This window comes from Opisthocomus hoazin, chromosome 35 (assembly GCF_030867145.1).
Source record: "Opisthocomus hoazin isolate bOpiHoa1 chromosome 35, bOpiHoa1.hap1, whole genome shotgun sequence".
Lineage (NCBI taxonomy): Eukaryota > Metazoa > Chordata > Aves > Opisthocomiformes > Opisthocomidae > Opisthocomus > Opisthocomus hoazin.
The window spans coordinates 2,572,560-2,816,352 of record NC_134448.1 but is presented as its reverse complement, the minus strand read 5'-3'; the positions used below and the strand labels follow the sequence as shown (position 1 = coordinate 2,816,352).

General features: G+C 59.8%; 11 protein-coding genes across 25 annotated transcripts; 6 read left to right on the top strand and 5 right to left on the bottom strand.

Moving 5' to 3' along the window:
• Positions 1 to 578: 578 nt before the first annotated feature.
• On the bottom strand, positions 579 to 16,939 carry RASAL3 (RAS protein activator like 3). 5 transcript variants are annotated; one of them, XM_075445953.1, is made up of 19 exons: positions 16,476 to 16,939; positions 14,018 to 14,426; positions 12,223 to 12,341; positions 12,017 to 12,101; positions 9,866 to 9,954; positions 9,668 to 9,756; positions 9,461 to 9,593; positions 7,368 to 7,466; positions 6,073 to 6,609; positions 5,376 to 5,520; positions 5,012 to 5,156; positions 4,337 to 4,573; positions 3,454 to 3,655; positions 3,195 to 3,304; positions 1,628 to 1,940; positions 1,409 to 1,537; positions 1,135 to 1,334; positions 943 to 1,018; positions 579 to 864 (listed from the first exon to the last, which is right to left on the bottom strand). In XM_075445953.1, exons 2-19 carry the CDS (start codon positions 14,424 to 14,426, stop codon positions 715 to 717), a joined length of 3,267 nt encoding a protein of 1,088 aa, XP_075302068.1. In that variant the 5' UTR covers positions 16,476 to 16,939; the 3' UTR covers positions 579 to 714. The 5 variants fall into 5 exon arrangements, with proteins under 5 accessions (XP_075302068.1, XP_075302069.1, XP_075302064.1 ...); XM_075445954.1 differs by having other exon boundaries at positions 3,201 to 3,304; XM_075445949.1 differs by lacking the exons at positions 12,017 to 12,101; positions 12,223 to 12,341; positions 14,018 to 14,426; positions 16,476 to 16,939 and adding an exon at positions 10,357 to 11,930.
• A 96-nt stretch (positions 16,940 to 17,035) lies between these two features.
• PGLYRP2 (peptidoglycan recognition protein 2) lies at positions 17,036 to 21,721 on the bottom strand. The gene is made up of 5 exons (XM_075445955.1): positions 21,604 to 21,721; positions 18,975 to 19,808; positions 17,918 to 18,128; positions 17,547 to 17,841; positions 17,036 to 17,388 (listed from the first exon to the last, which is right to left on the bottom strand). Exons 1-5 carry the CDS (start codon positions 21,653 to 21,655, stop codon positions 17,386 to 17,388), a joined length of 1,395 nt encoding a protein of 464 aa, XP_075302070.1. The 5' UTR covers positions 21,656 to 21,721; the 3' UTR covers positions 17,036 to 17,385.
• A 2,184-nt stretch (positions 21,722 to 23,905) lies between these two features.
• CYP4F22 (cytochrome P450 family 4 subfamily F member 22) lies at positions 23,906 to 32,294 on the top strand. The gene is made up of 12 exons (XM_075446019.1): positions 23,906 to 24,123; positions 26,300 to 26,444; positions 27,626 to 27,679; positions 27,762 to 27,889; positions 28,671 to 28,798; positions 30,073 to 30,340; positions 30,986 to 31,052; positions 31,126 to 31,255; positions 31,328 to 31,461; positions 31,550 to 31,614; positions 31,725 to 31,807; positions 32,038 to 32,294. The coding sequence occupies exons 1-12, from the start codon at positions 23,929 to 23,931 to the stop codon at positions 32,213 to 32,215; spliced, it is 1,575 nt and encodes a 524-aa protein (XP_075302134.1). The 5' UTR covers positions 23,906 to 23,928; the 3' UTR covers positions 32,216 to 32,294.
• A 1,164-nt stretch (positions 32,295 to 33,458) lies between these two features.
• Positions 33,459 to 41,877, top strand: MCOLN1 (mucolipin TRP cation channel 1). 3 transcript variants are annotated; one of them, XM_075445997.1, is made up of 14 exons: positions 33,459 to 33,543; positions 33,697 to 33,887; positions 35,664 to 35,831; positions 35,928 to 36,087; positions 36,941 to 37,028; positions 37,713 to 37,809; positions 37,974 to 38,073; positions 38,185 to 38,291; positions 38,526 to 38,675; positions 39,104 to 39,205; positions 39,437 to 39,559; positions 40,774 to 40,980; positions 41,066 to 41,141; positions 41,657 to 41,877. In XM_075445997.1, the coding sequence occupies exons 1-14, from the start codon at positions 33,528 to 33,530 to the stop codon at positions 41,686 to 41,688; spliced, it is 1,617 nt and encodes a 538-aa protein (XP_075302112.1). In that variant the 5' UTR covers positions 33,459 to 33,527; the 3' UTR covers positions 41,689 to 41,877. The 3 variants fall into 3 exon arrangements, with proteins under 3 accessions (XP_075302112.1, XP_075302111.1, XP_075302113.1); XM_075445996.1 differs by having other exon boundaries at positions 41,066 to 41,196; XM_075445998.1 differs by lacking the exons at positions 40,774 to 40,980; positions 41,066 to 41,141; positions 41,657 to 41,877 and adding an exon at positions 40,566 to 40,694.
• A 3,632-nt stretch (positions 41,878 to 45,509) lies between these two features.
• PNPLA6 (patatin like domain 6, lysophospholipase) lies at positions 45,510 to 64,659 on the top strand. Of its 5 annotated transcripts, none has more exons than XM_075445958.1 (36): positions 45,510 to 45,584; positions 46,668 to 46,737; positions 46,831 to 46,893; positions 47,461 to 47,536; positions 47,632 to 47,714; positions 47,809 to 47,906; positions 47,979 to 48,119; positions 49,209 to 49,368; positions 49,478 to 49,558; positions 50,151 to 50,279; positions 50,360 to 50,440; positions 50,534 to 50,642; positions 50,749 to 50,838; positions 51,736 to 51,842; positions 51,935 to 52,126; positions 52,553 to 52,630; positions 52,831 to 53,036; positions 53,165 to 53,296; positions 53,383 to 53,506; positions 53,587 to 53,700; positions 54,003 to 54,078; positions 54,212 to 54,352; positions 55,392 to 55,455; positions 55,528 to 55,696; positions 55,769 to 55,942; positions 56,017 to 56,135; positions 56,225 to 56,381; positions 57,159 to 57,275; positions 57,388 to 57,457; positions 58,327 to 58,443; positions 60,877 to 61,025; positions 61,098 to 61,250; positions 62,110 to 62,226; positions 63,126 to 63,222; positions 63,302 to 63,411; positions 64,358 to 64,659. In XM_075445958.1, the coding sequence occupies exons 2-36, from the start codon at positions 46,699 to 46,701 to the stop codon at positions 64,415 to 64,417; spliced, it is 3,993 nt and encodes a 1,330-aa protein (XP_075302073.1). In that variant the 5' UTR covers positions 45,510 to 45,584; positions 46,668 to 46,698; the 3' UTR covers positions 64,418 to 64,659. The 5 variants fall into 5 exon arrangements, with proteins under 5 accessions (XP_075302073.1, XP_075302071.1, XP_075302074.1 ...); XM_075445956.1 differs by having other exon boundaries at positions 55,760 to 55,942; XM_075445957.1 differs by lacking the exon at positions 45,510 to 45,584 and having other exon boundaries at positions 46,496 to 46,737; positions 55,760 to 55,942.
• An 89-nt stretch (positions 64,660 to 64,748) lies between these two features.
• Positions 64,749 to 72,971, bottom strand: LOC142365291 (uncharacterized). The gene is made up of 2 exons (XM_075445961.1): positions 72,890 to 72,971; positions 64,749 to 66,727 (listed from the first exon to the last, which is right to left on the bottom strand). Exon 2 carries the CDS (start codon positions 66,676 to 66,678, stop codon positions 64,894 to 64,896), a length of 1,785 nt encoding a protein of 594 aa, XP_075302076.1. The 5' UTR covers positions 66,679 to 66,727; positions 72,890 to 72,971; the 3' UTR covers positions 64,749 to 64,893.
• On the top strand, positions 71,082 to 78,627 carry LOC142365292 (C-type lectin domain family 4 member E-like). 4 transcript variants are annotated; one of them, XM_075445966.1, is made up of 9 exons: positions 71,089 to 71,149; positions 72,687 to 72,782; positions 72,903 to 73,007; positions 73,331 to 73,387; positions 73,516 to 73,706; positions 73,821 to 73,908; positions 76,748 to 76,893; positions 78,176 to 78,285; positions 78,386 to 78,627. In XM_075445966.1, the coding sequence occupies exons 1-9, from the start codon at positions 71,095 to 71,097 to the stop codon at positions 78,510 to 78,512; spliced, it is 975 nt and encodes a 324-aa protein (XP_075302081.1). In that variant the 5' UTR covers positions 71,089 to 71,094; the 3' UTR covers positions 78,513 to 78,627. The 4 variants fall into 4 exon arrangements, with proteins under 4 accessions (XP_075302078.1, XP_075302081.1, XP_075302077.1 ...); XM_075445963.1 differs by having other exon boundaries at positions 71,082 to 71,149; positions 72,711 to 72,782; positions 73,516 to 73,908; XM_075445962.1 differs by having other exon boundaries at positions 73,516 to 73,908.
• Positions 78,628 to 80,366: 1,739 nt separating this feature from the next.
• SYDE1 (synapse defective Rho GTPase activating protein 1) lies at positions 80,367 to 91,453 on the top strand. 2 transcript variants are annotated; one of them, XM_075446009.1, is made up of 8 exons: positions 80,367 to 80,454; positions 83,488 to 84,153; positions 85,276 to 86,019; positions 86,095 to 86,309; positions 87,389 to 87,515; positions 87,612 to 87,769; positions 88,165 to 88,371; positions 89,334 to 91,453. In XM_075446009.1, the coding sequence occupies exons 1-8, from the start codon at positions 80,367 to 80,369 to the stop codon at positions 90,588 to 90,590; spliced, it is 3,462 nt and encodes a 1,153-aa protein (XP_075302124.1). In that variant the 3' UTR covers positions 90,591 to 91,453. The 2 variants fall into 2 exon arrangements, with proteins under 2 accessions (XP_075302124.1, XP_075302125.1); XM_075446010.1 differs by having other exon boundaries at positions 88,165 to 88,402; positions 89,334 to 89,843.
• Positions 91,454 to 91,595: 142 nt separating this feature from the next.
• Positions 91,596 to 101,893, bottom strand: HACL2 (2-hydroxyacyl-CoA lyase 2). Its single transcript, XM_075446011.1, is given in 18 exon segments — positions 91,596 to 91,913; positions 92,674 to 92,779; positions 92,872 to 92,943; positions 93,036 to 93,106; positions 93,190 to 93,359; positions 94,857 to 94,971; positions 95,070 to 95,204; positions 95,288 to 95,424; positions 97,038 to 97,135; positions 97,787 to 97,886; positions 97,991 to 98,102; positions 98,323 to 98,461; positions 98,574 to 98,675; positions 98,677 to 98,702; positions 99,561 to 99,762; positions 99,894 to 100,029; positions 100,759 to 100,790; positions 101,795 to 101,893. Coding segments are annotated over 16 exon segments (1,878 nt in total). The 5' UTR covers positions 100,008 to 100,029; positions 100,759 to 100,790; positions 101,795 to 101,893; the 3' UTR covers positions 91,596 to 91,734.
• On the top strand, positions 100,073 to 108,832 carry LOC142365278 (uncharacterized). Its single transcript, XM_075445934.1, has 9 exons — positions 100,073 to 100,127; positions 100,652 to 100,839; positions 101,577 to 101,773; positions 103,193 to 103,443; positions 103,594 to 103,828; positions 104,258 to 104,370; positions 105,111 to 105,448; positions 105,885 to 105,918; positions 107,629 to 108,832. The coding sequence occupies exons 1-9, from the start codon at positions 100,073 to 100,075 to the stop codon at positions 108,048 to 108,050; spliced, it is 1,833 nt and encodes a 610-aa protein (XP_075302049.1). The 3' UTR covers positions 108,051 to 108,832.
• Positions 108,833 to 111,715: 2,883 nt separating this feature from the next.
• On the bottom strand, positions 111,716 to 116,160 carry LOC142365307 (tumor necrosis factor ligand superfamily member 14-like). Its single transcript, XM_075446020.1, has 4 exons — positions 115,908 to 116,160; positions 113,905 to 113,944; positions 113,150 to 113,188; positions 111,716 to 112,128 (listed from the first exon to the last, which is right to left on the bottom strand). Exons 1-4 carry the CDS (start codon positions 116,145 to 116,147, stop codon positions 111,716 to 111,718), a joined length of 732 nt encoding a protein of 243 aa, XP_075302135.1. The 5' UTR covers positions 116,148 to 116,160.
• Between the last annotated feature and the right edge of the window lie 127,633 nt (positions 116,161 to 243,793).

Here is a 243,793-nt window from a genome sequence, read left to right as displayed (position 1 = left end):
CGTCCCCATGGCCCTGTCCCAAAGTGTCTGCATGGTCTCGATGTCCCCAAAGTGTCCCCATGGCCCTCTCCTGTGGGGTCCCCATGGCTCTGTCACCCCCAAAGTGTCCCCGTGGCCCTGTTCCAAAGGGTCCTCATGGTTCTCTTGTCCCCAAATTGTCCCCACAGCCCTGTCCCAAGGGTCCCTATGGCTCTCTTGTCCCCAAAGTGTCCCCATGGCCTTGTCCCAAAGGTCCCTGTGGCTCTGTGGTCCCCAAGTTTTCCCCGTGACCCTGTTCCAAAGGGTCCTTGTGGCTCTGTTGTCCCCAGAGTGTCCCTGTGGCCCTGTCCCAAAGTGTCCGCTTGGCCTCGACATCCCCAAAGTGTCCCCATGGCCCTGTCCCAAGGGGTCCCAGTGGCTCTGTTGTCCCCATCACTGCCGCGAAGGGTCCCCATGACCGTGTCCCCAAGGGTCCCCGTGGCCCTGCCATCCCTGCCACTGCCCCAGGTCCTGGGATGTCCCCGGCAGGCGTAGGGTGCTGGGGACAGGGTGGGGTTGGGGACAGAGCCTCGAGTGGTGGCAGGACACAACCGAGCACCTTGTGACGGTGACACCAATGCTGTTTATTGCCCGGGGAGGAGACACCCCACGGGATCGGGATCAAACACCCTTCAGAAAGACCCGGGAGACGGCGGTGGGTGACTGGTGACACGCTGGGGACATCGGGCCAGCCGGTTACACGCTGGTGGCCTGAGCGTCGTCACCACTCTCGTCCCAACCCCGTGCCGGCATCCAGTGTCCCGTCCTCCCGGGGTGACCCAGGGCTTGGGCGACGGCACCCCGCAGCTCCGCCTGGTCCCTCTCCAGCGCCGACAGCCGTCTCTGCTGCGAGGGGACCGCGTCAGCGCCCACCCGGGTCCCCCTCGTCACCCGCGGGTGCACCCACGGCGTCCCGGTTCTTACCAGCTCTCGGCTCTTCTCCTCGCTGGTCTTCAGCCTCTCCAGGTCCTTCTTCCTCGCTCCTTCAGCCGCCGTCAACCTAATTGACGAGCCGAGACGCCGACCCGGTGGTGGGGGACCCGCTGACGTGGGGCACCCACTGGTTTTGGGGTACCCACCGGTTCTGCGGCACCCGCTCCCCGTCTCTGTCCCTACCTGGCACCCAAATTGGCCGCACGGGCGTTCGCCTCGTCCAGCTGCTGCCGGAGAAGCTCGAGCTGCTCGCGGTGCTGCCCCTGCTCCTGCCGCAACCCGCGGCGTTGGGCTTCCGCCTCGCCCGCCCGCGTCTCCGCCAGCCGTAACTGCTCCCGGTTCTCCGCCACCTCCTTCCGCAGCGCCTCGATCAGCCGCCCGTGCTGGACGGGGGACGAGGACGGGGTGTCAGCGTGGCTCCCCGCCGGGTCTGGCCACCGCCCGTCCCCGCCGTTACCTTCTCCAGCGGGCGGATGGCGTAGAGCTCGCCCTGCGCCGCCGCCGCGGCCGCCTCCTCCGCGTAGCGCTGCCACGGCACCGTCGATTTGCGCGGCAGCGATGCCGATGGGCGCAGCTTGCCGTGACCCTACGGCACCGGCGGTGCTCGTTAACGCCGCCGTGCTCTTCGGATCGCCAGCCCAAAGGCGAGGGTGACATGGCGGCTGCCGTGGCTTACCGGGGTGGCGCGGGGAACCGGGGACCCCAGGTTGTCCTCAGCTGGTGGCTCTGCCACGTGCTCGGTGCTGCTCTGCTTCCGTAGGCGCCGGGCGGCTTTGCTCTGTGCCGGCACGCTCTGGGTGCGGTGCACATTGCGGCGTTCCCGGCTGGGTGGCGGTGATGGCACCGGTGCCGGCGATGGCTCCGGTTCCGGCCCGTCCTCCCGGCCCCGGACGCGGCGGATGCTGATGAGAGACTGGCTCTTGATGAGGGGGCTGTGCTTGCTCAGGTCCCGGGGTGGCACGAAGCCTGGTTTGAAGCTCTCTGCTGGGCTGAGGGGAGATGGGGTGATGGCACCGCCGGGTACCAGGGCCAGAACCGTCCTGAACTCAACCAGGAGCAGAGGGACCCAAACCCCGTTGGGATCTGCTCCCAGCCTGGACCTGAAGCATCTAAAATATATCCAGGACCAGAGACATCCCCCAAACTCATCTGGGACCAGAACCATCCTCCAAACCCAACTGGGACCAGAACCATCCCCCAAACCCTTCTGGGACCAGAAACATCCTCCAAACCCAGCCAGGACCAGACACATCCCACAAACCCAGCTTGGACCAGAAACATCCTCCAAACCCAGCCAGGAGCAGAGATATCCCACAAACCCAGCTTGGACCAGAAAATTCCTCCAAACCCAACTGGGACCAGAAACATCCCCCAAATCCATCTGGGACCAGAACCATCCTCCAAACCCGACTGGGACCAGAAACATCTCCCAAATCCATCTGGGACCAGAACCATCCTCCAAACCCAACTGGGACCAGAAACATCTCGCAAATCCATCTGGGACCAGAACCATCCTCCAAACCCAACTGGGACCAGAAACATCCCCCAAACCCAGCTTGGACCAGAAAATTCCTCCAAACCCATCTGGGACCAGAAACATCCCCAACCCCAACTGGAACCAGAACCATCCCGCAAACCCTTCTGGGACCAGAAACATCCTCCAAACCCAGCCAGGACCAGAGACATCCCACAAACCCAGCTGGAACCGGAAACATCCTCCCAATCCAACTGGAACCAGAATCATCCTCCAAACCCATCTGGGACCAGAAACATCCACCAAACCCAACTGGGACCAGAACCATCCTCAGAACCAGCCTTGACCTGAACGACCTCAAGCCCAGCTAGAACGAGAGTCACCCCAAACCCAGGGAGGACCAGAACCAGCCTGAACGTGGCCAGGACCAGAAACCCCCCTTAAATCCATCTGGGACCAGAACCAGCTCCTGGACCCAGTCTGGACCGGAAGTGTTCACCAAATCCAGTCCAGACCAGAACCATCCCCTGAACTGGGACCAGAACCATCCCCTGCCTGGACCACAGCCATCTGCTAGACCCAGAAACCAAAACCATCCCCTGAACCCAGCTGGGACCAGTGATTCCAAGCCCATTCTGGACCAGAACCATCCCCTGAACCCAGCCAGGACCAGAACCGCCCCAAACCCATCCTAGTGTCACCCCTCTACCAAAGCTCCTCCTGGCCCCACGTGTCCACCTTGATCCCATGTGTGTCCCTGTTCACCCACCGGTACCTTCGCTCTGTGGTGGAGCTGAGCCGGACGGAGACGGGGACAGGGGTCCCCTCCCTGATGGCGGTGAGGATGGTGGGAAGGGGCTCCAGCTCCTCCTGCGTGGCCTGCCAGGACAAGACAAGGATGTTATGGGGACACTGGGCAGCCTTGGGGTAGGTGCCATCCATGGGGCAGTGGACAGCAGCTCTGTGTGTGGAGAGAAGGAGGTGGCCAGTCTTGCCAGCTACCCCTGGGGACAAACAGGTGGTGGCACCTGGTCCAGGCTGGAGAAGATGTCACAAAGCAGGAGGTGGAGAGTGGCAAGTTCCAGGGCCAGGTCCACGTAGCCGTCGTAGGTGGCCATGTGGACGCTGCTCTCGGGGTTGGCCACACTCTGCAGGAAGGTCGTCATGGTGCTCCAGTTGTGCTCCAAGAACTCATTCATGAAGCCCATGTAGGCCTCCTTCTCGCCAAACCTGGAGACCACGATGTCCGGTTACCTGAGGGCCAGGCGATGGCCTGGGCCACCACCTTGGTCATGGGCCAGGCCACCTCCAGGATCACGGACCAAGTCATTGCAATGTCCCTGCTCCATGTCACCACACTGTCCACAGGCCAGGATGTGGGTGAGGACACTGCCACGTTCTTGGACCAAGCCAAGAACCTGTCCCTGAGCTTGTTCCCATGTCCCTGCTGATGCCCATCCCCATGTCCATCTCAGGGGTGGTGCCCGTCCCCATTCCTATCTTCCATTTCTGTCCCCAAGCTTGTCCCCAGCTCCTTCCTAGTGCCCATCCTCATGTCCATCTCAGGGGTGGTGCCCAGCCCCATTCCTGTCCTCCATTTCTGTCCCCAAGCTTGTCCCCAGCTCCTTCCTGGTGCCCATTCCCATCCCAGGTCAGGCCACCACAGGTGACACACGAGACTCGGCTGCGGCATCAGCCCCACGCATGGAGTGGAGGTGTTCTCTGCTGCCCCATGGCTGGTTCATGGCATGTAGGACATGCTCCACGATGTGTTGGGGGCAACCCTACTGCCCTGTGCCTGTCCATGGCACATGCCACACAGCATGTAGGGGATGTCCCCACCACCCCGTGGCTTCCCCATGGGAATGTCCCTCCCCACCGGTACCGGTGCCGTGCCCTGCCATGACATACGTGGTGAAGTTGGCCAGGTTCTGGATGACCTTGGCCACAAGGGTGAGGGTACGGGCAGTGGCCTCACTCGGGTACTCTTGGACGAGGCCGAAGAGGCTGGGGGACATGATGGCAGGGCAGAGGAACCGCAGGAAGAGGGAGGCCGAGACCAGGCGCTGCCCGATGGGCGCCTTGCCCCGCGCCGTGCACTCCTCCTGCCATGCCGCGAAGATCTCGCCCAGCTCCGCTGGGAAGGCGCTGTGAGGAGAGACATTCTGATGGGTCCTGGGGCAGGTGGGTGGCCCCAGAGACGCCTCTGCTTGCCCACCATGATGTGCTGTGGGTCATGGTGCTCACCATGCCTATGCTTGTCACCATGCCAGTCCCCTGTGCTTGTTCCCAAGGTTGTCCCCAGGTCCTTCCTGGTGCCCATCTCCATGCCAGGGGTGGTGCCAATCCCCAAACCCATCCCCGTGCCCGTCGTTATGCCAGTGCCTGTCCTCCTGCCTATTCCCATTCCTGTCCCCAAGCCCATCCCTGTGGCCAAGCCCATCTCCAAGCCTGTCCCCAGGTCTTCATGGTGCCTCTCCCATTGCCCATGCTGGTGTCCATCCCCAAGTCCATCACTGTGCGGGTGCCCACCCGCATGGCCATCTCCATGCCCAACCCCATGCCCACACAGGGGCTGTCCCTCACTCGCAGGACGTGGCGATGCGCTGGAAGGTCTCCTCGCAGACCTGCCGCAGGTTGTTCTGGTTGTCGGAGAGGTCAAGGCCAGCGCATTTGCTGGGATCGACCTCGCAGCTGTCATCTGAGGTGCAGAGCTGGGCCACGGCCTCACCTGGGCACCAAGGAACAGCCCGTGAGGAGACCGACCAGCCACCACCACGGGGATCGCTGTGATACGCCTCCACCTCATCCTTGTGGACATTCTAAGGGTGTCCTGCAGCCCAGTATGCCCCATGATGCCCTGTAGCACCCTGTGATGTCATGTCCAGGATGTCCTGCACCCCATAACACCCCATAAAGTCCCACAAAGACCTGCAACGTTCAGCCGTACCCAACGTGTCCTGGAGGTACTTGCCCCCCACCAATTTCATGTACTCGTCGATGGCTTTGGTGGCCAGTGTGTTCTCACGGAAGATTAGTGCCTCACGGTCGTCGAAGCGGTCCAGCTCGGCCATGCCAAGGTCGATGAGGAACGACTGCGGGATGGTTGTGTTGAAGGGCTCAGGGGGCACCCATGGCCCCAAACTGACTTGAGCAACCCACCCTGGGAAGTGCCAGGATCTCCCGGCATTCCCCTGAATTGTGTTTCCCATCCCACCCCACTAATCCCATCCCACCCCACACCACCCCACCGCAACCCAACCCAACCCGTCCACTCCATCCCAACCCCACCTAAACCCAATGCAACCTAATCCAACCCGACCCATCCAACCCATCCCAACCCCACCCCAACCCAACTCATCCATCCATCCCAACTCAACCCAACCCAACCCATCCACCCCATCCACTCCATCCCAACCCAACCCAGTTCAACCCTTCCACCCCATCCCATCCCAACACAATCCAACCCATGCCAACTCATCCCAACCCAACTCATCCACCCCATCCCATCCCACCCTAGCTGTCTTGGCAGTCCCAACCCATGATGCCCAGCCCAGCCCAACCGCCATGCCCACAGCACCCCAGGCAGCACCCGTTTTGCCCTCACCCACTCTCCCCACATCCCCCATGGCCAGAACCCGCTTCACCTTGGCTTTCCCAGTGCTCTGCAAGACGCGGACCAGGGCACCGGCCAGCTCCTCCTTGTGCCGCACGGCGATGGTGGGCTCCAGATGGGCACACAACTCCCGGTAATGGAAGGTGATGAACTCAGCCAACTCCTTGTAGCGTACGATGGGCAGCACCCGCACCTCCCGGTAGCGCCCACGCACCCTCACCGACGGCACCCGTTCACCTCCCCCGGGACCGCTCAGTGGGTACCAACGCTCCAGGGGCTGCCGAGAAGCCGCCAGCTCGGCCAAGGGGACGGTGATGGAGGCCATCAGTTGACCGGGATGGTCATCGCGGCAAAGGGCAAGGGTGAGGGCATGGGCAGGTGGTAGGGCAGCCAACTGGAAGAGTTCACCCCAAAAGAGCTCGCCATCGGGACTGGCCACCTTGGCGGTGGTACGGGCAAAGAGGGTGCCATCCAGGTGGAGGTGACAACGGAGACGCCGGCGAGGTGGCAGGTCCCGTGCTTCATACACCCACAGGCTCAGTGCCAGCTCCAGCCGCTCGCAGTTGTCCTGTTGGTGTGGGGGACGTGGGTTGGGGGTCAAGGGGACAAGGTGGATATGGGGGGAGTGGGTGAATCTGAGGAGGGATTGTGGGAGGACAGAGCGCAGGGGACAGGGAATTCTGTGGGTGGACATGGGGATGGGGGGGAATGGGGACAGGAGGAGTCATGGGCAATGAGGGGGACATGTGGGGATGGAGGGGACATGGAGGGACAGGAGGGGACACGTGGGAATGGGTGGGACAAGGAGGAAAAGGAAGGGACATGGAGGGACAGGAGGGGACATGGGGGACAAAGTAGGAGAAGATATGGGGGGACAGGGTGGGAATGGGGACAGGAGGGGATGTGGAGGGACAGGAGGCGACATCGAGGACAGGAGGGGACATACGAGACAGGGCAGGACATTGGGGACAGGAGGGGACCGGGGGACTGGAAGGGACATGGGGGACTGGGAGGGGACATGGGATTCGGTGGAGGGACTTGGAGATGGGAAGGGGACAGGAGGGGACATGGGGGACAGGAGGGGACACGAGAGGACAACCAAGCCCTCCGTGAGACAACAGGTCACAAGGGGACACAGGGCTGTGGGTGCCTGCAGGGCTCCAGGGTTGGGGTGGGACGTTCGTGCCTCAGTTTCCCCACCCAGCCCTGCCAGCAGACCTCATCCTGCCCAATGGGGAGACAGGAGGGCAGTGGGTGGCCCCTCGCATCGGGGTGCTGGGGGTTCCCGCCCCCAGGGGTGGCCCATGGGTGTCCCTGTGGTCCCACCTTGTTGGGCTGCACGGTCCGGCGCAGGTTCTCGATCCAGCGGTCGCGTTCGGCCAGGGACGTGCACCCGAAGGACCGGCTGCCCTCGCCCGTGATGATCTGGGTGCAGGGAGGGTGTCTGGGGTGGGGTGGCACCCTAGGGTGCCTGTGGGGGCTGCACTCAGGGGCTCTGGGTGCCCACGGCTAAGGGCTGTGCTGGGGTGTCCTTTTGGGGTGTCCTGGGTGCCTCTCCAGGGTGCTCTGGGTAGCCTGGGTGCCTGTACAGGGTGCCTTGAGCACCCCAGGTGCCCTTTTAGGGTGCCCTGGGTGCCTGTGCAGGGTGTCTTGGGTGCCCTGGATGCCTCTCCATGGTGCCCTGGGGTGCCTTGGGTGCTCTTCCAGGGTGCCATGGGTGCCCTGGGCATCCTGGGTGCCTCTCCACCTTATCTAGGGTGTCCTGGGTGTCTGCGCAGGGTGCCCTGGGCAGTCTGGGTGCCTCTCTGGGGTGTCCTGGGTGCCTCTCTGGGGTGTCCTGGGTGCCTTTTTAGGATGCCCTTGGAGCCCTGAGTGCCTCTCCAGGGTGTCTTGGGTGCTCTGGGTACCTTTCCAGGGTGCCTGGTATGCCCTGGGTGCATGTGCAGGGTGCTTTGGGTGCCCTGGATGCCTCTCCAGGGTGTCCTGGTGTACCTTGGGTGCTCTTCCAGGGTGCTATGGGTGCCTTGGGTACCCTGGATGCCTCTCCATCTTATCTAGGGTGTCCTGGGTGTCTGTGCAGGGTGCCCGGGGCACACTGGGTGCCTCTCCACCTTGTCTGGGGTGCCCTGAGTGCTCTGGGTGCCTCTCCGGGCTGCCTGGGGTTCCCTGAGTGCCCATCTAGGGTGCTTAGGGTGCCCTGGGTGCCTATTCAGGGCACCCTGGGTGCCTCTCCACCTTGTCTGGGGTGTCCTGGGTGCCCTTCCAGGGTGCTTAGTGTGCCCTGGGTGCCTGTCCAGGGTTCCCTGGGTGCCCCAGGTGCCTGTGCACGGTGCTCTGCATGCCCGTCCAAGTTGCCTGGGGTGCCCTGGGTGTTTTGGGTGCCTCCCCGGGCTGCCTGGGGTGCCCTGAGTGCCCATCCAGGGTGCTTAGGGTGCCCTGGGTGCCTGTCCAGGGTTCCCTGGGTGCCTATGCAGGGTGTTCTAAGTGCCCTGGGTGCTCTGGGTGCCTCTGTGGGGTGCCCTGGGTGCTCTTGCATGCCCCTCCGGGGTGTTCTGGGTGTCCCTCCAGGTCTCCTGGGGTGCCCTGGGTGCTCTGGGTGCCTCCCCAGGGTGTTCTGGGTATCCCTCCAGGTCTCCTGGGGTGCCCTGAGTGCTCTGGGTGCCTCTGTGGGGTGCCCTGTGTGCTCTTGCATGCCCCTCCGGGGTGTTCTGGGTGTCCCTCCAGGTCTCCTGGGGTGCCCTGGGTGCTCTGGGTGCCTCCCCAGGGTGTTCTGGGTGTCCCTCCAGGTCTCCTGGGGCGCCCTGGGTACTCTGGGTGCCTCTGTGGGGTGTCCTGGGTGCCCTGGGTGCTTCCCCAGGGTGTTCTGGTTGTCCCTCCAGGTCTCCTGGGGTGCCCTGGGTGCTCTGGGTGCCTCTGTGGGGTGCCCTGGGTGCTCTTGCATGCTCCTCCGGGGTGTTCTGGGTGTCCCTCCAGGTCTCCTGGGGCACCCTGGGTACTCTGGGTGCCTCTCTGGGGTGTCCTGGGTGCCCTGGGTGCCTCCCCAGGGTGTTCTGGGTGTCCCTCCAGGTCTCCTGGGGTGCCCTGGGTACTCTGGGTGCCTCTCTGGGGTGTCCTGGGTGCCCTGGGTGCCTCCCCAGGGTGTTCTGGGTGTCCCTCCAGGTCTCCTGGGGCGCCCTGGGTGCCTCTGTGGGGGCCTCCCCAGGGTGTTCTGGGTGTCCTGGGTGCCTCCCCAGGGTGTTCTGGGTGTCCCTCCAGGTCTCCTGGGGTGCCCTGGGTACTCTGGGTGCCTCTCTGGGGTGTTCTGGGTGCCCTGGGTGCCTCCCCAGGGTGTCCTGTGTGTCCCTCCAGGTCTCCTGGGGTGCCCTGGGTGCTCTGGGTGCCTCTCTGGGGCACCCAGAGCACCCTCCCAAGCCCATTACCTGAAAGCAAAACTTCTCGCCCACGATGCTGCCGTGCACGGGCCGGACGATGACGTTGTCCCCAGTGAGGTCCAGCTCGGCCGCACTGGGCGGCGGCAGCAGCGACTCCCGTGAACCGCTCCGGCTGGGGACCCTGTGGGGACAGGACCATCACCGGGGCACCCTCACCAGCACCCACATTTCCCCCCACCCTCCGCGGTGCCGTACCTCTCGCCGTCGGGGACCGTCACCACCGGCGTCTCGGCTTTGGGGATGCCGCGACCTTTCCGCTCCCGGAGCCTCTTCCACAACAACCCCTGGACGGGGTAAGGAGACGGCTGCCGTGTCACCCACGGGTGGGGCAGAGCACCCTGGGGGGGTGCTGGGATTGGGGCAGGGGCTGGGATCGGGGTGGGGGGTGCCCACCTTGACATTGCTGAACTGGGAGGTGGAGGAGTTCTCGCTCTCGGTGCTTTTCCCGGCACCCCGGGTGTTCCTCTCATCCGCAGCCGGGTCTGGAGGGGCACCCAGCATCAGGACCCCCTTTTTTTCCCCACATCTCGAGCACCCCAGTACCGTGCTAGGGTTTGGGGGGTGTGGGGGCAGGAGACACCCATATCCCTCCCCTTCCCCTTGGAAACATCAACCAAAGCCAGAGGAAGGACCCAGGCGCCTGGTTCTGGGTGCCGAATCCTGCCGGCACCTCAGCCCTGAGACACATCTGAGCTTCGGGTGCTGCAAACGGGTGCTCATGGGTGCAGGGGAGAAAGGGGCAGGGGGATTCATCCTGCTGCACCAGCTCTGGTGCACAGCCCCGGCACCCAGCCCCGGCGCCGCGACGCCACGACGCCAAGCACCCATCCGGGTCGGTCCTGAACCCGGTGCCGTGTGGGTGCCGTGGGGTGGGGGTCACTCACCTCCCCGCGCGGCGCAGAGCAGCCAGCGGCGAGGGCCCATGGCTGGCGGCGACGCCGTCCGCCCGCGCTGGCGAGGGGCACGGGGAGGAAGCCGAACGCGGTTTATCGCTCGCATCAGCAGGCGCAGCGACGTGGAGGAAGCGGTGACGGCACGAGGCAGCCTCGCGCCCGATGCTTCCTCCGCGTCCCCGGCTCGGTGGGCATAACGCGGCACGGGGCACGGCACGGCACGCGGCACGGCGCGCGGCACGCTGCGTGGCATGGCGTGCGGCACGGCATGGGGCATGGCGTGGTACACAGCACGCGGCTTGGCACGGTGCGCCGCGCGGCATGGGGCATGGCATGGCTCACAAACGGGGCGTGACGTGAGCGTGGTGTGGGACCCGGCACAGGGCACGCGACGTGGCACGGTGTGACACGGGGCTGAGCAGGGTGGACAGCGCGGGGCACAGCGTGGCGGATGGCGTGGGGCACGGCTTGCTGCGTGGCACGGTGCACAACACGGGGCACGGCACAAGGTCCGGCAGCTGGCACGGCCTGGGCACGGCCCGGGGAATGGCGTGGGGCCGTGGGGCACGGCACGGGGCACGGGGCAGGGCACAGACCATGGCTGTGATGCGAGGAGTGGGGCATGGCGCATGGTTTCATGGCATGGCGCGTGGCACGGCGCGTGGCACAGGCATGTCATGGTGCACAGTCCACGGTGCATGGAACAATGCATGGCACAGGCGTGTCGTGGTGCACGGGGCACGGTTCATGGCACAGACCATGGCCATGATGCAAGGTGTGGGGCGTGGCGCATGGTTGCATGGCACGGCGCATGGCGTAGGCATGTCGTGATGCACGGCGCATGGCGCATGGCACGGTGCATGGCTACAGTGTAAAGGAGCGGTGCGTGGTGCCCGGTGCCCGGTGCCCGGTGCCTGGAGCACGGCACGGGGCACGGCCGTGGTTCACAGCGCAGGGAGTGGCGCACAGTGCATGGCCAGACGGTGCATGGCCGCGATGCATGGCGTGGTGCACAGCACAGTGCAGGGCACAGGGTACAGCCACGATGCAGGGCATGGGGCATGGCGCACGGCCACGATGCGTGGCGCAGGGCACAGTGCATGGGCATGGTGCAAGGCATGGGGCATGGGGCATGGACGCGATGCATGGCGTGGTGCATGGTGCATGGACGTGATGCATGGCATGGTGCATGGTGCATGGTGCGTGGCACATGGCCACGATGCACGGCACAGTGTGCGGTGCATGGCATGGTGTGCGGTGCATGGCCACGATGCGTGGCACAATGTACGGTGCATGGCCATGATGCCATGCGTGGTGCATGGTGCATTCTGCCTGGTGCATGGCCACAATGCAAGGCACAGTGCCCAGTGCGTGGCCATGATGCACGGCACGGTGTGTGGTGCATGGTGCATGGCCACGAGGCACAGCACCGTGCACAGCGCACAGCCACGATGCCCGGCACGGTGCCCGGTGCACGGCCACGATGCCCGGCACGGCGCCCGGTGCACGGCCACGATGCCCGGCACCGTGCGAGCCGCGGTGCGCAGCCCAAGAGGTTCCATGCCCCGCACCTGCCCAGGCGCAGCTCACAGCCCCGTGTGCCAGCACCCCGTGGCACCGGTGTGTGCCGGCACGGGGCGAGCTCGCTCACCGGGGTCCCTCCTGGCGCCCGCCGCGTGCAGGTTGGTGCTGTCGGAGGTGGAGCTCCTAGTCCGGTTCCTGCTCCTGCACAAAGCCTGGTGGCACAGAGGGGTCAGGCACCGGCGTCCCCAGCACCCATCTGGGCACCCCGTCACCCAGGGGACGCTGGAACAAGCCCCTGGGTGCCCATGGGGACTCTTGTCCCCATGCCCTCACCTCCTCGTCCCTGCCCACGAGGACCAGATGTCCGTCCACCAGCGAGAAGTTGGAGACATCCCACACCGGGACATCAGGTGCTGGAGCCAGGGGGATTGATGACGTCCCGTGGGTGCTCACTGGGGGTGCAGAGCAGGGTGTCGGGGGAGACTGGGTGCTCACCGTGCCCCCATCACCCGTGGGCAGCGTGGCAGTGCCAGGGGACATGGGGCCATGGCCATGGTATGGTTGGGGTGATGGTGGCAGGGAACATACAGCCATGGCCGTGCCACCGTGTCTGTGGTGATGCTGGTGGACATGTGGCCATGGAGGTGCCACTGTGAGGGTGGTGACTCCAGGGGACGTGTGACCATGGCCGTGTCACCATGGGTACAGTGGTGCTATGGGACATGTGGCCATGGAGGTGCCACCATGAGTGTGGAGATGCTAGGGGACACATGTGTGACCACAGCCCTGCCACCATGTGTGTGGTGATCCTGGTGGACATGTGGCCATGGAGTTGCCACCATGAGGGTAGTGATGCCAGGGGACATATGGTCATGGCCGTGCCACCATGGGCATGGTGATGCTGGGGGACACGTGGCCATCGAGGTGCCACCATGAGGGTGGTGATGCCAGGGGGACATATGGCCATGGCCGTGCCACCATGGGCATGGTGATGCTGGGGGACATGTGGCCATGGAGATGCCACCACAAGCGTGGCGATGCTGGAGGACACATGGCCATGGCCACGCCACGATTGAGGTGGCAATGCTGGGGGACATGGGGCTGTGCCACCATTGGCGTGGCAATGCCAGGCCACGCTTGGCCATGGCCGTGCCGCCATGGGGACAAAGCCGGGTGGCTGCCCTGCCCCGGGGCCCTGCCTGCGCTGTGGGTGGCCCTGCCCAAGCCAAGCCGGTTTTGCCAGATCTGGGTGCTGCAGGGGCTGGCACAGCTCCACGTGCCGCCACTGAGCCCCGTGCTGGGCACACATGGGACCAGGGCCACGTGCGGCCAGGAGCAGGCCCTGGGGCCAGATGGGACCCGGCCATCCTGCACCCATGGGTGCCCCCTCGACCCTGAAGGGCCAGGAGTCACCCACCTACCATCCATCACCCACCACCTCCCAGACCCCAGTGGTTACCATCATCCATCACCACCCATCACACCCCAACCCATCACCCATCACCACCACCCCATTACCCGCTGCATCCCAGATCATCACCCATCTCCATTGCCCACCACCCATTAGCCCCCAACCCATCATCCAGCACCCCAACTCATCACCCATCATCATCACCCATCACCCCTAATCCATCATCCATCATCATCACCCACCACCCATCACCCTTCACCCATCACACCTAATCCATCACCCACCATCATCTCCCACCACCTATCACGCCCCAGCCCATCACCTGTCATCATCACCCACAACCCATCACCCCTCAACCCATCACACCTAATCCATCACCCATCATCATCACCTACCACCCATCACCCCTAATCTATCACCCATCCTCATCACCCACCACCCCTCAACCCATCACCCATCACCCCTAATCCATCACCCACCACCCATCACACCTAATCCATCACCCATCATCATCACCCACCACCCATCACCCCTAATCCATCACCCACCATCATCTCCCACCACCCACCACTCCCCAACCTATCACCAACAACTGCCTATAACCCATCACCCCCCAACCCATCACCCCCAACCCATCACCAACCACCGCCACCCCTATCCCATCGCCAGCGCCCACCACCAGCACCCTGACCCCCACCCTCCCCATCACCCCCATACCTGGAAGAGCATCATGGAGCAACTGCTCAGCCCTGGAACCGCTCTCCACATGACCCTTCCTCTTGGACATGGAGCGCAGGTACTTCTGCAGGGTGGCCTTGCCACCTTCGGGTGCCCGTGTCTCCTTGGTCCCCTTGGAGGGGGCCGAAAAAGCCCGTTGGAAGAGAGACCGACGGGTGCTGGCCTTGGGTGCCCCCAAGCTGCCCTTTCCAGCCCCATCATCGGGGCCATCAGACTCGGGTTGGCTGTAGGAACGTTTCCACCCCTGCAACCGGGTCCAACGCCGGCTGCCTGGAGACCCCATGCCACGCTCGGGTTCCCGGTCACCCATGGGTGCTGCCGTTCGCCATTTGTAGGTCTTCAGGAGAGTCGGTGGCTCAGGTGCCAGCGGGGGTTTCTCCACCTCCATCTGTGGGGTGGGGAGAGCCACGTTGGCCACAGGGTGTCCACGGGGTGCCATGGGGAGTGGGGTGGGCGGGGGTGAGGGCACCCTTGGCTGGGCACCCCCAACCCGGCGTCCCCACCCAGTCACTCCTATCCAGGTGCCAGATCACCAGGGACCCAATATGGGCACCCTGTCCAGACACCCCTACTTAGGTGCCCTCACCCAGTGCACCCACACCCAGACACCACTATGTGGGTGCCCATATCTGGGGACCTCCACCCAAGAACCTCAATCCAGGCACCCCTATTGGGGTGTCCCCACCCAAGAACCCCAATCCAGGCACCCTCATCAGGGCACCCCTTCGTTGTCGCCCCACGTGCTCGTCCTTCTCTGGGTGCCCCTCTCTGGGCACCCATGCCCAGGTATCTCCATCCAGGAACCCCAGTTTGGGTGCCCCTCTTTGGGCACCCCCATACGGGCACCCCTACCTGGGTGTCGTTCTCCAGAGCACCCTCATCCAGGGCACCCTTATCTGGCCACCCTTAACTGGGCACCTGCATCGGGGCACCTCGGGGTGCCCGTTGCTGTGGGGTAGCCCTGCCCACTGAGGGGTCCCCAAATTGTGGGTGTCCATGTCCCCAGGGTGCCCCTGCCCACTGAAGGGTCCCCAGATCGTGGGTGCTCACATCCCTGAGGTGTCTCTGCCCACCAAAGGGTCCCCAAATTGTGGGTGCTCACATCCCTGGGGTGCCTCTGCCCATTGAGGGGTCCCCAAATTGTGGGTGCCCAAGTCCCTGAGGTGCCCCTGCCCACCAAGGGAGCCCCAAATTTTGGGTGCCTACATCCCTAGGGTGACCCTGCCCACCAAAGTGTCCCCAAATTGTGGGTGCTCACATACCTGGGGTGCTCCTGCTATATGAAGGGTCCCAAGACTGTGGGTGCCCATGTCCCTGATGTGTCCCTGCTCACCAAGGGAGCCCCAAATTTTGGGTGCCCACATCCCTGGGGTGACCCTGCCCAATGAGTGGTCCCCAAACTGTGGGTGCCCACATCCCCAGGGTGCCCCTGCCCATTGAGGGGTCCCCAAATTGTGGGTGCTGACATTCCTGGGGTGCCCCAGCTAAATGAGGAGTCCCCAGATTGTGGGTGCCCATGTCCCTGGGGTGTCTCTGCCCACCGAGTGGTCCCCAAACTGTGGGTGCCCACATCCCCAGGGTGCCCCTGCCCATTGAGGGGTCCCCAAATTGTGGGTGCTCACATCCCAGGGTGCCCCTGCTAAATGAAGAGTTCCCATATTGTGGGTGCTCATGTCCCTGGGGTGCCCCTGCCCACCAAGGGGTCCCCAAATTGCGGGTGCTCACGTCCCTGGGGGTCCCACGCCCCATGGGTGCCCACGCCGGCCCCTGCCCCGCACAGCACCCATCCCCATCAGGGTGCAGCGGCACCGTGGGCGCAGCAGCTTCACAATTCAGTGACAGCGGGGCGCGGTGACACCAGGGACACGGTGACACCCAGGCAGATGGCCCGCCACCACCTCGGCCCCGAGCGCAGGCGGGTGCCGGAGATGCTTCCGTCGCTGCCACGGCCGCGTTTCCCCTTGCGCCGCCGCCGCGTTTCCTCCCGGCACCTGCACCCCGCGCCGAGCCCAGGACCCCGCCGGCACCCCGGGGTGCACACATGGGTGCAGGCCAAGGTGAGGGTGGATGGGGGTGGTTGCACCCCCAGGGTCTCCTCACCGTGGCACCCCCAAAAGTGGCCCCGGGTGGAAGTGAGCTGTGGGCGCCCACGGCTGCGGAGCCCGCCAATTTAGGGGTGCCAGCACCCTAGAGCTGCGGAGGGTGCCCAGACTCTTGGCGAGGGGGCATGCCAGGATTTTTGGGGTCCCCACCCCGACTTGCAGCACCCTACAGCGCCCCATCACCCCTCCCCTCCCCTGCAGCACCCCTCACTCCTCAGCGTGCTGCTTCACCCCACCCCAGCACCCCGCATCCCCTGTGCACCCTCGAGGCCGGAGCATCACCCCGGGGTGCCACCCCCCGCCCCGTGTCCCCCCTCCCCATCCCACCGTGGTACCTCGGCTGTTCTCTGCCTGCTCCGACACCCGGACTCGGCCGCCCCGGTTCCTGTCGTGGCTTCCCCATGTGACCAGGCAGGAGTTTCAGTCACACCCTCACCTCCGCCTCTGCCCCGATGATGTTATCGACGCTCCCGGCTGAGCCCGGCTCACGCTCGGCCATGGCTGGGGACATGCAGAGAAGGGGGACCCACACCGGGCCACCCCACGTGGGGGTCCGGGTGTCCCGGTGGCTGCTTTCACACAACCGGCTTAAATGCCATCATTAGGTTTCAGAGTGAACAGGTGCCGGAGACGGCAGCGCCTGGGCGCTATGGTGGGGGTATGGATGTGGGGGTCTCCTTGGGGGTTGTGTGGGGTCTGCAAGGTGGGTTATGGGGGGACAGCGTTGCCTGGGCACATGGCACGCGTGCGCAAACACACACACGTGTGCCACGGCACCCAGCCCTGCAGCAGGTCCTGGGCACCTGGGTCCCTCGCACACGTCCTCTCCCACGGCCACCCTCCACCCCGTGCCTCAGTTTCCCCCTCGCTCTCCAGGAACAACCCACAGCTGATGTCCCGGCACTGACTTTATTGCGGTGGGATTTCCGGCGGTTTGTGGCTACGGGGATGGTCTGCTGGACCAGTAGGGCCAGGATCCATCCAGGCTGATGGTCATCTGGGCCACGATTGGTCCAGGCTGGTAGCCTTCAAGGCTGGGGTTTTTCTGGGCCGGGGTCCATCAGGGTTGGCATCCATTGGGCTGGTGTCCATCTGGACCAGGGTCCACCCAGGCTGTCATCCACTGGGGCCAACATCTGTTGGACCAGGGTCCATCCAGACCATCACCTGTCAGGCCAGCATCCACCTAGACCATGATCCAACCTTGCCTGCACCCATCCAGACCAGGACCCACGGGGCTGGTCCTCACTGCAGAGGAGAGAAGAAACCACCATCATTCCCAGCATCACCTTGCCCATCCATCCTCACCAAACCCCCATCCTCTCGGCTATGCCGGACTGGACCAGACACCTCAGCCAGACACCAAACCTCCAACCCCTGGAGATGCCACAGATCTTGATGCTCACCTTGAAGCCATACCAGGTCTCAATCTCACGGAAGAGGGAGTTGCCGGGGCAGTCGGTGTGACCCATCTGGCGGTGGCCATGTAGGGTGTAGTTGCGGTGGAGCCGGCCGGTCCGCACGGCGCAGGGCAGGAGCCCATCCCGTACCAGGGCGATGGTGTCAGGGTCCGGCAAGGTGGCCGAGAAGTCTCCAACGTAGCCCACGCCGTAGCCTTTGCTGTTGTAGCCTCTGGTGTGGGCCCCAACCCAGTACCAACCTCGACCTTGGTACAGGTATCCATCCGACCCCACCACGAAGCTGCAAGCACCCATGGGTCAACCTGAGGTGCCCGGAGATCGGTGACGGGGACCGTGGCGAGGTGATGGAGTCTCACCTGTAGCCGATGTCATCCCAACCGCGGGTGTCCTGGTGGAAGCGCTGCATGGCGCGCATGTCACGGGCGCAGGCGCTGAAGGTGCGGCACGGGGCGCTGGGTGTGGAGGTGTGGTGGATGTAGACGGAGCCCAAGGGGAGGGTCAACGGTCTGGGGGTGCCGCGGTAGGGACGGGCACCCCACATGCACCGGGGCACGATGGCCGGGCAGTCTGTGAGGGAAGGTAAGCGGTGGAAGAAGAGGACTTGCCTGGTCCCACGGGCAGTTGGGGACGTGGCAGTGTCCCCTTGGGGTCTTGGGGACATGGAGCATCTGCCCAGCTGAGGAACCCCTTGGCCTTGGACATGGTAGTGTCCTCCTGGGGTCCTCTCGTCTGGGGGGTGTGAAGCATCTGCTCAGGGTGTCCCTTGGCTGGGGACGTGGCTGTGTCCATACAGAGGACATAGTAGTGGTCCGCCAGGGAGCACACCCGTGTCCTTCCAGGGGACAAAACAGTGTCGTGGACCCATTACCTGGGGGACATGGTGGTGTCCACCCAGGGACCACCACCTGAGGACACACCGGTGTCCATCTAGGGGACACAGTGGTGTCCACCCAGGGCACCTATGGCCGTCCATCTTGGGGACATGGTGGGGTCCACCAAGGGATCACCATCTGGGGACACAGTGGTGTCCATCCAGTGGACGTGGTGGTGTCCATCCAGGAGACACACCAACATCCATCCAGGGGACACACTGGCCTCCATCCAAGGAACCTGTAAGTGTCCATCATGGGGACACACCAACGTCCATCCAGGGGACATGGTGGTGCCCATCAAGGGACCACCATCTGGGGACACACCAATGTCCATCCAGGGGCCATGGTGCTGTCTGACCATGCCAGGCCACAGGTCACCAGCCAGCCCTCAGAGCTTGGCTCCTCCCCATGCCACCTACACTAGGGTGCCACTGGGGACCCCAGCCCCACCCAGGGTGCAACTCTCCACCCATCCTCCCACCCGATTTTTTTTTTTGGGGGGGAGCAGATGTGATCTTGTGACCTGGTGTCACCTCCCTACCTACGTAGACTTCCGTGAAGTCCCGCGCTGCTTGGCGAGCGATGGCCGCCATCTCCTCTGGCCCCATGTCCTCCAAGAGCTCCTGGGTGGGTGGCAGCACCCGCAGCACCCTCAGCATCACCGCCACCTGCTCCTCCAGCTTCCCCGGCCCCGTCAGCACCCCAAAATCTCGCCGTCGGTAGCTGCTGGGTGGTCTCCCCTTCTCCGTGCCGTTGCCTATCCCATAGTAGCCCCGGAGAAGATCGGCGAGCGGGATGGGTGCTTGGGCCAGGCGGGCACCCAAGAGCACCCCATCCATCGCCCCGTTGGCGATGGCATCAGGGATGGGTGATGGGGGTCCCATCAGGGTGTAGTTTTGGGGGTCATCCACGTCATCCCAACAACCGCTGGGTCCCAGCGTGGTTCGGTTACCATCACCGTCACGAGCCAGGAGGAAGGACGTCCCCAAAGCCTCGGTGATGGTGACGGCGTAGAGGGCATCGATGGGTGGCTCGAAGGTGGGGGGTGTCCACCCTGCTGCCCGCTTGAGGCCAACCTCGATGCCGGCGAGGAGGGGGCCGAGGGCGACGGTGGAGCCGTCGGGTGCCAGCACCGCGCCGCGCTCGGGTGCCGCGGCATCGTGGTGGAGGAGTTGGGTGAAGAGCACCCACTGCTCGTGGCTGAGCGTCGGTGGGGCTGGTGGGACGTCGGGTGGGTGTCCCAGCACCGCACGGCACCCCGGGGTGCCGCAGCCTCCCAGCGCTCGCGCCAGCTCCAGCGCGGTGAAGCCGTCGTCGGTCAACTCGAGGGCTTCCACGATCTGAACCACGGAGTCCACGTGGCGTGGTGGGAGACCTGGGGAGGGGACGGGGAGGGGGGAGGGGATGGAGGGGCACCCGTGGGGTCGCGGGTGCCCGTGGGTGCAGGGACGGCGAGAATGTCCCGGGGTGGGTGAGTGTGCACCCAAACCAGGGTGACTGCACCAAAATGTGGGAAAATGCACCCAAAACGCAGCCGATGCACCCAGAACGGGAGGAAAGCACCCAAAACAGGGTGAAAGGACCCAAAACAAGAGGGTGAATGCACCCAGAGCAGAGCAAATGCACCCAAAACCAGAACAAGTGCACCCAAAACTGGAGCAAATGCACCCAGAAAAGGGCAGATGCACCCAAAATCAGACAAAATGCACCCAAAAAAAGGGTGGAAGCAGCCAAAACTGGGTCAATGCACCCAAAACAGGGTGGAAGCACCCAAACTGGGACGAATGGACCCAAAATGGGGTGAAAGCACCTAAAACTGGGCGAATGCACCCAAAAGAGGGCAAAGGCACTCGGAACGGAGTGAAAGCACCCAAAACAGGGTGAAAGCACCCAAAACAGGGTGAAAGCACCCAAAATCGGAGCAAATGCACCCAGAAAAGGGCATCTGCACCTAAAACCAGAGCAAATTCACCTAAACAAGGGTGGAAGCACCCAAAACTGATTGAATGCACCCAAAACAGGGTGGAAGTATCAAAAACTGGGTGAATGCACCCAAAGCAGGCTGGAAGCACCCAGAGGAGGGCGCAAGCACCCAGGAAAAGGCTTAAAGGACCCAAAACGGGGCGAAAGGACCCAAAACGGGGCAAATGCACACAAAACAAGGTGAAAACACCCCAAAACATGACAAAACCACCCAGAACGGGGTGAAAGCACCCCCAAACTGGCGTGAGAGCACCCCAAACCAGGGTGAGAGCACCCAGAAAAGAGCGAGCGCACCCAAAACAGGGCAAAACCACCCAAAATAAGGGCAAAATCACCCAAAAAAGGACAAAACCACCCAAAACAGGACAAAACCACTCAGAACAGTGTGAATTCACCCAAACCAGGGTGAAAACACCCCAAAACCAGAAATAAAGCACCCAGAATGAAGTGCCAGCACCCCAAAAAAGGCAAAAGCACCCCCCAAAAAAAAAGCTAAGGCACCCAGGGTGCCTGAGCCCAAACCAGGGTGAAAACATCCCCAAAAAAGGCAAAAGAGTGCCAAAAAAGTCCAAAGAACCCCAAAAAAGGGCAAAACCAGGGTGACTGCACCCATCGTGAGCACCCAAAGCCCGGGTGAACCCAAAAGCGCCCAAAACTGGGTGCAGTCGGTTCCCTGCCCCCTCTGACCCCCCCCAGCACCACCCCTCAGGGCACAAATTTGGGCTAAAATTGCCTTAATCAGGGAAAAAAATGCAGCTGGAGCCATTATGGCCCCAAAAGGGGCTCAGAGAAGCCCCCGCGGTTGCCACACGCGTGTCCTGGCGTGTTGGGGTGTGTCATAGCGTGTAGCTTCACGCCGGGGTGTGCTGTGATGCATCATGGCGTGCTGTGGCATGTTGTGACATGTCGTGACATGTTGTGGCATGTTGTGGGGTGCTGTGACGTGTTGCAGTGTGTTGTGGCATGGCGCGGGGTGTTGTAGCGTGTTGGAGCATGTCCCGGAGCGCTGTGGCATGTTGTGGCGTGTTGTGGCGTGGCACGGCATGCTCTAGCATGTCATGACATCTCGCGGCGTGTCGTAGCGCGTTGCGCCGTGTTGAAGCGTGTTGTGGGGTGCTGCGAAGCATCGCGGCGTGGCGTAGCATGTCGTGGCGTGTCGTGGCGTGTCGTGGCGTGTCGTGGCCTACCTGTGCTGGGCCGGGCGCAGACGCTCAGCGCCAGGAGGAGCCACGGGAGCATGGCGCAGGACACGGCCCCCGTCGCTGTGTCCCGCGTCGCGGCGGCGCCGGACTTCGTCCCCGCGGCCTGAGCACGCATGTCCCCGAGGGCGGGGGACGGGGGGGCGCGTCAGGGTGGCACACGTGTGCGTTGCGTGGGCGCTTCCGGCGGGGCGGCTCCGCCAGACGTGTGAGCGTGTGTGGTGGCATGCACACGCGTGGAGAGGGCCTAGGAAGGGGCGACACGCGTGTGCGTGTGCGTGTGCATGGGGAGTGCGCAAGAAGCGTGTACGTATGTGCACACGTGTGCTTGTGCAGTGGGTGCAGACACGTGTGTGTGTGCACGGGGTGCATGTGCACACCCACATGTGTGTGCAAGTGCACATGTGTGCACACACGGAGTGCGTGTGCATTGCGTGTGCAGAGTGGCATGCGCATATGTACACGTGTGTGCGTTGCATGTGCATAGGGATGTGCTTGGGGTAAACGGGCGTACATACATGTGTGTGTACACACGTGTGTGTACAGATGGTGTGCGTGTGCATGGGGGTGCATGGGGGGGTGCTTATGTTTTTGTGTGTGTGCACACGTGTGTGCCCGTGTGCACTGGCGTGTGCGTGCAAGGAAAGGATGCATGTGTGTGTACATACATGTGAACATATGTGTGCATGCGTGTGTGTGCATGCGGGGGGGTGCCGCCAGGAAGGACATGGGGAATGATGCCACCAGGACACGTGTCAGGGCGTGAAGCCACCAGGACATGCTTTGGGGGCGATGATGCCACCATGTCACATGTCAGGGCATGAAGCCCCTAGGACACGCGTAAGAAGACAATGCCACCAGGACACATGACGGGGCATGAAGCCACCAGGACATTCATGGTGGGGACGATGCCACCAGGACACATGTCAGGGCGTGAAGCCCCCAGGACACACATAAGAAGACAATGCCACCAGGACACATGATAGGACATGAAGCCCCCAGGACATGCTTTGCGGGGGACAATGCCACCGGGACACGTCAGGGCATGAAGCTACGAGGACATGCTTGCAGGGACGATGCCACCAGGACACATGTCAGGGTGTGAAGCCACCATGTCACATGTCAGGGCGTGAAGCCCCCAGGACACTCTTGTGGAGTCAATGCCACCATGTCACATGTCAGGGTGTGAAGCCACCAGGACACACATGGTGGGGACGATGCCACCAGGACACATGCCTGGACACGAAGCCATCAGGACATGCTTTGGGGGCGATGATGCCACCAGGACACGTGTCAGGGCATGAAGCCACCAGGACACGCATGGTGGAGATGATGTCACCAGCACACGCTTTGGGGGACGATGCCACCAGGACACAGGTCAAGGCATGATGCCACCAGGACAAGCTTTGAGGGATGATGCCACCATGTCACATGTCAGGGCGTGAAGCCACCAGGACATGCATGGTGGGGACAATGCTACCAGGACACGCTTCGGGGGACGATGCCACCAGGACACAGGTCAAGGCGTGATGCCACCAGGACAAGCTTTGAGGGACGATGCCACCATGTCACATGTCAGGACGAGAAGCCCCCAGGACACTTTTGTGGAGTCAATGCCACCATGTCACATGTCAGGGCATGAAGCCACCAGGACACGCTTTGAGGGATGATGCCACCATGTCACATGTCAGGGCGTGAAGCCACCACGACACACATGGTGGGGACGATGCCACCAGGACACATGCCTGGACATGAAGCCATCAGGACATGCTTTGGTGGACGATGCCACCAGGACAAATGTCAGGGCATGAAGCCACCAGGACACGCATGGTGGGGACGATGCCACCAGGACACATGCCTGGACACGAAGCTATCAGGACATGCTTCGGGGGACAATGCCACCATGTCACATGTCAGGGCGTGAAGCCACCACGACACACATGGTGGGGACGATGCCACCAGGACACATGCCTGGACATGAAGCCATCAGGACATGCTTTGGTGGACAATGCCACCAGGACAAGTGTCAGGGCATGAAGCCACCAGGACACGCATGGTGGGGATGATGCCACCAGGACACGCTTTGGGGGACGATGCCACCAGGACACAGGTCAAGGCATGAAGCCACCAGGACACACATGGTGGGGATGATGCCACCAGGACACGCTTCGGGGGACGGTGCCACCAGGACACGCGTGACAACAAAGCCGCCATGACGCGCAGGACAACCCCCCCGCCGTGGGGACACGTGACCGCGCAGCGTCACGCCGCATCCCCGGCTGACCTTTGCCCCGTCCCCAGGCAGCGGGTGTCATGGCGGTGGCCTGGGCGCTGGGTCCCCTGGGTCCCCTGGGCACAGTGGCTGTTGGCACCCTGTTGCTGGCCCTGCTGCTGGGGTGGCTTTGGGACGCCGCTGTCACCGTCACCCGCTTCCGGGCCGCTTGTCACCGACTGCGCCGCTTCCCCCGGCCGCCATGGCGCAACTGGCTGCTGGGGCACACTGGGGTGGTGAGGGGACAGCGGGGGACAGGGGGGTGGCACCGGGGGGGGACAGTGGGGATACAGTGGTGGCACGTTGGGGGCAGTGGCAGGGGCAGGATGGTGGCACCTGGGGGGGGCAGTGGGGACAGGGATGGGGGACAGTGGGGACAGGGATGTGGCACCTGGGATGGGTGACAGGGACAGGCTGGTGGCACCTGGGGGGACACAGTAGGGACACGGTGGTGGCATGTTGGGGGGAATGGCAGGGGCAGGATGGTGGCACTGGGGGGGACAGTGGGGACAGGGAGGTGGCACCTAAGGGGGACACAGTGGGGACAAGGTGGTGGCATGTTGGGGGGAATGGCAGGGGCAGGATGGTGGCACTGGGGGGGACAGTGGGGACAGGGAGGTGGCACCTAAGGGGGACACAGTGGGGACAAGGTGGTGGCATGTTGGGGGGAATGGCAGGGGCAGGATGGTGGCACTGGGGGGGACAGTGGGGACAGGGAGGTGGCACCTAAGGGGGACACAGTGGGGACAAGGTGGTGGCATGTTGGGGGGAATGGCAGGGGCAGGATGGTGGCACTGGGGGGGACAGTAGGGACAGGGAGGTGGCACCTAAGGGGGACACAGTGGGGACAAGGTGGTGGCATGTTGGGGGGAATGGCAGGGGCAGGATGGTGGCACTGGGGGGGACAGTGGGGACAGGGAGGTGGCACCTAAGGGGGACACAGTGGGGACAAGGTGGTGGCATGTTGGGGGGAATGGCAGGGGCAGGATGGTGGCACTGGGGGGGACAGTGGGGACAGGGAGGTGGCACCTAAGGGGGACACAGTGGGGACAAGGTGGTGGCATGTTGGGGGGAATGGCAGGGGCAGGATGGTGGCACTGGGGGGGACAGTGGGGACAGGGAGGTGGCACCTAAGGGGGACACAGTGGGGACAAGGTGGTGGCATGTTGGGGGGAATGGCAGGGGCAGGATGGTGGCACTGGGGGGGACAGTGGGGACAGGGAGGTGGCACCTAAGGGGGACACAGTGGGGACAAGGTGGTGGCATGTTGGGGGGAATGGCAGGGGCAGGATGGTGGCACTGGGGGGGACAGTGGGGACAGGGAGGTGGCACCTAAGGGGGACACAGTGGGGACAAGGTGGTGGCATGTTGGGGGGAATGGCAGGGGCAGGATGGTGGCACTGGGGGGGACAGTGGGGACAGGGAGGTGGCACCTAAGGGGGACACAGTGGGGACACGGTGGTGACACGTTGGGGGGGACACAGCGGGGACAGGGGTGGGGGAGAGTGGGAACAGGGTGACAGCAGCTGCAGGGGACAGTGGGGACGGGGGGTGGCACCTGGGGGGGACACGGTGGGGACAGGGGTGGGGGACAGTGGGGACAGGTTGGTGGCACATTTGAGGAAGTGACGGGGCGGGATGGTGGCACCTGGGGGGGACAGTGGGGATAGGGGTGGGGGACAGTGGGGACAGGGTGACAGCACCTGGGGGACATCAGGGATGAGATTGTGGAAGCTGGGGAGGTGGCAGGGACAGGGTGGTGGCACTGGGGTGGACAGCAGCGACAGGGTGGTGACACCTTGGAAGGGGTGACAGGGACAGGGAGATGGCACTTAGGACATGAGACAGTGGTGACAGGGTGGTGGCAGCTGGGTGGAGGGAACAGTGGGGACACGGTGGTGGCACCTTGGGAGGGGTGGCAGGGGCTGGGTGGTGACTCCTGGCGGGTGAGAGGGACAGGGTGGTGGCATCTGGGGGGTGATGGTGGGTACAGGAGGGTGGCACCTGCCGGGGGACACTGAAGGGGCAGCGGTGGCACCTGCAAGGGAGGCCACCGTGGTGAAGCCTGGGGGAGGATGATGGGGACAGGGCAGTGGCAAGTGGGGAGGGTGACAGTGGGGAGGTGATGGTGGCACCTGAGAGGTGACGGTGGGGACGGGGTGGTGGCACCTTGAGGGGATGGTGTGACAGCGGGGACACCGTGGGGACACACTCCTGGGTGACGGCAGGGACACAGCAGTGGCACATGAGCTCTGAACGTGTCCCCCAAGTCCATCTGTCAACCGAGGCTTGAGACTGTCCCCAAGGCTGGCCACCGACTGGGGACAAGAACGTCCCCAAGGCTGGCCATCACCCTGGGGACAAGGGTGTCCCCAAGGCCCTCACTGAGCCCTGTGGTGCCCGGTGACGCAGGGGAAGAACACGGAGGAGGGACTGCAGCAGGTGGACGAGCTGGTGGCACAGTACAGGCACGGGTGCCTGTGGTGGGTCTTGCCATGGTTGCCCATCCTACGTCTCTTCCACCCCAACACCCTCCGCCCCATCCTCCTGGCCTCAGGTAGGACACGAGGGTCACCAAGCTGTCCCTGAAGGTCCCCAGGGTCACCTAGAGGTGTCACCATGGCTGGCTCAGTGACCTGGCCGTGTCCAGGCACCCAGCCTGTGGTGCCCACCAACCCAACCCCAAGGGTCTCCAGAGCCACCCAGAGGTCACCCTTGGCTGGCCAAGGGAGTGGCCAAATGCCCATGTCATGGTGGCCACCAACCTGTCCCTGAGGGTCCTCGGGGTCACCTAGAGGTGTCACCATGGCTGGCTCAGTGACCTGGCCGTGTCCAGGCACCCAGACTGCGGTGCCCACCAACCCAACCCCAAGGGTCTCCAGAGCAACCCAGAGGTCACCCTTGGCTGGCCCAGGGAATGCCCAAATGCCCATGCCATGGTGGCCACAAACCTGTCCCTGAAGGTCCCCAGGGCCACACAAAGGCGTGACTCATGGCCAACCCAGTGGGTGTCCAAATGCCCATGCCATGGTGGCCACCAACTTATCCTTGAGGGTCCTCAGGGCCACCCAAAGGTGTGACCCATGGCCAGCCCAAATGCCACAACCATGGTGGCCACCAACCTGTCCCTGAGGGCTCTCAGGGCCACCCAAATGTGTGATCCATGGCCAACCCAAACACCATCCCATGGTGGCCACCAACCTGTCCCTGAGGGCTCTCAGGGCCACCCAAATATGTGATCCATGGCCAACTCAAACGCCATCCCATGGTGGCCACCAACCTGTCCCTGAGGGTTCTCAGGGCCACCCAAAGGTGTGACCCATGGCCAACTCAAACGCCATCACATGGTGGCCACCAACTTGTCCCTGAGGGTTCTCAGGGCCACCCAAAGATGTGATCCATGGCCAACACAAATGCCACACCATGGCAGCCACCAACCTGTCCCCACGGGTCCCCACGACCATACGAATGTGTCACCCTTGGCTGGCTCAGTGGGTGCCCAAATGCCCATGCCATGGTGGTCACCAACCTGTCCTTGAGGGTCCCTGGGGCCACCCAGAGGTGTCACCACGGCCAGTCCATTGGCCTGGTTGTACCCAAACCCCACCCCCTGGTGGTTATGGGTGCAGAAGGGGGGTCCCCTCTCCCTAGGGACCCCACCCTCCTCGCAAGCCCCCGAGGGGACCTGGTGGCACCCTGGTGGCACCCCTCCCCAGCCCCCTCTCCCCTCTCTTGCAGCCTTCATCGCCCCCAAGGACCAGCTCTTCTACAGCTTCCTCAAGCCCTGGCTGGGTGAGTGGGTGCTGGGGGACGGTGGGACGGGTGGGCAGCACCCATGGGTGCCCCACGGACGGAGCCGGGGGTCTCGCCGCAGGGGACGGGCTGCTGCTGAGCCGCGGGCAGAAGTGGGCTCGGCACCGGCGCCTGTTGACGCCCGCCTTCCACGGGGACGTCCTCAAGTCCTACGTGGGCATCTTCAACAAGACCACCCACGTCATGCATGTGAGCACCCGCTGCCCGCACCCCAAGGCCCACCCTGCACCCGGACCCTGCCTGCACCCCAACCTGCACCTGCTGCCGGCGCCTGAGGTCCTGTCCTGCACCCAGAGCCCCATCCTGCACCTGCTGCCGGCACCCAGACCTGCACCAAGACACCAGCCTGCACCCAGACCCCTGTCCTGCACCCAGACATCCATCCTGCACCCGCTGCCTGCATCCAAGCCCTGTCCTGCACCCAGACCTGCACCCGGACCTCCAGCTGAACCTGCTGCCTGCACCCTGTCCTGCACCCAGACCCACACAAGCACCCAGACCCCCATCCTGCACCCACTGCCTGAATCCAGACCTGCACCTGGACCCCTGTCCTGCACCCACTGCCTGTGCCCCTTGCCTGCACCCAGACCTGCTGCCCGCACCCACTGCCTGCATCCAGACCTGCACCTGGACCCCAGCCTGCACCCAGACCCCTGTGCTGCACCCAGACACTCATCCTGCACCCAGACCCCAGCCTGCACCCAGACCCCATCCTGCACCCAGACCTGCACCCAGACCCCATCCTGCACCCAGACCCCATCCTGCACCCAGACCTGCACCCAGACCTGCACCCAGACCCCATCCTGCACCCAGACCCCATCCTGCACCCAGCCCTGCACCCAGCCCCACGTCCCGCACCCACTGCCTGCCCCCAGCCCCCGATCCCTGCCCCAGCCCTGCACCCAGCCCCGATCCCCGACCCCCTGTCCTGCACCCCGACCCGCACCCACCCACCCCCACCCACCTGCAGGCCAAGTGGCGGGCAGCGGCGCGGGCGGCGGGGGGCCCGGTGGGGCTGGAGGTGCTGGAGCAGCTCAGCCTCCTCACCCTGGACACCCTCCAGAAGTGCATCTTCAGCCACGAGAGCCGCTGCCAGGAGTGGGTGCCACCCTGTCCCCCCCCTTCTGGGGGTCCCCCCATGAGGGACCCCCCCTTACCCCGGCTCTGGCCCCTGCTGGGGTCCCCCCTGGGGTCTCCACCCATCAAGGTCCCCACCATTCCAACACTGAACCCCTCTGGGTCCCCCCACCCCAATTCTGTCCCTCCTGGTGTCCCCTCTGGCTTTGCACCCATCAAAGTCCCTCCTTGTCCCAGCTCTGTCCGCTCCTGAGGTCCCCTCTGCCCCATTTGGGCCCCAGCTGGGGTTCCCCCTGGGGTCTGCACCCATCAAGGTCTCCACCATCCCAACACTGAACCCCTCTGGGTCCCCCCACCCCAACTCTGTCCCCTCCTGGGGTCCCCCCGGCTTTGTACCCATCAAGGTCCCCACCTTCCCTATTCTGTCCCCCCTCTGGGTCCCCCCACCCCAACTCTGTCCCCTCCTGGGGCTCCCCCTGTCTTTACACCCATTGGGGTCCCCCCTTGTCCCAGCTCTGTCCGCTCCTTGGGTCCCCTCTGCCACATTTAGGCCCCAGCTGGGGTCCCCCCTGGGGTCTCCACCCATCAAGGTCCCCACCTTCCCAACATTGTCCTCCACCAAGCTCCCCCCACCCCAACTCTGTCCCCTCCTGGGGTCCCCCTTGGCTTTGCACCCATTAGGGTCCCTCCTTACCCTGGCTCGGTCCCCAGCTGGGGTCCTCCCTGGACTTTGCAGCCATCAAGGTCCCCACCATCCCAACACTGAACCCCTCTGGGTCCCCCCACCCCAGTTCTGTCCCTCCTGGTGTCCCCTCTGGCTTTGCACCCATTGGGGTCCCTCCTTGTCCCAGCTCTGTCCGCTCCTGAGGTCCCCTCTGCCACATTTGGGCCCCAGCTGGGGTTCCCCCTGGGGTCTGCACCCATCAAGGTCTCCACCATCCCAACAGTGAACCCCTCTAGGTCCCCCCACCCCAACTCTGTCCCCCCTGGGGTCCTCCCTGACTTTGCACACACTGGGGTCCCCTCTTGCCCTGCCTCGGTCCCCAGCTGGGGTCCCACCTGGCTTTGCACCCATCAAGGTCCCTTCTTGTCCCAGCTCTGTCCCCTCCTGAGGATCCCCCTCTGTTGTCACCCCAGCTTGGCCCCGCATGTCCTCACGGGCAGGGGTCCTGCTGCCACCCCATGTCCCCGTCGGCGCTCACTGTGGCCAAGGGGGTGGCCATCCCCAGATGCCCACAGTGGCCGTCCCCAGTGGCCCATGGTGACCGTCCCCAGAGGTCTCCGATGCCCCACAGGCAGCCCAGTGAGTACATCAAGGCCATCCTGGAGCTGAGCACCTTGGTGGTGAGACGCCATCACCATCCGCTCCACCTCTCATCGTGGCTCTACCGTCTCTCGGCCGACGGACGCCGCTTCGCCCAAGCCTGCGCCACCGTACACAGCTTCACCGCCAACGTGGTGCAGTGCCGGCGCCAGGCCCTTGACCGCCTTGGCCACCAGGCCTGGCTGGAGAGCCACCAGGGACGGAGGATGGACTTCATCGACCTTCTCCTGCTCTCTAAGGTACCATTGGGGTGAGACGGTGTGGTCACGGGGAGGGTTGGCCGTAGGGTTGTCGCCATAGTGGCAAGGTGCTGGCCAAGGGGATGGTGGTGGCCATGGTGGCATGGTGGTGGCCAAGGGGATGGTGGTGACCATGGGAAAGGTTGGCCATAGAGTGGTGGCCGTAGAGGGATGGTTGTGGCCAAGGGGATGGTGGGGACCATGGGGAAGGTTGGCCACAGAGTGGTGGCCGTAGGAAGATGTTGGTGGCCAATGGAATGGTGGTGGTCATAGTGGGATGGTGGTGGCCAAGAGGATGGTGGGAACCATGGGGAAGGTTGGCCGTAATGTGGTGGCCATAGGGAGATGGTGATGATCAAGGGGATGGTGGTGGCCATGGGAAAGGTTGGCCACACAGTAGTGGCCTTAGGGGGATGGTGGTGGCCAAGGGGATCGTGGGCGCCATGGAGATGGTGGGGACCATGGGGAAGGTTGGCCACAGGGTTGTGGCCATAGTGGCATGGTGGTGATTGGGGGAATAATGGTGGCCATGGGAAAGGTTGGCCACAGGTTGGTGGCCATAGGGGAATGGTGGTGGCCACGAGGAGGGTTGGCCATAGACTGGTGGCCCCGGGGGTCACTTGGCTGCCACACTCACCCTTGCAGGACGAGGACGGCAACACCCTGTCAGATGAGGACATCTCAGCCGAGGCTGACACCTTCATGTTTGAGGGTGAGAACGAGCCACCAGGTGCCACCGGAGGGGGGGACTCACATGTCCCCTTGCTCACCCCTTGTCCCTGCAGGCCACGACACGACGGCCAGTGGCTTGGCGTGGCTGCTCTACAACCTGGCCCGGCACCCTCACTACCAGGAACGGTGCCGTCAGGAGGTCCGCGAGCTCCTCAAGGGCAGGGACGTGGAGGAGATCGAATGGTGAGAGGTCCCCAGTGTCACCTCCTGGCCACCTGGCTTGGGGACCCTGGTGCCACCATCCCTTGCCCTCAGGGAGGACCTGTCCAACCTGCCCTTCACCACCATGTGCATCAAGGAGAGCCTCCGCCTGCACCCTCCTGTCACGGCCGTGTCCCGGCGCTGCACCGAGGACATCACCCTGCGTGATGGACGCGTCATCCCCAAGGGTACGGCTTGCCTGGGGTGCAAGGTGTTCCCAAAGTCACCGTCCCTCCTTGTCCCCTGTCCCTAAGGTGGCCATTTCTGTCCCACCAGGGATCATCTGCCTGATGAGCATCTACGGGACCCACCATAACCCAGACATCTGGCCCGAGCCCCAGGTAGAGCCACTTGGCCTTGGTGGCAGGACCATGGGACAACGGGATGTCCCTGTCACCATGAGCAGGGACAATCGTGTCCCTGCGGTGTGACGGTGTCCATGTCACCCCAGGTCTACAACCCACTGAGGTTCAGCCCGGAGAACAGCCAGGACCAGTCCCCGTTGGCCTTCATCCCCTTCTCTGCTGGTCCCAGGTAAGCAATGACAGGGACACGAGTGTCCCCATGTGCCACCCCTCAGCCTGGTTGGGTTCAAGGTGGAGTGGTTGTCCTCCAACTGTGACATTTGGGCATCACGGGGACAAAGCCATCCCCAGGTTTTGGGGAGGTTCCACCATCTGCTCCACCACCCAGCCGGTGGTGGTTGGGTGTCCTGTCCCCCATGTCCCCCCCACGGAGGTGACAGAAGGGAAACGCGGTGGCAGGAACTGCATCGGGCAGAGCTTCGCCATGGCTGAGCTGAAGGTGGTGGCGGCGTTGACGGTGGCACGCTTCACCATCCGGCTGGACGCAGAGCGGCCACCACGCCGCAAGACCGAGCTCATCCTCCGCGCCGAGGACGGGCTCTGGCTGCTGCTGGAGCCGCTGCCGGAGGTGGCCTGAGGGACATGGGGACATGAGGGCACACCTTGTGTGGTGCATGTCCCACCTGAGGGAGGAGCGGTAAATAAATGGTGGCACGCAGGGGACAGTGTCGTGGTGGTGTGGGGGCGGACGGGGTGGGGTGTTGGGGCTGGTGGGGATGTGTCCTCCTTGGTCATGTGCCACCTCATGGCATGGACGTGTCCCTCTGTGCACGTGTCACCATCCCAGTATGGTCACATCCTCCTGGAGAAGATGTCACAGTCCTGACATGGACATGTCCCTCCATGCCTCCATGCCACATGTCACCATCCTGGGATGGACGTGTCCCCTGGGCCGTGTCACCATTCATGGTCATGCCCCCTGAGTCACATGTCACCATCCTGGCATGGACATGTCCCACCATGCCACATGTCACCATCTATGGACATGTCCTCCCACACTAGATGTCACCTTCCTGGCATGGACGTGTCCCCAAGATCACCTGTCACCACCCATGGACATGTCCGCAGGGCCACATCTCACCATCCTGGCATGGACATGTCCCCAAGGCCACCATCCATGGACACATCCCACCATGCCACACGTCACCATCCATGGACACGTCCTCCCATGCCAGATGTCACTGTCCTGGCATGGACATGTCCCCAGGGCCACATCTCACCATCCTGGCATGGACATGTCCCCAAGTCCTCATGTCACCATCCATGGACACATCCCACCATGCCACACCTCACCAGCCATGGACATGTCCTCTCACACCAGATGTCACTGTCCTGGCATGGACATGTCCCCGAGATCACCTGTCACCACCCATGGACATGTCCCCAGGGCCACATCTCACCATCCTAGCATGGACATGTCCCCAAGGCCACGTGTCACCACCCATGGACACATCCCACCATGCCACACGTCACCATCCATGGACACGTCCTCTCACACCAGATGTCACTGTCCTGGCATGGACATGTCCCCAGGGCCACATCTCACCATCCTAGCATGGACATGTCCCCAAGGCCACGTGTCACCACCCATGGACACATCCCACCATGCCACACGTCACCGTCCTGGCATGGATGTGTCCCCCCATGCCCCATGTCCCCACCCATGGACCTGTCCCCAGGGCCACATGTACCGGCACAACACGGCGCAAGGGGCGAGAGCGGTGGGAGGGCGTGGCCACGGGCCGGGAGTGGGCGTGCCCACCGCCCTCCGCGCCGCAGATGGGCGTGGCCACGGCGCTCTGGGCCCCGGGTGGGCGTGGCTAGGCGGAGCCGCCGTGCGGCGGCTGCCTTCCGGTCACGTGAGGCGGGCGGCCGGACGCCGGGGCGCGATGGCGGCCGGGTCCGGTGAGCGGGGAGGGGGGGGGCTCGGGGAGCGGGGAGGCTCGGGGAGCGGGCCCGGGCGGGGTTCGGGGACCGGGCGGGGCCACCGCATTACCCCCGCCGTCCCCCCCGCCGTCGGCCCCCGGTAGCCGCCGCTTAACGGCCGTTTCCCCTCAGAAACGGAGCGGCTGCTGGGGCGCGGCCCAGCTTACGGCACGGCGGAATCCCCGGTGGCGGCGGAGGAAGAAGAGCTGCGGCGTCGCCTGAAGTATTTCTTTATGAGTCCCTGCGATAAGTACCGGGCCCGGGGCCGGCGACCCGTCAAGTTGGGGCTGCAGCTGGCCAAGATCCTGCTTGTCACCGTTCAGGTGCGGGGACACCGGGGAGGGGACACCGGGGAGGGGTGGCCTTGGGGTGTGGGTGGCCCCGGGGGACGGGGTCATGGGGTACCGGGGAGGGGGGGCTGCGGGGAGGGGGGGCCAGGGCACTGCGACACCGGGGAGAGGTGGCCCTGGGACATGGGGACACCGGGGAGAGGTGGCCCTGGGACATGGGGACACCGGGGAGGGGTGGGCTTGGGATATGGGGACAGTGGGGAGGGCATCCGGGACACCGGGGAGAGGTGGCCCTGTGGCATGGGGACACTGGAGGGGGGTGGGGTCCAGAACACCGGGCAGGAGTGGCCTTGGGACATGAGGACACCAGGGAGGGGGTCTGGGACACTAAGGAGGGGGTGACCCTGGGGTAGGGATGGTCCTGGGACATGGGGACACTGGGAGAGGGATCCTGGGATATGGGGACACAGGGGAGGGGATTCTGGGACACCGGGGAGGGGTGGCCCTGGGACATGGGAACACCGAGGAAGGGTGGCCTTGGGACACGGGGACAGTGGGCAGGGGTCTGGTACACCAGGGTGAAGGGGCCCTGGGACTTGGGGACACTGAGGAGGAGTGGCTTTGGGACGTGGGGATGCTGAGGAAGGGTGGCTCTGGGACATGGGGACGCTGGAGAGGGGGTCTGGGACACTGAGGAGGGGGTGGCCTTGGGGTAGGGATGGTTCTGGGACATGGGGACACGGGGGAGGGGGTTCTGGGACACCGGGGAGGGGTGGCCCTGGGGCATGGGGACACCAGGGAGGGGTGGGCTTGAGACGCTGGTGGCCCTGGGTAACAGGGACACTGAGGACGAGGGGCTTTGGGATATGAGGACACCGGGGAGGAGTGGCCCTGAGACATGGGGACACCAGGGTGGCGGGGGTGGCCCTGGGGTAGGGATGGTCCTGGGACATGGGGACGCTGGGAGGGGGTTCCGGGACACCGGGGAGAGGTGGCCCTGGGACATGGGGACACCAAGAAGGTGGTCCAGGACACAGGGAGAGGTGACCCTGAGTCACCCTCAACGAGGCTTGGGGACATCGTGGGGCATGCTGGGGGTTTGTGGGGGGGGGGACTTGAGCGTCCGGGGACACTTGGTGGGGGTGCTTGGGGACAGTGCGGGACCTGGGAGAGGTCCCTTGGGGTCTGGGTGACCCACGCTGGGGTGTCTCAGGCAGTGGGTGACACTGGGGTGCCCCAAAAAAGGGGGGTGGGGTGGAAAGGACACCCCCCTCTCAGGGTGTCACCTGGGAGCTGCCGGACCGCCGTCACGAGACGCCGGCATGTGACATTCCCCCCCCTCCCCCGGCGAGGGAAATCAGGGCGCCGGGGCCCGGGCGGGCAGGGAAAAAATGCTGACGAAGAGGAGGAAGATCAGGGTCCGCTCTGCTGTGGTGTCACCAGGGTGTTGGGTGGCCCCGAAGGGGACACATGTGTGTCCCCGGGGAGGTGGTCCTCCCCCACGTGTGACGGGACACGCCTGTGTCCCCAAGCAGATTGTCCCCTCCTCTGTCTGCGATGGGAGAGGAGCTTTGCCACGGAGGGAAACAGCAGCTTGAGAGGTTCTGAGGTAACCAGGTGGAGATGGGGACAACCTCGGGGACACGCTAGCTGGCCCTTGTGTTCTCGGGGTCACCCAAGCGTCGGGTGATGGTGTTTTGCCTCCTGTGAGCATCTTTGGGGCTAAACGGCTGCATTTTGGGTCGTGGCATCGTTATTTACGGAGCTGCCGGGGCAGGGAATTTAATCGTGGTCTCCTTCATCCCTCAGCTCATCCTCTTCGGGCTCAGCAACCAGATGGTGGTGACCTTCAAGGAGGAGAACACCATCGCCTTCAAACACCTCTTCCTGAAGGACTACGTGGACGGCGCGGATGACTCCTACGCCACCTACACGCAACGCGACCTCTACGACCGCATGTTTTACGCCGTGGAGAAGGTGAGGTCCGCGGGCGGAAGGGGACACGGAGGGGGTCTGGGGACACGGAGGTGGCTCGGGGCTGCGCCCAGCTGCTGAGGGCATCTCCTTCTCCAGTACTTGGCCATTCCCAACGAGACCATCGGCCGCTACGCCTACGTGCGGGGGGAGAGCGGAGGGAACCGGTCGGCCCTCATGCTCTGCCAGCAGTACTACCGCAAAGGGCGCATCGATCCGGCCAACGACACCTTCAACATCGACCCCAAGATTGTCACGGGTGGGTTTGGGGAGGATGGCGGTGCTGCCCTTGGGTCCCGGGGAGGTGTTTTTTTGCTCCTTAGCCTCGGCTTGAGAGGGTCCAGGGGGTCTTTGTGGGGCCTTGGGTCCCGGAGGGGTTTTCTTTTCCTCCTTGTCCTCGGCTTGAGAGGGTCCAGGGGGTCTTCATGGGGCCTTGGGTCCCGGGGAGGTGTTTTTTTGCTCCTTAGCCTCGGCTTGAGAGGGTCCAGGGGCTCTTGGTGGGGCCTTGGGTCCCAGGGAGGTTTTTTTTCTTCCTTATCCTCAGCCTGAGAGGGTCCAGGGGGTCTTCGTGGGGCCTTGGGTCCCAGGGAGGTTTTTTTTTCCTCCTTATCCTCAGCCTGAGAGGGTCCAGGGGGTCTTCGTGGGGCCTTGGGTCCCGGGGAGGTTTTTTTTTCCTCCTTATCCTCGGCTTGAGAGGGTCCAGGGGCTCTTGGTGGGGCCTTGGGTCCCAGGGAGGTTTTATTTTTCCTCCTTATCCTCGGCTTGAGAGGGTCCAGGGGGTCTTCGTGGGGCCTTGGGTCCCAGGGAGGTTTTTTTTTCCTCCTTATCCTCAGCCTGAGAGGGTCCAGGAGGTCTTCGTGGGGCCTTGGGTCCCAGAGAGGTTTTTTTTTCCTCATTCTCGGCTTGAGAGGGTCCAGGGGGTCTTCATGGGGCCTTGGGTCCGAGAGGTATTTTTTCCTCCTTATCCTCAGCTTGAGAGGGTCCAGGGGGTCTTGGTGGGGCCTTGGGTCCCGGGGAGGTTTTTTTTTTCCTCCTTATCCTCAGATTGAGAGGGTCCAAGGGATCTTGGTGGGCCCTTGGGCTTCCCTGAAGGCGCTTTTCCCTCCCTGCAGACTGTCTGGGAGTGGATCCCGAGGACCCACAGCTTCTGCCCCCAGAGCTGGACCGCAGCTACAAGAACTTCACCCTCAAATTTCACAAGTAATCGCCCGACGCCTTCCCCGCGGGGTGTCCCAGCGTTTGGGTCGCCGGGGGGGGACATCCCATCGGCGCAGGGTGTGGGCGAGGGCGGTGTGGGGGCTTCCTGGCGCTGCTGGGATGGGAAAAACCCCCGTCGGTTTTAAAAACCGCTCGCGGGATGGAAACGAATCCGCCCTTGCGCCGAAGGAGAAGTGAAACCGGTGAGGTTGCACAACGAAGCGGTTGCTTTCCGGCCGCAGAGCCGGCCCCGAGGCGCCGCGACCGTCCTGCGACGCGCGCCGTGGGGGTTGTTTTCCCTTTCCCCACAGCCCTGCGCTGGCTTTCGGCGCCATTCGGGTGCTCCGTGGCCGAGCCCTGCAGCTGCGGGCACGGCGTCGGCGTGGGCAGGCCCCATCCTCTTGGCGAAGCCGGGCAGAGGGACGCCGAGACGCGGCGTAGCTCGCCGCGCTGTCGCTTCCGGAGGGTTCAACCTCCCTCTCGAAGCAAAATTCACCGACGCCGGGGCGGGTTGAGGGTGATGTGCTGCTCTAAAGCTGCAGCCGCCCATTCCTGCGGCTGTACGCACCCCCGAGGAAGGTGTTTACCCCCTGTTGATTGTTTGACACTCGGCGCCGTGTTTTGGGGGTCTGGGGGGGGTCTAAGTCAAGCCCCAGGAGGGGGGTTAACGCCCGTCCCTCCCCGCAGACTCATCAACGTCACCATCCAGTTCAAGCTGAAAGCCATCAACATCCAAACCATCATCAACAACGAGATCCCTGACTGCTACACCTTCACCATCACCGTGAGTGCCGTGGCAGCGCTCCCCGCCTCGGCGTGGTGCCGCCGGCGCGGCCGCGTCCCTCTGGGCGCGGAGGGAGCGCGTGCGGGCAGCGTCCCGGCGGCGAGGAGCTGCCGGGTGGTTTTGCCGGGCTGTAACCGTCCCGCTTCCTCCCCTCCCCCGCCAAGATCACGTTCGACAACAAGGCGCACAGCGGCCGGGTGAAAATCCGCCTGGACAACCGGGCTGACATCAAGGAGTGCAAAGATCCCAGCGTCTTCGGCCGAGGTGGGAGCCGGGAGGGTGTCACCAAGGGGGGTTCTGTCCCCGTGGGGGGCTCGGGGTGCTCCCGGGTGCCTCTCCTCCTCGTTCCGACCGACAACCGCGCCGTCTCCGCAGGTGACAACTCCTTCCGGCTGTTCTTCGACGTCGTCGTCATCCTCGTCTGTGCGCTCTCCTTCGTCCTCTGCGCCCGCTCCATCATCCGGGGCCTGCTGCTGCAGCACGTGAGCGGTGGGACGGCGGGACGCGCCCTGCCAACCGTCGCTCCCCCTTCCGCGGCGTCACCGGCGGGGACGGGCCGGGCGGCCGCCGGCGCGCTGTTCCGGCGCTGCCGAGTTTTGGAGGAGGCCGTTTCCCCGCGGGGATGCTCAGCCAAAGCTGTGGGTGCCGTGAGACCGGCAAAAACTCTCTGGGTGGTGGTAAAGCACCCCGTGTTTTTTTTTTTTCTCTCTACGCAGGAGTTCAGCCGGTTCTTCCAGCGCTGTTACAGCCAGAGCGTGTGTCTGTCGGATCGCATGGAATTCCTCAACGGCTGGTACATCCTCCTGGTGATCAGCGACGTCCTCACCGTGCTGGGGACCATCATGAAGATCGGCATCGAGTCCAAGGTACGGGGAGGGGAACGCCGGGGAGCGAAGCGAAAGGTCGGCGGATCCCGGGTGCGCTGAGGCTGGTGGCGGGGGGACAATTCTGGGTGGCGGGGGGCAAATCCTCCCGCTCGGCCGTGGAACCGCCTCTCCTGGGCGCTGGCAGCGCGTTGTCTGCCCCGGTGAAGCTCCATGCGAGCCCTGACAGCGGGTTTGGGGACAGGCTGAGGGGTTCACCGAGGGGTCCTGGCCTGGAGTGGGACCCCGCAGCCCCCCCTTTTCCCTTCGGGACAGGCAGGGTCGCGTCTGGCTGCTGCATCCTGGCTTGTGGCACCGGGACCTTGCTCTCCGCTAGCTCGTGGCCGGCGCGGAGGGTTGTTAGGGCTTTGGGGACGGAGTTGGGGACTTCGAGGCCGTGCTTCAGGTCCGTGACGCCTCTGTCCCTGCAGAATTTTGCCAGCTACGACGTCTGCAGCATCCTCCTGGGCACCTCCACGCTGCTGGTCTGGGTCGGGGTCATTCGCTACCTCACCTTCTTCCAGAAATACAACGTGAGTGACGCCGGGGAGGTGACCCGGGAGCCGAGGGGACAATTTCCATGGCTGGGAATCACTGGGCCAGCTCGGTCCTGAGCTCCTGGGCAGGATGGGGCTCATCCTACAGCTGCTGCACGTCCCCAGGGTACCCATCCTGCTCTGCGGGGGTCACACGGGGTGCTTTAACCGCTGTTGGCACCCTCGGCAGAAGACGTGGGTTAATCCCGACTGGTTTTCCTCTGCCAGATCCTCATCGTCACGCTACGGGTGGCCCTCCCCAACGTCATCCGTTTCTGCTGCTGCGTGGCCGTCATCTATCTGGGCTACTGCTTCTGCGGGTGGATCGTCTTGGGCCCGTACCACGTCAAGGTGCCGCTCCGGGTCGGGGGTTGGGGTGGTCTTCACCCGCCCCGGGGCGATTCCCTGCCCGGATTTGGGAGGAGAAGGGCGCAGGGGTCACAGAATCCCAGAGTCCCAGCATGGCGGGGGTTGGCAGGGCCCTCTGTGGGTCACCCAGTGCCACCCCCTGCCCAAGCAGGGTCACCCAGAGCAGGGGGCACAGCACCGCGGCCAGGCGGGGCTGGAATATCTCCAGAGAAGGAGACTCCACAGCCTCCCTGGGCAGCCTGGGCCAGGGCTCCGTCACCCTCAGAGGGAAGAAGTTCTTCCTCGGGTTCAGCTGGAGCTTCCTCTGCCCCAGTTTGTGCCCGTTGCCCCTTGTCCTGTCGCTGGGCACCACTGGACAGAGCTTGGCCCCGTCCTCCTGACCCCCCCCTGCAGACACTGACCGGCATTTCTAAGGTCCCCTCGCAGCCTGCTCTTCTCCAGGCTGAACAAGCCCAGCTCCCTCAGCCTCTCCTCCTAGCAGAGATGCTCCAGTCCCCTCCTCATCCTCGCAGCCCTGTGCTGGACTCTCTCCAGTAGCTCCTCATCTTTCTTGAACTGGGGAGCCCAGAACTGGACCCAGCACTGCAGATGGGGCCTCCCCAGGGCAGAGCAGAGGGGGAGGAGAACCTCCCTGACCTGCTGCCCACACTCCTCCTCATGCACCCCAGGATCCCATTGGCCTCCTTGGCACCCAGGGCACGCTGCTGGCTCATGGTCACCCTGTTGTCCCCCAGCACTCCCAGTCCCTCTCCGCAGAGCTGCTCCCAGCAGCTCAGCCCCAGCCTGTCCTGGTGCCTGGGGTTGTTCCTCCCCAGGGGCAGGACCCTGCCCTTGCCCTGGTTGAACCTCATCAGGTTCCTCTCTGCCCAGCTCTCCAGCCTGGCCAGGGCTCGCTGGATCCAGCACAGCCTGCCGGTGCATCCACCGCTCCTCCCAGTTTGGTGTCATCAGCAAACTGGCTGAGGGTACGCTCTAACTCTTCATCCAGGTCATTGATGAAGAAGATGAACAAGGCTGGGCCCAGTACTGACCCCTGGGTCGGTCCCCGTTTTGGCAGCGTGGGTTAGATACGGCGCCGCGCTTTGCTCCTCGTGACACGACGGCGTCGGGGTGACACGTAGGGTGCTGAGGAACGGTGGAAGGGGTGACGCGGTGGCCTGGGCCAGCTCCCAACCCTTTGTCACCTCCCATCCCAGTTCCGCTCCCTCTCCATGGTGTCCGAGTGCCTCTTCTCCCTCATCAACGGGGACGATATGTTCGTGACCTTCGCCGAGATGCAGCAGAACAGTTACCTGGTGTGGCTCTTCAGCCAAATCTACCTCTACACCTTCATCAGCCTCTTCATCTACATGGTCCTCAGCCTCTTCATCGCCCTCATCACCGGCTCCTACGAGACCATCAAGGTGAGGCCGTGCTGAAGCGAATCTTCATGGTTTGGGGGGGGTTTTCTGGGGGAGGGGGGATTCAGCTTCCCCTTTCCCCCCGCAGCACCAGTGCGAGGGCGAAACGCCCGTCTCCCAGCTCCATGCCTACATCGCCCAGTGCAAGGACAGCCCCAAATCGGGCAAGTACCGTCGCGACAGCGCCTCGTCCTGCTCCGTCTTCTGCTGCTGTGAGCGGTGAGCGGGCAGTGCCGGTGCCGGGGGGGGACACGGGACTTTTGGCCAGCGGATCGGGGCTGGGTACGCTCTACAACCCCCCCATCACCTACCCCGCTCCCTCCCGCGTGCCGGGAGAGGAGAGTTTACGGCTGTTTTCGCCGCTGGCTCCCCGTACGTGGCTGATCCCACGTGGATCGTGATTTTTTTTTCATTTTCCCAGCCCCTCTCCGTGCTGGCGAGTCTCTTGCCAGCGCCCCAAAATAGCTCTGTGCCCGCAGGGACTCCTCCATGTGGGTATAACCGGGCTACGTGGGCTCCCTGCATCCCGTCCCCCCCTTCCCTCGTCGCTCCCCGCTTGTTTCCGGGCCGTGGGAGCTCTCGCTTTCGCTACGGCAGGGTCTCGTTTCCCAAATCGACGCCGCCTGCCCCCAAATCCATCCCCTTTCTCCCCGTTACCGCCAGCGTTGTCTCCCCGCAGGGCTCCTCTCCAAGACAACGCGCTGCTGGTGAACTGAGGGAGGAACCCCTGGCGCTGAGCCCCCCGGGACGCGAGCGGTGCCCCGTGCTCCCCCCTCCCCGGGCCCCGAGCGATTTTAATTTATTTTATTGTTTGCTTTTACCGGCTCGGGGCCCTGAAGGAGCAGGGAGAGGCGGTGGCCGCATCCCCTGCCCCTGGGGGACACTAAACGGACGCTTGTGGCCCCGTTGTTTTTCTTGACGGACCTTTGCCTTGCCGCTCCCAGTCCTGAACTGGAGCTGGGCAGCCCCTCGGGGTGGCTCAGTGTGGGCCCTGGGACATGTTTTGGGGGAGCAACGTGGAGCCCTGGGACACCTTGGATGTGTTTTGGGGGGCAACATGGAGCCCTGGGACACCTTGGACGTGTTTTGGGGGGCAACATGGAGCCCTGGGACCCCTTGGACGTGTTTTAGGGGGGCAACTTGGAGTCTTGGGCCCCCTTGGATGTTTTTTAAGGGGCCAACATGGATCCCTGGGCCCCCACGGATCTGTTTTGGGGGGCAACATGGAGCCCTGGGACACCTTGGACGTGTTCTGGGGGGCAACATGGAGCCCTGGGACACCTTGGACGTGTTTTAGGGGGGCAACTTGGAGTCTTAGGCCCCCTTGGATGTTTTTTAAGGGGCCAACATGGAGCCCTGGGACCCCACAGATCTGTTTTGGGGGGCAACATGGAACCCTGTGACCCCTTGGATGTGTTTTAGGGGGGCAACTTGGAGCCCTGGGACGCCTTGGACGTGTTTTGGGGGACAACATGGAGCCCTGGGACACCTTGGACGTGTTTTGGGGGGCAACATGGAGCCCTGGGACGCCTTGGACGTGTTTTAGGGGGGCAACTTGGAGTCTTGGGCCCCCTTGGATGTTTTTTAAGGGGCCAACATGGAGCCCTGGGCCCCCACGGATCTGTTTTGGGGGGCAACATGGAGCCCTGAGACACCTTGGACGTGTTTTGGGGGGCAACATGGAGTCTTGAGACCCCTTTGATGTGTTTTGGGGGGCAACATGGAGCCCTGGGACCCCTTGGATGTGTTTTAGGGGGCAACATGGAGCCCTGGGACACCTTGGACGTGTTTTGGGGGGCAACATGGAGCCCTGGGACACCTTGGACGTGTTTTAGGGGGGCAACATGGAGTCTTGGGCCCCCTTGGATGTGTTTTAGGGGGCCAACATAGAGCCCAGGGACCCCATGGATCTGTTTTGGGGGGCAACATGGAGCCCTAGGACCCCTGAGATGGATTTTAGGGGGCCAACATGGAGCCCTGGGACCCCTTGGATCTGTTTTGGGGGGCAGCCTGGAGCCCTGCAACGCCCTTGGCCCTATTTTGGGGGGCCTTGTCTCTGCTGTTGTCCCCAAGCCCTGTGGCCACATCAGGGCCTCGTCCCTGTCCTTGTCCCCAAGCCCCCTGGTCCCTTGGCTGCACCGGGGACTTGTCCCTGAGCCCTGTGACCCTTTGGCTGTGTTAGGGACTTGTCCCCACCCTTGTCCCCAAGCCCTGTGGCCCTTTGGCCACGTGAGGGACTTGTCCCTGTCCTTGTCCCCAAGCCCAGCTGCCCCGTGGCCACATCAGGAACTCGTCCCTATCCTTGTCCCCAAGCCCTATGGTGCCCTGGCAACATCAGGAGCTTGTGTCTGTCCTTGTCGCCAAGCCCCACAGCCCTGTGACCACGTTGGGGACTCGTCCCTGTCCTTGTCCCCAAGCCCTGTGGCTCCTTGGCCACATCAGGGACTCATCCGTGCTGTTGTCCCCAAGTCCTGTGGCCCTATGACCACGTCAGGGACTCATCCCTGTCCTTGTCCCCAGGCCCCACAGCCCTGTGGCCACATCAGGAGCTTGTCCCTGTCCTTGTCCCCAAGCCCTATGGTCCCCTGGCAGCATCAGGAACTTGTCCCTGTCCTTGTCCCCAAGCCCAGCTGCCCCTTGGCTGTGTCAGGAACTTGTCCTCGTCCCTGTCTTTGTCCCCAAGCCCTGTGGCCCTTTGGCCACATCGGGGACTCATCCCTGTCCTTGTCCCCGAGCCCTGTGGGCACACTGGGGGCTCATCCCTGCTGTTGTCCCCAAACCCTGTGGTCCCCTGGCAGTGTCAGGGACTCATCCCTGTCCTTGTCCCCAAGCCCCACAGCCCTGTGGTCACATCAGGGACTCGTCCCTGTCCTTGTCCCCAAGCCCCACAGCCCTGTGGTCACATCAGGGACTCGTCCCTGTCCTTGTCCCCAAGCCCCACAGCCCTGTGGTCACATCAGGGACTCGTCCCTGTCCTTGTCCCCAAGCCCTGCAGCCCCATGGCCACATCAGGGACTCGTCCCTGTCCTTGTCTCCAAGTCCTGTGGCCCCGTCACCATGTCGGGGCCTCGTCCCTGTCCTTGTCCCCAGGCCCTGTGGTCCCCTGGCAGCGTCAGGGACTCGTCCCTGTCCTTGTCCCCAATCCAAGTAGCCCCTTGGACACATCAAGGATTCGTCCCTGTCCTTGTCCCCAAGCCCTAGGGCCTCGTCCCTGTCCTTGTCCCCAAGCCCAGCTGCCCCTTGGCCACACCGGGGCCTCTTCCCGAGCCCTGCAGCCATTTTGGGGGCACAAAGAGCCCCCCCCAACCCCTCTGTCCCCCTCCAGCCACGCCGGGGCCCAAACGCGTCACCCGTTTTCGCGCGGCGGGACGGGGTCCAGGACGCGTTTCGTAAGCGGGGGAGCGGCTGGAGCGGGGCCAGCGGCCGCTCGGCACCAGGCACCGCCACCCCCACCCGCTTCCGCAGCACCCAAAAAGGCCCAGTTTAACCCCAAACCGGGGGGCCGGGCGCTGGCGAGGGGGTTTGGCGGGGCTCCGGCTGCTGCCGTGCATTCGTGGAGTGAGTTGTGGCCGGTCTCAGCGCGGAGGGCGTTGCGCGCCCGGGGTTTCGCTCCCCGTTTCGGGGTCCCGGTGGGTGCCCCCGCGGCGGGAGAATAAAGCACCCTGGGAGAGCAGCGGGGGTGTGGTGATGTGGGACCCCCCACGGCATGGCGGGGGTGCCGGCACCCTGGGGTGCCCGTGGGGATGGGGTGGTAGCGGGGCTGTGGGTGTTGTCAGCATGGGGTGTTCATGGGGGACAGGGCTGGAGGTGGGTGCTGTCACCCTGGGGTGTCCATGGGGGGTCAGGTGTGGTGGTGGGGCCATGGGTGCCACCACCCCGGGGTGTCCATGGAGGACAAGGGTGGCAATAGGTGCCCATGGAGGGGACAAAGGTGGCATTGGGTGTCACCACGCATGAGGACAGGGCTGGAGGTGGGTGCTGTCACCCTGGGGTGCCCATGGGGGGTCAAGTCTGGTGGTGGGGCCGTGGGTGCCACCACCCCGGGGTGTCCATGGGAGGCAGGGGTGGTGTTGGGTGCCCATAGAAGGGACAAGGGTGGCAGTGGGGCCATGGGTGCCACCAACCTGGTGTGCTCATGGAGGGGCAAAGGTGGCGGTGGGTGCCACCACCCATGGGGACAGGGCTGGAGGTGGGTGCCACCACCCCGGGGTGTCCATGGGGGACAAGGGTGGCATTGGGTGCCACCACCCATGGGGACAGGGCTTTTGGAGGGCGCTGTCACGCCGGGGAGCTGAGGGTGCCCCCCGGTCCCTAACCCCGGGGACCCCCCCCTAGTTTGGGGTCCCGCCCTCCCCCGCCACTCCCAAGATGGCGCCGAGCCCCGCCCGCGCCGTCTCCTCGAGATGACGTCACGCGCCGCGCCCAAGATGGCGCCCGGCTCATCCCTCGCTCCCCCCCCCCCCCCCGACCTTCCCAACATGGCGCCGCCGCCGCCACGCGCCCCCCGTGACGTCCGCGAGAGGGGCGGGGCCGCTTTAAAGGGACCATGACCCCGGCGGGGGCCGCCGCTGCCGCCGAGGCCGGAGCGGGGCGCGGGGCCGCGACCGGTGAGCGGGGTGGGCGGGGGCGATACCGCCCCGGGGGGGGGGCAAAAGAGCCGGGGGGGGATGGTAATACCCCCGGGGGGGCAGCAATAGCCGGGGAGGGGGGGCAATAGCGCCGGGGGGGGTATCGAGAGGGGTATTAGTCCGGGGGGGGGCAACAGGGCCTGGGGAGGGTAATAAGGCCTTGGGGGGGGTAATAGGGCCTTGGGGGGGGGGCAGCGTCAGCACCCCGGTTACTTGGGGGGGGGCAATAACGGCGGGGGGGGTATCAAGAGGGGTATTAGTCCGGGGGGGGCAATATTAACCTGGGGGGGGCAATAAGGCCTTGGGGGAGGCCAGTAAGGCCTTGGGGGGGGCAATAAGGCCTTGGGAGGGGCAGCATCAGCCCCCCCAGTTATGGGGGGGGGCATTAATGCCGGGCTGGGGGCACTTGAGGGGGTGTATTTACCCATGGGGGGGGCAATAAGGCCTTCAGGGGGGGTTTGGGGAGGCAGCATCAGCCCCCCGAGTTACTGGGAGGGGGCAATATTAGGCTTGGGGGGGGGGCATTAGTGACGGGGGGGCAATAGCAGCTGGGGGGGGCAATAGTGATGGGGGGGCAATAGAAGCTTAGGGGGGGCAAAAGCAGCTTGGAGGGGGCAGTAGTGACTGGGGGGGGTAATATTGCCCTGGGGAGGGGGGTAGTAAGGGCGGGGGGGGCAGTTGTCACCCATGGGGGGCTGTCACCAGGCAAAGAGGGTGCCCTGGTGTCGTTTCCACTCCCCCCCCCCCCCCCCCCCCCCCGCCATGGTGACGTCGCGCGCGGGGGGGGGGGTGGGGTGTGACAAGTGCCACCCCCGGTGACGTCCCCTCCCCGGGGTGTCCTTGGGAAGGACGGGGGTGACACTGGGGGGGGGAAGGTGGCATGGGGGGAGGAACCCAGCGGTGGCACCGCCGCTCGGGGACCCTCGGCGCATGGCGGAGTTTCACCCACTCCGGTGATGTCGCCGTGATGTCACCGTGATGTCACCGTGATGTCACCGTGGCGCCGCTCCCCAGGTTGCAAACCTGATATTTTTTTTTCTGTCATTTTCCCTCTTTCCGCAGGTTTTTGCATGGGCAGAGCCCGGCCGTCGCCATGGGGCAGAGCCAGACGGAGCCGCAGGATGAGGCCGAGGTGGGAAATGTCACCGCGGTGTCACCTCCCCGCCCCCCCCCCCCCGGTTTGTGTCACCCGGGGGGGGGCTCAGCTGTCCCCTTGTCCCCGCAGGATGCGTCCCCGATGGCTGCGCTGCCCAAGCTCTTCGCCGAGGAGCAGCTCCCGGCCGGCGTGGTGAGCACCCCCGGGGGACACAGAACTGTCCCCGTGTCCCCAGGGGTCGGTGGCCCTGTCCCCACTGCGGCTCAGCACCCCTGAGGGGACACAATCCTGGTCCCCAATGCTGCTCGGCACCCCAAGGGGACACGAGCTCGTCCCCACACCCTTGGGGACACCATCCCTGTCCCCAGTGCTGCTCAGCACCCTCAGGGGACACAAACGTGTCCCCGTGTCCCCAGGGGTCAGTGTCCCAGTGCTGCTCAGCACCCTCAGGGGACACAAACGTGTCCCCGTGTCCCCAGGGGTCAGTGTCCCAGTGCTGCTCAGCACCCTCAGGGGACACAAACGTGTCCCCGTGTCCCCAGGGGTCAGTGTCCCAGTGCTGCTCAGCACCCTCAGGGGACAGAAACGTGTCCCCGTGTCCCCAGGGGTCAGTGTCCCGGTCCCCAGTGCTGTCGCACCCCTCCCATCCCTCCATGTCACTGAGGTGGCAGTGCCATCGGTCACCCCCCTGCTTGTCCCCGTCCCCCGGGGGACGCTGGGGACCGCGTGGGGACATCCCCCCCCCCCCCTCCCCCGCAGGTGCTGGGGGCGATGCTCGTCACCGTCATCGTCGCCGTCACCATCGTGGTCTTGATCCGCCGGCTGCGCCTGAAGAGTGAGTGTGACGCCGTCGCGGTGGCCTTGGGGACGGGAGGTGACAGGGCTGCGCCCCGTTAACCTGTCCCCGTCGCGCTCCCCTCCCCCCCCCAGAAATCCCCGCGCAGGGGACGCCGAAGTACCGCTTCCGCAAACGGGACAAGGTGCTGTTTTACGGCCGCAAGATCATGCGCAAGGTGACGTTCGGGGCGCGAGGCGAGCCGGGGGTGCCATCGCGATGTCACCGACCGGTGACACCCCCGGTTTGCTGTCCCCAACCCCCTCCCCTAGGTCTCCCAGTCCACCTCCTCCTTGGTGGACACCACCGTTTCCAGCGCCTCGCGCCCGCGGATGAAGAAGAAGCTGAAGATGCTCAACATCGCGAAGAAGTGAGGGGCCACCAGCGCATGGAGGGAGGCGGGGGGTGGCTGTCCCCCGATGTCACCTCCCTTGTCCCCAAGGTTCCTGCGCATCCCGAAGGAGCTGCCCACGCTGCAGCTGAAGGAGCCGCCGCCCTCGGTGCTGGAGGCCGACCTGACCGAGTTCGACGTGGCCAATTCCCATCTCCCCTCCGAAGTCCTCTACATGCTGAAAAACGTCCGGTGAGGCTCAGGATCCCGGGTCAGGATCGGGCCCCGGGGGTCAGGATCAGGATCCCGGGTCAGGATCGGGCCCCGGGGGGTCAGAATCACGCCCCAGAGGTTCAGGATCAGGCCTCATGGGGTCAGGATCTGGCGCGAGGGGTCAACATCCAGCCCCAGAGGTCAGGATCCAGCCCCAAGATCAGGATCCAGCCCCAGAGGTTCAGGATCAGGACCCATGGGGTCAGGATCTGGCCCAAGGGGTCAGGATCCCGCCCCAGGGATCAGAAGCCATCCCTGGAGGTCAGGATTGGGCCCTAGGGGGTGAGGATCCAGACCCAAGATGAGGATCCGTCCCTGGGGGGCCAGGATCAGAACCCAGGGGAGTCAGGATCCAGCCCCAGAGGTTCAGGATCAGGCCCCATGGCGTCAGGATGGCCCGAAGGGTCAAGATCCAGCCCCAGAGGTCAGGATCTGGCCCCAGGGTCAGGATCCAGCCCCAGGGATCAGAAGCCATCCCTGGAGGTCAGGATCAGGATCCAGGGTCAGGATCTGGCCCCAGGGATCAGGATCCTTCCGTGTGGCTCCGGACCTTGCCCTAGGGGCTCAGGATCCATCCCTGGGGCTCAGGATCTGTCCCCAGGGGTTCAGCATCTGCCACCCAGGGTTTCAGGATTCATCCTTGTGGGTCAGGATCTGTCCCCAGGGGGTCAGGATCAGGTCTCAGGTCTCAGGATTTGTCCCTAGGGGTTCAGGATCTAGCCCTAGGTTCAGGATCCATCGCTGTGGGTCAGGATCTGTCCCCAGAAATCAGGATCCATCCTTGTGGGTCAGGATCTGTCCCCAGGGGGTCAGGATCTGCCACCCAGGGTTTCAGGATCCATCCCTGTGTGGGTCGGGATCCATCCCTGTGGCTCAGGACCTGTCCCCAAGGGCTCAGGATCAGCCCTCAGGGCTCAGGATCCATCCCTGGACCACTCCGCTGACGGATGCTCTTCCCTCCGCATCCCCATGCTCGCGGCAACCAGCCACCTGGGCTTGGCTCTGGGGGACCGGGCCGGGTCCCGACGCGCTCCGTGTCACCCGCTGTCCCCGTCCTTGTCCCCGCAGGGTCCTGGGCCACTTCGAGAAGCCGCTGTTCCTGGAGCTTTGCAAGCACATGGTTTTCCAGCAGTGCCCACAAGGCGACTACGTTTTCCGCCCCGGCCAGCCGGATACCAGCATCTACGTGCTGCAGGATGGCAAGCTGGAGCTCTTCCTGACCGAACCGGTGCGGGGACAACGAGGGCGGGGACAGGGACAACGAGGTGGGGACGTGGCGGGAGGCTGGGGACGCTGCGGGAGACGGGGATGGAACGAGCACAGTCTGTGGTTTGCAGGATGGGAAGGAGACGGTGATGAAGGAGGTGTTCCCAGGGGACAGCGTGCACAGTCTGCTCAGCGTCCTCGATGTCATCACGGTACGGGCGCCATGGTTGTCCCCAACACCTCCCCCCCGTGACAGACAGTGGCTGTCCCCAAGCCCCCTGAATCTGATCGTGGCCATCCACAACCCTCCCAGATCGGTTGTGGCTGTCTCCAAACCTCCTAAACCTGGTCATGGCCATCCCCAAGCCCCTGAAGCTTGAACGTGGCCATCCCCAAGCCCCTCCAGCCCAACCGTTGCTGTCCCCAAGCCCCACCAGCTGTCCCCAAGCCCCTCCAGCCCAACCATGGCCATCTCCAAGCCCCACAGCCGTCCTCAGACCCCGCCAACCCAACCGTGGCCGTCCCCAAGCCCAACCGTGGCTGTCCCCAAACCCAACCGTGGCCATCCCCAAGACCTACCAGCCAGGCCCAACCCCCTCCATGCCAACCGTGGCCATCTCCAAGCCCCACCAGTGGTCCCCAAACTCCTCCAGCCCAACCGTGGCCATCCCCAAGGCCAACTGGCCAAAAGCCCTGTGCCACCATCGGGTTTCGTCAACCCTCAGCTGCCACCGTCCCCCATCCATGGCCGGGAGGGACCTCCCTGTCCCACCAAGACCACCAACACCATGGTGCGTCACCTAGGGCCACCAGCGACCGTACCGGACGGTGTGTGCCCGGGCGGCAGAGGACTCCACCATCCTACGGCTGCCGGTTGAAGCCTTTTCGGTTCTCTTCGCGAAGTACCCCGAGAGCTTGGTGCGGGTGGTGCAGGTGAGTCCAGGTTGGGGAGACCATGGAGAGGTCCCTTGGTGTGGCAGGTGACCACCGATGGCTTCTTGTCCCCCTTCTAGATCATCATGGTGCGCCTGCAGCGCGTCACCTTCTTGGCTTTACACAACTACCTTGGGTTGACGAATGAGCTCTTCAGCCACGTGAGTTCATGGCAAAAATGGGGGGGGGGGGGGGGGGGCCAGGCTGGACCCAGACCCCCCCCCCAGCGCCGCCGATGTCCCCCCTCTTTGCAGGACATGCAGCCGCTGCGGCTCTTCCCCCAGCCCGGCCACGCCACCCGCACCAGCCCCATCCGCCACGGCAAGCGGGGGCTCGGCGGTGCCGATGAGGGCAGGGAACCGGGTAAGAGCCGGGAAGGGGGTGCCGGGACCCCCCCCCCCCCCCCCATGCCACCACCACCGCGGTGGGGGTTTCGGCTGCCAGTGCTCAGGGTGGTCTCATCCTGCAGCCGACCCGCTGAAAGCCGGCGGCCTGGAGACCTCTGTGGCACCGCCGCCACCGTTGAGCCGTTGCATCTCCATGCCGGTGGATATCTCCGGTGGGTCGGAGGCTGGAGGAGGGGAGCTGGGGGGGGGGGGGGGGTCTCAGGGTCATGCAGGACCCCCCCAGGGTTGTGCCTGACCCCCCAGGGTTGTGCATCCCCCTTCACCTCATGCATCACAGAATCACAGAATCACAGAATCACAGAATAGTAGGGGTTGGAAGGGACCTCTGTGGGTCATCCAGTCCAACCCCCCTGCCGAAGCAGGGTCACCCAGAGCAGGCTGCACAGGACCTTGTCCAGGCGGGGCTGGAATATCTCCAGAGAAGGAGACTCCACAGCCTCCCTGGGCAGCCTGTTCCAGTGCTCCGTCACCCTCAGAGGGAAGAAGTTCTTCCTCATGTTCAGACGGAACTTCCTGTGCCTCAGTTTGTGCCCATTGCCCCTTGTCCTGTCACTGGGCACCACTGAACAGAGTCTGGCCCCGTCCTCCTGACACCCACCCTGCAGATATTTGTAGGCATTTATAAGGTCCCCTCTCAGCCTTCTCTTCTTCAGGCTGAACAAGCCCAGTTCCCTCAACCTCTCCTCGTAGTGGAGATGCTCCAGTCCCCTCACCATCCTTGTAGCCCTCCGCTGGACTCTCTCCAGTAGCTCTTCATCCTTCTTGAACTGGGGCGCCCAGAACTGGACACAGTACTCCAGATGAGGCCTCACCAGGGGCAGTGTAGAGGGGAAGGAGAACCTCCCTTGTCCTGCTGGCCACACTCTTCTTGATGCACCCCAGGATCCCATTGGCATCGTCCCTCCCCAGGGTCGTTCACCCACCATCAGGGTCTTGCATCCCCCTCCCCTGGTCATGGACCTCCCTCCAAGTATTCATGAGCCCCCCCACCCCACTCATGCATCTCGAACACCGGTGACCCCCCCGGTCCCCTCCTTCACCCATTGCAGGCATCCAGAAGGGTCCCCGCTCCGACTTCGACATGGCCTACGAGCGCGGCCGCATCTCGGTGTCACTGCAGGAGGACAGCACTGGCGCCTTGGCCGCCTTCTCCCGGGTAAGGCTGGAGCCGGCGCCGCTGCGGCCGCCTGCAGCCTCACCACCGGCGCCGCCGCGGACGGGTGCCAGAGTCCTCCCGTCTCCCCGCAGTCCATCTCGCACGAGCCCAAGGAGCGCAAGTCGGTGACGGTGGAGGAGCAACCTTCTGGTGTCTACCATTACAACTACTGCGAGGATGATTTGGTGGTGGAGGACTGTCCCTTCGCGCCCTACCAGGGCCGCCAAAGCAGCGCCATCTTCGAGGCTGCCAAGCGGGAGCTGGTCAAGCTGATGAAGGTGGAGGTGAGGGTAGATACGGTGCCGGCTCAGGGAAATCATGGCTTTGTGGTGGTCCTCTGTTGTGTTGTGATGGTGTCCCACGGCTTCGTGGTGGGTCCCTGTGGTGTTGTGGTGGTCCCCCTTGCCTCGTGGTGGTCCCCCGTCACTTCATGTTGGTGCCTTGTTGCTTTGTAGTAGTCCCTGTTGCTTCATGGTGGGTCCCCATGGTCTTGTGGTGAGTCCCCATAACTTTGTGGTGGTCCCCGTGACCTCTGGGTAGTCCCGCATCTCTTTGGGATGGTCTTCCATCTCCTTGTGATGGTCCCCATCACTTTGTGGTGGTCCACAATCTCCTTATCGGGTTCCCATCTCCTCATGATGGTCCCTGTCACTTTGCGGTGGTCCTTTGTCTCCTTGTGGTGGTCCCCATCACCTTGTTCTTCCCCCCAGGACCCTTCTCTCCTCAACAACCGCGTCTTGCTCCATCATGCCAAAGCTGGGACAGTTATTGCTCGTCAAGGGGACCAGGTGGGTCTGGGTTTTGGGGACCTGGTGTGGCATCTTGCTTCTCCCTACCCCCTATTTCCATGGGGTGCCACCGTTCCTGCTCTTGCCCGGTGAAGGCTTGGTGAAGAGCAGCAGAAGAAACCCCAAGCGGTGCCGGTGGGACCCCTCATGCCTGGGGGTCCCAGGTGGTCCCCAGCGGTGATAGGGTGCCATTTTGGCAGGACGTGAGCCTCCACTTCGTGCTGTGGGGCTGCCTACACGTGTACCAGCGGATGATCGACAAGGCGGAGGACGTCTGCCTCTTCTTGACACAGCCCGGCGAGATGGTGGGACAGCTGGCCGTGCTCACCGGCGAGCCCCTCATCTTCACCATCAAAGCCAACCGTGACTGCACCTTCCTCAAGATCTCCAAGTCGGACTTCTACGAGTGAGTCCCGGCACCGGTGGCAGAGGTTTGGGGCAAAGGGTTGGTGCCAAAGGGGATTCCTGCAATAAGTGCTATGGTGGCATCTCTCGGGAACACCACCATGTCCCCCAACTTCTGTTGACCCATAGGATCATGCGAGAGCAGCCCAGCGTGGTGCTGAGCGTCGCCCACACCGTGGCTGCCCGTATGTCACCTTTCGTGCGCCAGATGGACTTCGCCATTGACTGGATGGCGGTGGAAGCCGGCCGGGCGCTCTACAGGTGGCTATCAACGTGTGGGTGCCCACCTCAGCTTGGTGAGGACCGCCTTGACAGGGAGGTGAGGTCCCACTGGCGGTGTCCCTCAGGCAGGGTGACAAGTCGGACTGCACCTACATCGCGCTCAATGGGCGTCTCCGCTCCGTCATCCAGAAGGGCAGCGGCAAGAAGGAGCTTATCGGGGAGTACGGCCGCGGGGACCTCATCGGCGTGGTGAGGGCCATGTTGGGGACAAGCCGTGGACACCCTGTACGTCTTGCCGATACGCCTTGGCTATATGTCTTCTTCTCCAGGTGGAAGCCCTCACCCGGCAGCCCCGTGCCACCACAGTCCACGCGGTCCGGGACACGGAGCTGGCCAAGCTGCCTGAGGGCACCTTGAACAATATCAAGCGCAGATACCCCCAGGTACCCCCAGGTCCCCATCCTGGGGTCGGCACCCTCTTCCTGGGGAAGAAGCAGGTCCCCATGTCTGGTGCATGTGCACGTAACACTCGTTAAAACCAGCTTTAATTAAGGAATTCAAGATGTGATTAAAGCTGTCGGAGGGGAAGGGCTGATGTGCTAAAGGGTTGGCCCTCTCTGAGGTCTCCAAGGATGGGTGGTGGTGGTGGTGGCACCCAAAAAGGCATGTGGGACACCAGTTGGGGGTCTTAAGGAGTCTCCAACTTGGGAAGCCCTGATGGCCATCCTCATCCTTGTCCCTGCAGGTTGTCACTCGCCTCATCCACCTCCTGAGCCAGAAGATCTTGGGAAATCTTCAGCAGCTCCGTGGCCCCTTTGCAAGTAGGTCTCGAAGGGGTTAGGGACAAGGGGGTGACCTCCGCAAGGCCAGCGGCCATCATCAGAGCAGCACATGGAAGGTGTCCACCATCCCGTCATGATGTCTCCCCCTGCCACCGCGTCTCTTTCCATGCAGGTTCCGGCTTGGGCATGGCCTCCAGCTCAGAGCTCACCAACCCCACCAGCAACCTGTCAACGGTGGCAGTGCTGCCGGTGTGTGACGACGTGCCCACAGCTGCCTTCACACTGGAGCTCAAGCACGCGCTCAACGCCATCGGTGAGTGCCGGCACAGCGGTGACCGCAGCAGGGTGGTGGCCATGACATGGAGATGGCCATGGTCCTGTGGCACACTAGTGACATGGTGTGGTGCTCATTGCAGCCCCGTGGCATGGTGGTGGCCATGGCGTGGAGGTGGCCATGGCCTTGTGGCATAGTAGGCACCATGCCATGGTGACCATCACAGTCCCATGGTGTGATAGTGACCACAGCATAGTGGTGACCACAGTCCCATGGTATGGTAGCAACCATGGTATGGTGGTGATGACACAGCCCCATGGCATGGTGGGGACCATAGTCCCATGGAACGGTAGTGACCATGGCATGGCAATGACCAGAGCCCTGTGGCATGGTGGTGAGCACAGTCCCATGGTGTGGTAGCAACCATAGTATGGTGGTGACCACGGCATGGCGATGACCAGAGTCCTGTGGCGTGGTGGTGAGCACAGTCCCATGGTGTGGTAGCAACAATAGTATGGTGGTGACCACGGCATGGCGATGACCAGAGAGCCCTGTGGCATGGTGGTGAGCACAGTCCCATGGTGTGGTAGCAACCATAGTATGGTGGTGACCATGACATGGCGATGACCAGAGCCCCGCGGCATGGTGGTGGCCACAGCCTCATGGAGCAATGGTGACTGTGGCATGGTAGTGACCACAGTCCCGTGGTGTGGTAGCAACCATAGTATGGTGGTGACCACGGCATGGTGATGACCAGAGAGCCCTGTGGCATGGTGGTGAGCACAGTCCCGTGGTGTGGTAGCAACCATAGTATGGTGGTGACCACGGCATGGCAATGACCAGAGCCCTGTGGCGTGGTGGTGAGCACAGTCCCATGGTGTGGTAGCAACCATAGTATGGTGGTGACCACGGCATGGCAATGACCAGAGCCCTGTGGCGTGGTGGTGAGCACAGTCCCATGGTGTGGTAGCAACCATAGTATGGTGGTAACCACGGCATGGTGATGACCAGAGCCCCGTGGCATGGTGGTGACCACAGCCCCATGGCAAACCAGTGACCCTGTCCCCACCTCTCCCAGGTCCCACGCTGCTCCTCACCAGCGACATCATCCGTGCCCGTCTCGGCTCCTCGGCACTGGACAGGTAACTCCCATCGGGAGGAACATCACCAGCGACCCACCACCGTGCCGCCGGCTGACCCCTCCACCTCGGCAGCATCCAGGAGTACCGCCTGTCGGGCTGGCTGGCGCAGCAAGAGGACATCCACCGCATCGTCCTGTACCAAACCGACTGTACCCTGACGCCGTGGACCGTGCGCTGCATCCGCCAAGCCGACTGCATCCTCATCGTAGGGTTGGGCGATCAAGAACCGGCGCTGGGAGAGGTGAGTCGGGGGGTAGGTGGTGGTGGGACAATGCCGTGCCAGGGTGGCTGATGGCTTCTACAGCTGGAGCAGATGCTGGAGAACACGGCGGTGCGTGCGCTGAAGCAGTTGGTCCTCCTACACCGCGAGGATGGTCCCAGCCCTTCCCGCACCGTTGAGTGGCTCAACATGCGCAGCTGGTGCTCGGGTCACCTCCACATCAAGTGTCCCCGACGCGTCTTCTCCCGCCGTAGCCCCACCAAACTGGTACATGTGTTCCCCTGGGTGACCCTTGGTGGTCCACCACCGTCATCGTCACCCATCGTCCATGCCATCCGCAGCGGGAGATGTACGAGAAGGTGTTCGAGAAGAGCGCCGACCGGCACAGCGACTTCTCCCGGTTGGCACGGGTCCTCACCGGCAACACCATCGCCCTTGTCCTGGGGGGTGGTGGAGCCAGGTGGGTGCTGCGCCATGGCAGGATGTGACCCGGCGGGGTGGGGGTCCCAGTCTCATCCATCCTCCTCTTTATTTTCTCCGTCCATTCAGGGGTTGCTCCCACATCGGGGTGATCAAGGCGATGGAGGAGTCGGGGATCCCTATCGACATGGTGGGTGGCACCTCCATCGGCGCCTTCATCGGCGCGCTCTACGCCGAGGAGCGCAGCGCCGTCCGCACCAAGCAGCGGGCGCGCGAGTGGGCCAAGGTGGGTGCTGTGCCACGTCCCGCGCCCCACCCGCATCAAACCCTGACCATCGCTGTTTCGGGAGGACGCTGGCACGGTGGTTGCCCTGCCCGTGGCCAGCCCTGCCGGAGGCGTTGCTAAAGCATCTCCTTCCCTCTTTTCTTCTTCCTCTTTTTCTCTTTCCTCTTTTTTTTCTTCCTCCTTTTCTTCTTCCTCTTCTTCTGCTGCTTCTTCTTTCTCCTTCTCCTTGTCTCCTCCTCTTCTTCCTCTCCTCCTTCTTCTTCTTTCCTCCTCTTTCTTCTTCCTCCTCCTCCTGCTCCTCCACCTTCTTCTCTTCTTTTCTTCTTCTGCCGCTGCTTGTTTCTTCTATTCTTCTTTCCTTTTTCTGTCTCCTTCTTATTCTTCCTCCTCCTCCTCCTCCTCCTCCTTCTCTCCTTATTCTTCCTCCTCCTTCTCCTCCTCCTCCTTCTCTCCTTCTTATTCTTCCTCCTCCTCCTCCTCCTCCTCCTCCTCCTCCTCCTCCTCATCTCCTTCTTATTCTTCCTCTTCCTCCTCCTTCTCTCCTTCATATTCTTCCTCTTCCTCCTCCTCCTCCTTCTCTCCTTATTATTCCTCCTCCTCCTCCTCCTCCTCCTCCTTCTCTCCTTCTTATTCTTCCTCCTCTGCCTCCTCCTCCTTCTCTCCTTATTCTTCCTCCTCCTCCTCCTCCTCCTCCTCCTCCTTCTCTCCTTCTTATTCTTCCTCCTTCTCCTCCTCCTTCTCTCCTTCTTCGTCCTTCTCCTCCTTCTCTTCCTCCAGTGCATGAATTCAGTGTTTGAGACTGTTCTGGACCTCACCTACCCCATCACCTCCATGTTTTCGGGCTCAGCCTTCAATGCCAGCATCAACAAGGTTTTCCAGGACAAGCAGATTGAGGTGCGTCACATGGACCTCCCCGGGAATTCACCTGCCCGTGGCGAGGGTTCTGAGCCAGCTCCCCACCCACCAACGTCCCCACAGCGTCACCCACCCCATCTTGTCCCCACAGGACCTGTGGCTCCCCTACTTCAACGTCACGACCGACATCACGGCCTCGGCCATGCGGGTGCACACAGACGGTAAGAGCTCCCTGGGGAGCCAGGGAAGCTCTCCGGTACCACCACGTCTCCCTTTGTGGGGACCCTCCTCACTGGCACCCGAAACAGTGCTCCTGCCCCATGGGAGAAGGTTTGCCACGTGCCAAGGGGAGGACGCATCCTGGCACGGCAAGGAACGGGCTTGGAGAGCTCTTGGTTGACCCCAGGCAGTGGTGGCTTCCCAGTGCCACCTGGAGCTGGTGACCCCACCAGGCTCAGGTCCCCATGGGGATCTGGCTGTGCCCCACATCCTTGGTCGGGTTTGGGGCAGAATCGGGGTGCGGAGCCGCATCCTGACACCCCAAGAATGCATGTCCACTCTTAACACATCTGCTCACCACTAACCCCAGTAACCCACGCTCATGGCACGTGGAGCACGGGGATGCCGTGGTGGTGGTGGGAATGCCGTGGTGGTGGTGGGACAAGGTGGTGGTGGGGATGACGTGGTGGTGGTGGGGATGATATGGTGGGGATGACGTGGTGGTGGGAACATGGGGGTAGTAGGAACGTGGTGGTGGCTGCCCCTCCTCCTTGCCTGGTGTCGGAGCTCACCTGGGACATTGAGCCGTCCACAGGGCGCACGCGGTGGCTTGTAAGCAGCCTGGCTCTTGCTCTGCCTTCTCCTCTGGCCTCTAACGCCAACTAATCTCCGCTCACCACCCCTAACCCCCCGGCGAGCATCTCGCCCAGCTGTCCTTCCCCATCCCAGCATGGCCGAGGTGCTTTCCCTGAGTCTTGGGGCCGCAACCATCCCACCGTTGCGATGCCAACGTCCTCGGTCACCTACCGCCGGGTGCTGGGGCACGTCCCGTCCTCCCGTGGCCATGACTGTTGTCCTCTCCCTCCGGCAGGCAGCCTTTGGCGCTACGTCCGAGCCAGTGCGTCCTATACCCCCTACCTGCCTCCGCTCTGCGACCCCAAGGACAGCCACTGGCTTGTGGACGGCTGCTATGTTAACAATGTCCCAGGTCAGCATCTCGCTCGCCGGGGCCACCGGCCTACCCCCCCCCAAAAAAAAAACCCCCACAACCCTTCCTCCCCCCCAAAACCACGTCTCCGTCTCAGGTTGAACCACCTGGGCTTTGCAAACGGCCGGTCAGGGCACACGACAGGTTCCTCTGCCACCCGTGGGTGCCTGTTGGGCTCCCGCGGGGTGTAGACGTCCCCGGGTAGGGACGAGGGGCAGCCCCCCCCAGGGTGGGGGTCTCGGGCGGGCCGTGCTCATTGCGTTTGTTCCCGCCGGCGCAGGCTCGCTCTGGCGGTACGTGCGAGCCAGCATGACCCTTTCTGGGTACCTACCGCCACTCTGCGACCCCAAGGACGGCAACTTACTGATGGACGGTGGTTACATCAACAACCTGCCAGGCAAGTAGCAGCTCAACGCCGTCACCGCTCAACCGGGGCGGCAGCCAACGCGGCGCCGGGTCTGGCCCCGGGGGCGGTGGCGGGCAGTTGGGTGGGGGCTTGCATGGCCACCAAGAGATGGATTCTCAATAGCTGGAGATGTTGAGGTTGGATTTGGGACATCTTGCTTGGTTTCGCATCTTCTTGGTGTCTTCGGTGTTGGGCGACCTCTCAAGGCGTCTTCATCCTCTTTCATGTGCAAGAAATGTCTGTCCATCTTGCGTCACCTCTTGGTGTCCTCTGTATTAGGTGGCTTCCCAGGGCATCTTCATGATTCTTCACACCCCTTCACATCTTTTCATCTCGCATCATCTCTTGGTATCTTCGGTGTTGGACATCCTCTCAGGGCATCTCCATCCTCCTTCATGTGCCAAAAGTGTCACACAGTCTCACGTCGTCTCTTCGTGTCATTGGCACTGGGTGGTTTCCCAGATCATCTTTACATGCAAAAATTGTCCCCATCATCTTTGGGTGTCCTTGGCACTGGGTGGCCTCCTAGAGCGTCCTCATGCTCCTTACATGCCAACCACCTTCTTCCATCCTTCATCATCCTCTCCTGGTGTCCTTGGCATTGAGTGTTCTCCCACGGCATCTCTGTTGTCCTGCAGGTACAGGCCACTTCCCTCCATCCTGCACCATCTTTACTGTTCTTAGCATTGGGTGTCCTCCTGGGACATCTTGATGCTTCATCATGTGCAAGCCACCTTTGTCCATCTCACATCGTTCTCTTGATGTTCTCAGCTCCAGGTGCCCTCCTTGGGCTGCTCCATCCTCCTTCACCTGCAAGACACCTCCATCTGTTTCGTACCAGCTCTTGGTGTCTTTGACACCAGGTGCTCTCCATGCTCTTTCACGGGCAAGCCACCTCCCTCTGTCTCGTACCACCTCGGTGGCCCTGGCGCTGGGTGCCTTCATGTGCAAGCTGCCTTTGTCCATCCTGCCTCATCTTCTCCTGGTGCCCTCAGGACCAGGTCACCTCCTGGGGCATCTCCATCCTTGTTCGTGTGCAAACCACCTCCTGTCATCTCAAGCTATCTCTTGGTGTCTTTGAGATCAGGTGCCCTTCATGCTTCTTCACATGCACGGCACCTCCCTCCATCTCAAACCATCTCTTGGTGTCCTTCATGCCAGGTACCCTCTGGAGAACGTCTCCAGGCTCCTTCATGTGCAAGCCTCTTCCCTCCATTCTGTGTCATTTGCTGGCGTCCTTGGCATTGGGTGCCCTCCCAGGACATCTCCATCCTCCCTCACATGCAAGTGGCCTTGCTCCGTCCTACACCATCTTTTGGTGTCTTTGGTTTTGGGTGGCCTTGTGGAGTATCTTGGTGCTCCTTCATTTCCAAGTGACCTTCCTCAGTCCTGCATCGTCGTCTCTTGATATCATCAGCACTGGGTACCTTCTTGCAGCATCTTCATCTCGCTTCGTATCCAATCCACCTCCCTCCATCTTGCATTGTGTTTTGGAGTCCTCAGCATCAGGTGTCCTGCTGGAGCATCTCTGTCCTTCTTCACGTGCAAACCACCTTCCTTCATGTCACATCATCATCTCTTGATGACCTTGGTACCAGCTGCCCTCCTGGAGCATCTCCATCCTCCTCCATGTGCAAGCTGTCTCCATCCACTTCACGCCGTCTCCTGGTGTCCTCACCACCTGATGTCCTCCTGGATCATCTTCATGCTCCTCCACATCCCACCACAGACACTGCAACTTGCCTGTGCCCTCCTGTCACCCCAGCACATGCGCCAGGTTGCGTCACTGCTGTGCTCTCCCTACCGACATGTCCTGCCACTGGGCTCCTGTCCCCAGCTCCACCACCCATGGGACACTGCTTGTCCCACCACGAGCCCCAGCATGGCTTTGCCATCCAGCCTGGGCTCGGAGACAATCCCTCAGCCCTATTTCCCTGCTCTGCTCGTGCCACCACCTCTCACCGCGGGCTCGGACCAGGGAAAACCGCAACGCTGCTGACCCAGCTTCTTCCTTTCCCACCCTGCAGCCGACATCGCCCGCAACATGGGTGCCAAGACGGTGATCGCCATTGACGTGGGCAGCCAGGACGAGACGGACCTGTGCAACTATGGGGACAGCCTGTCTGGCTGGTGGCTCCTCTGGAAACGTCTCAACCCCTGGGCTGAAAAAGTCAAGGTGAGGACCAGTGGGATGTGGCGATGCTGGTGAGATGTCATGGGCTGGGTGCTGAGCACCCCATCCTCGCAGGTGCCTGACATGGCGGAGATCCAGTCCCGCCTGGCCTACGTGTCATGCGTGCGGCAGCTGGAGGTGGTGAAGTCCAGCTCATACTGTGAGTACATCCGGCCCCCCATCGACCGCTTCAAGACCATGGATTTTGGCAAGTTCGACGAGATCTACGTGAGTTGGAGGATGGAGAGGCTGGTGAGGTGGCCTGGATCATTGGTTAGGGTGCCTCAGGCCATCAGTTGGGTGCCCCAAGCCGTGGGTTGGGGTTCTCCAGCCATCAGTTGGGGTGTCCTGACAGTTGATTGGGGTGCCCTGGCCATTGACAGGATGCCCTGGCCACTAATGGGGTGCCCCAGATGTGGGTTGGGGTGTCTTTGCCGTCGGTTGAGCGTCCAGGCCGTGAATGTGGTGTCTTGGCTGTCAGATGGGGTCAATCAGGAATTGATTTGGTGCCTCAGCCACCACTTGAGGGTTCTCTGGTCCATTGGTTGGGGTGTCCCAGCCATTGATGGGGTGTCCTGGCCGTCAGCTGGGTGCCTACGCCATCATTTGGGTGCCCTGGCCATTAACAGAGTGATGGGACCATCATCTGGGGGTGCCTGAATCATCGTTCAGCATTCTTGGGCTCTCAATTGCCATGTCCTGGGAATCATCTGGGGAGCTTGGGTCATCGTTCGGGGTACCCAGGTCACTATCTGGGTGTCCTTGACCATCAGTTGGGCTGCCTTGGCCATTGATTGGCGTGCCCAAGCCATTGGTTGGATGTCCCAGCCATCAGTGGGGTACCCTTGACCATTGTTTGGGGTGTCCTGACTAGGTTGGGTGTCCCAGTCATCATTTGGGGTACCCTGGCCATCGGTTGGGTGTCCCAGTCATCAATCAGGGGTCCTGGGCCATCAGTTGGGATGCCCTACCCATCAGTTGGGATGTCCTACCCATCAGTTGGGTGCCTGGGCCATCATCTGGGGTGCCCCAGGTCAGCGTTTGGGGTGCCCGGACCACCGACGCGCTGCGGCCGCTGTCCCTGCAGGACGTGGGGTACCAGCATGGCAAGGTGGTCTTCGATGGCTGGAGCCGGGGTGACATCATTGAGAAGATGGTGAAGGACCGGCGCTCGGCCGACTTCTACGAGAGCAAACGCATGGACGTGAGCATGGGAATGGCACCAGGGCCTATGGGTGGTGGTGGCTGCTCGGGGACCTGCCCTGGGGCATCCTGGGATGGGCTGTCCTGGCCCCCTGATTTTGAGGAAGTTTTTTTTATCCCTGGACCTGGAGCCATCTGTCTTGGTTCATCCTCTCGTCCCCTTGGTCCATCCTCCTGTCCCTCACTGGCATTCTCCTGTCCCCTCTTTGGTTCATCTCCTGTCCAGCTCCCCATCATCCTTTGTCCCCTTCATCCATCTCCTGTTCCCCCCAGTGTCCTTGTCCCCTTCTTGGTCCATCTCTTGTCCCCACAACCCTGGTCCACCTTGTCCCACCTTGGTCCTTCCTCCTGTCCCTCACTGGCATCCTCCTGTCCCCTCCTTGGTCCATCTCTTGTGCCCACAACCCTGGTCCACCTTCTGTCCCACTTTGGTCCATCATGCTGTCCCTCACTGGTAGCATCCTGTCCCCTCCTTGGTCCATCTCTTGTCCCACTCCCCATCATCCTTTGTCCCCTTGGTCCCTCTCCTGTTCCCTCAACCCTGGTCCATCTTCTGTTCCCCCTTGGTCCCTCTCCTGTTCCCTCAACCCTGGTCCATCTTCTGTTCCCCCATGGTCCCTCTCCTGTTCCCTCAACCCTGGTCCATCTTCTGTCCCCCCCTTGGTCCATCTCCTGTCCCCTTCTTGGTCCACCTTGTCCTCTTGGTCCACCTCCTGTCCCCTCCTTACTCCATCCTGACCCCTTTGTCCATCTCCTGTCCCCCCGGCCCCCTTTAGTCCTTCTCTCCGTGTCCCCTGCTGCCCTGCCCCAGCTCGCGTCCCTCCTCCTGCCCCCTCCATCCTCACCCCTCTCACCCATGGTGGGGGGCGGCTCGGGGGCTCCCCCTTTTTCCTCTCGTAGGTGCTGACGTGCCCCAACGCCAGCTTCACCGACCTGGCGGAGATCGTGTCCCGCATCGAGCCCGCCAAGCCCTACTTGTCCGACGGATACGCCGACGGTGAGCTTGGGGGGGGGGGGCCGGGGTGCAGGGCCGGAGCCGTGGCCTGACCCTGCACCCCCTTCTTGCCCCCCCCAAGAGGAGTCCGACTACCTCACCGAGTACGAGGACGAGGGGCCGGAGCAGGCGCGGGGCGAGGAGGACGCGTTCGCCCCCGCCGAGTGGGCCGGTGCCGGTGCCTTGGAGGCTGTGAGTGCCCCCGGCTGGGGAGACCCTCCAAAATGGGGTGCCCCTGGGTCTGGGGGCTCCCGAGGGTGCCCTGATCTCATGGGTGGGGGTGTGTGGCCTCCAAAATGGGGTGCCCCTGGGTTTGGGGGCTCCCGAGGGTGCCCTGAGCTTATGGGTGGGGGTGTGTGGCCTCCAAAATGGGGTGCCCCTGGGTTTGGGGGCTCCCGAGGGTGCCCTGAGCTTATGGGTGGGGGTGTGTGGCCTCCAAAATTGGGTGCCCCTGGGTTTGGGGGCTCCTGAGGGTGCCCTGAGCTCATGGATGGGGGTGTGTGGCCTCTAAAATGGGGTGCCCCTGGGTTTGGGGGCTCCCGAGAGTGCTGTGACCCCATGGATGGGGGTGTGTGGCCTCCAAAATGGGGTTCCTCTGGGTCTGGGGGTTCATGAGGGTGCCCTGACCCCATGGATGGGGGTGTGTGGCCATGGAGATCCTCCAAAATGGGGTGCCCCTGGGTCTGGGGGCTCCCGAGGGTGCATGGGGTGTCCCTGGGGCAGATCCTGCACCTGTGCTGGACCGTGTCCCCATCCTGGTGTCCCCCACTTGTCCCCTACGTGTTCCCCAGCACCCTGTGGGCTTGAGGACAGTCTGGAGCCCATGGGTGCTGTGCCTTGTCCCCAACATGTCCCCCAGGTCCCTGAGAGCTCGGGGACAGCCTGGACCCCTTGGGTGCTGCACCATGTCCCCGTCCCAGTGTCCCCAATGTGTCCCCCACGTCCCTGCAGGCTTGGGGACAGCCTGGAGCCTATGGGTGCTGGACCGTGTCCCCATCCTGGTGTCCCCATCCTGGTGTCCCCATCCCGGTGTCCCTCACATGTCCCCCAGGTCCCTGAGGGCTCGGGGACAGGCTGGAGCCCATGGGCGCTGCGCCGTGTCCCCACCGTGTCCCCACCGTGTCCCCTCTCTCCCCAGGAGGAGGAGAAGAGCCTGCGGCACCGCCCGACGCGGGACCCCTCGCTCCCCCCCACCTGACCCCCCCCCCCCACCCAAAGGCAGGAGCCCGAGAGCTGGGGGGGTCCCCCACCGCCCCCCACCTTCCGCAGCCGCTCCCCCGGCCGGGCTTGTCCCTGTCGCTGTCCCCAAGCTGGGGGGACGTGGGGGGGGATGGGGGCTCCAGGGACCCCCAGTTTCCCCCCCCCCTGCACTGTTGCACTGGCCCAAATCCCCCCCCTCCCAAGGCGCTGGGGAGGAGGGGATGTGACTGCTGTATATTTTCATTTTTCTTTATTATTTTTTTTACTTACTATTATTTAAAACCACCCCAGCTGTATATTTTCTTAACTATTATTAATATTATTTCAAATGAACCCAGCGGTGCTCGTCTCATGGGGGTAAAAGCCTCAAGGCTTCGGGGCGCGACGCGTCTGGCTCCGGGGTGACGCCGCGCTGGGCGTTCGCTGGCCCCCCCGTCCCGCCGTCCGAACGCCCGGCGCCAGCACCCATGGGTGCTACTCGGCCGCGTGGACGCGCTGGTGCAGGAGGAGGTTGGAGCTGCGGCTGTAGCGGCGGCCGCAGCGGGCACAGGGGAACGGGCGCTCGCCGGCGTGCGCCCGTCGGTGCCGCAGCAGCGCCGAGCGATGCCGGAAAGCGCGGTGACACTGGGGACAACGGTGAGGCCGCTCGCCCGTGTGCCGCCGGCCGTGCTCCACCAAGCTGGCTCGCTGGGCGAAGCGTCGCCCGCACTGCCCGCAGGCGTGGGGCCGTTGGCCGGCGTGGCCGCGGCGATGCCGCAGGAGGTTGGCGCGATCGGCGAAAGCCCGCAGGCATTCGGGGCAGGCGTGGGGCCGTTGGCCGGCGTGGACGCTGCGGCGGTGCCGGGTGAGGTAAGCGCTTTGCGCGTAGGCGCAGGGACAGTCGGGGCAGCGGTGCGGGCGCTCGCCGGTGTGAACCAAGCGGTGCCGCAGCAGCGTGGCGCTGAGGGCGAAGGCTTTGCCGCACTCGCCGCAGGGGAACGGGCGCTCGCCGGTGTGCGCCAAGCGGTGCCGGGCCAGGTGAGCGCGCTGGTGGAACCGCCGGCCGCAGTCGCCGCAGACGTGAGGCCGCTCGCTGGTGTGGGTTTGAGCGTGCCGGGCCAGCGTGGACCGGAGGGCGAAGGTTTTGCCGCAGCGCGGACAGGCGTGCGGTCGCCGCGTGCCGTGGGCGCCTTGGCGGTGTTGGCTCAGGTGGGCGCTTTGCCGGAAGCGCTGCCCGCACTCGGCGCAGGCGAAGGGCCGCTCGCCCGTGTGCACCCGTTGGTGAACCAGCAGCCCGGCGCTGCCAGCGAAGGCTTTGCCGCACTCGGCGCAGGTGAAGGGCCGCTTGCCCGTGTGCCGTTGCCGGTGCGTGGTCAGCGCCGCCCGGTCGCAGAAACCGCGGCCGCAGTCGGCGCAGGAGAAGGGACGCTCGGCTCCGTGCAGAACCTGGTGCCGCATCAGCGCCGCGCTGGCGCCGAACCGTTTCCCGCAAGCCCCGCACCGAAACGGCCGGGCGCCCGCCACCGCGGCCTCGCCGTTGCGCCGGATCGGCTCGGCCGCGTTCTCCTCGTGCTGCGGGGCTGGTTCGGCACCGCCGGCGTCCGCCACGTCGCGGCGTCGTGGCCCCGAATCGGTGCTGCTGGCGGCTGCCTCGTCCCCGCATCCCGGTGCGGTTTCGGCGCTGCCGGCGTCTGCCCGGTTCTGGTGTTTTGTCCCCAAATCGGCGCTGCTGGTGTCTGCCGGGTCCTGGCACGCCGGCACCGGTTTGGCACTGTCAGCGCCCTCCAAAACCTGCCGGCGCGGTCCCGAATCGGCACGGCCAGCACCAGCGCTTGCCGAACACCGCAGCGTCGCTTCGGTGCTGCCGGCGCTTGGCCTGTCCCGGCAGCCCGGGGTCGGTTTGGTGCTGGGGGCATCGGCCCGGTGCTGGCACGGTGGCCTCAAATCAGCGCTGCCGGCGTCCTCACCATCGCAACGCACCGCTATCAATTCGGCACTGCCAGCGTCCTGACTGTCGCGACGCACCAGCATCGATTCGTTGCTGCTGGCATCCTCACCGTCGTGACACACCGGCGTCGATTCGGCGCTGCCGGTGTCCTCACTGTCGTGATGCGTTGGCATCAATTCGGCGCTGCCGGTGTCCTCACCGTCGCGACACACCGGCGTCGATTCGGCGCTGCCGGTGTCCTGACTGTCATGCCGCACCAGCAGCGATTCAGCGCTGCCGGCATCCACCCCAGCCTGTCGTCGTGGCCCCAAACTGGTGCTGCCGGTGTCCATGCCAGCCCGGCACTGGTTTCGGTGCTGCCAGCGTCCCCCCGGGTCCAGTCTGCGGCGGAAGCAGAGAAGGGTGAGCAGGCAGCACCCAAGGGGGTCACCCCGGGTGGGTGTGTGGGGGGGTGGACCTCCCCCCCGGTACCGAGGACACCGGTGACGGGTGCTGGGCCCACTGGTGATAGGGACTGGTCCCCATGGGCATCCCAGTGCCTTTCCCAGTCCCAGCCTGGCCCCCCCCAGTACCACCCCAGTTCACCCATTGCCCTGCCAGTAACCAGGCCCTGCAGCCCGGTACAGCCCCCTCCGCCCTGGTATTGCCCCCCCCCGCGCCCGCCAGTTCCCCAGTACTGGGTGCCCCCGGTCCCAGTATACCCCAGTCCCGGTATCCCCCGGTTCCCAGTATCCTGCAGTCCCAGCCCCCCTGTTCCCGGTATCCCCCGGTCCCAGATCCCCCCCCATCCCCATTCCCGGTATCCCCCGATCCCAGTTCCTCCCCCCCTCCCGTTCCCGGTATCCCCCGGTTCTAGCCCCCCCCCCCCCCCCCCGCGGTCCCGGTATCCCGGGTCTCGGCACCCCCCCCTTCCCGTTCCCGCTATCCCCCGCACCCCCCCGTACCCCCCCTCCCCGCTCCCGGTGCCCCCGGTCCCGGCTGGGGCTGCGCTCGGCCCCGCCCCTCAGAGGCCCCGCCCCTCGGCGGCCCCGCTCCGGTCCTGACGCCGCCACCTGGCGGCCGGGGGCCGCGCTGCACCGCGGGGGCGCCCTGGGGTGGGGGGACACGGGAACGCGGGGGGGCTCTGGGGACACGCGTGGGGACAGGACGGGTGTCGGGACCTGCGAGGACGGGGACAGGCGGGGGGGGGGGGACCCGTGGGGACACCGGTACCGCCACGGAGTGACTGTCACCGGGATGGGACAACGGCACCGCCGTGGGGTGACTGTCACCAGGATGGGACACCAGCAGCACCACGGGACAACTGTCACCGGGATGGGACACCAGTACTGCCATGGGGTGACTGTCATCAGGATGGGACACCAGCAGCACCACGGGACAACTGTCACCAGGACAGCAAGCATTATCACAGGACAAGTGTCACCGGGATGGGACACCGGTACTGCCACAGGGTGACTGTCACCAGAATGGGACAGCCAGCACTGCCATGGCACAACTGTCACCGGGATGGGACACCCGTACTGCCACGGGTGACTGTCACCAGGATGGGACACCAGCAGCACCACAGGACAACTGTCACCAGGATGGGACAGCCAGCACTGCCATGGCACAACTGTCACTGGGACGGGACACCGGCATCACCATGGGACAACTGTCACCAGAATGGGACAGCCAGCACCACCACAGCACAACTGTCACCGGGATGGGACACCGGCACTGCCACGGGGTGACTGTCACCGGGACGGGACACCAGCACTGCCACGGGACAACTGTCACCAGGACAGAACAGCTGGCACCACCATGGGACAACTGTTGCCCAGATGGGACAGCCAGCACTGGGACAGGTCACCCAGTACCACCATGGCACAACTGTCACTGGGATGGGACACCTGGCATCACCAGGGGACACGTGGCATCACCATGGGACACCCAACAACCACAGGACACCCAGCAGCACCATGGGACACCGGGCATGGCCATGGGACACCTGGTACCACCACAACAGCCCCATTCCTACCACAACACGCATGGCACCACCATGGGACACCTGGCACAGCCTTGGTACACCAGGCATGACCACGGGACACCTGGCACAGCCATGGGACACACAGCATGGCCATGGGACACCCGGCACCACCACAGGAGACCTGGCATCACCATGGGACACCTGGTACAACCACGGGACACACAGCACCACCTTGGGGCACCTGGCACGGCCATGGGACACCAGGCAGAGCCACAGCACACCTGGTACCACCACAACACACCTGACCCCACCATGGAACACCTGGCATCACCACGGGACACCTGGCATGGCCACAGGACACCAGGCATGATGACAGGACACCCAGCATGGCCATTGGACACCCGGCACCACCATGGGACACCTGGTACAACCACAACAGCCCCATTCCTACCACAACACACTTGGCACCACCACGGGACACCCGGCACAGCCTTGGTACACCCGGCATGAGCATAGGACACCCACACCACCACGGGACACCCGGCACGGCCATGGGACACCTGGTACCACCACAACAGCCCCAGCTGTACCATGACATGCTTGGCACCACCAAGGAACACCTGGCACCACCACGGGACACCCGGCACAGCCTTGGTACACCGGGCATGACCACAGGACACCCGGCACCACCACGGGACACTCAGCATGGCCACGGGACACCCAGCATGGCCACGGGACACCTGGCACCACCACGGGACACCCGGCATGACCACAGGACACCCACACCACCACGGGACACCTGGTACAACCATGGGACACCCGGCACCACCACGGGACACTCAGCATGGCCACGGGACACCCAGCATGGCCACGGGACACCTGGCACCACCATGGGACACCCGGCATGACCACAGGACACCTACACCACCACGGGACACCTGGCATCACCATGGGACACCCAGCACCACCCTGGGACACCCGGCACGGCCATGGACACCCAGCATGGCCATGGGACACCTGGCACCACCACGGGACACCCGGCATGACCACAGGACACCTACACCACCACGGGACACCTGGCATCACCATGGGACACCCAGCACCACCCTGGGACACCCGGCACGGCCATGGGACACCCAGCATGGCCACGGGACACCTGGCACCACCACGGGACACCCGGCATGACCACAGGACACCTACACCACCACGGGACACCTGGCATCACCATGGGACACCCAGCACCACCCTGGGACACCCGGCACGGCCATGGGACACCCAGCATGAACACAGGACACCCACACCACCACAGGACACCCGGCATGGCCATGGGACACCCAGCACAGCCATGGGACACCGGGCAGACCCACGGCACACCTGGTACCATCACACAAGGACACGCACCCACCACCACAGCACACACCCCCCCCCCACCACCCCCACGGCCCACAGCCACCCTCACGCCCACCCCGTGGAGGGGGCTGCCCACCCCCAGCGGTGCGATAAGCCGGGTGCCTGCGGCCGGCCGGGAGCTGTGGCTTGGGGGTGGTGGGTGCTGATAGCACCCGGCTCTTCCTGCGCGGCCGGAGCCGGCGTGGGGCCTCCCATGGGTGCTGGGATGGCTGTGGGTGCACCCTGGTGTGGGCAGATGCCAGGGACATGCTGGTCATGGGGACACCATGGGCTTTGCCTTGGGGACACTGGTATCTGCTGAGCCTGGGCAGGGGGGGACACCATGGACATAGCGACACCTTGGACATTGCCATGGGTGCACCTTGGGTATGGGGACACCCTGGGCATGGGGACACCATGGACACTGCCATGGGTGCACCCTGGGTATGGGGAGACCCTAGGCATGGGGACACCCTAGGCATGGGGACACCATGGACACTGCCATGGGTGCACCCTGGGCACGGTGACACCCTTGGCATGGGGACACCATGGGCATTGCCATGCATGCACCTGGGCATGGGGACACCATGGGCATGGGGACACCATGGACATTGCCATGGGTGCACCCTGGGCACGGGGACACCCTGGGCATGGGGACACCATGGGCATGGGGACACCCTGGGCATGGGGACACCCTGGGCATGAGGACACCATGGGCATTGCCATGGGGACACCCTGGGCACGGGGACACCCCTGGAATGGCAATGGGTGCACACTAGGCATGGGGACACCCCAGGAACTGCTATGGGGACACTCTGGGCCTGGTGAACAACCTGGACCTTGCCATGGGGCACCCTGGGCTTGGGGGACACCACTTGCACAGCAATGGGTTCACCATGGTCATGGGGACACCCTGGACCTTGCCATGGGCACCCTGGGCTTGGGGGACACCCCTTGCACAGCAATGGGTTCACCATGGTCATGGGGACACCCTGGACCTTGCCATGGGTGCACCCTGGGCATGGGGACACCCCATGGGTGCCCTCCCCCAGCCTTCGTTCTCTCCAAGTCCCCCCAGTGCCACCCACCTCCCACCCACCAGGCTGACAGCACCCATGGGTTCCCCCCCCCCGCCCCCGACCATGGCATTCCTGCGCCAAGACCCCCCAGGGACACTGGGGTCTTTGCCAGCACCCACTGGGGACTGTCACCATCGGTGCCACCTCCTGCCAAGCTTTGGGGTGCAGAAAGAGAGCCGCTGGGTGCTCGGGGGGCCCCTTCAAGGCCCATCCCCGGGGTGGGGGTGCATCCGGCACCCCCCTGTCACCCGCTTCCTGGAGGCTTTATCAGCGGGGCCACCCGCCGGCGACAGCTCCGTGACACCGCAGGGACGATGTACGGCAACGTCGAGTCCAGCCAAGCTGGGCTGGGGCCCGGCAGCAGGGAAGGTAGGGAGCACCCCGGGGTGCTGGAGGGGTAGGGGTGAGCCTGGCAGTCCCTAACGTGCACCCCGTGTCACTTTTGGCGGGGTCACGGTGTTGGGGGGGGAATCCTCTGTCTCTGTCCCCGGTGCCCAAGAGGGGTCCCCAGGGTGGGTGGTGGCACCAGGGAGGGATCCATCTCCATCCCTGGTGCCCAACAGGGGTCCCTGGGGCAAGTGGTGGCACCTAGAAAGGGATCCCTTGTCCCTCGTGCCCAAGAGGGGACCCCAGGGCAGGTGGTGGCAACCATGGGGGATGTTCACCCAACCCTGGTGTCTAGAGGAGGGCGCAGGGTGGGTGGTGGCACCAGGAAGGGATCCGTCTCCATCCCTGGTGCCCAGCGGGGGTCCCTGGGGCAAGTGGTGGCACCTAGAAGGGGATCCCCTGTCCCCGGTGCCAAAGAAGGGTCTCCAGGCAGGTGGTGGCACCCAGGGGGGGTTCACCCAATCCTGGTGTCTAGGGGAGGTCCCCAGGGTGGGTGGGAGCACAAGGGAGGGATCCCCATCTCCATTCCTGGTGCCCAGCGGGCGTCCCTGGGGCAAGTGGTGGCACGTAGAAGGGTATGCCCCATCCCCGGTGCCGAAGAGTGGTCCTCAGGGCAGGTGGTGGCACCCATGGGGGATGTTCACCCAACCCTGGTGTCTAGAGGAGGGCCCCAGGGTGGGTGGTGGCACCAGGGAGGGATCCATCTCCATTCCTGGTGCCCAAGAGGGGTCCCCAGGGCAGGTGGTGGCAACCGAGGGGGGGGTTCACCCAACCCTTGTGTCTAGGGGAGGTCCCCAGGGTCAGTGATGGCACCAGGGAGGGATCCCCATCTCCATTCCTGGTGCCCAGCGGGGGTTCCTAGGGCAAATGGTGGCACCTAGAAGGGGATCCCCCATCCCTGGTGCCGAAGAGGGGTCCCCAGGGTGGTTGGTGGCACCCACGGGGGGGTTCCCCCAACCCTGGTGTCCAAGGGGGGTCCGCAGCATGAACTGTGGCACCAGCGAGGGATCCCCATCTCCATCCCTGCTGCCCAGCAGGGGTCCCTGGGGCAAGTGGTGACACCTAGAAGAGGATCCCCAGTCCCCGAGAGAGGTCCCAAGGGTAGATGGTGGCACCAAAGGGGACTCTCATCTCCATCCCTGGTCCCTGAGACATGTCCCCAGGGTGGGCAGTGGCACTGACAGGGATCCCCATCTCTGTGCCTGGTGTCTGAGGGGGGTCCCTGGGCCGGTTGGTGATCCCCAGGGGAGACTCTCCCACCCCCCGTGTCCAAGGAAGGGGTCCCCAGGGCAGACAGTGGCACCGAAGGGGACCCATCTCCACCCCCGGTGCCCAAGGGCGATCCCTGGGGAGGTCAGAGACACCTGAGGGGGGGGGGATCCCCCACCTCTGGTGCTCAATGGGGGGTCCCCAGGGCAGTGACACTGGGGCAATCTCCCATCCCAGTTCCCCAGCGACCATGGTGGCACTGGGAGGGGGAGATCTCCCACAAACGCCGTCCCCGCTGCCCCCTCCCCAGCCTGCAGTGACCTGTGCCCCACAGAGGAGAACCTCTACGAGCCCCTGGACCCCCCCATCGCCGCGCCGAGCCAGAAGCGCGCGCCTGACCCCCCAGGTACGGCATCGGTGAGGGCAAGAGCATCGCCAGCGGGATGAAACCACGCGGCGGTGAAAGCCGGTGGCAGCGGGCTCTGCCCGAACCGGGGGCCGGTGGTCACTCACCCCCCCTCCCCAGTGACAGAGTGCTGCTCCAGGGAGAAGCTGGTGCTGGTGGGCACCGTGGCTCTGGGGGTCTCGGTGCTGATGAACGTGCTCTTCCTCGTTGTCGGCGCGCGGCACAGTGAGTAGCGGGGCTCCGTGGGGCTCCGTGGGGTTCAGGGGAGCCCCCTTCCACCGATGCCGGGGCTGCTGGGGGCGGGGAGAGTTAAGATTATCGGGTTGTTGGGGGGTCTCCATGCTCAGCACCCCTCAACATCAGCCCCGGCATTGCTGGGAGGGGAAGAGATACTGTTATCGGGGTGTTGGGGGTGTCCATGCTCAGAACCCCTCAATGCCAGCCCCTCTCCCACCCCCGCCGTGGCAATGGCTCCAGGACACCCCCACCTTGCAGCGACGGGGTGACCTGTGCGTGTGTCCCCACGTCCCACCCCACTCCCTCCCCAGCTGCAGCCCTGACGGAGGCGCTGGAGGCCGAGAAGGCGAAGGTGATGCTGAACACGGGTGCGTGTCCCCCCAGCCCCGTCCTCATCCCGTGGTGACACCCACGGACGCGTCCCCAATCCCCGCGTGGCCCCGATCACCGTGTGCGTCCCCTCCGCCACCCCGGTTCACCGGGAACCTCCCCGCAGCGTCCCAGTCCTTCCTGTTGTACAACGAAGACCACCGCAAGTGCGTAGAGGCCAAGGGGCAACACCTGACGGCGACGGCGTGCCGGCCCGACGCCGCGGCGCAGCGGTTCCAGTGGTTACATGGAGGCCGGCTACGGGGCTGGGAGAGCCAGCGCTGCGTTACGGCGACCCGCGGGCAGAACCTGGCCCTGGTGAGGCTGGAGCCGTGCCGGGACGACGGCACGCTGCAGCGCTGGGAGTGTCGCGGCGGCGGGCTGTTGGCGCTGGCCGGCTACGATCTCTACTTCAATTACGGCAACAACCAGAAGCAGACGGTGATGCTCTACACCGGGGACCGGGAGTGGAGCCGCTGGGTCATCCACGGGAGCCAGGACGATGTCTGTTCCCGCTCCTGTCAGTCCCGGCACCTTTATCCCAAATATTTAGGGCTTAGCCTAACCCTGCGCTGGCTGAAGTTCAGCCCTAACCTGGCACGGATACAGCTTAAGCTCAGCTCTAACTGCAATAGAGCCCTAACCTGGACCTAACCCTAAACAGATGTGACTTAACCCAACCCTAACCCAGACCTAACCCTAAATAGATGTGACTTAACCCAACCCTAACCCAGATGTAAGACTAAATATATGTGACTTAAACTAAGCCTAAATGTACGTGACTTAACCCAACCCTAACCCAGACCTAAGCCTAAATAGATGTGACTTAACCCAGCCTTAACCCAGATGTAAGCCTAAATATACGTGACAACCTAAGCCTAAACATAGGTGGCTTAACCTAACCCTAACCTGGACCTAAGCCTAAATATATGTGACTTAACCCAGCCTTAACCCGGACATAAGCCTAAATATATGTGGCTTAACCTAAGCCTAACTGAGTTCAAACCCTAATGGGGTCTTGACCCTGATGCAGATTTAACTCTAAATATGTACGACTTAGCCCTAGGTAGATACAATTTAATCCTAAACACATACAACTTAACCCTAAATATATACATTTTAACCCTAAGTGAGGTCAAATCTCAGCAGGGTCTTAACCTTTAACCTAGCTCAAACCCTATATTTATGTGATTTTACCTAACCCTAAACTAGCCCAAATCCCAGCAAGGCCTTAAGCAGAAAACTTCCGTAGCCCTAAATATATGGGATTTAAACCAGCCCAAACCCCAGTAATCCTAACCTAGCTCTAACTCAAAATATCGAGGATTTAAATTAATCCTGAAGAAGCCCTAATCCCAGTGGGGTCCTAACTCTAACTCTGCCAGAGCCCGAAACATCCAGGATTTAAAATAATCTAGGATTTCAACTAATCCTAATTCAGCCCCATATTCAGCATGGCCCTGACCCCAGCCCAGTCCTAACCCTAAATATACAGAATTTAACCTAATCCTGACCCGGTCTAAACCCCCATGGGACCCCAATTCAGTCCTAACCCTGAATATACAGGATTTAACCTAATTCTGACCCAGTCTAAACCCTAATGGTGCTCTAACTCAGTTTTAACCCTAAATATATAGGAGTTAACCTCATCTTGACCCAGTCCTAACCCTAAATATATAGGATTTAACCTAATCCTGACCGTGTTTAAACCCCCATGGGACTCCAACCCAGTCCTAACCCTAAATACAGAGGATTTAACCTAGTTCTGACCCAGTCTAAACCCCAGTGGGACCCCAACTCAGTCCTAACCCTAATCCTGACCCAGTTTAAACCCCAATGGGACTCCCAACTGAGTCCTAACCCTAAATATATTGGATTTAACCTAATCCTAACCCAGTCCTAACCCTAAATATATTGGATTTAACCTAATCCTGACCCAGTCTAAACCTCAGTGGGACCCCAACCCAGTCCTACACGTAAATACATAGGAGTTAACCTAATCCTCACCCAGTCTAAACCCCAATGGTGCCCTAATTCAGTTTTAACCCTAAATATATTGTATTTAACCTCATCTTCACCCAGTCCTAACCTTAAATATATAGGATTTAACCTAATCCTGACCCAGTCCTAACCCTAAATATATAGGATTTAAGTTAATCCTGACCCAGTCTAAACTGTAATGGGACCCCAACCCAGTCCTACACCTAAATATATAGGAGTTAATCTAATCCTGACCCAGACTAAACCCCAGTGGGACTCCCAACCCAATCCTAACCCTAAATATATGGGATTTAACCTAATCCTGACCCGGTCTAAACCCCAGTGGGACCCCAACCCAGTCCTACACCTAAATACATGGGATTTAACCTAATCCTGACCATGTCTAAACCCCCATGGGACTCCAACCCAGTCCTAACCCTAAATACAGAGGATTTAACCTAGTTCTGACCCAGTCTAAACCCCAGTGGGACCCCAACTCAGTCCTAACCCTAATCCTGACCCAGTTTAAACCCCAATGGGACTCCCAACTGAGTCCTAACCCTAAATATATTGGATTTAACCTAATCCTAACCCAGTCCTAACCCTAAATATATTGGATTTAACCTAATCCTGACCCAGTCTAAACCTCAGTGGGACCCCAACCCAGTCCTACACGTAAATACATAGGAGTTAACCTAATCCTCACCCAGTCTAAACCCCAATGGTGCCCTAATTCAGTTTTAACCCTAAATATATTGTATTTAACCTCATCTTCACCCAGTCCTAACCTTAAATATATAGGATTTAACCTAATCCTGACCCAGTCCTAACCCTAAATATATAGGATTTAAGTTAATCCTGACCCAGTCTAAACTGTAATGGGACCCCAACCCAGTCCTACACCTAAATATATAGGAGTTAATCTAATCCTGACCCAGACTAAACCCCAGTGGGACTCCCAACCCAATCCTAACCCTAAATATATGGGATTTAACCTAATCCTGACCCGGTCTAAACCCCAGTGGGACCCCAACCCAGTCCTACACCTAAATACATGGGATTTAACCTAATCCTGACCATGTCTAAACCCCCATGGGACCCCAACCCAGTCCTAACCCTAAATATATGGGATTTAACCTAATCCTGACCAGGTCTAAACCCCAGTGGGACCCCAACCCAGTCCTAACCCTAAATACATAGGATTTAGCCCAAACCCCAGCAGGGCTCTAAGCCTAACCCCGCCGTAACGCTAACCCAGTGGGGATGCGCAGCAGCCGGGCTCGTTTCTCCGGCCGGGGCTGTCCCCAGTTTATGGGGGATCCAGCCCCAGCTGGGGGGTGAGCCCCCCCCATTTTCTGTGTCCCCCCCTCTCTCCCCAGGTTGTCCCCCTTGCTCCAAAGGCTGGATCTATTTCGGGAACTCCTGTTATTTCTACTCCAAGACAGCAAGTCCCTGGGAGGGCGCCCAGAGTTTCTGCTCGACCCTGGGCACGCAGCTCCTCGAGGTGGACAGCCCGGAGGAGAAGGTGAGGGGGGACGGCGAGGGGTGGGGGGGACACTCTGCAGTGCCCAAGGTGGGCTCTGTGGGGAGGGGATGATCTTCCAGGGGATGGGGAGCGGCTGGAAACCTCATGTGAACCCCATAAACCCTGTCCTGAACCCTACGGCAGGTTTGGAGTCATCTCGCGCCCCGTTTTTCCCATGGGCGAGTGCTGCTGAGCCCTCGCCATAAGCTTTACCCACATTTTGGCGTTTTAACACTAAATTTAGGCTCTAGTGCCTAATATTTCTATAATTCAACCTAACACTATTCCTAACAGAGCTGTAAGACTTATACTGAACTGAATCCAGTCAAAACCTATCCCTAATTCTATGCCTAACCCTAAACCTGACCCTAATCCCACCCCTAACCCTAACCCTAATCCTAACCCTGGTTCTAATGTTAATTCTCACCATAATCCTGACCCTCACTCTATGCCTAATCCTAAACTTCATTTTAATCCTAGCTCTAACCCTAAATCTCACCATAATCCTGACTCTAACTCTATGCCTAATCCTAAACCTAATCCTAACCCTGGCTCTAATCCTAATTCTCACCGTAATCCTGACCTTAACTCTATACCTAACCCTAAACCTCATCCTAACCCTGGCTCTAACCCTAACCCTCACCATAACCCTCACCCTAAACCTATCCCTAATGGTAATTCTGACCTTACCCTTGACCCTAACCCAATCCTGACCCTAACTACAACCCTCATCCAATTACCAGTAGCTTTAATCCTATCCCTAAACCTAATTCTACATATAATTATCGGAGTTGACCTAACCCTAAGCTAGCCCAAACCCCAGCAGGACCCTAGCCCAGCCCTAACCCTAAATATATAGGATTTAAGCTAAATCTAACTTATTCCAGACCCCAGTGAGGCTCTAACCCAGCCCCGCTCCTAAATATATAGGATTTAAGATAACCCTAAACTAATCTAGACCCCAGCGAGGCTCTAACTTTAATTCTAACCCTCATTTTTCCTAACTGTGACCCCAAACCCACGTATAATCTGACCTTAAGCCCAGCCCTAGTGCCCCATGGACCCTCCCTCTGCCGTCCCCGGCCCCCAAACCCCCCCCCCCCAACTCCCCCCCGCATCTCCCCACTCCCGGGCAGAGTTTGTGTCAGCAGTGGGGAGCTGTGGGGTATTGAGGGGGGATATGGCATCAGGTCCTACCTGTCACCAGGACCTGCTGTCCCCAAGGATGGGCAGGGGGTCGTGGGGGGCTCTGCCATGGGGTGATGCTGCCTTTGCCCCCCAGGATCACGTCCGGACCATGCTGCAAAGCTCCTCCTGGCTTGGCATCAGGGATGAGGAGGTCGAGGGTACCTGGAAGCGAGCGAACGGGACCATCGTACCCTGGGAAAGCAGGTAACAGCCCGACGGGCGCTGGGGACAAGGGGACGGGGGCTTGGGGACACCGGGCGACACCCCTAATCTGTCCTGATCCCCCCCTCCTGCTTCGTCGCAGCTCGTGGCACAGGAACGAGCCCAACGGCGGGCACCAGGAGAACTGCGCGGTGGTGAGGCAGGACGGCGAGTGGTACGACTACCCCTGCACGAGTGAACTCCCTTGGGTGTGCGAGGGACACCCCTAAGCATGCGAGGGACGCCCCAAGACCCCCCCTACCCAGCACCTGCCACCCCTCGGGGCGCTCCCCCGACCCCTCTTCGCTTACCACATCCGACTCGCAGCACTCCAGGACGCGGCCCCGACCTTCAGCACGTCCGTTTGGGGTCCATGGATGGATCTCCGAGGAAATTTTGGGGTACAAGGTGGAGGGGGGGTGTCCCCTACAGAGCAATAAACACGTGTGCAGAGTAAGGCCCCGCTCTCGTCCTCCAGACCCGTCTCTCCTCCTCCAGACACCCAACTACCTCCAGACACCCCCCTAAATATTCCCCAGACCCCAAATACACCCTAGGACCCTCCAAATACCCCCAAGGACCCCCCCAAACAGACTTCAGACCCCCTTAAATGCCCCTAGACCCCTCTAAATTCCCCTCTAGACCCCCAAATACCTCCCAGGGCTCCCCCACATATCCCCCAGACACCCATAAATCCTCCTCCAGACCCCCAAACCCTCCCTAAATTCTCTGCAGACCCCAAATACCACTTAGGACCCTCTAAATACCCCCTAGACCCCTAAATAGCCCCAGAATCCCCCCAAACACACCTCAGACCCCCTTAAGTACCACCCAGACCCCCCTAAATCCCCCTCTAGACCCCCAAATACCTCCCAGAGCTCCCCAAAACAGCCCCCAGGCTCCCGTAAATCCTACTCCAGACCACCAAATACCCCCAGACACACCTCCAAATACTCCTCAGACCCCAAATACCCCCTAGGACCCCCCAAATACCCCTCAGACCCCCTTAAATACCACCCAGATCCCCCTAAATCCCCCTCTAGACCCCCAAATACCCCTCAGGCTCCCCCAAACCTCCCCAGCCCCCCGAAATCCTACTCCAGACCACCAAATACCCCCAGACACCCCCCCAAATACTCCCCAGACCCCATATAACCCTTCAGACCCCCCGAATACCCTTCAGGACCCCCCAAATACCCCCAAGAACCCCCCAAATGCCCTCCAGGAACCGCCCAAATACCATCCAGACCCCTTAAACACTCCTCAGACCCCCCTAAATCCCCTCTAGACCCCCAAATACCCCCCCGAGCTCCCCCTAACACCCCCAGAGCCCCCCAAATACTCCCCAGACCCCCCCAAATACTCCCCAGACCCCATATACCCCTTCAGACCCCCCGAATACCTCTCAGGACCCCCCAGACACCCCCGAGAACCCCCTCAGACACCCTTAAATACCTTCCAGACCCCCCCCAAATACCCCTCAGGCTCCCCCAAATACCCCCCAGCCCCCCAAAATCCTCCTCCAGGAACCCAAATACCCCCAATCCCCCCCCCCCCCCAAATACTCCCCAGACCCCATATACCCCTTCAGACCACTCCGAATACCTTCCAGACCCCCCCAATACCCTCCAGACCCTCCCCAGATACACGCCCCCCCCCATCCCCTCACTCTGTGGCCGGGGGCCCGGGCCGGGGGGGGGGGAATCCGGGAGGTTTCCCTCTCTTTAGGGGGCTGTGGCCGCTTCGGGAGGGGTCCGTCCCGCTGCAGAGGGGTCCCCCCGATCCCGGGGGGGGGGTTTCGGTGTTGGTTGTGGGGGGTTTTAGCCTTGGTTCCGGACTACAGCTCCCGGCAGCGCTGCCGGCGGCATCCCAGGAATTCGCGCCGCGGGATGGCGGCGTCGCCGCGCTGAGGAGAGCTTGGGGGGGGGGCGGGGGGGGAGGAAGTTTTAAGACGACCGATCCGGGCTGAGGGGACTTAGACGGGCTGAGGGGGCTCGGGCGGGTTGAGGGGAGCTGGACGGACCGAGGGGAGCGGGAAGGGTGGAGGTGGGGGGGGTGTGAGGGGTAGGGGGGGGGGGGGGACGATGGCGGAGCCGCTGCTGCGGCGGACCTTCTCCCGGCTGAGGGGCCGCGACCGCCCGCGCGGGAAGAAGCCGGACGCCAAGGACAGAGGTACGGACCCCCCCCCCCCCCCCCCCGAGGAAGGGACACCTCCCCCCCGGGAAGGGTCCCCCGTCACCCTAGGTCCCTCCTGTCCCCCCCCCAGGAAGGGACACCCCCAGGAAGTGACAATTCGCCCTCCCCAGAAAGGGCCCTCCATCACCCTGGCGTCCCCCCTGTCCTGTCCCGTCGCGTCCCCCAGAAAGGGTCCTCCATCACACTGGGTCCCTCCTGTCCCCACCCCGAGGAAGGGACCCCCCCCCAGGAAGGTACCCCCCAGGAAGGGTCCTCCATCACACTGGGTCCCTCCTGTCCCCACCCCGAGGAAGGGACCCCCCCAGGAAAGGACACCCACCCCTCAGAAAGGGTCCTCCATCACCCTGGCGTCCCTACTGTCCCCCCCCCAGGAAGGGATCCCCCCAGGAAGGGTCCTCCGTCACCCTGGGGTCCCCCATGTCCTGTCCCGTCCCGTCCCCCAGAAAGGGTCCTCCGTCACCCGGGGTCCCTCCTGTCCCCCCCCAGGAAGGGATCCCCCCAGGAAGGGTCCTCCATCACCCTGAGGTCCCTCCTGTGTCCCCCCCCCCCCCAGGAAGGGATCCCCCCAGGAAGGGTCCTCCATCACCCTGAGGTCCCTCCTGTGTCCCCCCCCCCCCAGGAAGGTGTACCCCCAGGAAGGGTCCTCCATCCCCCGGGGTCCCTCCTGTCCCACCCCCCAGGAAGAGAGCCCCCCAGGAAAGGTCTCCATCACCCTGGGTCCCTCCTGTGTCCAACCCCCCAGGAAAGGACCCTCCCAGGAAGGGTCCCCCATCACCCTGGGGTCCTGTATCCCAAATAAAGAACCCCCCCCATCACCCTGGGGTCCATTTTGCCCCCCAGGGAAGGGAACCCCATCACCCTGGGTCCTGTTCCCCCCAAGGAAGGGGACCCCCCCATCACCCCACTGTTCTGCCCCCCCCATCACCCTGGGGTCCTGTTCCCCCCAAGGAAGGGACCCCCTCAAATAAGGGTCCCCTGTCACCCTGGGGTCCCTCCTAAACCCCCCAGGAAGGGACCCTACCCCCCGAGGAATGGTCCCCTTCATCACCCTGGGGTCCCTCCAACCACCCCCCAAGGAAAGGACCCCCCCCCAGAACGGGTACCCCATCACCCCGGAGTCCTGTACCCCAAAGAAGGGACCCCCCCATCACCCTGGGGTCCCTCCAACCCCCCCAGAAAGGGTCCCCCATCACCCCGGGGTCCTGTACCCCAAAGAAGGGACCCCCCCATCACCCTGGGGTCCCTCCAGCCCCCCCAGGAAGGGTCCTCCATCACCCCGGGGTCCTGTACCCTAAAGAAGGGACCCCCCCCATCACCCTGGGGTCCCTCCAACCCCCCCAACAAAGGAAAGGACCCCCCCAGGAAAGGTCTCCCATCACCCCGAGGTCCTGTACCCCAAAGAAGGGACCCCCCCCATCATCCTGGGGTCCCTCCAACCCCCCCAGGAAGGGTCTCCCATCACCCCGGGGTCCTGTACCCCAAAGAAGGGACCCCCCCATCACCCTGGGGTCCCTCCAACCCCCCCAGGAAGGGTCCTCCATTACCCCGGGGTCCTGTACCCCAAAGAAGGGACCCCCCCCATCACCCTGGGGTCCCTCCAACCCCCCCAGGAAGGGTCCTCCATCACCCCGGGGTCCTGTACCCTAAAGAAGGGACCCCCCCCCATCACCCTGGGGTCCTGTTCCCCCCCCCACCCCCATTTCCTCTCCTGCCCCCCAAGAAAGGGCCCCCCCCATCACCCCAACTCCCTCTGTGCCCTACAGGAATTGGGAGGTCCCCCCCACTCCGAGTCCCTCCTGCCCCCACCCCACATCTCTGGGGCTGTCCAGAGACCGTGGCATCATGGGGGGGGGGGGGGATCCTGGGGGTCCGTGCGGTGCCATGGGAGGGGGGGCACCCTGGGTGCAGGGCGATTGGGGTGCACAAGGTGGGGGAGACTCGGGGTGCACAAGGCAGAGGGGTGCAGAGGAGATTGGGGTGCACAAGTTGGAGGGATGCAGACAACTAGGGGGGGAAATTAATTTGGGGGGGAATGAAATGGGGAAGGGGAAATGAAATGGGGAGAGGGAAATGAAATGGGAAGGGGGAAATGAATTGGGGAGGGGGGAATGAATTGGGGGGGGAAATGAAATGGGGAGGGGGGAATGAATTGGGGAGGGGGAAATGAATTGGGGAGGGGGAAATGAATTGGGGGGGGAAATGAAATGGGGAGGGGGGAATGAATTGGGGAGGGGGAAATGAATTGGGGAGGGGGAAATGAATTGGGGGGGAAATGAAATGGGGAGGGGGGAATGAATTGGGGGGGAATGAAATGGGGGGGAAATGAATTGTGGAGGGGGAAATGAATTGGGGGGGAATGAAATGGGGAGGGGGAAATGGATTGGGGGGAAAATGAATTGGGGGGGAGGGAATGAAATGGGTAGGGGGAAATGAAATGAATTGGGGGGGAAATGAAATGGGGAGGGGGAAATGAAATGAAATGGGGAGGGGAAAATGAAATGGGGAGGGGGAAATGAAATGAAATGGGAAGGGGGAAATGAAATGGGGAGGGGGAAATGAAATGGGGGGGACCGCCCCTCAGTGTGTATGTGAACTGGGGGGTTGTGGAGACGGGTACAGAGCCAGGGGACACGGGCACAGCCACCCCCTTCCGCGTCAGGGTGCAGAGGGGTCCGGCTGTGCCCCCCCCCCCAACTTTACTGGGCCCCCCCCAGCCAGCACCGGGGCGGCGGGAGCGCGGTCGCGGGTCCGGCAGCCGTAAACAACCGGAAATCCCGCTTGGCGTCCGCCCGCCGCCCCGGCAGAGCCGGCACCGGGAACCCCATCCGGGCCGGCGACGGATTTGGGGTGAGGGTGGTGGGTGGCTTGGTGGGATAGTGGGTGGAGGGGGGCGAGAGAGAGGTCCCCATGTCCTGGGGTGGGGGTGACAGAGTGGTCCCCGTGGCCCGGTGAGCTCCCCGTTGGCGTTTCGGGGGTGCTGAGCCCGGTTTTTTTCCTTCCCTCCGGCAGAGCATCCCCCGCCGAGCCCCGACTCTCCGGCAGACCCCGAGGCGGCGTCGGCGGAGCCGGTGGCATCCCGCAAGCAGAACTGGGCCCGTTTCTCATGCGGCGGCCGCGACGAGAAACCTCCGAAATCCTCCCCAGATCCGGTGGATGCCGGAGAACCGGACCCTGCCGCCAGCAACCCCCGACCCGGCGTCGAGCCGCCCGGCGAGGAGGACGTGGAGCCGGCGGAGGAAGTCGAGGTGGTGAACGGCTCCGGGGAGCTTGGTGGTCCCGGTAGGAGCCCCGGGCATGGTGCCTACCTGCAGAGCTTGGAGCGGAGCAGCCGGCACTGGGTGCTGTCTTCGGTGAAGGGACCGGCGCCAGATGAGCCGGGCGGCGGAGCTGAAGCGGATTCCGGCGCTGCCGGCAGCGAGGGTGAGATCTGGTACAATCCCATCCCCGAAGATGAGGACCCCCAGCTTGGGAATTCCCGGAAGATGTGGAGCAGAGGGAGCCGCGACGGCGAGAGCGGTCGTGGTGGGGAGTCCCCCCCGAAAACGGGGAGGGAAGACCCCAGCCGAGGCGGTCTGGGGACGGCGGAAGGTCCTGGACCTCGCAGCAGCACGGCTCCGGCACTGCCCGCCGCCGGCCGAGGAGAGGAGCCGGGAGCCAGCAGGACCCAGGCCTGCGGTGAGGGGCGGCACGCGGCTACTGGTTGGGAAGAGGGGGGACAATGGTGGGCCCTGGTCCCCCACTGCCCCTGTCCTCCTGTCACCACCCCCCCCTCAGGAGAGGGTCCCCCGGCCCCCATGGTCCCATCTGCGCCCGCAGGACCCTGCAGTCTTTGTCCTTCCACCATCCACCCCATGAGGTTTTCCTGGACCCTGTGATCCCCAGACTCCATGGTCCCTGTCCCCAGTGTCCCCTTCCCCCAGCGCAGCATCATCCCGAGCCCATCGTCCCTGTTCCTTCGCTGTCCCCAGGCCAGCGGTTCCTGTCCCGTCCCAGTCTCCCTGGACAGTGTCCTTCAAACCCCCCAGTCCCTGTCCCCAGCGATGTCCCCAGGACCCCCTGGCCCCTGGCCCCACCCCACCAGCGAGTGTCCCCAGGACCCCCCAGTCCCTGTCCCCAAGGATGTCCCCAGGACCCCCTAGCCCTTGTCCCCCCCGAGGCGAGTGTCCCCAGGACCCCCCGGTCCCTGTCCCCAAGGATGGCCCCAGGACCCCCCGGTCCCTGTCCCCACCACAGTGAGTGTCCCCAGGACCCCCCAGTCCCTGTCCCCAAGGATGTCCCCAGGACCCCCTGGTCCCTGTCCCCACCCCAGGCGAGTGTCCCCAGGACCCCCCGGTCCCTGTCCCCAAGGATGGCCCCAGGACCTCCCGGTCCCTGTCCCCACCACAGTGAGTGTCCCCAGGACCCCCCGGTCCCTGTCCCCAAGGATTTCCCCAGGACCCCCTGGTCCGTGTCCCTAGGGATGTCCCCAGGACCCCCTGATCCCTGTCCTCCCCCCGAGGCCAGTGTCCCCAGGACCCCGCAGTCCCTGTCCCCAGCGATGTCCCCAGGACCCCGCAGTCCCTGTCCCCAACGATGTCCCCAGGACCCCCTGTTCCCTGTCCCCCCCCGAGGCGAGTGTCCAAGGACCCTGCACTCCCCACCTCTTCCCCCCCGAGGAATTGTCCCCCAGACGCCATCCCCCAGGACCCTCCCTCCACCCCCCAGTTTCCAGCCAGCCGCCCCATCCCACCCAGTCTTCCCAGTACCACCCCCCCACTCCCCCAACCACCCGCTCACCCCTTTCCCCCCCGCCAACAGGGAAGATGCCGATCCCCTGCGTGAGCTCGGGGACGGGGCTGACCACCCCCTCGCCCCCCGCCAGCCCCAAGAAGGGCCGCTCCCTCACCAAAGTCAAGTCCCCGGGTACCGTCCGTCGCCTCTCCATGAAGATGAAGAAGCTGCCGGAGCTGCGGAGGAAGCTGAGCCTACGCAGCCCCCGTCCCCGGGGCCAAGAGGGCGGCACCTCGCCCTCCGAAACCCGCAAGGAATCCAGCAACGTCATCAGCCGCTACCACCTCGACAGCAGCGTGGCTTCGCGGCCCGCTCTGCCGCGAGCCAAAGCGGCCGGCAAAGGCGGCTACCTGAGCGACGGCGATTCCCCGGAGCTGCCGGCTAAAGCCGGGGCGCGTGCCGAACCGGAGGATGGGGAAAACGGGTTGGACGTGGGCGCTTTCCGTCCCTACAGCTGCGGGGAGACGCCGCCGCGGTGCGGGCAGCAGATTTCGGGGCTGGTGAGCGTTCACCTCCACGGCGTGCGGGACCTGAAGCCGCCGCGGGCCGAAGCCCGGGAGGTTTTCTGCGTCTTGCAGGTGGACGCGGCCAACCGGGCTCGCACGGCTTTGCTGCCTTGCAAGACGGCGTTCCTCGGCCTCAACCATACCTTCAACCTGGAGCTGGAGGGTGCGCGGCATCTCAAGGTGATCGTCTTCTCCTGGGATCCCACCACCTGCCGCAACCGCCTCTGCTGCCACGGCACCGTGGTCCTGCCCCACATCTTCAGAGGTACGGCCGGGCGGTGGGATCGGTTCGGGGTTTGGCCGCTCGGCGCCCTGTTGACGCCGCCGTTCGGCTCTGCAGGTTGCCGGGCCCAGCAGCTGGCGGTGCGGTTGCAACCTCGCGGCGTCCTCTACTCCAAATTCACCTTGGTAGAGCAGTGGGAGAATCCCGGCGAGCGGGAACCCCGGGTCTTTGGTGTGGAGCTGGGTCAACTGGTGGAGAGGGAGAAAACGGCCACCAAGGTTCCCCTGCTCATCCAGAAATGCGTGGCTGAGATAGAGAAACGAGGGCTGAAGGTGAGCGGGGTGCTTGGGGTGACGGCTACGCAGACGCGGTGTCCCTGAGGGTCAGTACTGGGCCCAGTCTTGTTCAACTTCTTCATCAGTGACCTGGATGAAGAGTTAGAGCGTACCCTCAGCCAGTTTGCTGATGACACCAAACTGGGAGGAGGGGTGGATGCACCGGCAGGCTGAGCTGGATCCAGCGAGCCCTGGGCAGGCTGGAGAGCTGGGCAGAGAGGAACCTGATGAGGTTCAACCAGGGCAAGGGCAGGGTCCTGCCCCTGGGGAGGGACAACCCCAGGCACCAGGACAGGCTGGGGCTGAGCTGCTGGGAGCAGCTCTGCGGAGAGGGACTGGCAGTGCTGGGGGACGACAGGGTGACCCTGAGCCAGCAGCGTGCCCTGGGTGCCAAGAAGGGCAACGGGATCCTGGGGTGCATCAAGAGGAGCGTGGGCAGCAGGTCAGGGAGGTTCTCCTCCCCCTCTGCTCTGCCCTGGGGAGGCCCCATCTGCAGTGCTGGGTCCAGTGCTGGGCTCCCCAGTTCAAGAAAGATGAGGAGCTGCTGGAGAGAGCCCAGCGCAGGGCTGCGAGGATGAGGAGGGGACTGGAGCATCTCTGCTAGGAGGAGAGGCTGAGGGAGCTGGGCTTGTTCAGCCTGGAGAAGAGAAGGCTGCGAGGGGACCTTAGAAATGCCGGTCAGTGTCTGCAGGGTGGGGGTCAGGAGGACGGGGCCAAGCTCTGTCCAGTGGTGCCCAGCGACAGGACAAGGGGCAACGGGCACAAACTGGGGCAGAGGAAGCTCCAGCTGAACCCGAGGAAGAACTTCTTCCCTCTGAGGGTGACGGAGCCCTGGCCCAGGCTGCCCAGGGAGGCTGTGGAGTCTCCTTCTCTGGAGATATTCCAGCCCCCCTGGCCGTGGTGCTGTGCCCCCTGCTCTGGGTGACCCTGCTTGGGCAGGGGGTGGCACTGGGGGACCCCAGAGGGCCCTGCCAGCCCCCGCCATGCTGGGATTCTGGGATTTGGGATTCTGGGATTCTGTGGCGGTGGATGAAGACCCCCCCGACCCCCCCCCGTGACGGTGTCCCCGTTCGCAGGTGGTGGGGTTGTACCGGCTCTGTGGTTCGGCCGCCGTCAAAAAAGAGCTTCGCGATGCCTTTGAGAGGGACAGCGCGGCTGTGACGCTCTCCGAGCAGCTCTACCCCGACATCAACGTCATCACGGGTGGGTGCTCATCTCAGGGAGGGTGGGGGGGTGCCCCGCAGGTCCCCACGCACCCCATGGGACCACAGGTCCCCGCTACGGTCCACTCGCCCTCAGGGATCCTCAAGGATTACCTGCGGGAGCTGCCCACGCCGCTCATCACCCCCACGCTCTACCACGTCGTGCTGGAGGCCATGGCCAAGCGACCCCCCCGCACCCTCCCGGGAGAGCGGGACGCTGTCACCCTGCTCGACTGCCTGCCCGACGTCGAAAAGGTGGGTGCCAGCACCCAAAAAGGGGGTGCCCAGCTGCGGTGAGGGATTAAGGGGGGGGGAACCCTTTGCCGCTCAGCCCCAGGGTCTCCCCCCACCCCAACTTGCTGCAGAGTCCTTATTTCTTGACCTGTGGCATGGGACGTGTCCCCGTGTCACCTCCCTCCTCAGAACCCCCCCAAGCATTTTTTGGGGGGGGGGTCTTCACATCCCCCTAATATCTAATTTCCACCTCCGCAGTCACTGGGTGACTCGACGCTGGGCACCGTCCGCAGCCAAATCCCCTGGGGCGATTCAGGCCGTTCCCCTCGGCTCTGGTTTGGGGGGGGTGGGACAAGGGGGTGGCATCAGAGGACATCCCCGCTGAGGCCACCTCTTCTGCCCCCCCCCCCCCCCAGGCCACGTTGACCCGGCTCCTGGACCACCTCAGCTTGGTGGCTTCCTTCCACGACTTCAACCGGATGAACTCGCAGAACATCGCCGTCTGCTTCGGACCCGTTCTCCTCAACCAGAACCAGGAGCTCCGACGTTCCGGCACCGGCACCCGCAGCTACGCCCACTGCGAGGACATCGCCAGCGCCGTTGACTTCAAGAGACACATCGAGGTGCTGCACTATCTGCTGCAGGCCTGGCCGGGTGAGCGGGCTGGGGGGGGGACGACTGCACCCCAACTCTTCTAGGGTGGGCTCTTGGCCCGGCTGCTGTCTGGGCCACCATCGGTGGCAGCTGAGCTGGGGGTCTGTGACCCTCCCCCCCCCATGTGCCACTGTCACCAGCAGCTTCTCCGGGGGTCCATGACCACCATATGGGCTGCTCTTGGGGGTCCCCCCAGTCCCAGAGGGAATATGTGACCCCCCCCCCACCATGGCTTTCCATGTGCCACCATCCCCAACAGCTTCTTGAGGGGTCTGTGACCTCCAGGAGTCCATGACCCTCATATGGCTGCTTTTGGGGGGCCCCCCCAGTCCCAGAGGGGATCTGTGACCCCCCCCCCACGTGCCATCATCCCAGCAGCTACTCCAGGGGCCTGTGACCCCCATATGTCTTCTTTTGGGGGCCCCCCAGTCCCAGAGGGGATCTGTGACCCCTCATGTGTCACCGTCACAGTAGCTGCTCCAGGGGTCCATGACCCCCATATGGCTGCTCTTGGGGGGCCCCCCCCAGTCCCAGAGGGGATCTGTGACCCCCCCCATGTGCCACCATCCCCAGCAGCTGCTCCAGGGGTCCGTGACCCCCATATTGCTGCCATGGGCCTCCCCCCCAGCTCCCAGGGTCTGGACCGTGGCCCCCCCCCCCACCTCCAGAAAAAGGTCTGGGGTCCCCCCATTTTTCCGGGCAGCTGGTCCATAGCCCCCCCCCATCCAGCAGCTCTCTTGGGGTCCCCCTATTTCTGGCTGGTCTCTGTGCCCCCCCCAAATCTCCAGTAATGGGTCCCCCGACTTCCCAGTAGCTGAGCCGGAGTTCCCCATTCCCAGCATTCCTGGTCCCCCCATTTTCCCAACCCCCAACAAAACCTCCTGGTGACCCTCCCCCCCCCCCCCCCCCCCCTTTACCGCTCTCTCCGCAGCCCCCCGCTCAGCCCCGGCCCCCCAGCTTTGGGAGGAGGCTCAGCCCAGTTGCCCGCACCGCCGGGGCCCACCGCTGCGACTGGACCTGCTGGAGAGCGCGGTGGTGGCCCGTCACCGTCCCCGAGGACCGGAGAGCCCCCCCAGCAACCGCTACGCCGGCGACTGGAGCGTCTGCGACCACCAGTTCCTACTGGTACCCGGCCCAGGCGGCGACGCCGACTACGACGAGGTGGCAGGCGGTGACGGTGAGAGCGGGGGGCCGGGGCGGCGGTCCCCCCAGCAGCGGACCCTCTTCGTGGCCGATTTCGCCCTGGGTGAGGAGCCCGAGGCGCCCTTCGGCCCCTGCCTCAACCTCAAGGACTTCGACGCGCTCATCCTCGACCTGGAGCGTGAGCTCGCCAAGCAGATCAACGTCTGCCTGTGAGCCCGGCGCCGCCGCCGGTGCCGATGGCGACACCAGTGACGATGCCGGCACTGGTACTGGTGCCAACACTGGTGACGATGCCAACACTGGTGACGATGCCAACACAGTGTCAATGCCAACACCGGTGCCGATGGCAACACCAGTGACGATGCCAGCACTGGTACCGGTGCCAATACTGGTGACAATGCCAACACTGGTGACGATGCCAACACCAGTGTCAATGCCAACACCGGTGCCGATGGCGACACCAGTGACGATGCCAGCACTGGTACCGGTGCCAATACTGGTGACAGTGCCGACACCGGTGCTGATACCGACACCAGTGACAATGGTGACACCAGTGCCAATGCCAGCACCAGGAAAGATGCCGACACATACCGATGCCAGTACTGGTGCTGATGGTGACACCAGTGCTGATGGTGACACCAGTGCCAATGCCGACACCGGTAACACCGGTGCTGATGCTGACACTGCTACTGCTGCCAACACCAGTGACAAGGCCAACACCAGTGACAAGGCCAACACTGGTGCCGATGCCGACACCAGTGCCGATGCCAACAGCAGTGCCGATGCCAACAGCAGTACCGATGCCGATACTGGTGCCCATACCAGTGCCGATGCCGATACCGGTGCCGATACCAGTGCCAACACCAGTGCCGATGCCAGTCCTGGTGCTCATGCTGACACCAGTGCCGATACTGGTGCCGATGCCGACACCAGTGCCAACACCAGTGCCGATGCCACCGCCAGCGCGACCAAAAAGCAGCACTTGCCTCTAGTTGCCTTTGATTTGCACAGCGCCGAGCAGGAAGGACCCCGACAGCGAGGGTGACGCCGCCTTCGGTGAGAAGGGATGGGGGGGCCCCCCCAAAACACCCCCGGCTCCGGTTCCTGACCCCCCCCCTGGTGATTTTTTGGGGGAGGGGTGGGTGGGAAGGGGAGCGACGCGGGGCTCAGTGCCTCCTGCTCGGCTTTTTTTTATTTTATTTTAATGGCCAAATTTTGCCCTCAAGTGCCTGTTCGCCCCCTTCTCCCTTCCCTGGGGGCCCCCTCCATGCTGCCCCCCCCCCCCCAAAACAACAGTATTAGGAAATATTGACAAGGGTCTATGACCTCCATCGCTCAGGCTCGGGGGGGGCTGCCCCCCTTCTCGCTCTCCTAAACCCCCTTCCCCCCCATGTGTGCACCCCAGGAGGGCGAGGGGAGGAGGGGGGGTCCTCCTGCCAGCCTGGGTGGCAGTGGGGACCCCCCCCCCATTATTTTAGCCCCCCCCTTCAAGGTGGGGGCTGCCGGTACGGGAGCGCTGAGCTTTTTTGTTATTTATTACTCGAGCTTCGCGCGCATGGGTGGATGGCGACCGCCGTCACCGCAGCCTGCGACATAAAAACCCCCTTTTTACCCCCAAAATGAACCCACTGCCAGTGTTAGACTGGGGGGGGGGGGGCTCCCCAAAATACACTCCCCCCCGTCCCCCAAAACCAGCCTTGCTCAGTATTAAAGGAACCAGCTGAATGTGAAGCCACCGGCCCGGCCGGGCTGAGCCACCAGTGTTAAAGCACCCGGGCAGGGGGTGTGGGGGTGGGGGGGACACAAAGCTGTCCCCTGTCCCCCCCCCAGGGTGGCCTGACCCCCTGCCTTCGCCCTGCCACTGCCTTGTCACCGTCACCAGCAATAAACGCCACAAACTGCACTCGCTGCCGGGCTTTGCGCATGTGTTGCGGGATGGCGTCCTGCAGAGTGGGGGGTGGGGATTGGGGGGGGGGTGCAGTCCCCAAAATGTCACGTAGGGTGTCCCCGCAGTGCTGGCACCCAAACTGATGGCACAGGACGGCGCGGGTGGGGACACGGTGCTGCTTTATTGCCGGGGGGATGCGGTTGTCCCCCCTCCCAGGATGGCACAGCACCAGCATCACCCCAAATTACCCCTTTCTTCTGCCCCCCCCCCCCCCATTGGGGACATTTTGGGGACATTGTCCCTAGACAGAGATGGAGCCGTCGCGGAAGTCGGTCTTGCCGATGAGGGCGTTGACGAGGACGGGGTGGCCTTGGCGGCACGCATCCTGCGCGGCGCGGAGGATGGCGTCCAGGCGCTCGCGGTCCGGGCGACCCACCACGAAGCCTTTGCCACCCAGAGCTTCGGCCACCGTGTGGTAGTCTGTAGGGAGGGGACAGTGGCAGTGGCCATGTCACCTCCATGGGAACGGCTCGATATTGGGGTGACACGGGGCCACCAGGCATGGCTGGATATTGGGGTGACACTGGGCTACTGGGCTTGATCCTCCCCAGGTTGACGTGGTGCCACCAGACAGGGCTTGATCCAGGGTGACATGTGCCACCAGCCATAGCTTGATCATCACAAGGGTGACATGGTGCCACCACACATGGCTTGATCCAGGGTGACATGGTGCCACCAGCCGTGGCCTGATCCGGGGTGACATGGTGCCACCAGCCATGGCCTGATCCTCCCATGGGTGACATGATGCCACCAGCCATGGCTTGATCCAAGGTGACATGGTGCCACCAGCCATGGCCTGGTCCTCCCAAGGGTGACACAATGCCACCAGACATGGCTTGATCCAAGGTGACATGGTGCCACCAGCCATGACCTGATCCTCCCAAGGGTGACACGGTGCCACCAGGCATGGTCTGATCCTCCCAAGGATGACATGGTGCCACCAGCCATGGCCTGATCTGGGGTGACATGGTGCCACCAGCCATGGCCTGATCCTCCCAAGCGTGCCACAGTGCCACCAGGCACGACTCAGTCCATGGTGTCATGATGCCACCAGGCACAGCTTGATCCACCCCAAGGTGCTGCAATGCCACCAGGCGTGGCTCAGTCCACCCTAGGATGACGGGGGTGTCACACAGGTGTCCCCAAACCTGGGGACAAAGCACGGGGACGCAGCGCTCACCCAGGTACTCCAGGCCACACGCCACGTTGCTGCCCAACAAAGCCACTTGCTCCCGGGCGATCTGGGTCCAGCACGCGTCGTTGCCCACCAAGGCGATGACGGGCGTCTGCAGGGGACAAACCACGGCGTCACCGTGCCCCCGGTGACACGCCAGGACGGGGACAACCGCCCCGCCTTCCCCCTCCCCCCTCCCCTGACCTTGTGCCGCACGAAGGTGTCGAACTCCATCACGCTGTAGCCCAGCGAGCCGTCGCCGTAGAGGACCCAAACCTAGCGCCGAGGGAGGGGACAAACACCCTGAGGCCACACGGGTGGCACGGCGGCCACCGTCCCCCGCGGGCCACCGCGTCCCCCCGCCGTACCTCCGCCTCGGGACGGCAGAGCTTGGCGCCGAGCGCGAACCCTCCGCCGACTCCCAACGTGCCGAAAGCTCCTGCGGAGACGACAGCCGGCGGCGTCACCCGCGTGCGTCACCGCGACGGTGACAGCGCGCCGGGGGCGTGGGGGGGTCCTTACCGGGGTCCAGCCAGGCGAGGGGACGTCGGGGACGGACGATGTAGGCGGCGGTGCCCACGAAGTCCCCCCCGTCGACGACGAGGAGGCTCTCGGGGGGCAGCAGGGCATCCAGGTGGTGCAGCAGGTCCAGGGGGTTCAGGTGCTGTGGGGTGGGGGTCGCTGCCTTCTCCCTGTTGGGGGGAGACCCCCCCAGCCCACCCCGGGCAAGGATGAGGTCAGTGGGGTCCCTCGAAGAGCACGGATGGGCCCCCCCCATTTCAAAATGGGTTGAGATCCCCCCAGACTGGGAATGGGGAGGCCCTCCCAGTTGGAGATGGGTTGAGATCCCCCCAAACTGGGAATGGGGAGCCCCTCCCAGTCAGAAATGGGTTGAGATCCCTCCAAAACTGGGAACGGGGAGGCCCTCCCAGTTAGAAATGGGTTGAGATCCCTCGAAACTGGGAATGGGGAAACCCCCCCAAACCAGAAAGGGGCTGGGATCCCCCCCGGAAGAGGCCAAGATGCCTGTCCCCATCCCTGTCCCCATCCCTGCACCTGTTCCTGTCCCCGTGCTTGTCCCTGTCCCCATCTCTGTCCCCCTCCCTGTCCCCGTCCCAGTCCCCATCCCTGTTCTTGTGCCCGTCCCCGAGCCTGTTCCTGTCCCCATTCCCACCCGTCCCCACGCATGTCCCTGTCCCCTGTCCCCATGCTCATCCCTGTCCCTGTCCCCATCCCTGTGCCTGTACGCCAGCCTGTCCCCATCCTTGTCCCCGCATCCATTCCTGTCCCTGTCTCCCTCCCCATCCCCATCCCTGTCCCTGTCATCTCTGTGCCTGTCCCCATCCCCATCCTTGTCCTCATCCCTATCCCTGTCCCCATCTCTGCACCTGCCCCTGTCCCCATGCCTGTGCCCATCTCTGTCCCCATCCCCATCCCTGTCCCCCATGCCTATCCCTGTCCCCATCCCTGTCCCCATCCCCGTGCGTGTCCCCATCCCTGTCCCCACGCTTGTGCCCATCCCTCTCCCCATCTCTGTGCCTGTCCCTGTCATCTGTGCCTGTCCCCATCCCCCCCGTCCCCATGCCCATCCCTGTCCCCATCCCTGTCCCCATCTTTGTGCCTGTCCCCATGCCCATCCCTGTCCCCATCCCTGTCCCCATCTCTGTGCCTGTCATCTCTGTGCCTGTCCCCATCCCCAACCCTGTCCCCACGCCTGTCCCCATCCCCATCCCTGTCCCCCATGCCTATCCCTGTCCCCGTGCCTGTCCCCATCCCCGTGCCTGTCCCCATCCCTGTCCCCACGCTTGTGCCCACCCCTCTCCCCATCTCTGTGCCTGTCCCTGTCATCTGTGCCTGTCCCCATCCCCACCCCCATCCCTGTCCCCATGCCCATCCCTGTCCCCATCTCTGTGCCTGTCCCCATGCCCATCCCTGTCCCCATCTCTGTGCCTGTCATCTCTGTGCCTGTCCCCATCCTCAACCCTGTCCCCATGCCTGTCCCTGTCCCCATCTCTGTGCCTGTCATCTCTGTGCCTGTCCCCATCCTCAACCCTGTCCCCACGCCTGTCCCCATGCCTGTCCCTGTCCCCATGCTTGTGCCCACCTCTGTCCCCATCCCTATCCCTGTCCCCATCCCCGTGCTTGTCCCTGTCCCCGTCCCCATGCCCACCCCGTCCCGCGCTGCTCACCGGTTTGCCTGCTCCTTCTTCCCATCGGCCTCGCGCAGCCCTTCCAGCCAGTCCTTGGGGCAGGCGTAGCCCCGCAGGCTCCGCGCCAACCGCACCACGAGCGAGGCAGCGTCGCCTGCCGAGAACCCCCAACTCATCACACCTTCCCCCAGCGCGACCCACTTCGGGCAGGGGGTGGGGAGCCAGGGCTTGGGGCGGGGGGGGGGTCCTCACCTTGCACGGCGAGCCGGGGTTTCCAGAAGACGTCGGAATTGCGGAGAAGCTGCACCCGGTCCCGGTTCACGGCGATGATGGCGGCGCGGCGACCAAAAAGGCGTCCGTAGGAGAGGCGAAAATCGCAGACGGCGCCTTGGGGGATGCAGGGAGGGGTGTCAGGATGGGGACGGGGGGGACGCGGTGGGCGTCCCCACCACCACACCCACCCCGGTTACCTGCCAGCAGCACCAGGTCGGCGTCGCGGAGGGCGTCGCGACGGTTGTGGCGCAGGAGGAGGGGGCTGTCGGGGGGGAGAAGCCCCCGCGCTGCCCCTCCGAGGTAGCAGGGGATGCCCAGGGCCTCCAGTGCCGCGCTGCGGGGAGGGGGGGGTCAGCGAGCACCGAAAACGGCTCGCTCGGGTGCCAAAACGGCTCGGTTTGGCCCCAAAACCACCTCTGTTGGGGTCCCAGACTGGCTCAGCTGGAGACCCAAACTGGCAGAGTTTGGCCTTAAAACCAGCTCGGTTTGGCCCCCAAACCAGTTTGGTCAGGGCCCCAAACTGGCTTCGTTTGGACCCAAAACCAACTTGGCCAAGGGCTCCAAACTGGCACAGTTCGAGACCCAGACTGGTACAGTTTGGCCCTAAAACCAGTTCAGTTTGGCCCCCAAACCAGCTCAGTCAGGGCCCCAAACTGGCTCAGCTGGAGACACAAACTGGCTCAGTTTGGCCCCAAAACCAGCTTGGTCAGGGCCCCAAATTGGCTCGGTTTAATCCTAAAACCAGTTTGGTCAGGGCCCCAAACTGGCTCAGCTGGGGACCCAAACTGGCTCGGTTTGGCCCCCAAACCAGCTCATCTGTCCCCAAAGTGGCTGATCTGTCCCCAAGCCACCTCATCTGTCCCCAAGCCAGCTCAGCCGACCCCAAATTGGCTGATCTGACCCCAAACCGGCTCAGCTGTCCCCAAACCACCTCATCAGACCCCAAAGTGGCTAATATGTCCCCAAACCCGGCTCAGCTGTCCCCAAACCTGCTCAGATGTCCCCAGACTTGGCTCATCTGTCCCCAAATTGGCTGATACGTCCCCAAACCTGGCTCAGTTGTGCCCAAACCAGTTCAGCTGTCCCCAAACCATCTCATCAGACCCCTAACTGGTGATATGTCCCCAAACCCAGCTCAGCTGTCCCCAAACCAGCCCAGATGTCCCCAAACTGGTGGATACATCCCCAAACCTGGCTCAGATGTCCCCAAACCGGCTCAGATGTCCCCAAACTCAGCTCACCTGTCCCCAAATTGGTTGATACGTCCCCAAACCCAGCTCAGTTGTCCCCAAACCAGCCAGAAGTCCCCAAACTGACTCAGCTGTCCCCAAACCATCTCACCAGACCACAAACTGGCCAACATGTCCCCAAACCTGTCTCAGTTGTCCCCAAACCAGCCCAGATGTCCCCAAACTCTGCTCAGCTGTCCCCAACTGGCTGATACGTCCCCAAACCTGGCTCAATTGTCCCCAAACCAGCTCAGTTGTCCCCAAACTTGGCTCATCTGTCCCCAGATTGGCTGATGTGTCCCCAAACCCAGCTCAGCTGTCCCCAAACCAGCTCAGATGTCCCCAAACTTGGCTCATCTGTCCCCAGATTGGCTGATATGTCCCCAAACCCAGCTCAGCTGTCCCCAAACCATCTCACCAGACCCAAATTGGCTGATATGTCCCCAAACCTGGCTCAGTTGTCCCATACCAGCTCAGATCTCCCCAAACTCAGCTCAGCTGTCCCCAAACCATCTCATCAGACCACAAATTGGCTGATACGTCCCAAACCCAGCTCAGCTGTCCCCAAACCAGTTCAGCCACCCCCAAACTGGTTCAGCCATCCCCAAACCAGCTCAGCAGCCCCCAAACCGCCTCCGCCGTCCCCAAACCAGTTCACCAGTCCCAAACCAGTTCAGCCATCCCCAAACCGGTTCATTCGCCCCCCAAAGCATCTCACCGCAGCTCCTCGGCCGGCGTGGGCGGCAGCATGGCCTGGCTGCCCACCAGCACCAGTGGCTTCGTGGCTCGGCTCACCAGTTCCACGCACCGCTGCACCTGCGACCCAAAACCGCCTCGATCAGCCCAAAAATTGGCTCAGTTGGGTGGCAAAAACTGACTCAGTCCCCAAATCGGCCCTGTTTGGGCAGCAAAAACCAGCTCAGTCAGCCCCCAAACCGCCTTGGCTGGGCACCAAATCCGGCGGGGTTGACCCCAAAACCCAGCCCTGTTGAACCCCAAAACCGGCTCAGCTGAGCCCCAAAACCTGGCCCACCTGGGACCCCAAACCAGCCCAGTTTAGCCCAAAGTTGGCTCAGCTGAGCCCTAAAACTGGCCCAACTGGGACCCCAAACCAGCCCAGTTCAGCCCCAAAACTGGTTCAGCCGAGCCCCAAAACCAGCTCAGTTACCCCCAAAACTGGCCCAACTGGGCCCCCAAACCAGCCCAGTTTAGCCCCAAAACTGGTTCAGCTGAGCCCCAAAACCAGCCCAGTTTAGCCCCAAAACGGGCTCTGCTGAGCGCCAAAACCTGGCCCAACTGGGACCCCAAACCAACCCAACGTAGCCCCAAAACTGTCTCGGCTGAGCCCCAAAACCTGCTGCTCTAACCCCAAACTCTCCCATCCCCCCAACCTCCCTCACCCACCCCCTCTCAGCCCCCCCAAACCCCCAATCCATGGGGCAGGGGGGGGGTCCCCCCAAAACCCACCTCATCCTCGGTGGCCAGCGGCACCTCCACCGGCAACGGGGCCACGTCCCGGGGCTCCCAGGCACCCGCAAAGACGTTCCGGAGGTAGTTTTGGAGGTACCTGACGGGGGTGGGGGGATGGATATTGGGGTGCTGGGACCCCGGGGGGTGCCGGCAGCACCCTAGGGTGCCGGTGGGTGCTGGGGGGGGGGGGTTGGAACTCACCACCGCACCACCTTTCCCCGCAACCCCCGGGCGCTCTTGGTGCCGCCGATCTCCTTCTCCACCACGTGGAAGGGGTAGAGGACGTCGATGGGGAGCTCCACGAAGACGGGTCCTACGGGATCGGGGTACCAAGACCCCCCAGCGTCGCCCCAAAACCCCTTTTTTATGGCGGGCGGGGGGGCTAAACCCCCCCGATTCGAACAGCAGCCCCCCAAAACACCGCTGCGAACCACAAACCACGCCGGGTGACCCACAGCGGAGTAATCAACCCACCCGCCCCGCCGCCCTGGGGGTGGCTTTTGGGGTGTCGCCCCCCCCTGTAGTTTTTTTACCGGGGGTCCCCGACTGCGCGGCAGCGATGGCTCGGCGGAGGGTGGGGACGACGTCGCGGACGGCGCGCACCGAGACGCACGTTTTGCAGAGCGTCCGGAAGAGCGAGAGCTGGTCGATGTCCTGCAGCGCTCCCCGACCCTGCGGCGAGGAGAAAAAGGAGTCTTGAACCCCGAAAAATGGGGGAAAAAAAACCCAAAAATGGGGCCGAGAGGGGATTTTTGGGGGGGGGTGGGACGGGGGGACTCCCCACCTTCTGCAGCGAGGCAGCAGCACCCCCAATGAGCAGCAGCGGCGACTCGGCCATCTGGGCGTTCTTGATGGCCGTCACCGCGTTGGTGACGCCGGGACCGGCGGGTGACGACGGCGACGCCGATGCGACCTGCGGGGAAATGGGGGGGGAGGGGGTGGAAGGGGGTTCACCAAGCTGGGACACCCCAAAAACCCTCCAGCCATTAGGGCAGGAGAAGGTGCTGGCCATGGGATCAACGTCTTCTCCTGTCCTCACCAGAGCTACCAAATTATCTCCAGAGGGGAATAAACAGGGATGAAGGCCACCATGGAAGGTCCCTGGAGACCCACAAAGTCTTTGAAAACCTCTCAGGTCAACTGGAACCCCACCAAGATGGGACACCCCCAAACCCTCCAGCCATTGGTGCAGGAGAAGGTGCTGGCCATGGGGTCACCATCTTCTCCTGTCCTCACCAGAGCTACCAAATTATCTCCAGAGGGGAATAAATGGGGACAAAACCCACCATGGAGCATGTTTGAACCCTTCTTGGCTCTACCAAGACGCCACCAAGATGGGACACCCCAATACCCTCCAGCCATTGGGGCAGGAGAAGGTGCTGGCCATAGGGTCACTGTCTTCTCCTGTCCTCACCGGAGCTGCCAAATCATCTCCAGAGAGGAATAAATGGGGACAAAACCCACCATGGACACCCACAAAGTCTTTGAAACCTTCTCAGGTCAACTGGAACCCCACCAAGATGGGACACTCCCAAACCCTCCAGCCATTGGGGCAAGAGAAGGTGCTGGCCATGGGGTCACCATCTTCTCCTGTCCTCACCAGAGCTGCCAAATTATCTCCAGAGGGGAATAAATGGGGACAAAACCCACCATGGAGCGTGTTTGAACCCTTGGCTCTACCAGGACCCCACCAAGCTGGGACACCCCAAACCCTCCAGCCATTGGGGCAGGAGAAGGTGCTGGCCGTGAGGTCCCCCCTCCATATCCGCACCCGAGAGCCTGGAGACGGCATCGGCGGCGAAGACGGCGGTGGCCTCGTGCCGGGTGTCCACCACACGGATGCCCACCTTCTCGCTGGCCACCAAGACGGGGGAGATGTGGCCACCAGCCAGGGTGAAGATGAAGCGGACGCCGTGTGCCTTCAGCACATCCGCCACCAGCTCACCACCATGCCGGGGGCTTCGTGGATCGACCTGCAAGGCGAGGAGTTCCCCGGGAGGACGTGCGCGGGGTCGCCGATGCTTTGCCGAGCCGCCAGCTGGGCCGGCTTCGAAAATAGGTGATTTTCGGCAAAATCGTGGTGTTTTCTCCCGTTTCATCCTACCTTATGCCAGAGCTGGTAGAGGAGCCCCAAGCGATGCGCCACCGCCAGCAGTGCCACCGCCAGCAGCGCCGCGAGCCCGGCGCAGGCGCAGCCGATGCCGGCAAGGAGATCCATGGGGACGGCGGCGTGCCGGGAGCTGGGAAACGGGAGTTAGGCCCAGTTTAACTGAAACCAGTTTAATGGAACCCAGTTTAACTGAAACCAGTTTAACCGAACCCAGTTTAACCGAACCTGGTGAATTAGACCCAGTTTAACTGACCCCAGTTTAACCAAATCCAGTTTAACCGAATCTCCCAGTTTAACGGAATCCCCCAGTTTAACCGAACCCAGTTTAACCGAATTCCCCAGTTTAACCGAGTCCCCCAGTTTAATGGAACCCAGTTTAACCAAGTTCCCCAGTTTAATGGAACCCAGTTTAACCAAGTTCCCCAGTTTAACCAACCCCAGTTTAACCAAGTCCTCCAGTTTAACCAAATCCCCCAGTTTAACCGAGTCCCCCAGTTTAACCAACCCCAGTTTAACCAATCCCCCAGTTTAACCGAGTCCCCCAGTTTAACTGACCCCAGTTTAACCAAATCCCCCAGTTTAACCGGCCCCAGTTTAACCGAGTCCCCCAGTTTAACCGGCCCCAGTTTAACTGAGTCCCCCAGTTTAACCGAGTCCCCCAGTTTAACCGACCTCCGCTTCGCTGAGCCCAGCCCCAGTTCTCCGGCTCAATGCCAGGCGCCAGCCCAAACCCAGCTCGTTTGCCTAATTAGCGCCTAACGAAGGCGGCACCGCCCCGGCGTCGGCCTGCTGCAACCCTCGCCACGGGCGCAAGGGTCTGGGGCAAAACCACCCCGTTTTGGGGGCCAGAGGGTGGTACCTGCTGGGTGACGACGCGGTGACACTGGAGCCCTGTGAGGACGGGGACCAGCTCAAACCCCGGCTTTTCACCCCGTTTTGGGTGCTCCGCCGGTTCCTTGTCCCCTCTGTCCCCAAGGCCACCCCTGATGGTCACCTCAATACCATGGCCCGATTGTCCCCACCGTCCCCAAGGCCACCCAGTTGTCCCTCCATCCCCGTGGCCACCCCTGTCCCAGCTGTCCCCTCTGTCCCCAAGGCCACCCAGATGTCCCTCCATCCCCGTGGCCACCCCTGTCCTAATTGTCCCTCCCCATCTTTGGTGTCCCCCATGTCCTTATGGTCACCTCGAACCTCTGGCCACCCCTGTCCCAGTTGTCTCCTCTGTCCCCAAGGCCACCCAGTTGTCCCTCCATCCCTCTGGCCACCCTTGTCCCAGTTGCTCCCCCCACCCAGTGTCCCCTGTGTCCTTAGGGTCACCTTGAACCCGGGGCCACCCCAACCTCGCTGTCTCGCTGTACCCCTCCCCCCGTGGGCATCCCGTCCTGTCCCCCCCCCACGCCCCCCGTGGCCACCTGTGTCCTTATTGTCACCGCGGCCACCCCTGTCCCCGCTGCCCCGCTCCCCGGTGCCTGTGACCCCCCCAGGGACTCCCCGCACCCCTTCCTCACCCCGGCCCCCCTTTACTGCGCCCCCCCCAGACGCCCCCCCCCCCCCAGTTTATGACCCCCCCAGGCCCAGGGACACCCCCCCACAGGGACCCGCTGTTCCCCCCCCCCGATGGGTGTCCCTAGGTCCCACGCCCCCCCACCCCCCCGTTCCCATAATGCCCCTCCCCAGGGGGCGGGGCACCCCCCCGGGTGTCCCCCCCATCCCATGACCCCCCCCGAATACGGGGTCACCCCACACCCCCTCCCCCCCACGGGACCACCCCGCCCCCGCAACCACCTGCCCTTCCGTGAACGACAGCGCCTCGCGGCCCCGCCCACACCTGGCGACCCCGCCCACATTGCTAAGCCCCGCCCTCAACCCCATCCGTGACCACGCCCCTCCCGTACCTTCGCCCCCGGGGGGGGCGGGAGCGGGGGGGGGCGCCCCGCGGCTCCCGAGCGTCCCCCCGCGCCGCCGCCCGAGTCACGTGACGCGCCCTTCCGCTCCGGCGCGACGTGATCGCGTTACGCCCCGCCCCCCCGCCCTCCTCTTCGCGTCGGGGCGCGCTGATTGGTGGCTTACGGAGAGGGGCGGGGCCTTTCCCGTCCTCCGGGGAGGGGCTGCGAGGGGCCAGGGTGGGGCAAAGGCCAAGGGCGGGGGCGGGCCCGGGGACGAGGGGCGGGGCCAGAGGAAGGGGGTGAGATCAGGGGCGGGGCGGAAGGCGGGGCCTGGCAAGGGAGTCCCCCATCGGCGTTCCCCCATGGGGGGGGTTACAGGGAGGTCTCATTTGGCGGGGGGGGCACTGGGGGGGGTCACAGGGGTCTCCCATGGGGGGGGGTGTCCCATTTCGGGGGGGTCCACGTGGGTGGGGGTGCTCATTTGGGGGTCTCCCACGGGGGGGGCCTCCCGGGGGGGTCCAATTTCGGGGGGGTTCACGTGCGGGGGGGCTCATTTGGGGGGTCTCGCTTCGGGGGAGGGGGTCTCCCACGGGAGGTGTCACCCAATGGGAGGGGGGAGTGGGAGGTCTCCCATGGGGGGGGTGTCTCCCATCGGGGTCCCACCTGGGACTTTTCACTTGGGGGGGGGGGTGTCCCAGGGGGTTCTCCCATGGGTCTTCATGGGGGGGGGCGTGGGCACCGGGGGACCCAGGAGTCCGGGAAGCTGCCCCGCCCCCCAGGCCGCGCTGGGTGTCCCCCCCCCACTTCCCAAACCCCTTCCCGGTGTCCGTCCCCCCCCCCGGGAAGGGGTTGGGGGGAGGGGGGGCAGAAATTCCGGCCCGGGTCCGTGGCAGGAAACTCCGTGGCTCCGTCACGGCCGGGGGAGGCGAAATCCCCGGGGGGGGGTGGGGCGAGGGGGGAGGTGGACACTTCCCCTCCGCGGTGACGTCATCACCGGGAGGGACCCAGGCGTCACCCAACACCCCCCCCCCCCCCATTTGCTTCCAAAGGGACCCAGGCACCCAAGGAGGGGGAGGGGGCAGCCCCCGGACGCCTGGGTCCCCATCCCAGCCCCCCCCCCCTTCCGGTGTCCCCCGGGCTCCCCCCGCCCCCGGGGCCGCCGGTTCCTCCCCGGTTTGTCCCCACCCCCGGTGTCGGTCTGTCCCCACCCCTTGCCCCCCCCCCGGTGTCGGTCTGTCCCACCTCCCCCGGTCCCACCGGGCTCCTCCCGGTCCCACTCCAGCCCCGCCCGGTCCCCCATGGTCCCTCCCCGGTGTCCCCGTCCCCTCCCCGGTGCCACCCTCCAGTCCCTCCGGTGACCCCCCCTTGCCCCCCCCCCCGCTTTCGGTCTGCCCCCCCCGATATCAGTCTGTCCCCCCTGGTGTCGGTCTGTCCCCCCGGTGACCCCCCCGGCCGCCCCGGTGTCGGTCTGTCCTCCCCCTCGGTGTCGGTTTGTCCCCCCTGGTGTCGGTCTGTCCTCCCTCCCGGTGTCGGTCTGTCCCCCCCGGTGACCCCCCCCGGCCCCCCCGGTGTCGGTCTGTCCCCCTCGGTGTCGGTCTGTCCCCCCCCGGTATCGGTCTGTCCCCCCGGGTATCGGTCTGTCCTCCCCCTCGGTGTCGGTTTGTCCCCCCTGGTGTCGGTCTGTCCCACCCCGGCCCCGCCCAGTCTCCCATGGTCCCTCCCCGGTGTCCCCTTCCCCTTCCCGGTGTCCCCTCCCCGTCCCGCCCCGGTCCCGTTGCCCCCCCCGCCCCTCCCGGTCCCGCTATAAGGCGGCTCCGCCGGCCGGTCCCCGCCGCGATGCCGCCGCTCGCCGACCCCGAGGTCCCCCCGCTGCCTCCCTGCCGGTGCCGGGATCGCAATCGGGACGGGGATCGCGATCATCGCGACCGGGGCCGCTGCCGCCTCCTCCTCCCGGTTCTCGCCGCCTTCGGAGCCGCCGCTCTCGGGGCCGCCGCTGCCGCCGCCGCCTTCCTGGGGCTGCCCCGGGGGGGGCTCCCGCCGCAGGTGGGCACCGGGGGGGGGGAGGTGTCTGTCAGTCCGGGGGTCCGGTTGGTCGGGGGTCTGTCCCGGGGTCCGTCCGTCCGCCCGGTTGTTAGGCAGTCCGGCTGTCCTGGGGTGCGGCTGTCCGGCTGTCCGAGCACCCCGGTCTCCGGCTGTCCGGGTGTCCTTCCGTCTGTCTGTCCAAGTACCTGGCTGTCCTGGTGTCCGGCTGTCCTGGTGTCCAGCTGTCCTGGTGTCCTTCTGTCTGTCTGTCCAAGTACCCGGCTGTCCATCTGTCCGGCTGTCCATCTGTCCGGCTGTCCTTCTGTCTGTCTGTCCAAGTACCCGGGTCTCCATCTGTCCATCTGTCCAGGGGTCTGGCTGTCCTGGTGTCCAGGTATACAGGCGTCCGTCTGTCCAGGTGTCTGAGGGTCTGTCTGTCCTGTTGTCCAGGTGCCCGGTTGTCCTGGTGTCCATCTGTCTGGTTGACCAAGCGTCCATCTTGCCTGGCTGTCCGGCTGTCCGGTTGTCTGGTTGTCCTAGTGTCCATCTGTCCAGTTGTCCAGGTGTCCGGCTGTCCTGATGTCCATCTGTCTGGTTGTCCAAGTGTCCATGTTGTCTAAGTGTCCGGTTGTCCATCTGTCCAGTTGTCCAGGTGTCCTGGTGTCTGTCTTGGTGTCCATCTGTCCGGTTGTCCAGGTGTACGCTTGTCCTGGTGACCATTCATCTGTCTGGTTGTCCAAGCATCCATCTGTCCTGGTGTCCGGTTGTCCATCTGTCCAGGTGTCCATCCACCCGGGGCTGCATCCATCCAAAGGGATGTTCATCTGGGTGTCCGTCAGTCCGGGTGGCCGGTTGTCTGTCTGTCTGGGGGTCTGCCCGTTGTCCATCATCCCATCTGTCCACGTATCTGTCTGTCCGTCAACCTGGGTGTCCCTCCATCTTGGGTGACCCGCTGTCTGTCCGTCTAGGTGTCTGTCCAGGTGTCCATACAGGTGTCCATCTTTCTGTCCACCCAGATGTCTGTCTGTCTGGGTGTCTGTCCATCTGGGTGTCCGTCCATCCAGGTGTCTGGTTGTCCGTCCATCTAGATGTCTGTCCAGATGTCCATACGGGTGTCCATCTTTCTGTCCGTCCAGGTGTCTGTCCACCCGGGTGTCTGTCTGTCTGGGTGTCCGTCCATCCAGGTGTCCATCTACCTGGGTGTCTGGCTGTCTGTGTGTCCGGTTGTCTGTCTGTCCAGGTGCCCGTCTGGTTGTCCATCTGTCCACCTATCCAGGTGTCCACCCGGTTGTCTGTCTGTCAGGGCGTGCGTCTGGGTGTCTGTCCAGATGTCCATCTAGGCGTTCTTCTTGCCCAAGGGTCTGTCCATCCATCTGTCTGGCTGTCCATCAGTCCAGGCGTCTGTCCACGCGTCTGTCTTTCCAGGTGTCCGTCCGTCTGGCTGTCCGTCCATCCAGGTGGTGGTGGACACATCTGTCCGGCTGCTCATCGGTCTGGGTGTCCCTCTGTCCTGGTGTCTCCACAGGTGTCCGTCCACTTGGATGTCCGTCTGTCTGCCTGGGGGTCCGCCCATCTGTCCGGATGTCCCTCTGGCTGTCCGTCTGTCCATCTGAGTCCCTGTCCGTCTGGGTGTCTGTCCAGGTGTCTGTCCGTCCTTCTGGCTGTCCGTCCGGTTGTCCATCCATCCGGGTGTCCGTTCCCCCGTGTGTCCATGCGTCCATCCAGGCCGCTGCTGTCTGTCTGTCCACCCACCCGCCTGTCCCCCGGGAACCCTGGGGTGTCCATCCTCCTGGGGTGGGGGGCAGGAGGACGCATCAGCCCCCCATTCCCCCCCCCCCCGTACCTCAGTTTCCCCATCCCCAAAGACACCAAATCCCCTCCCCCCTCAAATCCAGGGGTCTCCCCCTCCCCTGGGGACCCCCCAAAATACCCAACAGGGGGCTGGAAAGTCCCCAGATGCCCCCCCTTGATGCCCAACTTCCCCTTCGCCAAGGTGGGAGGGGTGGAGGGGACACTTGGGGACGAGGACGCTTGGGTCCTTCCCGCCCGTTGACGCTCTCTTTCCTCTCCCTCCCAGGCTGCCACGGCCGCCCACGTGCTGCTGAGCGGTGGTAAGTCCCCAGGCCTGAGGCCACGGCGAGAGGCTCCAGGGATGGGTGCCGGGGTGGGGGGGGAACGGAGGAGGGGGGGGGTTGGGGTGTCCTTCCTTAGGTGGCTGTCCCAGTCATCTCGAAAGCGTCGCGCGGGTTCCTCCTTCCGCCCTCGGAAACGTCATCCCCGGGCCTGGAGCATCCGCGGGTGTCACAGGGCGGCCGCGGCACCTGGGGCGTCACGGAGTGTCCCCGGGGTGTCATGGAGTGTCCCCAGGGTGTCACAGAGCATCCGGTGTCCTTGTGGTACCCAGGGTGTCACAGAGCATCCTCTGTCCCTGTGGAACCCAGGGTGTCATGGAGTGTCACTGGGGTGTCACGGAGCATCCGGTGTCCTTCTGGTCCTCAGGGTGTCATGGAGTGTCCTCTGTCCCCAGGGTGTCACAGAGCATCCTCCGTCCCTGTGGTCCCCAGGGTGTCATGGAGTGTCCCCAGGGTGTCATGGAGCATCCTCTGTCCCTGTAGTCCCCAGGGTGTCATGGAGTGTCCCCAGGGTGTCACGGAGCATCCTCTGTCCCTGTAGTCCCCAGGGTGTCATGGAGTGTCCCCAGGGTGTCACGGAGCATCCTGTGTCCTTGTGGTCCCCAGGGTGTCATGCAGTGTCCCCAGAGTGTCTCAGAGCATCTGGTGTCCCTGTGGTCCCCAGGGTGTCATGGAGTGTCACTGGGGTGTTACAGAGCATCCTGTGTCCTTGCGGTCCCCAGGGTGTCATGGAGCATCCTCTGTCCCCAGAGTGTCACAGAGCATCCTGTGTCCTTTTGGTCACCAAGGCGTCACTGAGTGTCCTCTGTCCCTGTGGTCCCCAGGGTGTCACAGAGCATCCGGTGTCCTTGTGGTCCCCAGGGTGTCATGCAGTGTCCCCAGGGTGTCACAGAGCATCCTGTGTCCCTGTGCTAGCCAAGGTGTCATGGAGCCTCCTCCATCCGGGTGGTCCTCAAGGTTGTCACGGAGCATGCTCTGTCCCTGCAGTGTCACAGAGTGTCCCCTGTCCCCATTGTCCATGGGGTCTCACAGAGCACCCTCCATCCCTGGCACCCCACTGGGGGCACCCACTAGCAAGGAGGAGAACCCATCTCCCATCAGGGTCCCCCCATCTCCCATTGGAGGCACCCATCTGTTGAGGACACCCATCACCAAGCAGGAGCGCCCATCTTCCATCAGGGTCGCAGGAGACACCCATCTCCTGTTGAGGACACCCATCACCAAGCAGGAGCGCCCATCTCCCATCAGGGTCCCCCCATCTCCCATTGGAGGCACCCATCTGTTGAGGACACCCATCACCAAGCAGGAGCGCCCATCTTCCATCAGGGTCCCAGGAGACACCCATCTCCTGTTGAGGACACCCATCACCAAGCAGGAGCGCCCATCTCCCATCAGGGTCCCCCCATCTCCCATTGGAGGCACCCATCTGTTGAGGACACCCATCACCAAGCAGGAGCGCCCATCTCCCATCAGGGTCCCCCCATCTCCCATTGGAGGCACCCATCTGTTGAGGACACCCATCACCAAGCAGGAGTGCCCATCTCCCATTAGGGTCACCTCATCTTTCATCAAGGATCTCCAGCTCCAGTCAGGGACACCCATCTCCCATCAAGGGTGCCCATCTCCCATCAGAAGCACCCATCACCCACCAGGAGCACCCACCACCCTTCTCCCCTCTTCTCCCCCCAGGTTTGTTGGAGGTACCATCAAGACTCAGTTGGCGCTACGAGGAAGGCATCAACGGTGTCTTCCTCAGCGGTGACGTGCAGATGACATCTGGGGAGCTGCGGGTGACAGCGGGTGGCCTCTACCTCCTCTACGGCCAATTTGCCCTCATCTGCACGGCACCCACGTGTCCCCCTGGCACCGTCACCCTCCAGCTCCGGCGTGCCAGTTCACCGCACCCATTGCTCACCGTGCCGTTGGTGCTGCCCAAGGGTGCAGGATCCGACCCGGCACGTTCTGGTTTGGCCCAAGCTGTTGGGGAGCTCCAAGCTGGAGATGTCCTCAGCCTGGTGCTGGCCGGGGACGTGGCCGGGGACGGGTGGCAGCTGGCACAGGAGGAGCGGGAGGGCAATTTCGTGGGGTTGCTGCGTATCGCCGGTGGGTGACACGTGGGGTGGCGAGGGGGTGACCAACGGGGTTGGAGGCTGGTCACCTTCCTGGTTGGACGTAGGGGACATCTGGGGACATTGCTGACCTCTGTGCCTGGAGATTTGGGTCCCAAGACCCCCATGCCTGGAGATTTGGGGACATCAAGGGACATTGAAGACCTGGAGATGGGCTGACATCAAGGGACATTGCAGACTTCCGTGCCTGGAGATGTGGGGCTGGTGACCCACCTGCTTGGAGGTTGGGGACATCAAGGGACCTTGGGGACATCCGTACTTGAAGATTTGGGACATTAAGGGACATTGCAGACTCCTAGGCTTGAATATTTGGGGCTGGAGACCCCCTGCTTGGAGATATGGGGACATCAGGGGATTTCGCAGGCCCCCATGCCTGGACATCAGGGACATCAAGGACCTTGGAGACCCCATGCTTGGACGTTGGGGACATCAAGGGACCTCTGGGGTCCAGAGACAGCCCCCCCCCCTCCCCCGCTCGGAGGTTGGGGACATCAAGGGACCTCCCAGAACCCCAGGCCGGAGATCTGGGCACATGGACGGGACCTTGGACACGCCCACGCTGGACACTGGGGGACCCCAAGGGACATCGCAGGCCCCCATTTTGGGGACATCAGGGACCGCGGAGACCCCTGTGCTTGGAGGCAGGGGGGCCCCAACCCCCCCATGCCCCTCCCAGCCGGCCTGGGGGGGCCCCTCCCCCCCCTAAATTATTACCTGGTGCTCGGAGCCGTTTTATTTATTAATTAATAAATTTATTTATGATGCCCAGTGCCCCAAAACGGCCTTAATTATCCCCAAGAAAGGGGGGGGGGGTGTCCCCTCCCAGGGGTGTCACCAGCCCACACGCCCGGGTTCTCCCGCGTGTGCGGGTTTGCACACGTGTGTAAATGTGTACATGCATGATGTGGACACGTGCACATGTGCACACATGCAAAGGCACACGCGTGTGCGCACGGGCCGGTGTGCGTCTGTCCATGCACACGCGTGTGAAGGCAAGAACGTTGGCAAATGCACACGTGTGTGCTCATGCACATACATGTGCGGTGCACAACCGTGTGCAAATGCACATGCAAATGCAAATACACGCTCACGTGTACACGCACATACGTGTTCGAATGCACATACACGCATAAATCCAAATGCACGTACGTGTGCACATGCACACACGTGTTCAGATACAAATACATGTGTAAATGCAAGTGCACATACATGTGTGAATGCACACACGTGTGCAAATACATGCCCAAATACCAACTCACATGTGTCTGCGCATGCACATACGTGTGCACATGTGAATGCACGTGGGAATGCAGATACACACACAAGTGCACGTATGTGCAAATACAGGTGTAAATGAAAATGCACACACATGTGTGCGTGTACACACCTGTTCGAATGCAATTGCACATGCAGATGCAAATGCACGTGCGTGTGCACATGCGTGTTGTGATGCAAATACACGTGTAAATGCAAACACACATACATGTGCACGTGCACGTGTGTTCAAACGCACACACATGCGTAAATGTGAATGCACATACATGAGTCCGTACGCACACGTGTGCAAATGCACATCCAAATACCAGCCCATGTGTCTGCGCACGCACACACGTGCAAATACAGACACACGTGTAAGTGCAAACGGCACACGCGTGTGCGCATGCACATACGTGTTCAAATGCAAATAGGTGTGTACATGCAAAGGCACATACATGTGTGCACGCACATACGTGTTCGAATGCACATGTAGACGCCAATGCCCCTCCCCCCCCCCCCCCGTGGCCTTATCCGGCCCCCGGCAGCAGGAAACGGAGGTGGAAGGGGCCTGAGGCGGGCGGGGGGGGGTATTGGGGGGAGCACACACACATGTGGGGTGCAATTGCCCCCCCCCCCCCGAAATCCTGGACCCCCCCCTTTCCTTGAAGGGGGGGAGGAAAAGGGGGGGCCCAACCTCATGGCAGCCAGCAGAGAATCTCCACTCCGAAGGGCAAAGGGCGCCTGCGATTTTTTGGGGGGGCTGGTTTGGCCCTGACCCCCTCCCCAAATTTGTCATTGCCCCCCCCCAAATTACTCCTGACCCCCATTCCCCCCCAACCCCTAGATTTGCCCCTGCACCCCCAAATCTGCCCCTGCCCCCCAATATACTCCAGACCACCCCCAGTTTGCCCCAATCCTCCCAGTACAGCCCAGCCCCCCAGTATACCAGACCGCCCCCGTTTGCCCCTGCACCCCGAGATTTTCCCTGACACCCTGAAATAGACCCCAGACCCCCCTCCCAATTTGCCCCAGACCCCCCCAGTTTGCCCCAGGCCCCCCTCAATTTGCCCCAGGTCCCCCCAATATGCCCCTGCCCCCCCCAATTTGCCCCCGGCCCCCTCAATATAACCCAGCCTCACACAAATTTGCCCCCAGATTTAGTCATAACACCCCTCAGTTTGCCCCAGCCCCCCCCAATTTGCCCCAGCCCCCCCCATTTGCCCCAGCTCCTCCCATCTGCCCCTGCCCCCCCAAAATTTTCCCCAGCCCCCCCCCAATTCTGGCACCCACCAATTTCTCTTCACTTTTATTTTTGGCTCAGGATTGGGGGGGGTGTCGGGGTGGGGGGAGGGTCCCCAAGAGGTTACCCCCCAACCCCTGCCTGATCCCACCTGGGGGAAACTGAGGCACAGCAGAGATGATGCTGAGTGAGGGGGGAGAATCCTGGGGACGGGATCGGGGTTTGGGGGCCCCCCCTGAATATCAGGGTTAAACCCCCCACAAATAAATAGGTGAAGAGGGGTCCCAGGGGTGATGCAGAGAAGGGACCCAGTGTCCGGGTGGGTGGGTGTCCAGGTTTGGAGTGTCCAGGTCATCAGCACCCCATGCACAACCTTATATGAGCCACTGGAGAATCCACACGGGTCTCCAGTCCTGAGCCTCAGGCACACTGGGTAGTGGTCAAAGGGGTCTCCACAAACTTGCAGTGAGGGACCCAGGTGTCCAGGTGGGTGGGGGTCCAAGTCTGGAGGGTCCAGGCGATCATCACCCCATGCACAACCCTATACGAGCCACTGGAGAATCCACACTATGTCCCAGTCCGAGACCTCAGGGGTGTCAGAATGGGGTCCTCAGGGGCTTCCAGGAAGGGACCCAGGCACCTGGGTGAGTCCAGGTGGGTGGGGGTCCAGGTCTGGAGGGTCCAGGTCTGGAGGGTCCAGGTGATCAGCACCCAGTGCACAACCCTATATGAGCCACTGGAGAATCCACAAGACGTCCCAGTCCAAGAGCTCAGGGGTGTCAGAATGGGGTCCGAGGGGGTGTTAGCATGGGGTCCTCAGGGCCTTCCAGGAAGGGACCCAGGCACCTGGGTGGGTCCAGGTGGGTGGGGGTCTGGAGGGTCCAGGTGATCAGCACCCAGTGCACAACCCTATATGAGCCACTGGAGAATCCCCACTGCCTCCCAGTCTGAGACCTCAGGGGCGTCAGCATGGGGTCCTCAGGGGCTTCCAGGAAGGGATCCAGACACCCTGGTAGGTCAGGGGGTCAGGGTGGGACTATCACCCCACGCCCAACCCTGTACGAGCCACTGGAGAATCCCCACCACCCCACAGCCCCGCTCTCTGGGGCGACGACCACCAGACCTCCGATGCCACCCCCCCACCCTGCGATCACACCATAAACATCCCGAAATAGGACCGGGTGCCGTCCACCGCCCGCACCAACTCGGCCGCCTGCACCCGCGTGAACACCTCGTCGCCCGCTTCCAGTCTCACCAGTCCCCCCAGAAAGCTGTGCCTGGCCCAGGGCGCCCCGTGAACCTGGGGGCAATAAACCACCTTATTGACCAGGAGATCCAGGACCCCGGGGTAGCGGGGGGTCCGCTTGTGGATGCCGTGGAGGGTGGCGGCGCGCGCCGGGCACCCGGGAGCACCCAGTTGCACCTTGGCGTAGACGAAGTAGAGCCCGGCTTGGCGGCAGACGAGGGAGCCGTCGCTGTAGCCCAGCCCGCGGACGAAGGCCCACGACTTGGTGGGTTCCCACCGCAGGGACCCGTTGGGGAGCGACGAGACAGCGGTGCTGGCTGGGGAGAGGGAGAAAGGGGAGAGGGGTCATCTGGGGGGCCCTGGTGTACGGGGTGCTGAGCACCCCAAAACCTTCTGGCACCCTTCTATCTATAAGAGGACCCAGGCATCTGGGTTGATGAGCACCTCATAAACTTCCAGAACCACCCTATCTATAAGAGGACCCAGGCGTACGGGGTGCTGAGCACCCCAAAACCTTCCAGGACCAACCTATCCATAAGAAGACCCAGGCATTCAGGGTGTTGAGCACCCCAAAACCTTCTGGCACCCTCCTACCTATAAGAAGACCCAGACGTCTGGGTTGATGAGCACTCCGAAACCTTCCAGCACCCTCCTATCTATAAGAGGACCTGGACATCCAGGGTGCTGAGCACCCCAAAACCTTCCAGCTCCCTCCTATCTATAGGAGGACCCAGGCATCCGGGGAGTTGAGCACCCCGAAAACTTCCAGCACCATTCTGTCTACAAGAGGACCCGGACATCCAGGGTGCTGAGCACCCCAAAATCTTCCAGCACCCTCCTGTCTATAAGAGAACCTGGATATCCAGGGTGCTGAGCACCCTAAAACCTTCCAGCACCACCCTATCTACAAGAGGACCCAGGCGTCTGGGCACTGACACCCCCTCAAATCATCCAGCACCCTCCTATCTATAGAGGCACCCAGTCATCCGGGGTGCTGAGCACCCCAAAACCCTCCAGCACCCCCCACTATCTATAGGGTGACCCAGGCATACAGGGTGCTGCCCCCCCCCCTTTCCAGCCCCTCCCATCTATGGGGGCACCCAAGCGTCCAGGTCCCCGACCCCCCCGGCGGCACCTTCCCCCCACCCCACCCCTGTGGAGGGATCCAGGCGTCCGGGGCCCTCCCCCCCCCCCCCCCATCGGAAACTTCCAGCACCTCCCCCCCCCCCCGGCTTATTTCCACCCCCCCTCCCCACCCCCGCGGAGGGACACAGGATGTCCGGGCCACCCCCACCCCCCCCACCCTCAGGTAGGGGACCCAGGTGTCCCCCCCCTCACCTATGAGATGAGCCGCCGGTTTCTTGGGGGGGGGACGCTCTGCAAAGGGAACCCAGGCGTCTGGGTGAGGTCCGGTGTCCCCAGGGCGGTGGCACCCAGGTCCCCAGGCTGGTGGCACCCGTGTTCCCAGGGTGGTGACACCCACATCCCCAGGCACATGGCACCCATGTTGTCAGGGTGGGGGGGGTCCCATGTCCCCAGGGTGGTGGCAGCCATGTCCCCAGGGTGGTGGCACCCAGGTCCCCAGGCTGGTGGCACCCACATCCCCAGGCTGGTGGCACACAGGTCCCCAAGATGGTGGCACCCATGTCCCCATGATGATAGTGGCACCCATGTCCCCATGATGATAGTGGCACCCACATCCCCAGGCTGGTGGCAGCCAGATCCCCAGGCTGGTGCCACGCTCATCCCCAGGGAGGTGGCACCCATGTCCCCAGGCTGGTAGCACCCATGTCCCCAAGGCTGTGACACCCATGTCCCCAAGGCAGTGGCACCCACATCCCCAGGGAGCTGGCACCCCTGTCCCCAGGCTGGTAGCATCCATGTCCCCAAGGTTGTGACACCTATGTCCCCAAGGTGGTGGCACCCACATCCTCAGGCTGGTGGCACTCTGACCTCCAGGGACGTGGCCCATGGCCCTGGGCTGGTGGCACCCATGTCCCCAAGGTGGTGGCACCCATATCCCCAAGTTGATGGCACCTCTGTCCCCAGGGTGGTGGCACCTGTGTCCCCAGGACCCAGTTTTGGGGACCCACCTTTTAGCACCTTCTCCGACAGCAGCTGGTTCCCACCGGCCTGTGGACACCCACATGGGTCAGGGGACACGTGGGGACATAGGGGCACACGGCGACACCGGGACATGGTGGGACGTGGGGATGCACAGGGACACGTGGGGACACAGGTGTGTGGACATGCACCTGGGTGTGGGGACACGCGTGGGGACACGCAGACGAGGATTTGGGGACACAAGAATGGAGATGAAGGGACATGAGGGGACACGGGGACACACCTGGGGACATGGGGTCACATCTGAGGGTGTGCCAGGGGACAAGAGGCGACATTGGGACACACAAGGGGACACAGAAGTGGACATGAAGGGAAATGGGGGCACACCTGGGGACACACGAGGGGACATGGGAACACATCTGGGGTTACATGAGGGGACACGAGGGGACGTGGGGACACATCTGGGGACACGCGAGGGGACATGAGGGAACATGGGGACACTCAAGGAGACACAGAAGGGGACACAAGAGGACATGGGGACACACCTGAGGACACAGAAGGGGACATGAGGGGACATGGGGACACACCTGGGGGTACGCCGGGGGACAGAAAGAGACATGGGGGACACTCAAGGGGACACGAGGCTACACAAGGGGACATGAGGGACATGGGGACACATCTGAGGTTACATGAGGGGACATGAGGGGACATGGGGACACACAAGGGGACACAAAGGGACATGAGGGGACATGGGGACACTCAAGGGGACACAGCGGGGGACATGAGGGACATGGGGACACATCTGAGGTTACATGAGGGGACATGAGGGGACATGGGGACACACAAGGGGACACAAAGGGACATGAGGGGACATGGGGACACTCAAGGGGACACAGCGGGGGACATGAGGGGACATGGGGACACACCTGGGGACACAGAAGGGGACACGAGGGGACATGGGGACACACCTGGGGGTACGTCAGGGGACACAAAGGGACATGGGGACACTCAAAGGGACATGAGGGGACATGGGGACACACAAGGGGACACACGAGGGGACACGAGGGGACACGGCAATACGTGGGCGGACACACTGGGATACAGGGACAGAAGAGGGGACTTGGGGACACACAAGGGGACGCGCGGGGACGCGCGCACTGCCACGGCTCCCTCCCCAATGTCCCGCAAGTCCCCAATGTCCCCAATGTCCGCCCCCATGTCCCCACATCCACCATGTCCCCATGTCCCCTACGTCCCCCCATATCCCCCCCATACCTCACCATGTCCCACAATGTGTCCCCTCCTGTGTCCCCTCCCGTGTCACCATGTCCCCCCATGTCCCTCATGTCCCCGATGTCCCCCTGTGCCCCCATATCCGCCACGTTCCCGTGTCCGTCATGTCCCCCTGTGTCCCCACATCCAGTGTCCCCATGTCCCCCGACATGTCCCCTCCCATGTCCTCATGTCCCTTCATGCCCCCCCGTGTCCCCGCATCCGCCATGTCCCCGTGTCCCCCGTGTCCCCTCTTGTCCCCCCCATACCTCACCGTGTCCCTCAAAGCGTCCCCTCCCATGTCCCCACATCCTCCTATGTGCCCATGTCCCCCCATGTCCCCGTGTGTCCCCACATCCAGCATGTCCCCATGTTCCCATATCCCCTCGTGTGCCCCCCATACCTCACAGTGTCCCACAACAGTGTCCCCTCCCATGTCCCCACATGTCCCCAATGTCCCCCATGCCCCCCCGATATCCCCGTGTCCCCATATCCGCCATGTCTCCATGTCCCTCATGTCACCCCCATGTCCCCACATGTCCCTGATGTCCCCCCAAGTCCCCCCATGTCCCAACATCCACCATGTCCCCATGTCCCCTACGTCCCCTCGTGTCCCCCCATACCTCACCATGTCCCCCAAAGTGTCCCCATGTCCCCCCTATGTCCCCACATGTCCCCGATGTCCCCCACGTCCCCCCATGTCCCCACATCCACCATGTCGCCCCGCGTCCCCCCCCCATGTCCCCAGGTCCCCTCTCACCTGCAGCCGCTCCGTCACCCTCCGCAGCTCCCCCCGGACCCCCGCCAGCACCCAGCCCTGCGCCGCCACTGCCACCAGCGCCAGGGCCACCAACGTCCCCAGCACCCACCGTCCCCACGCCGCCCTCCGGACCCGCCGCTGCCACGTCGGGAGGGCTGGGGGGGGCTCAGCACCCATGGGTGTCCTGGGGGGGGGCAGCGGCGGCCAGGGCCCCGCCAGGGCGAAGACACCGTCCCCCATGAGGCCACCCTGCGGCGTGTCACCCGGCGTGTCACCCGCCGCGCTGGGGACCTGCACCCGCTTTATGGCCACGGAGGAAATGGGGCCCACGTCACCCGTTGGTGTCACCACCCGGGGGTGGCCCCCACCCCGTCATGGGGACACGGCAGGAAGGGGGGGACGTGGCCATGTGGTGTCACCCACCCCCAGTGCCACCGCTGTCCTTGTCCCCTCCACTGCAGCGTCCCCGTGGTGTCACCCACTTTGTGTCCCCAGGGGGGTCTCCGCGTCCCCCCCCTGCCTTGGTGTCCCCTGCGCTTTGCCCATCTGGGACATCGGTGACCCCAGGAGTGTCACCAGGACTGGGAATGGCCCAAGGGTCACCAGTGTCCCCTGGGTGACCAGTTTGGGGGGGGGGTATACCCATCCCTAGGGCTACTGGGACATTGGTGATGCCACTGTCCCCATGGCGACCCTAGCACGCTGGGGACAGTCTGGGGACAGTTTGGGGACAGTGGTGGGATGCTCTTGGGGGGGGGAATGGGACACACAATTTGAGGACAGCCTGGGTGACAACTTAGGGACAAGCTGGGGACAGCTTGGGGACAGTTTGGGGACAGCGGTGGGATGCTCTTGGTTGGGGCGGACACACACAAGTTGATGACAGCCTGAGTGTCAACTTGGGGACAGTTTGGGGACAGCTTGGGGACAGTTTGAGGACAGTTTGGGGACAGTGGTGGGATGCTCGGGGGAGGACGGGGACACACAAGTTGAGGACAGCCTGGGTGACAGCTTGGGGACAGTTTGGGGACAGTTTGGGGACAGCGGTGGGATGCTCTTGGGGGAGGACGGGGACACACAAGTTGAGGACAACCTGGGTGACAGCTTGGGGACAAGCTGGGGACAGCTCAGGTACACTCCCAGCCATCACATGTCCCTACGCGGGGAAGCGACAGTACATGGGGTGACACCACGGGGTGACACCACGGGGTGACACGTGGGGGAGGGGGGAGGGGGTGTGACATCCTCCTGCCACCCCCACACCTTGTCCCCAGCCCTGGGGACACCGCTTGGCCGTTTGCACTCTGGCACATGCTTCTGCACGTGCTCACACGTGTGTGCGACACGCTGCCATCACGCGTGTGCACACCTGCGCTTGTGACATTGCAGGCCTGCATCAGGCACACGCGTGCCTGTGCACACGCGGACATGCCTGCGTCATGCATGGACACGTCTGCGTCATGCATGGACACGTCTGCGTCATGCACGCTCATGCTCGGGCACGTGCACAGGCGCCCGTGCTATCACACGCTTGCACCACGCACGCACACACATGTGCATGTGCACGAACACTCGTGCTACATGCGTGAACCATGCACGCACATGCTAGGGCACACATGCTAGTGCACATGTGCAGCTTGCACACCCGCTTGAGCTGCACATGCACACGCGTGTTCTGACACACACGCGTGTGTGTAAGCGCCCACTCTCCCCTGCTACACGCTCACGCGCGTGCCCACGCAAGTCTGTGCACCCACGTGCGCCTGCAGCCCCCGTGGGCGCAGGCACCCACATGTCTGCGCCCACGTGCTCGCCTGACGCGTGTGCGCGGCTGTGCCCAGCGCTGCTCCGGTTGCAGACGCCGGATAAAGTCACCGGAAAAAACGCCGCCCGCGCGCGGCCTTGCTGGGAAGGCAGGAAACCGCCGGCCGCGGCAGCCTGTGCGCCGGCACCGGGTGCTGGGCTGGGTGCTGAGCGCTGGGTGCTGCAGGTCGGGCACCCTGCCGCACGCAGCGCCCCGTGGCACGCAGCATCCCGTGCCAAGCGCCGGGCAGCGCCATGCACCGAGCTGCACCATGTGCCGCAGGTCGCGTTGTGCCGTGCACTGCGTGACGGGCAGCGCTGTGCACCGAGCACCATGCACGGAGCAACGCCGTGTGCCGGAGGTTGTCCTGCGCCGTGCACCGCATGACATGCAGCACCGTGCACCAAGCAATGCCGTGTGCTGAAGGTCATGGCTGCACCATGCACCGCATGACATGCAGCGCCGTGCACCGAGCACCACACACCATGCAGCGCCACGCACTGTGCTGCACCGTGCAGCGAGCAACAGCGTGTGTCAGAGGTCGCATTGTGCCGTGCACCGCATGACGTGCAGCCTGGGAATGTGGGGGGTCCCTGCAGGCTCCTTTTGCAGCCCTGCTCTGAAAATGCGTATGTGTGCAGATAGCTGGCAGGCAGAAGGGGCTAGCCTGGAAAGCTGTTGCTCAGCCTCATCTGCCCATGGCACTGCTCGCACAGAGGCGCAGAGACTGGGGCTGCTTGCTTATCTTCCAACTTCAAACTTCAAACCTAAACTGGGAATGGGGGAGTCCCTGCCAGGCTCCTTTCACAGCCCTGCTCCGAAAATGCGAATGTCTGCAGATAGCTGGCAGCCAGAAGGGGCTAGCCTGGAAAGCTGTTGCTCAGCCTCATCTGCCCATGGCAGTGCTCGCACAGAGATGCAGAGACTGGGGCTGCTTGCTTGTTTTCCCACCTCAAACTTCAAACGTATCCTGGGAATGGCGGTGGTCTCTGCCAGGCTCCTTTCGCAGCCCTGCTCCGAAAAATGAGAACGTCTGTAGATAGCTGGCAGCCAGAAGGGGCTAGCCTGGAAAGCTGTTGCTCAGCCTCATGTGCCCATGGCACTGCTCGCACAGAGATGCAGAGACTGGGGCTGCTTGCTTGTTTTCCCACCTCAAACTTCAAGCCTAAACTGGTAATGGGGGAGTCCCTGCCAGGCTCCTTTCACAGCCCTGCTCCGAAAATGCGAACGTCTGCAGATAGCTGCCAGCCAGAAGGGGCTAGCCTGGAAAGCTGTTGCTCAGCCTCATCTGCCCATGGCACTGCTCGCACAGAGATGCAGAGACTGGGGCTGCTTGCTTGTCTTCCAACCTCAAACTTCAAACGTATCCTGGGAATGGCGGTGGTCTCTGCCAGGCTCCTTTCGCAGCACTGCTCCGAAAATGCGAACGTCTGCAGATAGCTGGCAGCCAGAAGGGGCTAGCCTGGAAAGCTGTTGCTCAGCCTCATCTGCCCATGGCACTGCTCGCACAGAGGCGCAGAGACTGGGGCTCCTTGCTTGTCTTGCCACCTCAAAATTCAAACCTAAACTGGGAATGGGGGAGTCCCTGCCAGGCTCCTTTCACAGTTCTGCCAGAAAATGTGAACGTCTGCAGATAGCTGGCAGCCAGAAGGGGCTAGCCTGGAAAGCTGTTGCTCAGCCTAATCTGCCCATGGCACTGCTCGCACAGAGGCGCAGAGACTGGGGCTGCTTGCTTGTCTTCCAACCTCAAACTTCAAACGTATCCTAGGAATGGGGGAGTCCCTGCCAGGCTCCTTTCACAGCCCTGCTCCGAAAATGCGAATGTCTGCAGATAGCTGCCAGCCAGAAGGGGCTAGCCTGGAAAGCTGTTGCTCAGCCTCATCTGCCCATGGCACTGCTCGCACAGAGGCGCAGAGACAGGGGCTGCTTGCTTGTCTTCCAACCTCAAAATTCAAACCTAAACTGGGAATGGGGGAGTCCCTGCCAGGCTCCTTTCATAGCCCTGCTCCGAAAATGCGAACGTCTGTAGATAGCTGGCAGCCAGAAGGGGCTAGCCTGGAAAGCTGTTGCTCAGCCTCATCTGCCCATGGCACTGCTCGCACAGAGGCGCAGAGACTGGGGCTGCTTGCTTGTCTTCCCAGCTCAAACTTCAAGCCTAAACTGCGAATGAGGGAGTCCCTGTCAGGCTGCTTTCACAGCCCTGCTCCGAAAATGCGTATGTCTGTAGATAGCTGGCAGCCAAAAGGGGCTAGCCTGGAAAGCTGTTGCTCAGCCTCATCTGCTCATGGCACTGCTCGCACAGAGGTGCAGAGACAGGGGCTGCTTGCTTGTCTTCCAACCTCAAACTTCAAACGTATCCTGGGAATGACGGGGGTCCCTGCCAGGCTCCTTTCGCAGCCCTGCTCCGAAAATGCGAACGTCTGGAGATAGCTGGCAGCCAGAAGGGGCTAGCCTGGAAAGCTGTTGCTCAGCCTCATCTGCCCATGGCGCTGCTCGCACAGAGATGCAGAGACTGGGGCTGCTTGCTTGTCTTCCAACCTCAAACTTCAAACGTATCGTGGGAATGGCGGTGGTCTTTGCCAGGCTCCTTTCGAAGACCTGCTCGAAAAATGCGAACGTCTGTAGATAGCTGGCAGTCAGAAGGGGCTAGCCTGGAAAGCTGTTGCTCAGCCTCATCTGCCCATGGCACTGCTCGCACAGAGGCACAGACACTGGGGCTGCTTGCTTGTCTTCCAACCTCAAACTTCAAACCTAAACTGGGAATGGGGGAGTCCCTGCCAGGTTCGCTTCGCAGCCCTGCTCCGAAAATGCGAACGTCTGTAGATAGCTGGCAGCCAGAAGGGGCTAGCCTGGAAAGCTGTTGCTCAGCCTCATCTGCCCATGGCACTGCTCGCACAGAGGCGCAGAGACTGGGGCTGCTTACTTTTCTTCCAACCTCAAACTTCAAACGTATCCTGGGAATGGCGGTGGTCCCTGCCAGGCTCCTTTCGCAGCCCTGCCCCGAAAATGCGAACGTCTGTAGATAGCTGGCAGCCAGAAGGGGCTAGCCTGGAAAGCTGTTGCTCAAACTCAACTGCCCATGGCACTGCTCGCACAGAGGCGCGGAGACTGGGGCTGCTTGCTTGTCTTCCAACCTCAAAATTCAAACCTAAACTGGGAATGGGGGAGTCCCTGCCAGTCTCCTTTCACAGCCCTATTCGAAAATGCGAACGTCTGTAGATAGCTGGCAGCCAGAAGGGGCTAGCCTGGAAAGCTGTTGCTCAGCCTCATCTGCCCATGGCACTGCTCGCACAGAGGCGCAGAGACTGGGGCTGCTTGCTTGTCTTCCCACCTCAAAATTCAAACCTAAACTGGGAATGGGGAAGTCCCTGCCAGGCTCCTTTCACAGTTCTGCCAGAAAATGTGAACGTCTGTAGATAGCTGGCAGCCAGAAGGGGCTAGCCTGGAAAGCTGTTGCTCAGCCTCATCTGCCCATGGCACTGCTCGCACAGAGGCGCAGAGACTGGGGCTGCTTGCTTGTCTTCCCACCTCAAACTTCAAAAGTATCCTGGGAATGACGAGGGTCCCTGCCAGGCTCCTTTCGCAGCCCTGCTCCGAAAATGCGAACGTCTGTAGATAGCTGGCAGCCAGAAGGGGCTAGCCTGGAAAGATGTTGCTCAGCCTCATCTGCCCATGGCACTGCTCGCACAGAGGCGCAGAGACTGGGGCTGCTTGCTTGTCTTCCCACCTCAAACTTCAAAAGTATCCTGGGAATGGCGAGGGTCCCTGCCAGGCTCCTTTCGCAGCCCTGCTCCGAAAATGCGAACGTCTGTAGATAGCTGGCAGCCAGAAGGGGCTAGCCTGGAAAGATGTTGCTCAGCCTCATCTGCCCATGGCACTGCTCGCACAGAGGCGCAGAGACTGGGGCTGCTTGCTTGTCTTCCCACCTCAAACTTCAAGCCTAAACTGCGAATGAGGGAGTCCCTGCCAGGCTCCTTTCACAGCCCTGCTCCGAAAATGCGTATGTCTGTAGATAGCTGGCAGCCAGAAGGGGCTAGCCTGGAAAGCTGTTGCTCAGCCTCATCTGCCCATGGCAGTGCTCGCACAGAGATTCAGAGACTGGGGCTGCTTGCTTGTCTTCCTACCTCAAACTTCAAGCCTAAACTGGTAATGGGGGAGTCCCTGCCAGGCTCCTTTCGCAGCCCTGCTCCGAAAATGTGAATGTCTGCAGATAGATGCCAGCCAGAAGGGGCTAGCCTGGAAAGCTGTTGCTCAGCCTCATCTGCCCATGGCACTGCTCGCACAGAGGCGCAGAGACAGGGGCTGCTTGCTTGTCTTCCCACCTCAAACTTCAAAAGTATCCTGGGAATGGCGGTGGTCCCTGCCAGGCTCCTTTCGCAGCCCTGCTCCGAAAATGCGAACGTCTGTAGATAGCTGGCAGCCAGAAGGGGCTAGCCTGGAAAGCTGTTGCTCAGCCTCATCTGCCCATGGCACTGCTCGCACAGAGGCGCAGAGACTGGGGCTGCTTACTTTTCTTCCAACCTCAAACTTCAAACGTAGCCTGGGAATGGGGGAGTCCCTGCCAGTCTCCTTTCACAGCCCTATTCGAAAATGCGAACGTCTGCAGATAGCTGGCAGCCAGAAGAGGCTAGCCTGGAAAGTTGTTGCTCAGCCTCATCTGCCCATGGCACTGTTCGCATAGAGGCACAGAGAATGGGGCTGCTTGCTTATCTTGCCACTTGAAACTTCAAACCGCATGATGGGAATGGTGGTGTCCCTGCCAGGCTCCTATCACAGCCCTGCTCCGAAAGTGCGAACGTCTGCAGATAGCTGGCAGGCAGAAGGGGCTAGCCTGGAAAGCTGTTGCTCAGCCTCATCTGCCCATGGCACTGTTCGCACAGAGGCACAGAGAATGGGGCTGCTTGCTTATCTTGCCACTTGAAACTTCAAACGCATGCTGGGAATGGTGGTGTCCCTGCAAGGCTCCTATCACAGCCCTGCTCCGAAAGTGCGAACGTCTGCAGATAGCTGGCAGGCAGAAGGGGCTAGCCTGGAAAGCTGTTGCTCAGCCTCATCTGCCCATGGCAGTGCTCGCACAGAGGCACAGAGAATGGGGCTCCTTGCTTGTCTTGCCACCTCAAACTACAAACGTATCCTGGGAAAGTTGGTGTCCCAGCCAGGCTCCTTTCGCAGCCCTGCTCCGAAAGTGCGAACGTCTGCAGATAGCTGGCAGCCAGAAGGGGCTAGCCTGGAAAGCTGTTGCTCAGCCTCATCTGCCCATGGCACTGTTCGCACAGAGGCACAGAGAATGGGGCTGCTTGCTTATCTTGCCACTTGAAACTTCAAACGCATGCTGGGAATGGTGGTGTCCCAGCCAGGCTCCTTTCGCAGCCCTGCTCCGAAAGTGCGAACGTCTGCAGATAGCTGGCAGGCAGAAGGGGCTAGCCTGGAAAGCTGTTGCTCAGCCTCATCTGCCCATGGCAGTGCTCGCACAGAGGCACAGAGAATGGGACTCCTTGCTTGTCTTGCCACCTCAAACTTCAAACGCTGCCTGGGAAAGTTGGTGTCCCAGCCAGGCTCCTTTCGCAGCCCTGCTCTAGAAATGCGAACGTCTGCAGATAGCTGGCAGCCAGAAGTGGCTAGCCTGGAAAGTTGTTGCTCAGCCTCATCTGCCCATGGCACTGTTCGCATAGAGGCACAGAGAATGGGGCTGCTTTCTTATCTTGCCACTTGAAACTTCAAACGCATGCTGGGAATGGTGGTGTCCCTGCCAGGCTCCTATCCCAGCCCTGCTCCGAAAGTGCGAACGTCTGCAGATAGCTGGCAGCCAGAAGGGGCTAGCCTGGAAAGCTGTTGCTCAGCCTCATCTGCCCATGGCAGTGCTCGCACAGAGGCACAGAGAATGGGGCTCCTTGCTTGTCTTGCCACCTCAAACTACAAACGTATCCTGGGAAAGTTGGTGTCCCAGCCAGGCTCCTTTCGCAGCCCTGCTCCGAAAGTGCGAATGTCTGCAGATAGCTGGCAGGCAGAAGGGGCTAGCCTGGAAAGCTGTTGCTCAGCCTCATCTGCCCATGGCAGTGCTCGCACAGAGGCACAGAGAATGGGGCTCCTCGCTTATCTTGCCACTTGAAACTTCAAACGCATGCTGGGAATGGCGGTGTCCCTGCCAGGCTCCTATCACAGCCCTGCTCTAGAAATGCGAACGTCTGCAGATAGCTGGCAGCCAGAAGAGGCTAGCCTGGAAAGTTGTTGCTCAGCCTCATCTGCCCATGGCACTGTTCGCACAGAGAATGGGGCTGTTTGCTTATCTTGCCACTTGAAACTTCAAACGCATGCTGGGAATGGTGGTGTCCCTGCCAGGCTCCTATCACAGCCCTGCTCCGAAAGTGCGAACGTCTGCAGATAGCTGGCAGGCAGAAGGGGCTAGCCTGGAAAGCTGTTGCTCAGCCTCATCTGCCCATGGCACTGTTCGCATAGAGGCACAGAGAATGGGGCTGCTTGCTTATCTTGCCACTTGAAACTTCAAACCGCATGATGGGAATGGTGGTGTCCCTGCCAGGCTCCTATCACAGCCCTGCTCCGAAAGTGCGAACGTCTGCAGATAGCTGGCAGGCAGAAGGGGCTAGCCTGGAAAGCTGTTGCTCAGCCTCATCTGCCCATGGCACTGTTCGCACAGAGGCACAGAGAATGGGGCTGCTTGCTTATCTTGCCACTTGAAACTTCAAACGCATGCTGGGAATGGTGGTGTCCCTGCCAGGCTCCTATCACAGCCCTGCTCCGAAAGTGCGAACGTCTGCAGATAGCTGGCAGGCAGAAGGGGCTAGCCTGGAAAGCTGTTGCTCAGCCTCATCTGCCCATGGCAGTGCTCGCACAGAGGCACAGAGAATGGGGCTCCTTGCTTGTCTTGCCACCTCAAACTACAAACGTATCCTGGGAAAGTTGGTGTCCCAGCCAGGCTCCTTTCGCAGCCCTGCTCCGAAAGTGCGAACGTCTGCAGATAGCTGGCAGGCAGAAGGGGCTAGCCTGGAAAGCTGTTGCTCAGCCTCATCTGCCCATGGCAGTGCTCGCACAGAGGCACAGAGAATGGGGCTGCTTGCTTATCTTGCCACTTGAAACTTCAAACGCATGCTGGGAATGGTGGTGTCCCTGCCAGGCTCCTATCACAGCCCTGCTCCGAAAGTGCGAACGTCTGCAGATAGCTGGCAGCCAGAAGGGGCTAGCCTGGAAAGCTGTTGCTCAGCCTCATCTGCCCATGGCAGTGCTCGCACAGAGGCACAGAGAATGGGGCTCCTTGCTTGTCTTGCCACCTCAAACTACAAACGTAGCCTGGGAAAGTTTGTTTCCCAGCCAGGCTCCTTTCGCAGCCCTGCTCCGAAAGTGCGAACGTCTGCTGATAGCTGGCAGCCAGAAGGGGCTAGCCTGGAAAGCTGTTGCTCAGCCTCATCTGCCCATGGCACTGTTCGCATAGAGGCACAGAGAATGGGGCTCCTTGCTTGTCTTGCCACCTCAAACTTCACACGCAGCCTGGGAAAGTTGGTGTCCCAGCCAGGCTCCTTTCGCAGCCCTGCTCTAGAAATGCGAACGTCTGCAGATAGCTGGCAGCCAGAAGAGGCTAGCCTGGAAAGTTGTTGCTCAGCCTCATCTGCCCATGGCACCGTTCGCATAGAGGCACAGAGAATGGGGCTGCTTGCTTATCTTGCCACTTGAAACTTCAAACCGCATGATGGGAATGGTGGTGTCCCTGCCAGGCTCCTATCACAGCCCTGCTCCGAAAGTGCGAACGTCTGCAGATAGCTGGCAGGCAGAAGGGGCTAGCCTGGAAAGCTGTTGCTCAGCCTCATCTGCCCATGGCACTGTTCGCACAGAGGCACAGAGAATGGGGCTGCTTGCTTATCTTGCCACTTGAAACTTCAAACGCATGCTGGGAATGGTGGTGTCCCTGCAAGGCTCCTATCACAGCCCTGCTCCGAAAGTGCGAACGTCTGCAGATAGCTGGCAGGCAGAAGGGGCTAGCCTGGAAAGCTGTTGCTCAGCCTCATCTGCCCATGGCACTGTTCGCATAGAGGCACAGAGAACGGGGCTGCTTGCTTGTCTTGCCACCTCAAACTACAAACGTAGCCTGGGAAAGTTTGTTTCCCAGCCAGGCTCCTTTCGCAGCCCTGCTCCGAAAGTGCGAACGTCTGCAGATAGCTGGCAGGCAGAAGGGGCTAGCCTGGAAAGATGTTGCTCAGCCTCATCTGCCCATGGCACTGTTCGCATAGAGGCACAGAGAATGGGGCTCCTTGCTTGTCTTGCCACCTCAAACTGCAAACGCAGCCTGGGAAAGTTGGTGTCCCAGCCAGGCTCCTTTCGCAGCCCTGCTCTAGAAATGCGAACGTCTGCAGATAGCTGGCAGCCAGAAGAGGCTAGCCTGGAAAGTTGTTGCTCAGCCTCATCTGCCCATGGCACTGTTCGCATAGAGGCACAGAGAATGGGGCTGCTTTCTTATCTTGCCACTTGAAACTTCAAACGCATGCTGGGAATGGTGGTGTCCCTGCCAGGCTCCTATCACAGCCCTGCTCCGAAAGTGCGAACGTCTGCAGATAGCTGGCAGGCAGAAGGGGCTAGCCTGGAAAGCTGTTGCTCAGCCTCATCTGCCCATGGCAGTGCTCGCACAGAGGCACAGAGAATGGGGCTGCTTGCTTATCTTGCCACTTGAAACTTCAAACGCATGCTGGGAATGGTGGTGTCCCTGCAAGGCTCCTATCACAGCCCTGCTCCGAAAGTGCGAACGTCTGCAGATAGCTGGCAGGCAGAAGGGGCTAGCCTGGAAAGCTGTTGCTCAGCCTCATCTGCCCATGGCAGTGCTCGCACAGAGGCACAGAGAATGGGGCTCCTTGCTTGTCTTGCCACCTCAAACTACAAACGTATCCTGGGAAAGTTGGTGTCCCAGCCAGGCTCCTTTCGCAGCCCTGCTCCGAAAGTGCGAACGTCTGCAGATAGCTGGCAGGCAGAAGGGGCTAGCCTGGAAAGCTGTTGCTCAGCCTCATCTGCCCATGGCACTGTTCGCACAGAGGCACAGAGAATGGGGCTGCTTGCTTATCTTGCCACTTGAAACTTCAAACGCATGCTGGGAATGGTGGTGTCCCAGCCAGGCTCCTTTCGCAGCCCTGCTCCGAAAGTGCGAACGTCTGCAGATAGCTGGCAGGCAGAAGGGGCTAGCCTGGAAAGCTGTTGCTCAGCCTCATCTGCCCATGGCAGTGCTCGCACAGAGGCACAGAGAATGGGACTCCTTGCTTGTCTTGCCACCTCAAACTTCAAACGCTGCCTGGGAAAGTTGGTGTCCCAGCCAGGCTCCTTTCGCAGCCCTGCTCTAGAAATGCGAACGTCTGCAGATAGCTGGCAGCCAGAAGTGGCTAGCCTGGAAAGTTGTTGCTCAGCCTCATCTGCCCATGGCACTGTTCGCATAGAGGCACAGAGAATGGGGCTGCTTGCTTATCTTGCCACTTGAAACTTCAAACGCATGCTGGGAATGGTGGTGTCCCTGCCAGGCTCCTATCACAGCCCTGCTCCGAAAGTGCGAACGTCTGCAGATAGCTGGCAGGCAGAAGGGGCTAGCCTGGAAAGCTGTTGCTCAGCCTCATCTGCCCATGGCAGTGCTCGCACAGAGGCACAGAGAATGGGGCTCCTTGCTTGTCTTGCCACCTCAAACTACAAACGTATCCTGGGAAAGTTGGTGTCCCAGCCAGGCTCCTTTCGCAGCCCTGCTCCGAAAGTGCGAATGTCTGCAGATAGCTGGCAGCCAGAAGGGGCTAGCCTGGAAAGCTGTTGCTCAGCCTCATCTGCCCATGGCAGTGCTCGCACAGAGGCACAGAGAATGGGGCTGCTTGCTTATCTTGCCACTTGAAACTTCAAACGCATGCTGGGAATGGCGGTGTCCCTGCCAGGCTCCTATCACAGCCCTGCTCCGAAAGTGCAAACGTCTGCAGATAGCTGGCAGGCAGAAGGGGCTAGCCTGGAAAGCTGTTGCTCAGCCTCATCTGCCCATGGCACTGTTCGCATAGAGGCACAGAGAATGGGGCTGCTTGCTTATCTTGCCACTTGAAACTTCAAACCGCATGATGGGAATGGTGGTGTCCCTGCCAGGCTCCTATCACAGCCCTGCTCCGAAAGTGCGAACGTCTGCAGATAGCTGGCAGGCAGAAGGGGCTAGCCTGGAAAGCTGTTGCTGAGCCTCATCTGCCCATGGCACTGTTCGCACAGAGGCACAGAGAATGGGGCTGCTTGCTTATCTTGCCACTTGAAACTTCAAACGCATGCTGGGAATGGTGGTGTCCCTGCAAGGCTCCTATCACAGCCCTGCTCCGAAAGTGCGAACGTCTGCAGATAGCTGGCAGGCAGAAGGGGCTAGCCTGGAAAGCTGTTGCTCAGCCTCATCTGCCCATGGCAGTGCTCGCACAGAGGCACAGAGAATGGGGCTGCTTTCTTATCTTGCCACTTGAAACTTCAAACGCATGCTGGGAATGGTGGTGTCCCTGCCAGGCTCCTATCACAGCCCTGCTCCGAAAGTGCGAACGTCTGCAGATAGCTGGCAGGCAGAAGGGGCTAGCCTGGAAAGCTGTTGCTCAGCCTCATCTGCCCATGGCAGTGCTCGCACAGAGGCACAGAGAATGGGGCTCCTTGCTTGTCTTGCCACCTCAAACTACAAACGTATCCTGGGAAAGTTGGTGTCCCAGCCAGGCTCCTTTCGCAGCCCTGCTCCGAAAGTGCGAACGTCTGCAGATAGCTGGCAGGCAGAAGGGGCTAGCCTGGAAAGCTGTTGCTCAGCCTCATCTGCCCATGGCACTGTTCGCACAGAGGCACAGAGAATGGGGCTGCTTGCTTGTCTTGCCACCTCAAACTTCAAACGCATGCTGGGAATGGTGGTGTCCCTGCCAGGCTCCTATCACAGCCCTGCTCCGAAAGTGCGAACGTCTGCAGATAGCTGGCAGCCAGAAGGGGCTAGCCTGGAAAGCTGTTGCTCAGCCTCATCTGCCCATGGCACTGTTCGCATAGAGGCACAGAGAATGGGGCTCCTTGCTTGTCTTGCCACCTCAAACTTCAAACGCAGCCTGGGAAAGTTGGTGTCCCAGCCAGGCTCCTTTCGCAGCCCTGCTCTAGAAATGCGAACGTCTGCAGATAGCTGGCAGCCAGAAGAGGCTAGCCTGGAAAGTTGTTGCTCAGCCTCATCTGCCCATGGCACTGTTCGCACAGAGAATGGGGCTGTTTGCTTATCTTGCCACTTGAAACTTCAAACGCATGCTGGGAATGGTGGTGTCCCTGCCAGGCTCCTATCACAGCCCTGCTCCGAAAGTGCGAACGTCTGCAGATAGCTGGCAGGCAGAAGGGGCTAGCCTGGAAAGCTGTTGCTCAGCCTCATCTGCCCATGGCACCGTTCGCATAGAGGCACAGAGAATGGGGCTGCTTGCTTATCTTGCCACTTGAAACTTCAAACCGCATGATGGGAATGGTGGTGTCCCTGCCAGGCTCCTATCACAGCCCTGCTCCGAAAGTGCGAACGTCTGCAGATAGCTGGCAGGCAGAAGGGGCTAGCCTGGAAAGCTGTTGCTCAGCCTCATCTGCCCATGGCACTGTTCGCACAGAGGCACAGAGAATGGGGCTGCTTGCTTATCTTGCCACTTGAAACTTCAAACGCATGCTGGGAATGGTGGTGTCCCTGCCAGGCTCCTATCACAGCCCTGCTCCGAAAGTGCGAACGTCTGCAGATAGCTGGCAGGCAGAAGGGGCTAGCCTGGAAAGCTGTTGCTCAGCCTCATCTGCCCATGGCAGTGCTCGCACAGAGGCACAGAGAATGGGGCTGCTTTCTTATCTTGCCACTTGAAACTTCAAACGCATGCTGGGAATGGTGGTGTCCCTGCCAGGCTCCTATCACAGCCCTGCTCCGAAAGTGCGAACGTCTGCAGATAGCTGGCAGGCAGAAGGGGCTAGCCTGGAAAGCTGTTGCTCAGCCTCATCTGCCCATGGCAGTGCTCGCACAGAGGCACAGAGAATGGGGCTCCTTGCTTGTCTTGCCACCTCAAACTACAAACGTAGCCTGGGAAAGTTGGTTTCCCAGCCAGGCTCCTTTCGCAGCCCTGCTCCGAAAGTGCGAACGTCTGCAGATAGCTGGCAGCCAGAAGGGGCTAGCCTGGAAAGCTGTTGCTCAGCCTCATCTGCCCATGGCACTGTTCGCACAGAGGCACAGAGAATGGGGCTGCTTGCTTATCTTGCCACTTGAAACTTCAAACGCATGCTGGGAATGGTGGTGTCCCTGCCAGGCTCCTATCACAGCCCTGCTCCGAAAGTGCGAACGTCTGCAGATAGCTGGCAGGCAGAAGGGGCTAGCCTGGAAAGCTGTTGCTCAGCCTCATCTGCCCATGGCAGTGCTCGCACAGAGGCACAGAGAATGGGGCTCCTTGCTTGTCTTGCCACCTCAAACTACAAACGTAGCCTGGGAAAGTTTGTTTCCCAGCCAGGCTCCTTTCGCAGCCCTGCTCCGAAAGTGCGAACGTCTGCAGATAGCTGGCAGGCAGAAGGGGCTAGCCTGGAAAGATGTTGCTCAGCCTCATCTGCCCATGGCACTGTTCGCATAGAGGCACAGAGAATGGGGCTCCTTGCTTGTCTTGCCACCTCAAACTTCAAACGCAGCCTGGGAAAGTTGGTGTCCCAGCCAGGCTCCTTTCGCAGCCCTGCTCTAGAAATGCGAATGTCTGCAGATAGCTGGCAGCCAGAAGAGGCTAGCCTGGAAAGCTGTTGCTCAGCCTCATCTGCCCATGGCACTGTTCGCATAGAGGCACAGAGAATGGGGCTGCTTGCTTATCTTGCCACTTGAAACTTCAAACGCATGCTGGGAATGGTGGTGTCCCTGCCAGGCTCCTATCACAGCCCTGCTCCGAAAGTGCGAACGTCTGCAGATAGCTGGCAGGCAGAAGGGGCTAGCCTGGAAAGCTGTTGCTCAGCCTCATCTGCCCATGGCAGTGCTCGCACAGAGGCACAGAGAATGGGGCTGCTTGCTTGTCTTGCCACCTCAAACTACAAACGTAGCCTGGGAAAGTTGGTGTCCCAGCCAGGCTCCTTTCGCAGCCCTGCTCCGAAAGTGCGAATGTCTGCAGATAGCTGGCAGGCAGAAGGGGCTAGCCTGGAAAGCTGTTGCTCAGCCTCATCTGCCCATGGCAGTGCTCGCACAGAGGCACAGAGAATGGGGCTGCTTGCTTATCTTGCCACTTGAAACTTCAAACGCATGCTGGGAATGGTGGTGTCTCTGCCAGGCTCCTATCACAGCCCTGCTCCGAAAGTGCGAACGTCTGCAGATAGCTGGCAGGCAGAAGGGGCTAGCCTGGAAAGCTGTTGCTCAGCCTCATCTGCCCATGGCAGTGCTCGCACAGAGGCACAGAGAATGGGGCTCCTTGCTTGTCTTGCCACCTCAAACTACAAACGTAGCCTGGGAAAGTTGGTGTCCCAGCCAGGCTCCTTTCGCAGCCCTGCTCCGAAAGTGCGAACGTCTGCAGATAGCTGGCAGCCAGAAGGGGCTAGCCTGGAAAGCTGTTGCTCAGCCTCATCTGCCCATGGCACTGTTCGCACAGAGGCACAGAGAATGGGACTGCTTGCTTATCTTGCCACTTGAAACTTCAAACGCATGCTGGGAATGGTGGTGTCCCTGCCAGGCTCCTATCACAGCCCTGCTCCGAAAGTGCGAACGTCTGCAGATAGCTGGCAGGCAGAAGGGGCTAGCCTGGAAAGCTGTTGCTCAGCCTCATCTGCCCATGGCAGTGCTCGCACAGAGGCACAGAGAATGGGGCTCCTTGCTTGTCTTGCCACCTCAAACTACAAACGTAGCCTGGGAAAGTTTGTTTCCCAGCCAGGCTCCTTTCGCAGCCCTGCTCCGAAAGTGCGAACGTCTGCAGATAGCTGGCAGCCAGAAGGGGCTAGCCTGGAAAGCTGTTGCTCAGCCTCATCTGCCCATGGCACTGTTCGCATAGAGGCACAGAGAATGGGGCTCCTTGCTTGTCTTGCCACCTCAAACTTCAAACGCAGCCTGGGAAAGTTGGTGTCCCAGCCAGGCTCCTTTCGCAGCCCTGCTCTAGAAATGCGAATGTCTGCAGATAGCTGGCAGCCAGAAGAGGCTAGCCTGGAAAGTTGTTGCTCAGCCTCATCTGCCCATGGCACTGTTCGCATAGAGGCACAGAGAATGGGGCTGCTTTCTTATCTTGCCACTTGAAACTTCAAACGCATGCTGGGAATGGTGGTGTCCCTGCCAGGCTCCTATCACAGCCCTGCTCCGAAAGTGCGAACGTCTGCAGATAGCTGGCAGGCAGAAGGGGCTAGCCTGGAAAGCTGTTGCTCAGCCTCATCTGCCCATGGCAGTGCTCGCACAGAGGCACAGAGAATGGGGCTGCTTGCTTGTCTTGCCACCTCAAACTACAAACGTAGCCTGGGAAAGTTGGTGTCCCAGCCAGGCTCCTTTCGCAGCCCTGCTCCGAAAGTGCGAATGTCTGCAGATAGCTGGCAGCCAGAAGGGGCTAGCCTGGAAAGCTGTTGCTCAGCCTCATCTGCCCATGGCAGTGCTCGCACAGAGGCACAGAGAATGGGGCTGCTTGCTTGTCTTGCCACCTCAAACTACAAACGTAGCCTGGGAAAGTTGGTGTCCCAGCCAGGCTCCTTTCGCAGCCCTGCTCCGAAAGTGCGAATGTCTGCAGATAGCTGGCAGCCAGAAGGGGCTAGCCTGGAAAGCTGTTGCTCAGCCTCATCTGCCCATGGCACTGCTCGCACAGAGGCACAGAGAATGGGGCTGCTTGCTTTTCTTGCCACTTGAAACTTCAAACGCATGCTGGGAATGGTGGTGTCCCTGCCAGGCTCCTATCACAGCCCTGCTCCGAAAGTGCGAACGTCTGCAGATAGCTGGCAGGCAGAAGGGGCTAGCCTGGAAAGCTGTTGCTCAGCCTCATCTGCCCATGGCACTGTTCGCACAGAGGCACAGAGAATGGGGCTCCTTGCTTGTCTTGCCACCTCAAACTACAAACGTAGCCTGGGAAAGTTTGTTTCCCAGCCAGGCTCCTTTCGCAGCCCTGCTCCGAAAGTGCGAACGTCTGCAGATAGCTGGCAGCCAGAAGGGGCTAGCCTGGAAAGCTGTTGCTCAGCCTCATCTGCCCATGGCACTGTTTGCATAGAGGCACAGAGAATGGGGCTGCTTGCTTATCTTGCCACTTGAAACTTCAAACCGCATGATGGGAATGGTGGTGTCCCTGCCAGGCTCCTATCACAGCCCTGCTCCGAAAGTGCGAACGTCTGCAGATAGCTGGCAGGCAGAAGGGGCTAGCCTGGAAAGCTGTTGCTCAGCCTCATCTGCCCATGGCAGTGCTCGCACAGAGGCACAGAGAATGGGGCTGCTTGCTTATCTTGCCACTTGAAACTTCAAACGCATGCTGGGAATGGTGGTGTCCCTGCCAGGCTCCTATCACAGCCCTGCTCCGAAAGTGCGAACGTCTGCAGATAGCTGGCAGCCAGAAGGGGCTAGCCTGGAAAGCTGTTGCTCAGCCTCATCTGCCCATGGCAGTGCTCGCATAAAGGCACAGAGAATGGGGCTCCTTGCTTGTCTTGCCACCTCAAACTACAAACGTATCCTGGGAAAGTTGGTGTCCCAGCCAGGCTCCTTTCGCAGCCCTGCTCCGAAAGTGCGAACGTCTGCAGATAGCTGGCAGGCAGAAGGTGCTAGCCTGGAAAGCTGTTGCTCAGCCTCATCTGCCCATGGCACTGTTCGCACAGAGGCACAGAGAATGGGGCTGCTTGCTTATCTTGCCACTTGAAACTTCAAACGCATGCTGGGAATGGTGGTGTCCCTGCCAGGCTCCTATCACAGCCCTGCTCCGAAAGTGCGAACGTCTGCAGATAGCTGGCAGGCAGAAGGGGCTAGCCTGGAAAGCTGTTGCTCAGCCTCATCTGCCCATGGCAGTGCTCGCACAGAGGCACAGAGAATGGGGCTCCTTGCTTGTCTTGCCACCTCAAACTACAAACGTAGCCTGGGAAAGTTTGTTTCCCAGCCAGGCTCCTTTCGCAGCCCTGCTCCGAAAGTGCGAACGTCTGCTGATAGCTGGCAGCCAGAAGGGGCTAGCCTGGAAAGCTGTTGCTCAGCCTCATCTGCCCATGGCACTGTTCGCATAGAGGCACAGAGAATGGGGCTCCTTGCTTGTCTTGCCACCTCAAACTTCAAACGCAGCCTGGGAAAGTTGGTGTCCCAGCCAGGCTCCTTTCGCAGCCCTGCTCTAGAAATGCGAACGTCTGCAGATAGCTGGCAGCCAGAAGAGGCTAGCCTGGAAAGTTGTTGCTCAGCCTCATCTGCCCATGGCACTGTTCGCACAGAGAATGGGGCTGTTTGCTTATCTTGCCACTTGAAACTTCAAACGCATGCTGGGAATGGTGGTGTCCCTGCCAGGCTCCTATCACAGCCCTGCTCCGAAAGTGCGAACGTCTGCAGATAGCTGGCAGGCAGAAGGGGCTAGCCTGGAAAGCTGTTGCTCAGCCTCATCTGCCCATGGCACCGTTCGCATAGAGGCACAGAGAATGGGGCTGCTTGCTTATCTTGCCACTTGAAACTTCAAACCGCATGATGGGAATGGTGGTGTCCCTGCCAGGCTCCTATCACAGCCCTGCTCCGAAAGTGCGAACGTCTGCAGATAGCTGGCAGGCAGAAGGGGCTAGCCTGGAAAGCTGTTGCTCAGCCTCATCTGCCCATGGCACTGTTCGCACAGAGGCACAGAGAATGGGGCTGCTTGCTTATCTTGCCACTTGAAACTTCAAACGCATGCTGGGAATGGTGGTGTCCCTGCCAGGCTCCTATCACAGCCCTGCTCCGAAAGTGCGAACGTCTGCAGATAGCTGGCAGGCAGAAGGGGCTAGCCTGGAAAGCTGTTGCTCAGCCTCATCTGCCCATGGCAGTGCTCGCACAGAGGCACAGAGAATGGGGCTCCTTGCTTGTCTTGCCACCTCAAACTACAAACGTATCCTGGGAAAGTCGGTTTCCCAGCCAGGCTCCTTTCGCAGCCCTGCTCCGAAAGTGCGAACGTCTGCAGATAGCTGGCAGCCAGAAGGGGCTAGCCTGGAAAGCTGTTGCTCAGCCTCATCTGCCCATGGCACTGTTCGCACAGAGGCACAGAGAATGGGACTGCTTGCTTATCTTGCCACTTGAAACTTCAAACGCATGCTGGGAATGGTGGTGTCCCTGCCAGGCTCCTATCACAGCCCTGCTCCGAAAGTGCGAACGTCTGCAGATAGCTGGCAGGCAGAAGGGGCTAGCCTGGAAAGCTGTTGCTCAGCCTCATCTGCCCATGGCAGTGCTCGCACAGAGGCACAGAGAATGGGGCTCCTTGCTTGTCTTGCCACCTCAAACTTCAAACGTAGCCTGGGAAAGTTGGTGTCCCAGCCAGGCTCCTTTCGCAGCCCTGCTCCGAAAGTGCGAACGTCTGCAGATAGCTGGCAGCCAGAAGGGGCTAGCCTGGAAAGATGTTGCTCAGCCTCATCTGCCCATGGCACTGTTCGCATAGAGGCACAGAGAATGGGGCTCCTTGCTTGTCTTGCCACCTCAAACTTCAAACGCAGCCTGGGAAAGTTGGTGTCCCAGCCAGGCTCCTTTCGCAGCCCTGCTCTAGAAATGCGAATGTCTGCAGATAGCTGGCAGCCAGAAGAGGCTAGCCTGGAAAGTTGTTGCTCAGCCTCATCTGCCCATGGCACTGTTCGCATAGAGGCACAGAGAATGGGGCTGCTTTCTTATCTTGCCACTTGAAACTTCAAACGCATGCTGGGAATGGTGGTGTCCCTGCCAGGCTCCTATCACAGCCCTGCTCCGAAAGTGCGAACGTCTGCAGATAGCTGGCAGGCAGAAGGGGCTAGCCTGGAAAGCTGTTGCTCAGCCTCATCTGCCCATGGCAGTGCTCGCACAGAGGCACAGAGAATGGGGCTGCTTGCTTGTCTTGCCACCTCAAACTACAAACGTAGCCTGGGAAAGTTGGTGTCCCTGCCAGGCTCCTTTCGCAGCCCTGCTCCGAAAGTGCGAACGTCTGCAGATAGCTGGCAGCCAGAAGGGACTAGCCTGGAAAGCTGTTGCTCAGCCTCATCTGCCCATGGCAGTGCTCGCACAGAGGCACAGAGAATGGGGCTGCTTGCTTATCTTGCCACTTGAAACTTCAAACGCATGCTGGGAATGGTGGTGTCTCTGCCAGGCTCCTATCACAGCCCTGCTCCGAAAGTGCGAACGTCTGCAGATAGCTGGCAGGCAGAAGGGGCTAGCCTGGAAAGCTGTTGCTCAGCCTCATCTGCCCATGGCAGTGCTCGCACAGAGGCACAGAGAATGGGGCTCCTTGCTTGTCTTGCCACCTCAAACTACAAACGTAGCCTGGGAAAGTTGGTGTCCCAGCCAGGCTCCTTTCGCAGCCCTGCTCCGAAAGTGCGAACGTCTGCAGATAGCTGGCAGCCAGAAGGGGCTAGCCTGGAAAGCTGTTGCTCAGCCTCATCTGCCTATGGCACTGTTCGCACAGAGACACAGAGAATGGGACTGCTTGCTTATCTTGCCACTTGAAACTTCAAACGCATGCTGGGAATGGTGGTGTCCCTGCCAGGCTCCTATCACAGCCCTGCTCCGAAAGTGCGAACGTCTGCAGATAGCTGGCAGGCAGAAGGGGCTAGCCTGGAAAGCTGTTGCTCAGCCTCATCTGCCCATGGCAGTGCTCGCACAGAGGCACAGAGAATGGGGCTCCTTGCTTGTCTTGCCACCTCAAACTACAAACGTAGCCTGGGAAAGTTTGTTTCCCAGCCAGGCTCCTTTCGCAGCCCTGCTCCGAAAGTGCGAACGTCTGCAGATAGCTGGCAGCCAGAAGGGGCTAGCCTGGAAAGCTGTTGCTCAGCCTCATCTGCCCATGGCACTGTTCGCATAGAGGCACAGAGAATGGGGCTCCTTGCTTGTCTTGCCACCTCAAACTTCAAACGCATGCTGGGAAAGTTGGTGTCCCAGCCAGGCTCCTTTCGCAGCCCTGCTCTAGAAATGCGAATGTCTGCAGATAGCTGGCAGCCAGAAGAGGCTAGCCTGGAAAGTTGTTGCTCAGCCTCATCTGCCCATGGCACTGTTCGCATAGAGGCACAGAGAATGGGGCTGCTTTCTTATCTTGCCACTTGAAACTTCAAACGCATGCTGGGAATGGTGGTGTCCCTGCCAGGCTCCTATCACAGCCCTGCTCCGAAAGTGCGAACGTCTGCAGATAGCTGGCAGGCAGAAGGGGCTAGCCTGGAAAGCTGTTGCTCAGCCTCATCTGCCCATGGCAGTGCTCGCACAGAGGCACAGAGAATGGGGCTCCTTGCTTGTCTTGCCACCTCAAACTACAAACGTAGCCTGGGAAAGTTTGTTTCCCAGCCAGGCTCCTTTCGCAGCCCTGCTCCAAAAGTGCGAACGTCTGCAGATAGCTGGCAGCCAGAAGGGGCTAGCCTGGAAAGCTGTTGCTCAGCCTCATCTGCCCATGGCACTGTTCGCATAGAGGCACAGAGAATGGGGCTCCTTGCTTGTCTTGCCACCTCAAACTTCAAACGCATGCTGGGAAAGTTGGTGTCCCAGCCAGGCTCCTTTCGCAGCCCTGCTGTAGAAATGCGAATGTCTGCAGATAGCTGGCAGCCAGAAGAGGCTAGCCTGGAAAGTTGTTGCTCAGCCTCATCTGCCCATGGCACTGTTCGCATAGAGGCACAGAGAATGGGGCTGCTTTCTTATCTTGCCACTTGAAACTTCAAACGCATGCTGGGAATGGTGGTGTCCCTGCCAGGCTCCTATCACAGCCCTGCTCCGAAAGTGCGAACGTCTGCAGATAGCTGGCAGGCAGAAGGGGCTAGCCTGGAAAGCTGTTGCTCAGCCTCATCTGCCCATGGCAGTGCTCGCACAGAGGCACAGAGAATGGGGCTGCTTGCTTGTCTTGCCACCTCAAACTACAAACGTAGCCTGGGAAAGTTGGTGTCCCAGCCAGGCTCCTTTCGCAGCCCTGCTCCGAAAGTGCGAATGTCTGCAGATAGCTGGCAGCCAGAAGGGGCTAGCCTGGAAAGCTGTTGCTCAGCCTCATCTGCCCATGGCAGTGCTCGCACAGAGGCACAGAGAATGGGGCTGCTTGCTTATCTTGCCACTTGAAACTTCAAACGCATGCTGGGAATGGTGGTGTCTCTGCCAGGCTCCTATCACAGCCCTGCTCCGAAAGTGCGAACGTCTGCAGATAGCTGGCAGGCAGAAGGGGCTAGCCTGGAAAGCTGTTGCTCAGCCTCATCTGCCCATGGCACTGTTCGCATAGAGGCACAGAGAATGGGTCTCCTTGCTTGTCTTGCCACCTCAAACTTCAAACGCAGCCTGGGAAAGTTGGTGTCCCAGCCAGGCTCCTATCACAGCCCTGCTCCGAAAGTGCGAACGTCTGCAGATAGCTGGCAGGCAGAAGGGGCTAGCCTGGAAAGCTGTTGCTCAGCCTCATCTGCCCATGGCACTGTTCGCACAGAGGCACAGAGAATGGGGCTGCTTGCTTCTCTTGCCACTTGAAACTTCAAACGCATGCTGGGAATGGTGGTGTCCCTGCCAGGCTCCTATCACAGCCCTGCTCCGAAAGTGCGAACGTCTGCAGATAGCTGGCAGGCAGAAGGGGCTAGCCTGGAAAGCTGTTGCTCAGCCTCATCTGCCCATGGCAGTGCTCGCACAGAGGCACAGAGAATGGGGCTCCTTGCTTGTCTTGCCACCTCAAACTTCAAACGTAGCCTGGGAAAGTCTTGCTGAGAGCCTGGCTGCTTGCTTTTCTTGCCACTTGAAACTTCAAACGCATGCTGGGAATGGTGGTGTCCCTGCCAGGCTCCTATCACAGCCCTGCTCCGAAAGTGCGAACGTCTGCAGATAGCTGGCAGGCAGAAGGGGCTAGCCTGGAAAGCTGTTGCTCAGCCTCATCTGCCCATGGCACTGTTCGCATAGAGGCACAGAGAATGGGGCTGCTTGCTTATCTTGCCACTTGAAAATTCAAACCGCATGATGGGAATGGTGGTGTCCCTGCCAGGCTCCTATCACAGCCCTGCTCCGAAAGTGCGAACGTCTGCAGATAGATGGCAGCCAGAAGGGGCTAGCCTGGAAAGCTGCTGCTCAGCCTCATCTGCCCATGGCACTGCTCGCACAGAGGCGCAGAGACTGGGGCTGCTTGCTTGTCTTCCCACCTCAAACTTCAAACCGAAACTGGGAATGGGGGAGTCCGTGCCAGGATCGCTTCGCAGCCCTGCTCTTGAAATGCGAACGTCTGCAGATAGCTGGCAGCCAGAAGGGGCTAGCCTGGAAAGCTGTTGCTCAGCCTCATCTGCCCGTGTAACCGCTCGCACAGAGATGCAGAGACTGGGGCTGCTTGCTTGTCTTCCCACCTCAAACTTCAAATGTATCCTGGGAATGGCGAGGGTCTCTGCCAGGCTCCTTTCGCAGCCCTGCTCGAAAAATGAGATCATCTGTAGATAGCTGGCAGGCAGAAGGGGCTAGCCTGGAAAGCTGTTGCTCAGCCTCATCTGCCCATGGCACTGCTCGCACAGAGGCGCAGAGACTGGGGCTGCTTGCTTGTCTTCCCACCTCAAACTTCAAGCCTAAACTGGTAATGGGGGCGTCCCTGCCAGGCTCCTTTCACAGCCCTGCTCCGAAAATGAGATCATCTGTAGATAGCTGCCAGCCAGAAGGGGCTAGCCTGGAAAGATGTTGCTCAGCCTCATCTGCCCATGGCACTGCTCGCACAGAGGCGCAGAGACTGGGGCTGCTTGCTTGTCTTCCAACCTCAAACTTCAAACGTATCCTGGGAATGGCAGTGGTCTCTGCCAGGCTCCTTTCGCAGCCCTGCTCGAAAAATGATAACGTCTGTAGATAGCTGGCAGCCAGAAGGGGCTAGCCTGGAAAGCTGTTGCTCAGCCTCATCTGCCCATGGCACTGTTTGCATAGAGGCACAGAGAATGGGGCTGCTTGCTTATCTTGCCACTTGAAACTTTAAACGCATGCTGGGAATGGTGGTGTCCCTGCCAGGCTCCTATCACAGCCCTGCTCCGAAAGTGCGAACGTCTGCAGATAGCTGGCAGGCAGAAGGGGCTAGCCTGGAAAGCTGTTGCTCAGCCTCATCTGCCCATGGCAGTGCTCGCACAGAGGCACAGAGAATGGGGCTCCTTGCTTGTCTTGCCACCTCAAACTACAAACGTAGCCTGGGAAAGTTGGTGTCCCAGCCAGGCTCCTTTCGCAGCCCTGCTCTTGAAATGCGAACGTCTGCAGATAGCTGGCAGCCAGAAGGGGCTAGCCTGGAAAGCTGTTGCTCAGCCTCATCTGCCCATGGCACTGTTCGCATAAAGGCACAGAGAATGGGGCTGCTTGCTTATCTTGCCACTTGAAACTTCAAACGCATGCTGGGAATGGTGGTGTCCCTGCCAGGCTCCTATCACAGCCCTGCTCCGAAAGTGCGAACGTCTGCAGATAGCTGGCAGGCAGAAGGGGCTAGCCTGGAAAGCTGTTGCTCAGCCTCATCTGCCCATGGCAGTGCTCGCACAGAGGCACAGAGAATGGGGCTCCTTGCTTGTCTTGCCACCTCAAACTACAAACGTATCCTGGGAAAGTTGGTGTCCCAGCCAGGCTCCTTTCGCAGCCCTGGTCCGAAAGTGCGAACGTCTGCAGATAGCTGGCAGGCAGAAGGGGCTAGCCTGGAAAGCTGTTGCTCAGCCTCATCTGCCCATGGCAGTGCTCGCACAGAGGCACAGAGAATGGGGCTGCTTGCTTATCTTGCCACTTGAAACTTCAAACGCATGCTGGGAATGGTGGTGTCCCTGCCAGGCTCCTATCACAGCCCTGCTCCGAAAGTGCGAACGTCTGCAGATAGCTGGCAGGCAGAAGGGGCTAGCCTGGAAAGCTGTTGCTCAGCCTCATCTGCCCATGGCAGTGCTCGCACAGAGGCACAGAGAATGGGGCTCCTTGCTTGTCTTGCCACCTCAAACTACAAACGTAGCCTGGGAAAGTTTGTTTCCCAGCCAGGCTCCTTTCGCAGCCCTGCTCCGAAAGTGCGAACGTCTGCAGATAGCTGGCAGGCAGAAGGGGCTAGCCTGGAAAGCTGTTGCTCAGCCTCATCTGCCCATGGCACTGTTCGCATAGAGGCACAGAGAATGGGGCTCCTTGCTTGTCTTGCCACCTCAAACTACAAACGCAGCCTGGGAAAGTTGGTGTCCCAGCCAGGCTCCTTTCGCAGCCCTGCTCTAGAAATGCGAACGTCTGCAGATAGCTGGCAGCCAGAAGAGGCTAGCCTGGAAAGTTGTTGCTCAGCCTCATCTGCCCATGGCACTGTTTGCATAGAGGCACAGAGAATGGGGCTGCTTGCTTATCTTGCCACTTGAAACTTTAAACGCATGCTGGGAATGGTGGTGTCCCTGCCAGGCTCCTATCACAGCCCTGCTCCGAAAGTGCGAACGTCTGCAGATAGCTGGCAGGCAGAAGGGGCTAGCCTGGAAAGCTGTTGCTCAGCCTCATCTGCCCATGGCAGTGCTCTCACAGAGGCACAGAGAATGGGGCTCCTTGCTTGTCTTGCCACCTCAAACTACAAACGTAGCCTGGGAAAGTTGGTGTCCCAGCCAGGCTCCTTTCGCAGCCCTGCTCCGAAAGTGCGAACGTCTGCAGATAGATGGCAGCCAGAAGGGGCTAGCCTGGAAAGCTGTTGCTCAGCCTCATCTGCCCATGGCACTGTTCGCATAAAGGCACAGAGAATGGGGCTGCTTGCTTATCTTGCCACTTGAAACTTCAAACGCATGCTGGGAATGGTGGTGTCCCTGCCAGGCTCCTATCACAGCCCTGCTCCGAAAGTGCGAACGTCTGCAGATAGCTGGCAGGCAGAAGGGGCTAGCCTGGAAAGCTGTTGCTCAGCCTCATCTGCCCATGGCAGTGCTCGCACAGAGGCACAGAGAATGGGGCTGCTTTCTTATCTTGCCACTTGAAACTTCAAACGCATGCTGGGAATGGTGGTGTCCCTGCCAGGCTCCTATCACAGCCCTGCTCCGAAAGTGCGAACGTCTGCAGATAGCTGGCAGGCAGAAGGGGCTAGCCTGGAAAGCTGTTGCTCAGCCTCATCTGCCCATGGCAGTGCTCGCACAGAGGCACAGAGAATGGGGCTCCTTGCTTGTCTTGCCACCTCAAACTACAAACGTATCCTGGGAAAGTTGGTGTCCCAGCCAGGCTCCTTTCGCAGCCCTGCTCCGAAAGTGCGAACGTCTGCAGATAGCTGGCAGGCAGAAGGGGCTAGCCTGGAAAGCTGTTGCTCAGCCTCATCTGCCCATGGCAGTGCTCGCACAGAGGCACAGAGAATGGGGCTCCTTGCTTGTCTTGCCACCTCAAACTACAAACGTAGCCTGGGAAAGTTTGTTTCCCAGACAGGCTCCTTTCGCAGCCCTGCTCCGAAAGTGCGAACGTCTGCTGATAGCTGGCAGCCAGAAGGGGCTAGCCTGGAAAGCTGTTGCTCAGCCTCATCTGCCCATGGCACTGTTCGCATAGAGGCACAGAGAATGGGGCTCCTTGCTTGTCTTGCCACCTCAAACTTCAAACGCAGCCTGGGAAAGTTGGTGTCCCAGCCAGGCTCCTTTCGCAGCCCTGCTCTAGAAATGCGAACGTCTGCAGATAGCTGGCAGCCAGAAGAGGCTAGCCTGGAAAGTTGTTGCTCAGCCTCATCTGCCCATGTCACTGCTCGCAAAGAGGCACAGAGAATGGGGCTCCTTGCTTGTCTTGCCACCTCAAGCTACAAACGTATCCTGGGAAAGTTGGTGTCCCAGCCAGGCTCCTTCCGCAGAACTGCGCCGAAAGTGCGAATGTCTGCAGATAGCTGGCAGGCAGAAGGGGCTAGCCTGGAAAGCTGTTGCTCAGCCTCATCTGCCCATGGCAGTGCTCGCACAGAGGCACAGAGAATGGGGCTGCTTTCTTATCTTGCCACTTGAAACTTCAAACGCATGCTGGGAATGGTGGTGTCCCTGCCAGGCTCCTATCACAGCCCTGCTCCGAAAGTGCGAACGTCTGCAGATAGCTGGCAGCCAGAAGGGGCTAGCCTGGAAAGCTGTTGCTCAGCCTCATCTGCCCATGGCACTGTTCGCAAAGAGGCACAGAGAATGGGGCTGCTTGCTTTTCTTGCCACTTGAAACTTCAAACCGCATGATGGGAATGGTGGTGTCCCTGCCAGGCTCCTATCACAGCCCTGCTCCGAAAGTGCGAACGTCTGCAGATAGCTGGCAGGCAGAAGGGGCTAGCCTGGAAAGCTGTTGCTCAGCCTCATCTGCCCATGGCACTGTTCGCACAGAGGCACAGAGAATGGGGCTGCTTGCTTATCTTGCCACTTGAAACTTCAAACGCATGCTGGGAATGGTGGTGTCCCTGCAAGGCTCCTATCACAGCCCTGCTCCGAAAGTGCGAACGTCTGCAGATAGCTGGCAGGCAGAAGGGGCTAGCCTGGAAAGCTGTTGCTCAGCCTCATCTGCCCATGGCAGTGCTCGCACAGAGGCACAGAGAATGGGGCTGCTTTCTTATCTTGCCACTTGAAACTTCAAACGCATGCTGGGAATGGTGGTGTCCCTGCCAGGCTCCTATCACAGCCCTGCTCCGAAAGTGCGAACGTCTGCAGATAGCTGGCAGGCAGAAGGGGCTAGCCTGGAAAGCTGTTGCTCAGCCTCATCTGCCCATGGCAGTGCTCGCACAGAGGCACAGAGAATGGGGCTCCTTGCTTGTCTTGCCACCTCAAACTACAAACGTATCCTGGGAAAGTTGGTGTCCCAGCCAGGCTCCTTTCGCAGCCCTGCTCCGAAAGTGCGAACGTCTGCAGATAGCTGGCAGCCAGAAGGGGCTAGCCTGGAAAGCTGTTGCTCAGCCTCATCTGCCCATGGCACTGTTCGCACAGAGGCACAGAGAATGGGGCTGCTTGCTTGTCTTGCCACTTGAAACTTCAAACGCATGCTGGGAATGGTGGTGTCCCTGCCAGGCTCCTATCACAGCCCTGCTCCGAAAGTGCGAACGTCTGCAGATAGCTGGCAGGCAGAAGGGGCTAGCCTGGAAAGCTGTTGCTCAGCCTCATCTGCCCATGGCAGTGCTCGCACAGAGGCACAGAGAATGGGGCTGCTTGCTTGTCTTGCCACCTCAAACTACAAACGTATCCTGGGAAAGTTGGTGTCCCAGCCAGGCTCCTTTCGCAGCCCTGCTCCGAAAGTGCGAATGTCTGCAGATAGCTGGCAGCCAGAAGGGGCTAGCCTGGAAAGCTGTTGCTCAGCCTCATCTGCCCATGGCACTGTTCGCACAGAGGCACAGAGAATGGGGCTGCTTGCTTATCTTGCCACTTGAAACATCAAACGCATGCTGGGAATGGTGGTGTCCCTGCCAGGCTCCTATCACAACCCTGCTCCGAAAGTGCGAACGTCTGCAGATAGCTGGCAGGCAGAAGGGGCTAGCCTGGAAAGCTGTTGCTCAGCCTCATCTGCCCATGGCACTCTTCGCATAGAGGCACAGAGAATGGGGCTCCTTGCTTGTCTTGCCACCTCAAACTTCAAACGTAGCCTGGGAAAGTTGGTGTCCCAGCCAGGCTCCTTTCGCAGCCCTGCTCCGAAAGTGCGAACGTCTGCAGATAGCTGGCAGGCAGAAGGGGCTAGCCTGGAAAGCTGTTGCTCAGCCTCATCTGCCCATGGCACTGTTCGCACAGAGGCACAGAGAATGGGGCTGCTTGCTTCTCTTGCCACTTGAAACTTCAAACGCAGCCTGGGAATGGTGGTGTCCCTGCAAGGCTCCTATCACAGCCCTGCTCCGAAAGTGCGAACGTCTGCAGATAGCTGGCAGGCAGAAGGGGCTAGCCTGGAAAGCTGTTGCTCAGCCTCATCTGCCCATGGCAGTGCTCGCACAGAGGCACAGAGAATGGGGCTCCTTGCTTGTCTTGCCACCTCAAACTTCAAACGTAGCCTGGGAAAGTTGGTGTCCCAGCCAGGCTCCTTTCGCAGCCCTGCTCCGAAAGTGCGAACGTCTGCAGATAGCTGGCAGCCAGAAGGGGCTAGCCTGGAAAGCTGTTGCTCAGCCTCATCTGCCCATGGCAGTGCTCGCACAGAGGCACAGAGAATGGGGCTGCTTGCTTTTCTTGCCACTTGAAACTTCAAACGCATGCTGGGAATGGTGGTGTCCCTGCCAGGCTCCTATCACAGCCCTGCTCCCAAAGTGCGAACGTCTGCAGATAGCTGGCAGGCAGAAGGGGCTAGCCTGGAAAGCTGTTGCTCAGCCTCATCTGCCCATGGCACTGTTCGAATAGAGGCACAGAGAATGGGGCTCCTTGCTTGTCTTGCCACCTCAAACTTCAAACGCAGCCTGGGAAAGTTGGTGTCCCAGCCAGGCTGCTTTCGCAGCCCTGCTCTTGAAATGCGAACGTCTGCAGATAGCTGGCAGCCAGAAGAGGCTAGCCTGGAAAGTTGTTGCTCAGCCTCATCTGCCCATGGCACTGTTCGCATAGAGGCACAGAGAATGGGGCTGCTTGCTTATCTTGCCACTTGAAACTTCAAACGCATGCTGGGAATGGTGGTGTCCCTGCCAGGCTCCTATCACAGCCCTGCTCCGAAAGTGCGAACGTCTGCAGATAGCTGGCAGGCAGAAGGGGCTAGCCTGGAAAGCTGTTGCTCAGCCTCATCTGCCCATGGCAGTGCTCGCACAGAGGCACAGAGAATGGGGCTGCTTGCTTGTCTTGCCACCTCAAACTACAAACGTAGCCTGGATAAGTTGGTGTCCCAGCCAGGCTCCTTTCGCAGCCCTGCTCCGAAAGTGCGAATGTCTGCAGATAGCTGGCAGCCAGAAGGGGCTAGCCTGGAAAGCTGTTGCTCAGCCTCATCTGCCCATGGCACTGTTCGCACAGAGGCACAGAGAATGGGGCTGCTTGCTTATCTTGCCACTTGAAACTTCAAACGCATGCTGGGAATGGTGGTGTCCCAGCCAGGCTCCTATCACAGCCCTGCTCCGAAAGTGCGAACGTCTGCAGATAGCTGGCAGCCAGAAGGGGCTAGCCTGGAAAGCTGTTGCTCAGCCTCATCTGCCCATGGCACTGTTCGCATAGAGGCACAGAGAATGGGGCTGCTTGCTTTTCTTGCCACTTGAAACTTCAAACCGCATGATGGGAATGGTGGTGTCCCTGCCAGGCTCCTATCACAGCCCTGCTCCGAAAGTGCGAACGTCTGCAGATAGCTGGCAGGCAGAAGGGGCTAGCCTGGAAAGCTGTTGCTCAGCCTCATCTGCCCATGGCACTGTTCGCACAGAGGCACAGAGAATGGGGCTGCTTGCTTATCTTGCCACTTGAAACTTCAAACGCATGCTGGGAATGGTGGTGTCCCTGCAAGGCTCCTATCACAGCCCTGCTCCGAAAGTGCGAACGTCTGCACATAGCTGGCAGGCAGAAGGGGCTAGCCTGGAAAGCTGTTGCTCAGCCTCATCTGCCCATGGCAGTGCTCGCACAGAGGCACAGAGAATGGGGCTGCTTTCTTATCTTGCCACTTGAAACTTCAAACGCATGCTGGGAATGGTGGTGTCCCTGCCAGGCTCCTATCACAGCCCTGCTCCGAAAGTGCGAACGTCTGCAGATAGCTGGCAGGCAGAAGGGGCTAGCCTGGAAAGCTGTTGCTCAGCCTCATCTGCCCATGGCAGTGCTCGCACAGAGGCACAGAGAATGGGGCTCCTTGCTTCTCTTGCCACCTCAAACTACAAACGTATCCTGGGAAAGTTGGTGTCCCAGCCAGGCTCCTTTCGCAGCCCTGCTCCGAAAGTGCGAACGTCTGCAGATAGCTGGCAGCCAGAAGGGGCTAGCCTGGAAAGCTGTTGCTCAGCCTCATCTGCTCATGGCACTGTTCGCACAGAGGCACAGAGAATGGGGCTGCTTGCTTATCTTGCCACTTGAAACTTCAAACGCATGCTGGGAATGGTGGTGTCCCTGCCAGGCTCCTATCACAGCCCTGCTCCGAAAGTGCGAACGTCTGCAGATAGCTGGCAGGCAGAAGGGGCTAGCCTGGAAAGCTGTTGCTCAGCCTCATCTGCCCATGGCAGTGCTCGCACAGAGGCACAGAGAATGGGGCTCCTTGCTTGTCTTGCCACCTCAAACTACAAACGTAGCCTGGGAAAGTTTGTTTCCCAGCCAGGCTCCTTTCGCAGCCCTGCTCCGAAAGTGCGAACGTCTGCAGATAGCTGGCAGGCAGAAGGGGCTAGCCTGGAAAGCTGTTGCTCAGCCTCATCTGCCCATGGCACTGTTCGCATAGAGGCACAGAGAATGGGGCTCCTTGCTTGTCTTGCCACCTCAAACTTCAAACGCAGCCTGGGAAAGTTGGTGTCCCAGCCAGGCTCCTTTCGCAGCCCTGCTCTAGAAATGCGAACGTCTGCAGATAGCTGGCAGCCAGAAGAGGCTAGCCTGGAAAGTTGTTGCTCAGCCTCATCTGCCCATGGCACTGTTCGCATAGAGGCACAGAGAATGGGGCTGCTTTCTTATCTTGCCACTTGAAACTTCAAACGCATGCTGGGAATGGTGGTGTCCCTGCCAGGCTCCTATCACAGCCCTGCTCCGAAAGTGCGAACGTCTGCAGATAGCTGGCAGGCAGAAGGGGCTAGCCTGGAAAGCTGTTGCTCAGCCTCATCTGCCCATGGCAGTGCTCGCACAGAGGCACAGAGAATGGGGCTGCTTGCTTGTCTTGCCACCTCAAACTACAAACGTATCCTGGGAAAGTTGGTGTCCCAGCCAGGCTCCTTTCGCAGCCCTGCTCCGAAAGTGCGAACGTCTGCAGATAGCTGGCAGCCAGAAGGGGCTAGCCTGGAAAGCTGTTGCTCAGCCTCATCTGCCCATGGCACTGTTCGCACAGAGGCACAGAGAATGGGGCTGCTTGCTTATCTTGCCACTTGAAACATCAAACGCATGCTGGGAATGGTGGTGTCCCTGCCAGGCTCCTATCACAACCCTGCTCCGAAAGTGCGAACGTCTGCAGATAGCTGGCAGGCAGAAGGGGCTAGCCTGGAAAGCTGTTGCTCAGCCTCATCTGCCCATGGCACTCTTCGCATAGAGGCACAGAGAATGGGGCTCCTTGCTTGTCTTGCCACCTCAAACTTCAAATGCAGCCTGGGAAAGTTGGTGTCCCAGCCAGGCTCCTATCACAGCCCTGCTCCGAAAGTGCGAACGTCTGCAGATAGCTGGCAGGCAGAAGGGGCTAGCCTGGAAAGCTGTTGCTCAGCCTCATCTGCCCATGGCACTGTTCGCACAGAGGCACAGAGAATGGGGCTGCTTGCTTCTCTTGCCACTTGAAACTTCAAACGCATGCTGGGAATGGTGGTGTCCCTGCCAGGCTCCTATCACAGCCCTGCTCCGAAAGTGCGAACGTCTGCAGATAGCTGGCAGGCAGAAGGGGCTAGCCTGGAAAGCTGTTGCTCAGCCTCATCTGCCCATGGCAGTGCTCGCACAGAGGCACAGAGAATGGGGCTCCTTGCTTGTCTTGCCACCTCAAACTTCAAACGTAGCCTGGGAAAGTTGGTGTCCCAGCCAGGCTCCTTTCGCAGCCCTGCTCCGAAAGTGCGAACGTCTGCAGATAGCTGGCAGCCAGAAGGGGCTAGCCTGGAAAGCTGTTGCTCAGCCTCATCTGCCCATGGCACTGCTCGCACAGAGGCACAGAGAATGGGGCTGCTTGCTTTTCTTGCCACTTGAAACTTCAAACGCATGCTGGGAATGGTGGTGTCCCTGCCAGGCTCCTATCACAGCCCTGCTCCGAAAGTGCGAACGTCTGCAGATAGCTGGCAGGCAGAAGGGGCTAGCCTGGAAAGCTGTTGCTCAGCCTCATCTGCCCATGGCACTGTTCGAATAGAGGCACAGAGAATGGGGCTCCTTGCTTGTCTTGCCACCTCAAACTTCAAACGCAGCCTGGGAAAGTTGGTGTCCCAGCCAGGCTGCTTTCGCAGCCCTGCTCTAGAAATGCGAACGTCTGCAGATAGCTGGCAGCCAGAAGAGGCTAGCCTGGAAAGTTGTTGCTCAGCCTCATCTGCCCATGGCACTGTTCGCATAGAGGCACAGAGAATGGGGCTGCTTGCTTATCTTGCCACTTGAAACTTCAAACGCATGCTGGGAATGGTGGTGTCCCTGCCAGGCTCCTATCACAGCCCTGCTCCGAAAGTGCGAACGTCTGCAGATAGCTGGCAGGCAGAAGGGGCTAGCCTGGAAAGCTGTTGCTCAGCCTCATCTGCCCATGGCAGTGCTCGCACAGAGGCACAGAGAATGGGGCTGCTTGCTTGTCTTGCCACCTCAAACTACAAACGTATCCTGGATAAGTTGGTGTCCCAGCCAGGCTCCTTTCGCAGCCCTGCTCCGAAAGTGCGAATGTCTGCAGATAGCTGGCAGCCAGAAGGGGCTAGCCTGGAAAGCTGTTGCTCAGCCTCATCTGCCCATGGCACTGTTCGCACAGAGGCACAGAGAATGGGGCTGCTTTCTTATCTTGCCACTTGAAACTTCAAACGCATGCTGGGAATGGTGGTGTCCCTGCCAGGCTCCTATCACAGCCCTGCTCCGAAAGTGCGAACGTCTGCAGATAGCTGGCAGGCAGAAGGGGCTAGCCTGGAAAGCTGTTGCTCAGCCTCATCTGCCCATGGCACTGTTCGCATAGAGGCACAGAGAATGGGGCTGCTTGCTTATCTTGCCACTTGAAACTTCAAACCGCATGATGGGAATGGTGGTGTCCCTGCCAGGCTCCTATCACAGCCCTGCTCCGAAAGTGCGAACGTCTGCAGATAGCTGGCAGCCAGAAGGGGCTAGCCTGGAAAGCTGTTGCTCAGCCTCATCTGCCCATGGCACTGTTTGCATAGAGGCACAGAGAATGGGGCTGCTTGCTTATCTTGCCACTTGAAACTTCAAACGCATGCTGGGAATGGTGGTGTCCCTGCCAGGCTCCTATCACAGCCCTGCTCCGAAAGTGCGAACGTCTGCAGATAGCTGGCAGGCAGAAGGGGCTAGCCTGGAAAGCTGTTGCTCAGCCTCATCTGCCCATGGCAGTGCTCTCACAGAGGCACAGAGAATGGGGCTCCTTGCTTGTCTTGCCACCTCAAACTTCAAACGTAGCCTGGGAAAGTTGGTGTCCCAGCCAGGCTCCTTTCGCAGCCCTGCTCCGAAAGTGCGAACGTCTGCAGATAGCTGGCAGGCAGAAGGGGCTAGCCTGGAAAGCTGTTGCTCAGCCTCATCTGCCCATGGCACTGTTCGCATAGAGGCACAGAGAATGGGGCTGCTTGCTTGTCTTGCCACCTCAAACTTCAAACGTAGCCTGGGAAAGTTGGTGTCCCAGCCAGGCTCCTTTCGCAGCCCTGCTCTTGAAATGCGAACGTCTGCAGATAGCTGGCAGCCAGAAGGGGCTAGCCTGGAAAGCTGTTGTTCAGCCTCATCTGCCCATGGCACTGTTCGCATAAAGGCACAGAGAATGGGGCTGCTTGCTTATCTTGCCACTTGAAACTTCAAATGCGTGCTGGGAATTGTGGTGTCCCTGCCACGCTCCTATCACAGCCCTGCTCCGAAAGTGCGAACGTCTGCAGATAGCTGACAGCCAGAAGGGGCTAGCCTGGAAAGCTGTTGCTGAGCCTCATCTTCCCATGGCAGTGCTCGCAAAGAGGCACAGAGAATGGGGCTGCTTGCTTGTCTTGCCACCTCAAACTACAAACGTATCCTGGGAAAGTCGGTTTCCCACCCAGGCTCCTTTCGCAGCCCTGCTCCGAAAGTGCGAACGTCTGCAGAGAGCTGGCAGCCAGAAGGGGCTAGCCTGGAAAGCTGTTGCTCAGCCTCATCTGCCCATGGCACTGTTCGCACAGAGGCACAGAGAATGGGGCTGCTTGCTTATCTTGCCACTTGAAACTTCAAACGCATGCTGGGAATGGTGGTGTCCCTGCCAGGCTCCTATCACAGCCCTGCTCCGAAAGTGCGAACGTCTGCAGATAGCTGGCAGGCAGAAGGGGCTAGCCTGGAAAGCTGTTGCTCAGCCTCATCTGCCCATGGCACTGTTCGCATAGAGGCACAGAGAATGGGGCTGCTTGCTTATCTTGCCACTTGAAACTTCAAACCGCATGATGGGAATGGTGGTGTCCCTGCCAGGCTCCTATCACAGCCCTGCTCCGAAAGTGCGAACGTCTGCAGATAGCTGGCAGCCAGAAGGGGCTAGCCTGGAAAGCTGTTGCTCAGCCTCATCTGCCCATGGCAGTGCTCTCACAGAGGCACAGAGAATGGGGCTCCTTGCTTGTCTTGCCACCTCAAACTTCAAACGTAGCCTGGGAAAGTTGGTGTCCCAGCCAGGCTCCTTTCGCAGCCCTGCTCCGAAAGTGCGAACGTCTGCAGATAGCTGGCAGGCAGAAGGGGCTAGCCTGGAAAGCTGTTGCTCAGCCTCATCTGCCCATGGCACTGTTCGCATAGAGGCACAGAGAATGGGGCTGCTTGCTTGTCTTGCCACCTCAAACTTCAAACGTAGCCTGGGAAAGTTGGTGTCCCAGCCAGGCTCCTTTCGCAGCCCTGCTCTTGAAATGCGAACGTCTGCAGATAGCTGGCAGCCAGAAGGGGCTAGCCTGGAAAGCTGTTGCTCAGCCTCATCTGCCCATGGCACTGTTCGCATAAAGGCACAGAGAATGGGGCTGCTTGCTTATCTTGCCACTTGAAACTTCAAATGCGTGCTGGGAATTGTGGTGTCCCTGCCACGCTCCTATCACAGCCCTGCTCCGAAAGTGCGAACGTCTGCAGATAGCTGACAGCCAGAAGGGGCTAGCCTGGAAAGCTGTTGCTGAGCCTCATCTTCCCATGGCAGTGCTCGCAAAGAGGCACAGAGAATGGGGCTGCTTGCTTGTCTTGCCACCTCAAACTACAAACGTATCCTGGGAAAGTCGGTTTCCCACCCAGGCTCCTTTCGCAGCCCTGCTCCGAAAGTGCGAAAGTCTGCAGATAGCTGGCAGCCAGAAGGGGCTAGCCTGGAAAGCTGTTGCTCAGCCTCATCTGCCCATGGCACTGTTCGCACAGAGGCACAGAGAATGGGGCTGCTTGCTTCTCTTGCCACTTGAAACTTCAAACGCATGCTGGGAATGGTGGTGTCCCTGCAAGGCTCCTATCACAGCCCTGCTCCGAAAGTGCGAACGTCTGCAGAGAGCTGGCAGCCAGAAGGGGCTAGCCTGGAAAGCTGTTGCTCAGCCTCATCTGCCCATGGCACTGTTCGCATAGAGGCACAGAGAATGGGGCTGCTTGCTTATCTTGCCACTTGAAACTTCAAACCGCATGATGGGAATGGTGGTGTCCCTGCCAGGCTCCTATCACAGCCCTGCTCCGAAAGTGCGAACGTCTGCAGATAGCTGGCAGCCAGAAGGGGCTAGCCTGGAAAGCTGTTGCTCAGCCTCATCTGCCCATGGCACTGTTTGCATAGAGGCACAGAGAATGGGGCTGCTTGCTTATCTTGCCACTTGAAACTTCAAACGCATGCTGGGAATGGTGGTGTCCCTGCCAGGCTCCTATCACAGCCCTGCTCCGAAAGTGCGAACGTCTGCAGATAGCTGGCAGGCAGAAGGGGCTAGCCTGGAAAGCTGTTGCTCAGCCTCATCTGCCCATGGCACTGTTTGCATAGAGGCACAGAGAATGGGGCTGCTTGCTTATCTTGCCACTTGAAACTTCAAACGCATGCTGGGAATGGTGGTGTCCCTGCCAGGCTCCTATCACAGCCCTGCTCCGAAAGTGCGAACGTCTGCAGATAGCTGGCAGGCAGAAGGGGCTAGCCTGGAAAGCTGTTGCTCAGCCTCATCTGCCCATGGCAGTGCTCGCACAGAGGCACAGAGAATGGGGCTCCTTGCTTGTCTTGCCACCTCAAACTTCAAACGTAGCCTGGGAAAGTTGGTGTCCCAGCCAGGCTCCTTTCGCAGCCCTGCTCCGAAAGTGCGAACGTCTGCAGATAGCTGGCAGGCAGAAGGGGCTAGCCTGGAAAGCTGTTGCTCAGCCTCATCTGCCCATGGCACTGTTCGCATAGAGGCACAGAGAATGGGGCTGCTTGCTTGTCTTGCCACCTCAAACTTCAAACGTAGCCTGGGAAAGTTGGTGTCCCAGCCAGGCTCCTTTCGCAGTCCTGCTCTTGAAATGCGAACGTCTGCAGATAGCTGGCAGCCAGAAGGGGCTAGCCTGGAAAGCTGTTGCTGAGCCTCATCTGCCCATGGCAGTGCTTGCAAAGAGGCACAGAGAATGGGGCTGCTTGCTTGTCTTGCCACCTCAAACTACAAACGTATCCTGGGAAAGTCGGTTTCCCAGCCAGGCTCCTTTCGCAGCCCTGCTCCGAAAGTGCGAACGTCTGCAGATAGCTGGCAGGCAGAAGGGGCTAGCCTGGAAAGCTGTTGCTCAGCCTCATCTGCCCATGGCACTGTTCGCACAGAGGCACAGAGAATGGGGCTGCTTGCTTCTCTTGCCACTTGAAACTTCAAACGCATGCTGGGAACGGTGGTGTCCCTGCAAGGCTCCTATCACAGCCCTGCTCCGAAAGTGCGAACGTCTGCAGATAGCTGGCAGGCAGAAGGGGCTAGCCTGGAAAGCTGTTGCTCAGCCTCATCTGCCCATGGCAGTGCTCGCACAGAGGCACAGAGAATGGGGCTCCTTGCTTGTCTTGCCACCTCAAACTTCAAACGCAGCCTGGGAAAGTTGGTGTCCCAGCCAGGCTCCTTTCGCAGCCCTGCTCCGAAAGTGCGAACGTCTGCAGATAGCTGGCAGGCAGAAGGGGCTAGCCTGGAAAGCTGTTGCTCAGCCTCATCTGCCCATGGCACTGCTCGCACAGAGGCACAGAGAATGGGGCTGCTTGCTTTTCTTGCCACTTGAAACTTCAAACGCATGCTGGGAATGGTGGTGTCCCTGCCAGGCTCCTATCACAGCCCTGCTCCGAAAGTGCGAACGTCTGCAGATAGCTGGCAGGCAGAAGGGGCTAGCCTGGAAAGCTGTTGCTCAGCCTCATCTGCCCATGGCAGTGCTCGCACAGAGGCACAGAGAATGGGGCTGCTTGCTTGTCTTGCCACCTCAAACTACAAACGTATCCTGGGAAAGTCGGTTTCCCAGCCAGGCTCCTTTCGCAGCCCTGCTCCGAAAGTGCGAACGTCTGCAGATAGCTGGCAGGCAGAAGGGGCTAGCCTGGAAAGCTGTTGCTCAGCCTCATCTGCCCATGGCACTGTTCGCACAGAGGCACAGAGAATGGGGCTGCTTGCTTCTCTTGCCACTTGAAACTTCAAATGCATGCTGGGAATGGTGGTGTCCCTGCAAGGCTCCTATCACAGCCCTGCTCCGAAAGTGCGAACGTCTGCAGATAGCTGGCAGGCAGAAGGGGCTAGCCTGGAAAGCTGTTGCTCAGCCTCATCTGCCCATGGCAGTGCTCGCACAGAGGCACAGAGAATGGGGCTCCTTGCTTGTCTTTCCACCTCAAACTTCAAACGTAGCCTGGGAAAGTTGGTGTCCCAGCCAGGCTCCTTTCGCAGCCCTGCTCCGAAAGTGCGAACGTCTGCAGATAGCTGGCAGGCAGAAGGGGCTAGCCTGGAAAGCTGTTGCTCAGCCTCATCTGCCCATGGCAGTGCTCGCACAGAGGCACAGAGAATGGGGCTGCTTGCTTTTCTTGCCACTTGAAACTTCAAACGCATGCTGGGAATGGTGGTGTCCCTGCCAGGCTCCTATCACAGCCCTGCTCCGAAAGTGCGAACGTCTGCAGATAGCTGGCAGGCAGAAGGGGCTAGCCTGGAAAGCTGTTGCTCAGCCTCATCTGCCCATGGCACTGTTCGCATAGAGGCACAGAGAATGGGGCTGCTTGCTTGTCTTGCCACCTCAAACTTCAAACGTAGCCTGGGAAAGTTGGTGTCCCAGCCAGGCTCCTTTCGCAGTCCTGCTCTTGAAATGCGAACGTCTGCAGATAGCTGGCAGCCAGAAGGGGCTAGCCTGGAAAGCTGTTGCTGAACCTCATCTGCCCATGGCACTGCTTGCACAGAGGCGCAGAGACTGGGGCTGCTTGCTTGTCTTCCCACCTCAAACTTCAAGCCTAAAATGGTAATGGGGGTGTCCCTGCCAGGCTCCTTTCACAGCCCTGCTCCGAAAATGCGAATGTCTGCAGATAGCTGGCAGCCAGAAGGGGCTAGCCTGGAAAGCTGTTGCTCAGCCTCATCTGCCCATGGCAGTGCTCGCACAGAGGCACAGAGAATGGGGCTCCTTGCTTGTCTTCCCACCTCAAACTTCAAATGTATCCTGGGAATGGCGAGGGTCTCTGCCAGGCTCCTTTCGCAGCCCTGCTCGAAAAATGAGATCATCTGTAGATAGCTGGCAGCCAGAAGGGGCTAGCCTGGAAAGCTGTTGCTCAGCCTCATCTGCCCATGGCACTGCTCGCACAGAGGCGCAGAGACTGGGGCTGCTTGCTTGTCTTCCCACCTCAAACTTCAAGCCTAAACTGGTAATGGGGGCGTCCCTGCCAGGCTCCTTTCACAGCCCTGCTCCGAAAATGAGATCATCTGTAGATAGCTGCCAGCCAGAAGGGGCTAGCCTGGAAAGATGTTGCTCAGCCTCATCTGCCCATGGCACTGCTCGCACAGAGGCGCAGAGACTGGGGCTGCTTGCTTGTCTTGTCACCTCAAACTTCAAACGTATCCTGGGAGTGGGGGGGGGTCCCTGCCAGGCTCCTTTCACAGCCCTGCTCCGAAAATGCGAACGTCTGTAGATAGCTGGCAGCCAGAAGCGGCTAGCCTGGAAAGCTGTTGCTCAGCCTCATCTGCCCATGGCACTGCTCGCACAGAGGCGCAGAGACTGGGGCTGCTTGCTTGTCTTCCAACCTCAAACTTCAAACGTATCCTGGGAATGGCAGTGGTCTCTGCCAGGCTCCATTCGCAGCCCTGCTCGAAAAATGATAACGTCTGTAGATAGCTGGCAGCCAGAAGGGGCTAGCCTGGAAAGCTGTTGCTCAGCCTCATCTGCCCATGGCACTGTTTGCATAGAGGCACAGAGAATGGGGCTGCTTGCTTATCTTGCCACTTGAAACTTTAAACGCATGCTGGGAATGGTGGTGTCCCTGCCAGGCTCCTATCACAGCCCTGCTCCGAAAGTGCGAACGTCTGCAGATAGCTGGCAGGCAGAAGGGGCTAGCCTGGAAAGCTGTTGCTCAGCCTCATCTGCCCATGGCAGTGCTCGCACAGAGGCACAGAGAATGGGGCTCCTTGCTTATCTTGCCACCTCAAACTACAAACGTAGCCTGGGAAAGTTGGTGTCCCAGCCAGGCTCCTTTCGCAGCCCTGCTCCGAAAGTGCGAATGTCTGCAGATAGCTGGCAGCCAGAAGGGGCTAGCCTGGAAAGCTGTTGCTCAGCCTCATCTGCCCATGGCACTGTTCGCACAGAGGCACAGAGAATGGGGCTGCTTGCTTATCTTGCCACTTGAAACTTCAAACGCATGCTGGGAATGGTGGTGTCCCAGCCAGGCTCCTTTCGCAGCCCTGCTCTTGAAATGCGAACGTCTGCAGATAGCTGGCAGCCAGAAGGGGCTAGCCTGGAAAGCTGTTGCTCAGCCTCATCTGCCCATGGCACTGTTCGCATAAAGGCACAGAGAATGGGGCTGCTTGCTTATCTTGCCACTTGAAACTTCAAACGCATGCTGGGAATGGTGGTGTCCCTGCCAGGCTCCTATCACAGCCCTGCTCCGAAAGTGCGAACGTCTGCAGATAGCTGGCAGGCAGAAGGGGCTAGCCTGGAAAGCTGTTGCTCAGCCTCATCTGCCCATGGCACTGTTCGCATAGAGGCACAGAGAATGGGGCTGCTTGCTTATCTTGCCACTTGAAACTTCAAACCGCATGCTGGGAATGGTGGTGTCCCTGCCAGGCTCCTATCACAGCCCTGCTCCGAAAGTGCGAACGTCTGCAGATAGCTGGCAGGCAGAAGGGGCTAGCCTGGAAAGCTGTTGCTCAGCCTCATCTGCCCATGGCAGTGCTCGCAAAGAGGCACAGAGAATGGGGCTCCTTGCTTGTCTTGCCACCTCAAACTTCAAACGCAGCCTGGGAAAGTTGGTGTCCCAGCCAGGCTCCTTTCGCAGCCCTGCTCTAGAAATGCGAACGTCTGCAGATAGCTGGCAACCAGAAGAGGCTAGCCTGGAAAGTTGTTGCTCAGCCTCATCTGCCCATGTCACTGCTCGCAAAGAGGCACAGAGAATGGGGCTCCTTGCTTGTCTTGCCACCTCAAGCTACAAACGTATCCTGGGAAAGTTGGTGTCCCAGCCAGGCTCCTTTCGCAGAACTGCTCCGAAAGTGCGAATGTCTGCAGATAGCTGGCAGCCAGAAGGGGCTAGCCTGGAAAGCTGTTGCTCAGCCTCATCTGCCCATGGCAGTGCTCGCACAGAGGCACAGAGAATGGGGCTGCTTGCTTATCTTGCCACTTGAAACTTCAAACGCATGCTGGGAATGGTGGTGTCCCTGCCAGGCTCCTATCACAGCCCTGCTCCGAAAGTGCGAACGTCTGCAGATAGCTGGCAGCCAGAAGGGGCTAGCCTGGAAAGCTGTTGCTCAGCCTCATCTGCCCATGACACTGTTCGCATAGAGGCACAGAGAATGGGGCTGCTTGCTTTTCTTGCCACTTGAAACTTCAAACCGCATGATGGGAATGGTGGTGTCCCTGCCAGGCTCCTATCACAGCCCTGCTCCGAAAGTGCGAACGTCTGCAGATAGCTGGCAGGCAGAAGGGGCTAGCCTGGAAAGCTGTTGCTCAGCCTCATCTGCCCATGGCACTGTTCGCACAGAGGCACAGAGAATGGGGCTGCTTGCTTATCTTGCCACTTGAAACTTCAAACGCATGCTGGGAATGGTGGTGTCCCTGCAAGGCTCCTATCACAGCCCTGCTCCGAAAGTGCGAACGTCTGCACATAGCTGGCAGGCAGAAGGGGCTAGCCTGGAAAGCTGTTGCTCAGCCTCATCTGCCCATGGCAGTGCTCGCACAGAGGCACAGAGAATGGGGCTCCTTGCTTGTCTTGCCACCTCAAACTACAAACGTATCCTGGGAAAGTTGGTGTCCCAGCCAGGCTCCTTTCGCAGCCCTGCTCCGAAAGTGCGAACGTCTGCATATAGCTGGCAGCCAGAAGGGGCTAGCCTGGAAAGCTGTTGCTCAGCCTCATCTGCCCATGGCACTGTTCGCACAGAGGCACAGAGAATGGGGCTGCTTGCTTATCTTGCCACTTGAAACTTCAAACGCATGCTGGGAATGGTGGTGTCCCTGCCAGGCTCCTATCACAGCCCTGCTCCGAAAGTGCGAACGTCTGCAGATAGCTGGCAGGCAGAAGGGGCTAGCCTGGAAAGCTGTTGCTCAGCCTCATCTGCCCATGGCAGTGCTCGCACAGAGGCACAGAGAATGGGGCTCCTTGCTTGTCTTGCCACCTCAAAGTACAAACGTAGCCTGGGAAAGTTTGTTTCCCAGCCAGGCTCCTTTCGCAGCCCTGCTCCGAAAGTGCGAACGTCTGCAGATAGCTGGCAGGCAGAAGGGGCTAGCCTGGAAAGCTGTTGCTCAGCCTCATCTGCCCATGGCACTGTTCGCATAGAGGCACAGAGAATGGGGCTCCTTGCTTGTCTTGCCACCTCAAACTACAAACGCAGCCTGGGAAAGTTGGTGTCCCAGCCAGGCTCCTTTCGCAGCCCTGCTCTAGAAATGCGAACGTCTGCAGATAGCTGGCAGCCAGAAGAGGCTAGCCTGGAAAGTTGTTGCTCAGCCTCATCTGCCCATGGCACTGTTTGCATAGAGGCACAGAGAATGGGGCTGCTTGCTTATCTTGCCACTTGAAACTTTAAACGCATGCTGGGAATGGTGGTGTCCCTGCCAGGCTCCTATCACAGCCCTGCTCCGAAAGTGCGAACGTCTGCAGATAGCTGGCAGGCAGAAGGGGCTAGCCTGGAAAGCTGTTGCTCAGCCTCATCTGCCCATGGCAGTGCTCTCACAGAGGCACAGAGAATGGGGCTCCTTGCTTGTCTTGCCACCTCAAACTACAAACGTAGCCTGGGAAAGTTGGTGTCCCAGCCAGGCTCCTTTCGCAGCCCTGCTCCGAAAGTGCGAACGTCTGCAGATAGATGGCAGCCAGAAGGGGCTAGCCTGGAAAGCTGTTGCTCAGCCTCATCTGCCATTGGCACTGTTCGCACAGAGGCACAGAGAATGGGGCTGCTTGCTTATCTTGCCACTTGAAACTTCAAACGCATGCTGGGAATGGTGGTGTCCCAGCCAGGCTCCTTTCGCAGCCCTGCTCTTGAAATGCGAACGTCTGCAGATAGCTGGCAGCCAGAAGGGGCTAGCCTGGAAAGCTGTTGCTTAGCCTCATCTGCCCATGGCACTGTTCGCATAAAGGCACAGAGAATGGGGCTGCTTGCTTATCTTGCCACTTGAAACTTCAAACGCATGCTGGGAATGGTGGTGTCCCTGCCAGGCTCCTATCACAGCCCTGCTCCGAAAGTGCGAACGTCTGCAGATAGCTGGCAGGCAGAAGGGGCTAGCCTGGAAAGCTGTTGCTCAGCCTCATCTGCCCATGGCACTGTTCGCATAGAGGCACAGAGAATGGGGCTGCTTGCTTATCTTGCCACTTGAAACTTCAAACCGCATGCTGGGAATGGTGGTGTCCCTGCCAGGCTCCTATCACAGCCCTGCTCCGAAAGTGCGAACGTCTGCAGATAGCTGGCAGGCAGAAGGGGCTAGCCTGGAAAGCTGTTGCTCAGCCTCATCTGCCCATGGCAGTGCTCGCACAGAGGCACAGAGAATGGGGCTGCTTTCTTATCTTGCCACTTGAAACTTCAAACGCATGCTGGGAATGGTGGTGTCCCTGCCAGGCTCCTATCACAGCCCTGCTCCGAAAGTGCGAACGTCTGCAGATAGCTGGCAGGCAGAAGGGGCTAGCCTGGAAAGCTGTTGCTCAGCCTCATCTGCCCATGGCAGTGCTCGCACAGAGGCACAGAGAATGGGGCTCCTTGCTTGTCTTGCCACCTCAAACTACAAACGTAGCCTGGGAAAGTTTGTTTCCCAGCCAGGCTCCTTTCGCAGCCCTGCTCCGAAAGTGCGAACGTCTGCTGATAGCTGGCAGCCAGAAGGGGCTAGCCTGGAAAGCTGTTGCTCAGCCTCATCTGCCCATGGCACTGTTCGCATAGAGGCACAGAGAATGGGGCTCCTTGCTTGTCTTGCCACCTCAAACTTCAAACGCAGCCTGGGAAAGTTGGTGTCCCAGCCAGGCTCCTATCACAGCCCTGCTCTAGAAATGCGAACGTCTGCAGATAGCTGGCAGCCAGAAGAGGCTAGCCTGGAAAGTTGTTGCTCAGCCTCATCTGCCCATGTCACTGCTCGCAAAGAGGCACAGAGAATGGGGCTCCTTGCTTGTCTTGCCACCTCAAGCTACAAACGTATCCTGGGAAAGTTGGTGTCCCAGCCAGGCTCCTTCCGCAGAACTGCTCCGAAAGTGCGAATGTCTGCAGATAGCTGGCAGCCAGAAGGGGCTAGCCTGGAAAGCTGTTGCTCAGCCTCATCTGCCCATGGCAGTGCTCGCACAGAGGCACAGAGAATGGGGCTGCTTTCTTATCTTGCCACTTGAAACTTCAAACGCATGCTGGGAATGGTGGTGTCCCTGCCAGGCTCCTATCACAGCCCTGCTCCGAAAGTGCGAACGTCTGCAGATAGCTGGCAGCCAGAAGGGGCTAGCCTGGAAAGCTGTTGCTCAGCCTCATCTGCCCATGGCACTGTTCGCATAGAGGCACAGAGAATGGGGCTGCTTGCTTTTCTTGCCACTTGAAACTTCAAACCGCATGATGGGAATGGTGGTGTCCCTGCCAGGCTCCTATCACAGCCCTGCTCCGAAAGTGCGAACGTCTGCAGATAGCTGGCAGGCAGAAGGGGCTAGCCTGGAAAGCTGTTGCTCAGCCTCATCTGCCCATGGCACTGTTCGCACAGAGGCACAGAGAATGGGGCTGCTTGCTTGTCTTGCCACTTGAAACTTCAAACGCATGCTGGGAATGGTGGTGTCCCTGCAAGGCTCCTATCACAGCCCTGCTCCGAAAGTGCGAACGTCTGCACATAGCTGGCAGGCAGAAGGGGCTAGCCTGGAAAGCTGTTGCTCAGCCTCATCTGCCCATGGCAGTGCTCGCACAGAGGCACAGAGAATGGGGCTCCTTGCTTGTCTTGCCACCTCAAACTACAAACGTATCCTGGGAAAGTTGGTGTCCCAGCCAGGCTCCTTTCGCAGCCCTGCTCCGAAAGTGCGAACGTCTGCATATAGCTGGCAGCCAGAAGGGGCTAGCCTGGAAAGCTGTTGCTCAGCCTCATCTGCCCATGGCACTGTTCGCACAGAGGCACAGAGAATGGGGCTGCTTGCTTATCTTGCCACTTGAAACTTCAAACGCATGCTGGGAATGGTGGTGTCCCTGCCAGGCTCCTATCACAGCCCTGCTCCGAAAGTGCGAACGTCTGCAGATAGCTGGCAGGCAGAAGGGGCTAGCCTGGAAAGCTGTTGCTCAGCCTCATCTGCCCATGGCAGTGCTCGCACAGAGGCACAGAGAATGGGGCTCCTTGCTTGTCTTGCCACCTCAAACTACAAACGTAGCCTGGGAAAGTTTGTTTCCCAGCCAGGCTCCTTTCGCAGCCCTGCTCCGAAAGTGCGAACGTCTGCAGATAGCTGGCAGGCAGAAGGGGCTAGCCTGGAAAGCTGTTGCTCAGCCTCATCTGCCCATGGCACTGTTCGCATAGAGGCACAGAGAATGGGGCTCCTTGCTTGTCTTGCCACCTCAAACTACAAACGCAGCCTGGGAAAGTTGGTGTCCCAGCCAGGCTCCTTTCGCAGCCCTGCTCTTGAAATGCGAACGTCTGCAGATAGCTGGCAGCCAGAAGAGGCTAGCCTGGAAAGTTGTTGCTCAGCCTCATCTGCCCATGGCACTGTTCGCATAGAGGCACAGAGAATGGGGCTGCTTTCTTATCTTGCCACTTGAAACTTCAAACGCATGCTGGGAATGGTGGTGTCCCTGCCAGGCTCCTATCACAGCCCTGCTCCGAAAGTGCGAACGTCTGCAGATAGCTGGCAGGCAGAAGGGGCTAGCCTGGAAAGCTGTTGCTCAGCCTCATCTGCCCATGGCAGTGCTCGCACAGAGGCACAGAGAATGGGGCTGCTTGCTTGTCTTGCCACCTCAAACTACAAACGTATCCTGGGAAAGTTGGTGTCCCAGCCAGGCTCCTTTCGCAGCCCTGCTCCGAAAGTGCGAATGTCTGCAGATAGCTGGCAGCCAGAAGGGGCTAGCCTGGAAAGCTGTTGCTCAGCCTCATCTGCCCATGGCAGTGCTCGCACAGAGGCACAGAGAATGGGGCTGCTTGCTTTTCTTGCCACTTGAAACTTCAAACGCATGCTGGGAATGGTGGTGTCCCTGCCAGGCTCCTATCACAGCCCTGCTCCGAAAGTGCGAACGTCTGCAGATAGCTGGCAGGCAGAAGGGGCTAGCCTGGAAAGCTGTTGCTCAGCCTCATCTGCCCATGGCACTGTTCGAATAGAGGCACAGAGAATGGGGCTCCTTGCTTGTCTTGCCACCTCAAACTTCAAACGCAGCCTGGGAAAGTTGGTGTCCCAGCCAGGCTGCTTTCGCAGCCCTGCTCTTGAAATGCGAACGTCTGCAGATAGCTGGCAGCCAGAAGAGGCTAGCCTGGAAAGTTGTTGCTCAGCCTCATCTGCCCATGGCACTGTTCGCATAGAGGCACAGAGAATGGGGCTGCTTGCTTATCTTGCCACTTGAAACTTCAAACGCATGCTGGGAATGGTGGTGTCCCTGCCAGGCTCCTATCACAGCCCTGCTCCGAAAGTGCGAACGTCTGCAGATAGCTGGCAGCCAGAAGGGGCTAGCCTGGAAAGCTGTTGCTCAGCCTCATCTGCCCATGGCACTGTTCGCATAGAGGCACAGAGAATGGGGCTGCTTGCTTTTCTTGCCACTTGAAACTTCAAACCGCATGATGGGAATGGTGGTGTCCCTGCCAGGCTCCTATCACAGCCCTGCTCCGAAAGTGCGAACGTCTGCACATAGCTGGCAGGCAGAAGGGGCTAGCCTGGAAAGCTGTTGCTCAGCCTCATCTGCCCATGGCAGTGCTCGCACAGAGGCACAGAGAATGGGGCTGCTTTCTTATCTTGCCACTTGAAACTTCAAACGCATGCTGGGAATGGTGGTGTCCCTGCCAGGCTCCTATCACAGCCCTGCTCCGAAAGTGCGAACGTCTGCAGATAGCTGGCAGGCAGAAGGGGCTAGCCTGGAAAGCTGTTGCTCAGCCTCATCTGCCCATGGCAGTGCTCGCACAGAGGCACAGAGAATGGGGCTGCTTGCTTGTCTTGCCACCTCAAACTACAAACGTATCCTGGGAAAGTTGGTGTCCCAGCCAGGCTCCTTTCGCAGCCCTGCTCCGAAAGTGCGAATGTCTGCAGATAGCTGGCAGCCAGAAGGGGCTAGCCTGGAAAGCTGTTGCTCAGCCTCATCTGCCCATGGCACTGTTCGCACAGAGGCACAGAGAATGGGGCTGCTTGCTTATCTTGCCACTTGAAACATCAAACGCATGCTGGGAATGGTGGTGTCCCTGCCAGGCTCCTATCACAACCCTGCTCCGAAAGTGCGAACGTCTGCAGATAGCTGGCAGGCAGAAGGGGCTAGCCTGGAAAGCTGTTGCTCAGCCTCATCTGCCCATGGCACTCTTCGCATAGAGGCACAGAGAATGGGGCTCCTTGCTTGTCTTGCCACCTCAAACTTCAAATGCAGCCTGGGAAAGTTGGTGTCCCAGCCAGGCTCCTATCACAGCCCTGCTCCGAAAGTGCGAACGTCTGCAGATAGCTGGCAGGCAGAAGGGGCTAGCCTGGAAAGCTGTTGCTCAGCCTCATCTGCCCATGGCACTGTTCGCACAGAGGCACAGAGAATGGGGCTGCTTGCTTCTCTTGCCACTTGAAACTTCAAACGCAGCCTGGGAATGGTGGTGTCCCTGCAAGGCTCCTATCACAGCCCTGCTCCGAAAGTGCGAACGTCTGCAGAGAGCTGGCAGCCAGAAGGGGCTAGCCTGGAAAGCTGTTGCTCAGCCTCATCTGCCCATGGCAGTGCTCGCACAGAGGCACAGAGAATGGGGCTCCTTGCTTGTCTTGCCACCTCAAACTTCAAACGCAGCCTGGGAAAGTTGGTGTCCCAGCCAGGCTCCTTTCGCAGCCCTGCTCCGAAAGTGCGAACGTCTGCAGATAGCTGGCAGCCAGAAGGGGCTAGCCTGGAAAGCTGTTGCTCAGCCTCATCTGCCCATGGCAGTGCTCGCACAGAGGCACAGAGAATGGGGCTGCTTGCTTTTCTTGCCACTTGAAACTTCAAACGCATGCTGGGAATGGTGGTGTCCCTGCCAGGCTCCTATCACAGCCCTGCTCCGAAAGTGCGAACGTCTGCAGATAGCTGGCAGGCAGAAGGGGCTAGCCTGGAAAGCTGTTGCTCAGCCTCATCTGCCCATGGCACTGTTCGAATAGAGGCACAGAGAATGGGGCTCCTTGCTTGTCTTGCCACCTCAAACTTCAAACGCAGCCTGGGAAAGTTGGTGTCCCAGCCAGGCTGCTTTCGCAGCCCTGCTCTTGAAATGCGAACGTCTGCAGATAGCTGGCAGCCAGAAGAGGCTAGCCTGGAAAGTTGTTGCTCAGCCTCATCTGCCCATGGCACTGTTCGCATAGAGGCACAGAGAATGGGGCTGCTTGCTTATCTTGCCACTTGAAACTTCAAACGCATGCTGGGAATGGTGGTGTCCCTGCCAGGCTCCTATCACAGCCCTGCTCCGAAAGTGCGAACGTCTGCAGATAGCTGGCAGGCAGAAGGGGCTAGCCTGGAAAGCTGTTGCTCAGCCTCATCTGCCCATGGCAGTGCTCGCACAGAGGCACAGAGAATGGGGCTGCTTGCTTGTCTTGCCACCTCAAACTACAAACGTAGCCTGGATAAGTTGGTGTCCCAGCCAGGCTCCTTTCGCAGCCCTGCTCCGAAAGTGCGAATGTCTGCAGATAGCTGGCAGCCAGAAGGGGCTAGCCTGGAAAGCTGTTGCTCAGCCTCATCTGCCCATGGCACTGTTCGCACAGAGGCACAGAGAATGGGGCTGCTTGCTTATCTTGCCACTTGAAACTTCAAACGCATGCTGGGAATGGTGGTGTCCCTGCCAGGCTCCTATCACAGCCCTGCTCCGAAAGTGCGAACGTCTGCAGATAGCTGGCAGCCAGAAGGGGCTAGCCTGGAAAGCTGTTGCTCAGCCTCATCTGCCCATGGCACTGTTCGCATAGAGGCACAGAGAATGGGGCTGCTTGCTTTTCTTGCCACTTGAAACTTCAAACCGCATGATGGGAATGGTGGTGTCCCTGCCAGGCTCCTATCACAGCCCTGCTCCGAAAGTGCGAACGTCTGCACATAGCTGGCAGGCAGAAGGGGCTAGCCTGGAAAGCTGTTGCTCAGCCTCATCTGCCCATGGCAGTGCTCGCACAGAGGCACAGAGAATGGGGCTGCTTTCTTATCTTGCCACTTGAAACTTCAAACGCATGCTGGGAATGGTGGTGTCCCTGCCAGGCTCCTATCACAGCCCTGCTCCGAAAGTGCGAACGTCTGCAGATAGCTGGCAGGCAGAAGGGGCTAGCCTGGAAAGCTGTTGCTCAGCCTCATCTGCCCGTGGCAGTGCTCGCACAGAGGCACAGAGAATGGGGCTCCTTGCTTCTCTTGCCACCTCAAACTACAAACGTATCCTGGGAAAGTTGGTGTCCCAGCCAGGCTCCTTTCGCAGCCCTGCTCCGAAAGTGCGAACGTCTGCAGATAGCTGGCAGCCAGAAGGGGCTAGCCTGGAAAGCTGTTGCTCAGCCTCATCTGCCCATGGCACTGTTCGCACAGAGGCACAGAGAATGGGGCTGCTTGCTTATCTTGCCACTTGAAACTTCAAACGCATGCTGGGAATGGTGGTGTCCCTGCCAGGCTCCTATCACAGCCCTGCTCCGAAAGTGCGAACGTCTGCAGATAGCTGGCAGGCAGAAGGGGCTAGCCTGGAAAGCTGTTGCTCAGCCTCATCTGCCCATGGCAGTGCTCGCACAGAGGCACAGAGAATGGGGCTCCTTGCTTGTCTTGCCACCTCAAACTACAAACGTAGCCTGGGAAAGTTTGTTTCCCAGCCAGGCTCCTTTCGCAGCCCTGCTCCGAAAGTGCGAACGTCTGCAGATAGCTGGCAGGCAGAAGGGGCTAGCCTGGAAAGCTGTTGCTCAGCCTCATCTGCCCATGGCACTGTTCGCATAGAGGCACAGAGAATGGGGCTCCTTGCTTGTCTTGCCACCTCAAACTTCAAACGCATGCTGGGAAAGTTGGTGTCCCAGCCAGGCTCCTTTCGCAGCCCTGCTCTAGAAATGCGAACGTCTGCAGATAGCTGGCAGCCAGAAGAGGCTAGCCTGGAAAGTTGTTGCTCAGCCTCATCTGCCCATGGCACTGTTCGCATAGAGGCACAGAGAATGGGGCTGCTTTCTTATCTTGCCACTTGAAACTTCAAACGCATGCTGGGAATGGTGGTGTCCCTGCCAGGCTCCTATCACAGCCCTGCTCCGAAAGTGCGAACGTCTGCAGATAGCTGGCAGGCAGAAGGGGCTAGCCTGGAAAGCTGTTGCTCAGCCTCATCTGCCCATGGCAGTGCTCGCACAGAGGCACAGAGAATGGGGCTCCTTGCTTGTCTTGCCACCTCAAACTTCAAACGTAGCCTGGGAAAGTTGGTGTCCCAGCCAGGCTCCTTTCGCAGCCCTGCTCCGAAAGTGCGAACGTCTGCAGATAGCTGGCAGGCAGAAGGGGCTAGCCTGGAAAGCTGTTGCTCAGCCTCATCTGCCCATGGCAGTGCTCGCACAGAGGCACAGAGAATGGGGCTGCTTGCTTTTCTTGCCACTTGAAACTTCAAACGCATGCTGGGAATGGTGGTGTCCCTGCCAGGCTCCTATCACAGCCCTGCTCCGAAAGTGCGAACGTCTGCAGATAGCTGGCAGGCAGAAGGGGCTAGCCTGGAAAGCTGTTGCTCAGCCTCATCTGCCCATGGCACTGTTCGAATAGAGGCACAGAGAATGGGGCTCCTTGCTTGTCTTGCCACCTCAAACTTCAAACGCAGCCTGGGAAAGTTGGTGTCCCAGCCAGGCTGCTTTCGCAGCCCTGCTCTTGAAATGCGAACGTCTGCAGATAGCTGGCAGCCAGAAGAGGCTAGCCTGGAAAGTTGTTGCTCAGCCTCATCTGCCCATGGCACTGTTCGCATAGAGGCACAGAGAATGGGGCTGCTTGCTTATCTTGCCACTTGAAACTTCAAACGCATGCTGGGAATGGTGGTGTCCCTGCAAGGCTCCTATCACAGCCCTGCTCCGAAAGTGCGAACGTCTGCAGATAGCTGGCAGGCAGAAGGGGCTAGCCTGGAAAGCTGTTGCTCAGCCTCATCTGCCCATGGCAGTGCTCGCACAGAGGCACAGAGAATGGGGCTGCTTGCTTGTCTTGCCACCTCAAACTACAAACATATCCTGGATAAGTTGGTGTCCCAGCCAGGCTCCTTTCGCAGCCCTGCTCCGAAAGTGCGAATGTCTGCAGATAGCTGGCAGCCAGAAGGGGCTAGCCTGGAAAGCTGTTGCTCAGCCTCATCTGCCCATGGCACTGTTCGCACAGAGGCACAGAGAATGGGGCTGCTTGCTTATCTTGCCACTTGAAACTTCAAACGCATGCTGGGAATGGTGGTGTCCCTGCCAGGCTCCTATCACAGCCCTGCTCCGAAAGTGCGAACGTCTGCAGATAGCTGGCAGGCAGAAGGGGCTAGCCTGGAAAGCTGTTGCTCAGCCTCATCTGCCCATGGCACTGTTCGCATAGAGGCACAGAGAATGGGGCTGCTTGCTTATCTTGCCACTTGAAACTTCAAACCGCATGATGGGAATGGTGGTGTCCCTGCCAGGCTCCTATCACAGCCCTGCTCCGAAAGTGCGAACGTCTGCAGATAGCTGGCAGCCAGAAGGGGCTAGCCTGGAAAGCTGTTGCTCAGCCTCATCTGCCCATGGCACTGTTTGCATAGAGGCACAGAGAATGGGGCTGCTTGCTTATCTTGCCACTTGAAACTTCAAACGCATGCTGGGAATGGTGGTGTCCCTGCCAGGCTCCTATCACAGCCCTGCTCCGAAAGTGCGAACGTCTGCAGATAGCTGGCAGGCAGAAGGGGCTAGCCTGGAAAGCTGTTGCTCAGCCTCATCTGCCCATGGCAGTGCTCTCACAGAGGCACAGAGAATGGGGCTCCTTGCTTGTCTTGCCACCTCAAACTTCAAACGTAGCCTGGGAAAGTTGGTGTCCCAGCCAGGCTCCTTTCGCAGCCCTGCTCTTGAAATGCGAACGTCTGCAGATAGCTGGCAGCCAGAAGGGGCTAGCCTGGAAAGCTGTTGCTCAGCCTCATCTGCCCATGGCACTGTTCGCATAAAGGCACAGAGAATGGGGCTGCTTGCTTATCTTGCCACTTGAAACTTCAAATGCGTGCTGGGAATTGTGGTGTCCCTGCCACGCTCCTATCACAGCCGTGCTCCGAAAGTGCGAACGTCTGCAGATAGCTGACAGCCAGAAGGGGCTAGCCTGGAAAGCTGTTGCTCAGCCTCATCTGCCCATGGCAGTGCTCGCAAAGAGGCACAGAGAATGGGGCTGCTTGCTTGTCTTGCCACCTCAAACTACAAACGTATCCTGGGAAAGTCGGTTTCCCAGCCAGGCTCCTTTCGCAGCCCTGCTCCGAAAGTGCGAACGTCTGCAGATAGCTGGCAGGCAGAAGGGGCTAGCCTGGAAAGCTGTTGCTCAGCCTCATCTGCCCATGGCACTGTTCGCACAGAGGCACAGAGAATGGGGCTGCTTGCTTCTCTTGCCACTTGAAACTTCAAACGCATGCTGGGAATGGTGGTGTCCCTGCAAGGCTCCTATCACAGCCCTGCTCCGAAAGTGCGAACGTCTGCAGAGAGCTGGCAGCCAGAAGGGGCTAGCCTGGAAAGCTGTTGCTCAGCCTCATCTGCCCATGGCACTGTTCGCACAGAGGCACAGAGAATGGGGCTGCTTGCTTATCTTGCCACTTGAAACTTCAAACGCATGCTGGGAATGGTGGTGTCCCTGCCAGGCTCCTATCACAGCCCTGCTCCGAAAGTGCGAACGTCTGCAGATAGCTGGCAGGCAGAAGGGGCTAGCCTGGAAAGCTGTTGCTCAGCCTCATCTGCCCATGGCACTGTTCGCATAGAGGCACAGAGAATGGGGCTCCTTGCTTATCTTGCCACTTGAAACTTCAAACCGCATGATGGGAATGGTGGTGTCCCTGCCAGGCTCCTATCACAGCCCTGCTCCGAAAGTGCGAACGTCTGCAGATAGCTGGCAGCCAGAAGGGGCTAGCCTGGAAAGCTGTTGCTCAGCCTCATCTGCCCATGGCACTGTTCACATAGAGGCACAGAGAATGGGGCTGCTTGCTTATCTTGCCACTTGAAACTTCAAACCGCATGATGGGAATGGTGGTGTCCCTGCCAGGCTCCTATCACAGCCCTGCTCCGAAAGTGCGAACGTCTGCAGATAGCTGGCAGGCAGAAGGGGCTAGCCTGGAAAGCTGTTGCTCAGCCTCATCTGCCCATGGCACTGTTTGCATAGAGGCACAGAGAATGGGGCTGCTTGCTTATCTTGCCACTTGAAACTTCAAATGCATGCTGGGAATGGTGGTGTCCCTGCCAGGCTCCTATCACAGCCCTGCTCCGAAAGTGCGAACGTCTGCAGATAGCTGGCAGGCAGAAGGGGCTAGCCTGGAAAGCTGTTGCTCAGCCTCATCTGCCCATGGCAGTGCTCTCACAGAGGCACAGAGAATGGGGCTCCTTGCTTGTCTTGCCACCTCAAACTTCAAACGTAGCCTGGGAAAGTTGGTGTCCCAGCCAGGCTCCTTTCGCAGCCCTGCTCCGAAAGTGCGAACGTCTGCAGATAGCTGGCAGGCAGAAGGGGCTAGCCTGGAAAGCTGTTGCTCAGCCTCATCTGCCCATGGCACTGTTCGCATAGAGGCACAGAGAATGGGGCTGCTTGCTTGTCTTGCCACCTCAAACTTCAAACGTAGCCTGGGAAAGTTGGTGTCCCAGCCAGGCTCCTTTCGCAGCCCTGCTCTTGAAATGCGAACGTCTGCAGATAGCTGGCAGCCAGAAGGGGCTAGCCTGGAAAGCTGTTGCTCAGCCTCATCTGCCCATGGCACTGTTCGCATAAAGGCACAGAGAATGGGGCTGCTTGCTTATCTTGCCACTTGAAACTTCAAATGCGTGCTGGGAATTGTGGTGTCCCTGCCACGCTCCTATCACAGCCCTGCTCCGAAAGTGCGAACGTCTGCAGATAGCTGACAGCCAGAAGGGGCTAGCCTGGAAAGCTGTTGCTGAGCCTCATCTGCCCATGGCAGTGCTCGCAAAGAGGCACAGAGAATGGGGCTGCTTGCTTGTCTTGCCACCTCAAACTACAAACGTATCCTGGGAAAGTCGGTTTCCCAGCCAGGCTCCTTTCGCAGCCCTGCTCCGAAAGTGCGAACGTCTGCAGATAGCTGGCAGGCAGAAGGGGCTAGCCTGGAAAGCTGTTGCTCAGCCTCATCTGCCCATGGCACTGTTCGCACAGAGGCACAGAGAATGGGGCTGCTTGCTTCTCTTGCCACTTGAAACTTCAAACGCATGCTGGGAATGGTGGTGTCCCTGCCAGGCTCCTATCACAGCCCTGCTCCGAAAGTGCGAACGTCTGCAGATAGCTGGCAGGCAGAAGGGGCTAGCCTGGAAAGCTGTTGCTCAGCCTCATCTGCCCATGGCAGTGCTCGCACAGAGGCACAGAGAATGGGGCTCCTTGCTTGTCTTGCCACCTCAAACTTCAAACGCAGCCTGGGAAAGTTGGTGTCCCAGCCAGGCTCCTTTCGCAGCCCTGCTCCGAAAGTGCGAACGTCTGCAGATAGCTGGCAGCCAGAAGGGGCTAGCCTGGAAAGCTGTTGCTCAGCCTCATCTGCCCATGGCACTGCTCGCACAGAGGCACAGAGAATGGGGCTGCTTGCTTTTCTTGCCACTTGAAACTTCAAACGCATGCTGGGAATGGTGGTGTCCCTGCCAGGCTCCTATCACAGCCCTGCTCCGAAAGTGCGAACGTCTGCAGATAGCTGGCAGCCAGAAGGGGCTAGCCTGGAAAGCTGTTGCTCAGCCTCATCTGCCCATGGCAGTGCTCGCACAGAGGCACAGAGAATGGGGCTGCTTGCTTGTCTTGCCACCTCAAACTACAAACGTATCCTGGGAAAGTCGGTTTCCCAGCCAGGCTCCTTTCGCAGCCCTGCTCCGAAAGTGCGAACGTCTGCAGATAGCTGGCAGGCAGAAGGGGCTAGCCTGGAAAGCTGTTGCTCAGCCTCATCTGCCCATGGCACTGTTCGCACAGAGGCACAGAGAATGGGGCTGCTTGCTTCTCTTGCCACTTGAAACTTCAAATGCATGCTGGGAATGGTGGTGTCCCTGCAAGGCTCCTATCACAGCCCTGCTCCGAAAGTGCGAACGTCTGCAGATAGCTGGCAGCCAGAAGGGGCTAGCCTGGAAAGCTGTTGCTCAGCCTCATCTGCCCATGGCAGTGCTCGCACAGAGGCACAGAGAATGGGGCTCCTTGCTTGTCTTTCCACCTCAAACTTCAAACGTAGCCTGGGAAAGTTGGTGTCCCAGCCAGGCTCCTTTCGCAGCCCTGCTCCGAAAGTGCGAACGTCTGCAGATAGCTGGCAGGCAGAAGGGGCTAGCCTGGAAAGCTGTTGCTCAGCCTCATCTGCCCATGGCACTGCTCGCACAGAGGCACAGAGAATGGGGCTGCTTGCTTTTCTTGCCACTTGAAACTTCAAACGCATGCTGGGAATGGTGGTGTCCCTGCCAGGCTCCTATCACAGCCCTGCTCCGAAAGTGCGAACGTCTGCAGATAGCTGGCAGGCAGAAGGGGCTAGCCTGGAAAGCTGTTGCTCAGCCTCATCTGCCCATGGCACTGTTCGAATAGAGGCACAGAGAATGGGGCTGCTTGCTTATCTTGCCACCTCAAACTTCAAACGCAGCCTGGGAAAGTTGGTGTCCCAGCCAGGCTGCTTTCGCAGCCCTGCTCTTGAAATGCGAACGTCTGCAGATAGCTGGCAGCCAGAAGAGGCTAGCCTGGAAAGTTGTTGCTCAGCCTCATCTGCCCATGGCACTGTTCGCATAGAGGCACAGAGAATGGGGCTGCTTTCTTATCTTGCCACTTGAAACTTCAAACGCATGCTGGGAATGGTGGTGTCCCTGCCAGGCTCCTATCACAGCCCTGCTCCGAAAGTGCGAACGTCTGCAGATAGCTGGCAGGCAGAAGGGGCTAGCCTGGAAAGCTGTTGCTCAGCCTCATCTGCCCATGGCACTGCTCGCACAGAGGCACAGAGAATGGGGCTGCTTGCTTGTCTTGCCACCTCAAACTACAAACGTATCCTGGGAAAGTTGGTGTCCCAGCCAGGCTCCTTTCGCAGCCCTGCTCCGAAAGTGCGAATGTCTGCAGATAGCTGGCAGCCAGAAGGGGCTAGCCTGGAAAGCTGTTGCTCAGCCTCATCTGCCCATGGCACTGTTCGCACAGAGGCACAGAGAATGGGGCTGCTTGCTTATCTTGCCACTTGAAACTTCAAACGCATGCTGGGAATGGTGGTGTCCCTGCCAGGCTCCTATCACAGCCCTGCTCCGAAAGTGCGAACGTCTGCAGATAGCTGGCAGGCAGAAGGGGCTAGCCTGGAAAGCTGTTGCTCAGCCTCATCTGCCCATGGCACTGTTCGCATAGAGGCACAGAGAATGGGGCTGCTTGCTTATCTTGCCACTTGAAACTTCAAACCGCATGATGGGAATGGTGGTGTCCCTGCCAGGCTCCTATCACAGCCCTGCTCCGAAAGTGCGAACGTCTGCAGATAGCTGGCAGGCAGAAGGGGCTAGCCTGGAAAGCTGTTGCTCAGCCTCATCTGCCCATGGCAGTGCTCTCACAGAGGCACAGAGAATGGGGCTCCTTGCTTGTCTTGCCACCTCAAACTTCAAACGCAGCCTGGGAAAGTTGGTGTCCCAGCCAGGCTCCTTTCGCAGCCCTGCTCTTGAAATGCGAACGTCTGCAGATAGGTGGCAGCCAGAAGAGGCTAGCCTGGAAAGTTGTTGCTCAGCCTCATCTGCCCATGGCACTGTTCGCATAGAGGCACAGAGAATGGGGCTGCTTTCTTATCTTGCCACTTGAAACTTCAAACGCATGCTGGGAATGGTGGTGTCCCTGCCAGGCTCCTATCACAGCCCTGCTCCGAAAGTGCGAACGTCTGCAGATAGCTGGCAGCCAGAAGGGGCTAGCCTGGAAAGCTGTTGCTCAGCCTCATCTGCCCATGGCAGTGCTCGCACAGAGGCACAGAGAATGGGGCTCCTTGCTTGTCTTGCCACCTCAAACTACAAACGTATCCTGGGAAAGTCGGTTTCCCAGCCAGGCTCCTTTCGCAGCCCTGCTCCGAAAGTGCGAACGTCTGCAGATAGCTGGCAGGCAGAAGGGGCTAGCCTGGAAAGCTGTTGCTCAGCCTCATCTGCCCATGGCACTGTTCGCACAGAGGCACAGAGAATGGGGCTGCTTGCTTCTCTTGCCACTTGAAACTTCAAATGCATGCTGGGAATGGTGGTGTCCCTGCAAGGCTCCTATCACAGCCCTGCTCCGAAAGTGCGAACGTCTGCAGATAGCTGGCAGGCAGAAGGGGCTAGCCTGGAAAGCTGTTGCTCAGCCTCATCTGCCCATGGCAGTGCTCGCACAGAGGCACAGAGAATGGGGCTCCTTGCTTGTCTTTCCACCTCAAACTTCAAACGTAGCCTGGGAAAGTTGGTGTCCCAGCCAGGCTCCTTTCGCAGCCCTGCTCCGAAAGTGCGAACGTCTGCAGATAGCTGGCAGGCAGAAGGGGCTAGCCTGGAAAGCTGTTGCTCAGCCTCATCTGCCCATGGCACTGCTCGCACAGAGGCACAGAGAATGGGGCTGCTTGCTTTTCTTGCCACTTGAAACTTCAAACGCATGCTGGGAATGGTGGTGTCCCTGCCAGGCTCCTATCACAGCCCTGCTCCGAAAGTGCGAACGTCTGCAGATAGCTGGCAGGCAGAAGGGGCTAGCCTGGAAAGCTGTTGCTCAGCCTCATCTGCCCATGGCACTGTTCGAATAGAGGCACAGATAATGGGGCTCCTTGCTTGTCTTGCCACCTCAAACTTCAAACGCAGCCTGGGAAAGTTGGTGTCCCAGCCAGGCTGCTTTCGCAGCCCTGCTCTTGAAATGCGAACGTCTGCAGATAGCTGGCAGCCAGAAGAGGCTAGCCTGGAAAGTTGTTGCTCAGCCTCATCTGCCCATGGCACTGTTCGCATAGAGGCACAGAGAATGGGGCTGCTTTCTTCTCTTGCCACTTGAAACTTCAAACACATGCTGGGAATGGTGGTGTCCCTGCCAGGCTCCTATCACAGCCCTGCTCCGAAAGTGCGAACGTCTGCAGATAGCTGGCAGGCAGAAGGGGCTAGCCTGGAAAGCTGTTGCTCAGCCTCATCTGCCCATGGCAGTGCTCTCACAGAGGCACAGAGAATGGGGCTGCTTGCTTGTCTTGCCACCTCAAACTACAAACGTATCCTGGGAAAGTTGGTGTCCCAGCCAGGCTCCTTTCGCAGCCCTGCTCCGAAAGTGCGAATGTCTGCAGATAGCTGGCAGCCAGAAGGGGCTAGCCTGGAAAGCTGTTGCTCAGCCTCATCTGCCCATGGCACTGTTCGCACAGAGGCACAGAGAATGGGGCTGCTTGCTTATCTTGCCACTTGAAACTTCAAACCGCATGATGGGAATGGTGGTGTCCCTGCCAGGCTCCTATCACAGCCCTGCTCCGAAAGTGCGAACGTCTGCAGATAGCTGGCAGCCAGAAGGGGCTAGCCTGGAAAGCTGTTGCTCAGCCTCATCTGCCCATGGCAGTGCTCTCACAGAGGCACAGAGAATGGGGCTCCTTGCTTGTCTTGCCACCTCAAACTACAAACGTAGCCTGGGAAAGTTGGTGTCCCAGCCAGGCTCCTTTCGCAGCCCTGCTCCGAAAGTGCGAACGTGTGCAGATAGCTGGCAGGCAGAAGGGGCTAGCCTGGAAAGCTGTTGCTCAGCCTCATCTGCCCATGGCAGTGCTCGCACAGAGGCACAGAGAATGGGGCTGCTTGCTTATCTTGCCACTTGAAACTTCAAACGCATGCTGGGAATGGTGGTGTCCCTGCCAGGCTCCTATCACAGCCCTGCTCCGAAAGTGCGAACGTCTGCAGATAGCTGGCAGGCAGAAGGGGCTAGCCTGGAAAGCTGTTGCTCAGCCTCATCTGCCCATGGCACTGTTCGCACAGAGGCACAGAGAATGGGGCTCCTTGCTTGTCTTGCCACCTCAAACTACAAACGTAGCCTGGGAAAGTTTGTTTCCCAGCCATGCTCCTTTCGCAGCCCTGCTCCGAAAGTGCGAACGTCTGCAGATAGCTGGCAGGCAGAAGGGGCTAGCCTGGAAAGCTGTTGCTCAGCCTCATCTGCCCATGGCACTGTTCGCATAGAGGCACAGAGAATGGGGCTCCTTGCTTGTCTTGCCACCTCAAACTTCAAACGCAGCCTGGGAAAGTTGGTGTCCCAGCCAGGCTCCTTTCGCAGCCCTGCTCTAGAAATGCGAACGTCTGCAGATAGCTGGCAGCCAGAAGAGGCTAGCCTGGAAAGTTGTTGCTCAGCCTCATCTGCCCATGGCACTGTTCGCATAGAGGCACAGAGAATGGGGCTGCTTTCTTATCTTGCAACTTGAAACTTCAAATGCATGCTGGGAATGGTGGTGTCCCTGCCAGGCTCCTATCACAGCCCTGCTCCGAAAGTGCGAACGTCTGCAGATAGCTGGCAGGCAGAAGAGGCTAGCCTGGAAAGCTGTTGCTCAGCCTCATCTGCCCATGGCACTGTTCGCACAGAGGCACAGAGAATGGGGCTGCTTTCTTATCTTGCCACTTGAAACTTCAAACGCATGCTGGGAATGGTGGTGTCCCTGCCAGGCTCCTATCACAGCCCTGCTCCGAAAGTGCGAACGTCTGCAGATAGCTGGCAGGCAGAAGGGGCTAGCCTGGAAAGCTGTTGCTCAGCCTCATCTGCCCATGGCAGTGCTCGCACAGAGGCACAGAGAATGGGGCTCCTTGCTTGTCTTGCCACCTCAAACTACAAACGTAGCCTGGGAAAGTTGGTGTCTCAGCCAGGCTCCTTCCGCAGCCCTGCTCCGAAAGTGCGAACGTCTGCAGATAGCTGGCAGGCAGAAGGGGCTAGGCTGGAAAGCTGTTGCTCAGCCTCATCTGCCCATGGCAGTGCTCGCACAGAGGCACAGAGAATGGGGCTGCTTTCTTATCTTGCCACTTGAAACTTCAAACGCATGCTGGGAATGGTGGTGTCCCTGCCAGGCTCCTATCACAGCCCTGCTCCGAAAGTGCGAACGTCTGCAGATAGCTGGCAGGCAGAAGGGGCTAGCCTGGAAAGCTGTTGCTCAGCCTCATCTGCCCATGGCAGTGCTCGCACAGAGGCACAGAGAATGGGGCTCCTTGCTTGTCTTGCCACCTCAAACTACAAACGTAGCCTGGGAAAATTTGTTTCCCAGCCAGGCTCCTTTCGCAGCCCTGCTCCGAAAGTGCGAACGTCTGCAGATAGCTGGCAGGCAGAAGGGGCTAGCCTGGAAAGCTGTTGCTCAGCCTCATCTGCCCATGGCACTGTTCGCATAGAGGCACAGAGAATGGGGCTCCTTGCTTGTCTTGCCACTTGAAACTTCAAACGCATGCTGGGAAAGTTGGTGTCCCAGCCAGGCTCCTTTCGCAGCCCTGCTCTAGAAATGCGAACGTCTGCAGATAGCTGGCAGCCAGAAGAGGCTAGCCTGGAAAGTTGTTGCTCAGCCTCATCTGCCCATGGCACTGTTCGCATAGAGGCACAGAGAATGGGGCTGCTTTCTTATCTTGCCACTTGAAACTTCAAACGCATGCTGGGAATGGTGGTGTCCCTGCCAGGCTCCTATCACAGCCCTGCTCCGAAAGTGCGAACGTCTGCAGATAGCTGGCAGGCAGAAGGGGCTAGCCTGGAAAGCTGTTGCTCAGCCTCATCTGCCCATGGCAGTGCTCGCACAGAGGCACAGAGAATGGGGCTCCTTGCTTGTCTTGCCACCTCAAACTTCAAACGTAGCCTGGGAAAGTTGGTGTCCCAGCCAGGCTCCTTTCGCAGCCCTGCTCCGAAAGTGCGAACGTCTGCAGATAGCTGGCAGCCAGAAGGGGCTAGCCTGGAAAGCTGTTGCTCAGCCTCATCTGCCCATGGCACTGCTCGCACAGAGGCACAGAGAATGGGGCTACTTGCTTTTCTTGCCACTTGAAACTTCAAACGCATGCTGGGAATGGTGGTGTCCCTGCCAGGCTCCTATCACAGCCCTGCTCCGAAAGTGCGAACGTCTGCAGATAGCTGGCAGGCAGAAGGGGCTAGCCTGGAAAGCTGTTGCTCAGCCTCATCTGCCCATGGCACTGTTCACACAGAGGCACAGAGAATGGGGCTGCTTGCTTATCTTGCCACTTGAAACTTCAAACGCATGCTGGGAATGGTGGTGTCCCTGCCAGGCTCCTATCACAGCCCTGCTCCGAAAGTGCGAACGTCTGCAGATAGCTGGCAGCCAGAAGGGGCTAGCCTGGAAAGATGTTGCTCAGCCTCATCTGCCCATGGCAGTGCTCGCACAGAGGCACAGAGAATGGGGCTGCTTGCTTGTCTTGCCACCTCAAACTACAAACGTATCCTGGATAAGTTGGTGTCCCAGCCAGGCTCCTTTCGCAGCCCTGCTCCGAAAGTGCGAATGTCTGCAGATAGCTGGCAGCCAGAAGGGGCTAGCCTGGAAAGCTGTTGCTCAGCCTCATCTGCCCATGGCACTGTTCGCACAGAGGCACAGAGAATGGGGCTGCTTGCTTATCTTGCCACTTGAAACTTCAAACGCATGCTGGGAATGGTGGTGTCCCTGCCAGGCTCCTATCACAGCCCTGCTCCGAAAGTGCGAACGTCTGCAGATAGCTGGCAGGCAGAAGGGGCTAGCCTGGAAAGCTGTTGCTCAGCCTCATCTGCCCATGGCACTGTTCGCATAGAGGCACAGAGAATGGGGCTGCTTGCTTATCTTGCCACTTGAAACTTCAAACCGCATGATGGGAATGGTGGTGTCCCTGCCAGGCTCCTATCACAGCCCTGCTCCGAAAGTGCGAACGTCTGCAGATAGCTGGCAGCCAGAAGGGGCTAGCCTGGAAAGCTGTTGCTCAGCCTCATCTGCCCATGGCACTGCTCGCATAGAGGCACAGAGAATGGGGCTGCTTGCTTATCTTGCCACTTGAAACTTCAAACCGCATGATGGGAATGGTGGTGTCCCTGCCAGGCTCCTATCACAGCCCTGCTCCGAAAGTGCGAACGTCTGCAGATAGCTGGCAGCCAGAAGGGGCTAGCCTGGAAAGCTGTTGCTCAGCCTCATCTGCCCATGGCACTGTTCGCATAGAGGCACAGAGAATGGGGCTGCTTGCTTATCTTGCCACTTGAAACTTCAAACGCATGCTGGGAATGGTGGTGTCCCTGCCAGGCTCCTATCACAGCCCTGCTCCGAAAGTGCGAACGTCTGCAGATAGCTGGCAGGCAGAAGGGGCTAGCCTGGAAAGCTGTTGCTCAGCCTCATCTGCCCATGGCAGTGCTCTCACAGAGGCACAGAGAATGGGGCTCCTTGCTTGTCTTGCCACCTCAAACTTCAAACGTAGCCTGGGAAAGTTGGTGTCCCAGCCAGGCTCCTTTCGCAGCCCTGCTCCGAAAGTGCGAACGTCTGCAGATAGCTGGCAGCCAGAAGGGGCTAGCCTGGAAAGCTGTTGCTCAGCCTCATCTGCCCATGGCACTGTTCGCATAGAGGCACAGAGAATGGGGCTGCTTGCTTATCTTGCCACCTCAAACTTCAAACGTAGCTTGGGAAACTTGGTGTCCCAGCCAGGCTCCTTTCGCAGCACTGCTCTTGAAATGCGAACGTCTGCAGATAGCTGGCAGCCAGAAGGGGCTAGCCTGGAAAGCTGTTGCTCAGCCTCATCTGCCCATGGCACTGTTCGTATAAAGGCACAGAGAATGGGGCTGCTTGCTTATCTTGCCACTTGAAACTTCAAATGCGTGCTGGGAATTGTGGTGTCCCTGCCACGCTCCCATCACAGCCCTGCTCCGAAAGTGCGAACGTCTGCAGATAGCTGACATCCAGAAGGGGCTAGCCTGGAAAGCTGTTGCTGAGCCTCATCTGCCCATGGCAGTGCTCGCAAAGAGGCACAGAGAATGGGGCTGCTTGCTTGTCTTGCCACCTCAAACTACAAACGTATCCTGGGAAAGTCGTTTTCCAACCAGGCTCCTTTCGCAGCCCTGCTCCGAAAGTGCGAACGTCTGCAGATAGCTGGTAGGCAGAAGGGGCTAGCCTGGAAAGCTGTTGCTCAGCCTCATCTGCCCATGGCACTGTTCGCACAGAGGCACAGAGAATGGGGCTGCTTGCTTCTCTTGCCACTTGAAACTTCAAACGCATGCTGGGAATGGTGGTGTCCCTGCAAGGCTCCTATCACAGCCCTGCTCCGAAAGTGCGAACGTCTGCAGAGAGCTGGCAGCCAGAAGGGGCTAGCCTGGAAAGCTGTTGCTCAGCCTCATCTGCCCATGGCACTGTTCGCATAGAGGCACAGAGAATGGGGCTGCTTGCTTATCTTGCCACTTGAAACTTCAAACGCATGCTGGGAATGGTGGTGTCCCTGCCAGGCTCCTATCACAGCCCTGCTCCGAAAGTGCGAACGTCTGCAGATAGCTGGCAGGCAGAAGGGGCTAGCCTGGAAAGCTGTTGCTCAGCCTCATCTGCCCATGGCAGTGCTCTCACAGAGGCACAGAGAATGGGGCTCCTTGCTTGTCTTGCCACCTCAAACTTCAAACGTAGCCTGGGAAAGTTGGTGTCCCAGCCAGGCTCCTTTCGCAGCCCTGCTCCGAAAGTGCGAACGTCTGCAGATAGCTGGCAGGCAGAAGGGGCTAGCCTGGAAAGCTGTTGCTCAGCCTCATCTGCCCATGGCACTGTTCGCATAGAGGCACAGAGAATGGGGCTGCTTGCTTGTCTTGCCACCTCAAACTTCAAACGTAGCCTGGGAAAGTTGGTGTCCCAGCCAGGCTCCTTTCGCAGCCCTGCTCTTGAAATGCGAACGTCTGCAGATAGCTGGCAGGCAGAAGGGGCTAGCCTGGAAAGCTGTTGCTCAGCCTCATCTGCCCATGGCACTGTTCGCATAAAGGCACAGAGAATGGGGCTGCTTGCTTATCTTGCCACTTGAAACTTCAAATGCGTGCTGGGAATTGTGGTGTCCCTGCCACGCTCCTATCACAGCCCTGCTCCGAAAGTGCGAACGTCTGCAGATAGCTGACAGCCAGAAGGGGCTAGCCTGGAAAGCTGTTGCTGAGCCTCATCTGCCCATGGCAGTGCTCGCAAAGAGGCACAGAGAATGGGGCTGCTTGCTTGTCTTGCCACCTCAAACTACAAACGTATCCTGGGAAAGTCGGTTTCCCAGCCAGGCTCCTTTCGCAGCCCTGCTCCGAAAGTGCGAACGTCTGCAGATAGCTGGCAGGCAGAAGGGGCTAGCCTGGAAAGCTGTTGCTCAGCCTCATCTGCCCATGGCACTGTTCGCACAGAGGCACAGAGAATGGGGCTGCTTGCTTCTCTTGCCACTTGAAACTTCAAACGCATGCTGGGAATGGTGGTGTCCCTGCAAGGCTCCTATCACAGCCCTGCTCCGAAAGTGCGAACGTCTGCAGATAGCTGGCAGGCAGAAGGGGCTAGCCTGGAAAGCTGTTGCTCAGCCTCATCTGCCCATGGCAGTGCTCGCACAGAGGCACAGAGAATGGGGCTCCTTGCTTGTCTTGCCACCTCAAACTTCAAACGTAGCCTGGGAAAGTTGGTGTCCCAGCCAGGCTCCTTTCGCAGCCCTGCTCCGAAAGTGCGAACGTCTGCAGATAGCTGGCAGGCAGAAGGGGCTAGCCTGGAAAGCTGTTGCTCAGCCTCATCTGCCCATGGCACTGCTCGCACAGAGGCACAGAGAATGGGGCTGCTTGCTTTTCTTGCCACTTGAAACTTCAAACGCATGCTGGGAATGGTGGTGTCCCTGCCAGGCTCCTATCACAGCCCTGCTCCGAAAGTGCGAACGTCTGCAGATAGCTGGCAGGCAGAAGGGGCTAGCCTGGAAAGCTGTTGCTCAGCCTCATCTGCCCATGGCACTGTTCGAATAGAGGCACAGATAATGGGGCTCCTTGCTTGTCTTGCCACCTCAAACTTCAAACGCAGCCTGGGAAAGTTGGTGTCCCAGCCAGGCTGCTTTCGCAGCCCTGCTCTTGAAATGCGAACGTCTGCAGATAGCTGGCAGCCAGAAGAGGCTAGCCTGGAAAGTTGTTGCTCAGCCTCATCTGCCCATGGCACTGTTCGCATAGAGGCACAGAGAATGGGGCTGCTTTCTTATCTTGCCACTTGAAACTTCAAACGCATGCTGGGAATGGTGGTGTCCCTGCCAGGCTCCTATCACAACCCTGCTCCGAAAGTGCGAACGTCTGCAGATAGCTGGCAGGCAGAAGGGGCTAGCCTGGAAAGCTGTTGCTCAGCCTCATCTGCCCATGGCAGTGCTCGCACAGAGGCACAGAGAATGGGGCTGCTTGCTTGTCTTGCCACCTCAAACTACAAACGTATCCTGGGAAAGTTGGTGTCCCAGCCAGGCTCCTTTCGCAGCCCTGCTCCGAAAGTGCGAATGTCTGCAGATAGCTGGCAGCCAGAAGGGGCTAGCCTGGAAAGCTGTTGCTCAGCCTCATCTGCCCATGGCAGTGCTCTCACAGAGGCACAGAGAATGGGGCTCCTTGCTTGTCTTGCCACCTCAAACTACAAACGTATCCTGGGAAAGTTGGTGTCCCACCCAGGCTCCTTTCGCAGCCCTGCTCCGAAAGTGCGAACGTCTGCAGATAGCTGGCAGGCAGAAGGGGCTAGCCTGGAAAGCTGTTGCTCAGCCTCATCTGCCCATGGCACTGTTCGCATAGAGGCACAGAGAATGGGGCTGCTTGCTTATCTTGCCACTTGAAACTTCAAACGCATGCTGGGAATGGTGGTGTCCCAGCCAGGCTCCTTTCGCAGCCCTGCTCTTGAAATGCGAACGTCTGCAGATAGCTGGCAGCCAGAAGGGGCTAGCCTGGAAAGCTGTTGCTCAGCCTCATCTGCCCATGGCACTGTTCGCATAAAGGCACAGAGAATGGGGCTACTTGCTTATCTTGCCACTTGAAACTTTAAATGCGTGCTGGGAATGGTGGTGTCCCTGCCAGGCTCCTATCACAGCCCTGCTCCGAAAGTTCGAACGTCTGCAGATAGCTGACAGCCAGAAGGGGCTAGCCTGGAAAGCTGTTGCTGAGCCTCATCTGCCCATGGCAGTGCTCGCAAAGAGGCACAGAGAATGGGGCTGCTTGCTTGTCTTGCCACCTCAAACTACAAACGTATCCTGGGAAAGTCGGTTTCCCAGCCAGGCTCCTTTCGCAGCCCTGCTTCGAAAGTGCGAACGTCTGCAGATAGCTGGCAGGCAGAAGGGGCTAGCCTGGAAAGCTGTTGCTCAGCCTCATCTGCCCATGGCACTGTTCGCATAGAGGCACAGAGAATGGGGCTGCTTGCTTATCTTGCCACTTGAAACTTCAAACGCATGCTGGGAATGGTGGTGTCCCTGCCAGGCTCCTATCACAGCCCTGCTCCGAAAGTGCGAACGTCTGCAGATAGCTGGCAGGCAGAAGGGGCTAGCCTGGAAAGCTGTTGCTCAGCCTCATCTGCCCATGGCAGTGCTCGCACAGAGGCACAGAGAATGGGGCTGCTTGCTTGTCTTGCCACCTCAAACTACAAACGTATCCTGGGAAAGTTGGTGTCCCAGCCAGGCTCCTTTCGCAGCCCTGCTCCGAAAGTGCGAATGTCTGCAGATAGCTGGCAGCCAGAAGTGGCTATCCTGGAAAGCTGTTGCTCAGCCTCATCTGCCCATGGCACTGTTCGCACAGAGGCACAGAGAATGGGGCTGCTTGCTTATCTTGCCACTTGAAACTTCAAACGCATGCTGGGAATGGTGGTGTCCCTGCCAGGCTCCTATCACAGCCCTGCTCCGAAAGTGCGAACGTCTGCAGATAGCTGGCAGGCAGAAGGGGCTAGCCTGGAAAGCTGTTGCTCAGCCTCATCTGCCCATGGCAGTGCTCGCACAGAGGCACAGAGAATGGGACTGCTTGCTTATCTTGCCACTTGAAACTTCAAACGCATGCTGGGAATGGTGGTGTCCCTGCCAGGCTCCTATCACAACCCTGCTCCGAAAGTGCGAACGTCTGCAGATAGCTGGCAGGCAGAAGGGGCTAGCCTGGAAAGCTGTTGCTCAGCCTCATCTGCCCATGGCACTGTTCGCATAGAGGCACAGAGAATTGGGCTCCTTGCTTGTCTTGCCACCTCAAACTTCAAACGCAGCCTGGGAAAGTTGGTGTCCCAGCCAGGCTCCTATCACAGCCCTGCTCCGAAAGTGCGAACGTCTGCAGATAGCTGGCAGGCAGAAGGGGCTAGCCTGGAAAGCTGTTGCTCAGCCTCATCTGCCCATGGCACTGTTCGCACAGAGGCACAGAGAATGGGGCTGCTTGCTTCTCTTGCCACTTGAAACTTCAAACGCATGCTGGGAATGGTGGTGTCCCTGCAAGGCTCCTATCACAGCCCTGCTCCGAAAGTGCGAACGTCTGCAGATAGCTGGCAGGCAGAAGGGGCTAGCCTGGAAAGCTGTTGCTCAGCCTCATCTGCCCATGGCAGTGCTCGCACAGAGGCACAGAGAATGGGGCTGCTTGCTTGTCTTGCCACCTCAAACTTCAAACGCATGCTGGGAAAGTTGGTTTCCCAGCCAGGCTCCTTTCGCAGCCCTGCTCCGAAAGTGCGAACGTCTGCAGATAGCTGGCAGCCAGAAGGGGCTAGCCTGGAAAGCTGTTGCTCAGCCTCATCTGCCCATGGCAGTGCTCGCACAGAGGCACAGAGAATGGGGCTGCTTGCTTTTCTTGCCACTTGAAACTTCAAACGCATGCTGGGAATGGTGGTGTCCCTGCCAGACTCCTATCACAGCCCTGCTCCGAAAGTGCGAACGTCTGCAGATAGCTGGCAGGCAGAAGGGGCTAGCCTGGAAAGCTGTTGCTCAGCCTCATCTGCCCATGGCACTGTTCGAATAGAGGCACAGAGAATGGGGCTCCTTGCTTGTCTTGCCACCTCAAACTTCAAACGCAGCCTGGGAAAGTTGGTGTCCCAGCCAGGCTGCTTTCGCAGCCCTGCTCTTGAAATGCGAACGTCTGCAGATAGCTGGCAGACAGAAGAGGCTAGCCTGGAAAGTTGTTGCTCAGCCTCATCTGCCCATGGCACTGTTCGCATAGAGGCACAGAGAATGGGGCTGCTTTCTTATCTTGCCACTTGAAACTTCAAACGCATGCTGGGAATGGTGGTGTCCCTGCCAGGCTCCTATCACAGCCCTGCTCCGAAAGTGCGAACGTCTGCAGATAGCTGGCAGGCAGAAGGGGCTAGCCTGGAAAGCTGTTGCTCAGCCTCATCTGCCCATGGCAGTGCTCGCACAGAGGCACAGAGAATGGGGCTGCTTGCTTGTCTTGCCACCTCAAACTACAAACGTAGCCTGGGAAAGTTGGTGTCCCTGCAAGGCTCCTATCACAGCCCTGCTCCGAAAGTGCGAACGTCTGCAGATAGCTGGCAGCCAGAAGGGGCTAGCCTGGAAAGCTGTTGCTCAGCCTCATCTGCCCATGGCAGTGCTCGCACAGAGGCACAGAGAATGGGGCTCCTTGCTTGTCTTGCCACCTCAAACTTCAAACGTAGCCTGGGAAAGTTGGTGTCCCAGCCAGGCTCCTTTCGCAGCCCTGCTCCGAAAGTGCGAACGTCTGCAGATAGCTGGCAGCCAGAAGGGGCTAGCCTGGAAAGCTGTTACTCAGCCTCATCTGCCCATGGCAGTGCTCGCACAGAGGCACAGAGAATGGGGCTGCTTGCTTTTCTTGCCACCTCAAACTACAAACGTATCCTGGGAAAGTTGGTGTCCCAGCCAGGCTCCTTTCGCAGCCCTGCTCCGAAAGTGCGAACGTCTGCAGATAGCTGGCAGCCAGAAGGGGCTAGCCTGGAAAGCTGTTGCTCAGCCTCATCTGCCCATGGCACTGTTCGCACAGAGGCACAGAGAATGGGGCTGCTTGCTTATCTTGCCACTTGAAACTTCAAACGCATGCTGGGAATGGTGGTGTCCCTGCCAGGCTCCTATCACAGCCCTGCTCCGAAAGTGCGAAAGTCTGCAGATAGCTGGCAGGCAGAAGGGGCTAGCCTGGAAAGCTGTTGCTCAGCCTCATCTGCCCATGGCACTGTTCGCACAGAGGCACAGAGAATGGGGCTGCTTGCTTATCTTGCCACTTGAAACTTCAAACGCATGCTGGGAATGGTGGTGTCCCTGCAAGGCTCCTATCACAGCCCTGCTCCGAAAGTGCGAACGTCTGCAGATAGCTGGCAGGCAGAAGGGGCTAGCCTGGAAAGCTGTTGCTCAGCCTCATCTGCCCATGGCAGTGCTCGCACAGAGGCACAGAGAATGGGGCTCCTTGCTTGTCTTGCCACCTCAAACTTCAAACGTAGCCTGGGAAAGTTGGTGTCCCAGCCAGGCTCCTTTCGCAGCCCTGCTCCGAAAGTGCGAACGTCTGCAGATAGCTGGCAGCCAGAAGGGGCTAGCCTGCAAAGCTGTTGCTCAGCCTCATCTGCCCATGGCACTGTTCGCATAGAGGCACAGAGAATGGGGCTGCTTGCTTATCTTGCCACTTGAAACTTCAAACCGCATGATGGGAATGGTGGTGTCCCTGCCAGGCTCCTATCACAGCCCTGCTCCGAAAGTGCGAACGTCTGCAGATAGCTGGCAGCCAGAAGGGGCTAGCCTGGAAAGCTGTTGCTCAGCCTCATCTGCCCATGGCAGTGGTCTCACAGAGGCACAGAGAATGGGGCTCCTTGCTTGTCTTGCCACCTCAAACTACAAACGTATCCTGGGAAAGTTGGTGTCCCAGCCAGGCTCCTTTCGCAGCCCTGCTCCGAAAGTGCGAACGTCTGCAGATAGCTGGCAGGCAGAAGGGGCTAGCCTGGAAAGCTGTTGCTCAGCCTCATCTGCCCATGGCACTGTTCGCATAGAGACACAGAGAATGGGGCTCCTTGCTTGTCTTGCCACCTCAAACTTCAAACGCAGCCTGGGAAAGTTGGTGTCCCAGCCAGGCTCCTTTCGCAGCCCTGCTATTGAAATGCGAACGTCTGCAGATAGCTGGCAGGCAGAAGGGGCTAGCCTGGAAAGCTGTTGCTCAGCCTCATCTGCCCATGGCACTGTTCGCACAGAGGCACAGAGAATGGGGCTGCTTGCTTATCTTGCCACTTGAAACTTCAAACGCATGCTGGGAATGGTGGTGTCCCAGCCAGGCTCCTTTCGCAGCCCTGCTCTTGAAATGCGAACGTCTGCAGATAGCTGGCAGGCAGAAGGGGCTAGCCTGGAAAGCTGTTGCTCAGCCTCATCTGCCCATGGCACTGTTCGCATAAAGGCACAGAGAATGGGGCTGCTTGCTTATCTTGCCACTTGAAACTTTAAATGCGTGCTGGGAATTGTGGTGTCCCTGCCAGGCTCCTATCACAGCCCTGCTCCGAAAGTGCGAACGTCTGCAGATAGCTGGCAGGCAGAAGGGGCTAGCCTGGAAAGCTGTTGCTCAGCCTCATCTGCCCATGGCAGTGCTCGCAAAGAGGCACAGAGAATGGGGCTGCTTGCTTGTCTTGCCACCTCAAACTACAAACGTATCCTGGGAAAGTCGGTTTCCCAGCCAGGCTCCATTCGCAGCCCTGCTCCGAAAGTGCGAACGTCTGCAGATAGCTGGCAGCCAGAAGGGGCTAGCCTGGAAAGCTGTTGCTCAGCCTCATCTGCCCATGGCACTGTTCGCACAGAGGCACAGAGAATGGGGCTGCTTGCTTATCTTGCCACTTGAAACTTCAAACGCATGCTGGGAATGGTGGTGTCCCTGCCAGGCTCCTATCACAGCCCTGCTCCGAAAGTGCGAACGTCTGCAGATAGCTGGCAGCCAGAAGGGGCTAGCCTGGAAAGCTGTTGCTCAGCCTCATCTGCCCATGGCAGTGGTCTCACAGAGGCACAGAGAATGGGGCTGCTTGCTTGTCTTGCCACCTCAAACTACAAACGTATCCTGGGAAAGTTGGTGTCCCAGCCAGGCTCCTTTCGCAGCCCTGCTCCGAAAGTGCGAACGTCTGCAGATAGCTGGCAGGCAGAAGGGGCTAGCCTGGAAAGCTGTTGCTCAGCCTCATCTGCCCATGGCACTGTTCGCATAGAGGCACAGAGAATGGGGCTCCTTGCTTGTCTTGCCACCTCAAACTTCAAACGCAGCCTGGGAAAGTTGGTGTCCCAGCCAGGCTCCTTTCGCAGCCCTGCTATTGAAATGCGAACGTCTGCAGATAGCTGGCAGCCAGAAGGGGCTAGCCTGGAAAGCTGTTGCTCAGCCTCATCTGCCCATGGCACTGTTCGCATAAAGGCACAGAGAATGGGGCTGCTTGCTTATCTTGCCACTTGAAACTTTAAATGCGTGCTGGGAATGGTGGTGTCCCTGCCAGGCTCCTATCACAGCCCTGCTCCGAAAGTGCGAACGTCTGCAGATAGCTGGCAGGCAGAAGGGGCTAGCCTGGAAAGCTGTTGCTCAGCCTCATCTGCCCATGGCAGTGCTCGCAAAGAGGCACAGAGAATGGGGCTGCTTGCTTGTCTTGCCACCTCAAACTACAAACGTATCCTGGGAAAGTCGGTTTCCCAGCCAGGCTCCATTCGCAGCCCTGCTCCGAAAGTGCGAACGTCTGCAGATAGCTGGCAGCCAGAAGGGGCTAGCCTGGAAAGCTGTTGCTCAGCCTCATCTGCCCATGGCACTGTTCGCACAGAGGCACAGAGAATGGGGCTGCTTGCTTATCTTGCCACTTGAAACTTCAAACGCATGCTGGGAATGGTGGTGTCCCTGCCAGGCTCCTATCACAGCCCTGCTCCGAAAGTGCGAACGTCTGCAGATAGCTGGCAGGCAGAAGGGGCTAGCCTGGAAAGCTGTTGCTCAGCCTCATCTGCCCATGGCAGTGCTCGCACAGAGGCACAGAGAATGGGGCTGCTTGCTTGTCTTGCCACCTCAAACTACAAACGTAGCCTGGGAAAGTTGGTGTCCCAGCCAGGCTCCTTTCGCAGCCCTGCTCCGAAAGTGCGAATGTCTGCAGATAGCTGGCAGCCAGAAGGGGCTAGCCTGGAAAGCTGTTGCTCAGCCTCATCTGCCCATGGCAGTGCTCGCACAGAGGCACAGAGAATGGGGCTGCTTGCTTTTCTTGCCACTTGAAACTTCAAACGCATGCTGGGAATGGTGGTGTCCCTGCCAGGCTCCTATCACAACCCTGCTCCGAAAGTGCGAACGTCTGCAGATAGCTGGCAGGCAGAAGGGGCTAGCCTGGAAAGCTGTTGCTGAGCCTCATCTGCCCATGGCACTGTTCGAATAGAGGCACAGAGAATGGGGCTCCTTGCTTGTCTTGCCACCTCAAACTTCAAACGCAGCCTGGGAAAGTTGGTGTCCCAGCCAGGCTCCTATCGCAGCCCTGCTCCGAAAGTGCGAACGTCTGCAGATAGCTGGCAGGCAGAAGGGGCTAGCCTGGAAAGCTGTTGCTCAGCCTCATCTGCCCATGGCACTGTTCGCACAGAGGCACAGAGAATGGGGCTGCTTGCTTCTCTTGCCACTTGAAACTTCAAACGCATGCTGGGAATGGTGGTGTCCCTGCAAGGCTCCTATCACAGCCCTGCTCCGAAAGTGCGAACGTCTGCAGATAGCTGGCAGGCAGAAGGGGCTAGCCTGGAAAGCTGTTGCTCAGCCTCATCTGCCCATGGCAGTGCTCGCACAGAGGCACAGAGAATGGGGCTCCTTGCTTGTCTTGCCACCTCAAACTTCAAACGTAGCCTGGGAAAGTTGGTGTCCCAGCCAGGCTCCTTTCGCAGCCCTGCTCCGAAAGTGCGAACGTCTGCAGATAGCTGGCAGCCAGAAGGGGCTAGCCTGGAAAGCTGTTGCTCAGCCTCATCTGCCCATGGCACTGCTCGCACAGAGGCACAGAGAATGGGGCTGCTTGCTTTTCTTGCCTCTTGAAACTTCAAACGCATGCTGGGAATGGTGGTGTCCCTGCCAGGCTCCTATCACAGCCCTGCTCCGAAAGTGCGAACGTCTGCAGATAGCTGGCAGGCAGAAGGGGCTAGCCTGGAAAGCTGTTGCTGAGCCTCATCTGCCCATGGCACTGTTCGAATAGAGGCACAGAGAATGGGGCTCCTTGCTTGTCTTGCCACCTCAAACTTCAAACGTAGCCTGGGAAAGTTGGTGTCCCAGCCAGGCTCCTTTCGCAGCCCTGCTCTTGAAATGCGAACGTCTGCAGATAGCTGGCAGCCAGAAGAGGCTAGCCTGGAATGTTGTTGCTCAGCCTCATCTGCCCATGGCACTGTTCGCATAGAGGCACAGAGAATGGGGCTGCTTTCTTATCTTGCCACTTGAAACTTCAAACGCATGCTGGGAATGGTGGTGTCCCTGCCAGGCTCCTATCACAGCCCTGCTCCGAAAGTGCGAAAGTCTGCAGATAGCTGGCAGGCAGAAGGGGCTAGCCTGGAAAGCTGTTGCTCAGCCTCATCTGCCCATGGCAGTGCTCGCACAGAGGCACAGAGAATGGGGCTCCTTGCTTGTCTTGCCACCTCAAACTACAAACGTATCCTGGGAAAGTTGGTGTCCCAGCCAGGCTCCTTTCGCAGCCCTGCTCCGAAAGTGCGAATGTCTGCAGATAGCTGGCAGCCAGAAGGGGCTAGCCTGGAAAGCTGTTGCTCAGCCTCATCTGCCCATGGCACTGTTCGCACAGAGGCACAGAGAATGGGGCTGCTTGCTTATCTTGCCACTTGAAACTTCAAACGCATGCTGGGAATGGTGGTGTCCCTGCAAGGCTCCTATCACAGCCCTGCTCCGAAAGTGCGAACGTCTGCAGATAGCTGGCAGGCAGAAGGGGCTAGCCTGGAAAGCTGTTGCTCAGCCTCATCTGCCCATGGCAGTGCTCGCACAGAGGCACAGAGAATGGGGCTCCTTGCTTGTCTTGCCACCTCAAACTTCAAACGTAGCCTGGGAAAGTTGGTGTCCCAGCCAGGCTCCTTTCGCAGCCCTGCTCCGAAAGTGCGAACGTCTGCAGATAGCTGGCAGCCAGAAGGGGCTAGCCTGCAAAGCTGTTGCTCAGCCTCATCTGCCCATGGCACTGTTCGCATAGAGGCACAGAGAATGGGGCTGCTTGCTTATCTTGCCACTTGAAACTTCAAACCGCATGATGGGAATGGTGGTGTCCCTGCCAGGCTCCTATCACAGCCCTGCTCCGAAAGTGCGAACGTCTGCAGATAGCTGGCAGCCAGAAGGGGCTAGCCTGGAAAGCTGTTGCTCAGCCTCATCTGCCCATGGCAGTGGTCTCACAGAGGCACAGAGAATGGGGCTCCTTGCTTGTCTTGCCACCTCAAACTACAAACGTATCCTGGGAAAGTTGGTGTCCCAGCCAGGCTCCTTTCGCAGCCCTGCTCCGAAAGTGCGAACGTCTGCAGATAGCTGGCAGGCAGAAGGGGCTAGCCTGGAAAGCTGTTGCTCAGCCTCATCTGCCCATGGCACTGTTCGCATAGAGACACAGAGAATGGGGCTCCTTGCTTGTCTTGCCACCTCAAACTTCAAACGCAGCCTGGGAAAGTTGGTGTCCCAGCCAGGCTCCTTTCGCAGCCCTGCTATTGAAATGCGAACGTCTGCAGATAGCTGGCAGGCAGAAGGGGCTAGCCTGGAAAGCTGTTGCTCAGCCTCATCTGCCCATGGCACTGTTCGCACAGAGGCACAGAGAATGGGGCTGCTTGCTTATCTTGCCACTTGAAACTTCAAACGCATGCTGGGAATGGTGGTGTCCCAGCCAGGCTCCTTTCGCAGCCCTGCTCTTGAAATGCGAACGTCTGCAGATAGCTGGCAGGCAGAAGGGGCTAGCCTGGAAAGCTGTTGCTCAGCCTCATCTGCCCATGGCACTGTTCGCATAAAGGCACAGAGAATGGGGCTGCTTGCTTATCTTGCCACTTGAAACTTTAAATGCGTGCTGGGAATTGTGGTGTCCCTGCCAGGCTCCTATCACAGCCCTGCTCCGAAAGTGCGAACGTCTGCAGATAGCTGGCAGGCAGAAGGGGCTAGCCTGGAAAGCTGTTGCTCAGCCTCATCTGCCCATGGCAGTGCTCGCAAAGAGGCACAGAGAATGGGGCTGCTTGCTTGTCTTGCCACCTCAAACTACAAACGTATCCTGGGAAAGTCGGTTTCCCAGCCAGGCTCCATTCGCAGCCCTGCTCCGAAAGTGCGAACGTCTGCAGATAGCTGGCAGCCAGAAGGGGCTAGCCTGGAAAGCTGTTGCTCAGCCTCATCTGCCCATGGCACTGTTCGCACAGAGGCACAGAGAATGGGGCTGCTTGCTTATCTTGCCACTTGAAACTTCAAACGCATGCTGGGAATGGTGGTGTCCCTGCCAGGCTCCTATCACAGCCCTGCTCCGAAAGTGCGAACGTCTGCAGATAGCTGGCAGCCAGAAGGGGCTAGCCTGGAAAGCTGTTGCTCAGCCTCATCTGCCCATGGCAGTGGTCTCACAGAGGCACAGAGAATGGGGCTGCTTGCTTGTCTTGCCACCTCAAACTACAAACGTATCCTGGGAAAGTTGGTGTCCCAGCCAGGCTCCTTTCGCAGCCCTGCTCCGAAAGTGCGAACGTCTGCAGATAGCTGGCAGGCAGAAGGGGCTAGCCTGGAAAGCTGTTGCTCAGCCTCATCTGCCCATGGCACTGTTCGCATAGAGGCACAGAGAATGGGGCTCCTTGCTTGTCTTGCCACCTCAAACTTCAAACGCAGCCTGGGAAAGTTGGTGTCCCAGCCAGGCTCCTTTCGCAGCCCTGCTATTGAAATGCGAACGTCTGCAGATAGCTGGCAGCCAGAAGGGGCTAGCCTGGAAAGCTGTTGCTCAGCCTCATCTGCCCATGGCACTGTTCGCATAAAGGCACAGAGAATGGGGCTGCTTGCTTATCTTGCCACTTGAAACTTTAAATGCGTGCTGGGAATGGTGGTGTCCCTGCCAGGCTCCTATCACAGCCCTGCTCCGAAAGTGCGAACGTCTGCAGATAGCTGGCAGGCAGAAGGGGCTAGCCTGGAAAGCTGTTGCTCAGCCTCATCTGCCCATGGCAGTGCTCGCAAAGAGGCACAGAGAATGGGGCTGCTTGCTTGTCTTGCCACCTCAAACTACAAACGTATCCTGGGAAAGTCGGTTTCCCAGCCAGGCTCCATTCGCAGCCCTGCTCCGAAAGTGCGAACGTCTGCAGATAGCTGGCAGCCAGAAGGGGCTAGCCTGGAAAGCTGTTGCTCAGCCTCATCTGCCCATGGCACTGTTCGCACAGAGGCACAGAGAATGGGGCTGCTTGCTTATCTTGCCACTTGAAACTTCAAACGCATGCTGGGAATGGTGGTGTCCCTGCCAGGCTCCTATCACAGCCCTGCTCCGAAAGTGCGAACGTCTGCAGATAGCTGGCAGGCAGAAGGGGCTAGCCTGGAAAGCTGTTGCTCAGCCTCATCTGCCCATGGCAGTGCTCGCACAGAGGCACAGAGAATGGGGCTGCTTGCTTGTCTTGCCACCTCAAACTACAAACGTAGCCTGGGAAAGTTGGTGTCCCAGCCAGGCTCCTTTCGCAGCCCTGCTCCGAAAGTGCGAATGTCTGCAGATAGCTGGCAGCCAGAAGGGGCTAGCCTGGAAAGCTGTTGCTCAGCCTCATCTGCCCATGGCAGTGCTCGCACAGAGGCACAGAGAATGGGGCTGCTTGCTTTTCTTGCCACTTGAAACTTCAAACGCATGCTGGGAATGGTGGTGTCCCTGCCAGGCTCCTATCACAACCCTGCTCCGAAAGTGCGAACGTCTGCAGATAGCTGGCAGGCAGAAGGGGCTAGCCTGGAAAGCTGTTGCTCAGCCTCATCTGCCCATGGCACTGTTCGCATAGAGGCACAGAGAATGGGGCTCCTTGCTTGTCTTGCCACCTCAAACTTCAAACGCAGCCTGGGAAAGTTGGTGTCCCAGCCAGGCTCCTATCGCAGCCCTGCTCCGAAAGTGCGAACGTCTGCAGATAGCTGGCAGGCAGAAGGGGCTAGCCTGGAAAGCTGTTGCTCAGCCTCATCTGCCCATGGCACTGTTCGCACAGAGGCACAGAGAATGGGGCTGCTTGCTTCTCTTGCCACTTGAAACTTCAAACGCATGCTGGGAATGGTGGTGTCCCTGCAAGGCTCCTATCACAGCCCTGCTCCGAAAGTGCGAACGTCTGCAGATAGCTGGCAGGCAGAAGGGGCTAGCCTGGAAAGCTGTTGCTCAGCCTCATCTGCCCATGGCAGTGCTCGCACAGAGGCACAGAGAATGGGGCTCCTTGCTTGTCTTGCCACCTCAAACTTCAAACGTAGCCTGGGAAAGTTGGTGTCCCAGCCAGGCTCCTTTCGCAGCCCTGCTCCGAAAGTGCGAACGTCTGCAGATAGCTGGCAGCCAGAAGGGGCTAGCCTGGAAAGCTGTTGCTCAGCCTCATCTGCCCATGGCACTGCTCGCACAGAGGCACAGAGAATGGGGCTGCTTGCTTTTCTTGCCTCTTGAAACTTCAAACGCATGCTGGGAATGGTGGTGTCCCTGCCAGGCTCCTATCACAGCCCTGCTCCGAAAGTGCGAACGTCTGCAGATAGCTGGCAGGCAGAAGGGGCTAGCCTGGAAAGCTGTTGCTGAGCCTCATCTGCCCATGGCACTGTTCGAATAGAGGCACAGAGAATGGGGCTCCTTGCTTGTCTTGCCACCTCAAACTTCAAACGTAGCCTGGGAAAGTTGGTGTCCCAGCCAGGCTCCTTTCGCAGCCCTGCTCTTGAAATGCGAACGTCTGCAGATAGCTGGCAGCCAGAAGAGGCTAGCCTGGAATGTTGTTGCTCAGCCTCATCTGCCCATGGCACTGTTCGCATAGAGGCACAGAGAATGGGGCTGCTTTCTTATCTTGCCACTTGAAACTTCAAACGCATGCTGGGAATGGTGGTGTCCCTGCCAGGCTCCTATCACAGCCCTGCTCCGAAAGTGCGAAAGTCTGCAGATAGCTGGCAGGCAGAAGGGGCTAGCCTGGAAAGCTGTTGCTCAGCCTCATCTGCCCATGGCAGTGCTCGCACAGAGGCACAGAGAATGGGGCTCCTTGCTTGTCTTGCCACCTCAAACTACAAACGTATCCTGGGAAAGTTGGTGTCCCAGCCAGGCTCCTTTCGCAGCCCTGCTCCGAAAGTGCGAATGTCTGCAGATAGCTGGCAGCCAGAAGGGGCTAGCCTGGAAAGCTGTTGCTCAGCCTCATCTGCCCATGGCACTGTTCGCACAGAGGCACAGAGAATGGGGCTGCTTGCTTATCTTGCCACTTGAAACTTCAAACGCATGCTGGGAATGGTGGTGTCCCTGCAAGGCTCCTATCACAGCCCTGCTCCGAAAGTGCGAACGTCTGCAGATAGCTGGCAGGCAGAAGGGGCTAGCCTGGAAAGCTGTTGCTCAGCCTCATCTGCCCATGGCAGTGCTCGCACAGAGGCACAGAGAATGGGGCTCCTTGCTTGTCTTGCCACCTCAAACTTCAAACGTAGCCTGGGAAAGTTGGTGTCCCAGCCAGGCTCCTTTCGCAGCCCTGCTCCGAAAGTGCGAACGTCTGCAGATAGCTGGCAGGCAGAAGGGGCTAGCCTGGAAAGCTGTTGCTCAGCCTCATCTGCCCATGGCAGTGCTCGCACAGAGGCACAGAGAATGGGGCTGCTTGCTTTTCTTGCCACTTGAAACTTCAAACGCATGCTGGGAATGGTGGTGTCCCTGCCAGGCTCCTATCACAGCCCTGCTCCGAAAGTGCGAACGTCTGCAGATAGCTGGCAAGCAGAAGGGGCTAGCCTGGAAAGCTGTTGCTCAGCCTCATCTGCCCATGGCACTGTTCGAATAGAGGCACAGATAATGGGGCTCCTTGCTTGTCTTGCCACCTCAAACTTCAAACGTATGCTGGGAAAGTTGGTGTCCCAGCCAGGGTGCTTTCGCAGCCCTGCTCTTGAAATGCGAACGTCTGCAGATAGCTGGCAGCCAGAAGAGGCTAGCCTGGAAAGTTGTTGCTCAGCCTCATCTGCCCATGGCACTGTTCACATAGAGGCACAGAGAATGGGGCTGCTTGCTTATCTTGCCACTTGAAACTTCAAACGCATGCTGGGAATGGTGGTGTCCCTGCCAGGCTCCTATCACAGCCCTGCTCCGAAAGTGCGAACGTCTGCAGATAGCTGGCAGGCAGAAGGGGCTAGCCTGGAAAGCTGTTGCTCAGCCTCATCTGCCCATGGCAGTGCTCGCACAGAGGCACAGAGAATGGGGCTGCTTGCTTGTCTTGCCACCTCAAACTACAAACGTATCCTGGGAAAGTTTGTGTCCCAGCCAGGCTCCTTTCGCAGCCCTGCTCCGAAAGTGCGAATGTCTGCAGATAGCTGGCAGCCAGAAGGGGCTAGCCTGGAAAGCTGTTGCTCAGCCTCATCTGCCCATGGCACTGTTCGCACAGAGGCACAGAGAATGGGGCTGCTTGCTTATCTTGCCACTTGAAACTTCAAACGCATGCTGGGAATGGTGGTGTCCCTGCCAGGCTCCTATCACAGCCCTGCTCCGAAAGTGCGAACGTCTGCAGATAGCTGGCAGGCAGAAGGGGCTAGCCTGGAAAGCTGTTGCTCAGCCTCATCTGCCCATGGCACTGTTCGCATAGAGGCACAGAGAATGGGGCTGCTTGCTTATCTTGCCACTTGAAACTTCAAACCGCATGATGGGAATGGTGGTGTCCCTGCCAGGCTCCTATCACAGCCCTGCTCCGAAAGTGCGAACGTCTGCAGATAGCTGGCAGCCAGAAGGGGCTAGCCTGGAAAGCTGTTGCTCAGCCTCATCTGCCCATGGCAGTGCTCTCACAGAGGCACAGAGAATGGGGCTCCTTGCTTGTCTTGCCACCTCAAACTACCAACGTATCCTGGGAAAGTTGGTGTCCCAGCCAGGCTCCTTTCGCAGCCCTGCTCCGAAAGTGCGAACGTCTGCAGATAGCTGGCAGCCAGAAGGGGCTAGCCTGGAAAGCTGTTGCTCAGCCTCATCTGCCCATGGCACTGTTCGCATAGAGGCACAGAGAATGGGGCTGCTTGCTTGTCTTGCCACCTCAAACTTCAAACGCAGCCTGGGAAAGTTGGTGTCCCAGCCAGGCTCCTATCACAGCCCTGCTATTGAAATGCGAACGTCTGCAGATAGCTGGCAGCCAGAAGGGGCTAGCCTGGAAAGCTGTTGCTCAGCCTCATCTGCCCATGGCACTGTTCGCATAAAGGCACAGAGAATGGGGCTGCTTGCTTATCTTGCCACTTGAAACTTTAAATGCGTGCTGGGAATGGTGGTGTCCCTGCCAGGCTCCTATCACAGCCCTGCTCCGAAAGTGCGAACGTCTGCAGATAGCTGACAGCCAGAAGGGGCTAGCCTGGAAAGCTGTTGCTGAGCCTCATCTGCCCATGGCAGTGCTCGCAAAGAGGCACAGAGAATGGGGCTGCTTGCTTGTCTTGCCACCTCAAACTACAAACGTATCCTGGGAAATTCGGTTTCCCAGGCAGGCTCCTTTCGCAGCCCTGCTCCGAAAGTGCGAACGTCTGCAGATAGCTGGCAGCCAGAAGGGGCTAGCCTGGAAAGCTGTTGCTCAGCCTCATCTGCCCATGGCACTGTTCGCACAGAGGCACAGAGAATGGGGCTGCTTGCTTATCTTGCCACTTGAAACTTCAAACGCATGCTGGGAATGGTGGTGTCCCTGCCAGGCTCCTATCACAGCCCTGCTCCGAAAGTGCGAACGTCTGCAGATAGCTGGCAGGCAGAAGGGGCTAGCCTGGAAAGCTGTTGCTCAGCCTCATCTGCCCATGGCACTGTTCGCACAGAGGCACAGAGAATGGGGCTGCTTGCTTGTCTTGCCACCTCAAACTACAAACGTATCCTGGGAAAGTTGGTGTCCCAGCCAGGCTCCTTTCGCAGCCCTGCTCCGAAAGTGCGAATGTCTGCAGATAGCTGGCAGCCAGAAGGGGCTAGCCTGGAAAGCTGTTGCTCAGCCTCATCTGCCCATGGCAGTGCTCGCACAGAGGCACAGAGAATGGGGCTGCTTGCTTATCTTGCCACTTGAAACTTCAAACGCATGCTGGGAATGGTGGTGTCCCTGCAAGGCTCCTATCACAGCCCTGCTCCGAAAGTGCGAACGTCTGCAGATAGCTGGCAGCCAGAAGGGGCTAGCCTGGAAAGCTGTTGCTCAGCCTCATCTGCCCATGGCAGTACTCGCACAGAGGCACAGAGAATGGGACTCCTTGCTTGTCTTGCCACCTCAAACTTCAAACGTAGCCTGGGAAAGTTGGTGTCCCAGCCAGGCTCCTTTCGCAGCCCTGCTCCGAAAGTGCGAACGTCTGCAGATAGCTGGCAGCCAGAAGGGGCTAGCCTGGAAAGCTGTTGCTCAGCCTCATCTGCCCATGGCACTGCTCGCACAGAGGCACAGAGAATGGGGCTGCTTGCTTTTCTTGCCACTTGAAACTTCAAACGCATGCTGGGAATGGTGGTGTCCCTGCCAGGCTCCTATCACAGCCCTGCTCCGAAAGTGCGAACGTCTGCAGATAGCTGGCAGGCAGAAGGGGCTAGCCTGGAAAGCTGTTGCTCAGCCTCATCTGCCCATGGCACTGTTCGAATAGAGGCACAGAGAATGGGGCTCCTTGCTTATCTTGCCACCTCAAACTTCAAACGCAGCCTGGGAAAGTTGGTGTCCCAGCCAGGCTCCTTTTGCAGCCCTGCTCCGAAAGTGCGAACGTCTGCAGATAGCTGGCAGCCAGAAGGGGCTAGCCTGGAAAGCTGTTGCTCAGCCTCATCTGCCCATGGCACTGTTCGCACAGAGGCACAGAGAATGGGGCTGCTTGCTTATCTTGCCACTTGAAACTTCAAACGCATGCTGGGAATGGTGGTGTCCCTGCAAGGCTCCTATCACAGCCCTGCTCCGAAAGTGCGAACGTCTGCAGATAGCTGGCAGGCAGAAGGGGCTAGCCTGGAAAGCTGTTGCTCAGCCTCATCTGCCCATGGCACTGTTCGAATAGAGGCACAGAGAATGGGGCTCCTTGCTTGTCTTGTCACCTCAAACTTCAAACGTAGCCTGGGAAAGTTGGTGTCCCAGCCAGGCTCCTTTCGCAGCCCTGCTCCGAAAGTGCGAACGTCTGCAGATAGCTGGCAGCCAGAAGGGGCTAGCCTGGAAAGCTGTTGCTCAGCCTCATCTGCCCATGGCAGTGCTCGCACAGAGGCACAGAGAATGGGGCTGCTTGCTTTTCTTGCCACTTGAAACTTCAAACGCATGCTGGGAATGGTGGTGTCCCTGCCAGGCTCCTATCACAGCCCTGCTCCGAAAGTGCGAACGTCTGCAGATAGCTGGCAAGCAGAAGGGGCTAGCCTGGAAAGCTGTTGCTCAGCCTCATCTGCCCATGGCACTGTTCGAATAGAGGCACAGATAATGGGGCTCCTTGCTTGTCTTGCCACCTCAAACTTCAAACGCAGCCTGGGAAAGTTGGTGTCCCAGCCAGGCTGCTTTCGCAGCCCTGCTCTTGAAATGCGAACGTCTGCAGATAGCTGGCAGCCAGAAGAGGCTAGCCTGGAAAGCTGTTGCTCAGCCTCATCTGCCCATGGCAGTGCTCGCACAGAGGCACAGAGAATGGGGCTGCTTGCTTGTCTTGCCACCTCAAACTACAAACGTATCCTGGGAAAGTTGGTGTCCCAGCCAGGCTCCTTTCGCAGCCCTGCTCCGAAAGTGCGAATGTCTGCAGATAGCTGGCAGCCAGAAGGGGCTAGCCTGGAAAGCTGTTGCTCAGCCTCATCTGCCCATGGCAGTGCTCGCACAGAGGCACAGAGAATGGGGCTGCTTGCTTGTCTTGCCACCTCAAACTACAAACGTATCCTGGGAAAGTTGGTGTCCCAGCCAGGCTCCTTTCGCAGCCCTGCTCCGAAAGTGCGAATGTCTGCAGATAGCTGGCAGCCAGAAGGGGCTAGCCTGGAAAGCTGTTGCTCAGCCTCATCTGCCCATGGCACTGTTCGCACAGAGGCACAGAGAATGGGGCTGCTTGCTTATCTTGCCACTTGAAACTTCAAACGCATGCTGGGAATGGTGGTGTCCCTGCCAGGCTCCTATCACAGCCCTGCTCCGAAAGTGCGAACGTCTGCAGATAGCTGGCAAGCAGAAGGGGCTAGCCTGGAAAGCTGTTGCTCAGCCTCATCTGCCCATGGCACTGTTCGAATAGAGGCACAGAGAATGGGGCTCCTTGCTTGTCTTGCCACCTCAAACTTCAAACGCAGCCTGGGAAAGTTGGTGTCCCAGCCAGGCTGCTTTCGCAGCCCTGCTCTTGAAATGCGAACGTCTGCAGATAGCTGGCAGCCAGAAGAGGCTAGCCTGGAAAGTTGTTGCTCAGCCTCATCTGCCCATGGCACTGTTCACATAGAGGCACAGAGAATGGGGCTGCTTGCTTATCTTGCCACTTGAAACTTCAAACGCATGCTGGGAATGGTGGTGTCCCTGCCAGGCTCCTATCACAGCCCTGCTCCGAAAGTGCGAACGTCTGCAGATAGCTGGCAGCCAGAAGGGGCTAGCCTGGAAAGCTGTTGCTCAGCCTCATCTGCCCATGGCAGTGCTCGCACAGAGGCACAGAGAATGGGGCTGCTTGCTTGTCTTGCCACCTCAAACTACAAACGTATCCTGGGAAAGTTGGTGTCCCAGCCAGGCTCCTTTCGCAGCCCTGCTCCGAAAGTGCGAATGTCTGCAGATAGCTGGCAGCCAGAAGGGGCTAGCCTGGAAAGCTGTTGCTCAGCCTCATCTGCCCATGGCACTGTTCGCACAGAGGCACAGAGAATGGGGCTGCTTGCTTATCTTGCCACTTGAAACTTCAAACGCATGCTGGGAATGGTGGTGTCCCTGCCAGGCTCCTATCACAGCCCTGCTCCGAAAGTGCGAACGTCTGCAGATAGCTGGCAGGCAGAAGGGGCTAGCCTGGAAAGCTGTTGCTCAGCCTCATCTGCCCATGGCACTGTTCGCATAGAGGCACAGAGAATGGGGCTGCTTGCTTATCTTGCCACTTGAAACTTCAAACCGCATGATGGGAATGGTGGTGTCCCTGCCAGGCTCCTATCACAGCCCTGCTCCGAAAGTGCGAACGTCTGCAGATAGCTGGCAGCCAGAAGGGGCTAGCCTGGAAAGCTGTTGCTCAGCCTCATCTGCCCATGGCAGTGCTCTCACAGAGGCACAGAGAATGGGGCTCCTTGCTTGTCTTGCCACCTCAAACTACAAACGTAGCCTGGGAAAGTTGGTGTCCCAGCCAGGCTCCTTTCGCAGCCCTGCTCCGAAAGTGCGAACGTCTGCAGATAGCTGGCAGCCAGAAGGGGCTAGCCTGGAAAGCTGTTGCTCAGCCTCATCTGCCCATGGCACTGTTCGCATAGAGGCACAGAGAATGGGGCTGCTTGCTTGTCTTGCCACCTCAAACTTCAAACGCAGCCTGGGAAAGTTGGTGTCCCAGCCAGGCTCCTTTCGCAGCCCTGCTATTGAAATGCGAACGTCTGCAGATAGCTGGCAGCCAGAAGGGGCTAGCCTGGAAAGCTGTTGCTCAGCCTCATCTGCCCATGGCACTGTTCGCATAAAGGCACAGAGAATGGGGCTGCTTGCTTATCTTGCCACTTGAAACTTTAAATGCGTGCTGGGAATGGTGGTGTCCCTGCCAGGCTCCTATCACAGCCCTGCTCCGAAAGTGCGAACGTCTGCAGATAGCTGACAGCCAGAAGGGGCTAGCCTGGAAAGCTGTTGCTGAGCCTCATCTGCCCATGGCAGTGCTCGCAAAGAGGCACAGAGAATGGGGCTGCTTGCTTGTCTTGCCACCTCAAACTACAAACGTATCCTGGGAAAGTCGGTTTCCCAGGCAGGCTCCTTTCGCAGCCCTGCTCCGAAAGTGCGAACGTCTGCAGATAGCTGGCAGCCAGAAGGGGCTAGCCTGGAAAGCTGTTGCTCAGCCTCATCTGCCCATGGCACTGTTCGCACAGAGGCACAGAGAATGGGGCTGCTTGCTTATCTTGCCACTTGAAACTTCAAACGCATGCTGGGAATGGTGGTGTCCCTGCCAGGCTCCTATCACAGCCCTGCTCCGAAAGTGCGAACGTCTGCAGATAGCTGGCAGGCAGAAGGGGCTAGCCTGGAAAGCTGTTGCTCAGCCTCATCTGCCCATGGCAGTGCTCGCACAGAGGCACAGAGAATGGGGCTGCTTGCTTGTCTTGCCACCTCAAACTACAAACGTATCCTGGGAAAGTTGGTGTCCCAGCCAGGCTCCTTTCGCAGCCCTGCTCCGAAAGTGCGAATGTCTGCAGATAGCTGGCAGCCAGAAGGGGCTAGCCTGGAAAGCTGTTGCTCAGCCTCATCTGCCCATGGCAGTGCTCGCACAGAGGCACAGAGAATGGGGCTGCTTGCTTATCTTGCCACTTGAAACTTCAAACGCATGCTGGGAATGGTGGTGTCCCTGCCAGGCTCCTATCACAGCCCTGCTCCGAAAGTGCGAACGTCTGCAGATAGCTGGCAGGCAGAAGGGGCTAGCCTGGAAAGCTGTTGCTCAGCCTCATCTGCCCATGGCAGTGCTCGCACAGAGGCACAGAGAATGGGGCTCCTTGCTTGTCTTGCCACCTCAAACTTCAAACGTAGCCTGGGAAAGTTGGTGTCCCAGCCAGGCTCCTTTCGCAGCCCTGCTCCGAAAGTGCGAACGTCTGCAGATAGCTGGCAGCCAGAAGGGGCTAGCCTGGAAAGCTGTTGCTCAGCCTCATCTGCCCATGGCACTGCTCGCACAGAGGCACAGAGAATGGGGCTGCTTGCTTTTCTTGCCACTTGAAACTTCAAACGCATGCTGGGAATGGTGGTGTCCCTGCCAGGCTCCTATCACAGCCCTGCTCCGAAAGTGCGAACGTCTGCAGATAGCTGGCAGGCAGAAGGGGCTAGCCTGGAAAGCTGTTGCTCAGCCTCATCTGCCCATGGCACTGTTCGAATAGAGGCACAGAGAATGGGGCTCCTTGCTTATCTTGCCACCTCAAACTTCAAACGCAGCCTGGGAAAGTTGGTGTCCCAGCCAGGCTCCTTTTGCAGCCCTGCTCCGAAAGTGCGAACGTCTGCAGATAGCTGGCAGCCAGAAGGGGCTAGCCTGGAAAGCTGTTGCTCAGCCTCATCTGCCCATGGCACTGTTCGCACAGAGGCACAGAGAATGGGGCTGCTTGCTTATCTTGCCACTTGAAACTTCAAACGCATGCTGGGAATGGTGGTGTCCCTGCCAGGCTCCTATCACAGCCCTGCTCCGAAAGTGCGAAAGTCTGCAGATAGCTGGCAGGCAGAAGGGGCTAGCCTGGAAAGCTGTTGCTCAGCCTCATCTGCCCATGGCACTGTTCGCACAGAGGCACAGAGAATGGGGCTGCTTGCTTATCTTGCCACTTGAAACTTCAAACGCATGCTGGGAATGGTGGTGTCCCTGCAAGGCTCCTATCACAGCCCTGCTCCGAAAGTGCGAACGTCTGCAGATAGCTGGCAGGCAGAAGGGGCTAGCCTGGAAAGCTGTTGCACAGCCTCATCTGCCCATGGCAGTGCTCGCACAGAGGCACAGAGAATGGGGCTGCTTGCTTATCTTGCCACTTGAAACTTCAAACGCATGCTGGGAATGGTGGTGTCCCTGCAAGGCTCCTTTCGCAGCCCTGCTCCGAAAGTGCGAACGTCTGCAGATAGCTGGCAGCCAGAAGGGGCTAGCCTGGAAAGCTGTTGCTAAGCCTCATCTACCCATGGCACTGCTCGCACAGAGGCACAGAAAATGGGGCTGCTTGCTTTTCTTGCCACCTCAAACTACAAACGTATCCTGGGAAAGTTGGTGTCCCAGCCAGGCTCCTTTCGCAGCCCTGCTCCGAAAGTGCGAACGTCTGCAGATAGCTGGCAGGCAGAAGGGGCTAGCCTGGAAAGCTGTTGCTCAGCCTCATCTGCCCATGGCACTGTTCGCATAGAGGCACAGAGAATGGGGCTGCTTGCTTGTCTTGCCACTTGAAACTTCAAACGCATGCTGGGAATGGTGGTGTCCCTGCCAGGCTCCTATCACACCCCTGCTCCGAAAGTGCGAAAGTCTGCAGATAGCTGGCAGGCAGAAGGGGCTAGCCTGGAAAGCTGTTGCTCAGCCTCATCTGCCCATGGCACTGCTCACAAAGAGGCACAGAGAATGGGGCTCCTTGCTTGTCTTGCCACCTCAAACTTCAAACGCAGCCTGGGAAAGTTGGTGTCCCAGCCAGGCTGCTTTCGCAGCCCTGCTCTTGAAATGCGAACGTCTGCAGATAGCTGGCAGCCAGAAGAGGCTAGCCTGGAATGTTGTTGCTCAGCCTCATCTGCCCATGGCACTGTTCGCATAGAGGCACAGAGAATGGGGCTGCTTTCTTATCTTGCCACTTGAAACTTCAAACGCATGCTGGGAATGGTGGTGTCCCTGCCAGGCTCCTATCACAGCCCTGCTCCGAAAGTGCGAAAGTCTGCAGATAGCTGGCAGGCAGAAGGGGCTAGCCTGGAAAGCTGTTGCTCAGCCTCATCTGCCCATGGCAGTGCTCGCACAGAGGCACAGAGAATGGGGCTCCTTGCTTGTCTTGCCACCTCAAACTACAAACGTATCCTGGGAAAGTTGGTGTCCCAGCCAGGCTCCTTTCGCAGCCCTGCTCCGAAAGTGCGAATGTCTGCAGATAGCTGGCAGCCAGAAGGGGCTAGCCTGGAAAGCTGTTGCTCAGCCTCATCTGCCCATGGCACTGTTCGCACAGAGGCACAGAGAATGGGGCTCCTTGCTTATCTTGCCACTTGAAACTTCAAACGCATGCTGGGAATGGTGGTGTCCCTGCAAGGCTCCTATCACAGCCCTGCTCCGAAAGTGCGAACGTCTGCAGATAGCTGGCAGGCAGAAGGGGCTAGCCTGGAAAGCTGTTGCTCAGCCTCATCTGCCCATGGCAGTGCTCGCACAGAGGCACAGAGAATGGGGCTCCTTGCTTGTCTTGCCACCTCAAACTTCAAACGTAGCCTGGGAAAGTTGGTGTCCCAGCCAGGCTCCTTTCGCAGCCCTGCTCCGAAAGTGCGAACGTCTGCAGATAGCTGGCAGCCAGAAGGGGCTAGCCTGGAAAGCTGTTGCTCAGCCTCATCTGCCCATGGCAGTGCTCGCACAGAGGCACAGAGAATGGGGCTGCTTGCTTTTCTTGCCACTTGAAACTTCAAACGCATGCTGGGAATGGTGGTGTCCCTGCCAGGCTCCTATCACAGCCCTGCTCCGAAAGTGCGAACGTCTGCAGATAGCTGGCAGGCAGAAGGGGCTAGCCTGGAAAGCTGTTGCTCAGCCTCATCTGCCCATGGCACTGTTCGAATAGAGGCACAGATAATGGGGCTACTTGCTTGTCTTGCCACCTCAAACTTCAAACGCAGCCTGGGAAAGTTGGTGTCCCAGCCAGGCTGCTTTCGCAGCCCTGCTCTTGAAATGCGAACGTCTGCAGATAGCTGGCAGCCAGAAGAGGCTAGCCTGGAAAGTTGTTGCTCAGCCTCATCTGCCCATGGCACTGTTCGCATAGAGGCACAGAGAATGGGGCTGCTTTCTTATCTTGCCACTTGAAACTTCAAACGCATGCTGGGAATGGTGGTGTCCCTGCCAGGCTCCTATCACAGCCCTGCTCCGAAAGTGCGAACGTCTGCAGATAGCTGGCAGGCAGAAGGTGCTAGCCTGGAAAGCTGTTGCTCAGCCTCATCTGCCCATGGCACTGTTCGCATAGAGGCACAGAGAATGGGGCTGCTTGCTTATCTTGCCACTTGAAACTTCAAACGCATGATGGGAATGGTGGTGTCCCTGCCAGGCTCTTATCACAGCCCTGCTCCGAAAGTGCGAACGTCTGCAGATAGCTGGCAGCCAGAAGGGGCTAGCCTGGAAAGCTGTTGCTCAGCCTCATCTGCCCATGGCACTGTTCGCACAGAGGCACAGAGAATGGGGCTCCTTGCTTGTCTTGCCACCTCAAACTACAAACGTAGCCTGGGAAAGTTGGTGTCCCAGCCAGGCTCCTTTCGCAGCCCTGCTCCGAAAGTGCGAACGTCTGCAGATAGCTGGCAGCCAGAAGGGGCTAGCCTGGAAAGCTGTTGCTCAGCCTCATCTGCCCATGGCACTGTTCGCATAGAGGCACAGAGAATGGGGCTGCTTGCTTGTCTTGCCACCTCAAACTTCAAACGCAGCCTGGGAAAGTTGGTGTCCCAGCCAGGCTCCTTTCGCAGCCCTGCTATTGAAATGCGAACGTCTGCAGATAGCTGGCAGCCAGAAGGTGCTAGCCTGGAAAGCTGTTGCTCAGCCTCATCTGCCCATGGCACTGCTCGCACAGAGGCACAGACACTGGTGCTGCTTGCTTTTCTTGCCACTTGAAACTTCAAACGCATGCTGGGAATGGTGGTGTCCCTGCAAGGCTCCTATCACAGCCCTGCTCCGAAAGTGCGAACGTCTGCAGATAGCTGGCAGGCAGAAGGGGCTAGCCTGGAAAGCTGTTGCTCAGCCTCATCTGCCCATGGCACTGTTCGAATAGAGGCACAGAGAATGGGGCTCCTTGCTTGTCTTGCCACCTCAAACTTCAAACGCAGCCTGGGAAAGTTGGTGTCCCAGCCAGGCTCCTTTTGCAGCCCTGCTCCGAAAGTGCGAACGTCTGCAGATAGCTGGCAGCCAGAAGGGGCTAGCCTGGAAAGCTGTTGCTCAGCCTCATCTGCCCATGGCACTGTTCGCACAGAGGCACAGAGAATGGGGCTGTTTGCTTATCTTGCCACTTGAAACTTCAAACGCATGCTGGGAATGGTGGTGTCCCTGCCAGGCTCCTATCACAGCCCTGCTCCGAAAGTGCGAAAGTCTGCAGATAGCTGGCAGGCAGAAGGGGCTAGCCTGGAAAGCTGTTGCTCAGCCTCATCTGCCCATGGCACTGTTCGCACAGAGGCACAGAGAATGGGGCTGCTTGCTTATCTTGCCACTTGAAACTTCAAACGCATGCTGGGAATGGTGGTGTCCCTGCAAGGCTCCTATCACAGCCCTGCTCCGAAAGTGCGAACGTCTGCAGATAGCTGGCAGGCAGAAGGGGCTAGCCTGGAAAGCTGTTGCTCAGCCTCATCTGCCCATGGCACTGCTCACAAAGAGGCACAGAGAATGGGGCTCCTTGCTTGTCTTGCCACCTCAAACTTCAAACGCAGCCTGGGAAAGTTGGTGTCCCAGCCAGGCTGCTTTCGCAGCCCTGCTCTTGAAATGCGAACGTCTGCAGATAGCTGGCAGCCAGAAGAGGCTAGCCTGGAATGTTGTTGCTCAGCCTCATCTGCCCATGGCACTGTTCGCATAGAGGCACAGAGAATGGGGCTGCTTTCTTATCTTGCCACTTGAAACTTCAAACGCATGCTGGGAATGGTGGTGTCCCTGCCAGGCTCCTATCACAGCCCTGCTCCGAAAGTGCGAAAGTCTGCAGATAGCTGGCAGGCAGAAGGGGCTAGCCTGGAAAGCTGTTGCTCAGCCTCATCTGCCCATGGCAGTGCTCGCACAGAGGCACAGAGAATGGGGCTCCTTGCTTGTCTTGCCACCTCAAACTACAAACGTATCCTGGGAAAGTTGGTGTCCCAGCCAGGCTCCTTTCGCAGCCCTGCTCCGAAAGTGCGAATGTCTGCAGATAGCTGGCAGCCAGAAGGGGCTAGCCTGGAAAGCTGTTGCTCAGCCTCATCTGCCCATGGCACTGTTCGCACAGAGGCACAGAGAATGGGGCTCCTTGCTTATCTTGCCACTTGAAACTTCAAACGCATGCTGGGAATGGTGGTGTCCCTGCCAGGCTCCTATCACAGCCCTGCTCCGAAAGTGCGAACGTCTGCAGATAGCTGGCAGGCAGAAGGGGCTAGCCTGGAAAGCTGTTGCTCAGCCTCATCTGCCCATGGCAGTGCTCGCACAGAGGCACAGAGAATGGGGCTCCTTGCTTGTCTTGCCACCTCAAACTTCAAACGTAGCCTGGGAAAGTTGGTGTCCCAGCCAGGCTCCTTTCGCAGCCCTGCTCCGAAAGTGCGAACGTCTGCAGATAGCTGGCAGCCAGAAGGGGCTAGCCTGGAAAGCTGTTGCTCAGCCTCATCTGCCCATGGCACTGCTCGCACAGAGGCACAGACACTGGGGCTGCTTGCTTTTCTTGCCACTTGAAACTTCAAACGCATGCTGGGAATGGTGGTGTCCCTGCCAGGCTCCTATCACAGCCCTGCTCCGAAAGTGCGAACGTCTGCAGATAGCTGGCAGGCAGAAGGGGCTAGCCTGGAAAGCTGTTGCTCAGCCTCATCTGCCCATGGCACTGTTCGAATAGAGGCACAGATAATGGGGCTCCTTGCTTGTCTTGCCACCTCAAACTTCAAACGCAGCCTGGGAAAGTTGGTGTCCCAGCCAGGCTGCTTTCGCAGCCCTGCTCTTGAAATGCGAACGTCTGCAGATAGCTGGCAGCCAGAAGAGGCTAGCCTGGAAAGTTGTTGCTCAGCCTCATCTGCCCATGGCACTGTTCGCATAGAGGCACAGAGAATGGGGCTGCTTTCTTATCTTGCCACTTGAAACTTCAAACGCATGCTGGGAATGGTGGTGTCCCTGCCAGGCTCCTATCACAGCCCTGCTCCGAAAGTGCGAACGTCTGCAGATAGCTGGCAGGCAGAAGGTGCTAGCCTGGAAAGCTGTTGCTCAGCCTCATCTGCCCATGGCACTGTTCGCATAGAGGCACAGAGAATGGGGCTGCTTGCTTATCTTGCCACTTGAAACTTCAAACCGCATGATGGGAATGGTGGTGTCCCTGCCAGGCTCTTATCACAGCCCTGCTCCGAAAGTGCGAACGTCTGCAGATAGCTGGCAGCCAGAAGGGGCTAGCCTGGAAAGCTGTTGCTCAGCCTCATCTGCCCATGGCAGTGCTCTCACAGAGGCACAGAGAATGGGGCTCCTTGCTTGTCTTGCCACCTCAAACTACAAACGTAGCCTGGGAAAGTTGGTGTCCCAGCCAGGCTCCTTTCGCAGCCCTGCTCCGAAAGTGCGAACGTCTGCAGATAGCTGGCAGCCAGAAGGGGCTAGCCTGGAAAGCTGTTGCTCAGCCTCATCTGCCCATGGCACTGTTCGCATAGAGGCACAGAGAATGGGGCTGCTTGCTTGTCTTGCCACCTCAAACTTCAAACGCAGCCTGGGAAAGTTGGTGTCCCAGCCAGGCTCCTTTCGCAGCCCTGCTATTGAAATGCGAACGTCTGCAGATAGCTGGCAGCCAGAAGGTGCTAGCCTGGAAAGCTGTTGCTCAGCCTCATCTGCCCATGGCACTGCTCGCACAGAGGCACAGACACTGGTGCTGCTTGCTTTTCTTGCCACTTGAAACTTCAAACGCATGCTGGGAATGGTGGTGTCCCTGCCAGGCTCCTATCACAGCCCTGCTCCGAAAGTGCGAACGTCTGCAGATAGCTGGCAGGCAGAAGGGGCTAGCCTGGAAAGCTGTTGCTCAGCCTCATCTGCCCATGGCACTGTTCGAATAGAGGCACAGAGAATGGGGCTCCTTGCTTGTCTTGCCACCTCAAACTTCAAACGCAGCCTGGGAAAGTTGGTGTCCCAGCCAGGCTGCTTTCGCAGCCCTGCTCTTGAAATGCGAACGTCTGCAGATAGCTGGCAGCCAGAAGAGGCTAGCCTGGAAAGTTGTTGCTCAGCCTCATCTGCCCATGGCACTGTTCGCATAGAGGCACAGAGAATGGGGCTGCTTTCTTATCTTGCCACTTGAAACTTCAAACGCATGCTGGGAATGGTGGTGTCCCTGCCAGGCTCCTATCACAGCCCTGCTCCGAAAGTGCGAACGTCTGCAGATAGCTGGCAGGCAGAAGGGGCTAGCCTGGAAAGCTGTTGCTCAGCCTCATCTGCCCATGGCACTGTTCGCATAGAGGCACAGAGAATGGGGCTGCTTGCTTGTCTTGCCACCTCAAACTTCAAACGCAGCCTGGGAAAGTTGGTGTCCCAGCCAGGCTCCTTTCGCAGCCCTGCTATTGAAATGCGAACGTCTGCAGATAGCTGGCAGCCAGAAGGGGCTAGCCTGGAAAGCTGTTGCTCAGCCTCATCTGCCCATGGCACTGTTCGCACAGAGGCACAGAGAATGGGGCTGCTTGCTTATCTTGCCACTTGAAACTTCAAACGCATGCTGGGAATGGTGGTGTCCCAGCCAGGCTCCTTTCGCAGCCCTGCTCTTGAAATGCGAACGTCTGCAGATAGCTGGCAGCCAGAAGGGGCTAGCCTGGAAAGCTGTTGCTCAGCCTCATCTGCCCATGGCACTGTTCGCATAAAGGCACAGAGAATGGGGCTGCTTGCTTATCTTGCCACTTGAAACTTTAAATGCGTGCTGGGAATGGTGGTGTCCCTGCCAGGCTCCTATCACAGCCCTGCTCCGAAAGTGCGAACGTCTGCAGATAGCTGACAGCCAGAAGGGGCTAGCCTGGAAAGCTGTTTTTGAGCCTCATCTGCCCATGGCAGTGCTCGCACAGAGGCACAGAGAATGGGGCTGCTTGCTTGTCTTGCCACCTCAAACTACAAACGTATCCTGGGAAAGTCGGTTTCCCAGCCAGGCTCCTTTCGCAGCCCTGCTCCGAAAGTGCGAACGTCTGCAGATAGCTGGCAGCCAGAAGGGGCTAGCCTGGAAAGCTGTTGCTCAGCCTCATCTGCCCATGGCACTGTTCGCACAGAGGCACAGAGAATGGGGCTGCTTGCTTATCTTGCCACTTGAAACTTCAAACGCATGCTGGGAATGGTGGTGTCCCTGCCAGGCTCCTATCACAGCCCTGCTCCGAAAGTGCGAACGTCTGCAGATAGCTGGCAGGCAGAAGGGGCTAGCCTGGAAAGCTGTTTCTCAGCCTCATCTGCCCATGGCAGTGCTCGCACAGAGGCACAGAGAATGGGGCTGCTTGCTTGTCTTGCCACCTCAAACTACAAACGTATCCTGGGAAAGTTGGTGTCCCAGCCAGGCTCCTTTCGCAGCCCTGCTCCGAAAGTGCGAATGTCTGCAGATAGCTGGCAGCCAGAAGGGGCTAGCCTGGAAAGCTGTTGCTCAGCCTCATCTGCCCATGGCACTGTTCGCACAGAGGCACAGAGAATGGGGCTGCTTGCTTCTCTTGCCACTTGAAACTTCAAACGCATGCTGGGAATGGTGGTGTCCCTGCCAGGCTCCTATCACAGCCCTGCTCCGAAAGTGCGAACGTCTGCAGATAGCTGGCAGGCAGAAGGGGCTAGCCTGGAAAGCTGTTGCTCAGCCTCATCTGCCCATGGCAGTGCTCGCACAGAGGCACAGAGAATGGGGCTCCTTGCTTGTCTTGCCACCTCAAACTTCAAACGTAGCCTGGGAAAGTTGGTGTCCCAGCCAGGCTCCTTTCGCAGCCCTGCTCCGAAAGTGCGAACGTCTGCAGATAGCTGGCAGCCAGAAGGGGCTAGCCTGGAAAGCTGTTGCTCAGCCTCATCTGCCCATGGCACTGCTCGCACAGAGGCACAGAGAATGGGGCTGCTTGCTTTTCTTGCCACTTGAAACTTCAAACGCATGCTGGGAATGGTGGTGTCCCTGCCAGGCTCCTATCACAGCCCTGCTCCGAAAGTGCGAACGTCTGCAGATAGCTGGCAGGCAGAAGGGGCTAGCCTGGAAAGCTGTTGCTCAGCCTCATCTGCCCATGGCACTGTTCGAATAGAGGCACAGAGAATGGGGCTCCTTGCTTGTCTTGCCACCTCAAACTTCAAACGCAGCCTGGGAAAGTTGGTGTCCCAGCCAGGCTCCTTTCGCAGCCCTGCTCCGAAAGTGCGAACGTCTGCAGATAGCTGGCAGCCAGAAGGGGCTAGCCTGGAAAGCTGTTGCTCAGCCTCACCTGCCCATGGCACTGTTCGCACAGAGGCACAGAGAATGGGGCTGCTTGCTTATCTTGCCACTTGAAACTTCAAACGCATGCTGGGAATGGTGGTGTCCCTGCCAGGCTCCTATCACAGCCCTGCTCCGAAAGTGCGAACGTCTGCAGATAGCTGGCAGGCAGAAGGGGCTAGCCTGGAAAGCTGTTGCTCAGCCTCATCTGCCCATGGCACTGTTCGCACAGAGGCACAGAGAATGGGGCTGCTTGCTTATCTTGCCACTTGAAACTTCAAACGCATGCTGGGAATGGTGGTGTCCCTGCAAGGCTCCTATCACAGCCCTGCTCCGAAAGTGCGAACGTCTGCAGATAGCTTGCAGGCAGAAGGGGCTAGCCTGGAAAGCTGTTGCTCAGCCTCATCTGCCCATGGCAGTGCTCGCACAGAGGCACAGAGAATGGGGCTGCTTGCTTGTCTTGCCACCTCAAACTTCAAACGTAGCCTGGGAAAGTTGGTGTCCCAGCCAGGCTCCTTTCGCAGCCCTGCTCCGAAAGTGCGAACGTCTGCAGATAGCTGGCAGCCAGAAGGGGCTAGCCTGGAAAGCTGTTGCTCAGCCTCATCTGCCCATGGCACTGTTCGCACAGAGGCACAGAGAATGGGGCTGCTTGCTTATCTTGCCACTTGAAACTTCAAACGCATGCTGGGAATGGTGGTGTCCCTGCCAGGCTCCTATCGCAGCCCTGCTCCGAAAGTGCGAAAGTCTGCAGATAGCTGGCAGGCAGAAGGGGCTAGCCTGGAAAGCTGTTGCTCAGCCTCATCTGCCCATGGCACTGTTCGAATAGAGGCACAGAGAATGGGGCTCCTTGCTTGTCTTGCCACCTCAAACTTCAAACGCAGCCTGGGAAAGTTGGTGTCCCAGCCAGGCTGCTTTCGCAGCCCTGCTCTTGAAATGCGAACGTCTGCAGATAGCTGGCAGCCAGAAGAGGCTAGCCTGGAATGTTGTTGCTCAGCCTCATCTGCCCATGGCACTGTTCGCATAGAGGCACAGAGAATGGGGCTGCTTTCTTATCTTGCCACTTGAAACTTCAAACGCATGCTGGGAATGGTGGTGTCCCTGCCAGGCTCCTATCACAGCCCTGCTCCGAAAGTGCGAAAGTCTGCAGATAGCTGGCAGGCAGAAGGGGCTAGCCTGGAAAGCTGTTGCTCAGCCTCATCTGCCCATGGCAGTGCTCGCACAGAGGCACAGAGAATGGGGCTCCTTGCTTGTCTTGCCACCTCAAACTACAAACGTATCCTGGGAAAGTTGGTGTCCCAGCCAGGCTCCTTTCGCAGCCCTGCTCCGACAGTGCGAATGTCTGCAGATAGCTGGCAGGCAGAAGGGGCTAGCCTGGAAAGCTGTTGCTCAGCCCCATCTGCCCATGGCACTGTTCGCACAGAGGCACAGAGAATGGGGCTGCTTGCTTATCTTGCCACTTGAAACTTCAAACGCATGCTGGGAATGGTGGTGTCCCTGCCAGGCTCCTATCACAGCCCTGCTCCGAAAGTGCGAACGTCTGCAGATAGCTGGCAGGCAGAAGGGGCTAGCCTGGAAAGCTGTTGCTCAGCCTCATCTGCCCATGGCAGTGCTCGCACAGAGGCACAGAGAATGGGGCTCCTTGCTTGTCTTGCCACCTCAAACTTCAAACGTAACCTGGGAAAGTTGGTGTCCCAGCCAGGCTCCTTTCGCAGCCCTGCTCTTGAAATGCGAACGTCTGCAGATAGCTGGCAGCCAGAAGAGGCTAGCCTGGAAAGCTGTTGCTCAGCCTCATCTGCCCATGGCACTGTTCGCATAGAGGCACAGAGAATGGGGCTGCTTTCTTATCTTGCCACTTGAAACTTCAAACGCATGCTGGGAATGGTGGTGTCCCTGCAAGGCTCCTATCACAGCCCTGCTCTTGAAATGCGAACGTCTGCAGATAGCTGGCAGGCAGAAGGGGCTAGCCTGGAAAGCTGTTGCTCAGCCTCATCTGCCCATGGCAGTGCTCGCACAGGGGCACAGAGAATGGGGCTGCTTGCTTGTCTTGCCACCTCAAACTACAAACGTATCCTGGGAAAGTTGGTGTCCCAGCCAGGCTCCTTTCGCAGCCCTGCTCCGAAAGTGCGAATGTCTGCAGATAGCTGGCAGCCAGAAGGGGCTAGCCTGGAAAGCTGTTGCTCAGCCTCATCTGCCCATGGCACTGTTCGCACAGAGGCACAGAGAATGGGGCTGCTTGCTTATCTTGCCACTTGAAACTTGAAACGCATGCTGGGAATGGTGGTGTCCCTGCAAGGCTCCTATCACAGCCCTGCTCCGAAAGTGCGAACGTCTGCAGATAGCTGGCAGGCAGAAGGGGCTAGCCTGGAAAGCTGTTGCTCAGCCTCATCTGCCCATGGCAGTGCTCGCACAGAGGCACAGAGAATGGGGCTCCTTGCTTGTCTTGCCACCTCAAACTTCAAACGTAGCCTGGGAAAGTTGGTGTCCCAGCCAGGCTCCTTTCGCAGCCCTGCTCCGAAAGTGCGAACGTCTGCAGATAGCTGGCAGCCAGAAGGGGCTAGCCTGGAAAGCTGTTGCTCAGCCTCATCTGCCCATGGCACTGCTCGCACAGAGGCACAGAGAATGGGGCTGCTTGCTTTTCTTGCCACTTGAAACTTCAAACGCATGCTGGGAATGGTGGTGTCCCTGCCAGGCTCCTGTCACAGCCCTGCTCCGAAAGTGCGAACGTCTGCAGATAGCTGGCAGGCAGAAGGGGCTAGCCTGGAAAGCTGTTGCTCAGCCTCATCTGCCCATGGCAGTGTTCGAATAGAGGCACAGATAATGGGGCTCCTTGCTTGTCTTGCCACCTCAAACTTCAAACGCAGCCTGGGAAAGTTGGTGTCCCAGCCAGGCTGCTTTCGCAGCCCTGCTCTTGAAATGCGAACGTCTGCAGATAGCTGGCAGCCAGAAGAGGCTAGCCTGGAAAGTTGTTGCTCAGCCTCATCTGCCCATGGCACTGTTCGCATAGAGGCACAGAGAATGGGGCTGCTTTCTTATCTTGCCACTTGAAACTTCAAACGCATGCTGGGAATGGTGGTGTCCCTGCCAGGCTCCTATCACAGCCCTGCTCCGAAAGTGCGAACGTCTGCAGATAGCTTGCAGGCAGAAGGGGCTAGCCTGGAAAGCTGTTGCTCAGCCTCATCTGCCCATGGCAGTGCTCGCACAGAGGCACAGAGAATGGGGCTGCTTGCTTGTCTTGCCACCTCAAACTACAAACGTATCCTGGGAAAGTTGGTGTCCCAGCCAGGCTCCTTTCGCAGCCCTGCTCCGAAAGTGCGAATGTCTGCAGATAGCTGGCAGCCAGAAGGGGCTAGCCTGGAAAGCTGTTGCTCAGCCTCATCTGCCCATGGCACTGTTCGCACAGAGGCACAGAGAATGGGGCTGCTTGCTTATCTTGCCACTTGAAACTTCAAACGCATGCTGGGAAAGTTGGTGTCCCTGCCAGGCTCCTATCACAGCCCTGCTCCGAAAGTGCGAACGTCTGCAGATAGCTGGCAGCCAGAAGGGGCTAGCCTGGAAAGCTGTTGCTCAGCCTCATCTGCCCATGGCACTGTTCGCATAGAGGCACAGAGAATGGGGCTGCTTGCTTATCTTGCCACTTGAAACTTCAAACCGCATGATGGGAATGGTGGTGTCCCTGCCAGGCTCCTATCACAGCCCTGCTCCGAAAGTGCGAACGTCTGCAGATAGCTGGCAGCCAGAAGGGGCTAGCCTGGAAAGCTGTTGCTCAGCCTCATCTGCCCATGGCAGTGCTCTCACAGAGGCACAGAGAATGGGGCTGCTTGCTTGTCTTGCCACCTCAAACTTCAAACGTATCCTGGGAAAGTTGGTGTCCCAGCCAGGCTCCTTTCGCAGCCCTGCTCCGAAAGTGCGAACGTCTGCATATAGCTGGCAGCCAGAAGGGGCTAGCCTGGAAAGCTGTTGCTCAGCCTCATCTGCCCATGGCACTGTTCGCATAGAGGCACAGAGAATGGGGCTGCTTGCTTATCTTGCCACCTCAAACTTCAAACGCAGCCTGGGAAAGATGGTGTCCCAGCCAGGCTCCTTTCGCAGCCCTGCTATTGAAATGTGAACGTCTGCAGATAGCTGGCAGCCAGAAGGGGCTAGCCTGGAAAGCTGTTGCTCAGCCTCATCTGCCCATGGCACTGTTCGCACAGAGGCACAGAGAATGGGGCTGCTTGCTTATCTTGCCACTTGAAACTTCAAACGCATGCTGGGAATGGTGGTGTCCCAGCCAGGCTCCTTTCGCAGCCCTGCTCTTGAAATGCGAACGTCTGCAGATAGCTGGCAGCCAGAAGGGGCTAGCCTGGAAAGCTGTTGCTCAGCCTCATCTGCCCATGGCACTGTTCGCATAAAGGCACAGAGAATGGGGCTGCTTGCCTATCTTGCCACTTGAAACTTTAAATGCGTGCTGGGAATGGTGGTGTCCCTGCCAGGCTCCTATCACAGCCCTGCTCCGAAAGTGCGAACGTCTGCAGATAGCTGACAGCCAGAAGGGGCTAGCCTGGAAAGCTGTTGCTGAGCCTCATCTGCCCATGGCAGTGCTCGCAAAGAGGCACAGAGAATGGGGCTGCTTGCTTGTCTTGCCACCTCAAACTACAAACGTATCCTGGGAAAGTCGGTTTCCCAGCCAGGCTCCTTTCGCAGCCCTGCTCCGAAAGTGCGAACGTCTGCAGATAGCTGGCAGCCAGAAGGGGCTAGCCTGGAAAGCTGTTGCTCAGCCTCATCTGCCCATGGCACTGTTCGCACAGAGGCACAGAGAATGGGGCTGCTTGCTTATCTTGCCACTTGAAACTTCAAACCGCATGATGGGAATGGTGGTGTCTCTGCCAGGCTCCTATCACAGCCCTGCTCCGAAAGTGCGAACGTCTGCAGATAGCTGGCAGCCAGAAGGGGCTAGCCTGGAAAGCTGTTGCTCAGCCTCATCTGCCCATGGCAGTGCTCTCACAGAGGCACAGAGAATGGGGCTCCTTGCTTGTCTTGCCACCTCAAACTACAAACGTAGCCTGGGAAAGTTGGTGTCCCAGCCAGGCTCCTTTCGCAGCCCTGCTCCGAAAGTGCGAACGTCTGCAGATAGCTGGCAGGCAGAAGGGGCTAGCCTGGAAAGCTGTTGCTCAGCCTCATCTGCCCATGGCACTGTTCGCATAGAGGCACAGAGAATGGGGCTGCTTGCTTATCTTGCCACCTCAAACTTCAAACGCAGCCTGGGAAAGATGGTGTCCCAGCCAGGCTCCTTTCGCAGCCCTGCTATTGAAATGCGAACGTCTGCAGATAGCTGGCAGGCAGAAGGGGCTAGCCTGGAAAGCTGTTGCTCAGCCTCATCTGCCCATGGCACTGTTCGCACAGAGGCACAGAGAATGGGGCTGCTTGCTTATCTTGCCACTTGAAACTTCAAACGCATGCTGGGAATGGTGGTGTCCCAGCCAGGCTCCTTTCGCAGCCCTGCTCTTGAAATGCGAACGTCTGCAGATAGCTGGCAGCCAGAAGAGGCTAGCCTGGAAAGTTGTTGCTCAGCCTCATCTGCCCATGGCACTGTTCGCATAGAGGCACAGAGAATGGGGCTGCTTGCTTATCTTGCCACTTGAAACTTCAAACGCATGCTGGGAATGGTGGTGTCCCTGCCAGGCTCCTATCACAGCCCTGCTCCGAAAGTGCGAACGTCTGCAGATAGCTGGCAGGCAGAAGGGGCTAGCCTGGAAAGCTGTTGCTCAGCCTCATCTGCCCATGGCAGTGCTCGCACAGAGGCACAGAGAATGGGGCTGCTTGCTTGTCTTGCCACCTCAAACTACAAACGTATCCTGGGAAAGTTGGTGTCCCAGCCAGGCTCCTTTCGCAGCCCTGCTCCGAAAGTGCGAATGTCTGCAGATAGCTGGCAGCCAGAAGGGGCTAGCCTGGAAAGCTGTTGCTCAGCCTCATCTGCCCATGGCACTGTTCGCACAGAGGCACAGAGAATGGGGCTGCTTGCTTATCTTGCCACTTGAAACTTCAAACGCATGCTGGGAATGGTGGTGTCCCTGCCAGGCTCCTATCACAGCCCTGCTCCGAAAGTGCGAACGTCTGCAGATAGCTGGCAGCCAGAAGGGGCTAGCCTGGAAAGCTGTTGCTCAGCCTCATCTGCCCATGGCACTGTTCGCATAGAGGCACAGAGAATGGGGCTGCTTGCTTATCTTGCCACTTGAAACTTCAAACCGCATGATGGGAATGGTGGTGTCCCTGCCAGGCTCCTATCACAGCCCTGCTCCGAAAGTGCGAACGTCTGCAGATAGCTGGCAGCCAGAAGGGGCTAGCCTGGAAAGCTGTTGCTCAGCCTCATCTGCCCATGGCAGTGCTCGCACAGAGGCACAGAGAATGGGGCTCATTGCTTGTCTTGCCACCTCAAACTACAAACGTATCCTGGGAAAGTTGGTGTCCCAGCCAGGCTCCTTTCGCAGCCCTGCTCCGAAAGTGCGAACGTCTGCATATAGCTGGCAGCCAGAAGGGGCTAGCCTGGAAAGCTGTTGCTCAGCCTCATCTGCCCATGGCACTGTTCGCATAGAGGCACAGAGAATGGGGCTGCTTGCTTGTCTTGCCACCTCAAACTTCAAACGCAGCCTGGGAAAGATGGTGTCCCAGCCAGGCTCCTTTCGCAGCCCTGCTATTGAAATGTGAACGTCTGCAGATAGTTGGCAGCCAGAAGGGGCTAGCCTGGAAAGCTGTTGCTCAGCCTCATCTGCCCATGGCACTGTTCGCATAGAGGCACAGAGAATGGGGCTGCTTGCTTATCTTGCCACTTGAAACTTCAAACGCATGCTGGGAATGGTGGTGTCCCTGCCAGGCTCCTATCACAGCCCTGCTCCGAAAGTGCGAACGTCTGCAGATAGCTGGCAGGCAGAAGGGGCTAGCCTGGAAAGCTGTTGCTCAGCCTCATCTGCCCATGGCAGTGCTCGCACAGAGGCACAGAGAATGGGGCTGCTTGCTTGTCTTGCCACCTCAAACTACAAACGTATCCTGGGAAAGTTGGTGTCCCAGCCAGGCTCCTTTCGCAGCCCTGCTCCGAAAGTGCGAATGTCTGCAGATAGCTGGCAGCCAGAAGGGGCTAGCCTGGAAAGCTGTTGCTCAGCCTCATCTGCCCATGGCACTGTTCGCACAGAGGCACAGAGAATGGGGCTGCTTGCTTATCTTGCCACTTGAAACTTCAAACGCATGCTGGGAATGGTGGTGTCCCTGCCAGGCTCCTATCACAGCCCTGCTCCGAAAGTGCGAACGTCTGCAGATAGCTGGCAGCCAGAAGGGGCTAGCCTGGAAAGCTGTTGCTCAGCCTCATCTGCCCATGGCACTGTTCGCATAGAGGCACAGAGAATGGGGCTGCTTGCTTATCTTGCCACTTGAAACTTCAAACCGCATGATGGGAATGGTGGTGTCCCTGCCAGGCTCCTATCACAGCCCTGCTCCGAAAGTGCGAACGTCTGCAGATAGCTGGCAGCCAGAAGGGGCTAGCCTGGAAAGCTGTTGCTCAGCCTCATCTGCCCATGGCAGTGCTCTCACAGAGGCACAGAGAATGGGGCTCATTGCTTGTCTTGCCACCTCAAACTACAAACGTATCCTGGGAAAGTTGGTGTCCCAGCCAGGCTCCTTTCGCAGCCCTGCTCCGAAAGTGCGAACGTCTGCATATAGCTGGCAGCCAGAAGGGGCTAGCCTGGAAAGCTGTTGCTCAGCCTCATCTGCCCATGGCACTGTTCGCATAGAGGCACAGAGAATGGGGCTGCTTGCTTGTCTTGCCACCTCAAACTTCAAACGCAGCCTGGGAAAGATGGTGTCCCAGCCAGGCTCCTTTCGCAGCCCTGCTATTGAAATGTGAACGTCTGCAGATAGTTGGCAGCCAGAAGGGGCTAGCCTGGAAAGCTGTTGCTCAGCCTCATCTGCCCATGGCACTGTTCGCATAGAGGCACAGAGAATGGGGCTGCTTGCTTATCTTGCCACTTGAAACTTCAAACGCATGCTGGGAATGGTGGTGTCCCAGCCAGGCTCCTTTCGCAGCCCTGCTCTTGAAATGCGAACGTCTGCAGATAGCTGGCAGCCAGAAGGGGCTAGCCTGGAAAGCTGTTGCTCAGCCTCATCTGCCCATGGCACTGTTCGCATAAAGGCACAGAGAATGGGGCTGCTTGCCTATCTTGCCACTTGAAACTTTAAATGCGTGCTGGGAATGGTGGTGTCCCTGCCAGGCTCCTATCACAGCCCTGCTCCGAAAGTGCGAACGTCTGCAGATAGCTGGCAGGCAGAAGGGGCTAGCCTGGAAAGCTGTTGCTGAGCCTCATCTGCCCATGGCAGTGCTCGCAAAGAGGCACAGAGAATGGGGCTGCTTGCTTGTCTTGCCACCTCAAACTACAAACGTATCCTGGGAAAGTCGGTTTCCCAGCCAGGCTCCTTTCGCAGCCCTGCTCCGAAAGTGCGAACGTCTGCAGATAGCTGGCAGCCAGAAGGGGCTAGCCTGGAAAGCTGTTGCTCAGCCTCATCTGCCCATGGCACTGTTCGCACAGAGGCACAGAGAATGGGGCTGCTTGCTTATCTTGCCACTTGAAACTTCAAACGCATGCTGGGAATGTTGGTGTCCCTGCCAGGCTCCTATCACAGCCCTGCTCCGAAAGTGCGAAAGTCTGCAGATAGCTGGCAGGCAGAAGGGGCTAGCCTGGAAAGCTGTTGCTCAGCCTCATCTGCCCATGGCACTGTTCGAATAGAGGCACAGAGAATGGGGCTCCTTGCTTGTCTTGCCACCTCAAACTTCAAACGCAGCCTGGGAAAGTTGGTGTCCCAGCCAGGCTCCTTTCGCAGCCCTGCTCCGAAAGTGCGAACGTCTGCAGATAGCTGGCAGCCAGAAGGGGCTAGCCTGGAAAGCTGTTGCTCAGCCTCACCTGCCCATGGCACTGTTCGCACAGAGGCACAGAGAATGGGGCTTCTTGCTTATCTTGCCACTTGAAACTTCAAACGCATGCTGGGAATGGTGGTGTCCCTGCAAGGCTCCTATCACAGCCCTGCTCCGAAAGTGCGAACGTCTGCAGATAGCTGGCAGGCAGAAGGGGCTAGCCTGGAAAGCTGTTGCTCAGCCTCATCTGCCCATGGCAGTGCTCGCACAGAGGCACAGAGAATGGGGCTGCTTGCTTTTCTTGCCACTTGAAACTTCAAACGCATGCTGGGAATGGTGGTGTCCCTGCCAGGCTCCTATCACAGCCCTGCTCCGAAAGTGCGAACGTCTGCAGATAGCTGGCAGGCAGAAGGGGCTAGCCTGGAAAGCTGTTGCTCAGCCTCATCTGCCCATGGCACTGTTCGAATAGAGGCACAGAGAATGGGGCTCCTTGCTTGTCTTGCCACCTCAAACTTCAAACGCAGCCTGGGAAAGTTGGTGTCCCAGCCAGGCTCCTTTCGCAGCCCTGCTCCGAAAGTGCGAACGTCTGCAGATAGCTGGCAGCCAGAAGGGGCTAGCCTGGAAAGCTGTTGCTCAGCCTCATCTGCCCATGGCACTGTTCGCACAGAGGCACAGAGAATGGGGCTGCTTGCTTATCTTGCCACTTGAAACTTCAAACGCATGCTGGGAATGGTGGTGTCCCTGCCAGGCTCCTATCACAGCCCTGCTCCGAAAGTGCGAAAGTCTGCAGATAGCTGGCAGGCAGAAGGGGCTAGCCTGGAAAGCTGTTGCTCAGCCTCATCTGCCCATGGCACTGTTCGAATAGAGGCACAGAGAATGGGGCTCCTTGCTTGTCTTGCCACCTCAAACTTCAAACGCAGCCTGGGAAAGTTGGTGTCCCAGCCAGGCTGCTTTCGCAGCCCTGCTCTTGAAATGCGAACGTCTGCAGATAGCTGGCAGCCACAAGAGGCTAGCCTGGAATGTTGTTGCTCAGCCTCATCTGCCCATGGCACTGTTCGCATAGAGGCACAGAGAATGGGGCTGCTTGCTTGTCTTGCCACTTGAAACTTCAAACGCATGCTGGGAATGGTGGTGTCCCTGCCAGGCTCCTATCACAGCCCTGCTCCGAAAGTGCGAAAGTCTGCAGATAGCTGGCAGGCAGAAGGGGCTAGCCTGGAAAGCTGTTGCTCAGCCTCATCTGCCCATGGCAGTGCTCGCACAGAGGCACAGAGAATGGGGCTCCTTGCTTGTCTTGCCACCTCAAACTACAAACGTATCCTGGGAAAGTTGGTGTCCCAGCCAGGCTCCTTTCGCAGCCCTGCTCCGAAAGTGCGCACTTCTGCAGATAGCTGGCAGGCAGAAGGGGCTAGCCTGGAAAGCTGTTGCTCAGCCTCATCTGCCCATGGCACTGTTCGCACAGAGGCACAGAGAATGGGGCTGCTTGCTTATCTTGCCACTTGAAACTTCAAACGCATGCTGGGAATGGTGGTGTCCCTGCCAGGCTCCTATCACAGCCCTGCTCCGAAAGTGCGAACGTCTGCAGATAGCTGGCAGGCAGAAGGGGCTAGCCTGGAAAGCTGTTGCTCAGCCTCATCTGCCCATGGCACTGTTCGAATAGAGGCACAGATAATGGGGCTGCTTGCTTGTCTTGCCACCTCAAACTTCAAACGCAGCCTGGGAAAGTTGGTGTCCCAGCCAGGCTGCTTTCGCAGCCCTGCTCTTGAAATGCGAACGTCTGCAGATAGCTGGCAACCAGAAGAGGCTAGCCTGGAAAGTTGTTGCTCAGCCTCATCTGCCCATGGCACTGTTCGCATAGAGGCACAGAGAATGGGGCTGCTTGCTTATCTTGCCACTTGAAACTTCAAACGCATGCTGGGAATGGTGGTGTCCCTGCCAGGCTCCTATCACAGCCCTGCTCCGAAAGTGCGAACGTCTGCAGATAGCTGGCAGGCAGAAGGGGCTAGCCTGGAAAGCTGTTGCTCAGCCTCATCTGCCCATGGCAGTGCTCGCACAGAGGCACAGAGAATGGGGCTGCTTGCTTGTCTTGCCACCTCAAACTTCAAACGCAGCCTGGGAAAGATGGTGTCCCAGCCAGGCTCCTTTCGCAGCCCTGCTCCGAAAGTGCGAATGTCTGCAGATAGCTGGCAGCCAGAAGGGGCTAGCCTGGAAAGCTGTTGCTCAGCCTCATCTGCCCATGGCACTGTTCGCACAGAGGCACAGAGAATGGGGCTGCTTGCTTATCTTGCCACTTGAAACTTCAAACGCATGCTGGGAATGGTGGTGTCCCTGCCAGGCTCCTATCACAGCCCTGCTCCGAAAGTGCGAACGTCTGCAGATAGCTGGCAGGCAGAAGGGGCTAGCCTGGAAAGCTGTTGCTCAGCCTCATCTGCCCATGGCACTGTTCGCATAGAGGCACAGAGAATGGGGCTGCTTGCTTATCTTGCCACTTCAAACTTCAAACCGCATGCTGGGAATGGTGGTGTCCCTGCCAGGCTCCTATCACAGCCCTGCTCCGAAAGTGCGAACGTCTGCAGATAGCTGGCAGCCAGAAGGGGCTAGCCTGGAAAGCTGTTGCTCAGCCTCACCTGCCCATGGCACTGTTCGCACAGAGGCACAGAGAATGGGGCTGCTTGCTTATCTTGCCACTTGAAACTTCAAACGCATGCTGGGAATGGTGGTGTGCCTGCCAGGCTCCTATCACAGCCTTGCTCCAAAAGTGCGAAAGTCTGCAGATAGCTGGCAGGCAGAAGGGGCTAGCCTGGAAAGCTGTTGCTCAGCCTCATCTGCCCATGGCACTGTTCGAATAGAGGCACAGAGAATGGGGCTCCTTGCTTGTCTTGCCACCTCAAACTTCAAACGCAGCCTGGGAAAGTTGGTGTCCCAGCCAGGCTGCTTTCGCAGCCCTGCTCTTGAAATGCGAACGTCTGCAGATAGCTGGCAGCCAGAAGAGGCTAGCCTGGAATGTTGTTGCTCAGCCTCATCTGCCCATGGCACTGTTCGCATAGAGGCACAGAGAATGGGGCTGCTTTCTTATCTTGCCACTTGAAACTTCAAACGCATGCTGGGAATGGTGGTGTCCCTGACAGGCTCCTATCCCAGCCCTGCTCCGAAAGTGCGAAAGTCTGCAGATAGCTGGCAGCCAGAAGGGGCTAGCCTGGAAAGCTGTTGCTCAGCCTCATCTGCCCATGGCAGTGCTCGCACAGAGGCACAGAGAATGGGGCTCCTTGCTTGTCTTGCCACCTCAAACTACAAACGTATCCTGGGAAAGTTGGTGTCCCAGCCAGGCTCCTTTCGCAGCCCTGCTCCGAAAGTGCGAATGTCTGCAGATAGCTGGCAGCCAGAAGGGGCTAGCCTGGAAAGCTGTTGCTCAGCCTCATCTGCCCATGGCACTGTTCGCACAGAGGCACAGAGAATGGGGCTGCTTGCTTATCTTGCCACTTGAAACTTCAAACGCATGCTGGGAATGGTGGTGTCCCAGCCAGGCTCCTTTCGCAGCCCTGCTCTTGAAATGCGAACGTCTGCAGATAGCTGGCAGCCAGAAGGGGCTAGCCTGGAAAGCTGTTGCTCAGCCTCATCTGCCCATGGCACTGTTCGCATAAAGGCACAGAGAATGGGGCTGCTTGCCTATCTTGCCACTTGAAACTTTAAATGCGTGCTGGGAATGGTGGTGTCCCTGCCAGGCTCCTATCACAGCCCTGCTCCGAAAGTGCGAACGTCTGCAGATAGCTGACAGCCAGAAGGGGCTAGCCTGGAAAGCTGTTGCTGAGCCTCATCTGCCCATGGCAGTGCTCGCAAAGAGGCACAGAGAATGGGGCTGCTTGCTTGTCTTGCCACCTCAAACTACAAACGTATCCTGGGAAAGTCGGTTTCCCAGCCAGGCTCCTTTCGCAGCCCTGCTCCGAAAGTGCGAACGTCTGCAGATAGCTGGCAGCCAGAAGGGGCTAGCCTGGAAAGCTGTTGCTCAGCCTCATCTGCCCATGGCACTGTTCGCACAGAGGCACAGAGAATGGGGCTGCTTGCTTATCTTGCCACTTGAAACTTCAAACCGCATGATGGGAATGGTGGTGTCTCTGCCAGGCTCCTATCACAGCCCTGCTCCGAAAGTGCGAACGTCTGCAGATAGCTGGCAGCCAGAAGGGGCTAGCCTGGAAAGCTGTTGCTCAGCCTCATCTGCCCATGGCAGTGCTCTCACAGAGGCACAGAGAATGGGGCTCCTTGCTTGTCTTGCCACCTCAAACTACAAACGTAGCCTGGGAAAGTTGGTGTCCCAGCCAGGCTCCTTTCGCAGCCCTGCTCCGAAAGTGCGAACGTCTGCAGATAGCTGGCAGGCAGAAGGGGCTAGCCTGGAAAGCTGTTGCTCAGCCTCATCTGCCCATGGCACTGTTCGCATAGAGGCACAGAGAATGGGGCTGCTTGCTTATCTTGCCACCTCAAACTTCAAACGCAGCCTGGGAAAGATGGTGTCCCAGCCAGGCTCCTTTCGCAGCCCTGCTATTGAAATGCGAACGTCTGCAGATAGCTGGCAGCCAGAAGGGGCTAGCCTGGAAAGCTGTTGCTCAGCCTCATCTGCCCATGGCACTGTTCGCACAGAGGCACAGAGAATGGGGCTGCTTGCTTATCTTGCCACTTGAAACTTCAAACGCATGCTGGGAATGGTGGTGTCCCAGCCAGGCTCCTTTCGCAGCCCTGCTCTTGAAATGCGAACGTCTGCAGATAGCTGGCAGCCAGAAGAGGCTAGCCTGGAAAGTTGTTGCTCAGCCTCATCTGCCCATGGCACTGTTCGCATAGAGGCACAGAGAATGGGGCTGCTTGCTTATCTTGCCACTTGAAACTTCAAACGCATGCTGGGAATGGTGGTGTCCCTGCCAGGCTCCTATCACAGCCCTGCTCCGAAAGTGCGAACGTCTGCAGATAGCTGGCAGGCAGAAGGGGCTAGCCTGGAAAGCTGTTGCTCAGCCTCATCTGCCCATGGCAGTGCTCGCACAGAGGCACAGAGAATGGGGCTGCTTGCTTGTCTTGCCACCTCAAACTACAAACGTATCCTGGGAAAGTTGGTGTCCCAGCCAGGCTCCTTTCGCAGCCCTGCTCCGAAAGTGCGAATGTCTGCAGATAGCTGGCAGCCAGAAGGGGCTAGCCTGGAAAGCTGTTGCTCAGCCTCATCTGCCCATGGCACTGTTCGCACAGAGGCACAGAGAATGGGGCTGCTTGCTTATCTTGCCACTTGAAACTTCAAACGCATGCTGGGAATGGTGGTGTCCCTGCCAGGCTCCTATCACAGCCCTGCTCCGAAAGTGCGAACGTCTGCAGATAGCTGGCAGCCAGAAGGGGCTAGCCTGGAAAGCTGTTGCTCAGCCTCATCTGCCCATGGCACTGTTCGCATAGAGGCACAGAGAATGGGGCTGCTTGCTTATCTTGCCACTTGAAACTTCAAACCGCATGATGGGAATGGTGGTGTCCCTGCCAGGCTCCTATCACAGCCCTGCTCCGAAAGTGCGAACGTCTGCAGATAGCTGGCAGCCAGAAGGGGCTAGCCTGGAAAGCTGTTGCTCAGCCTCATCTGCCCATGGCAGTGCTCTCACAGAGGCACAGAGAATGGGGCTCATTGCTTGTCTTGCCACCTCAAACTACAAACGTATCCTGGGAAAGTTGGTGTCCCAGCCAGGCTCCTTTCGCAGCCCTGCTCCGAAAGTGCGAACGTCTGCATATAGCTGGCAGCCAGAAGGGGCTAGCCTGGAAAGCTGTTGCTCAGCCTCATCTGCCCATGGCACTGTTCGCATAGAGGCACAGAGAATGGGGCTGCTTGCTTGTCTTGCCACCTCAAACTTCAAACGCAGCCTGGGAAAGATGGTGTCCCAGCCAGGCTCCTTTCGCAGCCCTGCTATTGAAATGTGAACGTCTGCAGATAGTTGGCAGCCAGAAGGGGCTAGCCTGGAAAGCTGTTGCTCAGCCTCATCTGCCCATGGCACTGTTCGCATAGAGGCACAGAGAATGGGGCTGCTTGCTTATCTTGCCACTTGAAACTTCAAACGCATGCTGGGAATGGTGGTGTCCCTGCCAGGCTCCTATCACAGCCCTGCTCCGAAAGTGCGAACGTCTGCAGATAGCTGGCAGGCAGAAGGGGCTAGCCTGGAAAGCTGTTGCTCAGCCTCATCTGCCCATGGCAGTGCTCGCACAGAGGCACAGAGAATGGGGCTGCTTGCTTGTCTTGCCACCTCAAACTACAAACGTATCCTGGGAAAGTTGGTGTCCCAGCCAGGCTCCTTTCGCAGCCCTGCTCCGAAAGTGCGAATGTCTGCAGATAGCTGGCAGCCAGAAGGGGCTAGCCTGGAAAGCTGTTGCTCAGCCTCATCTGCCCATGGCACTGTTCGCACAGAGGCACAGAGAATGGGGCTGCTTGCTTATCTTGCCACTTGAAACTTCAAACGCATGCTGGGAATGGTGGTGTCCCTGCCAGGCTCCTATCACAGCCCTGCTCCGAAAGTGCGAAAGTCTGCAGATAGCTGGCAGCCAGAAGGGGCTAGCCTGGAAAGCTGTTGCTCAGCCTCATCTGCCCATGGCACTGTTCGCATAGAGGCACAGAGAATGGGGCTGCTTGCTTATCTTGCCACTTGAAACTTCAAACCGCATGATGGGAATGGTGGTGTCCCTGCCAGGCTCCTATCACAGCCCTGCTCCGAAAGTGCGAACGTCTGCAGATAGCTGGCAGCCAGAAGGGGCTAGCCTGGAAAGCTGTTGCTCAGCCTCATCTGCCCATGGCAGTGCTCTCACAGAGGCACAGAGAATGGGGCTCATTGCTTGTCTTGCCACCTCAAACTACAAACGTATCCTGGGAAAGTTGGTGTCCCAGCCAGGCTCCTTTCGCAGCCCTGCTCCGAAAGTGCGAACGTCTGCATATAGCTGGCAGCCAGAAGGGGCTAGCCTGGAAAGCTGTTGCTCAGCCTCATCTGCCCATGGCACTGTTCGCATAGAGGCACAGAGAATGGGGCTGCTTGCTTGTCTTGCCACCTCAAACTTCAAACGCAGCCTGGGAAAGATGGTGTCCCAGCCAGGCTCCTTTCGCAGCCCTGCTATTGAAATGTGAACGTCTGCAGATAGTTGGCAGCCAGAAGGGGCTAGCCTGGAAAGCTGTTGCTCAGCCTCATCTGCCCATGGCACTGTTCGCATAGAGGCACAGAGAATGGGGCTGCTTGCTTATCTTGCCACTTGAAACTTCAAACGCATGCTGGGAATGGTGGTGTCCCAGCCAGGCTCCTTTCGCAGCCCTGCTCTTGAAATGCGAACGTCTGCAGATAGCTGGCAGCCAGAAGGGGCTAGCCTGGAAAGCTGTTGCTCAGCCTCATCTGCCCATGGCACTGTTCGCATAAAGGCACAGAGAATGGGGCTGCTTGCCTATCTTGCCACTTGAAACTTTAAATGCGTGCTGGGAATGGTGGTGTCCCTGCCAGGCTCCTATCACAGCCCTGCTCCGAAAGTGCGAACGTCTGCAGATAGCTGGCAGGCAGAAGGGGCTAGCCTGGAAAGCTGTTGCTGAGCCTCATCTGCCCATGGCAGTGCTCGCAAAGAGGCACAGAGAATGGGGCTGCTTGCTTGTCTTGCCACCTCAAACTACAAACGTATCCTGGGAAAGTCGGTTTCCCAGCCAGGCTCCTTTCGCAGCCCTGCTCCGAAAGTGCGAACGTCTGCAGATAGCTGGCAGCCAGAAGGGGCTAGCCTGGAAAGCTGTTGCTCAGCCTCATCTGCCCATGGCACTGTTCGCACAGAGGCACAGAGAATGGGGCTGCTTGCTTATCTTGCCACTTGAAACTTCAAACGCATGCTGGGAATGTTGGTGTCCCTGCCAGGCTCCTATCACAGCCCTGCTCCGAAAGTGCGAAAGTCTGCAGATAGCTGGCAGGCAGAAGGGGCTAGCCTGGAAAGCTGTTGCTCAGCCTCATCTGCCCATGGCACTGTTCGAATAGAGGCACAGAGAATGGGGCTCCTTGCTTGTCTTGCCACCTCAAACTTCAAACGCAGCCTGGGAAAGTTGGTGTCCCAGCCAGGCTCCTTTCGCAGCCCTGCTCCGAAAGTGCGAACGTCTGCAGATAGCTGGCAGCCAGAAGGGGCTAGCCTGGAAAGCTGTTGCTCAGCCTCACCTGCCCATGGCACTGTTCGCACAGAGGCACAGAGAATGGGGCTTCTTGCTTATCTTGCCACTTGAAACTTCAAACGCATGCTGGGAATGGTGGTGTCCCTGCAAGGCTCCTATCACAGCCCTGCTCCGAAAGTGCGAACGTCTGCAGATAGCTGGCAGGCAGAAGGGGCTAGCCTGGAAAGCTGTTGCTCAGCCTCATCTGCCCATGGCAGTGCTCGCACAGAGGCACAGAGAATGGGGCTGCTTGCTTTTCTTGCCACTTGAAACTTCAAACGCATGCTGGGAATGGTGGTGTCCCTGCCAGGCTCCTATCACAGCCCTGCTCCGAAAGTGCGAACGTCTGCAGATAGCTGGCAGGCAGAAGGGGCTAGCCTGGAAAGCTGTTGCTCAGCCTCATCTGCCCATGGCACTGTTCGAATAGAGGCACAGAGAATGGGGCTCCTTGCTTGTCTTGCCACCTCAAACTTCAAACGCAGCCTGGGAAAGTTGGTGTCCCAGCCAGGCTCCTTTCGCAGCCCTGCTCCGAAAGTGCGAACGTCTGCAGATAGCTGGCAGCCAGAAGGGGCTAGCCTGGAAAGCTGTTGCTCAGCCTCATCTGCCCATGGCACTGTTCGCACAGAGGCACAGAGAATGGGGCTGCTTGCTTATCTTGCCACTTGAAACTTCAAACGCATGCTGGGAATGGTGGTGTCCCTGCCAGGCTCCTATCACAGCCCTGCTCCGAAAGTGCGAAAGTCTGCAGATAGCTGGCAGGCAGAAGGGGCTAGCCTGGAAAGCTGTTGCTCAGCCTCATCTGCCCATGGCACTGTTCGAATAGAGGCACAGAGAATGGGGCTCCTTGCTTGTCTTGCCACCTCAAACTTCAAACGCAGCCTGGGAAAGTTGGTGTCCCAGCCAGGCTGCTTTCGCAGCCCTGCTCTTGAAATGCGAACGTCTGCAGATAGCTGGCAGCCACAAGAGGCTAGCCTGGAATGTTGTTGCTCAGCCTCATCTGCCCATGGCACTGTTCGCATAGAGGCACAGAGAATGGGGCTGCTTGCTTGTCTTGCCACTTGAAACTTCAAACGCATGCTGGGAATGGTGGTGTCCCTGCCAGGCTCCTATCACAGCCCTGCTCCGAAAGTGCGAAAGTCTGCAGATAGCTGGCAGGCAGAAGGGGCTAGCCTGGAAAGCTGTTGCTCAGCCTCATCTGCCCATGGCAGTGCTCGCACAGAGGCACAGAGAATGGGGCTCCTTGCTTGTCTTGCCACCTCAAACTACAAACGTATCCTGGGAAAGTTGGTGTCCCAGCCAGGCTCCTTTCGCAGCCCTGCTCCGAAAGTGCGCACTTCTGCAGATAGCTGGCAGGCAGAAGGGGCTAGCCTGGAAAGCTGTTGCTCAGCCTCATCTGCCCATGGCACTGTTCGCACAGAGGCACAGAGAATGGGGCTGCTTGCTTATCTTGCCACTTGAAACTTCAAACGCATGCTGGGAATGGTGGTGTCCCTGCCAGGCTCCTATCACAGCCCTGCTCCGAAAGTGCGAACGTCTGCAGATAGCTGGCAGGCAGAAGGGGCTAGCCTGGAAAGCTGTTGCTCAGCCTCATCTGCCCATGGCACTGTTCGAATAGAGGCACAGATAATGGGGCTGCTTGCTTGTCTTGCCACCTCAAACTTCAAACGCAGCCTGGGAAAGTTGGTGTCCCAGCCAGGCTGCTTTCGCAGCCCTGCTCTTGAAATGCGAACGTCTGCAGATAGCTGGCAACCAGAAGAGGCTAGCCTGGAAAGTTGTTGCTCAGCCTCATCTGCCCATGGCACTGTTCGCATAGAGGCACAGAGAATGGGGCTGCTTGCTTATCTTGCCACTTGAAACTTCAAACGCATGCTGGGAATGGTGGTGTCCCTGCCAGGCTCCTATCACAGCCCTGCTCCGAAAGTGCGAACGTCTGCAGATAGCTGGCAGGCAGAAGGGGCTAGCCTGGAAAGCTGTTGCTCAGCCTCATCTGCCCATGGCAGTGCTCGCACAGAGGCACAGAGAATGGGGCTGCTTGCTTGTCTTGCCACCTCAAACTTCAAACGCAGCCTGGGAAAGATGGTGTCCCAGCCAGGCTCCTTTCGCAGCCCTGCTCCGAAAGTGCGAATGTCTGCAGATAGCTGGCAGCCAGAAGGGGCTAGCCTGGAAAGCTGTTGCTCAGCCTCATCTGCCCATGGCACTGTTCGCACAGAGGCACAGAGAATGGGGCTGCTTGCTTATCTTGCCACTTGAAACTTCAAACGCATGCTGGGAATGGTGGTGTCCCTGCCAGGCTCCTATCACAGCCCTGCTCCGAAAGTGCGAACGTCTGCAGATAGCTGGCAGGCAGAAGGGGCTAGCCTGGAAAGCTGTTGCTCAGCCTCATCTGCCCATGGCACTGTTCGCATAGAGGCACAGAGAATGGGGCTGCTTGCTTATCTTGCCACTTCAAACTTCAAACCGCATGCTGGGAATGGTGGTGTCCCTGCCAGGCTCCTATCACAGCCCTGCTCCGAAAGTGCGAACGTCTGCAGATAGCTGGCAGCCAGAAGGGGCTAGCCTGGAAAGCTGTTGCTCAGCCTCACCTGCCCATGGCACTGTTCGCACAGAGGCACAGAGAATGGGGCTGCTTGCTTATCTTGCCACTTGAAACTTCAAACGCATGCTGGGAATGGTGGTGTGCCTGCCAGGCTCCTATCACAGCCTTGCTCCAAAAGTGCGAAAGTCTGCAGATAGCTGGCAGGCAGAAGGGGCTAGCCTGGAAAGCTGTTGCTCAGCCTCATCTGCCCATGGCACTGTTCGAATAGAGGCACAGAGAATGGGGCTCCTTGCTTGTCTTGCCACCTCAAACTTCAAACGCAGCCTGGGAAAGTTGGTGTCCCAGCCAGGCTGCTTTCGCAGCCCTGCTCTTGAAATGCGAACGTCTGCAGATAGCTGGCAGCCAGAAGAGGCTAGCCTGGAATGTTGTTGCTCAGCCTCATCTGCCCATGGCACTGTTCGCATAGAGGCACAGAGAATGGGGCTGCTTTCTTATCTTGCCACTTGAAACTTCAAACGCATGCTGGGAATGGTGGTGTCCCTGACAGGCTCCTATCCCAGCCCTGCTCCGAAAGTGCGAAAGTCTGCAGATAGCTGGCAGCCAGAAGGGGCTAGCCTGGAAAGCTGTTGCTCAGCCTCATCTGCCCATGGCAGTGCTCGCACAGAGGCACAGAGAATGGGGCTCCTTGCTTGTCTTGCCACCTCAAACTACAAACGTATCCTGGGAAAGTTGGTGTCCCAGCCAGGCTCCTTTCGCAGCCCTGCTCCGAAAGTGCGAATGTCTGCAGATAGCTGGCAGCCAGAAGGGGCTAGCCTGGAAAGCTGTTGCTCAGCCTCATCTGCCCATGGCACTGTTCGCACAGAGGCACAGAGAATGGGGCTGCTTGCTTATCTTGCCACTTGAAACTTCAAACGCATGCTGGGAATGGTGGTGTCCCTGCAAGGCTCCTATCACAGCCCTGCTCCGAAAGTGCGAACGTCTGCAGATAGCTGGCAGGCAGAAGGGGCTAGCCTGGAAAGCTGTTGCTCAGCCTCATCTGCCCATGGCAGTGCTCGCACAGAGGCACAGAGAATGGGGCTGCTTGCTTTTCTTGCCACTTGAAACTTCAAACGCATGCTGGGAATGGTGGTGTCCCTGCCAGGCTCCTATCACAGCCCTGCTCCGAAAGTGCGAACGTCTGCAGATAGCTGGCAGGCAGAAGGGGCTAGCCTGGAAAGCTGTTGCTCAGCCTCATCTGCCCATGGCACTGTTCGAATAGAGGCACAGAGAATGGGGCTCCTTGCTTGTCTTGCCACCTCAAACTTCAAACGCAGCCTGGGAAAGTTGGTGTCCCAGCCAGGCTGCTTTCGCAGCCCTGCTCTTGAAATGCGAACGTCTGCAGATAGCTGGCAGCCAGAAGGGGCTAGCCTGGAAAGCTGTTGCTCAGCCTCATCTGCCCATGGCACTGTTCGCACAGAGGCACAGAGAATGGGGCTGCTTGCTTATCTTGCCACTTGAAACTTCAAACGCATGCTGGGAATGGTGGTGTCCCTGCCAGGCTCCTATCACAGCCCTGCTCCGAAAGTGCGAAAGTCTGCAGATAGCTGGCAGGCAGAAGGGGCTAGCCTGGAAAGCTGTTGCTCAGCCTCATCTGCCCATGGCAGTGCTCGCACAGAGGCACAGAGAATGGGGCTCCTTGCTTGTCTTGCCACCTCAAACTACAAACGTATCCTGGGAAAGTTGGTGTCCCAGCCAGGCTCCTTTCGCAGCCCTGCTCCGAAAGTGCGAATGTCTGCAGATAGCTGGCAGCCAGAAGGGGCTAGCCTGGAAAGCTGTTGCTCAGCCTCATCTGCCCATGGCACTGTTCGCACAGAGGCACAGAGAATGGGGCTGCTTGCTTATCTTGCCACTTGAAACTTCAAACGCATGCTGGGAATGGTGGTGTCCCTGCAAGGCTCCTATCACAGCCCTGCTCCGAAAGTGCGAACGTCTGCAGATAGCTGGCAGGCAGAAGGGGCTAGCCTGGAAAGCTGTTGCTCAGCCTCATCTGCCCATGGCACTGTTCGAATAGAGGCACAGATAATGGGGCTCCTTGCTTGTCTTGCCACCTCAAACTTCAAACGCAGCCTGGGAAAGTTGGTGTCCCAGCCAGGCTGCTTTCGCAGCCCTGCTCTTGAAATGCGAACGTCTGCAGATAGCTGGCAGCCAGAAGAGGCTAGCCTGGAAAGCTGTTGCTCAGCCTCATCTGCCCATGGCACTGTTCGCATAGAGGCACAGAGAATGGGGCTGCTTGCTTATCTTGCCACTTGAAACTTCAAACGCATGCTGGGAATGGTGGTGTCCCTGCCAGGCTCCTATCACAGCCCTGCTCCGAAAGCGCGAACGTCTGCAGATAGCTGGCAGGCAGAAGGGGCTAGCCTGGAAAGCTGTTGCTCAGCCTCATCTGCCCATGGCAGTGCTCGCACAGAGGCACAGAGAATGGGGCTGCTTGCTTGTCTTGCCACCTCAAACTTCAAACGCAGCCTGGGAAAGATGGTGTCCCAGCCAGGCTCCTTTCGCAGCCCTGCTCCGAAAGTGCGAATGTCTGCAGATAGCTGGCAGCCAGAAGGGGCTAGCCTGGAAAGCTGTTGCTCAGCCTCATCTGCCCATGGCACTGTTCGCACAGAGGCACAGAGAATGGGGCTGCTTGCTTATCTTGCCACTTGAAACTTCAAACGCATGCTGGGAATGGTGGTGTCCCTGCCAGGCTCCTATCACAGCCCTGCTCCGAAAGTGCGAACGTCTGCAGATAGCTGGCAGGCAGAAGGGGCTAGCCTGGAAAGCTGTTGCTCAGCCTCATCTGCCCATGGCACTGTTCGCACAGAGGCACAGAGAATGGGGCTGCTTGCTTATCTTGCCACTTGAAACTTCAAACCGCATGATGGGAATGGTGGTGTCCCTGCCAGGCTCCTATCACAGCCCTGCTCCGAAAGTGCGAACGTCTGCAGATAGCTGGCAGCCAGAAGGGGCTAGCCTGGAAAGCTGTTGCTCAGCCTCACCTGCCCATGGCACTGTTCGCACAGAGGCACAGAGAATGGGGCTGCTTGCTTATCTTGCCACTTGAAACTTCAAACGCATGCTGGGAATGGTGGTGTGCCTGCCAGGCTCCTATCACAGCCTTGCTCCAAAAGTGCGAAAGTCTGCAGATAGCTGGCAGGCAGAAGGGGCTAGCCTGGAAAGCTGTTGCTCAGCCTCATCTGCCCATGGCACTGTTCGAATAGAGGCACAGAGAATGGGGCTCCTTGCTTGTCTTGCCACCTCAAACTTCAAACGCAGCCTGGGAAAGTTGGTGTCCCAGCCAGGCTGCTTTCGCAGCCCTGCTCTTGAAATGCGAACGTCTGCAGATAGCTGGCAGCCAGAAGAGGCTAGCCTGGAATGTTGTTGCTCAGCCTCATCTGCCCATGGCACTGTTCGCATAGAGGCACAGAGAATGGGGCTGCTTTCTTATCTTGCCACTTGAAACTTCAAACGCATGCTGGGAATGGTGGTGTCCCTGCCAGGCTCCTATCACAGCCCTGCTCCGAAAGTGCGAAAGTCTGCAGATAGCTGGCAGGCAGAAGGGGCTAGCCTGGAAAGCTGTTGCTCAGCCTCATCTGCCCATGGCAGTGCTCGCACAGAGGCACAGAGAATGGGGCTCCTTGCTTGTCTTGCCACCTCAAACTACAAACGTATCCTGGGAAAGTTGGTGTCCCAGCCAGGCTCCTTTCGCAGCCCTGCTCCGAAAGTGCGAATGTCTGCAGATAGCTGGCAGCCAGAAGGGGCTAGCCTGGAAAGCTGTTGCTCAGCCTCATCTGCCCATGGCACTGTTCGCACAGAGGCACAGAGAATGGGGCTTCTTGCTTATCTTGCCACTTGAAACTTCAAACGCATGCTGGGAATGGTGGTGTCCCTGCAAGGCTCCTATCACAGCCCTGCTCCGAAAGTGCGAACGTCTGCAGATAGCTGGCAGGCAGAAGGGGCTAGCCTGGAAAGCTGTTGCTCAGCCTCATCTGCCCATGGCAGTGCTCGCACAGAGGCACAGAGAATGGGGCTGCTTGCTTTTCTTGCCACTTGAAACTTCAAACGCATGCTGGGAATGGTGGTGTCCCTGCCAGGCTCCTATCACAGCCCTGCTCCGAAAGTGCGAATGTCTGCAGATAGCTGGCAGGCAGAAGGGGCTAGCCTGGAAAGCTGTTGCTCAGCCTCATCTGCCCATGGCACTGTTCGAATAGAGGCACAGAGAATGGGGCTCCTTGCTTGTCTTGCCACCTCAAACTTCAAACGCAGCCTGGGAAAGTTGGTGTCCCAGCCAGGCTCCTTTCGCAGCCCTGCTCCGAAAGTGCGAACGTCTGCAGATAGCTGGCAGCCAGAAGGGGCTAGCCTGGAAAGCTGTTGCTCAGCCTCATCTGCCCATGGCACTGTTCGCACAGAGGCACAGAGAATGGGGCTGCTTGCTTATCTTGCCACTTGAAACTTCAAACGCATGCTGGGAATGGTGGTGTCCCTGCCAGGCTCCTATCACAGCCCTGCTCCGAAAGTGCGAACGTCTGCAGATAGCTGGCAGGCAGAAGGGGCTAGCCTGGAAAGCTGTTGCTCAGCCTCATCTGCCCATGGCACTGTTCGAATAGAGGCACAGATAATGGGGCTCCTTGCTTGTCTTGCCACCTCAAACTTCAAACGCAGCCTGGGAAAGTTGGTGTCCCAGCCAGGCTGCTTTCGCAGCCCTGCTCTTGAAATGCGAACGTCTGCAGATAGCTGGCAGCCAGAAGAGGCTAGCCTGGAATGTTGTTGCTCAGCCTCATCTGCCCATGGCACTGTTCGCATAGAGGCACAGAGAATGGGGCTGCTTTCTTATCTTGCCACTTGAAACTTCAAACGCATGCTGGGAATGGTGGTGTCCCTGCCAGGCTCCTATCACAGCCCTGCTCCGAAAGTGCGAAAGTCTGCAGATAGCTGGCAGGCAGAAGGGGCTAGCCTGGAAAGCTGTTGCTCAGCCTCATCTGCCCATGGCAGTGCTCGCACAGAGGCACAGAGAATGGGGCTCCTTGCTTGTCTTGCCACCTCAAACTACAAACGTATCCTGGGAAAGTTGGTGTCCCAGCCAGGCTCCTTTCGCAGCCCTGCTCCGAAAGTGCGAATGTCTGCAGATAGCTGGCAGCCAGAAGGGGCTAGCCTGGAAAGCTGTTGCTCAGCCTCATCTGCCCATGGCACTGTTCGCACAGAGGCACAGAGAATGGGGCTTCTTGCTTATCTTGCCACTTGAAACTTGAAACGCATGCTGGGAATGGTGGTGTCCCTGCAAGGCTCCTATCACAGCCCTGCTCCGAAAGTGCGAACGTCTGCAGATAGCTGGCAGGCAGAAGGGGCTAGCCTGGAAAGCTGTTGCTCAGCCTCATCTGCCCATGGCAGTGCTCGCACAGAGGCACAGAGAATGGGGCTGCTTGCTTTTCTTGCCACTTGAAACTTCAAACGCATGCTGGGAATGGTGGTGTCCCTGCCAGGCTCCTATCACAGCCCTGCTCCGAAAGTGCGAACGTCTGCAGATAGCTGGCAGGCAGAAGGGGCTAGCCTGGAAAGCTGTTGCTCAGCCTCATCTGCCCATGGCACTGTTCGAATAGAGGCACAGAGAATGGGGCTCCTTGCTTGTCTTGCCACCTCAAACTTCAAACGCAGCCTGGGAAAGTTGGTGTCCCAGCCAGGCTGCTTTCGCAGCCCTGCTCTTGAAATGCGAACGTCTGCAGATAGCTGGCAGCCAGAAGGGGCTAGCCTGGAAAGCTGTTGCTCAGCCTCATCTGCCCATGGCACTGTTCGCACAGAGGCACAGAGAATGGGGCTGCTTGCTTATCTTGCCACTTGAAACTTCAAACGCATGCTGGGAATGGTGGTGTCCCTGCCAGGCTCCTATCACAGCCCTGCTCCGAAAGTGCGAAAGTCTGCAGATAGCTGGCAGGCAGAAGGGGCTAGCCTGGAAAGCTGTTGCTCAGCCTCATCTGCCCATGGCAGTGCTCGCACAGAGGCACAGAGAATGGGGCTCCTTGCTTGTCTTGCCACCTCAAACTACAAACGTATCCTGGGAAAGTTGGTGTCCCAGCCAGGCTCCTTTCGCAGCCCTGCTCCGAAAGTGCGAATGTCTGCAGATAGCTGGCAGCCAGAAGGGGCTAGCCTGGAAAGCTGTTGCTCAGCCTCATCTGCCCATGGCACTGTTCGCACAGAGGCACAGAGAATGGGGCTGCTTGCTTATCTTGCCACTTGAAACTTCAAACGCATGCTGGGAATGGTGGTGTCCCTGCAAGGCTCCTATCACAGCCCTGCTCCGAAAGTGCGAACGTCTGCAGATAGCTGGCAGGCAGAAGGGGCTAGCCTGGAAAGCTGTTGCTCAGCCTCATCTGCCCATGGCACTGTTCGAATAGAGGCACAGATAATGGGGCTCCTTGCTTGTCTTGCCACCTCAAACTTCAAACGCAGCCTGGGAAAGTTGGTGTCCCAGCCAGGCTGCTTTCGCAGCCCTGCTCTTGAAATGCGAACGTCTGCAGATAGCTGGCAGCCAGAAGAGGCTAGCCTGGAAAGCTGTTGCTCAGCCTCATCTGCCCATGGCACTGTTCGCATAGAGGCACAGAGAATGGGGCTGCTTGCTTATCTTGCCACTTGAAACTTCAAACGCATGCTGGGAATGGTGGTGTCCCTGCCAGGCTCCTATCACAGCCCTGCTCCGAAAGCGCGAACGTCTGCAGATAGCTGGCAGGCAGAAGGGGCTAGCCTGGAAAGCTGTTGCTCAGCCTCATCTGCCCATGGCAGTGCTCGCACAGAGGCACAGAGAATGGGGCTGCTTGCTTGTCTTGCCACCTCAAACTTCAAACGCAGCCTGGGAAAGATGGTGTCCCAGCCAGGCTCCTTTCGCAGCCCTGCTCCGAAAGTGCGAATGTCTGCAGATAGCTGGCAGCCAGAAGGGGCTAGCCTGGAAAGCTGTTGCTCAGCCTCATCTGCCCATGGCACTGTTCGCACAGAGGCACAGAGAATGGGGCTGCTTGCTTATCTTGCCACTTGAAACTTCAAACGCATGCTGGGAATGGTGGTGTCCCTGCCAGGCTCCTATCACAGCCCTGCTCCGAAAGTGCGAACGTCTGCAGATAGCTGGCAGGCAGAAGGGGCTAGCCTGGAAAGCTGTTGCTCAGCCTCATCTGCCCATGGCAGTGCTCGCACAGAGGCACAGAGAATGGGGCTGCTTGCTTATCTTGCCACTTGAAACTTCAAACCGCATGATGGGAATGGTGGTGTCCCTGCCAGGCTCCTATCACAGCCCTGCTCCGAAAGTGCGAACGTCTGCAGATAGCTGGCAGCCAGAAGGGGCTAGCCTGGAAAGCTGTTGCTCAGCCTCACCTGCCCATGGCACTGTTCGCACAGAGGCACAGAGAATGGGGCTGCTTGCTTATCTTGCCACTTGAAACTTCAAACGCATGCTGGGAATGGTGGTGTGCCTGCCAGGCTCCTATCACAGCCTTGCTCCAAAAGTGCGAAAGTCTGCAGATAGCTGGCAGCCAGAAGGGGCTAGCCTGGAAAGCTGTTGCTCAGCCTCATCTGCCCATGGCACTGTTCGAATAGAGGCACAGAGAATGGGGCTCCTTGCTTGTCTTGCCACCTCAAACTTCAAACGCAGCCTGGGAAAGTTGGTGTCCCAGCCAGGCTGCTTTCGCAGCCCTGCTCTTGAAATGCGAACGTCTGCAGATAGCTGGCAGCCAGAAGAGGCTAGCCTGGAATGTTGTTGCTCAGCCTCATCTGCCCATGGCACTGTTCGCATAGAGGCACAGAGAATGGGGCTGCTTTCTTATCTTGCCACTTGAAACTTCAAACGCATGCTGGGAATGGTGGTGTCCCTGCCAGGCTCCTATCACAGCCCTGCTCCGAAAGTGCGAAAGTCTGCAGATAGCTGGCAGGCAGAAGGGGCTAGCCTGGAAAGCTGTTGCTCAGCCTCATCTGCCCATGGCAGTGCTCGCACAGAGGCACAGAGAATGGGGCTCCTTGCTTGTCTTGCCACCTCAAACTACAAACGTATCCTGGGAAAGTTGGTGTCCCAGCCAGGCTCCTTTCGCAGCCCTGCTCCGAAAGTGCGAATGTCTGCAGATAGCTGGCAGCCAGAAGGGGCTAGCCTGGAAAGCTGTTGCTCAGCCTCATCTGCCCATGGCACTGTTCGCACAGAGGCACAGAGAATGGGGCTTCTTGCTTATCTTGCCACTTGAAACTTCAAACGCATGCTGGGAATGGTGGTGTCCCTGCAAGGCTCCTATCACAGCCCTGCTCCGAAAGTGCGAACGTCTGCAGATAGCTGGCAGGCAGAAGGGGCTAGCCTGGAAAGCTGTTGCTCAGCCTCATCTGCCCATGGCAGTGCTCGCACAGAGGCACAGAGAATGGGGCTGCTTGCTTTTCTTGCCACTTGAAACTTCAAACGCATGCTGGGAATGGTGGTGTCCCTGCCAGGCTCCTATCACAGCCCTGCTCCGAAAGTGCGAATGTCTGCAGATAGCTGGCAGGCAGAAGGGGCTAGCCTGGAAAGCTGTTGCTCAGCCTCATCTGCCCATGGCACTGTTCGAATAGAGGCACAGAGAATGGGGCTCCTTGCTTGTCTTGCCACCTCAAACTTCAAACGCAGCCTGGGAAAGTTGGTGTCCCAGCCAGGCTCCTTTCGCAGCCCTGCTCCGAAAGTGCGAACGTCTGCAGATAGCTGGCAGCCAGAAGGGGCTAGCCTGGAAAGCTGTTGCTCAGCCTCATCTGCCCATGGCACTGTTCGCACAGAGGCACAGAGAATGGGGCTGCTTGCTTATCTTGCCACTTGAAACTTCAAACGCATGCTGGGAATGGTGGTGTCCCTGCCAGGCTCCTATCACAGCCCTGCTCCGAAAGTGCGAACGTCTGCAGATAGCTGGCAGGCAGAAGGGGCTAGCCTGGAAAGCTGTTGCTCAGCCTCATCTGCCCATGGCACTGTTCGAATAGAGGCACAGATAATGGGGCTCCTTGCTTGTCTTGCCACCTCAAACTTCAAACGCAGCCTGGGAAAGTTGGTGTCCCAGCCAGGCTGCTTTCGCAGCCCTGCTCTTGAAATGCGAACGTCTGCAGATAGCTGGCAGCCAGAAGAGGCTAGCCTGGAAAGTTGTTGCTCAGCCTCATCTGCCCATGGCACTGTTCGCATAGAGGCACAGAGAATGGGGCTGCTTGCTTATCTTGCCACTTGAAACTTCAAACGCATGCTGGGAATGGTGGTGTCCCTGCCAGGCTCCTATCACAGCCCTGCTCCGAAAGTGCGAACGTCTGCAGATAGCTGGCAGGCAGAAGGGGCTAGCCTGGAAAGCTGTTGCTCAGCCTCATCTGCCCATGGCAGTGCTCGCACAGAGGCACAGAGAATGGGGCTGCTTGCTTGTCTTGCCACCTCAAACTTCAAACGCAGCCTGGGAAAGATGGTGTCCCAGCCAGGCTCCTTTCGCAGCCCTGCTCCGAAAGTGCGAATGTCTGCAGATAGCTGGCAGCCAGAAGGGGCTAGCCTGGAAAGCTGTTGCTCAGCCTCATCTGCCCATGGCACTGTTCGCACAGAGGCACAGAGAATGGGGCTGCTTGCTTATCTTGCCACTTGAAACTTCAAACGCATGCTGGGAATGGTGGTGTCCCTGCCAGGCTCCTATCACAGCCCTGCTCCGAAAGTGCGAACGTCTGCAGATAGCTGGCAGGCAGAAGGGGCTAGCCTGGAAAGCTGTTGCTCAGCCTCATCTGCCCATGGCACTGTTCGCATAGAGGCACAGAGAATGGGGCTGCTTGCTTATCTTGCCACTTGAAACTTCAAACCGCATGATGGGAATGGTGGTGTCCCTGCCAGGCTCCTATCACAGCCCTGCTCCGAAAGTGCGAACGTCTGCAGATAGCTGGCAGCCAGAAGGGGCTAGCCTGGAAAGCTGTTGCTCAGCCTCATCTGCCCATGGCAGTGCTCTCACAGAGGCACAGAGAATGGGGCTCCTTGCTTGTCTTGCCACCTCAAACTACAAACGTAGCCTGGGAAAGTTTGTGTCCCAGCCAGGCTCCTTTCGCAGCCCTGCTCCGAAAGTGCGAACGTCTGCAGATAGCTGGCAGGCAGAAGGGGCTAGCCTGGAAAGCTGTTGCTCAGCCTCATCTGCCCATGGCACTGTTCGCATAGAGGCACAGAGAATGGGGCTGCTTGCTTGTCTTGCCACCTCAAACTTCAAACGCAGCCTGGGAAAGTTGGTGTCCCAGCCAGGCTCCTTTCGCAGCCCTGCTATTGAAATGCGAACGTCTGCAGATAGCTGGCAGGCAGAAGGGGCTAGCCTGGAAAGCTGTTGCTCAGCCTCATCTGCCCATGGCAGTGCTCGCACAGAGGCACAGAGAATGGGGCTGCTTGCTTGTCTTGCCACCTCAAACTACAAACGTATCCTGGGAAAGTTGGTGTCCCAGCCAGGCTCCTTTCGCAGCCCTGCTCCGAAAGTGCGAATGTCTGCAGATAGCTGGCAGCCAGAAGGGGCTAGCCTGGAAAGCTGTTGCTCAGCCTCATCTGCCCATGGCAGTGCTCGCACAGAGGCACAGAGAATGGGGCTGCTTGCTTATCTTGCCACTTGAAACTTCAAACGCGTGCTGGGAATGGTGGTGTCCCTGCCAGGCTCCTATCACAACCCTGCTCCGAAAGTGCGAACGTCTGCAGATAGCTGGCAGGCAGAAGGGGCTAGCCTGGAAAGCTGTTGCTCAGCCTCATCTGCCCATGGCACTGTTCGCATAGAGGCACAGAGAATGGGGCTGCTTGCTTATCTTGCCACCTCAAACTTCAAACGCAGCCTGGGAAAGTTGGTGTCCCAGCCAGGCTCCTATCACAGCCCTGCTCCGAAAGTGCGAACGTCTGCAGATAGCTGGCAGGCAGAAGGGGCTAGCCTGGAAAGCTGTTGCTCAGCCTCATCTGCCCATGGCAGTGCTCGCACAGAGGCACAGAGAATGGGGCTCCTTGCTTGTCTTGCCACCTCAAACTTCAAACGTAGCCTGGGAAAGTTGGTGTCCCAGCCAGGCTCCTTTCGCAGCCCTGCTCCGAAAGTGCGAACGTCTGCAGATAGCTGGCAGCCAGAAGGGGCTAGCCTGGAAAGCTGTTGCTCAGCCTCATCTGCCCATGGCACTGCTCGCACAGAGGCACAGAGAATGGGGCTGCTTGCTTATCTTGCCACTTGAAACTTCAAACGCATGCTGGGAATGGTGGTGTCCCTGCCAGGCTCCTATCACAGCCCTGCTCCGAAAGTGCGAACGTCTGCAGATAGCTGGCAGGCAGAAGGGGCTAGCCTGGAAAGCTGTTGCTCAGCCTCATCTGCCCATGGCACTGTTCGAATAGAGGCACAGAGAATGGGGCTCCTTGCTTGTCTTGCCACCTCAAACTTCAAACGCAGCCTGGGAAAGTTGGTGTCCCAGCCAGGCTCCTTTCGCAGCCCTGCTCCGAAAGTGCGAACGTCTGCAGATAGCTGGCAGCCAGAAGGGGCTAGCCTGGAAAGCTGTTGCTCAGCCTCATCTGCCCATGGCAGTGCTCGCACAGAGGCACAGAGAATGGGGCTGCTTGCTTATCTTGCCACTTGAAACTTCAAACGCATGCTGGGAATGGTGGTGTCCCTGCCAGGCTCCTATCACAGCCCTGCTCCGAAAGTGCGAAAGTCTGCAGATAGCTGGCAGGCAGAAGGGGCTAGCCTGGAAAGCTGTTGCTCAGCCTCATCTGCCCATGGCACTGTTCGCACAGAGGCACAGAGAATGGGGCTGCTTGCTTATCTTGCCACTTGAAACTTCAAACGCATGCTGGGAATGGTGGTGTCCCTGCAAGGCTCCTATCACAGCCCTGCTCCGAAAGTGCGAACGTCTGCAGATAGCTGGCAGGCAGAAGGGGCTAGCCTGGAAAGCTGTTGCTCAGCCTCATCTGCCCATGGCACTGTTCGAATAGAGGCACAGAGAATGGGGCTCCTTGCTTGTCTTGCCACCTCAAACTTCAAACGTAGCCTGGGAAAGTTGGTGTCCCAGCCAGGCTCCTTTCGCAGCCCTGCTCCGAAAGTGCGAACGTCTGCAGATAGCTGGCAGCCAGAAGGGGCTAGCCTGCAAAGCTGTTGCTCAGCCTCATCTGCCCATGGCACTGTTCGCACAGAGGCACAGAGAATGGGGCTGCTTGCTTATCTTGCCACTTGAAACTTCAAACGCATGCTGGGAATGGTGGTGTCCCTGCCAGGCTCCTATCACAGCCCTGCTCCGAAAGTGCGAAAGTCTGCAGATAGCTGGCAGGCAGAAGGGGCTAGCCTGGAAAGCTGTTGCTCAGCCTCATCTGCCCATGGCACTGTTCGAATAGAGGCACAGAGAATGGGGCTCCTTGCTTGTCTTGCCACCTCAAACTTCAAACGCAGCCTGGGAAAGTTGGTGTCCCAGCCAGGCTCCTTTCGCAGCCCTGCTCTTGAAATGCGAACGTCTGCAGATAGCTGGCAGCCAGAAGAGGCTAGCCTGGAAAGTTGTTGCTCAGCCTCATCTGCCCATGGCACTGTTCGCATAGAGGCACAGAGAATGGGGCTGCTTGCTTATCTTGCCACTTGAAACTTCAAACGCATGCTGGGAATGGTGGTGTCCCTGCCAGGCTCCTATCACAGCCCTGCTCCGAAAGTGCGAACGTCTGCAGATAGCTGGCAGGCAGAAGGGGCTAGCCTGGAAAGCTGTTGCTCAGCCTCATCTGCCCATGGCAGTGCTCGCACAGAGGCACAGAGAATGGGGCTGCTTGCTTGTCTTGCCACCTCAAACTTCAAACGCAGCCTGGGAAAGATGGTGTCCCAGCCAGGCTCCTTTCGCAGCCCTGCTCCGAAAGTGCGAATGTCTGCAGATAGCTGGCAGCCAGAAGGGGCTAGCCTGGAAAGCTGTTGCTCAGCCTCATCTGCCCATGGCACTGTTCGCACAGAGGCACAGAGAATGGGGCTGCTTGCTTATCTTGCCACTTGAAACTTCAAACGCATGCTGGGAATGGTGGTGTCCCTGCCAGGCTCCTATCACAGCCCTGCTCCGAAAGTGCGAACGTCTGCAGATAGCTGGCAGGCAGAAGGGGCTAGCCTGGAAAGCTGTTGCTCAGCCTCATCTGCCCATGGCACTGTTCGCATAGAGGCACAGAGAATGGGGCTGCTTGCTTATCTTGCCACTTGAAACTTCAAACCGCATGATGGGAATGGTGGTGTCCCTGCCAGGCTCCTATCACAGCCCTGCTCCGAAAGTGCGAACGTCTGCAGATAGCTGGCAGC

Bases quoted from the DNA above. Each gene is read 5' to 3' on its own strand.
- RASAL3 (XM_075445949.1), bottom strand. From the start codon at position 11,077: ATGCATTGTTCCATGCACCGTGGACTGTGCACCATGACATGCCTGTGC. The intron at 9,955-10,356 runs GTGAGTGACCCC...GTGCCCCTCCAG, and splicing joins GCTCTGCGCCGCGCGGGGAG to ACCCGGCTGCGGATGAGAGG. The intron at 1,019-1,134 runs GTAGGGACAGAG...CTCGTCAATTAG, and splicing joins GCGGCCAATTTGGGTGCCAG to GTTGACGGCGGCTGAAGGAG.
- PGLYRP2 (XM_075445955.1), bottom strand. From the start codon at position 21,655: ATGCTCCCGTGGCTCCTCCTGGCGCTGAGCGTCTGCGCCCGGCCCAGC. The intron at 19,809-21,603 runs GTAGGCCACGAC...TCCCCTCCCCAG, and splicing joins CTGCGCCCGGCCCAGCACAG to GTCTCCCACCACGCCACGTG. The intron at 17,842-17,917 runs GTGAGACTCCAT...GGGTGCTTGCAG, and splicing joins TGGGATGACATCGGCTACAG to CTTCGTGGTGGGGTCGGATG.
- CYP4F22 (XM_075446019.1), top strand. From the start codon at position 23,929: ATGGCGGTGGCCTGGGCGCTGGGTCCCCTGGGTCCCCTGGGCACAGTG. The intron at 26,445-27,625 runs GTAGGACACGAG...CCTCTCTTGCAG, and splicing joins CCCCATCCTCCTGGCCTCAG to CCTTCATCGCCCCCAAGGAC. The intron at 31,462-31,549 runs GTACGGCTTGCC...CTGTCCCACCAG, and splicing joins TGGACGCGTCATCCCCAAGG to GGATCATCTGCCTGATGAGC.
- MCOLN1 (XM_075445996.1), top strand. The intron at 35,832-35,927 runs GTGAGGTCCGCG...CTCCTTCTCCAG, and splicing joins TGTTTTACGCCGTGGAGAAG to TACTTGGCCATTCCCAACGA. The intron at 40,981-41,065 runs GTGAGGCCGTGC...TTCCCCCCGCAG, and splicing joins GCTCCTACGAGACCATCAAG to CACCAGTGCGAGGGCGAAAC.
- PNPLA6 (XM_075445956.1), top strand. From the start codon at position 46,699: ATGGGGCAGAGCCAGACGGAGCCGCAGGATGAGGCCGAG. The intron at 49,369-49,477 runs GTGCGGGGACAA...TGTGGTTTGCAG, and splicing joins AGCTCTTCCTGACCGAACCG to GATGGGAAGGAGACGGTGAT. The intron at 58,444-60,876 runs GTCAGCATCTCG...CCCACCCTGCAG, and splicing joins CTATGTTAACAATGTCCCAG to CCGACATCGCCCGCAACATG.
- LOC142365291 (XM_075445961.1), bottom strand. From the start codon at position 66,678: ATGGACACCGGCAGCACCAGTTTGGGGCCACGACGACAGGCTGGGGTG.
- LOC142365292 (XM_075445962.1), top strand. From the start codon at position 71,095: ATGTACGGCAACGTCGAGTCCAGCCAAGCTGGGCTGGGGCCCGGCAGC. The intron at 73,388-73,515 runs GTGCGTGTCCCC...ACCTCCCCGCAG, and splicing joins GAAGGTGATGCTGAACACGG to CGTCCCAGTCCTTCCTGTTG. The intron at 78,286-78,385 runs GTAACAGCCCGA...GCTTCGTCGCAG, and splicing joins ATCGTACCCTGGGAAAGCAG to CTCGTGGCACAGGAACGAGC.
- SYDE1 (XM_075446009.1), top strand. From the start codon at position 80,367: ATGGCGGAGCCGCTGCTGCGGCGGACCTTCTCCCGGCTGAGGGGCCGC. The intron at 86,310-87,388 runs GTGAGCGGGGTG...CCCCGTTCGCAG, and splicing joins TAGAGAAACGAGGGCTGAAG to GTGGTGGGGTTGTACCGGCT. The intron at 87,770-88,164 runs GTGGGTGCCAGC...CCCCCCCCCCAG, and splicing joins GCCTGCCCGACGTCGAAAAG to GCCACGTTGACCCGGCTCCT.
- LOC142365278 (XM_075445934.1), top strand. From the start codon at position 100,073: ATGGAACCCAGTTTAACTGAAACCAGTTTAACCGAACCCAGTTTAACC. The intron at 103,444-103,593 runs GTTTGTCCCCCC...TCCCGCTATAAG, and splicing joins TGTCCTCCCCCTCGGTGTCG to GCGGCTCCGCCGGCCGGTCC. The intron at 104,371-105,110 runs GTGTCCGGCTGT...TCTGTCTGTCAG, and splicing joins CCATCTGTCCAGTTGTCCAG to GGCGTGCGTCTGGGTGTCTG.
- LOC142365307 (XM_075446020.1), bottom strand. From the start codon at position 116,147: ATGGGGGACGGTGTCTTCGCCCTGGCGGGGCCCTGGCCGCCGCTGCCC. The intron at 113,945-115,907 runs GTGAGAGGGGAC...GGGTGTCCACAG, and splicing joins GGGTGACGGAGCGGCTGCAG to GCCGGTGGGAACCAGCTGCT. The intron at 113,189-113,904 runs GTGGGTCCCCAA...TTCCCTTTGCAG, and splicing joins GTCGGAGAAGGTGCTAAAAG to AGCGTCCCCCCCCCAAGAAA.